The sequence below is a fragment of the Sciurus vulgaris genome (assembly GCF_902686455.1).
Source record: "Sciurus vulgaris genome assembly, chromosome: 2".
NCBI classification, from domain to species: domain Eukaryota; kingdom Metazoa; phylum Chordata; class Mammalia; order Rodentia; family Sciuridae; genus Sciurus; species Sciurus vulgaris.
Window position 1 is genome coordinate 38,801,522 of NC_136462.1, and position 243,793 is coordinate 39,045,314.

Consider the following 243,793-nt stretch of genomic DNA (forward strand, 5'->3'; position numbering starts at 1 on the left):
TGGAACAAAAGCCTTGACCTTGTACAATAGGAAAGCACTGAGCGCTCTTCATTCAGCTGCCTCTCCCCAGCCCTGGAAAAAGTGACTTCCTGCTAATGATGCTGGGGCTGTTTCCACTTCCAGGGACTCGCTGGTGCCCAGGAACATCATGGAGCTTTGTGCCCTCATCCTGAGCCTTGGCAGTGGCCCCACCACTGCCCTCCTTGTGACCGCAGGAGAGGCTGATTTATAACAGAATTCACGTCTCACCATTGAGGAAAACATCTGTGAGAGAAGAAACATGCTGCCTGAAGGAAATTAAAAAGTGATCCCCTGTCCACTGGCAGCCTGGATCTGCAGGGACCTCTGGTGCCCTCCGCTTGTGCTGTCCCTCCTCCTGCAACCTCCTCCTCCTCTGCTTTCGCCCTATCTTTCCTGTAATGAAAAATAGTAACAATACTTAGGATCTTGGAACTTCTTGACTGTTCCCAGTTACTTGAACAGTGTTCAAGACTTTTCACCAATTTGGAACATAGATTAAACTGGAATGAGTGCCTCCTTTTTTTTCATATTTTAAATTGATGCATTATAATTCTATGTAAGGGTGTATTTGTTGTTACACACTCACACACACGCACAATATAACAATATAATTTGGCCAATACAATTCCCCAGTGGTTCTCCTTTCCCTCCTCACCTCCCTCCTCCTGATCCCTTTCCTCCACTCTACTTATCTCCCTTTAATTTTCATAAGGCTCCCTCTGCACACACACCTCTTTTTTCCTTTTTCATCCCCAGTTTCCACATGAGAGAAAACATACGATCCTTGACCTTCTGAGTTTGACTTATTTCGATTAATGTGTTCTCAAGTTCCATTCATTTTCCTGAAAATAACAATTTCATCCTGAAAAAAACGAATAAAAATGAGTGCCTATTTATAGTATATTTGTGTGATTTGGGGTGACACTTCCAAAACCCTTAGAAACAAAGTTTAAGGAAAGCGTTTCCTTCTATTTCATTTACCACAGAGGGGTCAGCTTGCTCTGGCATTTACTGTTTTACTATTTACAAAATGGTCTTATTCCAAATGTATGAAAGGTTATAAATACACACATACACACACACAAGCACGCGCACGCGCACACACACACACACACAATTCTTTCCCTGAAATCTTTCTACAAGGTGGGGATAACAGCTTAAACCCAAGGCCTCTGAGTTTTCTTTGCCTCAAATACTGTTTCATGTTCAGGTTCATCCAGGAATGTCATAGCTCTGTGCCAATGCTACTTAGGCAAAATAATAACAAAGATCCTCCCAACATGAACAGAGCATCTACTTAATGCAACCTGATTTCCTTTCATATACAATTTGTTTTAATCCTCATCACATCTTCTGAGCTGAGCATTTCCAAGCCCTGTTTGGAAAACTTGAGCAATTTACCCAGGGAGATGCTGGTATTTGAACCCAGATCTGAAACAGGACTCAACCCTCATTCCACTACTCGTGATTGATAAAGAGACACATTACTTCCCTAAGACCACAATTATGAAATGTGGATGTTTTTGTCTATAGGAAGATGGAGTGATTCATATAAATTACATGAATAATTTCCAGACACACGGCAGGAGAGGAACTATAGATCCTCCTAAGAGATCATCTACCAGGTTAGGATATAGCTCAGTTGGTAGAGTGCTTGCCTTATAAGCACAAGGCCATGGGTTCAATCCCCAGCACTGCCAAAAAACAAAAACAAAACAAAAAAAAACCGATCACCTACCAACTCCAGCTAGAACTCTAGCAGAGCCAGGAAACAGACCACCACTGTCAGCCCCTGGCATACCTGTTCCTTGTCACCTGATGTGTCTCTTCTTCCCTGTACTCCAGGCCTATTGCATAGTACCTGGACCAGGCAGAAACTCTTACTTCCTGGCTGTCCTCCCAGCTTCACCGTAAGAAATGCTTCTCTCTTGCCCTGCTTACTTCAGTGCCTGGGCTTCTGTCAGTCTTTGGTGATTTCCGCAGGTAAAAATCATCAGTAAAGCTCTATGCTTCTATAGCCATTTGCACCTGAAATAAAGCATCTAGCACATGACATTAACATGAATTATTTCCATTTCTTTTTTCTTGTTAGATAATGAGATCTCTAACTGCTGGAAACTAGAGTTATTTGTCTTTCTAAGGGCCTAGCAAAGGTTCTCAACAATGGTTAATTGAACTGAATAGAACTTATTTGAACTAAATTCAACTGGTTCACTAGGGCTTAGGATTTTACTCAATGGTAGAGCACTTACCTAGCATGCATGTGGCCCTGAGTCCCTTTTGCAGCCCTGCAAAACAACAAGCTGGCTCACCAGCTCAGAATTCAGGCATGAACCTATTCCAGGGCATGTTATGGAGACTATTTGTTCATACCTCTGTAATATCTGTTTTAGTCAGCTTTTTTTCGCTGCTGTGACTAAAAGACCTGACAAGAACTATTTTAGAGGAGAAAAAGTTTATTTGGGGGTTTATGTTTTCAGAGGTCTCAGTCCACAGACAGCCAACTGTTACTCAGGGCTCAAGGTGAGGCAGAACATTATGGTGGAAGAGTGTGGTGGAGGTGGAGGGAAGCAGCTCACATGATTAGGAAGCAGAGAGAGATTCCACTCTCCAGATACAAAATATGTACCCCAAAGCCATGCCCCCAATGCCCACCTCTTCCAGTGGTACCCTACCCATCTTCAGTTTCCACTCAGTTAATCCCATCAGGGGATTAATTCACTGACGGGGTTAACATCTCATAACCCTGTCACTTCTCTTCTAACCCTTCTTGCATTGTCTCACACATGAGCTTTTGGGGGACACCCAATAGTTAAACTATAACATTTTGAAAGGCAAAGGAACATATATTCTCAAGAGTCACATCTGATTTGAAATCCATGTGATCAAACATGGGTGTTGTGTACAAGACAGCTGTGTGTACACTATTTATAATTTGGGGATATAAATGATGGGACAGAATAAGGCAATTCTAAAATTATAACTAGAATATTGTGTCAGTGAGATGTTTAACATAAACACTGTGTTATCAGACTCAAATAAGAACTATGGATTTAATCATAAGTTTAAGACTGTCTTTTTTAAGTGTCAAGAATTAGACTCAAGGGAACTTGGATTAGGCAGAGGGGAGGGGAGGGGGTCTGGGGGTAGGAATGATAGTAGAATGAATCAGACATTATTACCCTATGTGCATATATGATTACACAACCAGTGTAACTCTACATTATGTACAACCACAGAATAAGAAGTTATACTTCAGTTATGTATGATGTGACGAAATGCATTCTACTGTCATGTATAACTAATTAGAACAAATTTTTTAAGAAAAGAATGAACTCAAAGATCCCCTCCAAGGCCCATTTTACTTTTTCTTTTTGGTACTGGGGATTGAACCCACAAACGCTTAGCCACTGAGCCACCTCCCAGGCCCTTTTTGAGACAGGGTCTCACTAAGTTGCTTAGGGCCTTGCTAAGTCCCGAGGGTGGCTTTGAACTTGTGATCCTCCTGCCTCAGCCTCCCAAATCCCTGGGATTATAGGCGTGCTGCTGCCAAGCCCAGCAACCTATTTTACAATTTTTACCATCATAGATGATCAAGCAGTAATCACACTGTCCTCGTAACTTTTCATACATCGTCTCAGACCCATCCTCCCCACAAACTTGAGGCAGACTTTATTGATCTCTCCACTTCTCTAATAGGGAAATTGAGGCAGTTTGAGGTGAAATAATCTACCAGAGGCCTTATAGGTGGTAAGTGGAGGAGCTGGGATCTGCACTCAAGCAGAATGGCCCCAGAGTCCGTCTTGTATACAGCACGTACACTAAGTTTCCAATATTCCACTCGACCTCAAGCAAATGTCCTTGGATCTTGTTTAACCTGAATCATCCTCACGTATTTAGCTCTTTATTTTCATTTGTACCCTCTGTAGATGACAGAATATGATAATCTTACCATCAACACTTGAAGATAGTTTTTAAGTTGTTTCTGGGTTTTCCTTGTCATTTAAATAATTCTAATTAGCTTAAAATTTCTCCAAGAATCTGGGCACAGTGGCATATGCCTATAATCCCAGTGACTAAGGAGGCTGAAGCAGGAGGTCAGGTTGGGCAATTTGATAAGATCTTGTCTCAAAATAAAATTTAGAAAAAGGGTTGGGTGCTTATCTCAGTGGTATAACACCCCTAGGTTTAATCCCAGTACTAAACAAAACAAGAGTCTCTAAGATTCTCTCCTCCCTATATTTTAAATCACCCACATTTTTCAGTGCATACTTTTCTGGGAGAGAGACTTCTCAAATTATAAAGTCTAAAAGTGGAGGGGAGTGTTCTCCAGTGAAGACCTGACCAATACCATATGTGGGAAAAGCAATCAGGACTTTTGCTTATTTTTTTCTCATTAACATTCCAGAATCATGTTCTTTAGCTTTCCTGCTGGTTCTCTATTGCTGACTAATTTTGTACTTGTGACACAATTGCTAACTTTGAAACACAACCACATTTTTTCTTTTTGACGCTAGCTCTTACAGGCCACTTCTCATCTTGGATTTGTGGTATGGATCTTGTTCTTTTTTTAAATTCCTCAAGGCCCATCTGAAAGGGTCGCACTGAGTTTAGTTCTCCCTGTCTGCGATGTTAGCAACTCCACCTAATTTGGTATCATCCACCAAACACAAGATACTTGTTCTCAACTCAATCATGTGGGTCACTGAAGAAAGTATTTATATAAACCTCTTTTCCCATAAATAAACTTTTCTGGCTTCCAGATAACTTGGGAGTGGTAAGCTGAATTCACAATTTAATCCTTTCCAAGAACTGCAGTTGATTATTTAAACTGTATGCCTTCTTACAAAAAAACAATCAAGATTCATTTCCAAATCTGAAGAAATACTGACATTTGGCTACTACTCAGTTCCTGGAGGACAACCAAAGTTGAATTTATTCTAAATACAGGAGGGACAACAATGTGCTTTGGAAGCAAAGGTTTGGCCCGGAGATCTGGAACCTACTGTCCTAGACTACTATTCCTTTTACTCATTGCTAAGCAGAGCAAAATTGTGATCTGGTAGCCAGCAAGGGCAACTATAAACTGAAGTATTAAGCACATTTAAGCACAAGTTTCTGTAGCATTTATTCTGTAACTTGTCTCTTAGAAAAGGAAAGACGGCCTTTTTAAGAAAAAGAAGTTCTGGGCTGGGGATGTAGCTCAGTGGTGGATGGTTTGGGTAGCATGTGTAAGAACCTGTGTTCAATCCCCAGCACTGTAAAAAGAAGTTCTGAATCTTTTCATTTCCTTTCATATTTGTAGGGAAATCTGGCATTCATACCAATAGATCTCAGTTTGCCAGAGATGATCAGGGTCACCAGGAGAACTTTGGAAAATGCCCATGGTTGACTTTCCCCAGACTCCCTGAATCTTCAACATCACCATGTGCCACTGACTGGAGGTGAGGACAGGGAATCTTCATTTTTCAAAACCTACCCAAACTGGTTGTATTAATTATGGTTAAATTCATGTAAAGAAACATGTAAAGCAGCTATTTTAAAAATGAAGTGAGTTGTTGGACATGGGAGCACATACTTGTAATCCCAGTGACTCTGGAGGCGGCTGGAGGAGGATTGCTGAGGCCAGCCTTAGCAACTTAGTGAGACCCTGACTCAAAATAAAAAGATAAAAAGGTCTTGGGATGTAGCTCAATAGTAAAGCACCCCTAGGTTCAATCCCTAGTATCCAAAAAAGAAAGGAAAATATGTTGATCTCACATCAGTCATACTGAAGGTATAGTAAGTTTTCATTTGACATGATTTCATCATGAACTTACAGAAATGTATAGAGACTTACATTTACATACTCTTAGGTATACCTAGACCATATCCATTTAGATGTTTCATCCCCAGGTCATGACAGGCACCAATCAGAAAGAAAGCCATCTGTAGTGCCGGAGGACCTGCACCTGTGGGGTGTAAGTCCTTTAGATGATGGATTGCAGGAAAGAGGGTCTCAGGAAGGGACCAGGGTAGATGGGTCACAGGGGGCTGGGGCAGTGCCCGGTTACCAACTGCTATGGAAGTATTTCCACATGCTCAAACATGGCGAGACTTAGTCCTGAATTTACATGCAGAAAAAAATGTCTGGAATGGTTCTCAAGGACTTGAAACCAGCAGCCTATCAATCAACACTGACTAATTAAAGCAGAAAGAGGATTTGGGTAAAATCACCAGGAAGATTTGGGAAATAACCATGAGTATAGGGAGGGTGAACAACCAGCCATTATCTATAGGCAAGACTACTCAGATGGGCCAGTCCAATGAGCCCACTGCTGCCACTGCCCCTGGACACTGGGTGCTGCTGCTGGCACCGCTGCCTCTGGCAGACCTCAGAATAACAATGTATTATCCTGTCACCATTGAGATGTGCATTTCCCTCCCTCGCTGGACTATCATCAGCCCCTTAAGCACAGAAATGGGATCCTACTAATATCTGGATTTCTAGCGCCATGCCCCCCAAGGCATGGTTCCACAGTTCTTGCCACAGAGGAAGCAGAATGCTGAATGAAATAAATGAGCAGATAGAATTTTCTAGATACACTAATATAGGCAGAAAGAGTTGAGAGCTGTACATAGCTGGATGTGTCATTCCTGAACCTCACAAACAAAAAAATGCACACACTCTCTCATCCTCCACAGATGATTTGTCAGATGTAACTTCAACAAAAACATGTGACTTGGCTTTCATGGTGGACTAACTTTGTCATTTTCTCTGGACTGAGCATTGTTTTTAGCAGAGATCTGTATAAAACCATGATTTCATAAACTGCTTGTCTTAATTTCAAATGGTAGATTCAGATGAATCGAACTACCAACTCTGTTGGGATTTTTTTCCCCTTTGAAGTCCTAGAAATAAAACCAGGGCCTGTGTATGTCAGGCAAGCGCTCTACCATGGAGCTACACTCCAGTCCTGGGGTTTTTGTTTTCATTACCTATACCTTCAAAGAATTCCAAACACATATCTAAACAAGCAACTTGAAACCAAACATGGTTCATAATGACCAGGATTCTGGAGCAATAAAGCAAAAACAAACTATATTTTCAGAATTAGTTTTCAAAATAAGTCAGGAGTCGGGAGCACATAAGAATCTGGCTCCCCTGCACCCACAAACAAATTATGTAACATTCTCAGGTTTCATCTACTTTTTCTAGACCACAGAGAAGTTAAGAGATTGGGAAACTCTGAAAATGAAGGATAATGGCATGCTAATAACAATCATGATTCGAAGAAAGTAAATTGTCTTATTTATGAACATTTATTATCCATCTCATACAACTCACTATAAAAGGCAAAGGTTTGGAGAAATAAAAACTGATGTTCACACTATAATCTGTGCATGAGCGTTGGCAGTTTCCTTTATAATAACCCCAAACTGAAGTCAATCCAGATATCCTTCAAAGGATGAATTTAACAAACAATTCCATCTGTATCATGGAATACTACTCAGTAATAAAAGGGAACAAGTTTGTTGTTCAACAGTTATTAATACATGCAATGAACTGGTTGCATTTCCAGAAAATGCAGAAAGTCAGTCCCAAGAACTTATATACTGTATGAACCCATGTATATGACATTCTTGAAATAAGAAGTGTGTGTGGCTATAAAATATGAGGGATTCTTGTGGTGATGGTATATTCTGTATCTGGGCTAGATTGATATTAATATTGACTATGAAATTATATTATAACTTTGCAAGATATCACCACTGGAACAAGCTAGGTAAAGTTTTCATAGGATCTCTGTATTTTTTTTTTTTTTACAATTGCATGTGAATCTGGAATTATCTCAAAATAAAAAGTTTAATTAAAGAAGGAAACAAATAAGAAAAGGTATAGGCAGTACAAATCTATAAAAATAGGAAATAAAACTCTGAGCAACCAACCCTAAGCTCTGATGATGAAGTATTAACTTTAATTCTGCGTTTCCTTGCAGCAAAGGAAAAAGAAGAAAACATGATAGAGGTTGTATACTATTATTCTCTGATGAAAGTAATCACAAGGAGAGGTGACCTTTCCCCTAGCAGTCAATTCTAAAAGAGAAATGAACTTAGTGTAAAATACAACCACTGAGCTTGGCCAGCTCAGAGCTCAGGTGCTGTTTAATGATTATTAATTCATGACTTGGTTATTTGGGATCCTAGGGAAAAAAAAGAAACCCAACTTTCAGGCTCACTCTTACACACATGTGGAGCAGACGAACACCCAGGAAGAGTGGCTTCAGGGGAAACAAAACAAAAGCACTTTATGCCCAGATGTCTTTCTAATACAAGATTTGAAAGTCTCCCATTGGGGAGGCACTTCTTTGGACTAAAAAATTTTACTGCCTAGATTTCTGAAAATTCAGGACCTCATTGTTGCTGAAGTGATGCACACAGAGGGACCCCTGGGCATTCAAGAGCCTCAAGAGAACATGGAGAGAATCATGCCCTGAGCTTTCCCATCCAGGGCAGCCCCCAGCCAGACCCTCTTGCTTCCTCAAGGCTCACCTCCTGCAAGCATCCCTGGTCCCCACTGCCTCGTCGGTTTTCCACCTAAACTGAATCCTGTGTATCAGCACACACGTGTTCTAGTATCACTGAAGAGCCAAAACTCAAAACAATCCGACAAAAATAATCCCACCCCTTGGACCCCCCCCCCCAGGTCCCTTTCGATTGTATTCCTTTCCTTCGCTTCACAGAAAACTCCCCTTCTCATAGCCTCGCCCCCCACTTTGTCACCCACCTTCCTCCACACGACCTGTTTCAAGAGGGCGCCACACCTCCAGGCCTGCACAGCCGACCTCTATGTCCCCAGAGCTAACGGTCACGTCTCTGTCCTCATCCTACTAGCAGTTCTCTCTGTGGCATTTCTCCCCAGCTGCCCGCTCTGACTCCATGACATGCTTTTTCCTTCCATGGCTCCTCGCCCTTGGTTCTCCTCTCACCGCACTGGCTAATGGCACACGGTGAAGTTGATTTATGTTGCTGGAACACATAAGGGACTTACTGCATTTTCCTGGCTCCTCTTCTGTTCCTTTCACATGTAGGAAGCCCTAAGCTGGGTAAGGACCCAGTGTCTCCTCTATTTGTATTCTCTCCTTAGCTAATTGTATCCAGTCCCAATGGCCAGTTCCTTCCAAATCTACCTTCCAGCTCTGATCTCTCCCTCAAATCAGTACCAGTAGCCTCTTACTGATCTCCTAGGCTCCACTCTCCATTCCCCACTGCCCTCACTTCCAGCCCACTTTCTACACGGTAGCCAGAGGAATTATTTCAGAGATAAATTGGATCATGTCACACCTTTACCTAAAACCCCCATCTATTCCCCAACCCATTTAATATAAAATCCTAACACCCTACCCACTTACAAAACCCAAATCATCTGGATCCTGCTAACTCCTCCTCATTCATCCAGAAAGACAAGGACCACATCTGCCTCGTCATGGGAGAATTTGGAGGACATCAAGCAGCACAATAAATATTTTTTTGTGAATCAAAATAAGCCAATAATTTAGTAAGACAAATTTATCATTCCAGACTGGTTGTGACAACTCTGTTCCTCAGAGTTCTGACTTGAAAAGTTAGCATCTCTCACCAGCACTCTTCCTGGTTTGCTATTAAGAAGTAATGGGGGAGGGCTGGGGAGATAGCTCAGTGGGTAGAGTGCTTGCCTTGCAAGCACAAGACTCTGGGTTCGATCCCCAGCACTGAAAAAAAAAAAAAAAAAAAAAAAAAAAAGTAATGGGGGACATAAATAAATTATTTAAAAAAAGGTAATGGAGGGAAATTGTCTTGTTCTAAAAATCCACACAATAGGCCTTTAAAGGGTATATGTTACCACAGGAGTCCTGGGAGGACATTTAGGCTCCTCCCTCTTGAGTCTTTGTGTGCAATACAAGATCTTGAATTCTGAAGCATATGCTGCATTTGTGCCTTTCACATCTGCATCAGTGTGTGATTATCAGCACATATTAAGGGAGGCATGAGAAGAGAGATGATGAGTGTGGGGGAGGAAATAATTACTCCCAAGGGAAGCAACAGCATATTTATACAGTCAGCGGCTCACAAAAGCCACACAAAAAAGCACGCCCCCTTAAGTAGGAAGGGACTGTAAATCCACTGCCACCTCCACGGGGCTTCAAGACCGGCTGCTGGCAGCGGATGAAGTTGATTCCAGTCCCTTATCCATCTATAGACTTGCTGCATTTTGTGATTTTTCTTTTTCCTGAGGCTATGTTATTTATTTATTTATTTTTACTTCTCATGCATGCTTTGGTCCGTGCTTGTTGCAAAGCAAAAGAACTTGGGAAGAGGGTGCAGTTCTCACCCATCACATCCTGGTAGTTTAGGGAGAGTTGATGCCTACTCATTTTTATCTCCCAGCCTCCTTTCCATTTCTGTGTCCCCCCTCCAACTGTAAATATTTAAGTTTTTGCCTCTATTTTTTTAAGAACAGAGGGAAAGCTTAGAAAACCACCATGACATTATTATACCTAACAAATTTACCAATAATTCCTTAATATTAAATATCCTTCCAGTATTAAATTTACTTGATTATATCACATGTATTATATATATGATATATATTACATATATATCATAAAATAGTTTGCTAAAATTAGGATTCAAGCAAGGTCCACACACATTGCATTTAACTAATGTATCCCTTAAGTCTACTTTTCTCACCTAAAGATTCCCCTTATCTCCTTTCATCCCTCATTATTTATTGAGGAAACCAGGCCACTTTTTCTGTAGACTCCTCCCCTTTTAGGATTTTTCTATTTGCGTGTCTGTAGTACTATTTAGCATATTCCTCCTTCCTTAGGTTTCCTAGACAGGCTATTAGGCTTAGAGGCTCTGTTCTAAGCAGGTTTCAGTTTTTGGAGGGACTTAGAGGTGCTGTTATATACGCCTACATGGTGCCCAGGTGTCTCTCAGAATGTCAGCTGCCACTGCTGATCATTGCCTGATCCATGATTCATTTATGCTGTACAAAATGATACTATTCTAGCTCTATCATTCCGTTTTTTGTTATTTTTGGTTTTTTATTTGTTTTTAGTTGTAGATAGACATAATGCCTTTATTTATTTTTATGTGGTGTTGAGGATCAAACTCTGCCTCACATGTGCCAGGCAAGTGTGCTCTACCACTGAGCCAAGACCCCAGCTCTATCGTTCTCTTTTAATTTATAACCTGGAATAGTTCTACAAAGAGAAATTGTCCCTCACCCACTATTTGGGTTGCCTTGTACAATTGGAAAGGGAAATTACTACCTGTCATTTGTTGGATGGAAAGAGCCATGGAAAAGAGGCAAAGCTCAGAAGAACAGCTGTGCTGCTTTTATCAAAGCACTGATGCAGGAGGAAGGCGCAGTGACTGATGGGAAAGAGACGTGCACACCCCCTCTGTGTCCTCCTCACTTCTGAGTGGGTAATTTGGAGTTGGCCAACTGCTTGGTCTGAGTATCCACAAGTTAGCCTGACCTGCATGCTCTCCCATTCTGTTACAGTTTTGCTCTGACTTCCTAATTCGGCTCTGAAGGCTGGAACCCTCTTGTTATGGTTTAGATCTGAAATGTCCTGCAAGAGCTCATGTGTTAAAGGCTTGGTCTCCAATGCAGTATTGTTCAGTGGGGGGACCTTTGGGAGGTCACTGGATCATGAGGGCTCTAACTTTGTCAATGGACTAAACCGTTGATGGATTCAAAACTTGAGGGGCTAGCGGGAGGTGGTGGAAACTTTAGGAGTTGGGGCCTAGTTGGAGCAAGTAAGTCACTAGGGTTGTGCCTTTGAAGGGTATGATTCATCTCTGTTCCCCCTTGCTGCTTCCTATCAGCCTTGAGGTAAGCAGTTTTGCTGTACCTTGCTCTCCCCATGGTGATGGTCTGCCTCACCACAGGACCAGAAAGAACGGAGTCAATTGACCATGGACTGAAACCTCTGAAATCTTGAACCAAAATAAATCTTTACTCCTTTGTTTTTATTAGCTGTTTTGTCACAGTAATGGAAATGTGACTAATACACCCACGTTATACTTCTTGAGTTTCTCATAGACCTAGCAAGGTACTGAGCACTGACTAGGCCATCAAGAAATGACTGCTTATAAATGAAAGATAACAAATTATTGACTTCATCATTGTTCTAATTGTTTTCAAAAGCACTTTTAAAGTGCTTATCTGGTCACTGGGCTGGATAGAATGATATAGTTCCATCCCTCAATGAGTCTTAAATCAATAGTAGACACCTTCAGAGATCAACATGAAGGCGCCAGATATTTGAACTAGCTAAATGAATACAAAAATGTTCTTGAAACGTAAAATATGGTACTGCCCAATTTCTTTCAGAAGACTCGCACCAGAGCATATTGCCTCTCTCTCATTCACGTGTGAGAGTGCCTACTTACCCACCTACTTGCCAACATTGGTCATGATCATTTCTTTGAATCTTTGCAAAGTCTATAGATAAAAAGTGAAATAATATATCCTAGTGTATATTTCCAATTTTTGTTTGTTTATTTTTTTGTATGGGACACTTTACCCAGGGGTGCTGTACCACCCAGTTATGTTCACAGTCCTTTTCTAAATTTTATTTTGAGAAAAGCTCCTGCTAAATTGCTCAAGCTGACCTTGAACTGGTGATCCTCTTGCCTTAGCCTCCTGAGTCACTGGGATTACAGGCATGCACTACCAGGCCTGGAAAGAATTTGATTCCAAATAGCATCAATATTCTCAAATTGGCCAGTGGAGATGGGAGAAATGACCCCCTTACAAAGGTCCTAATCTCGAGTGGCTGCCCACCATTATACTGGGTTTCAGAGTGACCTAACTGAGGTCCTCAGACCCGGGAAATTTTTCTTTTTGCTCTACTTAGGCCTCTGGGTGTGAGGTAGGAGAAGTAAAGGAAATGAGAACAAATCTTTGCCCAAGGAAGAAAAGGGAGATTATTTGCAAAGGAAGTGATCTGCTACACCAAGTCCCTTGGCATGGCTCACCTAGACTGCATTATCCCTACCACCACCACACATACAGAAAGCAAGAGAGAGTAAGGATGTGCTAGCAGCATGTGTCCAAATTCTGAGACACAGAAAAACTTTTTAAACCTACTGCCAGTCAGACTGCTCTGGAGATGGAAGCATAACAACCTGAAAGCAAAACAAGGGGAGAGTTCACTCGGCTCTTAGCCCCCAGAAACTTTCTTTCTGCAATCTAAAACTTGTTTAGAGGGAGGCGAGATGAATGGTAAGGATACCTGGGGGACCCAAATCTACTTTTCTTTCTTGGTATGGAGATTAGCTGAAAGATCAGAATGCCACATGCCAAGTCCTAAATAGGATGGATGGTTTTTATCTATGATGGAATCAAAGCCCAAAACAGATGCGAAGATGGAAATGCTGACACAGTTGGGTAGGCTGATCATCAGAAGTGGAACCAGGCGTAGGTGGCCTTAAAACAATGACCAACCAGAAGAGAGTTCTGCAGCCACTGACAAAAGGTTAAGCAATAAGATAGATCCATCTTTCCCAAGTGCTCACTACCCGCAACCAACCCCACAGTTCAGCTCAACTTGGCCACCAGGTTTTCAGGTCTGAACACTGTGAGGACCCTATGAAGAATTCCCTGGTACCTTCCACCCATGGCTGCCTGTTCAGACTCCACACAACTTCAAGGGTCATCTCCCTGTCCATCCCTCCATCCCCCAACTTGAAAGGTTCTCTCCTTTAAGCTGAGTAGCACTGTTTCTAGCCTTCTTCTCCTTGCCCTGCCCAGGGAGAAACTTGAATGAGGACTGCATGTCGACCATCTCTATGTCCAATACCAGGTGCCACCTAAGCACTGGTGGAACTTTTTTCCTTTTTTGAATGTGTGGGATAGTATTCCGGGGCACTTTACCTCTAAATTACATCCCCAGTCCTTTTAATTTTTATTTTGAGACAGGGTCTTGCCAAGTTTCCCAGGCTGGTTTTGAATTTGTAATCCTTCTGCCTCAGTCTCCTGAGTCACAGGGATTATAGGGACGCTCCACTATGCCTGGCTTAGTGTTAAACTTTTATTTTGCCTTTTTTGTTAATGAAATTTTGTTTACACACATAACAAAGATGCTCTCTCATAAGGCAACGTTGGATTTAGAAATGATTACTTCTTTACCAGTCCACTAAAACACTAGGTAAGTGGTCTAATATAAAACTCTAAAGAGTCACATAGAATTGAGGAAGCAAATAAGTAACAAACTAAACTACTAAAAACAGGAAAATGAGTTTTCAAGATATTTCTGAAATTTTTTTAACTTTTAACAAAATAACTTGAACAAAATTAACTTGAACAATTTAAAAAGTTTAATAATGATAACAACATATATCAATCCTATATCAAGCAGTTAAATCAAAGCAGGGACTTGATTACAGAAGTGGAATATACCAGGTTATTTAGGGCATAGTTAAGAAGACAAAGTTTTTATGACTAATTCCAGTGTCTCCTGAATCTGCATATTATTTTTCTCTATCAGGGAAGGATGTCTTCCAGATGTTTTTGCATTTTCTTTTGGTTCAAGGGGGAGGAGGGTATGAGGATTGAACAGACATCGAGGCTTCCCCAAGATGCCAACTCTGTAAAAAGAATTGTTGGTATAGCTGAGGTAGTATACTAAAACTAAGACAGATAGACACACACACACACACACACATACATACACACACACACATAGTTTTTTGAAAGTTGTCCCTGCTTCCATGAATGACCACTGTGGTCTTACATGAGTCTGAAACTCAGTCCACAGCAAGATTTTGTACTGACCTTTCCTGAATTTCCCAAAGATAATTCTTACAATTCATAAACTTCAGCCTTAAAGAATTTGTTACTCACTCCTCCAAGTTAGAAATATTTGGAGTCTAGCATAACTTTCTAACTATTGTTTTCTAACACCAATGGATATAACTAGAATTGCTCTGGACAGGAAATAGACTGCCAGGAGCAGGGGTAGGTGGGAAGACAGGCACCTTGTCTTCATTCAACTCTCTGGCAGAGGCATGGTGCTGAGCCCCTGCCCCTTCCAGGCCCAACTGAGGAAGCAACCCTCAGGCCCTCCAGCCTCCTTCCTGAGCCACTTACATTGACATGGACACAGAGTCCAGACTTTGCGTGTGTTTTTGCACCCGGCCTGGGAGTTTGATGCCTACTTGATGGTACTTTTTCTCAATGATATTCTGAGCTTTTTCTCTGAGAGATGGCAGCAGAGTAGACATGACTGGAGAACGCATGTTAATGGCTTTTTTAATTGCTGGGCGTTTTGCCATCATTCTCCTGTGGGAGAAGAAAGGTACCACTTAGGTCACCTTAGCCAGCTTCGGAGAAACATCCTCAAGTTTACGAAAGACAGAGATCAAACCTGAATTGAACAAAAGTCATGCGTTTCTTCTCCCCTCCTGATTCTTCATCCTCCCGTTTCCTTCGAGGAATGTTGAACATATTGGTTCGGAAGAGTCTTCCTATTTCTTCCTCAATCTCTGTCAAATGTTGGCGTCGGAAGACAATCCATGCTATATAGGTACAGAAAGTGAAAAAGGACTACGACAAAAAACAGACAAGAATCACAATTTTCAGAAATGATATGAAAAACTCTCACCTGTTCATATAACATTGGTAGAGTAGCAACAAACCCAGGTGACCCAATTTCTCAATATCCCTGGAAAGCTGTGCAAAATTAGACATGTACCCACCTTCACAGGAGGAAAATTGGACCCAAAGCCTAAGGTGTAGTATATGGCTTGTTAGCATTTCTTTAGAAAGAATATTCACAAAAATAAGTGTCTAAGAAATGACTGTCCATTATCGCTATGCATATGTATCATAGCAAAAAGAAAATCCCCCAAAAGTAAGTGACTCACCTCAAAGAATTTCCAGTCTTTTTGTGTGTCTGACATTTTCTCCCTGCAACATAATGCATCACAACCAAAGTTTGAGAGAGTTCAGTCTTTAGTGATCTAGCTCTTATCTTTCCCAAAAGGCAGGATTATGACCTGTGGCTCCAAGACAATTAGCTACATGAATGCTGACAAAGGGCAAAGAGAGTCCAAATACCTTCTTATTCAACTTCCTAGGCAAGCCAGAGGAAGTTGGGCAAAAATTAACCAACATCACCAGGCACGGTGGTGCATGCCTGTAATTCCAGCAACTCCAGAGGCTGAGGCAGGAAGATTGCAAGTTCAAACTTAGCAAGGCCCTAAGTAACTTAGCAAAACCCTGTCTCAAAATAAAAAATAAAAAGGGTTAGGGATGTGACTTAATGGTAAAATTCTCTTGGGTTCAATCCCCAATACCAAAAAGAAAAAAAAAAATTAGCCAACATACATTCGGAATAAACAAACCAGTGAGGGATTGTGTACTTTCAAATGCTTCTGGTGACATGAGTGTTGGAGACACGAGGAGAGTGGGAAGGTGGTAAAGAGATTATGCGAGGTGTTAAATAGGTGTGGTTGCACAGAACTAGAGGGTAAGTCTAGAATGAAGAAGGACAATGTGCAAAAAGAAACGGAAACAAAAATCAATAAAACCAACACCATGGAATCAACAGACTGAGAACTGTATTGTGCTCTTCCTTCTTTTTTTTTTTTTTTTTTTTTTTTCTTGTGCTGGGGATTTGAACCCAGGGTCTTATGCTTGCAAAGCAAGCACTCTACTAACTGAGCTATACCCCAGTCCTTCCCCTGCTTCTTACATCTGATATTAAGGATCCTGGAGCGTCTTCTCTCACTAAACTACACCCTGAACCTTGAGTGTTAGCTCTTAAAGGCAGATATTTGCCTAGCAGTCCTTTCAACACAAATTCATTCTTAAGGATATTGTGCTGGGATGAGCATGCTTAGTAAACCCAACCTTGCATCCTACACAGGCTGTTCTGATTTTGACATCCAGCTTTAGGGAAGCAGGCATGACCTGGAGACTTCTTGAGAGCTGACTGTGGGGGCTGTGTACCTGCAGTTACTTCACCAGTCATGGGGAACAAGGTCAGGCCCAGGCTGCTCCAAGATTAAAGCTGGTTTTACTTCTGGTTTTGCTTGGGCCTTCCTTGGAGTAACTGTGAGTCCTAGGATTCTAGGATTGGTCCTGGGACCAGGCTTTCCAGAACCATCCTGAATTCCCATAGTCTGGTGAAGATGATCCAAAATTCTCAGGACCTCCATCCTTCTTCCAGGGACTTTGGTTTTACTGGCCCAAAGCAGCCTTCGATTAGGGGCATGAGCCTAAAGAGCTGGTTCAGCTTTTACTGCTCATGTCCTACACACTTATTTATACACTGGATTCCTCATGTACAAGTCTTCAACACAAAATTAAGGCAATAATAATTACATTAAGTGCAGACTATGTGCCAGATACCATGCTGAAACCTTTACATTAAATATCATATTTAGTCTTCATAATATCCATATGAGGCAGTCAACAGTGCTATTCCCACTTACAACTAAAAAAACTGAAGTTGAGACTGAAAACCAAAGACATATATTTAAGTAGGGTCAGATCTTGTACTAAAATTCATGCCTGTAAGATATTCACATCTGTCCTTATTACCAGAATGCTTGGGAAACAGCCTTTTCTTTACAATAGTTTACAGATAAAAATATTGAACAACAGAGTCCAGCAGAAACTTTGCAGGGCAAGCTTCAACATTTATTTGGTTTCTTCAGGCCTCACCTGAAGAACGTCTGCCCTTTTGTGTCCTCTACCCGTTTGAAACTAGAGTCCACGCAGACCTGCCAAGCTGAAGCAGAAAACCAAACTGTTTTTGGAATAGTGAGTCAGCTTGTATTCTGGGAGAAAGTTTAGAGAGACAGCATCTTGGCAAGGTTTTGAAACCAGAGAGTGACTGTCCATGAAACACATGTTTGTTCATTCTCTCTCTCTCCCTCTCTCTCCCACCCCGCTTTCTTTCATTTTTTAGTTTAGAAGAAAATGTAACATGAACATCCTTCACTTTCCTTCAAGTTGCCATAAATACTGGGACTCTTTCTCTCTTAAAGCCCAAAGCAAACTGATGTGGCCCACACCTGGGAAATGAAGTATGGAAGGCTGTGGGTTTCTTCTTGCCATTCTGATTTACCTCTGCATAAGAACCTGAAATGAGTCCGGGAAATGGATGAGTAGCATGGGCACTGTTGGGGATCTCACAGTTTAAATCTCTGTAAATTCATCTGTTGCTGGTGAACTCTGAATCATTTTTCTTTTTTGTATTTCATAAATTTCTATATTAAGTACATAGAACCTAAAACCAATTGGTTATACATTTAGAAATTTTTTGATTAACAAAATGTAAGACCCCCACAAAATCACCTGTAAAATGAAACAAGGTTTGTAACAGCACAATCCAATAGTAATATAAGGTAAGCCATAAATATAATTTTAAAATTTCTAGTAGCCATGGTAAAAAGAAACAGGTGGGGTTGGGGGTATAGCTCAGTGGTAGAACACTTGCTTAGCAAGCACAAACCTTAGGTTTGATCCCCAGCACTGCAAAATAAAAAATAAAGTAAAACAAAATGATGTTGTTAATTTTATCCAACCTCCTGAAATATCATTTCAATATATAGTCAATTTTTTAATGTTATTTTATTTACCTTAAAACCTTTTGGATAGATTTTATATACTGCATATGTTTTACACTTATAGCATCTGTCAATCTGAAGCTACATTTCAAATGCTCAACAGCCACATGTGGCAAGTGACTACCATGCTAGTCGGCAACAACACTGTACAATCCACCTTTGAGGGCACAATCCAAAGAAAAGAAGGGAAAGGTGACCTGATGGTAAATCCAGAGATTTTTGTAGTGGCCTGTTAAGATTCTTTCTTACTCCTTCTTGCTACCTTAGATTGTTAGCTCTAAATCAAAATGAAGAAAGTATATTATTAATTATTGTGAAAGGATACAAAGCCTAGAGCCAAGGTTTGAACCTAGGCCTTAGGCTGGGGAAAAGAAAAATGTGTGTTTTCCCATTTGCCCACTATTGCTTTAGGTGAAATCAAGTGTGTTAATAGGTTTCCACCACCATAACAAAATTCCTAAGATGTTCACTTATAAGAGAAAATGTTGACTTCAGTTCACAGTGTTGGAGGTTCCAGTCCATCTTGTTCTGGGTTTGTAGCAAGGCAGCACATTATGGCAGAAGCACATGGTGGAGCAAAACCACTCACCTCGGGAGCCAGAGAGAAGAAAAAGAAGGGCCAGGGTCCCACAATCCCTTTCAAGGGCACGCCCACAATGATGTAAGGATTTCTCATTAAGTTCCATCTCTTCAAGCTTCTGCCACTTCCCAATAATGCCACCCTGGGGACCAGGCCTTTAACTCATGGGTTTTGGGGGGACATTGAAGATCTAAACTATGGCACGAGTTTTAAATGAAGGTCAAGTCCTGCCCTGTGCATGGAAAGAGAGGTTTCAAAGATGTGTTGCTGGGGAAGGGAAAGAGTCCTTAGTGCATGTGACTGAGGTGGGAGGCAGGTTTAATTAAGAATGATTTAGAGGGGCTGGGGTTGTAGCTCAGTGGTAGAGCACTTGCCTCGCACATGTGAGGCACTGGGTTCGATCCTCAGCACCACATAAAAATGAATAAATGAAATAAAGGTATTATGTCCATCTACAACTAAAAGATTAAAAAAAAGAATGATTTAGAGCTGTGTGCAGTGGCACCTGTAGTCCTAGCTCTTTGGGAGGCTGAGGCAGGAAGATAACTTGAGCCCAGGAATTTAAGACCAGCTTGGGCAACATATTCATACCCACCACTCCCCCCAAAAATGATGTAGATGATGGATACATTTGAGTTTCAAAGAGACTACCTTTCTCTCTACCTCTACCCCCTCCACCAGCCTCTTCGGTCAACCATGAGGTGACAGCTGCACTGAGAGAATAGGAAAAAGGTACGTATCCCAGGATGGAGGCCAGGGTGAAGCCAGAACTGGTCACAACCAAAGAACACAACAGATCTAGTTCTATAGGTTAGACCACAAAGGAGGCTGCCACACCTGTCCTGGAACACACAGATAAATTTTACTGAACCCACTCATCAAAATTTCTGAAGCTTATGTGACATTGGGTTTTCACGGAAAAGCATCTTCTCCTACTTCTCAAAGGACATGAAAGCACTAAATTAGCCCCAAATAACTGGTTCTACAGTAATCTTCTATTTAATCCCAGAGATAAACAGCATGAGGTATTTTAGTGTAATATTAGGTATGCATAGGTTAGAGGGAAAAATAAAAAAACCCACATGAAAATATTAGCTTATTCATATTAAAGTGAAATAAAGATATGCCAAAATCAGATAATTACTTATAACTGGCAAAAACACTGTCCTCATCGTCTACATAAAACCCATCAGTGCTGGGTGTATAATCCTACCAGCTCGGGAGTTTGAGGCAGAAGGATTATAAATTCCAAAGTCAGCCTCGGTAACTTATGAGGCCCCAAGCAACTCAGTGAGAACCTATCTCTAAGTAAAATGCAAAAAAATGGCTGGGATGTGTTTCAATGGTTAAATGCCAGAGTTCAACTCCCAGTACAAAAACAAAAACAAAAACAAAACCCAAAACAACAACAACAACACACACACACACACCAAAAGAATAATATCAACCCCTGAATCAAAGACATAAACAACATCCATGGACAATTAACAACTCACTGGCAAAACTGTCCTATAATCTGCTTTCCTCTATATCCTTTGTTCAGTACTTTAACATGTATGAATTTGATATGTAAATTGTGGGTGATGAGCTCTAAATCTATTCTTTTCCAATGGGTAGAAGAAAAGCAAGTGATGCTGTAGACAGTGGAAGAGGGACCAGGACCCTGTGCTAACCTGAGGCAATTACCTACTTTCAAACATAATAGTTTCCTTTAAAAATTATATTATATGGAGAGAAGAGGAGGAGAGGGGAAGGGTAAATACTAGAGAACAATAATGACCAAATTATATTGTTATATCATATGCACATACAAATGCTGTAACAATGAACCCACTATTGTGTATGATCATAATGCACCAATAAAAATATGGAAAAGATTGTAGCTGGAGCAATGGCACACACTTTTCATCCCAGCTGTTTAGAAGGCTAAGGCAGGAAGAACTCAAGTTCAAGGCCAGCCTGGGCATCTTAGCAAGGCCCTATTTCAAAACAAAAATGAAAAAGGGTTGAATATACGGTTCAGTGGTAGAGCACTTGACTAGCATGTGCAAGGCCTTATCCTTTGCAGTCGAACCCACGTTTGTCCTCTGAGCACTTGACTGCAGCTAAACATTCTCTAGATGCCCAATGGTTTCTCAATTTGAATTAGCAGTACTTGATTTTCCAATTTCCCATTTATCTTTTTCTAAAATAAAGGTGAGATTCAATAGTATATTCAAATGGCCCAAGAAATTAACACAACTGTCTAAATTGAACTATTAGCTGACAGGAAATGATATGGTATAGTTGCTTGCAAGATTGATCGAAAGCAAAATTCTTATGAAAACCTAAGTATGCAGTATAGAAAGAATGCTGTAATGTAGTGGTTTTCAAACTTTTTGAGTGTAATTCACAGTAAGAAACATATTTAATATTAAGTCCCTAGAATACACACATTGACTGCTCTAGTTTGACTCTGGTTTGCCTTTGCCTAAATACATGTTGAAGCTTACTTCCCCAAGGCAACAGTATTGAAAGGTGGTGGAACCTTCTAGAGGTGCAACCTAGTGGAAGATAGCTAAGTCACCACTACCTTCTACAAGGGATTGATGCAGATATTATGGAGAGCTGGGCTGGGTCTCATAGAAGTGGATTAGTTTCTATCATAGCAGGTTGTTAGAAAAGAGCAATACTGGCCAGACATGATGGTACATGACTGTAATCCCTGCGACTCGGGATGCTGAGGCCAGAGGATCACAAGTTTGAGATAGCCTTGGCAACTTAGCAAGATTCTGTCTCAAAATAAAAAATAAAAAGGGCTGGGATATGACTCGGTAATTCAGTGCCCAGGGTTCAATCCCCAGTATTGGGGGGGGATAAAAAAAGAGCGAGCCTGGCATTTCCCTGATTTCTTGCTTCCTTTCCCACCATATGATCTCTCTATCCTGTACCCTGTATCCTGATTCCTGACTCCTCTGTCTTCTCTGTCTTCACTCTCCACTCCCCACCATTTGATGCTATCTGTCATGAGGCCCTTACCAGAAGTGATGCTTTGTACCATGCTTTTGGACACCAGTTCTATAAGCTAATTAAATCTCTTTTATTTATGAAGTACCCAACCTCAAGTGTTTTGTTAAAGCAACACAAAACATTCTAAGGCATAGACACACACAAAAAATTGAAATCCTGATAATTACTTACCTTTATTTCATATGATATACTTGATTTTTAAAACTGTTTTATTCTCTTTATGACTACATTGATTTCAAGATCTACCAATGTGTTGTGACTTATAATTTAAAAAACAAACTGGTTTAGGAACATTACCATAAGGAAAAGCAGGCTGTGGAAAGCTGAATGTGTAAGAACTATCTATACTTTTAAAAGGTACAAAAAGAAATAATGACTACAAGCCAGGAGTGGTAGTCCTTGCCTACAATCCCACCTACTTGAGAAGCTGAGGCAGGAGGTCACTGCATCAAAATAAAAAATAAAAAGAGCTAGGAATATAGCTCAACAGTAGAGCAGCCCTGGCTCAATTGCCATTACCAGAAAAAAAAAAATTAACAGCAATTTACCAAATTGGGTTAAAATGTCAGAAAAATTCAACATCTAAAAACAAATGTTACTGTGGAGAAAAAAATCACTAATAGATATTACTAGAAAGTTGGATGTTAGTTAAAAAAAAAAAAAAAAAACTTAGGTTCACAGCTTATCTGATAGGTTGTTAACAAATTCCAAATGGATCAAAGTCACATTTCTTTAAAATGCTAATTTAAAAAAAAATAAGAGTAATAAGTTTAACCCAGGAATGGCAAGAATTTGTGTGACTATCAAATAGCATCAGAAACAAGGAGGACATGTTTGAATAAATATAAATGTAAAACATTTTCTTAATGTGTAAACATATAAATATTCAAAAGAAAGCAACAAACTATAAAAACAAATGACCAATCCTTGCTATGGGATGTAAATAAAGAAATTATACAAATTCCCAATTCCCCCTTGGTAAATGGTTGAAACTAAATGAGCAGGCAGTGAATAACTTTAAAAAGAAAAAGAGCAGAGTCTCCAAAAGCATGAAAGATATTCAGTCAGGTAAAATGTCTTGAAGTTGTTTTTTTTTTTTTTGTGGTGCTGGGATTGAACCCAGGGCCTTGTGCTTGCAAGGCAAGCACTCTACCAACTGAGCTATCTCCCCAGCCCCTTAAAGTTTTTTATAGACCTTTAAACTATCAAAAATATTAAAGTAATAAAATCCAACACAACCAAGTATGCTTATTGCTGAGGTCAATACAAAATGTTTTCATCTTCTTGAACTCAGGTTTCCCAGCCTCTCTGGCAGGAGGTCTGTGGAGGGGGCTCTGGGGTTCTGTTCAGTTGGTTGGGTGGTTGGCTGGAGATGGGTCTCCCTGTGTTACTTACTTTCCACAGCTCATGTGATGCTTATCAGGCATACCCAAGCCCAGCACAAGGACACAGTACTTCTGAGCCAAGTATTTCTGTGCCGCTTCTAACTTACTTAAAACCAGTTCCATCTCTTTTTTCTCTACAAGGCCCCTGGAGGGAAGGAAAAGACAGTATGGATTAATTTGAGTAATGCCTATCAACTAGCATTTACAAAGTCTGAATTATCAACTATTTTGAAAGACATACTAGTGAGTCAACAGACCTGACTTACCAATTAATTTATTTTACTTGAGCCATGGCATAGCAAAGTCCTCAAAGTCCCTTAATCATTATTAATCACTGGAATCAGCATCTCAAAGTTTATGGTGAATTTTCACTTGTTTATAGATTCTTTTTGCTATCTATGGATCCTCGGTGTTATATATAACTAGTCCTAATATTAACAGAACCGCCTAACAAGTGACCTATATTGGCTGCTGAGGCAGCTGGCAGCTCTCCTCTCTTCAGTGTTCCTGAAGCTGCTGTAGAGACTCCCTGCCACCTCAGCTTCCCCAGTTCCTGGTGTTCCTACTAAGCTTAGGGGCTCCAAGTACAGCACTGGCCCACTCTCAGTTCCGAGTTTAGGTGTGTTGCTGAAGAGATATTTATGGACAACTACTCTGGGAACTTTGGTTTCAATTATAGTAGCATTACTTCCCTATGAAAACACAGCCCCAGTTCCAACTGAATTGCAAATGATCTTTGTAAAAGACAATCTTTTCTTAGGTTGCAGCATGTCTGCATCCTAACTTTAAAATGTTTGCAGTACAGTAGGAAACTATACTGCTGACAATACATTCCAATGTACTATTAGTGAAAAATGCAGTGTCACTAGACACCAAATGAAATGTACTGTAAACAGGAACAAATTACTGTCCCTTCTGAGGTCAACCACTATAGCGACCATCTGAGGAGATGCGGTGAGGGGAAAGTGGTGACTTTACGGATGTTTTAGAGCACAAAACTTTATTACACATGATAAAAGGCTTGGAAATCACTGGAATAAAGTGAGTTTCTGGAATAGATAAGGTGGGCTCCCATTTTAAGTGTCCAAATGCCATGTAACCCAAACACACCCCTCCACCTTAACCCCAAAGGCCACATCGCAGTGCCTGTCTCCCTGCTTCCTGCAGCAGCCCACCCTCACCCTTCACCCTCCTTTGCCAAAGCTGCCAGTAGCTAATAGCCTTCTTTTGCTGTAGCAAATAAGCCAACCCAAATAACCACCATCAAGAAAAGCTTGAAACTTTAGCCAATGGTTCTCAAATTTTAGTCAATGCACAAATTATAAAAAATCTCCTGGGGTACTAAAACTACAAATTCCCCATGCAACTCCCCTCTCCAAGATTCTGAATAGAATCCAGAAATTTAAACAATTACCCCAAGTGATTCCAAGGCAGGGAGTCTTTGGGTCACATTTGGAAATATCCATAAAGAATCTATGTGCAGGGTGGGTGTAGCTCAGTGGCAAAGTGCTTGCCTAAGACATGTGAAGTACTGGGTTCCATCCTCAGTACCACATCAAAATAAAAATAAATAAAATAAAGGTATGTGTTCATCTACAACTAAAAAAAGAAATTTAAAAAAAAAAAAAAAAAAAAGAATCTATGTATAGAAGTAAGAAAAGCTATGGGGAGAAAAAACAGTCCTGGGAAGGTAACATGGATACAAAAATCCAGGCAGACTGGCCTGTCTGCACCAAAATTCTGTATCTAGATGCACCTGTAATCCCAGCAGTTTGGGAGGCTGAGGCAGGAAGATTTTAGGTTTAAAGCCAGCCTCAGCAACTTAGCTAGGCTGTGAAAAACCTGGTGAGACCCTGTCTCAAAATTAAAAGGCTGGAGATGTGGCTCAGTGGTTAAGCACCTGTGAGTTCAACCCCTGGTACTCCCCCCCACCAAAAAAAAAAATTCTATGTCTGAAAATCATTCCTTATAATGTTTCAGTTTTTTTACTTCATTCTGTAACACTGCCTTAAATACACTCCTAAACACTAACCCAGTTAATGATTCACATGAATTAACAAGCATATTCTTTAAAAATGCCAGGGGTGTAGCTTAAAGGTAGAGCATTTGTCTAGCAAGTGCAAGTACACAAGACCCTGGGTTCCATTCCCAGGACTATATTTTTTAACAATGAAAAGGTATATAATTTATAATAGTAAAGTGATAAAATTCCATATTAGAAGATACATTTTCTCATTTAGGGCAAGAAAACTACATCCAATGATATGTTATTTGAAAGACCAAATGCCAAAAATTTGATATTATGAAAATTTGTTAAATTCTCATCAAAAATTAAGAACCAAATTAAAAAGTGAATGACAAAATGACAAAATTTTGCTGAGACTGATGTTTCAGTAACAGAAAATTGGCATAATATTGTGAAAAAAATATTTGAAAAGAATTTCACAAAATTGAAACAAAAATGATCATAAATATTGGCCCCAATAATCTCTGTGCTAGAAGTTTATTCTTTAAAAAAAATCTTCTAAAATTAGGGGGAGAAATTTTATACATCAATATATTCAATATAATGATTATTTTTCAATTGGAAAGACTGGAAACTGCTCATATATAAAATGGAAAGAAAAAAGGAGTAGTTATCCAATCAGGATCTGTTTAAGGACTTGACATTTGTTACCCTAACATATGAGTGAGTCTCTGTGGGATTTAACCCAGGCACCAAAATCTGTACCCTTAACCACCATAATAAATTGCCCTTTAATAGTTAAAGTCATTCACTTAATGGAAACTTATGCAACCATTAAAAATCATAAAGAAGGTAATAACTTGAAAACAGCTTATGGTACAATGTTTATAAGCTCATGCAAAATCGTGCCTTTGTCCAAAGCTATAAATCCTGATTCTGAATAGGTAAATTCTGGAAACAGACCATAGTTGATCAGTAGAGGGTGTTGGGTGTGGTTAAGCACAGGCTTTAGAGTTAGACTGGGTTCCAGTCTCATCTCTACTACTTAGTAGGTATGTAATCCCCAACAAATGATTTCGCCTGAGCCTTAATTTTTTTCACCCATAAAATAGGGATAAGATTTCTTCTTCTGGAATTAGGGCTTTTAACCATCTAGAATCATCTAAATACATCTTTAACATCTTTCTCCATCTCTTTCTGCCCTCCTCTCACAGGATGCACGCTTTCCTCCCAAGTGCAACCAGTGAGTTAAGATAAGAGACATCGTCTCATTTATTTTTATGCAACACCATGAATTAGACACTACCATTATCCCTATGTTATAACTTACTAGTTGACTGAAATCAATTGTTTTTTTTATGTGCTATCACAGTGCAATCTATGTTTAATTCAATAATAATTAGTAAACTGATCGGTGACTGGAAAGCCTGAAAATGAAAGGTTATAGTGATTTTTTAGAATTCCTCAGAATCAAAATTTTAAGGCTTGGACTAAAGCTTTGCTTTTTGTCATTCTGTAGTTGATTCCTTCTAAGGAACAGTCTTACACCACCATGTTCAAAGAGTTTTCATGCATTTTCAAAATAACTGAAGAATCTTTCTTCTCTTTTACCTGTTAGTTAAGATATAAACCAAATTTCTTTGCTAGATTAATAATAAGCCTCAAAATTAGAAAAGATCACACAAAATATAATAAATATATATAATAAAATAATATATATAATAAATATAATCAAAATACCACCAAAGTCTAGTAAGTTTCTACTTGGGAATAGTAAGAATCCTCATGCCTTCGAAGCTCACTAGGTTTTAGCCCTTTTGCTTGCTACCATAGAAACACTTCATGCTCTGGTTGTCCTGCTGGTAAAGGTTGCCCTGAAATAACACCCACATTGCACATTATAGTGGCTTTACAGGAGCAGCAGTGTTTGAATTATTTATTTGGTCCTTCATAAAACTGCTGTCCAAAAACCATTTATCTATCCATAAAATATTTTTTAAACTGCTGAATTATATACAAGAGTTTTGCATTTTGAAAATATTCTGCAGCAAGTTAATGGCTCTACTCAACATTCCTAACAGCTAAATCACTGGGTTGGTTCCACATGTACGAGGAGGGCAGCTGGGCACTTGGAAACTTCCATGCTTGTGAAAGGTCAAGGCCAAATCTGCAAGGCATTGTTCTGCTGTGGACTCCAAGTTCCCAGAGTTTGCCCCTGGGTGTATATTTCTATGTCACCTCTGTGTAAAGCAATTAAGATCTTTACAAGTAGACTAAAAAAGTGTGGGGTTTTTCCTATGATATCATTTTGGCCAAATCTGTTGTTTTAAAAAAAAAAAATTCTTAGTTTTTTTATTAGATGCTTGAAAACCCTTTAGCAAGAACTTTTGTTAGCATAGAAAACATACCAAAAAATCTACTTCTGCACAATTGAATATGGTAGCTACTAGTTACATGTGGCTGTTGAACATTTAATGTGGTTAGTTTCAATGAGATATGTTATAAGTATAAAAGACACCAGGCTTCAAAGACTTACTTTAAAAAAAACAAAAATCTCATTAATCACTTACTACTATTGACTACATGTTGTAATAATAATATTTTCCAGTCATTGGGTTAAATAACTATTAAAACTAATATCACCTGCATCTTTTTATATTTTTAAAATATGGTTACTAAAACTTTTTAAATTAGCAATGTGGCTTTCATTAAATCTCATTATTGGGTAGTGCTGGTCTTTATTAGTTGGAATATTCTGTTATAGGAATACCCATATGAATTATTCAGTGAACTTTAACAGCAGGAAAACCCCTCCCATGTAAAATGTTTTAGTATACCCAAAAGATTTTAAAAATTCCATTGTTGGTTCACCTTAGATAAAAGTTAGTTTTAAACTGGCCATGATAAAAAGCACTTATAGAACTTACTTACACCATATAGCTTCGGGGCTTATTTTCCAGTGAGATCTTTTCCAAGTAATGAGATAAATAGTACAATAATGCCATAAGGAAATTGTCAAGATTCTTATTTCTATGAAGAGATTTGGAAAAATGGAAAGAAAGAAATCAATACTAACCTATCTCAAATATGAGGTTTCTCATAAAAAATATGGGCACACAACATAAACAGAAATACATGTTATCATGCCTATCACACAACTAATTTACCATTTAAGATTCTTTCTACTACACTGCTAAAAATGTAAGAAATTCAATTTTTTTTTTTTTTTTGGCAGTGCTGGGGTTTGACCCCAGGGCCTTGTGTTTGCAAGGCAAGCACTCTACCAACTGAGCTATATCCCCAGCCCAGAAATTCAATTTTTATAAAAAAAAAAAAAAAAAAATTATTTTTGGGAAGTCAGACGCTAAATTCTTTTTTTTTTTTTTTTTTTTTTTTTAAACTGGGAATTGAACCCAAGGGTGTTTATCCATTGAGCTATATATTATTTTTTATTTTGAGACAGGGTCTCACTAATTTGCTGTTGCTGGTCTCAAACTTGCAATCCTCCTGCCTCAGCCTCCCAAGTCCCTGGGATTACAGGCCCCACTAAGTCTGGCTTCTAAATTCTTACAGTTGTGCTTATTAATTAATTTTCATTTTAAAAATGTTCTTATTATAAAGTAATATATTTCCATTGTTTAAAAAGTATACAAGAATGTATAAAGGAAAATGTTCTCTCTTCCATCCTACTCCCTGGTGGTGGCCACCATTGAGACTGGAATGAATCCTTTCTAAACCTTCTAAAGCACAGGTGTTCACATATAACATCCTCCCCCACCAACATGTATACATGTGTATGAATATACGCTTTCAAGTATTTTTTGCCACTTATGTTTGTAGTATGAACCTCATTAAATCTCATTATTTCTATGATGGTATGTATAGATGTCCCTTATTCTTTTAAACAGCTGAATATTGTCTCTTAAATTACTTAACTAGTCCCTATTGATAGATATTGATGCCTTTTAAAAATATTATAGACAAAAGTGAAATTGTTAGAACATAGTACACAAGCATGTTAAGTGTTCATGTCTTACTCTCCAAAAAGACTGCACTGATTTACAGTGCTATCTCATTTGTTTTCAATTAGAAGTTACTGTTTTCTTTATATTCTTATAAGACTCTTGCTGCCTTCTTTCTAGCCCCAAATGGACATTCTTACTCAGACATGCTTTCTTTTAACTAGATCTTTAGAGCAGGATAAAGATGACCATTACTAATTTTTTTTCAAGATATTAATAATTACTTGTCTAAGACTGGGTTTCCCCGGAAAAAAATCCTGAAGCAAAGATCTGAGAGCAAGCAGTTGATGAGGGAAGTGATCTCAGGAAACATCCTATGGAGGGTGGGAAAATGAAATAGGAAAAGGAAGGAAGCCAGCAAATGGGGTGAACTAGTATAATTCAGTTCTGGAAGGAAGCCAGTAAATTACACCATGAACTAGTACAATTCAGTTCTGCAGGGGCTTTGGGGAGGTTCTGTAGAAAACATCTTGGAGTTGTCCTGCCAATGGAAGCTGGCCCTGACCTGCTTGCCCTGTGCTCAGGCCAAGTGTACCCCTGCAGTGGAGCAAGTCCTGAGGGCAGACAGACTCAGGTGTTTGTCACAAGCAGCCTATACTAGAAATAGGAGGGGCTGAAGAAGTGCCAATAGCATTGGGTGCCCAACTCTGATTGACCAGTCATACATGAAGATGCCTAGGAAAACACAGCCATACACAGTCACAGAAAGGAGACACTATTCTCAGTTTTGTAACTAAGGGAACTGATGCTTAGAAAGGTCAAGAAACATTTTTCAGTAAATGGGTTTATCCTGTGAATGGTACACAAATATAGTGCAGTCTGCATGGAACTCTGGCAACATGCACTCTGTACTCCTTGCCCTGGGACTTTGTTTGGGTTTCCTGTGGGCTCCAGTGACTTCTGGCTTCCTCAACCATACTCTTTGGTTTCAGTCTTTGAGATTGAGTGGTGAGATGATGGTTTACATAGAACCTGCCTCCTGCTCTTTCGCTAAAAATCAGATCTTTCAGCCCTTATCAGATGAAATCTGCAAAGTGAAGAGGAAAAAACCTACAATATCTTGCAAGCATTACATACCTCATAAACGTTGTAAAAGAACAGATCTTCTGCATCTCAGTATCTTGTAGCGAAAGCAAAGCAACAACTGAAAGGAGAGGAGATGGATAATTGAAGGAGAGACAAAGTGCTGCCTTAGAGGTTCATACCAGGTAGTGTGTAAGGAGGAGGGAACAGCTACTCACACTTAACATCATCCAATGTAACATTGCCCTGCTGACCTCGTTTCTCTAAGGCTTTCGCTGACTTATCTTCTCTTGAAGAAAGCCTTTTATCTGTCAACCTGTTTTGGAATATAACAACACCTAATAGTGGTTTTTGTTTGTTGGTACCAGGAATTGAACCCAGGGGTACTTAACTACTGAGCCATATCTCCAACCTTTTTTATTTTTTATTTTGAGACGGGGTCTCACTAAATTGCTGAGGCTGGCCTTCAACTTGTGATCCTCCTGCCTCGGCTCCTGAACTGCTGGGATTACATGTGTGTACCACCATGCCCAGTCCCTAGTGTTTTAAAAGGCTTTAGTTGTATCTACTCTATCTTGCAGTGCATGAAGCATTTACTATAAAGTAATGAGACCCTCGGTGTTATGCATGGGTTTCATTTAATGAAATATCATTTGGGGATACATTTTATTAAACATTTTATTTATTATGCTAGGTACAGGAGGAATGCATACTACCTGATATAAAATATACACATAGGCTGGGGATGTACTCAGTGGTATAGTAATGCCTAGCATGTGCAAGGCCCTGGGTTCAACCTCTTACATAACACACCCCCACACACACAATGTAAACACATATCCCATCCAAAAGAAATCATTTAAATCACCTATTTCTGGAGTAGTTACAATTTTCAGATTAAAAAATAACTATAAAAAAGTTGAAAATGTTCTAATAGCCAAGTTATCACAGATACATTTATAGAGATAATTTGTAACTCCCACCACAATTCTGAGATAGTGACTGGTTTTTCCTTGAGAGGTACTGCATTTCAGCATGGGATAATGGGACTTAGAGTTTGTAAAGAGTTAAATGATTCCCCCGAGCGGTACCATCGGCAGCACTGGCATGGATAAGAAGTGAAACCACCTTTCTGAAGTGGGGCCATCAATTTCAGCAAAGTGAACAGCTTTGCCTTTCTTTCCTTTTTCCTTGAGGTCTACTGCAGATGTAAAACTACAATAGAAATGAGATAATTAGGAACTTGACGGTTTCCCAGGGAAAAAACTAATCATACCATGCAATCTTAGGATAGCATACATTATAAGCAGAGGTCAAATCTTTTCGGGCACAACAGTGCTCAATTTATGTATTTACACACAGAATGATTAAAATTTTAGACTTTACATTCAGCCTCTTGGCCTCAGCAGCTTCCACAACACCACCGTACACAAACATTTCTATCCAAAAATCTTGTAGTAACTTCACAAGAAGCAGGAACCTCATTAAATTTTGAGAAATTTTTAAAATTTATCAAGCACTTTTTCTGGGCCAGGTGCTTTTAGGAACAATTCTCTTTATTTATTTGTTTGTTTGTTTGTTTATTTTTGGTACTGGGGATTAAACCCAGTAGCACTTTACCACTGAGCTATATCCTCAGTCCTTTTTATTTTTTTATTTTGAGACAGAGACTTGCTAAGTTGCTGAGGCTGACTTTGAACTTGTGATCCTCTTGCCTCAGACTCACAAGTTGCTGGGGTTACAGGCATGTGCCACCATGCCTGGTAGAATAATCTCATTTAATCCTCATAGCAACTCTGTGAGAAAAATATTATCATCATCATTTTTATATCTGAGAAAAATTGAAGCTTAGAAAGAGATTAAGTAACTTGATTGAGATCACATTATGAATAGCAAAGCCAGGATGGGCACTCAGGTTCTCTAGCCACAGAGCCATGTGCTTAGTCACCAGGCAGTCCTGCCCCCAAGAAGTCATCTTGGGAACTGGGAATCTTTTTCAAGACCTTGCCTGTCTCCAGAAAGCTTTCAGAACCCTTTGCTTGACTCAGGGTTTCTTTCCAGGCAGTATAAGAACTATTAGGCAGTAATGGATCTAACAAGAGACCACAAAAAACAACAAATTTGTACCGAGGCCCCTGAGACTATGTGTCAGCAATTGCTCTGACACTGAACATAAGATGGTGTCTGATTATAGCCAATGCACACTCTCAGGAATATCAGTGAGTACTAACAGGAAAATAGAAATCTTTCAAAGATCAGCAGGATGTGGTTCTTACCTTAAGAGTATATTTTCCAGAACTGTGGTGTCTGCTACATACATTGGTTTGGTGGCCCAGTGTGGGAAACGAATTGCTTTTCTGCTTGAAACAATGTTACATCGATAACCCAACCAGTAGCTTTATCTCTGCCCAGTTATATGTGCCTCTGTTAAGCTGAAATGTAGATGGAGTAATGGAAGAACTTTCTCCCCAATTTCAGTCATTCTCTAAAGATGGAAATGAATCATATAGATCCTTATTGCCTCCTTATCAAATTCCAGTAAGGAATTTTTTTGGAGAAATACCTCCCAGGAGCTTTGGCCAACCTCCTAATATTCATGTTGTATAATGACAGCTCCTAAAAGCAAGTACATTATGTCACCTCAAGAGAATGGATTATTTGTATTTTTTTCACTTTCTTTTTATCTTTTTAAAGACACTGGCACCAAGCTGGCCAGTGGATGATTTCCAAGCTTTTCATTCTTTCTGATGTTCCTCTTATCACTGGTCTCCAATGATTGGGTTCATGGGGGAGGGTAAATGGAAATATTAGGGTGGGGGAAGGGCAAGGAAAAAAAATAAATGGAAGAATACCAAATGTTAATGGTGGCTAATCCAATGAGGGGTGGAGGATCAGATGGGGCAGAGATGAGATGGTTGTAAAGAAATCACCTTCCACATCTGTATGCTTCTATATTATTTGACTTGTTTAATAATAAGAATATATGTTTATTAGCTGTATAACTAAAAAAAAGTTGATAGAGATGTACAGGAAGAAACATTATATGGTTGGTAGCATTTAGAAAACCTTAAAAAAAATACTCAAATTCTCCAAACATTCAGATCCATTCTAATGGCTCTTGCTGAATGTCTAATGTCCTTATTATAACCATTCTAATCAAGAATGCAAAATTGCCAGGCACTGTGGCACATGCCTGTAATCCCAGTGGTTTGGGAGGCTGAGGCAGGAGGATCACAAGTTCAAAGCTGGTCTCAGCAAAAGAGAGGCACTAAACAACTCAGTGAGACCCTGTCTCTAAATAAAATTTAAAAAAGGGCTGGGGATGTGGCTCAGTGCTTTGAGTTTTGACCATTTACAAGTTATGTCCATTACTTTCCTACCAGGCAAAAGGATCCTTGGGTCATCCCAACTCTCCCCAGCATTTCTTTTGAGGATCAGAGAAAATAGAGACACCCCATCTAAGTCAATGTCAGATGAAATTGTCTCCCATCCTTCTCTCAGACCTTTCCATGAAATTCAGTTTCTTGCTATACTAGTTTGTTTAAGATGTTCTGAGACAAGAAAATATTTAAAGTAAGGAATTTGAAAGGATATGTTTGGGACGTCTTGTAATTAGATCTATGTACTAACTAAAATGCAGTTAGAATTATAAAGTTATAAAATCATAGTGTTCTGAGGTTAGAGCACATCTAAGAGATCAAATGACACTGAAAGGCTTTGATTTGACAGCTGGAGAACCAAGGCTTGGAGAGGCTACCCTGTGTTCCCAGGGTTTGAGATTGGTAGTGGGCCTTAGCCACCAGTCTGGTGTTCACTGTTTAACTCAAGTCCTATTCCCTAACCTCTGGACATGCCTTCTGTCCTTCACACTTGTCTGAGTGGCTTTCCTTGGATTGGAGTCATTTTCTAGTTCAACTGTTGGGACGGTTTTCACTGTGGGCACCTGCCATAGCTCTAAAGGCAGCCTGCACTCACATGTATGGGGAATTGCTAAGATGCAACACTAAGAAATATTGAAAATTGTCCTTTGAAATGCACCTTTGATTGGTTCCCAAACCATAGTCGGCTAATTCATACTGTCCCCTAGTATCTACAGTTTCCCCTTCACTCTGGCAATCCATTTAGACTCTGGTCTTTTCACAGACAGAATTTTGTAGATGTGATTTCCTAATATTACAACACAGTCACATTCCCCTTTGTCCTGAGGGAAACAAAAAATTCATGCTTTCCTTCTAGATTCCAACTACTTAATAAAGATGGCTGGGCCACTCTTGGTGGTGTCCACACAAGGTAGAGCTCTTTTTTTTTTTTTTTTTTTTTTTTTGGTGGTGCTGGGGATTGAGCCCATGCTCCTGTGCTTGCAAGGCAAGCACTCTACCAACTGAGCTATACCCCAGCCCCCAAGGTAGAGCTCTTTAATGGTTACTAATTGGAGAAGCCATGATGAAAGACAAGAGAAGTCCGGAGCTTCTGAAGATGTAGTGTTCCCTTGGTTGTGTGTTCTCCAGGGATTCAATGACCTTAGCAAAGACTCGTGCAGCCTGCTTGGTCAACCGAGGTGCAGCCTGTGGATAAAGGTACTCTCTCTTTACAAACATTAAAGCGCATGCCTGCTGATGAACGGGCAACGCCCTCATTCTCATCTACTCTTCATGGGGCATTGTCATTTTGTAGAGTGAGGAACTGAGAATCAATGAGGTTAAGTACCTGGATAAGTGATAACCACCTAGTAAGTGACAGAGGTAGGATTTGAATCTAGGTGACCCTCTAAACCACTCTCCACTGTCTCTTCCTGAATGCCTAGTCAGAAATAATGGCCAGTCTTTCCCTGCATATTACTGTGTGTCCATTTCTTGCATGGGAGGTTATGGGTATCCTGATGTATTCTGATAGTTACCTCCCTCAGGGTTTAATCTACACAAGTAAAGCAAGATCTGCCTATGAGTAAGAAGCTGGGTCTTCTCTGAAGGGTAAGATTCCCTGTCATTCACACCCAGGGAAGATGCTAGGAAAGGCAAGATGGAGGAGGTGAAAGAATTATCTTCTCTTCATCCGAAACTGAGAATATTTAGAAGTCCATGAACTCTTCTTGGGTAATGAGTGTAAAATGTTGTCCTGCTCTATGCAGAGAAGACTAAACCCACCCTGGAGGAACTTTCAGGATCTTAAGTTGATGGGATAAAACTTGAATTAACCTGCGATCAGGCTGATACTTTGTAAATCAGATTATCTGCATTCATGATACTTCACCCCCACCCCCATCTCTCTGGCTGAAATTTCTCAGTCTCCTTCAAAAGCTCCTTTTTCAGGTGTTTCTTAAATGAGGTACTTTCTCAGAATGAAGATTACTCTTCATTCCGAGTAGTTTCATCTAGTCCACTAACTTAAATTAGTAATATTCTTTAATGTCTCCTGAAACAGTTTACTCCTTTCTTTGTCCACTGCCACCACCTTTATTTTAGCCACATTACATCAACTGAAATTCTGCAATTGCTTAATTGGACTCTTAGCCTCTAGTCTTGTCTATTCCTTCAAACTATTTTCCATGCTTCAGCCAGGCATTTTTCTAAGATGCAGGTATAAGCATGGGTTACTTCCTTGCTTTGATGTCTTTCCTCAAAGTCATCTAAACAAAGATCAAATACCTCAGCATGGTATGCAAGAGTTTTGTGATCTGCCTCTGGTTGAAATATTCGACACCATGTTTTAATGACCCCCTGGTGTTCTACACCCAGCCTACTGAACCACTGCAACCAATTTATGCCCCAGGCCCTTGACCATTAGAGCTTTTGCATATGCTTGTTCCTTCTACCTAGAAGGTACTCTCTTCCTCTCCAACTACAGCTCCCTGTGCCTTGGCAACTTCTGTTCTTCACAGGTCAGAGTTTGGATATCACCTCCCCAGGAAAGCTTCCCTGTTTCCCTCTCCACTGCCACACACCTGGATCAGGGCTTTGGCCAAGGTGGTTTTCCTTAGCCCTCTCCAAACGAGTAAGGTGGTAGCAGAGAGAGCCAAGTATGGTGAACACCTGTAATCCCAGTGGCTTGGGAGCTGAGGCAGGAGAACTGCAAGTTCAAAGCCAGCCCTAGCAACTCAGTGAGGCTCTAAGTAACTCAGCAAGACCCTATCTCTAAATATTTTTAAAATGGGCTGGGGATTTGACTCAGGAGTTAAGCTTCCTGGGTTCAGTCCCTCTGGGTTCAATCCCTCGTACTCTGCCTCAAAAAAAAAAAAAAAAAAAAAAGGTAGTAGTATAAATTCCTGATGGGCAAGCTGCAAGAAAGAAGCAATTTCAAAGGGACTCGGGTCAACAACACTATTAGCCAAAGATTACTCTTACAATAGTAGCCTAAAAGGAGGACTGGGGATGTAGCTCAGTGGCAGAGCACTTGCCTGCCCTGTGTGAGGGCCTAGGTTCAATCCCCAGCATTGCAAAAAAAAAAAAAAAAAAAAAAAAAAAAGTAGCTTAAAAGGGTGTATCTCCTCCTGAGCCATGTGAAGGTATCTATCAAGAACTCTGTGTACACTGATTAAGAGGCATATTTAATCAACTGTAATATATGAACCTTATTTGATTCTGATTCGAATCTGATTGGAATTCTGATTGGAACTTTCAAAAACAGGACATTTGCATATCAACCTATATGATATCATTTATTCAGGAATTATCATTATATTTTTAGGTGTATAAATAGTAACTTAAGTTATATTTTATAGAATGTGCATATTGATGGATATGGAGAATAAAAATTCCCCAAAATAATGAGGCCTGAAAAAAAGAAAAGGGGGTAAAAATGAAGGTCATGCACTGATAGCTTTCATCTCCCAAGACAAATGTTTTCCAGATGCTGATTGCAGGCAGAGGGGAAATGTTTTATCATCCTCAAAAGAAACAGTCTGTAGGAGGCGTTATCTTCTCCAAAGTAAACCCTCCTTATGCACTGTGGGCAGACCTTGACCTAAAAGGCCCACATTCCTGACTATCCAAGCAAACTGATGTATGTTCACTAGACCACCCCTCAAAATAACCTATATAAACTCAGGCCCTTTCTTTGTTCAGTAGCTCATTTTCCACTAGGAGAGTAGATCCATGGGCATCATTTCATCCCTCTGAATAAAGAGCTGAGATGACATGTGAGGTTTGCGTTCTGTCCAGTCTTTTTATGAAATATTTATAGCTTAAATGATATAATTCCTGGGATTTGTTTCAAAACAATTGTGGGATGGGGCAGATGGGAATATAGATGATATGCAGTTGGCTTTAATTTGGCACATTCTGTGTTATGGGTATATTAGGGTTCATTATACCATTCTTCCTACCTTTGTATATATTTAAAATCCTCTAACAAAAAGTTGAAAATGTTAGTTTACTTAAAAATTATTTTAGCTGGACACGGTGCATATCTGTAATCCCAGCAACTTGAGAGGCTGAGGCAGGAGATCACAAGTTCAAGACCAGTCTCAGAAACTTAAGCCCTAGGTAAAAAAAAAAAAAAAAAAAATAGCGAGACCCTGTCTCAAAATAAAAAATAAAAAGGGCTGGGGATGTAGCTCAGTGATAAAACACCTTGGGATCCAGTCCCCAGTACCAAATAATAATGAAAATAAAAATTATTGTAAAGAATACTGTTTCAACCCAGACCCTAAAAGCTAGAAGGGCCTGGAACAACATTTTTCAAGCTCTGAAAGAAAACTGATGCGAACCAAGAATCTTATACCCAGCAAAACTTACCTTCAGATTTGTCGAAGAAATAAAATCTTTCCATGATAAACGAAAGTTAAAAGAATTTACAAAAAGAAACCCGGCACTACAGAATATTCTCAGCAAAATATTTCATGAAGAAGAGATGAAATACAATGATGTAAATCAGCAAAGGGAGGAACTACCCTAAAGGAATAGCCAAATAAAGGAGAAACCAAGTTGTGTCAAAAAACAAAAATGAGTGTCAAATGACCGGGAATACAAATCGTATATCTCAATAACAACCCTGCATGTTAATGGCCTGAACTCATCAATCAAAAGTCATAGGCTGGCAGATTGGATTAAAAAGAAAGATCCAACAATATGCTGCCTGCAAGAGACTCATCTCATAGAAAGAGATATCCACAGACTAAAGGTGAAAGGATGGGAAAAAACATACCATGAACATGGACTTAGCAAAAAAGCCAGAGCATCCATCTTCATATCAGACAATGTGGACTTCAAGCCAAAGTTAGTCAGAAGGGATAAAGAAGGACATTTCATACTGCTTAAGGGAAGCATAAATCAGCAAGACATAACAATCATAAATATCTATGCCCCAAATAGTGGCTCATCCATGTACATCAAACAAATCCTTCTCAATTCCAGAAATCAAATAGACCACAACACAATAATACTAGGTGATTTTAACACACCTCTTTCACCACTGGACAGATCTTCCAAACAAAAATTGAACAAAGAAACCACAGATCTCAATAAAACAATAATTTAGACTTAATGGACATATACAGACTATATCATCCAACAAAGAGCGAATACACTTTCTTCTCAGCAGCACATGGATCCTTCTCTAAAACAGACCATATTCTATGTCACAAAGCTAATGTTAGAAATACAAGAAGATAGAGATACTACCTTGTATTCTATCAGATCATAATGGATTGAAACTAGAAATAAATGACAGAATATAAAACAGAAACTACTCCAACACCTGAAGATTAAATAATATGCTATTGCATGATGAATGGATAACAGAAGACATCAGAAGGGAAATAAAAAAATTCTTAGCGGTAAACAAGAACAAAGATACATCATATCAAAATCTCTGGGACACTATGAAAGCAGTACTTAGAGGAAAATTTATTTCATGGAGTGCATTTCATAAAAGAAGAAAAAATCAACAAATAAATGACTTACCACTACAGCTCAAAGCCCTAGAAAAAGAAGAACAGAGCAACACAAAAAGTAGTAGAAGACAGGAAATAGTTAAAATCAGAGCTGAAATCAACAAAATTGAAACAAAAGAAACAATCGAAAAAATTGACAAAATAAATAGTTGGTTCTTTGAAAAAAATAAACAAAATTGATAAACCCTTAGCCACACTAACAAAGAGAAGGAGAGAGAAAACTCAAATTACTAAAATTCAGAATGAACAAAGGAAATATCACGACAGACACGAGTGAAATACAAAACATAATTAGAAGCTATTTTGAAAATCTATACTCCAACAAAATAGAAAATCTTGAAGACATCAACAGGTTTCTAGAGACATATGAATTACCTAAACTGAACCAGGAGGACATACACAATTTAAATAGATCAATTTCAAGTAATGAAATAGAAGAAGTCATCAAAAGCCTACCAACAAAGAAAAGTCCAGGACCAGATGGGTTCTCAGCCGAGTTCTACAAGACCTTTAAAGAAGAGCTCATTCCAATACTTCTCAAAGTATTCCATAAAATAGAAGAGGAGGGAACCCTCCCAAACTCATTCTATGAAGCCAATATCACCCTGATACCTAAACCAGACAGAGATACATCGAGGAAAGAAAATTTCAGACCAATATCCTTAATGAACATTGATGCAAAAATTCTCAACAAAATCTTAGCAAATCGCATACAAAAATATATTAAAAAGATAGTGCACCACGATCAAGTGAGTTTTATCCCAGGGATGCTAGGTTGGTTCAACATTCAGAAATCAATAAATGTAATCCACCATATCAACGGACTTAAAGTCAAGAATCACATGATTATTTCGATAGATGCAGAAAAAGCATTTGATAAAATACAGCATCCCTTCATGCTCAAAACACTAGAAAAAATAGGGATAGTGGGAACATCCCTTAACATTGTAAAGGTCATCTATGCTAAGCCCATGGCCAATATCATTCTAAATGGTGAAAAACTGAAAGCATTCCCCCTAAAAACTGGAACAAGGCAGGGATGCCCTCTTTCACCACTTCTATTCAACATTGTCCTTGAAACTCTAGCCAGAGCAATTAGACAGACCAAGGAAATTAAAGGGATATGAATAGGAAAAGAAGAACTCAAACTATCCCTATTTGCTGATGACATGATTATATATTTAGAGGAACTGGGAAACTCCACCAGAAAACTTTTAGAACTCATAAGTGAATTCAGTAAAGTAATGGGATATAAAATCAATGCTCATAAATCTAATGCATCTTTATTCATAAGTGATGAATCCTCAGAAAGAGAAGTTAGGAAAACTACCCCATTCACAATAGCCTTGAAAAAAATAAAATACCTGGGAATCAATCTAACAAAAGAGGTGAAAGACCTCTACAATGAGAACTACAGAACACTAAAGAAAGAAATTAAAGAAAACCTTAGGAGATGGAAAGATCTCCCATGTTCTTGGATAGGCAGAATTAATATTGTCAAAATGGCCATACTACCAAAAGTGCTATACAGATTCAATGCAATTCCAATTAAAATCCTAATGACGTACTTCATAGAAATAGAGCAATCATGAAATTCATCTGGAAGAATAAGAAATTCAGAATAGCTAAAGCAATCCTTAGCAGGAAGAGTGAAGCAGGGGGTATCACAATACCAGAACTTCAACTATACTACAAAGCAATAGTAACAAAAATGGCATGGTATTGGTACCAAAATAGACAGGTGGATCAATGGTACAGAAGAGAGGACATGGATACAAACCCAAATAAATACAATTTTCTCATACTAGACAAAGGTGCCAAAAATATGCAATGGAGAAAAGATAGCCTCTTCAACAAATGGTGCTGGGAAAACTGGAAATCCATATGCAGCAGAATGAAACTAAACCCCTATCTCTCACCCTGCACAAAACTCAACTCAAAATGGATCAAGGACCTCAGAATCAGACCAGAGACCCTTCATCTTATAGAAGAAAAAGTAGGTCCAAGTCTTCAACATGTCAGTTTAGGATCAGACTTCCTTAACAGGACTCCCATAGCACAAGAAATAAAAGCAAGAATCAATAACTGGGATAGATTCAAACTAAAAAGCTTTCTCTCAGCAAAGGAAACTATCAGCAATGTGGAGAGCGAGCATACAGTGGGAGAAAATCTTTGCCAATCATACTTCAGATAGAGCACTAATCTCCAGAATATATAAAGAACTCAAAAAACTCTACACCAAGTATACAAATAACCCAATCAACAAATGGGCTAAAAAACTGAACAGACACTTCACAGAAGAAGATCTACAAGCAATCAACAGATAAATGAAAAAATGTTCAACATCTCTAGTAATAAGAGAAATGCAAATTCAAACTACCCTAAGATTCCATCTCACCCCAATTAGAATGGCGATTATCAAACAAAAATAGGTGTTGGCGAGGATGTGGGGAAAAAGGTACACTCATACATTGCTGGTGGGGCTGCAAATTAGTGCAGCCACTCTGGAAAGCAGTGTGGAGATTCCTCAGAAAGCTTGGAATGGACCCTCCATTTGACCCAGCTATCCCACTCCTTGGCCTATACCCAAAGGACTTAAAATCAGCATACTACAGAGATACAACCACATCAATGTTCATAGCTGCTCAGTTCACAATAGCCAGATTGTGGAACCAAACTAGATGCCCCTCAATTGAATGGATAAAGAAACTGTGGTATGTATAAACAATAGAATATTACTCAGCCATAAGAATAATAAAATTATGGCATTTGCAGGCAAATAGATGAAATTGGAGAATATCATGCTAAGTGAGATAGGCCAATCTCAAAAAACCACTGGGTTCAATTCAGCACCACATAAAAATAAATAAAAATATTGTATCCATCTATAACTTAAAATTTAAAAAAAAATATTGCCTATTTTTCATTTATACAGAAGTTCAGTAAGTAAAAGAAGTTCAGTAAGTATGGCCCAATTTTCATTAGAGAAGAGGTCTAAGATGGCCTTTATTTATATTTATTTTATTTTGTGATACTGAAGATCAAACCCAGGATTTTGCATGTGCTAGGCAAGTACTCTACCACTGACCTACATCCCCAGATCGTTTTCAAATTTTATTTTGAGACAGGGTCTTGCTAAATTGTCCAGGCTGGCCTCAAATTTGGGATTTTTCTGCCTCAGTCTCCTGAGTCACCATGATTCTAGGCATGAGCCACCACACTCCTACCTTAAATATATATGAAGATGGTCCTTAAATATATATGAAGAGGGCTGGGGATACAGTTCAGTGTAGAATACCTGACTAGCATGTATAAGGTCCAGGGTTTGATTCCTAGCACATGTTGTGAAGGATAGATATGTTTATTTCTATGTATCTATATGAAGATATAGACATATATAGGCACTTTTTATACCCACGTTCTATTTTGATTCCTATGACTAGTCTTTCATTTAATCCATACCTGTCTGTATGTCTGTCTCACAGTCACCAAGTGTGATACTTTAGGAGTTACCGAACAAAAACTAAAATTACTGCTGTGGAAATGAAAGGTTCCTAAAAATTATTAGAATAAATATTTTCTACGAGACTTGATTTTGATGCTAATAAAATGTGAAGCCTTTGAATTATTTGTTTGACCTTACTTGTCATTATATTTATAATGTAACTATATATACTTAGCCAAGTTCTTTCCTGGCCTTCAGCCCCATTTGTTCAACAGCTGAAGAGTCATATGCAAGTGAACATGTCATGGTAACCTTGAACACATTTGTGTCTTTTAGTCTGTATAAAGGTGAAGGACAATCCCAGTCACTCACTCACCCAAGTCAGACACCTGGGAGTCAATAAAAACACCTACTTCTCCCTCTCCCTTTATACTCAGTCACTTACATCCGATCAATTTTATCCAAACATCCTGTTGATTCCACCTCTTACATATTTCTTTGTCCTTCATCCTTCTGTTTGTACCAGCATGGAGTTAATTCTGTTTCTTACTATAACTCTCTAATTCTGCAATCACTGGCCTTTTACTTGGTCCCCTGCTTCTAGTATTCCTTCACTTGAATCCAGCTGGTTAACTGAACATCTCAATAAGTATTTGTTGAGCACCTATTCTGTGAAGTTCTGTAGACAAATCCTGGGACATGAAGATGAATAAGGTATTTCTGGCACTGAGGGGCTTACAGACTAGTAGAGGGAGACAGCGTGTACAGTGGAAAGGGCTTTGATATCAGACTAATTTTGTTTCAAACTATCAGTTGTGCCATTTAAAGGCTATATGACTTTGCTTAATCTCACTGACACCTATTTCTTCACCAATAAAATGAGAATATTAATGCTTACTTCACATAGCTGTTATAAGAATCAGAAAAATATGCAAATGTCTAGCATTTGCATATGTCTAGCACACTGGGTACACAACAGATAGTGGTTAGTATTCCCAGGTTAGTTATTTAATTTTAGAGTCAGTATTTTATTTTATCTATCTTTTCCTTTTGGTACCAGGAATTGAACTCAGGGGCACATACCCACTAAGCCACCTCCCTAGCCCTTTTTTGTATCTTATTTAGAGACAGGGTCTCACTGAGTTACTTAGTACCTCCCTAAATTGCTGAGGCTGACTTTGAACTCCTGATCCTCCTGTTTCCTGAGTAGCTGGGATTACAGGTGTGCACCACCACTCTCAGATAGCACCCCCAACTAGAGTCAGCATTTTAGATTAGTTTTTCGAATCTAATATTTCCTTATTAAATCTGCCATCATTGCAGGAGGTGTAATATGATCCCACTCATGTAAAACTATTTCTATAACTCATAAAGGCAATTTTACACAGTAGTTAAGAATATGGGCTTTAGAGTCAAACATACACACATTTAAATCTTCTCAGTCACCTATGGGGTATGTGATTGGTTCAATCACTTAATTTTCCTCAAATCACTTAGCCCTTTGAAACCTCAGTTTATCTCTAAGAGCAGCTGTTTCAAAGGGTTTGTACACTAATTAGCACAAAGGCAGGTACATGGGAATCAGCTGGTAAGGGTTAACAGAAAGTGATGTCTCCAAGGCTGTTCAGGAAAATGATAATCTCCAGATAGTGGAACTTCACTGGATATTTATTCCTTATACTTTTCTGTATTGCTGATTTTTTAAATCCCACACACGTAAAAGTTTTATAAAATGCTAATGAAGTTTTATTAAAATTTACCTTCTGAATTCAAGAGTTCTGGTTTCATCTTTCCAGTACCACATTCCTAACTGTAATCCTGATTGCTGTAAAATGAAATGATTGAAGCAAAAGTAAAGTTCAATTTCCAAATCACGTTACATAAACCTTTAATAATTCACACTAGTCACTTTTTAACTCTAGTCAATAAAGATGTAGAATCTTAAGAGTGTGTTTTTAACTTGAAGGTGAGATTTTATCCTTTCTGATTGCTCTTAGGTTTGGTTTCAGTAGGAAGAAAGGAAGGGAGGAAAGTAGGAAGAGGAAATGAGGGAGGGGGCAGGTAAGGAAAGGGAGGAAGAAAGGAAATCTAAACTGCACATAACTCAAGATTCATCAGGCAAAAATATTTCAGACAAAATAAAGTGGTGTGCAGCGTAGCCACAACCATTGAGTTAGACGAGTTAGACGTAAAACAGCAGCCTGCTCTAAGCCTGCGCCCTCCATTCAGAGGCAACTGCCAAAAACACGGTTTCCACCTTTCAGGTAGTGGTAGAGGGCAAACCACCAGCCCTTCCTCTCCCGGGGTCCCACCCAGAGCGGGGCTACTTTGCAACTATCCAATCCGAAGTGGCAGGTGGGCTTTCACGAACATGCGAGCAGCTAACCGCCTGCGTGGGGAGCGGGAATTCACTTCCCACCGACTGCTCAATATACCTCTCTAGTTTTGTTTTTGTGGGCAAATATGCCGGTATGTTTTTGAGAACCGCCGGTCCCGGACGAAGGCGGCGACCCGCCTGTTGAGGAGGGCGCAGGGCGCAGCAAGGGACGAGGGCGTGCGGGTGCCTGCGCGTTGTCATCCCGGGCTCCCGCCGAGCCTGCGACCGCCGCCCGCGGCGCCGGGAGCCGGTCCGGGAGAGCAGGGCCGCCTTCACCAGCGCCCGGAGGGGGGATGATACAGGCGGAATGTACTTCCTGCCGGGCGGAGGCCTGCTTGTCCCACCGCTTCCTCTTTGAATTCGACTCGGGCAGCCGGTACATGGCTCCACCCTGGGCGCCCCAGAGCGTCGCCCCGGCTACCGCCCGCCGGCGCCGGCACACCGGACCCGGCCGAGCGCGGGGCGGGGCGGGGCGGGGCCGGGAGCTGCTTCCGCCGCAAGTCGCGCGGGCGGCGGCCGGACTCGCTTTTCCGGGGTCCCTAAAGCCCCACCCGGTGCCCGGTTAGCACCTTGCAACCTTCGCTGGATCGGTTTACCGTCTCATCCAACAGTGAAGCTGCGCAAGACAGCCAGCCCTTCGGGGCATTCCCGCGGTGATGGTACACTTCTGTGCGGTTTCAGTGGAACACTAGATTCCGTCCGGGGGAAGAACCGTTTGTTCCCTACTTTAAGGGTTTGCACTACATTACGTTGAAATCCAGGCTGGACCTATGTTGAATTTGAGGTGTTAGGGGGAAGGAAACAGTGTGGTTAGTGAACGAGACGCACGAAATAAGGAACGTTTCTGCTTCACTAGTTATGGTACCTAGGGTAATACAACTCCGATCCTGCTTCTGAAAGTACCCAAATCAGAGGTTATGAAGATTTTTATGAGGTAAAGTGTGTAAAGCGCCAACCTTAATAAGTACTCAAAATCAGTGTTACTCAAAACAAAAAACATGCTTGGTAATTCAATTGCTATTTTTATATTAACATTTTTCACTTTTCAAATCCCACATCTTGTAATTTTTTGCAATTGAGTTGATATGCAGATTCTGATTGATATTTTTTCTTTCCAACAGAGATAAGCAATACTAGATGGTGCAACATGATTAGGAATGCCTAATAGATTGCTTTTGTATCCCCACAGCTTAAATGGATAAGAGCTACTCAGTAGTTAGGGATTATATGCTCCCATAAACTTAAATTGTGGCAACAGATACCCTGCTGGTCCCCTACCCCCACCCTCCCGTCTCGCTACTTGGTGACAATTACTGGTTATATCAGTATAAATTTTTGTATAAAGTATAAAATAGTAACCATCTAGATCCATTCTGGTAGTTGTTCAGGTAGGCTCAAATGTATGGAAACCCATCTATCTATACATGGACAGTGCTGTTTGATCTGAGGACAGGCTTGCTTATTATCAGATGACTCACTTGAAAAAGGAGAAAAAAATTCCAGATGCCAAGAGTCTTTTTTTTTCACCAAATAGTGTACATAACTTGGAGTGGAGACATCAGGAAGAAATAAGAAAAACTCCCCAGAAAGTCTGAGAAAGACCAAAGAACCTGAATGGAATTCAGTCATTTCACAATCATACTCAGGAAGAGTGTGGTCAGAAAAGCTGTTCAATTGCTCCCCCAAATGTGTGAAGTTTTAACAGAAAAACCAAAGATTTTACATACCAGACCATAGTCTCATCTCAGGTAGTGTGGTGTACAAAACTAAGGTAAAAAAATAAGTTACTGAGAACTCAATATCTAGTTAGGTTAGTTATTTCACATGTTCTAGAAGGGCAATGTTTAAAGACTTCAATAACTGATGGACCATCTTAGAATTCTCTATCATTTTACCCTAAGAAAATAATTATTTTCATTACTTATTCTAAAAAGTTACCCAACTCATTTCCTAGAATATACTTTTTAACAATTAGGTTTTCATTTTTAAAAATAGCATTAGAAATTCACAACCTAAACTAGAAATATATTTTTTTTATTTAAAGGAAAACAATGTGATGTTTAAAGTAGGGATATAAAGGTAACATAAATAATTCCAAGTGCCCTATAAGACTTTTCTTTTTGCCTAATTAAGGGAAAAAGTTACACTACTCAAAGTCACGTAACTATCTAAGAGCACATAACATAGAATTAAGCTGTTGGTCTCAAACTTTAGGCCCAAGATGTTAACTGAATAGTGTATGCTTATACTATGAAAAAGTCATAAGAACAGATTTATATAGTTATAATTCTACCTTAAAAATTTTTCCATAATAGAAAATGGCAATGCCAAATTCTGAATAACACCACTTTGGGTTGCTTATTTCCTTACCCTGCAATTCACAAACAATCTGATCTACACTGAAAGTGGTGAAGGGCCTCTGACTTCTTGATTTGTTCTAAGGGAAATATATTGCAACATTAAGTATCACACTGTTCAATTTCAAAAATTCAAAAACCCTAAAATATCTCCATTCCAAGAGACATATCAAAAACAAAAACTGGTCTGGGGTTGTGGTTCAGTGGTAGAGTGCTTACCTAGCATATGTGAGGCCATGTGTTCAATTCTCAGCACCACATAAAGATACTGTGTCCATCTACACTAAAAATATTTTAAAAATTAAAAACTGCACTCTTTCTGAAAATCAATTTTTCTCCAAGGAATGAAACTCTGTCTCTAATTTCTAATTCTATAATTCAAAACCGTTTACTCATGTCTATACACTAAACACAGAGAAAAAACTGAATAGCCTATTTCTTAATGTAAACATATAAATTCTCTTAGCAATTGTATTATGGCATATGGATATGATTTTTTAAAAAAACTAGTGTTCAAAGGAAGGGGAATAAGCCTCTCAACATGATTTTTATAAACTATATTCAATTTAAAGTAGAAATGTCTTATGGGTCCATTTAGCTTCATAAAAAGACCTCTGATTTCATCCAGAGTCAGGTTGTATTCCTGTTTAAGATTATACATAATACCAATAATTATCATTAAATCTCTGACACACTGAATAGGTGTTAGGTGATATATTAAATATCCTTTTTATGCATCTAAGTTTAAAGATGTCAACAGCATTAATATCTCCAAATGTACAAGTTTTAATGCCTTTCTACTGACTAAATACTATACAAAACAAAGAGATTATTTTTGAATTTCACTCATCCCAAATACTGTAAACTATCTTTTGTGTCTTATTATAATAGAAGTCTAGATCTATCACCTTAAAACAGGGACAACTTTTAATCATACATTCAGATAAGAATGTAAGTGCCTAGAAAAATGTACCTTTCCAGTCCCTTAGCATTCCATATATAGTACATTTGCTTTAGTCATGATCAGTAGTCCCTTCTGTAATTCACTACTGTTGAGTTCAAGTGATGTTAATTATTCCTTAAACTGTAAGTTAGCCCTGTCCTAACATCAAGTACTTTTTCCACTGTTATTTGACTATGGCTGGCCTAACATCTGCTAAGGAGTCCCCAGGAGTTCTTGGGTTACGAGTTTCAACTAACTCCTGGAAACACCAAACGGTCACTTTGGTCCCTTTATCTTAGTAATATTTGAATTCAGGTAAATCTGAGAAGGCAGAATTAAATTTAAAAACACTCAAGGCAGGGACTGGGAATATAGCTCAGTTGGTAGAGTGCTTGCCTCACAAGCAGAAGGCCCAGGGTTCAACCCTGCACCACAAAAAAACAAAAACACAACATTCAAGGCAGCTAAGAATTGTACAAATTACTTTTCAAAATAACAGAAAATGAAGCATCTAATATATTGAGGTTAGGACAATAACAAGTTGCAGGAGGTCAAGCCATATGATCAAGGACTACCAAAAGTCAGTCTGAGACTTCAGTATCTTCTACAGTGAGGTCTAAAATAGTCATACTAATACCAAATTTCACTTAAAGACATTACTTTTTGAAGTTAGAGCAAGGGATCAACACTTTCAACACAGGACTAGAAAAGGGTAATAGTATGAGTATTATCTTGGTAAAACTCATGTAAAGTCATTTTAAAGCCACTATTCACCTGATTCTGTCAGTTCTAGTTTGTCATTTATGTGATGCTGTGTGTAGTCAAAGAAATACCCATAGTCAAAAACTTTCCACCACTGTAATATTAGCACTAATAAACCTGAGTTATTGTCAACTTTTTGAAGTGTAATCACCTTTAAATTTCTGAACAAGTATTCTGAAGCAATTTCACAATTGCCTATTTATCTTCTCCCTCCCCTGACCCAAGGGAGACTTTAAAAATTATCTAGGGTCAACTATTGTGTGAGAAGGGTGGTTACCAAAGCCCTATATTATTACTCATACTATTATTCCAAAAATTAATCTCTCTTCATGGCCCAAAAGGGGCTGCTAGTAGATTGAAATAAAGTTTTTATAATTCACCATTATCTTATAAACAACATGAGGCAAATCTTTTCACTTGGAAAGAGATAAAAGGACTTTTATACAGTGAAAACATTAGGTTAAAAATATGAATTTTTTCCAATAAGTTTTACTGAATTTCTCCCAAATTCTCTTTAAAGGAAATGAGAACAAAGCAGAAGTGTCAATCCATTAAAAACAAAACAAAACAAAAAAAAACCTCCTTCTTGCAACGAAGTGGATTTCCAAAGGGACTAAAATATTCCTATCTGTAACAATCTCAAATCAGATAGAAAGGTAAATGGTATGCTTTTACTCCATGTAACAGAGAAACATGTATCCCATTTGTTTACAATAAAAATAAATTTTTTAAAAAAGGTAAATGGTTGTATTGTACATTAATATACACTATTATGCTGTAATTTGCCTTTTAAAAAAGAAATATATTATAATGATTTGAGGCAAGTACTGCAAAAACACTAAGCTTCAACTGGCAGAGGGGCCTATATATCATCTTCCCCTATCTCCCAACTAACTATAACGGCTGGAACATGTTCTTAGAGAATTTTCCACAAGCTCAGAAGTTGAGCTTGTTAACTAGAAAATTAAAGTTATAACAAATTTGACTTGATCTGTACTCAATGTAAAGTCAACTGTAAAACTTTAAAGCAGGCAAGCTGTAAAGTGACTTACAGGTATCTACCTGTATGTCACAAAATACAACTTTTTTTAATACTACCTTTGGCTTTTATGAGAAGACAACTTCTGCCCCCACTAGATAAAAATCATTTTTATGCTTAACCCCAAAATAGAGCTTGTATTTTCCTGAAGTATGCAGGTGGATTTTCAGTAGGACACTTAAGCCAGATCTTAAGAGCCCGGGTACACCAGAAGACCCCAGTCAGGTTAAAGAGGGAGAAGAAAAGTTTACCCAGATTCTTCTCCCCTTGTTGGTAATTCAAGGCTGGAACTTCATCTGAGAATTAGAGAAGATTGGATTAGATAAATTTCACATCACACTAATATTTTAAAGACCAACATGAATAAAACATGGGAAGGAGGGAAAATTGAAAAACTCCAAGACAATTTTGAGATCAATTTCAGCTTTACTTGAAATTTGCATTTATTTGCAAAACATACCTGTCCTTAAGATTACTGCAATGCTTATTTTAGCCTTAAAGTAGTACATAAAAATAAACAATTTTAAGCATGTATATATTTTGTTACTAAATTTTCTTAAGACAGGTGTGCAAACGCCAGGTTTCCCATCTCAAACCAATCTCCATGCACAAACTAAGTTAACCAAGAAATGCTCAAATCAGCAATGACACAAAATGCATTAAAAAGAAACTCAAATGTTTTTTTTTCCTCAAAATTAAACTTTAGAACTAACCTTTTATAGTTAAACTAAGTTGTACCTTTCCTTTCATCTGCATACACCAGGCTAAAGCCTTCCAACAATAGATTTCATATTGGCACAAGGACATTTCAAAGAAACCAAAACAAAAAGGAAAAAAGAGAAAGGAAAAGAGATTTACGCTGATTTAAGTGAAAGCCTTAGTCCACTTCCTCAATGGTAGGTCCCCCGGAGGCTCCAGAAGCGCCGCCGCCAGGACCGCCTTGGTAAAGTTTGCTGATGATGGGGTTGCACACTCTTTCGAGCTCTTTCTGCTTGTGTTCATACTCGTCTTTTTCTGCCATCTGGTTTCGGTCGAGCCAGTTGATCACCTCCTGACACTTGTCGAGGATCTTGTTTTTGTCCTGCTCGCTAATCTTGCCCCTCAGTTTCTCGTCTTCCACGGTCTGCTTGATGTTGTAGGTATAGGACTCCACCGCATTTTTGGCCGCGACCCGGTCGCGATTAGCTTCATCTTCCGACTTGTACCGCTCCGCCTCTTGAACCATCCGGTCAATGTCATCCTTGCTCAGACGACCCTTGTCGTTGGTGATGGTGATTTTGTTTTCCTTACCGGTGCTCTTGTCAGCAGCCGTGACGTTGAGGATTCCGTTGGCATCGATGTCGAAGGTGACCTCGATCTGGGGGACCCCACGGGGCGCCGGGGGAATCCCAGTCAGGTCGAACTTGCCTAGCAGGTTGTTGTCCTTGGTCATGGCCCGTTCGCCTTCATACACTTGCACCAGCACGCTGCTCTGGTTGTCTGAGTAGGTGGTGAAGGTCTGCGTCTGCTTCGTGGGGATCGTGGTGTTCCTCTTGATGAGAGGGGTCATGACGCCGCCAGCCGTCTCGATGCCCAGCGACAACGGAGTCACGTCTAGGAGTAGCAGGTCCTGCACGTTCTCCGACTTGTCCCCGATGAGGATGGCGGCTTGCACTGCGGCGCCGTAGGCCACCGCCTCGTCGGGGTTGATGCTCTTATTCAGCTCCTTGCCATTGAAGAAATCTTGCAGCAGCTTCTGGATCTTGGGGATGCGGGTAGAGCCACCCACCAGCACGATCTCCTGGATCTGGCCCTTGTCCAGTTTGGCGTCGCGCAGCGCCTTCTCCACCGGCTCCAGGGTCCCGCGGAAGAGGTCGGCATTGAGCTCCTCGAAGCGCGCGCGGGTGATGGACGTGTAGAAATCCACGCCCTCGTACAGCGAGTCGATCTCGATGCTCGCCTGCGTGGACGAGCTCAGCGTGCGCTTGGCGCGCTCGCAGGCGGTGCGCAGGCGCCGCACCGCGCGCTTGTTGGGCCCGATGTCCTTCTTGTGCTTGCGCTTGAACTCTTCTGCCAGGTGGCTGACCATACGGTTGTCGAAGTCCTCGCCGCCCAGGTGGGTGTCACCGGCCGTGGACTTCACCTCGAAGATGCCATCCTCGATGGTCAAGATGGACACGTCGAAGGTGCCGCCGCCCAGGTCGAAGATGAGCACGTTCTTCTCGCCGCCGGCACAGCCTTTCTTATCCAGGCCGTAGGCGATGGCAGCCGCCGTGGGCTCGTTGATGATGCGCAGCACGTTGAGGCCGGTGATAGTGCCGGCGTCCTTGGTGGCCTGGCGCTGCGAGTCGTTGAAGTAGGCCGGGACCGTGATGACCGCGCTCTGCACCTTGCCCCCCAGGTAGGCTTCGGCGATCTCCTTCATCTTAGTGAGGACCATGGAGGAGATCTCCTCGGGGAAGAAGGTCTTCATCTCCCCCTTGTACTCCACCTGCACCTTGGGCTTCCCTCCCTCGCTCACCACCCGGAACGGCCAGTGTTTCATGTCCGACTGCACCGTGGCGTCCTCGAACTTCCGACCGATCAGCCTCTTGGCGTCGAAGATGGTGTTAGTGGGGTTCATGGCCACTTGGTTCTTGGCGGCGTCGCCGATGAGGCGCTCGGTGTCCGTGAAGGCCACGTAGCTGGGGGTGGTGCGGTTGCCCTGGTCATTGGCGATGATTTCCACCTTGCCGTGTTGGAAGACCCCCACGCAAGAGTAGGTGGTGCCCAGGTCGATGCCGATAGCCGGGCCGCGGGCAGACATCCTGACTGAAAGATTAGCGGGCGACTTAAGGCGAGAAAACCAGCGAGAGGCAGTCCGCGGCGTCAACTAACGGTCACCTCTCACCAGCCTCCGCGAGCGCAACCAGACTCCCCGCTCCCCGCCCCCGCCGGGTTCCCGGCTCTTATAGCCGCCTCCTGGAAACTCCCAGAGCCAATCCGCTCCCGGGACCGCCCGCACAAACTCTTCCAGCCCAGCCACAGGCTTGCCTGGGTCGGAGTGACCGACCTGTGGCCCAACAGATGTCTACTTGGGCGAGGGGCGGGACCCGGGTCCGCGCGAGGAGACCTAGGGGCGGCCGTTATGCAAATGAAGCTCCTCCCTGCTGCATGGGGGCGTTAGGCTCGTGCCCCGGCCCGCGCTCCCCGCGTCCTCCAGGTGTACGCGCTTTTTCGCGATCTTTGGCTTTCCAGAAACCGGATTCGTCGGTGCGCTTAGGATTGGCAGGGCACGCGGCCAGTGAGCAGCGCTGACTCCTAAGTGAGGCGGGGAAGGAAGGGTTGAGGCGTGGCGCGGGGGAGGAGGTGCGGAAAGGGAGCAGGGTGTGGGGATTATTTATTGTTCCTGAGGCAGCTAGGGCAGTTCATAGCCAGGTGTCCCTATTAACCTAGCACGACAAAGAGGGTGGATTCATTTTGAGTTGGCTGTACCAAATAAATATGAGCCGAACCACCCCTCTGGCCCAAGCTGAGGGGACCCGGCTCCCGCGTGATGTGGTGGGGAGAGGGAGGCTCCCCTGGACTAGAACAAAAAGTGGGGTTCTTTGAGCTGGCGGTCGGCGTCTTGAATTTTTAGAGCGTGTTTCGTTGCAGCTCAGTGGTTGTGTAGCACTCTGGGACCTGCGTGGCGGGCGGGGACGACGAGCCCCGGAAGGCCGGCCGTTTTCCCGCGCCCCGCGAGGGCGGCTTGGGGTGAGACCGAGTGTCTGCAGCTCGCCTCCCAGGAGGCTAGGGTTGCACTCTCCTATCCTTCGCTGGTCCCTTGCTGGTCCTGCCGCTTTGAACTTCCTGTTTTCCTCTTCCTGTTCTCTGTACTTGCTTCCCTCATTTTCGGCTTCAAGTGCTTTATCCGTCGATTTGCGTTTTTTACGGGAACACCGACAAACGCTTGAAAACCCGCGTGTTAACTGCACCACAAAAAACCCCGGGCTCCCTCCCCGCACGATCCCCTCCTCCCCGGCGTCCGCACACGCGGCAGCGTTTATGACCGAGGCAGGTTTCTGTCTGAGCCCAGTGAGATCATTTTCTGTACCTGGGATGAAGGTACATCGGAGGCTGAACTCTTAGAGAAGGTAGATGAGAAGTGCACGGTCCATTCGTGTTCGAGAGGAGTAGAGGCTAGCTCTGGGAAGTGGTGCCCGGCCCGGGTGACGGGAGTGGAAGGGGGCTCCGCGTAACGGGGCTCCTGGAGAAGCCGCCGCAGTAAAGACGACGGCCGCTTCACGTGATGGGGTGCGGGGGAGGTGGCCAGGGAAACGGGCAGTCTCTCCTACAGGCTTTAACAGGTACCCACTGTGGTAAGGGAAAAGACTAATAGCCTTCCCTAAGGGGTTGGTGGTCTGAAAGAAGTGCTGGAAAAGGATGCAGTGAGAACAGTGAGACGGGGGGTGCGGGAAGGGTGTTGGAGGGCTTCCTGGAAGAGGCCACTTGCCTAAGCCAGGCGCTGAAGTTTGCCAGGAGAGTTGGAAAGGCGTTCTTTACACGGGTTGTAGTGTGGGCGAAGATGAGACCTGCATATGGACTTTTTTGGAAGTTTGGTGTTACCAAAAGGGGAGGGGTACGAGCAAAATCTCTCCAGCGGGACAGGATACTCTTAGGAGTCTTGTGCCATGGTCTTTCCTGGGGCTATAGGACAGGGAGCCATCCTTTGAAGCTGGCTGAATGCTGGTGTAGCCTGGAAAAATGTTGTGAGAGACAGTGTGGGGGAAGAATTTGGGCCTGAGAAACACAAAAACTATCTGTGTCTAAAAGGTAATGTTGACAGAATTCTATAAAATCAATGAATATTTAAGATTCTTTTATTTAGTCATGTATGTAATTCCCAGTTTTTAATATGAATTTATTAATCTCACTGGTCAAGTAGTACTGGTTTTAACCATCATCCGCATCTTCTTTTCCATGAAAGCAGTTGAAAAAAAAATTGAAATAGGAAAACATTTAAAGAAAATGTTAGGAAAATGAGGGAAAAAATCAAGACATTTCTAATTGAAGCTGGTGTAAATTGTGAATACAGATCTCTTGACTTTATTCTTGTTTTTTTTTGTTTTTGTTTTTGAAATTCTTATTTTTTAAATAGTTTTTGCTCTTTTTTTTTTTTTTTTTTTTAAGGAAATTGGTGGCCCGGAGACAAATACTAATTAATTCTTTGTAGAACTGATGAAATGATGTAATTTGACATTAGAATCCCACCTTCATTTGAAAACCCAGCGAGAAGCACAAACTCTTCCTATCTCTTTTACTCACACATTTACTTCAAGCCAAGCAGCACTGCAAAAAAGCAAGCAGGCCCAGAATTCTCCCACACAAACACTAAAATTAGAGCTTCAAAAGGAGAGGTTCTTTTGCATAGTAACTACGTTCTACCTCTGCACAGTTATTATAAAGAAATATTGCAATCTAAGGACCACATTCATCTTTAGCACGACTTTCTAAACCATAGTAGCAATTATAACCACACTTTCATTAGCTATAAGTATATATATTTTGCTCTAGTTTTTTGTGTGTTAAATTGATGTTTCATATGTTGTATACTTTATGTGGCATACTAAGCTTGTCCCAAAATGATATAGTATCTGCATTTTTATATTGTAAGAAAGACACTTTTGCATTGATAGAACATTAGCACATATTGATTATTTTTGGAATTTTTATATTTTCCTTATTTGTATTGATTTTTAATTTTTTTTCTTTTTGATAATTGTGAATCAGAATTAAAGTCTGTTAAAAATGACCAAATTTGCAAATTTATGATCAAATAATATTCATCCTTGCCATCAGTGGTGTAGCAAAACAGATTAAGCCTACCAGTGAGAATGTCAGATACTACAATCCTTCTGAAGGCTAAGTGACAATTTTTTTTCTTAAATATGACCATACCTTTCATTTAATATTACTTTTTATGGGCTGGACCCTAAGGAAATAATAGAAAATGCAGGTTTTATTTATGTTAGCAACAATAAAAAGAAATGACTTAAATATCTAACAATCAGAGAATGATCATGTAAATTATAGAACATGCATATGTTGAATTATTATACAGCCATAACATTGGTTTACAAGGTTTTTAATGTTATAGAAAATTGTTCTTGGTATAAGTAAAAAGAGATGAAAAACTTTTTTTCTTTTTATCCTATATGTAGAATAATCTTATGTATGGAAAATGAATCAAAATATACATGGTTGGGGCTGGAGTTGTGGCTCAGTGGTGGAGCACTTGCCTAGCACTCATAAGGTACTGGGTTCCATCCTCAGCACCACATAAATTCATAAGTAAAATAAAGATATGGTGTTAATCTACCAAACACACACATGGTTGGGTCATCAGTAAGTTTCCTAATTGTACCTTTACAATGGATTTTTAAAAATGTTTACATTCAGTTTAAACAAAGTTCACTAAGCCTACTACTTACATAGAAATTAGTATTGATTCTCAGCAAGGGAAATCTGTCAGATTGTTAACACTAGAGTGTTTAAAAAAATTTTTTTTAAATTCAAAAACGTGAATTTCACACAGATTAAATGGTGGAAGAAACACATGTCAGATCTCTCTAATGAATCCCCAGTACCCAGAAGAGTAACTGGAACACAGAGTAATTTACTAGCTCAGTGTTTTGTTTGTTTTTCTTTTCGTTTTTGGTGCTGAGGATCAAACCTAATGCTTAAAAGCACAGATGTTACCTCAGAGCTTCATCCCTAACCCTCTCGGTGTTTGTTACAAGTGACTTGAGACACATTATTTAACTAGAATTCTGTAAATAATAACTTCATTTTTCTCTTGTGTTAGAGAAAGATCCTCTGCCTACCTCTCCTATTTCTGTACTAAGCACCAAAAAGATCAAAAGTTGAAATTTGCAATCTGAAAATATTTAAACTAGAGATAAAAAGATGAATAAAATGAGGCCTAAAACTATGTGCTTGCCTAAGTAGATTGAAAATAATAAATTTTCACAGAATTACTATAGAGAAAGAACTTGTGTTTTCTAGAAACCCTTCTCAATCCTTAGTCTCTACCCACTCATAATCTTTCTAAAGGTTGTGTCTTGTTTTGAGGAGGTAATGGTGCCTGGGAAAGAAGGTAGAACAAGCAACACCCTGTAATTTGAGGACCTTTGAGCAAACTGGAGTTCAGCTAATGATTATATTTAAGATCTCTATAAATACTGCTATTTTATAATTCTTTGAAAGTGCCCTGGCTTAAAATAATTCTCCAATTACCTATTGCTACAGGAAATTTTTTCCCATTTATTTGAGTCTTAAAAATTCAATCTTTTAGTTACACTTAAATTGTAGATAAACAATAAGCTGGCATAGGAAACTACCAGGTCTGGTATGGAAGGCTAAGAGAACTGAACCTGGAAGAAGTCATTCTGTGAGAGTCGCAGACAGATTGTTCCTATTTCAGTTTTGAATACCAATCTTAAGGTTGAACCCTTGGGGAATAGTCTGAAACAATCTAGGAAAAGTGAGACTATCCTGTATATGGAGAATCAGACTCAATATGCCATTATTGTTAATACTTATTAAAATCTTTGACTGAAAATAAACAAAATTAACTATGCTGACAAAGAAGTTGTTTCTCTGAATAGTAATTATATTTGCTATTTTGAGAAAGAAATTAACACTGAAAAGAGCTTTATCAGTGGATTTTTATATTCTTTTTATACTATGAGGAAACCCAATTTGTTGTCATCTGTTTTGCCATGAAATAGTATTTTTCAATCATTCTTCTATATTCAAAGAAACCAGGATTTATTCACAAGAGTTCTAGCTAATTCTCTTTGTGCATTTCTTAAGTTGCACAGAAGCACCATAATTAGCCATATTGTTTATTCTGTTATTGTAGTATTAAAGGAGAGGAGGAATTGATAACTTTTCAGACTATTTTTTTTTAAAAGATCCAGGTTGAAAAACATACAGTACAAATAAAAGTAATATACAGACAGTTTAACTTCTGAACATAAAGGAGTAAGTTTTATTAGATAAAAGCAATGGATTTAAAATTGTAACAAAAGTACTTTAATCCAAAAGTTCCATTTTATACTAATACAGAAAATAATCGTATCATAGAAGGCATTTATACCATTTATAATGATAATTCATTACATTTGTAGTTAGTACAAATTTTAAGCCATTTTTCTTTAGTAAATCTAATTAAATAAAAATTTAGTTGATCAAATTATTGTCATTTTTATATTTATATGGCACCTTTAATTATTGGTAATATTCTTTTTTGTTTTGTTTTTGTTTTTTGGTGCTGGGGATAGAACCCAGGGCCTCAGGTGGTGATATTCTTTTATCTTTTGTTTCCTATTTGTCTTTAGAAGCCTTCAGTTCTGTTTGTGTTCCCAAGAGATGAATAGTAGTGTTTTTTAGACTCAAACTTCTCTAGACTTATTTATGTCTCTTAAAACATTTTCATATGTGTTTAATCTCATTAATGGAGATTTTTCTCCCTTCTCCCACTTATTCCTACTATACCATTGTAATAAGTTCTTTCTGATTTTCAGCTAGTCTAATTATTATAATGGATATTCAAGTTATCATTCTACTTACAGCTAAGGTTTTTTAAGTGACTTAACCTCTGCATATATACTGTTAAGTATATGTTAAAGTTAGATCTCTTTGTGCAATTGCTTACTAAAACATTTGAAGAAATAAGCATAAAAGTAAGACAGCATTTCTAAAAATATATTACATCTTGGTATTGCACTAAAAACAATAGTAATAAAGAACTGATTACATAATCAAAGGTAACAGTACAAGTATACTCACAATAAGGAAATAATGGGGCCATAAGTCATGTGGTTGTGTGTGTGTGTGTGTGCATGTGCGCGCGCATGTGTGTATCAAAATGCATTTGTATTCAGGTTAAAATTTCATCAAGTATTTAATTTCTGTGTGAAAGGTTTTTAAAAACATGTTAAATGTTAACCATCATTTCATTTAATACTTTGAATTTTATTTTGAATTTTGAAGTTGAGGAGTAGGGCACTATACATTAATATTGAGAATATTTAACTGAAATTAATTCTACCTTATTAGATTATATTGCTAGAATCAGAAGAAAACAGCATGTCTGTGATTTGTGAAAATCCACCACTATTATAATTATACTACTATGCTCTTCAAGGTTACAGACTTAAAGAAGAGCTTATATTAATAATCTGGTATGTGGTTGGTAAATGAGAAAGGAAGCGTTACTTACAGTGAGTGATAACTAGATTGTCTTGTTATAATATTGACCTTAAATTTCTTTCTCTGTACTCCTGTCTTTTTACTTAACACTCTAAACCACATATTTTTGGGTGAATTTTAAAAACTTCCTAACTACATTTCATAATTTATAAGCTATGATTCTGGTTATTTTAGGTTTAGAATTATATGTGTGTTTATAGAGATATGTGATTATCTCTCTTTATAATATATTGACAGTAGCCTACAAAGTCCTTTTATTTTAGAAGGGACCATTGAAGATAATTAGCATATAAAATTTCATTTTAGCGCAGCTTTAACCACTGATGTCATGAGAATTTTACAGTTACTTTAGCATATTTTTCACAAATACTAGGAAAGTCACCATGAATCAATTTTGTTATAACAAAGTGATTCCAAAGTGATCTTTATTTTCTTGCATCTTTGCAACTGGAACTTTTGGGGCTGATGAAGTTTGTCAGGAAGACAGAAAAGATGGTGCCACTTCAGATCTGATATTCCTGGGTCTGCACTTAAAGATTATCTGTTGAAGATTGATTCTTCCCCATGTTCTCTCCAAATTCAGATCTGTCACTTCTCCAGAGGTTTAGAAGGCCCTATTTCACCACTGCCACACAGAAAAAGACAAAACTCAAGAAAAAAAACATTACAAGTTGACTGTCCTACAAGATACAATATATTTTTAGGTCAGAATTTCTTAGCTTTTGGCACCAGGCCAGCATATTGTTAAAAAGAATGAAGAATAGGAATAATCGTTTCTAGAATTTAAATTTACCCAATTACTTCTTGAATGTAATTCATTGTACCTTTTAAATATATTATTACTAATACAATTCTGCTGTATTTATTTAGCAGAATTTCATTTTTGTTCTTGCATGTATGGTCTGAGCTAGAATGGTTTGGCACAAAAATGTAACATAAAAAAAGGAGGTCAGACAAGTAGAAGGATAGGAAGGAGGAAGACACATTTTCCTTCAAATAAAAAGTTTTACAATGTATTTTCTAATGGCAAACTTCTGATTGAAACAAATTTAAAAGTTCATGTTCCTTTTACTGTCTTCACTCATAAAGCTAACACTACCTTCTTCAAATATTAAGTGTTGTATACTCTGCAAGTGAAAATGAAGTACACACAAACAGAGAAAGAAGTATTCCTTCAAATTCTTAGGCATATAACTGTCTTAACCTGACCCAGTGATTCTGGGTAGAATTATATTTTTGCCTAGAATTATAAAGACTTGCATAATTTTAATTCCATATTTAAAGAATAAATTGTCCCTTAAAAATTTTTTTTCATATCAGGGAACATAAACATTTGAAAGGTGATATTCATAATCTGGGTGCTTGGAATTATTTCATCAAAAATTGAGCTATAAACTATTGGTTTAAGTAGAATAAAAACAACAAAAACTTTTGGAAAAAAGCATAGAGCAGGCTTTATAGCCTGAATACTTGTCTATTCCTTTCTTACATAAAATCATTATTCCTGGCTCTGAAATGAAATCGTGTTTTTAAAAAATTTTGTCATTCTCTGACTCTCAACTCCTATGATTTCTTAGTACAATGATGATTAGTACATTGATATATTCAATACAGAACCAAGTATTGGATTGTAATCTTCATATCATCTTTTTTTGTCAGTTAATTGAGCAGGATATTAAGAAATTATAATGGTTTCCTGCCCTCTAGTGATCTGTAAGGATTTTGATAGAACAATTCAATCACTATTGAATGGCCTCAATTATTTGGTTCTCCTGAAAACAATAAGGGAATAGCTAAAGTAGGATTTAAACTTAATGCTAAATTCAACTAAGTGTATGTACATAAATATGTAAGCAGTGTTAAGTTGGTTCACAATTAGTATGAACTTACAAGCTGTAATTAGTTTATATTTACTAATTGCAATTACAGACACAAATATTCTAAACCCTTGCCTTTTTGCCTCTTGCCAGAATATAAACTTATAAGTAATTAAATTTCATCTGGTTTTAGTGAGACTATACCCATGTTACCAAGTAATATGTCCTTGAATTTGACAAGAGCAAAGCCACTTAAATGATTATATAGACATTCACAGCATCATCTCCATTTCAATCTTCTCACTTGAAAAAAATGTTTGACAAATGGTAGCCAAATCTTTAAAGTAGTAGGTTTAGCATAGTAGCATGCTGTAACCTACTGTATAGAAATCAGTTAGTAGATGCGGGAGTTAGAATCAGATTGGAGGGGTTGTTTCACTTAAATGTTTAAACTTGCTTCTAGGTTAGGGTGGTCATGCAAGCTGTCATTTCCTGAAACTATTTTTCATTTCTTTTATAAGACTACGAAAGTTCACCTAAAATCTATGCTTTCATAAATTGAATTATACACTGCTGGAATAACCAAATTTTGTTGCCATGCTGGGGATTTAACTCAGGGCCTCAAGCATGCTAGGTAAGTGCTGTATTAAGCCATATCCCCAGCCCTCCAATTTTTGTTTTTAAGCAAACTTTGATTGCTTTATAAATCTTAGCAATCACAATTCAGTAATGGGTGAGTCTTTTTCCATATTTTTTATTGGTGCATTATAATTATACATATTAGTGGGATTCATTGTTACATATTTGTATATGCACACAATATAATTTGGTAAATTTCATCCCTCAGTATCTCCCTTTTCAGGGGTGTTCTGTTTTTTGATCAAAGAAATGATGAATTTCTTATCCACATCATCTGTTAAGGCAAAAAGAGGAAACTGGTTATTCTGTCATTCTGCTTTTTCTTGGGAACATTTATTTTCAAATGATGTGAGTTCTTAACTCATCAGTGTCAAAACAAATAAAAGGAAATGAGGATTGGTGAAAGATTAAAACATAAAAGACAGGAATAGGGAAAACAAAGGCGGGGAAAGTCAGACAGAAATGTGGAAGTTGAATTCAAAATAATTTTTAATTGAGTTCTACTACAGGCCCCCATAATGGCTGACATACCACTAAATGTTTTAAGTTTTAATGAAAAAAAATCAAAACATATATCAGCATTTAATATTTATTTCTAAAACATCATTCTGAATGACTCATTCAAATAAAATTTAGTTTTCCATTCTCATATTTTCACATTACTCAGAATGTTCATTAGCACCATTACCAGCCACCTTACCGGGCACTGCAGATGAGAGATGAACAAGCACAGCCTCATAGGACCTTATCACATGTGCCTGAAAAGGCCCATCTTTGCACTTCTTGGTAGGTAGAGCATGTAGCTTAGTGGTTAAGTATAGGAATGTAGGTTTAAGTCAGATGTCTAGGTTCAAATTCCAGGTCTTATACATAATTTCTATGTGATTTTACGAAAAATACTCAGTCCTTCTGGACCTCAGTCCCCTATCTGGAAAATTAGTATACTTACCTCAAAAGGCTATGAGGATTAATTAAAATTATGTATGTAAAGCACTTGAGTATATACCCCTAACTAAATGGATACTGGGATTACTGATCCTATTATGAATGGATAATGGGTTTCCAAATTTGTGATGGAGCTTCAAGTTCTAAACACCAACTATAATTCTACTTGCTTGAGTTTCCTTGCATCCATTCTATCATCCTCAGTTTACTCAGACAACAAGAATATAGGGAGGATCCTACAATGATATGTTCTACAGCTTTTTGATGCTCTGCAATGCTAGAGGTTATTTATGCTGGGATGCCTTTAGAGCACTGGTGTTTTATCCCTGGGAAGCATTTGTTATAATGGAGAAGGGGATGGTGAGAAAAGTTGATCAAAACAGACTGATGGAAAAAAAGATTTTCAATTTTAATTCATGATAAAACCCAGTTAAAATTATATACCAAATTTCTTTATTTTTCACTATGTGTGCACAGACATATCCAGGTTGGTTTTTTTTTTTTTCTGTTGGTACTTATTTAGTTTTTTGTTAATAACAATGACAGGTTTTATACTTAATTTAAATATTACAACTGTTATACTGGTTCTTTGGGAGATCTTCCAGAGATGTATTAAGTATGAAAGTTTCATAGTGATAGAGGAATGAGTATTTTTTAACCAGTGAGAAAGTTGCCAACTATCACCAACCTCTTCCCACTTTTTAGAATATAAAAGTATCTCATGTGGGCTGGGGATATAGCGCAGTTGGTAGAGTGCTTGCCTCGCAAACACAAGGCCCTGAGTTTGATCCCCAGTACCGAAAAAAAAAAAAAAAAAAAAAAGTATCTCATGTACTCAGGCATAGCCTTGATGTGTTAATAACCCTTATTCCATTAGGCAGCCTATAATTATTTTAATCTAATCAATTTATTTTAATCCCTATTCATCTCACCTGTAATTTTCAAATGTTTTATTTACTTCAAATTTTATATCCTATTCCTTTTTAAATACAGAATAACATCTTTCTTACCTATTATTTTTCCTTTTAATTAGTGTCTGCTCTAGCAAATGTCATCCTTATTTTAATTCTTATTATTGTAACTAGCCTCTCTGGAAGCCTTTCTTCTAATTTAATTTTTGTCCATAGTCAAACTGTTAATTACTTTGTAGTAATTAAACATTTGCTATATACCATTTTACTTATGTGGCTTATTTCTCTGAATATTTTTACTTTAATAATATGGGAAATTAAGAAATTTCTGAGTCCTAATCAACTGTGGCCTTGGCTATGTTTTATTATTCTGTGCGTGTGGGGGGTCTTATTTACTAAAAAGTTGTAGAACATCCAAATTGCACTGTAATTGGTGGCAAGCTTGTTAGAAGCTGACTATTCCTCAGGATTTCTTGCTTTTTTGGAACAAAAAAGTAGGCCTGGGGATGTAGCTTAGTGATAGAGCACTTGTCTAGCATGTCAAGGCACTGGGTTTGATCACTAGCACCACAGGAATAAATAAATTTAGTCTGATTGCTCATATGCATAAAAAAAAAAATCCAAAAGCTAGCCAGGTACAGTGGTATCCCAGCTACTCAGGAGGCCAAGGCAGTAGGAATACACATTCAAAGTCTGCCAGGGCAACTTGGTGAGACCCTGCCTCAAAAAAAAAAAAAAAAAAAAAAAAAAAAAAAAAAAAAAATTACGAAGGGCTAGGAGTATAGCTCAGTGGTAAAGTGCCCCTGGGTTTAACCCCAGGACAGAGAACAAAAAGGAATCCAAGAATTGGTGAGAAAAGAGCCAAAAATGGTGTCACTGTTCATGAAACAGAGGAATCAGATTCTACTCCATCTATCTAGACTTTTTTCTCCTTTTTTTTTTTTTTTTTTTTTAATTTGGAGCCTAAAAATCCAAGTTATGAATACTTGAACAGCAGACAACTTCCAGTCTTCATTCCCTTCACAGAACAGGAGGGTAAGAAGCAATAGCAAAGGAGTTAGGGCTCTTTCACTCCACACTAGCAGAGGAGGGAGGTGAAAGGAAGTTGAGTTGGGATAAGGTGTTGGGTATTTTTCCATTTCCCCTAATTTTGTTTTGTTTTATTTTGGTATGGGATTGAACCCAGGGGTGCTCTCCATCCCTATTGCTTTTATTTATTTTGAGACAGGGTTTCACTAAGTTGCTAAGGGTCTTGCTAAACTGCTGAGGTTGGTCTCAAACTTGCATCCTCTTGCCTCAGCCTCCCAAGTCACTGGGATTATAGGCATGCATCACTGTGCCCAGCTTCCCCTAATTTTAAAAACCATGAAGCCTTTAAATGAACACTGTTTGATAAGGCAAATTATAAACTCCACTTTGAGAAATCTGTACTACCCTGTAGCTAATTCCAAAATAAAAAGATGTGTCCTGTGACATATAAAACAAGAAATCATGAAGTGTGACTCTGTGAAACTATAAACATCTCAGTCACGTAAAATTAAGAGATAATATTTATATATTTGCTTGCTAATTGGCTGTTAGTACATGGCAAAGCACTAAATCGCACACATGCTCCCCAATGGAACAGATGATCCTTTCTTCAGAGAGGTAGTATTTTAAAAAAAGAAGACCCCCGCCCCCAATGGTGGGAAAGCCACTGCAACAAAAATTTTGATGAGGGTAGAAAAAAGTGACCCTGAAGAAAATCACGTCTACTAAGATATAATGTGGTTTGGAAATTTGGTTTGAGTTTATTGTATCTCTTTATACTACTCTCTGAGAACATTTGTTATCAGGTTTCTAGCAGTAATATATGTATGCATCTTATATTTTAAGTTGCATTTCCCATATAAGTATTTGATAAACAACGGTATCCAAGACTAAGTTGAAATCACTTTTCCTGCATTCTGTTAACTATGTGGCTTTAAAAAAAATTATTTAATTCAGTGCTGGCACCTGTGCTATTCCTAACCTTAACATTCCAACACATCCCCACAAATCTCTGTGCTCACACTGCTCTAATACTTTCAACTAAATCTTTACTAGCCAATATGTCTCTCAATTCTCTTTGCAACTTGTTCTTTTATGCAAATTGTACAAAAATGATTTGCATATTTAAAAATTTGATGTGAACAAAAAGCAATGCTATTAAACTACTGCTTGTAATCACAAAATTATATTTTTAAATATAGGAGTTAACTAAAATCCTTTTCATTATAAGAAGGGTATTATGTTACAAGTAATTCACATTAAAAGGCATTCTATTCAGTAGATGTGTTTATTGGTGGGTCAGGTTTGCCAGTGTTTTAATTCACATGTAAATTATGTAGACCCTCTGTCAATAACAACTAACAAACTACTTTAATTGAAAAATGATAAATTATTTCCATTTATGCTAATTATTTTATAGTCCTCAAATTTTGTATCCTTTACAGAAAATAATAATAAAGCATGGTAATAAACTGCAATTTGCCACAATACATTTTCTCCAAATCTTAGTATAAAACACAACACATTTTTTGTGCACTCTACCTTTATAGAACAACCAGATTTATAATTGATTTATTTTATTAGATTTATCAATATACATGGCAGCTTTCTCGAATCTCAAAGTTCCAAAAGTATGTAATTTTAAATCATATTTTCCTTTAGATGTCATACTTCTAGAGCACTATTAAAGTCTATTTATAAACAAAAATAATTGGTAAACTAACACACTTTAGAAATCAGAATATTTTAAATTAAAATATTTTTAATGAATACAAGATGCCTTTTTAATTAACTATCATAGCTAAATTTAATATCATAAAAACAAAATGGCTTATCCCCACTAGTTTCTCAAGTGAGGGAAAGTCACTGGGATTTACACTTAATATAAGTTTTAAATGTGATTATTAAATGATAATATTTTATCAGTTATAGGAAATGTTCATTTATAGGAATTTCCTCAGGTCCATCAATCTTTTTAGGCCAAGTTTGAGCCCATGTCAACCTTAAAGGTTAGATTCAGTGCACCTAACTTGCCTAATAAGCTTGTCAATTTAAGAAAATGAATTTCATTGATAATAAGGAGGAATAAACAGTAGCTAACTTACTGTTCAACTGACAAAAAAAGAAAAAAAAAAGCTGAAAGTGAAATGGGCCAATTTCAAATAAATACTTTTAAAATTTTAAACAGGAATGGCCAATCATATGGGGTCTAAAATTTCATAACCTTAAAAAAACACATAAAAATAGTGAAGTCATCACCTTATTGATAAAAAACTAAAGTTTAATAGTCATTGAAGGGGTAACAGCCACTTATCTACATGTAAAAGTAATTTTAATCAAAGCTAAGAAAACTAGAAACAATGCTATTAAGAAACAACAAAAAATGATAAAAACAATTTAACGCCTAAAACGTAGAAACTTAATATCCTAAACAAAAATATTAAAGATAAAAGGGCCTTGAATTTTTTCCAACAATTCATCTTATAAAATCAATTTCTAAATAGCTCATATCCTTTTTGCTTTGGTGTTTTGTCTGCTATCAACTAGACATTAGTACAGTAGAAAATCACTTAGGTTCTTTTCAAATGCTTGGCATTATAATGTGATCTCATATCTTTCCTCAAATTAAATTTTGCTCCACATATTCCACATGTATACAGATGAACATCCATGTGCTGCTCCAACTGTTCATTATTTGGGAATATCTGAAAGCAGACCTGGCATATAGTCTCACCAGCAGATAAATGAGAAATCATATGCCGTACATGGTCATGTTTTCTGAAGTTTCCTTGATCACAAATGGAACAGACATACCTGGCCATGCCTTTGTGCATATCATTGTGCAGACGCAACTGACGTTCTCTTAAAAACTGCTTCCCACATGTCTGACAAACAAACTGTTTTTCCTTAGTATGAACAGTATAGTGTTCTCTTAAATGACACCGCTGATAAAATCCTTTTCCACACAGATTACAAAAATGCTTTCGTCTGTGATCTCTTTCATTTTCTTCCATGATGGCACTCTTAAACATATCTTGGTCTAGGCAGCTAGACATATGTTCAACTACTAGATTTTCAGTTTCAAAACGCTGGCCACAGTTAGGACATCGAAAAGGACAGGCAGAATGCTTAAATAACTGCTTTTTTTGGATGCTGTTTAACTGGTAATGACTGTCCCTAAAATCATCCAACATTTCAACAAACATATCTCTTATTTCAGACTGCTCATCAGGATTTTCTTCCATGTCCATTTTCTCCTCAGTATTTCCTAACCCATTCATTGTCAGATCTTGGGGTTCTCCACATCTTTGGGCATGTTCCTGAAGCTGTCTACCCTTGACAAGTATTTGTCCACATTTACCACATGCACAGATATTTTCAATGTGCTTGGCTAAGTAATGAGATGACAGGTCCTCCTCAGTTATTGTGAGTCCACACAGCTCACAAGATGCATTTTCAGTATCCTCTTGTACTGGACTGCTATTGTTAGGGGGTCTCATATTTTCTAAACCAACTCTTTCTTCAGCATTTATTGACATCCGGGGTTTTAGAGTTTTCCTACCACTTTTTTTAATGCTGACATCTTCTTCAACATAATATCTATAAAATGGCTCTTCTGGTTCATCTTCCAATTCATCATTGTCAGTGGATTCATTACAGTCTTTATCAGTAACTTTAATAATGTTAAAGTCTTTCAGCTCATCTGTAGGAATATCTTCGGGCTCCATCTTGATAATGATTCTTTTCCTCTCAGCAGCTCTGCTTTTTTCTTCATTGGCTATTTCAGACTCCACTGTGCTACTTTTTCTGCTTCCAGTGGTTGAAGCTGAATCATCAGGAGCCTGGCTTGTGTCTCCTCTAAATTTGTCTGTCTGCGCAGAAAATGTTTTAGAGGAATCCTTTTCACCAAATTCAGCTTTGATGTTACTGTCTTTTTCATCTCTAATATCTACTATTCGGTGGTAAGATCTTGTGTTTTGGTATGAATGTCTATTAGTACAGGTCAACACATGCTCATCTAATAATTTTTCACAACTAAAGCCAAATCCACAGCTGTCACAGGTAAAACTCCGTCCAAAGCGTCGTGATACACGTTCTTTTGGAGCAGATAATTTGGACACAGAACTTTTTTTACATACATCAAATAGTGGTTCAGGAAAATTACCTAATTGTAAAGATTCTTCATCAGGCTCTCTATTATGTGGTGTATTTACTGTTGAGCTTGGCTCTGCACACCACCTACTGGCTTCACTGCCATTTCTAGCCACAGTGTCTTCATACATTCTTACTCCAAATATCATTTTGCTGTTCTGTTTACTGGAAGCAGAAGATGAACATTTTGAACTAGAACAATCTGCATCTTGTATATCTTCTAAGCAGTCAGGAACATTGTATAGCTGCAGGTAGTTCATTGCCACTTTAAACTGCTCAAAACTGGAGGGAGCTGTCATAATTTTTCCTAGATACATAAATTGCAAAATAAGATCAAAACACTCAGCACTGATTTTCATATTGCTGAGATTCAGTTGTGCAGTACTATGTTGATGGTTCATGAAAAACATTCTAAAATAGGAGCTACAGGCAGCTAGAACTGCTTTGTGGGCTTGAAAGTAAATGTCATCAATTGCAATACAACAGTCACAGAGAAAACCCCATTCTCTTTGGTTGTTTAGCTGCTGAAGGACGTAGCTGCTGTGGCTGGGTTTTGCCATCTTCTATTAATTAGAGACCTATGTAAAACAAAAACATTAAAGTCAGATAATATAAGAAAAGCATTAAAATAATTTTTAGCATTATTTGTGACTTGTCTGACTGCTATTACATTCAAGATATGAATAGCTTTCTACCCTAATGTAGTAAAACCTCTAATATATTATGAATAATTTTTTAAGTTTGAAAATAAAAATACCCAGCCATTTATTCAGGTTTCTCATATTGAAAGAAATTATCAAAACCAAAAACATTTATTTTGGTTTGAGGGAAAATATATACCTTAAATCTGAAAGGAAAAATGACATTCTTTTTCCCTTCACTCTTAAAATTCACTGGCTTTCAAAAATTACATTTATGAAGACAACAGAGGTGGGAAATTTTTCAGGATGGAGAATGGAGTACTTGAAGGAAATGAACATGTTAGTATGTTAGTAACCAGAATGTTAGTAACCAGATTATTGTTAAAAATTTCTTAGATGATATTAAGGAACTAGAGCTCATTTCTAAGTGTATGAAGGGTTTTTTTGATTGTTAAAAATGAGTCTACTGTGCATATATGATTACACAACCAACCTAACTCTACGTCACGTACAACCAAAAGTGTGATAAGTTATTTATACTCCTTTTATGTATGACATGTCAAAATGCATTCTACTGTCATGTATAACTAATTAGAACAACAAGAAAAGATATGCTTTGCCATTGCAGGACTTAGTATGATAAAATAAATAATATAACACTGTTCTTATTTAAAAAAATAAGGTAAGCTTACATCTCGAGTGTAACTATAAAAAATGAGTATCTTTTAGCTATAGGTACTGAAGTGTTTGTAGATGAAATGATATATTTGAGATATTCAAGATGAATGGGGGGTGAAGGGACTATAGATGATGCAAGATTGGCTGTGTGTTGATAACAAAGCTGGGAGAAAAGTCAAATTCTATTTTTGGTTTTGTTTTGGGTAGTAGGGATTGAACCCAGGGGTGCTTTACCATCGACCTGAATCCCCAGGCCTATTTCTGATTTTGAGACAGGGTCTTAATAAGTTGTTCAGTGCCGCACAAAATTGCTAAGGCTATGTACACTCAAACTGGTGATCCTCCTGCCTTACCCTCCTAAGTTGCTGGGATTTAGAGGTATGTGCCACCATGCCCAACTATTTTTATATATGTTTGAAATATTCCATATGAAAAGTTCTATTTTTTTTAAACCTTATAATATATGGCAGTTGCGACTAAATAGATTTTATCAATGATTTTTTTTCTTTTCTTGAAATACATCTTATATTGCTCAGCCTGTACTTTAGGACATAAAGAAGCAGTGGATTTATTTGGGAAGAAAGTATTTATCCTTAGGTTATAAATTTTTCTTTTTTTAAATGTTAAAAAAGTACACAAGTTAATACAAGCTTATTGCAAATTTTTAAACATAGAAGTACACAGAATAAAAACTCACTTTAGGCTGCAATACCTTTTCCCAGTGGTAACCCATTCAAACACTATAGGTTATATATTTTCAGATCCATTTATGTTTACATACATAGTAAGCAAACTGAATACTTACTATGTGCAGGCACATTGATTTGCTTTTGATGTGTTTTTTAACCTAAGTCCTACCATGGCAAAGCATATCTTTTTTTGTTGTTGTTGTTCTAATTAGTTATATATACCATTCTGCAACTAGTCTTCTTCACTTAACATTGGTGGACACTCTATTTTTAATGTAAGGAATTAACTTTGGATAAAGGAAGATGGAAATATTAAAAATCTCTAGAAGTTCTATTTATTATATTACAAAACTAAAATAAGATTCAATTTTATCCTCAGTTTTTAATCTGTATACATAAAGCTTCAGAATGTATGCTACTAAAAAAAATTCCTATGCAATTTTACTGAACTTAAAAAGAACATTTAAACAAGCTGTTCAGAGAAATAAAATGTTCACGCTTCAGTCCCAGAACATTTCCATCCCTGCTATAGTAATAGTATCTAAATTTACTTCTTGCTTGTATCTGTTCCTGATTGATCAAATATGGATCACATACCCTTTTCCTCTTACAGGCCTAAATAGCATCTTCCTTCCTATTTCCCTGCCTAAAGTCAGAGTTCCATGGGTAGGGACATGACTCTGGATTAAATATTTTCAGATCTGTTATAAGTATACATATATATCATACTGAATACTTCCTATGTGTGCGACACACAGTTTTGCTTTTACAGTGTGAAAAGAAGGTGATGACATGTGCTGCCTTCTTAAAATGGCAACCACTGTCCTTCTGGAAGCCAGATAGCTGTATCAAGTAGGCACAATATTTCAGACCATTGTAATTTGGAAATCTGTACCCAAACTGTGAGGACTCCTGTTCACCATGGACCTAAAAACAAAAGCAGTTTATACCCAAAGATATTCATCAATGTGTTATTTATAATTTGGATGCCTGATAAAAAGGGAATTTTTAAGTAAATGGTCTAATCCCTAGAATTCACTCTTAAAATTCACAGGCTTTCAAAAATCATATTTTTGAATGACAACAGAAGTGAGAAGTTTTTTCAGGATGGAGAATAAAGTAAAGGTACAAAATTCTATTACAATTAGAATTATATAAAACAAATCCAAACAACACAATCTAATTCAAAAGGTTAAAAAAAAAGTATACAAAAATGTGGATCCAAGCGCATTTAAGTAGGATGAGATTTCCAGCCTACAGTCATTTTTCTAGGATTCAGAAAGACCTTGAATGAAAACAAAGTAGGATTATTAAAAAAAAAAAAAAAAAAAAAAAAAAAGCTTTCTAGTACTAAGAGTTGTTCAAAAAGTAAACAAATTTGTTTGAAGGATAATAAGTGCCCAAATTAAAGAAGGAGCAAAATGTTATTGAGGATATTATGGTGAAATGAGCACAAGCCTTGGATCAGATTTAGACCGGGTTCCGATCTAACTTTATGAGTTTTGAAACTTGCTTATCCTAGTTCATCCTTTAAGTTGGGAATGACCTCAAAAATAACATTAAACATGAGGATTCACAGAGGTGACACATAAAATGTACAGTGCTTGGCAGGTAATCAGTTAATGGAAGTAACAGTAGCTGTTGTCATGAGGTGCTAATGCTTATTTAAGCATCAGGAAGTAAGTCTAAGTAGATAAAGTTTCCTTCTTAATAATAGTCCATTAGAACGCTTATAAATCTATAGCAACTTTCAGGTATTAAACAGTCCATACCTGAAATAGTTTAAAGGTTCCAAGAACTCTTCTTATTTGTATGAAAAGCAGTTTTATGGCTATTAATTCAAATTAATACAACTACATAGAAGTCCAATTATCCAGACACATCTGAAGCTATAATTACTATTCAGTTAAAATAGTAAAAATACATACATATATTCTGTGTTAACAAACAAAACACTGGAACAAATAATGGTAGTTATAGTATTTTAATGTATATTTATTCATTCAAAAAATTTATTGAATACCTTTGGTGGATCAGGCACTATTAAGTACTGAAATCATCAATAGCACAGGCATTCCATAATCTTAAGGTTACATCATTGAGAATTTTGACTTTTTCTAGATTAGTGATTTCATTCAACATGTACTTAGTAAAGTTCCTACCTATGGACGAAGGCATCATGCGGTAGAAAACAAGGGCTCTGGTTTTGACTAGGTATGAATCCCACTGCCTCCATTTGTCTTTCTGCATTCTCTCTCATCCTAGGGGTGGAAGCTGAACAAGGGCTGTGTCTAATCTTCAATGCTAACCATACAGCTACTAGGCTGACCTATGGTATAAGCTATGGTATTATTCAATTGCCCAAGTTCCCAGGAAAACGGATCTTAGGTAGAGTAACTTCTAATAGCTGTCATTTGCATTGTACCAGCAACTGTGTTCTTAGTCTCATTCAGGGAAGCTTTAAGAAAGCTTAATAAATAAAAAAAAAAAAAAAAAAAAAAAAAAAGTGAGGGGGAGCAGCTGGGGTTGTGGCTCAGTGGTAGAGCACTTGTCTAGCATGTGTGAGGTGCTGGGTTTGATTCTCAGCACTACATATAAATAAATGAATAAAATCAAGGTCCATTGACATCTGAAAAATATATATTTAAAAAAAAGGTGGAAGGAGATATGGAGGATGACAGATTTAAATTCCTGTGAGACTTTTATCGCTTTTGCATTAATTTTTTATAATGATTTTTTTTTTTTTTTTTTTTTTTTTTGGTGCTGGGAATTGAACTTGGGGGCCTTCACACATGCTAGGCAAGCACTCTTCTGCTGAGCTACATCCTTAGTCCAGTGGTACACAGCTGTAATTCCAGCGACTCCAGAGACTGGGGGAGGATCACAAGTTTGAGGCCAGCCTCAGCAACTCTATGAGATCCTGTCTCAAAAAAAAAAGTAAAAAGAATGGGGATGTAGCTCAGTTGTAGAGTACCCCTGGGTTCAATTACCAAAACAAATAAAAACCCGCAAAAAATAATTTCACTCAAATTCCAAGTCTGATCTCTTTTCAATTTTCTGACATTGTTAATGATTCTAACAAAAAAAAACCTTAAGTGAACTTCTTTATAGTAAAATTTATAAAAAGTTTCACATAAAAGTAATGCTTATATTTCAGTTGCTTCTGCTTTTATGACTGAAATTTGTGGTTGCTTTTGTTTGTGTTACTTAGCTGCATCACTGGAAAAACAAGTTCATCACAGCTAGAAGTCAAGGGCTGGGCTGACAGCAGAACCTTCAAGTGTGATTCAAAGGATTTAATATTTTTTGGATAAGGACTGCTCCCCTAAGGCGAGGACACCAAATGTGCAGTACTTCAGAGAAAAAAAAAAAAAAAAAAAAAAAAATATGCTGGATTTTGAAGATTTTAGTTTGAAAAGTTTATCAGCTCCAGTTCATCTTAAACTCAAAAACAGCCAACACAGTAAACATATTAAGTGGGTAAAAGAAAAAAAAAAAAGTATTAAATAATTTAGATAGTCCAAATCTAAATTCTTATTTTATAGAAGAAGGTAACAATCTAGGGCCATTAAACCATATCTCAGGCCATAGTTAGCTGTAGTGAAGTAGATATAGGACTATAGAACAAGGACTTCTGTCCACCAAGATGGTACTAAACACTTCTTTGGAACTGTGTGGTGTGGCCTTCTGCAAAAAACACAAAGACTGGGCATAGAACTTAAAGTTTATTGGCTACATACTATTGCACAAGTGACCACCCCCATCTGAACACTATTTGTAATGTGATTTTACCATTTAGTCTTATTCAACAGATGTGTTCCCTAAAATATACTATGTAAGCTGTTTCAGTAAATTTCTCATTGATAGTAAGATTTCAAAGAACACCCTCTGGCTAAATCCCTTAAATTGGAAATAATAGTCTTGCTGGATTACATATTTTCAGATTGGTGTATAGCATACAAACATAGTCAGCACATTGAGTACTTACTATGTGCCAGGCACATAGCCTTGCTTTTTGTAATGTGAAATGAAGGTGATGACATCTGTAGCCCCGTCATTGGATAAATGATAAGGGGCTACAAAAAAACATGTAAAGTGAATGAAGTAACTTAATTTGAAGTGTCTCCTATTAGGTAAATAACAATTCCAAATTGCATTACCACTGAGAAACGTAAGGATGATTTGCATAGCCTCGGGGAAAGTCTGGAGGCAAGCCTAGCACCAGACTCCCAATTCTGTACCCCATCTCTGCACTACTCAGTCACCTCTCATCTTAAAGGCGATTTAAGTATAGGTTGAGCATACCTAATCCCCAAAGTTCCAAACATCAAAACTTTTTAAGTACCAACATACCAATAAAAGTCATACAAATATTTCACAATCCAGGAAAATTCTGAGAGCTGAAACATTTCTGGTTCCAAGATATGGGATACACAACCTGTATATACTTTAATCTCCTTTTACCTATTTCTATGTCTTATATGATTGAGTGTATGCATATGGATTTAATTTGAAGGCTGTAGATTACCTTTTTTGAAAGCCTAAAACATAATGAAAGGGTTCCCTCATGTTTTAAGATTAGAGTATCAGAACATATTGAACATCTACTGTGTTTCTAATACTGTATAAAGCATTGGGGTGCAAAAAGACGGTGTATAGTTGAGCTAATTATATATGAGGGATTACATTTGAAACCAAAAAGCTATTTGAGAACAACTAAATGCTAAATTATATCATCTACAATACAGCAAGAGTTTAGAAGAAAAGCATGAATTATACCAGAACAATAGGCTTAGGAAGGATGTACAATTTGAGTAAAAACTTGAGGAATGAGTAGGCGGGAGAAACACAGAAAGGGGAAAGACATTTCAGTTATTTGTATAGGTATGTATATAAATAGTTGGGGAGGACTATATAACAGATAGGCTGGAAATGTAATGGAAAGGAAGGTTAAATTGCTTTATAAATTGAAGGTGAAGGTTGTGCACGTATGATAAATGACAACTGTAATACAATAATAATACGAATAGCTAACATTTGTTAAGCTTTACGATAATGTCAGGCTCTACTCTAGGCTGGTATATGTATACCTCAACACATATTACACATACATACATAGGTTAAAAAACCTAGGTTAAAAACCAGAGATTGTTGTAGTCTGGATGTGATTTAAGTATGTCCAAAGGTTCATGTGCTGGAAGCCTCGTCACCAAGAGAGAGGATGTTACGAGGTGGTGGGAGCTTTAAGACTTGGCACCTAGCAGGAGGACATTAGGTCACTGGTAGCACTGCCCTTGGAAAGGATTAAGACCCCAGGTAGCTCCTGAGAGGGGGTTTGTTATAAGAGAGCAAGACTAGCCCTTCTGTGCTCTTCCTTTCATTTCCAACATATGATCTAGCGAAGAGGGGACCTTATCAGAGCCAGTGCTATGCTGTTTGGATCTTCAGCATTCAAACTGTGAGCTAAGTAAACTTTTCTTTATAAGTAAACCAACTTCAAATATTTTATTATGGTAATGAAAAACTGATCAAGTCAGAGGCATACAGTATTATATGTATGCCATAAAGAGAGAACCTCTTGGGATTAGAGCACAAGCAATATGACTTTCCAGTCTAGGATCACAGCCTTAGAGATTTTTGTCACCTAACAGAATATCACATCAGCATTAGTTTTTTTCTTTGAATATCATTTTCCAAAGTATATAGTTCAATCTTTAAAATTGATTAAATTTTTAGGTTTTCTCCTTGAAACTTCTGGGAATGAACAGTTGTAGAGGCCCCTAAAGATAAAAGGTTTTATTTAAGCCACTTAAAAGATAAATACAATTAGAAAATTTTATTCGCTATTTAGACCAAACATTCTAGCTGGTTATTAAACTCCAAATTCAGTACTTAGTACAAGAAGTTCTGAAATTATAATTGGATTATGTTCCAAAACTTATTTTTAAGTTATTTGGAAACTGAAACACATATTCCCATGGAAACAATGCTATAAATGATAGCTTGGTTTCATGTTCACACCCTCAAGTCTTTTAAAAACATAATGCAGCTGTATATTAATGCTAACAATGCTTAAGTATTACTTGTATCATTAGCACTGACAGAGCTCCAAGGAACAGTCTGGTACAGTAAGGCCCACTATACTAAACCCTCAAGGACAGGGCCAAGGCTTAACAGCCTTTGTGTTCCTTGTGTCTAGCACTCTTCTCACATAGTTGGCTCTTAATATATGCTTGTTAAATGAAGGAATTTTTTAAAAGCCCAGGAAGTACACCCTGCTAGATTTGAATACCAGCTCTACAGCTTACGTAGCTATGAGCAAACTTTTTCTAGTTCTACTTTTCTCAACTATAAAATTGGAATCATCATACTCATCAGAGAACTCTTATATAGAGATGACAAATATTTTTTCATTTTTGATCCAAGCATAATCCAATTTTTAAAAATTACTAATGTCACCATTATGAACACACTTTATAGAATTTTATGAAATGATAGTTCAATCTACAATTCTATAGACCACAAAGCAAACTAAGGCCCTCAGAGGTTAAGTGATATGCTCACAGTCACATCTAGGCTTAGTGGCTGTCAGGATAACCTTGGTTTCTTCAATCCTGGTCTAGAGCTCTTCGTGCTACTGCAGCTCCCATGCGCAGCACCACCTGACCATTTCCTCTGCATCAATTATGTTTTGCTGAAGTGCAGGAGCTGGTGAAATCTGCAAAGTTTGTTTATACCTACACCTGCTTTTGGAGATGGTGTTTGGTTGCTTGCTTGGTTGATATTTTTCTGTCCCCTTGTCAAGTCAATAGCTGTTACTTCTAAAAGGTATGCTGACCTCCTTCTGTCCACCATTTCAGTCTTTTATGGGCTGTGAAACAAGACAAAAACTCATTGAAACTCAATTTACAATAATGTAATTTTCTGTGAGGACCTAGGGAAGGGATCTATGAGTTAGGTATAAGATTTTAATCCCTAGCCAGGCGTGGTGGCCCATGCCTGTAATCCCATTGGTTCAGGAAGCTGAGGCAGGAGGATCTGCATATTAAAAGCCAGGCTCAGCAACTTAGTGAGACTCTGACTCAAAATTTAAAAATGGCTGGGGATGTGGCTCAGTGGCTAAGCATCCCTGGGTTCAATCCCTAGTACAAAAAAAAAAAAAAAGTTTCAATTTCTGTACTTTATTGATAAGCAATCAAACTGCCTTCTTTTGCTTCGTGACAGGTATTAGGTAAGACTGTCAACCAAATAACTTATAAATAAATATTTTTGTAGTTAAACTACATTGCAAACCTAGGAGATTAATTCAACCTGAATGCAGAGGAAACGGTGGCTTCTAGAATAGTCTCTTTTCTTCCAGGACTGGAGGAAAAGTTATTTAATCCAGGCAGTTTCTGCACTTTCATCCTTCATCTTGAAGAGGCAGCATAATATGCTTTGACCACCAGAGGGCACTGTATAAAGAGTTGGCTTTTCTCAGCTAAAAGTGGCTTCACCAGGAAGTTCCTTTTAGCACATGGCATTCGTATTCATTCTTAGGGTTTATTTTATAGGATTTCTATCTATTCCAGAGTATTCACTTTATGCACTCAGATTTTTTCTGAGGCCCACCTAAAACTCTTCCTCCCTCTGCACTGTTTCAGCTGCCACCACTGTGCACCAGTTTGGCTACTTGCAAATCACCTGGAACTTCTGGTAATCAACTATCAAGTCCTGCCAATTTTCCCACTCAGTATTTCTCAAATCTGCCCCTTTATTTTATCCTTACCTTCCCGGTCCTCATGAGGCCTCTATCATCAATCTTGAGTTACTGTAACAGGTTCCTTAATGGGCTCCTCAAATTCATCTTTTGCTCTCAGATGATTCATAAGAAACAAGAATTTGACCATGCCATTCTCCTTCTATGGGTGCCCACTTCATGTATCCCCGGGCCAAAGTATTAACTCCTTAGCAAGGCATACAAAACCCTCTGTGCCCACCCATCTACCTGTATGCTGGGCTGCTTCCTGCTTCAAACTTCACATTCAAGCAATAGAGAAATTTTTGCTGCCTCACTCCCAGGTGTCAATACACAGGACTTCATGTTATGTCTTACCTCCAGTTTTACTCAGGCTGATTGGTTCTTCTGTCTGACCCTCCCACATATTAGAATTAGGTTACTACCTCCTCCTAAAAGCATTTTATAACTAACTTCCTCTCCTACTTTTTTTTTTTTTTTACTGTGCATTATCACCTTATTTTGCACTTATTACACTGTATTTTAATTATCAGAGCAGCAATATACAGTAGACATTAAAGCATAGACTAACCAGACTGACAGATCTGCCACTAATTAGATGTGTGACTTTGAGTAGGCTGTTTACCCGATTTGTGCCTCTTTCTTAATCTGTGAAGGGATGGTAAGTCCTTCCCAGCTTTTAGAGTAACTATAAGGCATGTCACAAAGTGCTAAATAGGAACTGGCTACAATTATGTGTTGGGATCCCTCACTAGATTTTGAGCAACTTGAAGGCAAGGACTTTGGCTTATTCCTTTCTCTGGAATATAACTATTTGGTGAACAGTTACTGAATAAAGAACTGGTGAGGTAGACCTCAGCAATGATGGCAGGGATTACTGGTTTCCTTCTTTTAAGAGATCCTACACATTTAACAAAAATTGTTTTCAACTCTGTGGTTCCAGTGTTTTTTGTTTATGCGTAATGCTAACCACACTCCTAATTAAAATTCAACAAAATGAAGCTGGGCATGGTGGCACACACCTCTAATCCCAGCTACTCAGACTGAGGCAGGAGGACCACAAGTTCAAAACCAGCCTCAACAACTTAGCAAGACTCTGTCTCAGAATAAAAAAATAAACTGGGCTGCGGATATAGCTCAGTGGTATAGAGTACCCCTGAATTCAGTCCCCAGGACTGGGGGGGAGAAAGTCAATGAAATGAAACCAAAAAATATTTGTATAAAAATTTAAACTTAAAACTCCATTTTCAAGTCTAAAATCTATTTTAAGATTTTCCCTTATTCCCAATCACCTAACAATGAAAGCATTCCTATCTGCACACATCCTATTACCTTTGCTTAGAACCTTTTCCATGTCCAGCTCACATTCTCTGGGGAGTACTTTCTGATCCCAGAAGAGTCAAGTCCCTCTCTTGGTGCTGCCCAAACACCCTATACATACAACTATAGGGTGGCCAGTAATATATCTTCTAAACTGGATGCTATATCTGTCACTACACTTAAGGCAGGTATTATAATAATTTAGTTCCTCTGCTTTGTTCTAAGTTCTTTGAGATCTGGGCCCTGTCTTAGTCATTACTGTAACCTCTGGGCCACTACCAGTTGCCTGACATTTAGTTGATATTTGATGAGGTTTTGAATGAATAATTGTTGAAGTAGGTTGTTTTATTTTGCCTAAGTTTTTGCTTGGTTTGTTACATGGCTGACAATTTACAGAGCATTTTCCATATATTATACAACTAATTCTCACAACCACCCAAGATAGGTATTTAAAAAATTTTTTTTTAGTAGTAGATGGACACAATACCTTTATTTTACTTATTTATTCTTATGTGGTGCTGTGTGTGTGTGTTGCTGAGGATCAAACCCAGTGCCTCACACGACAGGCAGATGTTTTACCACTGAGCTACATACAACCTTGGCCCTTATATCACAGGTATTTTTATTATTCTCATTTTGTGAATGAAGAAACAAGTCCAGTGGTTGATTTACCCCGAATTGCTCATTTGTAAATAAAAGGTGAGACTTGATTCAAAGCTGTAAGTTGCAGTTTCGTCAACCAGACACCACTACACCTGGATATGACTATCAACTGCAGTGTCCTTTTGGAACACTCCAAGCTTCCCAGAATCTCCCTTTTTCATGAATCTAAAAGTTCTCATCATTCTCATACTGCCCCATCTTACAGGCAGGCAGAATGCCCTGCCTCTTCCCTACCCAGACTCTCACTGCCCACTAGAGCATGCTCCTAACACTAGAGGTCTAAAGTGGGGATGGACCTCTTCAGTTATTTCTTAAAAAAAAAAAAAAAATTACCTCCATCTCATATGCACAACAGAAAATTTCGGTAATTCTTTAACATTTTATTTTAAAACAATTATAAAGTCAAAAACAAAGTAGTGTTAAAAAAAAAGTTCCCAATACCCTCAAATAACCAATACTGTGATTAAATTTCTATGTATTATCTTGGGGCTTGCTTTTAGAACTTCACAGCTCATTCTTCAATAAACCAGGCTAAGGAGTAATTCTGCACTTTGACTAATATCTCTTGTAGTTGATGTACACATAACTATATTTGCCAAAATGTAAGTTCACTGTAAGTATCTACCTTAAATATATGCCAAGATGCCAATTATTAGTGGTATTCAGGTTTGAGTTCCATCCACCCTTCCCCAATCACTGACTCCTCCCTTTCCTCCTTCTAATTTCCTTTCCATAATGTTCAGCATTCAGCCTTCAGATCAGGAGGAACCCCCACCATCAACAGCACAGGGATCTTGGGAGTGGTCTTTATCCCAATTACACCCACTCATACCCAACTATAAGTAAGGAAATTTTCTACCATGTGAGGGGTTTGTCTTGTTTTAATGCATTTGGCCTGGATAAAACTATCCATCAGAGACTAGATAACATTAAAAAAGGGTGAGAACTAGCCCACCAAGGTACACTTCAGGAGGACAAAGCAAAAACAGCAGCTCTGGTATGTTTAAACTCTCAAGTCTGCTACTCAATCACAGAATTTAAAATCAGCTCAATTCAAAACACCCTTTTTCCCTACCTGGCAATTCTCACCAACTCAAGCAGTGAACATAGAACATGAGCCCATGAATCATGACAGGCCATCCCTAGGCAGGGTGAGGCACATGCACCAGCACAGCTGTGATCAAATGTTGCCTTCTTTCCTTTATAAAACAAGGAATTGACTGTTCCCGGTGATTATCTCTGAGGAGTGGGAGTAAGGACTTTCATTTTTGTATTTTATGTATTTCAGCACAGAGTGAATGTTTACAAAGAGAATAGATTTTATAATTTAAAAAAGCATTTCCATTTTCAGACAAAATAGACATGAATAACACTTGATTTAGTTCAAGTTAGAATATAAGAAAAATTACAAAGCAATCTATTATAAAAGGTACTGGCACAAGAAGAAAATATCAGGAGAAAACATCTGAGACCAAAATGACCTCCCACGTACATATTTCTCAAATATACCCTGATTTTGGGGGGAAGACTATAGCTTAACAGTAAAAATCTAAGGAAAAATTTCTACCATTCTGCCCCAAATGGTTTCTTCCCCTTTGGGCCAGAAGGTCAACAGTAAGACTTAATGTCTTTCCTGGCCAGAGGAGGACAGGCCTGAAAGCAGGAACTTCTTTTCTCCTGCACATTTAGAAAGAGAAATGTACTTCGAAGAATATGGAGACACTTTGAAAAAGGTCCACTAACTGTACCTTCCCCATAGCCTGGCAAAAGAGGAGAACGATAAAGCAGTACAGAATTAAGCACTGTTAAAGTGAAATCAAAACACAAGGTCAATAGCAAATGGCTGTGACTGTGCTCATGCCCTGCTGAGGTCCTGGTTAAAACATGGTTTCTTTTCTCTGTCAATGATGCACTAGCCTCCTCACACCCTCAAAAAAAAAAAACCACGGGTAAAGAGTACACCTTCATATTAGAGGTGGAAAGAAATGGAACACATGGCCTGAGTTATTGAACAGCATAAAAATTCGGTCTAAACAGAGAAATCCTACTATAAAAATCAGTGTTAACTGAAGGCTTCCTGCAGATTTTCTCTTTATTAACCTTTGGAAAAAGCATTTCCCCTCCATATGCTTCAGTTTCTTCTAATAGGAAGCCCCTTCTAGCTCTCAAAGTCATTCAGTTATTACTGAGACTTTCTTAGATGCGTACCAAGTGATTAAAAGTTTTAATGTCCTGAGCAAACGATGGCCTGCCGTCATTCAGGCTTCATCTTCCTATATCTACAATCTCCCCATTTCTCCAGATCATCTCCATTTGTACTAATAAAATTTCACAGACTCTAATTTCTTCGTTTCAAAGCAGATCGTGTGTGTTTTTAAGTTGTCATACTGCAGCCTTCAACAAATTTGCCTTAAGAGTGCCTGGACGTTCAGCTCAAGAAATTGATTCTAAGTTGCCTCAAAAAGCTCCGGACCGCTCCTTTGGGTTCGACTGTCAAAGGGAAAATTGTTCCCGTCGTGATACTGTATGGAAATACACTTTGGTCAACGCAGAATCTGCATGTACCTACCACACTGAAACTCGACTTAGGAACATTACCATGACATACAAATGCCTAAAGCCCTAAAAACAAGGACTTTCATCAACCTCTTCCCGACGCGCCCAACTAGGAAAACGTCTTGTCAACCCTTCGGATCATGGGACGCGTTGCTTAGTGGAAAGGGAGACTGGGAGCGGTGCTGAGCTCAGTCAGACCTATGCCTACACACTTCAGCGGTAACAACTCCGGATCTGCAGCCAACAACACATTCACCGAAACTAACCGAACTTCTAGTAAGCGGCCACCACTGGAGGCGAAAGCACTTTCTTCCCAGGAAACATAAGATCTTTCCCACCTTAAATTCCCGAAATCCAGACCTACCACTTTTTACTGAACAAAAAAGCGTGTGCGCTGGCGAGAGGGGGTGGGAAAGCGCGTAGCAAGAATTTGCAAGGCTCTTCTGCCTCCTCTCTCGGAGCGCGCCCAAGTCTGCGGCCTCAGGCTCCGGGACACTTCCCCTCCCACCCGCCGAGGAGCCGCAGCTGTAAGTTCAGAGAAGCGGGTCCTGGGCCCGTCAATCAACCGGGTCCTCCCGCCTCCCGTCTACACCTCCCCTCCCCCCTTTAAAAAATAAAATAAAGGCAGAGAAAGAAAGGGAAAAGATGATAACTAATTTGCTAACTACTCTCCACCCGGGCTTCGCCTCCCACCTAGGGAGGCCGCACGCCCGGGACCTGAAGCGCCAACACAGAGCAAGCGGTCGGCAGCCGCTGGTCTCCAGGTCTTCCCAGCGCGTCCGCCCTGCTCCGGCTTCCCGCACGGGTCGGTGCCGCTCCGGCCCCGCACTCCGCCAGGCCCGCGGCCCGACGCCCTCAGGCCCGGGCTAAAGTTGCGCAAATAGCCCCACAACTGGCAAATACTCACCCGCCGCAGCAGGAACCCGGGCTGCGGAGATTTTAGGGAGTTTAAGGCAAATCAGCCACGGGAAAGGCGGGCGGAGGAGAAGGCGCCGCGAGCTGCAGTGGCGGCGGCGCGCGGAGCTCGGGCTGGGCTGCGCGGAGAGACTCTGGCTCTGCCAGGGACTGTGCTGCAACAAAGGACTTCCGCTGCCGCACAGCCGCGCCTGCCGCACCGCACTGAGCCGGCCCCGCTTACGCGGCGACTCCGGGTCTGCCCACCAGTTCGCTGCGGCGTCCGCCAGCCTTCCCCTCCCTCTCGCCCGCCCACCCACTCTGCCGCTGGCTGCTAGGGGCACCCGCGGTCGCCTGTTTGTTGCAACAAGTTTCTGCGTCGGGCTCCGAGGAGGCTGGCATAGCCCGCAACGCGGGGGCCGTCGTGGCGGCGGCTTGACCACCCCTCTCGCCCCTCTCCCCAGGGTAGGCTCGGGACCTCCTTGTTTGCACAGCTGGATGGGACAGGGTTCCTCCCGACTCTCCAAGGGCAGGATGATGCTTTACCACTCCGCCCAGATGTTAGACCCCCGCCCAGCAGGGCCCAGCTGCTGGGCCCTTTGGCTCGCGGTACTCCCGGGGCGTTCTGGGGGCGCCAGCACCCTGGCCCCATCCTGTCGCGGCTCATCCGCTCAGGGGCGCCCATTCCCTGCGTTGCCCCCACACTGTCTTCATTGGGCCTGGTTCGCCTCTGGCCTTGAGTCACTTCCCCCGCCATGCCCCACCCCGCCCAGACCGCCTCCCCTCCTAGGCTCCCGCGGCTAGGCCTGGCTGGCCCCGCGCCCTCACGCGCCCTCACCCGCCGAACACGCGGGCACATCTTCCCCGCCCCCTCCCCAGAACTGCGGGGGTGCCCGTGCTTTTGCACACCCTGGGGAAAGTCCCCGGGTCACGCGGTTGTATGTGGGGAGCCTGTGACGCTCAGGCTTAGCCCCACGCTTCCGCTAAGAGAGTCAGAACTAAGGACTGTGACTGCATCCAGAGCGCGGGCCGACCGCTGTCTGGCCACTTGGTCGGGCGGACGCGCACGTACGCACGCAAGCACGCACACTCGGCCCCATCGCCGCTGGTTCCCCAGATACTAGGCGCATGGTCACGTGGGCCCATCGCGCGGCGAGCGACGCGGGAAGCCGCGCGAGAGCGAGGTTCCGGGTGCGTGAGCCGGCGCTTCCGCGTGCCGTGCGCGGCGCGGGAGCCCGCCCCTCCCGCACAGAGGAGCCAGCCCGCCGCCGCGGCGGCGTCTGGGTAAGCGTCGCGGCCCAGCCCCTGTGGGCTGCTCGGTGTTCAGTCCCTACCGCCGCTAGCCACCCGGGGTTGTGGCTGCAGCTGCACCAGCCGCGAGACAGATGCAAGTAGCTGGGGAGAGGGGTGTTTTGGTCTGTTTGAGATGTTAGTCAGGGTGCTGGAGGAAAATGGCAACCTTGAATGAGCGCTGGGTAGATGACCAGAGCTGCCCCTGGATGCCGGCCGCCGGGGCCTGACGCAGGCGGGTGTGGCTCGCGGGCGCCGCAAAGGCATTGAGCCCTCCCTGCTGCGGGCTTGGGTGCGACCCCGCGCCAGAAGCCCGGATGCTCCTGACGCCTCCCCCCGGCGGCTGGGCACACTTCTCTTACTAGCGGGAGGGTCTGCAGGTGCAGCCTGTGAGGACGCAGCGGCCAGTGCCCCCTCCGCATCGTAGTTTGTGAGCACCGAGTTTCAAGGGCAGGAAACTAGCTCCCAAATCCCAGTAATTCCTCTTTTTTTCAAATGTTTACGTCATTTTAAGCAAATTCAGTTTTTCTTTTTGAAGTTGGTCCCATCTTATCAGCGCCTCCCTAGCACATATTTGGAGAAATCAAGTGCTTATCAGTTGGGCAACGCATAGCGTTGTACCTAGAACCTGGCAGTAGCTAATGAGTTTTATAAATTAACGTTTGCATTCCCTCACAAGGATTAAATTTGGTATTCTTTCTCTTGAAATTCAGGTCCTTTTTGCAGAAGTGTTGATTCTCTCAGAATTCTGTCATGTATGTGAAGGATATTTTATAATATCAAACTTTTGAGCTGAGAGGGGCCTTACATAAAATTCAGTTCGGGACTGGGGATGTTGCTCAGAGGTAGAGCTCTTGCTTGGCATGCTTGAGGCCCTGGGTTCCATCCCCAGTGCAACAAAATAAAAAACAGGTACAGCCGAGAAGGACACCAAGCCTGAAGGGCATGGTGTTGCTTGATGTGCTTGATCTAGGGCCTCCACCTCTCAACTAGACTTCAGAGCTGCAGACTTCTTGGCCATTGCATCCTCCCCAGAACTGCTGTGCCAGTTTAACTCGCTCTGTTGAAAATGTGCCTACCAGAGGTGATTACACGGCTTGCGGGATTTCTCAGGTTTGTTGAGAAATCAGTCTTGGTCAGTGTGTGATGGTTCTGCAGTAGTGGGGATGACACTGTTTCTACGTGGAATAGGCAGCAGATGATGTGCTTTGGGACCAAAAGCTCCTTCTCTGACCCCAGTACCTCCCACCAAAAATAAAAAAAAAAAAATTTTTTTTAAATGCTTCAGCCGCATTCTCTGCAAGAACTACAAACTTTGTGGCATGGGTTGGTTCCTTAGGTTAGGGCTTCAAAATCTAGGAGTCTGGATAAACTGTGAACTCATTATGGAACAGAATACTGATGACATGAAATAGGTTAGTTCTGATGGATGAAATCAAGAGGCAACAAAATATTAGGCAAGAAAGTTGGAAGGGGCCCCACCTTACCTGCTGTATCCTAGTTCTATCCTGAATGTCTTTCTTGAGTATAGCCGAGATGGATCCTGCTCAAGTTAGTTTTAGCCCTATTTTATGTTTTATTTAGAGACAGAGTCTCACTGAGTTGCTTAGCGCCTCGCTTTTGCTGAGGCTGGCTTTGAACTCGTGATCCTCCTGCCTCAGCCTAACAAGATGTTGGGATTACAGGTGTGCACTACGGCACCAGTGGGTCAGGTCCCATAGCAGCTGCTTTCATAGATGAATTCTGAATTCTTCCCATAAAGAAGAAAATACTGTCTCCATGTTACAAATGTGTTACAAGTCTGAGGAAATGGGCTCAGATTTACCTGACTCTGGTGATAAAGTCATTTACAGAGGAATGTCAGCCCGGATCCCTTATCTTCCAAGTCTAGTCTTTACTATTTTGCATTATATCTTGCTCCCAATTCAAGCCAGGAAGGGGATGAGAGAATTGACTGTGGCTGATTTATTGGCGCCTGTGGTTGCCCAGAGAGGCCAAGCAGGACTTTCAGCTGCCCTCTATGCCTCAGAAAGTGGAGCTATGTGCTTCCACCCTATCTCCTGAGGGGAATGCGCAGGAGCCAGGCTGTCTAGCTGGGGAGGAGGGGCCCAAGTGCCTTGGCTGTAAAATAATCCTGGCCAGGGCTGTGCTGGGAAATATTGCATAATGCCCTCCCTACCACTGAACCAAAGTGACTTATTTGCTGTGGTCTGTAGGTGGTACTTGACCATGTTGTCCATTTTAGTAATATCAGACCAGAAAAGAGTGGGGGTCTTAAGTGATTGAAGATTTAAAAAAGCAGTGCAGGTGCTCTTATCTAAATTATAAGGTACTTCTATACCATTTTCTGTGCTCCCTTTCTGTTTTATTCTACAGAGCATGTGAATGTCAGTCCTTTGAGAGGAGAGATCTAACAAATACTGTTTCAGTTTATAGTGACCAGCATAGGCTATGAAGTCAGACCTGCCTTTTTTTTCTTTTTTTAACTTTTATTTATTTTTTACTTGGTGCTGAGGATTGAACCCAGTGTGTCACACATGCTAGGCAAGTGCTATACCTCTGAATTACAACCCCAGCCCAAGTCCTGCCTTTTTTGATCTCCATGTTATACTATTCCATAGTTATATATCCTAAGTTTAAATTTTTCCTCATCTCTAAAATGGAAATAAAATAATAAACAGTAGTCACAGGATTAAGAGAGAATATGGAGCACTAGCATAAGGCCTTGCATATAGTAGTATAGTAATAGTAGCTATAGGAAATAACCAGGATAGTATTATTCTTCCTAGAAAAGGAAAGATGTTGCTCCTTAAACCTGCTTAGGGAGAGTAGAGGAAGAAAAAAAGTGTTAGAAGCAAGCAGTTTCAGGATTATTAATTGATTTTATTTACATTCTGCTTTCTCTTTACTATTAGGAATTTCATTTTTTTCTTTTTTCTTGGTCTTATTTGAAGGAAAAAGTGTTTATAGGTTAGAAGTCAGTTATTCTTGAAATTTTTCTAATTCAGCTTTTCCCTAGTTACAAATCAATTATACATGGATGTTTTATTACTTCTGGAAAACTAGGCAATTTTAGCAAACAGTTTCATGGTTATGTGGGTTATGTGTTCATGGAACTGTAATTCCTGGCTAAGGAAGTTTTGATTCACTTACATTCAGAAGTTATAATCATTCTTGTCTGTATTATATTCTAGGTCTATACTAACACTGTCCTTTTCCGACTTTCTCCTGTTCTTTGAGGAACTTTTTTTTCTGTCAGAAACTGTTTTTATGTTTTTATTTTTATTTATTTTTTTAATGGGCTAAGAAGAATCCTTTTCACGGGGTTCTGATTTTTTTTTAAAGGTCCATTAGCAATTTGTACTCCCTGCTGTTAGCATTGTTGTTGGCCTAATGTTGTGGTTTTATCAGGCATCCCACAATGTTGGTTAGATGGGGGTTAGAGGTGGAGAGGGCTGGCTATGTCTGCCAACTGGCAGGAGGCCCCAAACGGACATTTCCCTGTTCTGTTAAAGGTTTCTAGAGCATAACTGCTCTTTCTCTATCATCAACCATGTCTATTTCTCCTCTTTAACATTCGCTATGGATTTTCATAAGCCAATATCAAGAATTTACAGCAAAATTTACTTCAGACATTTTCAAATTTGAAATGTCTATATCATTTGTAGATATTATGAAAGTAAATGTAATGGAATATGAGACATTTCTAGTGTGTCCCCCCCTTGGTACTAGAAGTGCTTTACTGAACTACATCCCCAACACTTTGTTTTTTTTTTGTTTTGGGACAGGTTCTTGCTAAATTGCTGAGGCTGGCCTGAAACTTGAATCCTCCTGCCTCAGCCTCCCAAGTCACTGGGATTATAGGAGTGCACCATGCCTGACTCTCCAAATACTTTTTAAAAAGAAATCAGAAAATAATGTATTCTTCCCCCTTCCCTTCCCTAACCACCCTACTAGTTTTGGAGCTCTTTTATTTCTTATTTTGGCCGATTTTTTTTAAAGTTGCAACTAGAACGGTTCATTTAATGTAATCAGTATCATTTCCATACTTTAACACAAGATTGTTTCTTATAAGTAACTATTATAAAATTGTCCATCTTACTTAATCCAGAGTTACTATAATCTAAAAAGTAAGATTTTGGTAGTCTCTTAAATGTCAATGCAATTTTAGAGTATGAAGTACTTTCTTGGTTCTATGTTCTCTAAGGCAATGGTTGTTAACTGTGGTGTCATATGAGACTCCTGGGAGTCTCTTTTAAAAAAAGGACCTGTGCCTCACCCCCAGGAATTGTTTGGGTAGTCTGGCCTGGGTCTCTGGCATCAGTGCGACTCTATATAGAATATGTTATAGTTAGTGATAAGAACTATTGTTTCAGGATAAAATAATTTCTCATTTCCATACCTTTTTTTTTTTTTTTTCTTCTATTTTTCAGTGCTGGGAATTGAACACGGCCTTGTGCATGTTAAGCAAGCTCTCTACCACTGAGCCACACCCCCAGCCCTATTCTTTGATTTTCTGGGTAGTCAAATGTCACACCTCTATGATCATCTTAAAAGTTCTATTAAAAAGTTAAAATCATTGTAGAAAGTCTTTTATCATGTAGCACTTGGAATATTTTGTTTTTACATTTATATTTATAGCCATGAATAAGGAGCTCAAAAAAGCTATCACATTTCTCTTCCAACTTTCCTGTCTTCTTATCTCAATGATAATAATAAAGTCTCAGTGATAGAGACCTACAGAAGTAAAACTGTTTTCTTTCAGAAACAGATGTCTTAATCCTTTATTCCTTTTTCTATTAAGGATTGTACAGCCTGGGAGAATTAGGAGTTGTATGGTCTGGGATCTTATTCTGGCTACTATAGAGATGAGAGTGCCATAATTTTTCTAAATTAAAAAAAATTTTAATATCAGGCTAACTTTTTAAAAAATATATTTTGTTGTAGATGGACACAATACCTTTATTTTATTTATTTATTTTTATGTGGTGCTATGGATTGAACCCAGTGCCTCACACATGCCAAGCAAGCACTCTACCGCAGAGCCACAACTTCAGCCCTCAAGCTGACTTTTAATTAAACTAACACGTAGTGTTAAACTTGCTTATCTTAGTTTGAACTAATCCTGAGTTAACTAGTTTAGAAAATAAATAGGTTTTTGTAGTTTCTTAAATAATCATGTTAATTCTCCTGCTACTTTTAATTACTTTGATAACAAAGCTTTTATTTATTTATTTGCAGTATTGGAGATTGAACCAAGGGGCACTTTACTACTGAGCTACATCCCCTTCCCTTTTTACTTTTTATCTTGAGACAGGGTCTTGCTAAGTTGCCAAGGCTGGCTCCAACTTGCATTTCCCTGCCTTAACAATTTCCTGGGATTACAGGCATGGGCCACTTTGCATAGCATATAAAACTTTAAAATGAGGTACTCGTATTGTTTCTAGTATTTATAAATATAATAAACATATAAAGTATTTTTCTGCATCTTCTCTCGCACCTTAAAACTTCAACCAAAAATTCTTAAATGTAACTTCTAAGATCTTTCTGTATACTTGGGAAACTGGTTATTTTTTATATTAGAGAGAGAAATGGATTACAGAGAAATGATGAACAAAGTCTATTTAACAAGCCTAACTAGGATCTAGGCATGATGTGCATGTCTACAATTCCAGCTGTTTGGGAGGCTCAGGCAGGAGGGTTGAAAATTGAAGGTCATCCTGGGAGTTTTGTGAGACCCCGTCTCCAAAAAAAAAAAAAAAAAACCAAAAAAAAAACTTTAAAAAAGGACTGGGGTAGAGTGCTTGCCCAGTATGCACTCTCCAGGGCCAAAAGGAAAAAAAAAAAAAAAAAACCAACTAGGACTAGAGTATAGCTCAATGGTAGAGTACATAGCAGGGTGTATTAGGAAATATTCTAATAACTTTGCAGTAGATTGGCACTGTTGGCTAGATATAAAATCTGTCTCTGTTGTCTTAAAACATTAAATATCTTTTATGCAAGCCAACTTGGATGAACCTGTTATGTGTGTAAGGTATGTGTATGTATTATATATGTGTATGTATGTATATGTGTGTGTGTGTATGTATTTGTGTGTATGCATGTGCATGCATGTGCTCTGGAGATTGAACCCAGGGCCTCACATATGCTAAGCATACAGTCTAACACTGAGCTATATATATATGTACTATATATATGTATATGTGTATACACATACACATGTATCTTTTTAACAGTTCTGAATTTATTTCATTTTATAAACTTGGAAAATTTACTGCTCATTTGAGTCAACATAATTGAAAAATCTGCTATCAGTATAAAGGTTTAAAGTTCTGAATGGGAGGTATGGAGAAAATACACTGGATTTAAAAAGTCAGAACTTGAATAATAGTTTTCTGACTTTGTGTACCTTTCCTGCCTTTTCTGATCTTAAAGTTCCTCAGTTACAAAATTTAGCTAATGATACCTGTTCTACCTCATAGGATTTAAAAAAAAAAGTATAGGCTATCAGTTCTCAAAGTGTGGTCCAAAGACCTTTGGTGGTACTGAAACCCTTTCATTGGATCTATAATGATCTTCCTTTTGCAATATCAAATTTTCAGTATACTTGAACCAAAACAACACACAGCAACCCACTGAATGCAAAAGCTAATAAGAGGAACCCAGTATTGGGGGTTGGTACTTGGAATTGAACCTAGAGTCCATTTACAACTCATCCACCCCAGCCCTTTTTATTTTTAATTTTGTGACAGGGTCTCACTAAGTTACTTAGGGCCTCACAGAGTTGCTAAGACTGACTTTGAACTTGTGATTCTCCTGCCTCAGCCTCCCAAGTCAGTGGAATTACAGGCATGTGCCATTATACCCGGCTTCTGCTTAACACACACAAGGCCGTGTTCAGTTCCAAGAACTGAATTTTTTAAAGCTAGGTGTTAAAGAGGGTTGCAAAATTTAAACCAGTGCCACTTTTCTCACTTGTTTTTGAAAATAATTGTTTTTTAGGGGGGGATGTATTATACTAACATGTAATGGGTTCTTACTGCCATTTAATCCAATTAAAATATTTAAAGATTTTGTGCTTTTAATTTCTAACATGGTAAATATGGATTAGTTTTTTTTTTTTTTTTTTTTTTTTTTTTTTTTAAAGAGTGTAAATGCATTTAGAGACCAGAATTTTTGGAGCAGCTGATAAAGATAATGGCTAATTTGTTCCCGTTGGGACAGTTCTGCAGATTAAAAACCCCGGGAAAAAATGTTTTAAATTACAAGGTGACATTTAATAGTTACAAAAACTGAAGTAAGATTTGCAGCTGAAAGAGGGTAATAGCAGTGGATAAGTTTCCACATAATGACTTTTAGCCTGAGGGAATGCCCCAGTTGGTGACACAAGGGGATGGCTAAAACTGGAGTAACAAACCTATAGTCTTGCTTAAAGAAGAGACCAGAGTTCAAAATGATGGTGCATCTGAAAAGTGAGGGAGAAATCCTAGAAAGGATATTGGGGTGGTGGAACCCCAGATGCTTTATATAAACTTGCTGTGTATATGCTTTGCTGATTCAGAGTTGAATCTCTTGCCAATCCCTGATATGCACAGGTATAGAGCACCTTCCAAACAGCACACACAAGGATAAAAAAATCTCATTAGGTATTTCAACTACTGCCCAACAATGGGGAGGCTAGACTTGGAGTTTAAGTTTAGCCAAGTTGATTGTCTGCAAAAATAACACTCTTTGAGGAATATGACGGAATCTAAGAGTCTGTTGTATTGATCACATTTTTTTTTTAGCATATAATCTAAAATAATGAGACATGGGGCAGGGTGAAACAGGGACCCCTCTCCCTAATCAATGGAGATTGACCTGCAAAGTGACCCAAAAGGTAGATTTAACAGAAAAGATTTAAAACAGATATTATAACCACAGTTAAGAATATGAAGCTAAGTAAGGTTATAAAAAAATAGGAAATCTCAGCAGAGAAATAAGAAACTTCCAAAAAAGAAACAAAGTGAAAAGTTTAGACTTGAAAATACAGTATCTGAAATCTTAAAATCTCACTAAGTGGGCTGGGGTTTTGGCTCTGTGTAGAGTACTTGCCTAGCTTGTGTGAGGCACTGGGTTTGATCCTCAGCACCACATAAAAAAATAAAGTTTAAAAAAAGTTTAAAGACAACAATGACTTTAAAAATAAAATCTCACTGAGTGGGTTTAACTGATTAGAAATGACGGAGGAGTCAGTGAATTTGAAAATAAATTAATAGTATCTAATCTGAAGCAGAAAGAGAAATAGATTGGTATATATGAAAATTCCCTATAAATTTCAGTGTTCTATGTGAGTGTCAAGGTTTATTATTCCATGTTTCTTTCAAGACCTAAGTGCCTTCTTCCCTTTACATATGGACTGACTTCATAGTTCATAAATTAATGCCTTATAAGAGAGTAATCATTCTCACCTGTGTCATTTCTCCACTGTCAAATAGAGATCCCTCTTTTCTCCACAGCTAACTGCTATACTTCCTTTTGATGACCACCCTTCCTTTTATCTGTAGTTCTCTCAATGTCCTGTCTTTTCTGTACCTGCTCTCTGTAGCCTCTGCCTTTTTTCTGACATCCCCTTGCAGTCACAATTTGCTCTTGCTGCTTTCCTGAATTTGTCAGATGTCACCAAAAATCTCATGGTCACCACACTTACGGGTGTTTCTAATAGGCCTCACATATGTATTTTCTGTATTTTACATCATTGCCATGTCCTTTCTCTAAAGGTTCTTTATTGCCTTTTCTCAATGACGATGTTTTCTTATTTCTCTTTTTCTGTTTTATTATGTGTTTGTATTTTCTGAGAATTTATTTTGGCTTTAAAATCTTTTTTTCTCTTATTTCACGATGGACACTTGGTGACTTCAGCCTTGTCATTTCAGAGGCCTCCTTCCTTCTCTTTTCCTGCTGTCTCTAGAGCTTAGTTCAGCTTACTGTCTCCGCTAATAACCAAACATTTCTACTTGCGTGTTCTGGAGTATACACTTTGAATTCACTGTATACAAAATGAAATCACTCTTACCAAGCCAGGTTCTGTGCATCAGCTCTGGTGGTGTAATACTGCGCCTTTATATCATCACCTGGAACACAGCAATTACTCTGTAATTGTGTCCTAAAGAAATGAGTGAATTCTTCTAGTTACCCAGGGTGGAATTCTGAGACCCACCTTTGATACGATTTTTGCGGCTGACAACATCCAATCTGCTGCTCAGTCAGTCGGTTCTGGGTCTCTATCTCTTGTATTCCTTCATTCATTCCCACTGCCAGTACTTGTCTATTGTGATCGCCTCAGTACTTGTCTATTGTGATCGCCTCCATAGCCATTCTCTCCATACCTTTCCCCTATTGTTCTATTTTATACATTGCTTCTAGAGCATTCTTGGTTCATAGCCTAGTGATAATAATGATAACTAGTCCTTATTGAATGCTTACACAGGCTCCACTATATCTGGATTATATACATCATCTTATTAAATTAATATAACACCTGTGAAGTAGATCCTGTCATTATCTGTATTTTATTAGTGAAACTGAGACCCAGAGTGCTAAGTATCTTGTTAAAAAATCACAGAGCTAGTAAGTAGCAGAGCTGGAGTTTTAAGCTTTGGGTTTCTGGAATCCAAACTTTCACTACTGTGCTATTCTTCCTGTAGAATAAGTAATTGATCATGCTATTCTCACTCAAACATCTTACAGAGCTCATTGCATACACAACTGGAGTAATTTTTAGACTTCTATTTAGTCCCCTCTTTAGGCATAGTCAGTCAGTCTGTGAGCTGACCCCATCTCTCTTATTTCCTTTTGTTTGTTCTATGCCATAATGAATTCTTGTGTTACCTCATTATTTGTACACCTCTCAGTATTTTTTTTTTTTTTTCTTTTCTTTTTTGGTACCAGGGATTAAACCCATGGTTGCTTTACCTCTGAGCTATGTCCCCAGCCCTTTTTATTTATTTTGATTCAGAGTCTCCCTAAGTTGCTTAGGGCCTCCCTGTGTTGCTGAGCCTGATCTTGAACTTGTGATCCTCCTGCCTCAGCCTCCCGAGTCACTGGGATTACAGGCATGTGCCACTGTGTCCAGCCTTCCCAATAATTTTTATCATTATCATCATTGTGCCTGTTCTTATAAGCCCAGTTCTCATGCCTTGTTTTTCATTGGGTTGCCTGTACTTATTCCCCCCTATAGCATGTTTTCTGAACTGTTCTCATGACAGTAAACACTTTTACTTCATGTTTATTATTTTGTTTTATCTTCCTATTTCCCTGTAGTCTTGAATTTATTTTTTGGTCTCTAAGTCTTGTACAGTATATACTTTCAAGTATATTTTTCTTTATTAGGTTTTTCTTCAAGAGTATTTGTTGAGTAAATTAAGAGTAATGAGTAAATGTTACTCAGACCATTAACCACAAGGTATTTGTATGTGCAGCTTTTTAGTGTACTATTCCTCATATCCATATGGCTCAGTAGTTCATTATATTAATGCAGTATATATATATAGGAAGAACTGATGAAAATGTTTATGTCTGAGACTTTTCTTTTTAAAGCAAATTGTAAGACTGGCTTAATTTGACACATTTCAGTGATTCTAAGAAATGGTTTTCACATACTATAATTTCAAATAGAGATTTTTATTTGTGTATTTTTTTAAAATCTCCCTGATGGTGTTTTGAAATTGGGAAAATGTGGTAAATACAAGTAGTGATTTTTTGGTTAAATAACTTCTTGGAACAATACCTACAATTTAAATTTGTGTGCGTGTGTGTGTGTGTACTTTTTCTTTTCTTTTTTTTGTATCAGGGATTGAACTCAGGGCACTTGACCACTGAGCCACATGCCCTGCCCTATTTTTGTATTTTATTTAGAGACAGGGTCTCACTGAGTTGCTTAGTGCCTCGCTTTTGCTGAGGCTGACTTTGAACTTGAGATCCTCTTTTCAGCCTTGCGAGCTGCTGAGATTGCAGGCATGCCCCACCACACCCAGCTCCTAGTCTTCTTTTGAGACAGGGTTTTGCTAAGTTGCTTAGGGCCTCACTAAATTGTTTAGGCTGACCTCAAACTTGGAATCCTCCTGCTTCAGCCACTTGAGTTGCTGGGATTATAGGCATGAGCCTCGGCATCTGACATTGATCCCTGCCTTTTCTTACCTTCAGTCATATGTGCTTATGTGTCTGAGTTCAGTTGAGAAGAGATCAGGAGTTAGTTTCTTTCTCATGGGGCTCCTGGTTCCCCTTGTAAATCAGGGGCTGTGGCTTGACATCTCCATTAAGGGCTCCTGAACTTAGTGTGACTTATCAGTCCCCCCAAACATTTTAGGATAGTTGGGAGGCCAGTGTCCCCTCAGCGCCAGAGGATCTATAAAGAGCAGTGACAGCCCTGCCCCAGACAGGAATCCCTCTTACAGTATTCACATTTATAGCTAACATTTGAATAGCAGTTTCCATTACAACATGATTTTCATATAAGTTAGCTCATTTAACTCTGAGGCAGGGATAGGTATCTCATTTCCATTTTTCCAGTGAGGAAGCTGAGCATTAGAAACATTATAGTTGCATAGATAGAAAAGAACATATCTTCCTTTTGCTCATTCATACCTACCAACCTTCTTACAAGGTGAGCAAGGGCCATATTTTACTGTTCATCAGAGTTTGTATCAGTCATCATAATGGAGGGATTTAATATTAGCTAGGGGTGAAATGAACAGGATTGAAAATCTACAGTTTGATTTAAATTTAGGTCTCCTTACTGCTCTGTAGGTTTGTGTCAACTTCAGTTTTTATAATATGTATATATACACACACAAATATGTATATATATTTATGTTCTTTTTCTCAGAGCCACAATGGACACGGCTAGCCATAGCCTTGTCCTTCTGCAACAGCTGAACATGCAGCGAGAATTTGGTTTTCTGTGTGATTGCACAGTTGCTATTGGAGATGTTTACTTCAAAGCCCACAGAGCGGTGCTTGCTGCTTTTTCTAACTATTTCAAGATGATATTCATTCACCAAACGAGGTAAGGATGTGTTTTTGTGTATTAGAAGAATTTTTAGTTTTGTAAGATTGTTTATTTTTCACGTTACAATATTGAAAAGAAATATGTCTTATACTATCAATTTGTGTACTACCATTATAGTGAAAGCCCTTTTTTTGGTACTGGATCATCATGTACTATCTATCATTATATCAGTGTACTATGTTTATACTCAATTATACATTTGTATCCAAATGTTCATTCATTCAAATATATTAAGCAATTTTATAATTGTTTTGTGTATCAATAGTTAATATGTAATGGATCTGTGGTGGAAGCTCAGAATGAAAATAATTATAACTAAAATGTATTGAAGGTTTATTCCATATCGAAGCGCTAAGTCCTGTAATGTAAATTCTACAGTTACCCCTAAATTAGAGAAAAGAAACAAACTGAGTTGGTAAGACTGAGTTGCCCAGCCAGGATTATAAATAAGTTAGACTCAAGTGCAGATCTATCTGAAGTTTAAGGTCTGTGCTCTTAATAACTCAGTTGTTGATTTCTCTTTCATAATACTTTTATAGCAAGGTTTTGGTATCATAATTCTACCTACAATAGATTCCATATTACAATTCAAAGGTCTTTTCTTTAAAATATTTTTTCAAAGAGTTCATTTGTGTTTTTTGAATTTTAAGTACCAGATGAATTTAGATATTCAGATTCTTGTGGGGTAGGGTGGGTACTTTACTACCCAGAGGTACTTTACCACTGAGCCACATCCCCAGTGGGTTTTTTTGTTTCGTTTTGTTTTGTTTGAGACAGGGTCTCACTAAATTGCTTAGGGCCTTGATAAATATTGAGACTGGCCTCAAACTTGCAATCCCCTTGCCTCAGTCTCCCAAATCACTGGGATCCTGGTTTAGATATTCAGATTTAAAGCTCTGAGAGTAATTTTAGTCAATTCTGGATCGAAAGTGATACAACAATCTATGTTTTTCTTTAAAGGACCTCACATAAATACTTAGCAGTTCAACCTCAATTATATGTTTATATCTAAATGTTCATTCATTCAAATATATATTAATTACTTACTGATGTCTTGGCACATATCTGTAATCCAAGTGACTCAGGAGACTGAGGTAGGATTTGAGGCCAGCCTCAGCAACTTAGTGAGACCCTGACTCTGAATAAAATAAAAAACTCTGGGTGTGTAGCTTAGTGATAGGGCACTACTGTTTTTTTTTTTTGTTTTTTTTTTTTTTGTTTTTTTTTTTTGGGTGCTGGGGATCAAACCCAGGGCCTTGTGCTTACAAGGCAAGCACTCTATCGACTGAGCTATCTCCCCAGCCCCCTGTATTTAATCCCTAATATCGAAAGCAAAAACAAGAAGCCTGCACATTATATATATTAGGTACCTGTGCGTTAGACACTGCACTAGACCCCAGGAACAGTGAAGTTATATACCCTACCCTCAAGAAATTCAGTCTTGAAAAAAATTATGATGTGATAGATAATGCAATAAAGCAAATAATTACAATGTAATTTACTTCTCTGTACCTTTCTGTGTCTTCCCTGCGAAGTGTTAGAATAGTATGCTCGCCCCTTTAGATATTTGAGGAGATTAAATGGATAAATATATATTAAAATGCTTAAAACAAGAGCTTTTCTGTTATTAATAATACAATGTCTGTCATAAAAGGGTATACAAGATAAAATAGGATTTCAGCCAGCCCTATTGTGAGGAGATTGGAATAGACTTTGTAGAGGCCCTGAATCTTGAAAGATCAGGAGCTATTCGGGTAGGAGTATAAGAAGGTATGTAGCAGGTAGAGGGGAAAAAAGAGCATGAACATTCAGACAACAGAATAGATCAGAATGATTGGAATGCATGGCACAATGGGAGATGGAGTTGGAGTGTAGCTCAAGTAATGGGCAGCTTTTCCTACGATTCTAAGGAGTTTCTTTGACCTAAGTATCAGGGTAGATTACTTCACTGCTTTAGAAATGGCACTTCATCTTCAGTCTCCTGAGAGCCATGAATTGGTTTAGCCCTTAAAGTACATATTGTGTGCCAGGCTCAGTGCTAAACTGAACCTAGGAATTAGGAAGGTGCAGACCTGCTCTGTATTGAGTGACTGAAAGTCCCTCAGTTAATAGAGTTCTTAACTGATATTAAAAAACTTGCCACAGGCCATGTCATTGGGTAGCTAGGTCAGAACAAAGAATGAAGCCCAAAAGAGGAAGAGGGAATCCTGAGATATCAGGACTAAAGAAATGTATTGCAAGCATACTGACACCCAGTGCATTCTGATGCATTGACATGAACTTCTGCTTCTGGGAAGGTAAGTCCATGATTGATTTCCATTTTTCCTTCATATCCAACAGTTCCCTTAGGTTGTGTCTACTCTAATTTTGCAGGTGTTTCCTGATGTCTTTTTACTGTTATTCATCTATTAACTGAATACTAGATTCACATGTAAAAATCAGGTTTACGATTACCTTAATTAAAGGTTTTTCAGAATTATACCTATATTCATTTGTGATTTAAAGAATAGAGTATTAGTGTATTTTGGAAGCCAAAATAAGGTTATCATAATTTATATTTTAAATATTACCAATTTCAATAGAGTTTTTAAATTTTAAAATATTTTTCTTGTGGGCAGAGATAATACATATCACTTTTATGTGTATGTGTACCACCATTAATTAAATAATTCAGTGGTAATAATTATATTCACAGTATTATACAACCATCACCCTAAACAGCTTGCTGTAACTTCTAATTTCTGTGTTTGAATTTGCCAGAATATTATAGATATTTCATGTAAGTGGCATCATATACTAGTTGTCTTTTTGTGTTTGGTTTATATTACTTAATGGTTTTAGGGTTCATGCTTATTATAGCCTGTATCAGAACTTTATTCCTTTATATGGTTGAATGATATTCTTTTGTAAGTATAAAGCTGCATTTAGTTTATCCATTCATATTTTGATGAACACTTCAGGTGTTTATACCTTTTGGCTACTATGAATAATGCTGCAGTGAACACTGATATATAGATATCTGAGTCCCTATGTTCAATTCTTTTGGTTATATTCTCAACAGACTGTTAATTCCTTAAGAATGGGATATCTATCTTAGTCATTGTTTTTCTACCTCCTGGCATCTAGTATAGTGCTTATCACTTGGAGTCACTTGATTAATGTCCAACTGCTCAGAGTGTCTGTCTGTTTCCTAACTTTAGCCAGTAGATGAATTATATGAAGGCTTGTTGCTAGGCCATAAAACTGGTGTTAAATGAAAGTTAAGCTTTTGTTGCCAGGTTTAGCAAGGCAGATTGCTAAATTTATACTTCTTAAGAAGAAATTGCTTTAGACTAAGACTGCTGTTAACTGAAAGGCCAAGTAGGTTGTTTCATTTTGCATGGGTCTGTTTTTTTTTTTTTTTTTTTTAACAGTGAATGCATAAAAATACAACCAACTGACATCCAACCTGACATATTCAGCTATTTGTTGCATATTATGTACACGGGGAAAGGGCCAAAACAGATTGTGGATCATAGTCGTTTGGAGGAAGGGATTCGATTTCTTCACGCTGACTACCTTTCTCACATTGCAACTGAAATGAATCAAGTGTTCTCACCAGAGACTGTGCAGTCCTCAAATTTATATGGCATTCAGATCTCAACAACCCAAAAAACAACTGTCAAACAAGGGCTGGAGGTCAAGGAAACTCCTTCCAATAGCAGTGGAAACAGAGCTGCTGTCCAGGGTGACCACCCCCAGTTGCAACTCTCTCTTGCTATTGGGCTGGATGATGGCACTGCAGACCAGCAGAGGGTCCATCCTGCTGCCCAGGACTTGGAGGAGCACCAGAAACCCCCAGTGTCCATCAAGCAGGAGAGATGTGATCCAGAATCTGTGATCTCCCAGAGCCACCCATCACCCTCATCAGAGGTGACAGGTCTCTCTTTTACAGAAAACAGCATCAAAATACATTTATGCCATTACTGTGGGGAACGTTTTGATTCCCGTAGTAACTTAAGACAACATCTCCATACCCATGTGTCTGGATCCCTTCCATTTGGTGTCCCTGCTTCCATTCTGGAAAGTAATGATCTTGGAGAAGTACATCCACTTAATGAAAATAGTGAGGCTCTTGAATGCCACAGGCTCAGCTCCTTCATTGTCAAGGAGAATGAGCAGCAGCCTGAGCATTCAAACCGTGGTACCACAGAGCCTTTGCAGATTAGTCAAGTATCTTTGATCTCCAAAGATACAGAGCCAGTAGAATTAAACTGTAATTTTTCTTTTTCAAGGAAAAGAAAAATCAGTTGTACCATCTGTGGTCATAAATTTCTTCGAAAGAGTCAATTGCTGGAACACATGTATACACACAAAGGTAAATCTTACAGATATAACCGATGCCAAAGGTTTGGTAATGCATTGGCCCAGAGATTTCAGTCATACTGTGACAACTGGTCTGATGTACCTGTGAAAAGTTCTCGATTATCACAAGAACACTTGGACTTGCCTTGTGCCTTGGAATCAGAGCTCACACAAGAAAATGTTGATACTATCCTTGTTGAATAGTAGCTTCTCCTTCAGAATTTTTATACCAATCCTGAAAAAAAAAATTATGTGGTGTTTTGTATTTATGAATTATTTTCCTTCTCAAGTGCTTGACTTTTTTTGTTAATAACTTGTCCAGTTTTTAAGATTGTATACATTAGGTCTTATAAGACATATTAGTGTATTCCTGTTAAGATGTAACCTTCAGTTAGTCCTATGAACTTCTCATAAATTAAATCACAGTTTAGAAATCAGAAATCAGTGTGGAAATATGCAAACTTAAGTGGATATTTATAGAATCTAAATTTTTCCAGGTTTCAGAATCAGTAAAATAATATAGAATATGAAATAAATGAAATCTGTTTTGAAGAATATTCTAGGGGCTGGATATACAGCTCAGTGGTAGAATGCTTGCCGAGCATGTGCAAGGCCCTAGATTCAATCCCCAACACTGCCAAAAATCATAATATTCTAAACTTTTGTTCATGGCTTATGTTTCACATGAATTAAGTCCCTATGAGGATTATTTTAAAATATTTTCTGCCATGTAGGAAATTAGTAGTTATTTTAATACATAATTATATATATATTTCTTTTTAGAATCTTTTTTCCCCACATTTTTTCTTGGTGCACTAGAGTTGTACATAATGATGGGATTTGTTGTTATGTATTCATACATATACCCAATATAACAATATAGTTTGGCCAGTATCACTCCCCAGCACTCCCCAACACCATCTCTCACCTCTTGGTTCCTTTTCTCCCTTTGACTTTCATGAGATCTGCCCCCACCTTTCTTTTCCTTTTTCCTCTCTAGCTTACCCATATAAGAGAAAACAGGTCCCTTGACCTGAGTTTGACTTTTACTTAACATAATGGTATCTAGTTCCATCCATTGTCCTGCAAATAACATAATTTCATTTTTCTTTATGACTGAAATGTATTATATTGTATACAGAATTAGTTTTAAGACATAGTTATAGGAATCATGAATAGTTGTGTTGTTATTGGGGTTTTTATGTTTTTGTTTTGGTACCAAAGATTGAACTTAGGGGCCCTTAACCACTAAGCCACATCCCCAGCCCTTTTTTTTTTTTTTTTTTGAGATGAGGCCTTGCTAAGTTGCAGAAGTTGGCCTCAAACTTGTGATCCTCCTGTCTTAGCCTCCTGAGCTGCTGGGATTACAGGCATGTGCCACCATACCTGGCCTGTTTTTTTTTTTGGTATGTGTGTGTTGGGGGAGTACTGGGGATGTAACCCAGGTTACTGTGTCACTGAACTACTCCCCATCTTTTTTTATTTTAAGACAGGGTCTCCCTAAGGTCTGAGGCTGGCCTTGAACTTGTGATCCTGCTTCAGCTTCATAAGTAGCTGGGATTACTACAGATGTGTGTCACTATACCCAGCAAAATTGTACTAGCTCTGCAACATCTTTACATTACTTTTATCATGTAAAGATAAAAATTTACTAAACTTGAGTATATCTCTTTTAAGAAAAATATTTCATTTAAAAGAGAAGACTCAGATTAAAAAAAATTTTGAAGAGAAATACATAAGCATGTAGAAACATAGATTAAGATATGTCTGTATTAATATCCTAGGGTTGTTACCTTAATCTCGAGCATTAAGAACAATTTGAGATATTTCTAAGCATATGTTTATATGAGTTTAAAGACAAAAATGATAAAGTGCAAATCATCTTTCTACACTCTTCTGTCAGGATTTTCTAGGCTGCCTGGGTTAATGTTAGTTTTTCTAAAAATCCCTTGCCATTTTTTAGAGGCATAGTTTTCACTTGTTCTGTTCCTAAAACAAGCAAAGTAGGTAAATTCTGTATTCTAGAACCACATTGAAAGTCTGTGATGGTAGCTTTTCCTCTGTGAATAACTTAATTTCCTTTTATGATGGTAATATAAAGCTAAAATCCGAGGAAAAATTAAAGTTTGGAATAAGTGATAGATACTGCTGCTCTCTATACCTGGGAAATGAGTACCAGTAGTCAAGAATAACAGAAGAAAGAGACTCCAAACAGTCTTATATTTTTTGTGTATTGCCCTGTTAAATTCTAAGCCTCACAGACATTTGAAGAACATTTTTATGTTCTACTCTTATTTTTTTTTTTCCTTTTGACATGGGACTTTGCTCTGGTTTCCCAGGCTGGCCTTGACTTCCTGGGCTCAAGTGGTCCTCCCACTTTAACCTCCTGAGTAGCTAGCCAGGACTGCATGTACATGCCACTGTGCTTCAGCCTCACGGACATTTGAATATATCTAATAAAATTGGTTTGTAAGACTTAGAATTTAACCACATTCAAAAAACTCTGAGCTCTTTCCTGACTGAACACTTATGAGGACATTTGGTGATGTACTCAATAATCTTGTTATTCAGTCAGGAGGGAGCTCAGAGTAATCCATCTAATTAGAACAGGTTTTCTCTGGGTCAACAGTTTAGGTAAAATTATAAAGTGTTAAGTTTTTATTGAGGGCTGAGTGAGGAAAACTAATAGGCAATGTCTGAGGCAGTTTAGTTTCTACCTTAGGTGAGAAAAACCTCTTGGGGTCAGGAATGATCTGTACTGAGAGCAGTCTCTCATTATTAATATAATAAATTGTATTGGGATTTGTTAAAAACAAATGTGGGGCTGGGGAATATAGCTCAGTTGGTAGAGTGCTTGCCTTGCATGTGCAAGGCTCTGAGTTCAGTTCCCAGTCCCAAAAAAAAAAAAAAAAAAAAAAAGAAAAGAAAAAGAAAAAAAAAGTGTTGCTCTTTGGGTTTAGAACTTCATCTAATCTTAAAACGTTTTCTACTAATTCACATAAGCAATTACTCAAACTTACATTTCCTTTCAAGATTTCAACTCACAAGAAGAACACAAATGTTAACATTGATTTTATCTATTTCAGGCTGTTAGTTATATATTCTGTGATCTTCTTAAGGTAAAATTTTATTCTCATTAAGATAATTTTTCTAATTTTTTTCCCTCTATATTCTTTCCTACTTCTTCAGTCATTGATTTTTGACACAAAAAAATTTTATACATTAAAAGGGTGGGAGAAGAGGTATATGTGTATGGTAGGGTAAGGTAGTTTCTGTTCAGAGCAGAGTCTGGAGAAATATGTTTGCTTAAGGCTGATTGGCTATGCTAGACAATACTTATTAAAGATAATACTAATTTACAAATAAATCTATATGAGTATTAAGATGATAGTGATCAGCTGGATTTCTGTTCTTACTCTCTTAGTTTCTTTTTAATATTAAAAACTCAAAGCATCTGGGTGTTGTGGTGCACACTTGTAACCCCAGTTACTCAGAAGGCTGGTAATATTCTCTCTGTTTTAGAGTGTGGAAATGTTGTTGACTTCATTTTTTTTTAACATACTTAGACATTTAAAAAATATTTTTAGTTGTAGATGGACACAGTACCTTTTATTTATTTATTTTTGTGTTGTGCTGGGGATTGAACCCAGTGCTTCACACATGCCAGGCAGGTGCTGTACCACTGAGCCACAACCCTAGCCCTGACTTAATTTTATTGGAAAAAATTCCAAAAAGCTGAATTCTAGAAGAGCCAGTGATTTTTTTTTCCTTTTTCATTCATCAGGCATTTTAAAAAATAACAGTCATTAGCCTAACATTGGGCCCTGAAGGTTTTTTTTTAAGACATGATTCCTTGCTAAAATTTTAAAAGTTCTTGTAGGTAAAACCTTTTGTTATGACTATATCATCTACAAAATTGGAGCTATGATTCTAGAAAGTATCCTAATAATGTAGGTTTGCTTAATGATTACCAGTCTTAAAACCAGAAATGCCATGTGTATTTTCATCAGTGTATCAGGCAAATATTAACTAGACATTTTCCCCATGGGTCAATTTTCCTTGTTTTCAAATCCTATATATAGTTGTTTTCTTGAAAAAAATATAAAGACAGTTTCAGTATTTGTCCTTATTAGCATATTATCAGAACTTATTGTCTAATAAGTACAGTCTATCTTATGAGAAAACCAAAAATCTTGATCTATAATTTTTGAGATTGTTCCTTCTTACTCTGACTTTCTGATTTCCTACCTGTAAAGTAAGTACAAGCAATACCTACCTCACAGGGGTGTTGTGAGGATTTGTATTAAAATTGTTAACTTCTATCAGTATTACTGAGAAAAACCAACCATATAAAGAAAACTGTATTTATTCTATGGCTAAACCTATTAACCAGTATCTAAGTTGTAAATTCTAGAACATGTTAGAAGCAGTCATGTACTATTTAATATTCAATATTAATTAATATTAATTAATTCAATATTAATTCAATATTAATTAATATTCAATATTCATATTAATTGACAAAACTATTTTTATTTTTTACAAATAACAAAATTGCTTGAATTCTACTGTAATTATCACAGTTTTTCTTTAGCCTTCAGCAGGAAAGATAGGCTTGCCAATTTCAGCTTTATTGGAAGTTCCTCCAAATTGTTTTTTCTCATAAGAAATGGAACAAAGACAATGAAGAAATAAACTTTTCATTTCTTTGATGAAGATGATTTTAATAAATGGATAGGAAATGGAGCAAGGATATTACATGGTACTTAATTTTTTTAAAAAATAGTATTGGAATAATTTTCACTGAAAACTGAAGGAACTACATATTGTAGATAAAGACAATCTGGAGAGTGTATAACTTCATTAAAATTTATACAGGCAAATTTTTGATGTAATTGATTCTTGATGATAAGTATCCATTTTTTTGTAGTAATTGAGGTAAAAATAGGCCATGTAAGAGTTTTCATAATGTAATTTGGGTCTTTGAATGTTTTAAACTGAATGTAAGTCTGTGGCATCATATTATAATTTTTAAATTCTTATGAGTGAAATCTGTAAATATTCTCTGCTATACTTTTTTTTTTTTTCTTCTTTTGAAAGCTGGTAAGGTTATACCATCCCATGCCTGGATTTCTTAAATCCCAAACTGGTTTTAATCTTCAAGACCTGAAAAATCCTCTGTGCTTCAACATGTATCTGTACGGCACTTGATTACTTTGTAGATATTAGTCCAGTGCAGTTGACATTAAGTGTCATCAACTCCTGTATTTGTGCCAAAAAAACTTATTTAGTCAAAATCAAAATATTTTTTAAAAACTTTAAAAGAAACTAGAACTGTAAAAGCTTGTATAATAATAAAGATCTACTGAAGAAATCTTAAAATTATAGAGTGTATAGCAAATGCAGGAGACCAGTAATGCTTCATATGGTTAAACTCTTTCACCTAATGTATTATGAATTTGCCTCAGAAACATTCTTTTAGAAAGTTTCGTATTCTCCATTTGGAATAGAAACAATAAATTTTGTGTACTTTATCAAGACAAATAAATTAATGTGATGTACAAACAAAACCTTTTATTAGCTCAGCTTATTGATTGTGTTCTTATTTTACAGCAGTGTCTGCCAAATGTTGTCTTCCTTGTGTTGAGGTAAGTAGTCTTTGTGCTAGGTAACATTTTGAAATTGTGATGCAAAAAAGTATCTGAACCCAGTTTATCTGTGGTAAAAGAAAAGGGGTATCCTAATCAAGTAAGTGCCTTCCAACTACCATCTCTGGAAAGAAAAGTAATGAATGTCTAGACATTTCCCAAAAGTTTGTTTCTAACTTCCTTATTTACAGTCCACTATATCTCCTGCCCCCAGTAAAATAATCTGCAACAGTGGTTCTTAGCCAGTGTATATGTCAGGAACCAATAGGAGATAGATAGATAGATAGATAGATAGATAGATAGATAGATAGATAGATAGATAGATAGATAGATAGATAGATGTTATAAGAAATTGGCTCATGCAGTTATGGACTCTGAGAAGTCCCAACATCTGTATTTGGCAAACTGAGAACCAAGGGAGCCAATCATGTAGTTCTAGTGTGATCCAAAGGTCTAGAAGTCAGGAGAGCTAATAGCAGATCTTCCAGTTCAAAACTTGGCAGGCTTAAGACCCAACACAAGCCAGTATTTCAATATTCATTCAAAGATAGGGGGCTGGGGAGATAGCTCAGTTGGTAGAGTGCTTGCCTTGCAAGCACAAGGCCCTGGGTTCAATCCCCAGCACCACAAAAAAAAAAAAAAAAAAAAAAAAAAAAAATATCAAAGATAGGAGATCAGTATCCTAGCTCATGTAGTAAGGCAGAAAGAAGTTCACCTTGATTGAGGGTAATCTGTTTTACCCAACTCAAATGTTGTTATTATTACTTAAAAAATGCTTAGACACACCCAGAATACTGTTTGACTAAATATATGGATACCTCATGATCCAGTGAAGTTGAGACATTAACCAGCACACAGAGTTGTCCCCCTCTCCATGGTAACATCAGGCAGTATGGAGTTATATTTGGTCATCTACCCAATGGGAGATAAGGGAAGGTTGCTACTGACATCTAGTTGGTGTTGATCAAGGATGCTGCTAAAAATCTTACAGTGCAGAAGACAGCCTCTTACCATGAAGAACTGTGTCAGTAGAGCTGAGGTTGACCATTCTTGGTCTGAAAGTTTAATGTAAGTTTTGTGGTGATTGTTAGGGATTAAAGGATGCAAAAAAACTTATTTTAAGATTTCTATCGCAATCTTTTTTGAAGTTAATATTTTAACAGTATGTGATGTGCTTGTTGTGAAGTGAATTCTATTTGTATTACCCTTTCTATCAGATTATAAAAAACTTAAAATGTGATTATTTAAAATCAGGACAGTTTTAAATCTATTAATACAATATTTGAATGAAATAATTTTGTCTCTAAATTCTCTTGGTGATATTAAAATGTGATTGTAGGTTATAATTTTGTAAATTTTCAATTGGCCAAAAGGTGGCACCAGTGTACTTTTTAAAAATGCACTGTTTGGTATTACTCTTAACTAATGGTCAGCTACTTCTGGATTTGGCTTTATCTTTGGAATTTTCCTAAAATTTCAAGTTATCAGGTACTAAGATATTGTATATCTTAACATCCCTCTTTGATTAGGATGCCTCCACTTGACATGTCAATATATCATTAACCAAATGGAGTTTTAGTCCAGTCATATTGGCTCTTCTAATCAGGTGTCAGACTCAGTTAATGTTTTGCCTGGTGAAGAGATTTGAGAAAATGGAAACATTTGAGAAAATAATTCCTTACTTCTTGCCTCTTTTCTTCACATCCACAACCTGTGAGGTAGACCATTTAATTTCTTTCACAACTGTGGTTCAGCAGCTCACTATGGTGCTATTTTTTATTCTCCTTTCACTTCCTTCCATCTAGTTCCAGTCTGAGTAAGCTGAGAATTCCTTTTTCTTTAAGAGTCCTCTTACCCCCAGCAATTCTCGCCTTCCAAAAATTAGTGAATAGTCTGCCTTTTTAATTTTTTCCCATTTCTACTATAAGATTATTATTAGTCTTCTCCAAGAACTTTTATACCTAACCACCAATTGCTTTTCTCAAGTTTATTTAACAGCTCATGAGCCAACTTGGAAAATGAATTCATTTTCCCTCAGATAAATTCTCTTCCAGTGTTTACATAATGTTAAACTTTTTCCATTGAAACAACTTGGTAATATCCTTTAAAAATAACAGGGAAAAAAGTATCCCTTAAGTTATTAGAACACTATGATGTCCTTTCCAGTCAGAAGTCTAAAGGAGTGGTAGTGCACTGGAAGGGATTCCTTGTACACTGCCCTGGCCCCACCTCTTCTGGGAACCCAGGAGAGGCTTATGGAAGGAGATGGCCAGAGAAGGTGGCCATCACCAGCTGTAGTTTCAGTAAATTCCACGTCAGATTTGTGTGAACCTAGTGGGTCTTTGAGGAATGAGACGTTATGAATTTAGCTCTATCTCATTTTTCTAAAGACATATGACATATGATATTTTGTCCCAACCCTGTGTAGGTTAAAAATAAAAAGAATGGGAGATGAGAAGGGACTGAGATTTGTAGCAACTGCCTTGTAGGGAAGAAAATCTAAATAAACTGTGGTGATTCTTCAGCAAATAGAGATTCACCTGGGCTGGGGCTGTAGTTCAGTGGCAGAGTGCGTGCCTAGCATGTGTGAGGCACTGGGTTCAATCCTTAGCACCACATGAAAATAAATAATTATTCAAAAAAGAAAAGATTCACCTGTTAACTTTTCTTAGTGGGTCAATTCCCATTTCCTAACACTGCCTCTTTTCCACATATGTGCAGTCTAGTACTGTCAGCTAAATGGTTCCTGTCCTCTTCTTCCTACCAGTGTTTTCAAATGTGGGAGAAATGCATATAAAAGGGAAGACTTTTTTATTTTAAACATCTCTTTGTAGATCTCTCAAACTCTGATGGCTACACTCAGCCAACATAATGGCCATGCAGATTATGCATAAATACATAGATTGTATAGAGGTTATAATAAGATTTAAGTTTAAAGACTTGTCAAAACTTGTAGAATTATACACTACAAATAGGTGAATTTTTTTACTGTTTGTAAATTATGCCTTAATGAAAAAAAGGTGCATATCACTCAGATAAATACAGAAAGTCTGAGAGTTGAACAAATCTTAATGATTGCTATTATTTACTGTCATTCATCTTTCAGGAGAAACACATCAGATATTGAGGGCTTAGAGGGAACTCAGAAAATTAAGAGATAATTCTATGCAGTTCATTCTGAAATCAGGGAAATTGCTGACAAGGTTATTTGTGGCTCATTTGAATAAAAGATTTAAAAATCCAGTTGACTTTTTTCACCTGAATTGTGTATTGACCAATTGTTTTGACAATTCTACTTTAGTCACTCTGTCAGGAGGATGGAAATACTTCAATTTTGGATGACACTTAGAGATATTCTGTCTAAATACCTGAGGCTGCAAATGACAGTTCCACATGGAACCTGTCCTGTAATTTATATGTGAGGTTATTTGATGATATGCATACCTGTAGCTACATTAGTTCTGGTGATTGATGACCAGTGTAGCCCAGAGTCCCTGTAGTGACCATATTGGCCAGACCTTCCTGTGTGACCTGAAGTTACAGATGTCAAAGTAGGGATTTGGGAATAAAAGTTTTAGGTACAGGGCTGGGAGTGTAGTTCAGGGAAGAGCATGTGCTTTGCATACTGAGGTCCTGGATTCAATCCCCAGCACTTTGGGTGCAAATAACTACATATGCTTCCCATCTCCTAGGAGGGCAGAAATGGAATACCCTGGTTATGGCCCCAAGTATAGCTATGAAAAGTGTATGGAAGCTTAATCCCTGCCCCATAAGTGCAGCGTCATAAAGATCAAGGCTGAAAGTCCTATTTGAGTTTAGTTACAAAGCAAATAGTGAGGAAAGTATTTGGTCTTGCTAATACTCAGAAACTGCCAGACTGCTATTGTTATAATAGGTTGAAATTAATAGACAGTTTAAGGCTGGGAGTTTTCCAAACCAGGAGCTATCACCATCTTCTCCTCTAGGTTTTACTTTATTATTCATGGCACCTGCACCCAACATTGCTGCGAATCCACTGCAATTCTGACAAGATGTCCCGTGCCCATGTTCAAACACACATGTACTCTTCACAGAGCTCAGAAACAACCTTTGGTAAGCTAAAACTGGAAGCAGGGAAGGAACTCATAAAACAGTTGGAGTCAAGGTGGATCTAACAGAGATTAGCAGAGTTGAGGACAAGTTTCGCAAAAGGTGGTAGTATTTCTAAGAAGATGTAATTTAATGAAAATTTTAAAAATTTGATAACTAAAATATTAAATACCCATGTACTATTTTCTCAATAAGACATTAACTGGAACCAGGTTTAGTTTTAGGACTTTGAAAGTACTATCAACTTTTAAATGGGTCTCAAGATTTGGAAAATTTTTCATAGAGCCCAAATATTAATTGACCTATAATTAAGAAAAACCAGCATTGTGTTAGCAGAATGAATTAGTGCCTTAGTAATTACAGAAATTTTGAAACACCCAACCTTAACAGATACTACCTGGATAATTTAAGCATTTTTCACATCAAGATGGCTTGGTTATTTGGGAAAGATCATTAAGAAGTCATAGATTAATACAATTCAGAAAAGACAACTAATGAAATATAGCAAGAAATGATGGAAACTGTTTTTGTTTGTTATTTTGTTTTGTTTAGCAGCACTGAACAGGGCCTCTTGCATGCTAGGCAAGTGCTCTTACCAATGAGCTACACCCACCACCTCCCAAACTGTGTTTTTGTTAAATTTATAGGTGGCATCAAATTCAGAACTTCCCTTTAGGTTGAATTAGTTCAAAGTTCTAGTTCCTTTTTTTTATTTTTCTTGCTCAAAGTAGACTCCTTTAGGCACATGTTGTAAAGTCTGTCTGATACCCAGTCAGCAGAGTGGAACTTTTAGTAAGGCTAACTAAATCAGTATGATCTTTATAGTTTTATGAAGTGAACAATTTACTATGTTTTTTTAAGCTGTGGATAAACAAACATGAATATAACATTCTTTATTAATATTAGTATCTAAATTAATTCAGCTTGAAAACTTTTTCTCAGAGTATTATTTATTTAATACTAACATCTGATCCATAGTAATAGAATACCAATTTTAATGAGAAATACAAAATGGAATTCTTAACTTTCAGAATAGCTCATCCACTTAACATTTTTATAGACAAAGAACTACTATAAATATGTAACATTATGCAGGCCTTCTTCTGTACCTAGTCACAATTAAGAATGAATATACTGCTTAACTATTTAGAAACTGAATGCTTTCAGACTGCTAGTGTATTCAGATGACACTTTTCCTACACCACACAAAATTACACTCTACGCTCCCGTCTGACCTCATGTTTCTGCACTATCTATGGCTCTTTGCCTTAACCCTTGTCTCGGCTTCTGTTGTCATGCTCTTTCTTGGAAAGCAGGAAGCCTATTATTCCATTATCAAAATGTTTGGCAGGTGGTATGCCTAACGGTGGCTGAATCAAGCTGAATTTAATCAGCACACCTAAGTTTTATGTACCTTCATTCTAATAAATGTAAATAAAGATCATAATAAAAAAAATCTTTCCTAAAATGTACTATGGAGGATATTTTGAATTGAATATAAGAGATCTCATTTTATACAATAAAACATCATAGGAATTTGAACATAAAGAACTCTCAAACTTAAGGTAGGATATTAAAAAATTCACAGATGGCAGGCAGAAAAATTAAACTCCAATGTATTTAGTAGCAGATGAAATTAGAAAGCAGACTTTACATATTTCAGTAAAGTCCACATTGAAAGGATCTTTTCAAACAATAAGATTCTAAAGCCTAACAATTATTTTTTAAAATTCTGCTGTAAACCCCTAAAAAATTCTTAACTTTAAAAAGTAAGGCAACTTGAAGTTAGTTAGAAATTTATGGGTAAAATTTACTCTGGACTGCATACATAAGCCAGATTTGACTGGAACTCTCATGATTCATCTCTCTCACACCCTTTAGCAAAATGCTTATTCACATATTCTGGTGAAATAACATGATTTCTCAGAAGTAAGTCAGAAAGTTCTAAGATTCCACTGCATAGTAGCCCAATTAAGATCACTGCAAACTTTGTGCTGTCAAATATATTACCTTGAAAGAAAATTATGCAGACAGCTTTTATATGAAGAACTCCATTTGTGCCACATGCTTATTATTCTTTGAGGTGGAGGAGGTGGCAGGGAACATAATTTCTGTTTGAAAGTTCTTTTGTTTTCTCTACCTTTACTTAAATGATACTGGGTACTATTTTTATATCTTGTAAAGTGCTTTAAAAATGTTAGGTGAATAGTGCCACATAAAAAGAGAATTTTGATATTCTGTGTTGTAAGAAGCAAAGTGAATAATACTTGACTCTTAAAGGGAGGAAGATAATATACTGAAAAGATTAATAAGAATCTGATAAACTCCCCCAGGCTTGCAAAAATTCTGAGTTCAGAGTGAAACTAAATCCTAACTAATAAATGTTCATTAAAAGCAACATTTATACCACAGCAGATTTCAATGAAAATATGGTATTCTTAAATTTAAACCTTTTAAATGATCAAATGAATGTGAATTGAATCAGAACCTATTTCACACAGTATTTTGCATATGTGATCAGATTGCTTAAAATAAATACTATGATAATAAATATTTTATGAAAGACTTCTAGGCCATCTAATTCCTGCTTATTTCTATAACAATAAAACAATTTGAATCCCTTTAGAAATTTACTGTAATAGGATTTGGCCATGTAGCAGATGTAATAGATTGAGAACAATTAAAGATTCTATTTTCAGATAAATACTAATTATTTAACTAGAAAAGATTGAGGAGAAACCACTTAATGAATGCAAGAGTATACATCTCATCATAAAAATAATCATAATGCATTGTAACCAAAAATACATTTATCAAACCACAAAGGGAAAAACACCTAGACATTTCACTACACATATTTAACTCGTATCTGTTTTTTTTAAATCCCAAATAAATATGTCCTAACCTTCCAGAATGCTTTAAATAACTGATAAATGCTATACTTTTGCTTGTTCATAAGAGATGACTGAAAAATTATAATGCAAGTATATTGGCTTGGAGCAATCCTTGTAATAAATGAAGATAGGATTCTTCAAAATACTGTACAATGCACCAACCTTAATTAGGTTTTTAAATTGTTCATTTTAAAATGTGATATTTGCTGGTAGCTATATCTAAGTCCATTAGCACCACATATAGTGAGTTGAAAAGAGTTTTTCAAAGAGTATGACTTAATCTTACTTTAAAAAATATTGGTAGAAGTTAATTAAAAGACATTGATTTCTTGGGTCATGTTTTGAAAGACCCACATTTATCTTGCTGCTGAAGGAAACTTCCCCTCCTAGATTATAAACATGAAGGTAGGAAAATCTGGGAGAAATAAAGTTTGCATTTCAGCAAAGAATTTTACTAATAAGATTAATAATCTTACTAATATCTGTTTTTTGGTTCAATTCCAAAGTCAGACTGGCTTTTTCTGTCAGAGGTCTCAAAATATATTTACAAAAAAAAAAAAAAAAAAAAGAAACTATAGGAAAAATTAACACATACTATAGATATGCAATACTGAAATAGTGCAAGAACTCACCCAGAACATTTAAAATCATCTCATGTGTCTCCTTCCTCCAAGATGGTCTTCAACAAACCTTACCATTCATTCTTCTACTTCCATTTCTTCATCTGTTTCAAGTAGTAACACCATCACTCAGTTTAGAAAATGGGAAACTATACAGTATGAACCCTAACCTATGAGGTAGGGAAGTGTGTTAGGGTATCGTGGCCATTTCATACAAGAAAACATGAAAGATAGAATTTTCTCCAAAATACATGGCAATCATTGATGTGATTGGATGCTTCTCTTTAAATAACTGAATAAAATGCAAATGAGCCCTTCTCATTTTTGTAAAGTATTAGCTGAACTGGAAATAGTGATGAAAAATTTAAAATTTTCATTATACATATAAAGTACTTTTTTACTGGATTCTCTGAACACATACATATACTGAAAATATGTACCTTAGCAATAACTGTACATGGCTCATTCTTGGCCAAGAATAAACAACATTTTGACTAGAATATTATGATTTCCTAGACCCTTTTCCATCAGAATGTCCTTGAGGAGACATTGATGAATCAGGTCTTTAAAGAAGAAATACTGCAAGAGGAATTTTGTGCTGTGGTCATTTGTTAATTCTCCTGGATGAAAAGTAATATTCCCTCATTTGGTTTTCACTGTTTTGTTTTAAACTTTTCAGCAGATAAACCCATACAGAAATGGATATATACAGATCTTCTGGGACAGAAGGAAGGTGGAAAGGGAAACTGTATTCCTTGTGTCCACACTTTTGCACTTTGTAACTATTTGCTCATTTGAAGGATCTCGTGAATGGCTTTTGTAAGGGACTTAAGCAAGATGAGAAAACCACTCATGTTTAATTCCAGTATGCATATTCTGCACACACTCTGTTGAAATTAGAAAATGCATTATTTTTTTTGAGGTAAGACTACTGCTGAGGAATATAAAAACTATAAAGTACCTATTCACATAAGCAGCTCACCTATTCACCATTTTAAACAACATAAAAATGCACTGTAAAAAAAAAAAAAGTTTTTGAAAACTGAATGCAATGTTACACAGCGCTGAACTGTTAAAAAGAAACCAGACTTTGTGACATCAGAGAACAGTAAAGAGCTTATGGCATACTGTTGTGCTCAATAAATACTTCCTTTCCCGAACAATCTCCATATGCCATTTTAGCTACTCCCTGTATGTCACTTTGTGTTGCTGTGCTGACTTCCTCCAATCCAGAAGTGACTGCAATTCAGTGGTAGAGTTTTATGAACTTGATTTATTCTTTAGCACTTGTAGGCTGGAATTTTACGTTTAATTCCACAAGTGATAAATCTCTCATTTGTTTCTGGATAAGAAATGCTATGAATGTGTAAATGGTTAAGCTTTTCTTCCTTGATCTGGAAATTGAGTCACTGTAGGAGAGTGTTTATTTTATTGTCATCAGAGGCCATTTCATTAACCAGCTGTTCTATAGACAACTGGATAGCATTCTTGACAAGAGAAGAAGCTGTTTCTATTAAGAGTGTTTCATATTGTTCTGGAGTTCTACCCTCAAAACCACTATCATTAAAAACCCCTACTTGCTCATTTTCTATTGAAATTAAGAATTGCTTAGGGACATTTTTAGATTTCTTAACATCAAATTCACTTATTTCAGTGTCTGTAATAATAATAGCAATTGGCTCCATTCTTTTACTTTCTTCTGATTTGGGTTTCTCTGCATCGATCCCATTTTCTTTCAGATCCGATTCCTGGCTCAATTCAATATCTTTTGGCTTATTCTCTTCAGCCACCATTTCTCTCCTTTCATAGTCTTCACAGTTTGGTCCACTTTCTAGGACATTGTTACTGGATTCTTCCACAGTTTGCTGATCTGGGATTGCAGGTGATGGAGGAACATCAGAAGTCACTGGTTGCTGGTTGTCTGTTTCTGAACTTGTAAATGAGCTTGCTTGCTGAGATTGAACACTTTGTTTTTCTTCAATCATTTCAATTTCCTTTTCAAGGATTAGAGTTCCTGTTTGAATAGCAGAATGCCCATTATCCAATTCAAGTTCTACTGAAATCACGTTCTCTCCAGATGTTATGCTGTTGTTCACGTTTGATTCACAGACCTCATCACCATCTTTGTGCAGGATGCCTTCACTTAGGTCCTGGGTTGACTTAGCCTTTGTTGCCTGGTCATTCAATTGGGTTTGAGTTTGTATATCCAAACCTTCAGCCTCTTTTTGGACTTTGATGCTGCAGTCTGAGTCTTCTATAATTCTGGAATGATTACTTCTTTGTGTACCTTTTGAGAATTTTATGCAGGGAATCTTAATTCTGGATTTTACCTTTTTCTTAGGAAGATCAGCATCTTCATCCTTTATTTCAGGTTGCACTTCAGCCTTAGATGACTTTTGCTGCTTTGAAGAATCTGACCTTTTCCTGTGTGTTACTAGACGTTTGATTGAGGCCCAGGTACCCCCTGGGTGCTGTGATTGATCAGAAGCTCCTGCTTCTGGGGGACACTCCCTTGCCACATCAGCAGCTTCAGGGACAGCTTTGGGCTTCACTGACTTGCCTGCTTTCTTTCTTCTTTTGAAGCAGAGCCTGGATGTTTTTTCCTCCTGTCTTTCATTCTTAGGACTGACTTCTGCTAATTTCATTTCATCCTTATTTTCTACTTGAATTTCAGAAACTGTGGTCTCCATTTTTACACTACACTCTTTCATTCTCTAGAAAACTATATTATTTCTTCCTTAGGCAGCCTTTTATGGCAAAAAGGTAGACAAAAATATTCACACTGAGTAAAATTTTTCCCAGGTGTATTCATTCCTTTCATCCTACTTTATACAGTTGTTTTAGATACTTTGTGTAGTAAACAAATGCTTTGTTTCTCTATGGCTTGCAATTTCTATTTTTAATTTCTTCATGAAAGGTCTTCACTGGGTAAATTTTTGCTTTACTGCAAGACCAACCTGATGAGAGTAAAGAAAATGGTATTTTATTTGACAATGAGAACATTATTTTCTATGGAGACTATTTCAGTTGAACGTAGATGCTACCAGGCATGTTTTTCCATGTAGTTACTTCCTAAATGACTAAAGAATAGACAGTGGGGGGCTGGGGATATAGCTCAGTTGGTTGAATGCTTGCCTAGCACATACAAGGCCCTTGGTTCAGTCCCCAGCACCACAAAAAAAAAGAGAGAAGAATAGAAATTGGGGTTTACCTTTGCCCTGTCAAAAATATTTTGGTGTGAATATATTTTGTTCTCTTTTTTTGTTAAAACTTCATTTTGGACTACTCTGCAAGTCTGACATTGTCATTTGTTTAGTTGGGCCTGTCTTTATGAATTATTAATGACCCTAAATGGCAAGTTTAGCAAACAACAACTACAAAAAAAAAAAAAAAAAAAAAAAGTGAAGGACAGGATGACAGATAAGCTAATATAATTTTTATCACATGGAATAAAGAATTTTGAAGCTGCAAAGGACGTCAAAGATTATTTGAGGTCATTCAAGTCCAGCCAGATGACAAAATTGAGCTCCAGAGGGGGCACTTGGCTTATAGAAAGCCAAACTGCCAGATAAGATCATAGCCATAGTTAGAAGTAGAGATTTTTGACTCTCTAGAATTCTTTCCATTGTACCATAAGGTTTCTGTTCTAAAAATGTATGTTCTGTCAAGGAGGTGCTAGTTTTCATACATACTCTTAGGAAAATTTAACATCACTGTCATTCTCCACTCTTAAATTAGTTGTATAACTTTGACATTTCACTTAAGTATTTACTGTTCATACTTTTCCACTATGATATGCACATAGTTGGAGGTCAGTTAAGAGTTAATAACAGCTGACACATATTCAGCACTCTTGTGTATTAGTCCATGCCGAGCACTTTTTCATACATCTCTAACCTAAACCACAATATTACCAAGTGAGTAGGTAGGTGGTGGTACTGTCTACAGATGAAGCAGCTTGCCTGAGATTACAAAGCTATTAGGTAACAGGCTCACATTCAAACCAGCACTGCCTGTTTCTGAAACCTATGCTCTGCAACTGGGCTTTAAGGGTTCCATCAGAAAATGAATTTTGCTCATCTGCAATAAATCCATTAGTCAAAAATTTTTAATTGTTTAATGGTCATTTAATTAACCATAATGCATCCAGTCAACCCATAATTAAACCTGGATTGAGTTCTTACTATTTTAAAACCAAGATTTTAAAAGGTTTTTTTTTTTTGGTCCTGGAACTAATTTAAAAGCCAAATATAAATTGATAAGCCATGCAATTGGCAAATGGATTAGCTAAATTAAAAATATGGAGTATTTAAAAATTAATCCTCAGAATAGTATCTAAGAATGCAGATATGAGGTGATTACTAACAAAATCCTATGAATTTTAGTTGATGTCATAAAATAGTCAAGTGAATTATTTTCTCATAACTTTTATGTAAATCCTAAATGAAGTTTCATTTGGGTAGCCCTTCATTCTCTGCACTGTAGAAGGAACTGGAGCTCTGTAAAACTAGTTTATGATCTAAGGAAATGTATTTTTAGGTTGAGTATTGCATACTTCATACCTCTAACACAAAGACAGTCACTCTAGAACAATGGCAGAAAATATGAACGTTTTACAGTGTCTTTCACACATAATGATTTAATCAGCACCAGAACCTCAGCTGATTGCAACCCTTAAGTCTTCTCATCTCTCGTGCATTCTCAGAGCCTAAACATTTTTATTAAGCACAGGATGTACTACTAATAGACGTATTGAAAACAGATCATATTTAAGAATGTATCATTAGAAACCAACCTGAATTGCCCAAAGACAACTGCTCGAGGAGCTCACTTGAATGTATATATCATGCTATGGAAACAAACACCCAAACAGAAGCCTAACAGAAATGGGGAGGGCGTGCTGCAATCTGTAGGCATTAAAACTTTGAGGAACGTTAGACTGTCAATGATTCGCCCTTAACCTGCAAGGGTAGCTTCACTGCCTCAGGAAACCTTAAAGCCCCGACGTTTCTTCACAGAATCTTAAGTCTAATGCCACAGAAATCACCACCTCCCCTCTATGTCTTAAGCAGCAAAGAGCAACCACTACCTGAGGAAAGCAGTGCATCTTTCCGAGCACCCGATGTGGACCACGAAGCTTCCTTCTGGAGGAAGGAATCTCTCTGGCTTGATGCTCCTTATGGCAGGATATGGAGCGCGCAGGGTAAAGTACTCAAAAAGGAAAATGTCGGGGGCGTGGACCACATAACCCAGCTTCAAGCTATCTGTAAAATTATAATGGTCAGGAATCTCAAGTCACATTTTCCAAAACAGGATAAATGAGGTGAAAACAAAAAAAACTACCGGCAACCCATGCTTATGGTACTAGCGATGAAGCAAAGCGGGTAGGTGAGAGACCCCTGCGGACTAATGACCTTCTAGGCTCTCACTCCCTGCCATCTCGGAGGACCCGGATCCCCCTTGTCTTGAGGGCACCTCCCATCCACTCTGCAGTCCAGGAGGTGAGCCGACCTGACACTGCTCCGGACCCACCGCCTCCCAGCCTCCTAGTCCTGCTCTCACTTACCGATAGCGCTGGCATCCCTAGTGAACTCTACTGCTGAGCTCGGGCACTCTTGAGCAGCACAGAGCCTCGACTGGCAGTCAGGGAGCCACCGCTCACCCTGAGCAAACAGCCCTCTGCGGAGGGACTGCAGCCAGGCTGCGCCCCTTCCCCAGCAGCTTGCAGATCGACAGCCTGCCCCGCCAATGCGCGCGGAGCAGCGGGGCGGGGCGACCGAGGGGCGGGTGTATGGCGGGATCCACCTGTGAGTTGTTAGCGGCCGCCAGGAGAGCTGTCTTCTGGCTCCCAGCCGGGGACGCGAATTCCACCTGCGGGCTCATGTCAAGGGCAGAGAGACCACCGAAAGAGCCAGAAGATGGGGAGGTGATCGAAGAAGAAAACCCAGCATTTTTCAAAGTAGCAAAATCCTGTTTTAAATTACAGGCACTCCCATTATAAATTACCTCCACGAATATTTAAAGACAAGGCAGATATCAAAGTTTAAAAGCAGGATTCAAACTGCATAGAGTAAGTGCAACTGAGGTGTCAGTTGGAGAGAAAATTACATGAGTCGAAATGCAAACAAAACTTTCCCAGGAGTGGCTTTGAATGTGAGGTTATCATGGTTTCTTGCCAGACTCTTAGACCTGACTTCCAGTAGAGGGAGGTGGAGATGATGTGTAGCAACCGCATCTCACTGACAAGGTGAAAAGGGCACGGAAACCAGTCCCACCCCCTTTAATACCTTACATATATTTCCTAAAATCAGTCGAAATAGCTTTCAAGTTGCTCAAGTTACTCTTAAGCATACTCGTTATGTGTCTGCTTAGCTTTGTCCCTCTCAATTAAGCGGGAGTGGAAGAGAGGACATTTTTTACCATTCTGGTCTGTCAAAGGGCACAGGCATCTTCTACCTTCTTGCCCAAGGGCCTAGGTTACGTTATTTTCATGCATTTTCCAATCCTTTACTTAAACAAGTTTCTACCCATGGTAGCTGCACAAGTATTTATTTATACACACAAAGCATGAACACTCAATGAAAGGTGTTGCCAAGAAAGCTTAGGGTGACTTGCTTTGGAGGGCATTCCTGGGAGCTCCAACTGTGAGGTCCAACCTCCTCCCTGAATCCTTCCAGCAGAGCCTCCAAAGGATGCCCCTCATTTGGTGGAAGGAAGAACTCCTGAATAACAGCTGCACTCCTGTCTTCAGTGGGACCATCATCTTGGACAGGGTGTGGTGTGTGTCCATTTTTTAATGTTTTGCCAGGAACACATTTTACCTTTATAAGATTTTCTAGATTTATTCCACCAAGACTTACTAAGGAACAAACTCTGCACAAAAACAAAGCTGAATTAAAGTTGTCAAAAGCTTAAATTTGCAGATAAAAGAACTGCAAAGCAGAAAATCCATAAGCATCTAGTTTAGTTGTAATTAAGAATTCAGTTTAGCTTTGTTTATCCAACAAACACAGGTCTGTGAAAATGGCTTTTATATCCCCATATGGGCTGCTAACCCTGGTTCTGCCAGTTTTGAAGCTTAAATAAGACAAAAAACCTGAACTCAATGGCACATCCTTGAAATCCCAGTTACTTGGGAGGTTGAAGCAGGAGACCAATCTCAGCAACATACTGAGACCCTGTCTCAAATAAAGACTAGGGATGTAGCTCAGTGGCAAAGTGCCCCTGGGTAAAAAAGAAAAAGAAATCCATGCCACTTATAAGCAACTGAGGTGCTATTACTCAAACTCCAAGGTTCTTCAAACCCTTCAAACCTAGTAGACCTGGGAGTTTGCAGCAGTTTTAGGCAAAAAATAAGGATAGTTTACCTAGATGAGGGCAGGGTGGAATAGCTAGCTGTCACCACTGGGAAATGAAGAAAGATACATGTTGAAATGATATAAAGGCCAACTTAATGATTGTAGATCTTAACTCTACTTGCTTTTCTTTAAAAAAAAAAGTAAAAGGGAACCGAAAGGCAGTTTGAGGTAAGAGGTAAATTTATCTTGTATTTGAAGGACAAATTAAGAGATTTGTTTGAGGTATATTACAAATGACTTGTCTCAACTTCTACCACACATTCACACCCAGTATAGTACTATGAATAAAACATTGCACTGTGGTTTTTCTTTAGGATTTGACTAGAACCCTATGCCAGATCTGTTTTTTAAAAATGTATCCAGTACCTCAGGCATGAAAGAAATCTGTCATCCCTGAATACTTAAGTGATAGTTAAGACGGTTAAAGCTATTACCCATATCATTGTCTACTACTCTATTAGTAGCTTTGTATTATGTAATAGGAAATGGGCTATAAATGTCTCTTTAATTTGATGAAAAATTATTCTACTTATAGGTTATCATGTTAATATCACCAGATACAGTGTGCCAACAAAATATTTTACATATTTATGTGAATCTTAACCATCATATCATTTCTCCAACCCTGGTCTCTACCCACCCACAGTCCAGGCCTGTAGCTATGGAAAGTGGGTAAGCCTTTAATGCGTCTTATGTTTCAGAGGTCCTCTGAGAAGTCCTTCAACCCCTTTCCCTGGCACACTATGAAATCAAACCATGGCTCCAATTTGCTGATGGTTGATCTGCCTGTGGGCAGCATGAAGGTTGCAGGGAGCCACCACAAACCCAACAGTAATTCTTCTGCAATCTGCTTTTCTTGGCAGCACATAATGCTGCTGTCTCTCTTGAATTAGGTATCTTTACATTTTCAACTCACATCAACAGCCTCTGAGATTCATGTAGGAGAAGACACTGTTTATCAGTAAGATACTAATATGGGAAAGGAAGGCAGTCACAGCACAGCACAGAGAACAGTCAGAATGGGCACAAGGAAGCAGAGATCAAAAGGAACTCCCAGCCCCGTGGGGAAAGCGCCAAGCCCTCACCGGTGACACACACAGGCACTCCACGCACCAGTGCTTCATAGGTCTTTCATCCAAGTCTTCACCTGACCTGCTGTTATTTGGTTGCTTGTGCCTTCTTTCATTGTGGAAATAGCATCTGTGAGCTGGTACACATGACCCATCTTCATCAAAGACAGAAAAAGCAATTCCACAAACCCACACCATCAGGATCGCTCAGCAGCCTTGCTAACTTCTATTTCCTCTTACGGCTTCTTCCAACTTTATCATTCCTTCCTTTTGGAGGGATAGGAAATGGGCACAGCTAACCTTACCTCTCACAGCCTGGCAAGAACTGCGAACAGAGGCTTTGGAACTAAAACACCTTTACAAGTTCATGGCACAGACAATGGCAGTGCAATCTTGCAGTTTGCCTTTCTGTAAACTGGGATAAAAAACTAATTTGGAGATCTGTTCTATTGTAATTAATATCTACACATACTCAAGCAAAGGTTAGCTCTGATTTGAGGTGACTGATCAATCACAGAGGTGAGAATATTCTAGGAAAAATAAAATTCTATAGGAAGAGGTAAAGCCCAGGCACTTAACAGCAACTCAATAAACAGCTGCTGAATCAACAAAAGTAGAAAGGGCTAACCTACCTATGGCTTCCTAAGGGCTTAATGGTGCTAATGCTATGATAGAAATGGGAATTCCAAGGAAGCTCAGGGCAAAAACCTACATAAGCAATACCTCCCTAGGATGGGGGCAGGGGAATATAGAAAGGTATTAAATTAAAAGGCAAATCTTCCTCCATACCCTACTTCTACCCTGTCCTTCTCAGTTCTCCTGAATCATGTGTCCTTGCAGAGACACACAAGTATGCACACATTCCCCGCCTAAACACAACTGATCACAAAGTACATAATGCAATTTGCTTTTCCAGCCCCAGGGGGCTGCCCAACAGATGGGTTCAGATAGGATGGCGATGATATTGCAGCACAGTATTATCAGTGCTACAATTTACATGTGAACACAAAGATAGCAAAATTATTTTCTTTTTATTCTGTGGAACTTCATTAAAGTAAATAGGTGCATGAGCTATGTTAATTTATACATGATGAGAATTAAGGCTGAAGAAAGGCTTTACTCCCACTATTCATTTCAGAAGATCCTCCAGGCAGTGGCTGACTTCTCTCAACTTCCCACTCATAGTGGGCCAATCTTTCAAAGTAGCTTCTTGGAGATAGATGATCTGGAAAGAAAAACAAGGAATAAATGTTTTCTCTATGCACCAAAATGTTTCTTCTTCCCTTCCACACTGCATTATTCCCTACTCATATTGCCAAAGCTGTTAACATTTATATGCTCTCCCATCACTGAGTCTTCTAGGGTCTGCCCATAATAGGTTGGAGAATAATGCATGGCATTTACATGAAGGCTATGTTAATACTGTTCAGGAACAGACCTAGCAGTAAGCCAGGGCTGCATTTCCAATAGCACACATGCCCTCTCGAAGAATATGGTTCCCACAGCATCGAGCTCAAAGTCTCTCTTCTTAGCATTGTCACCATGACTTAAATGGTTACTACACTCTGCTTCCATCTGGACCTCTACTTTCTCAAATGATACAAGAGCTTTCGCTGCCCTTGTCTTTTCTAGCTCTTTCTAGCCTTTCTCAAGCCCTCCCTCCTCTCGTTCGTTCCAGTTTGGATTTGTAACTGAGATCATTTGCATGGTTGTCTGTACACCTGTTACTATCAAAATCTGGATTCAATTTCTTAAAACTCATTTTCCTCTTTTCTTGGTTTAATTCTTCATTTTTCCAGGTTACATTGCTAAATAATTTGCTAAGAGGAGATTCAGGAGTGGCAAATCTGTACATATCTGAAAACATCTGGACAGATTTGGCTTCCCTTAACTTGGAAGACATTGCCCCATTGTGTAAAAGCCATTTACTGCTGATAAGACAGGTGTTCTGTACAATTTTCACTTTTTCACAGGCAAATCATTTTTGTTTCTTTTCTTCTTTAGAGAAGGATGTTTAAGATCTTCATGTTAGATGTTTTTGAAATTTCAATTGGCTGTGTCTAGGGATAGCTCATTCATTGTGATTCACCTAAGTCAGGATTGGTCCTGTTTTCTTCTTTATTCTGCTTTCTGGGACATTTACTCAACTCTTGTTTTCTATCTATTCAGACTTGGTCTGACCTCCAACTCTTAGCCCAAGCCTAAACTCCTCTGCAGGACCTCCATAGTTCATGACATGCATGGCTAAGACAAGTTTGCTCTTCTTCTAAATATATGTTGAAATATAACTATCTCATTCACTGGTTATTACCAACTCTCATTCCTGATCCCATCCCCTCAGTGAAGTCTAAAAAGAAATTTGGGCGGGGAGGTACTGGGGACCGAACCCAGGGGTGCTCTTTCATTGAGCTATGTCCCCAGCCCTATTTTGTATTTTTATTTAGAGCCAGGGTCTGAGTGGCTTAGCACCTCATGGTTGCTGAGGCTGGCTTTGAACTTGCAATCCTGCCTCAGCCTCCCAAGCCCCAGGGATTATAGGCATGTGCCACTGCACCTGGCTAAAAAGAAATGTTTTGAAAGCATTAATATTTGAATTTTTACAGTTCTTGAATTCTATAATTCATAAATATAGTACGGCGGGGGGGACTCTTACGCTGTAACAACTTACCTGTTTAAAACAGTCCATTCACCTGTTCAGTTTCAGGGTCCAAGTCAATATCATAAAAACAGGGCCGGGTAGGGAGCCCAGGCATTGTACTCATCTAGGATGTAAAACAGCATTAAAAATGAACTTAATGTGATTTTTAATTTTTTTTTTTTTATTTTTGCAGGGGATGTGGGGAGGGTTTACCAGGGATTGAACCTGGAGCACTTTACCACTGAGCCACATCCCCAGCCCTTTTTATTTTTTATTTTGAGACAGGGTCTCACTAAATTGCTTAGGGCCTTGCTAAGTTGCTGAGGTTGGCTTTGAACTTGCAACCCTCCTACCTGAGCCTCCCAAGTAGCCAGGATTACAGGCATACACCACCATGTCCAGTACAATCATTCTCTTATAGTGCTTATGAATTATGTTTATATTTGCTTCTTTTCTAAAGTCAGCTTTAACAAATACCTGCTTAGATGCAGATTCATCTGGCTTATAAGTGTGAACTTGGTATATCTTTATTTGTAAATATACCCTGCATAATGAACACACACAAGTTCCAAATCAGACCCAGACAGGAAAACGACTTAGGCTGAACTTTTAAAATTTAACTATAAAAATATCATTAAGTAGGATGAGTCATCTTCTGTAACACAAAACATTAAAACGTAAGAAAACCTAATTCTGATATCTGAGTACTAATCAATACTCTTCAAAACATGCTATAGAGATCTGGTTTCTATTCCTGTATTCTGCATGACATAAGGAAGTGCTGGATGGACATACAAGTCAGGAAAGAAAAGGATGGCATTTCAGACCTAGCAGAAAAATCTAGCAGGCTGCATTATAAAGACAAAAGATGAGCCCACTGGTGTAGACATGCATGTGCCTGTGAACAGAAAGCTCTAAATTTGGTCCCCCAAACAGCAGTGAGTGGCATTTTCAGTGCTTTCACTCCTTCCCAAAGATGATTCTTTCCTTAAATATTGGTTATTAATAATCATAAAAGGAAAAGATGATGTGTACACATATATATAAACCTAGATATAAAACTCTTGAAAAGAAACCACCACACTTTGAATTGATACATTAAAAAAATTCTCTGAGCCCTACAGAGGCGCCAACAGCAACCACAAGGTATTACGAACAGAATTATTTAGAGTGTTTAAGTCATTTGATCATGCATGGAAAAGTCCTAGTCCAAGTGAAAGCTGAAGGCCACTGAGGCATGTTTTGTTTTCAGTGAGAAAGTCTTGTGCTAGGCAGCCTGTCTCTCTGATCAGGCAGATGTGCACTGGCCTGACCACATCCAGCTTTGCTTTCATCTCTATAATTACCCTCTGCATGTGACTGTGGAATGTAATGAGCAGAGTGCAGCTACTACTCTTGTGCTGATAAGTGCTGACAGTTTCTCCAAAAGAACAGTATACGGTTTTCAAGGTGCTGGCTTAACATTCCTACCAAAAGACTTTCTCCAAATCCCAAACTGATGAACATCACATCCCAAGGCTAACCCTCCTACTCTCTGGAGTGCCCATGGGGGCACTGGTGTGCTGGCTCGTGTGCTGATGCCATGGTTCCATGGTAATGTTGTCTCCCGCTGCGAGCTGGGGTCAGTGGGTCACACCTCTCACATTGCCTGAGAGTAAAAACTGAATTCAGCTCTGATGTCACACATTTTTCAAAAGGATATTTAATGTGACCCCCTATCACTTTCTTACTGTACTAAAAGAATGGCATAGCTTCAGAAGTACATCTATGCATTTCTTTTTTATTGTGTATTAGTCTAGTTGAATATTTCAATTCTGTAGTGCATGTAAGTACAAATCGTAGATACAGGATGTCAGGCAGACCTAAGGGGAATCTTAGGCACAAATCTATGTTAATGCTAGGACAATACTGATCTAAATTACAAGTATGTCCTTTAGCATCCCTCTACCCTGCTATTATGTGCATAAAACCTGTAAGTAAGCAAATTCACCTTTCAAATATATGTGATTCAGTTGTATTTTTATGAAGGAATTTTTACTTAGAGACGATGACCTCCCTTAATTTTAGGCATAAGTTCTAAACCTGCCAGTAAAACCCTGGACATGTAGAACCTCAGTCCTTAGCTCCTAGGACTGCTAGAAGGACTGAGGTAGCCTGTATAAGGTGCCAAATAAACACTAATTGTGATTAAAGTTGTCCTTCAGTATCATCAGGGGTTGGTTGGATCCCCATGATTTCCAGAATCTGTAGATGCTTATGCCCCTTATTTAAGATGATGTAATATTTGCATATAACCTATACACATTCTCCTATACTTTAAATTATCTCTAGATTACTTGCAATGCAATGTAAATGCTATGTAGTTATTATATGTAAGAAAAAAGTTTGTACATGTTCAGTACAGACCAATTTTTAAAAAATATTTTTGATCCACAGATGATTAAATCCACAGACACAGAACCCATGGATATAAAGGGTTGCCTTTATGTTAGCATTAACCCAACCTATCAATAGGCCCATCCTGGGCTCAATCAAGAGCAAATTACCCCTGAGAAACAGAATTTTTTATGCAGTAGTAGTCACAGTATCACATTTGAATTACATCAATATAGTCCACAGCAAGAGGATTAATCATAATAGGCCTACCTCCCAACTTTCTTCTCAGTAGTGAACTCTGTTAATTTGGCATTTTCTTGTCAACTTAATACATTTAAGATAAGAAGTACACATACGCAGGCCTCTCTCTTGCAGCCTCACTTACCGTTCCTACTAAAGGGTAAAGAAAACCAGCCCCAACACTGGCGCGGATGTCACGAATGGGCAGAACAAAGCCCGTAGGCACGCCTTTTTGCTCCGGGTTGTGAGACAAGGACAAGTGTGTTTTGGCCATGCAGATAGGTAGATTCCCAAAGCCCTGGGGGAAAACGGAGCAGGAGTAGGACAAATGAAAAGCTGACCGTGCAATAAAGGATATTAGACATTGTAATTATAAGCTTCTTTAATTTATTTGAAACAGCTGACTCCCTTCATATTTATATCTACTTCTCTATCTTCCTGCTTAGGAGATATGAGATAAAACCAGGGAAAGGTTCTCAATATTTCAGTTAAGACATCCCCTATATCTTCATGGCTTTTCTACACATTCATATACTGCAGATGGGTGAAGGAAGACCTTAGACTGAACCACCTAACCCAATCCCAGGATTTCAAAGGTGAGAAGGCTGCCACCCAAAGAAGTGAAGCGCTGGGTGCTTGGCAGGGTTGGGAGAACCCAGGGATTCGAACTCTAAGGCCTGCTTTGCAAAGGGATGAAAGAACCATCTAGCCAAACATCTACCTGCTTTGTGTAGACTTCAGCTTTGTGCTGAGCTTCAGGGAGCAGTTCAATGTCATCAGCTCCGTAGATCTTCTGTGCAATGATCCTGATTTTTTCCTCAACTGGGAGCTAATGCACAAGAAAGAGAAGGGAATCCATGACACACATGAGGACTCTCACAGGGATGTGGCCACGTTCCAGGTCAGTGTCCCTGAAGGGGCCAGACTTTTTAATACATAGATTGACATGCAAATAATTTGGTTTACTGGGTTAGTGACATTTTAATACCAAGCCCCAGATTTTAATATTTTTATGATACTGGGGATAGTGCTCTACCATCAAGCGACATCCCCAGAACTTTTTCATTTTGAGGCGGGGTGTCACTAAGTTGCCCAGGCTAGCCTCCAACTTGTGAGCCTCCTGCCTTAACCTGCCTGGGATTACAGATGCCTCCAACATGCCTGACCCAAGCCCAAGGTTTGGTAAGTGGAGAAGTGGAGAATGTCCCACAGAAGTGAAGTTTCTGTATCTATATATAATTATATGTGTGTGCATTTGTGTGTGGGGAGTGAGATAGACTGATAGAGCTAGAGAGGTATACACACACATATATAAATACTGTATTAAAATTAGTCAGTATTTTACCTGGCTGTCTACTCCCTAGCAACTAAGACTAAAAGAATATATTGGGCAAGTTTTGTTTTTGTTTTGTGAAAGGAGTAATAAACTATCTATAATAATAAAAACTATACCTTTAAATATCATCATTTATGAAGGGGCTGGTTTAATGGTCATGAATAAAATGAATACTCAATAATGGTTTCAATGTATGCCTGTAATCCCGGCAGCTCAGGAGGCCCAGGCAGGAGGATCGTGAGTTCAAAGCCAGCCTCAGAAAAAGCAAAGTGCTAAGCGACTCAGTGAGACCCTGTCTCTAAAATGGAATACAAAATAGGGCTGGGGATGTGGCTCAGTGGCCCAGTGCCCCTGAGTTCAATCCCCTCAAAAAAAAAAAAAAAAAGCTGCAATGGATTACTTTCATATGCATTTTATATTGGAGCTTATTAAATGCCAAGGCGGCACACTGAGAACTTCTGAAGCAAAGAGCACTTTGGTTGAGGGGTGAACTAAGACTAGCAGACGTTGAATTAGACAAAAAGTGGCAGCTTTCTCTTTGTCAGAACAGAGAAAAGCTCCAAGTAGAAATGGGTTAAAAAGTCCTTGTTACCCTACTTCTTCCACGTCTCCTGCTGTCTTTAGGGACCGTGGTTTCTGACGTGGATAGGGGTTTAGAGAGGGTGACTATAAGTACTTTGCATTTTGTGTACAAAGTTGTTTATGGCATTTTCTAGGCATTGCTTGAAAAGATTTTCAAACCCATCTATAAAGACCAAATTTCAACAGGAGAATGTCAATGTCAATAGGAAAATTTTATTTTTTTGTACCAGGGATTGAACCTAGGGTGCTTTACCATTGAGCCATATCCCCAGACCTTTCTTTTTTATTTTGAGACACGGCCTCACTAAATTGCTGAGGCTGGCCTTGAATTTGTGATCCTCCTGCCTTAGCCTCCCGAGTTGCTGGGATTATAGGTATGTGCCACCATGCCCTACAGAGAATGTTAATTAACTGGCAGTATATTATATCTGTAAGGGGCAAAGAGGAACAAAAGAATCTTAAAACAAGAGTAACTGAGTTTCTTCCTTCCTCTTTTTTATGTTTTTTGTTTTCAAAGTCTATGATATCTTGTAAAAACCAAGCCAGAAACTAGCTTATAGAATACAACCAGAACTACAACATACATTCCATATTCCTTACAAAGTTGCCAATTGTGGAGATACTGTTCAATCACATCCTAAAATACATAGGACAGAGAACTAAAAATAAAATGCAATTTTATATTAAGATCAACCTTTCTTTGACTATTTTCTTAACTCTATTGAGTCATAGAATAAACAGTCTTCTGCTGGGCCAGATGTAATTTACTTAGAGATGGAAAAAATGAAAGGCCTACTGAGGTACTTCGGTTTGCACCTGAGGGTTTCCTGAACTTAAGGGAACACAGAACCTGGAAGCACATTTCTTTGCTCAATTTTGTCCCTTGCCAATTTGCTACAACATGACTGGTGCTTTAGGCTAAAGGCTACAGTGAATTACACTTGGTTCTATATGTAACCCTCTGTTCTGCCAGCAAAAGGACTTGTACAGTGAGCCTTTTCAAAGTTCGGCTGTGAGCCAGTCTCCATAGGTATTCTTGCCAGGACTCCTACTCTGTAAATAAGCAGTAATCAGTATTTACAACATAGCTGTCTAGAGCTGAGAGTTCAAGCTTTGGTCCTGTAACTTGCTCATGTGGGAAATTAAACCACAAGGTTGAAAGGTTGAAATTGCTAACATGGGCTCTACACGCAAGTAGCCACACAGAAACCTCTGCCCACCCACCATACAGCAAGAATCCCACCTTGAGGTCATAAAGGAGCTGGAAGCTGCTGGGCACCTGTGCAGCTCTCTGGACAGCCTGAGCCAGGGCTAAAGCACCCTTGCCCCCTTCTGCCCAGTGAGTGCACTTTACAGCATCAAAGGCCCCGTGTTCTCTGGCAAGGCGGCTAATGAGGTCCAGCTCAGCCTCTGTGTCTGTCCTGTAAAGGCAGTGCTTCATGTTAGAGAATGGAAAATGGCTGGAAAGAACAAAGTACAACTTCTTTATGCCATTAACACCCAGGTGAGTTACTCACTGATAAATGGATACTAATTAATACTAATAATACTATCTGGGTTTGAATCTTATCTTCACAACCAACTAGCTAGGTAACTTTTGGCCAGTTACTTAATCTTTATGTGTCTCAACTTCCACATGGGTAAAATGGCAATAATCACAGCACTTATTTTATTGGAATGTCATGAGCTTAGATGAAAAGTACTTGGAACATTCCCAGAACACTATCAGGAATCAGTAAATACAAGCTTTTTAAAAAACTGCTTCCCATTTCACTGTGGTGAGGCCATTATAACAAACCAGTGCCACAATGCCAAACAACCCACACAGGTTCTTGCATGAATGAACACTTCCAGCTCAACACGTTCAACTCCATCAAGACACCATCCCACCAGACCTAGAGAAATAATGGAACACTGCAGGCTACAATCTTATGCTAGTACAAAAGGCCTCTAACAACCAAAGGGAACATTTAACCTCCATCCTGTGTGCTATCTACCTTACTCAGTGTTCAAGAAGGGGCCCTGCAGTGACTGAATCTGACTTCTGGACCCTCAGCCAGTAAGGCAGTGAGTTTGCTATGATATATGTGGTGCCTGTCAAATTACAGGCTCAACTGTAGGCTGTAACCAAGAGCGGCACCTGAAGAATAAAATGAAGCTAAAAGCACTCTCAACAATTAGCTACAGGAACTGCCTTCTGACCATTTTCCACATTCGCCCCATTCCTCGTATACTCTGTACTTACTTGAATGCATTCACGGCCACCACTACTGGAACTCCAAACATTCTGGCATTTTCTATCTGTTTCTTCAAGTTACTGAAGCCTTTTTCAACCAGCTCCAGGTTCTGTAAAACAACAGTGACAGGTCTGCAAGGTCAGAGAAAAAACGGTTGCAGCTTCTTCCTAAAAGGGAAATGGTCTCCTTGAGTGAGTAGACTTTCATTGCCAGGACACAGAGGCAAGCTGGCAAGTAAGAGAAAGGCCAATGACGCAACTCACACCTGGTGAGTGGATGCTGTGGAGGAGGAAGGAGCTGTAACTCCACCTGCGGCCCTGGAGCTGTGCTGGTACCCCATCACCTTAAAAACACAAGAGCTGGTGCATTTGTGGTCATGCCACATCCAGGAGCCACATCTTAATAGCTCTGCTGCTGTTTGAAGGGGATTAGTTGCCCTACCTAAATGCCATGTCTATGGGATGTATACACACACGGTATAACAATACAACCTCCTCAGTACAGTGAAGTCCCTTCCATCAGAAACGGAGCCTGGCACAGAAGAGGCGTTCGCTATCCAGCAGCCATACTGCAGAACACAGGAACTCAGTGATGCTTTCAGAGGCTTTAGGGAGTCAACACGAGCCTTCCCTAGGGCTAAGACCTAAGAAGAATGCTATTTTTTTTTTTTAATATTTTTTAGTTGTTGATGAACCTTTATTTTATTTATTTATATGTGGTGCTGAGAATGGAACCCAGGGCCTCACACATGCCAGGCAAGCGCTCTACCACGGAGCTACAGCCCCAGCCCCACGAATGCTATCTTTAAGAACCAAATATTAGCTAGGTGCACTGTCATGCACCTGTAATCCTAGTTATTTGGAAGGCTAAGGCAGGAGGATCTCTTGAGTCCAGGAATCCGAGACCAGCCTGGCAACACAGTGAGAGCCTCATCTCAAAAAAAAAAAAAAAAAAAAAAAAAGACCAGGCCCAGTGGCACACACCTATAATCCCAGGGATTTGGGAGACTAAGGTCAGAGGATTGAAAATTTGAGGCCAAGCTCAGCAACCTAGCAAGACCCATAAAAAATAAAAAAGGCTAGTAGGGACCACCTAGATTCAATACTAGTACTGCCAAAAAAAAAAAGGGAACCAATACTATGAAATCTAGAGGTTAAGAAAACATATCTTTAAATATGTTTACTGGCACTGGGTTTGTGGCTCAGTGGCACAGCGCTTGTCTAGCATGTGTGAGGCACTGGGTTCGATCCTCAGCACCACATAAAAATAAATAAAACAAAGGTATTATGTCCATCTACAACTAAGGAAAAACACTTAAAAATAAATAAATATATTTGCTGCAGTGCTGCTTGCACTGTTGGAAAATGGCAAACAATACTAACTTCCTTCAATAGGGGTTCAGGCCAGGGAAGTATGACATCACTCCATAAATAGTCATCATGCAGATGCAATGAAAAGTGACACTGATCTACGTTAACATGGAGCCCACCCAAGATGTACTAAGCTGCACAACTATGGACAGCTTAATTTTATTTTTTATACAAAAAGTACATATATAATTCAAGAAACTTTTTTAAATATTGAGAAATATGAAAACAAAGAAATTCTAGTCACTTATATTCTTATAATGTTTAACTTTTTTTTTTCTTAAACAAAGGGTATGTTAATATCATTACCTCAAAATATGTCAAGAGTCTAGGGTGTAACTCAGTGGTAGAGTGCTTGCTTAGTGTAATTTAAGACCCTGGGTTTTAGCCCTGGAATTTCAAAAAAATAAAAATAACCCCCAAAGATTATATATTTAAAAAATAAAAACACAGCCATCATTTCTAAAAATACATATATATAATGATCAAAACCCAGCAGTATTAGTGGATTCCTAAAATAGCAATAGGTTAAAGGTAGAAAACAAATAGGTTCATTTCAAATCATTATAATTGTGATTTATGCTTTTTTTCCCTTAATAATGGTAAATGAGATTAGGATTTGATATTCTAAAGAGCATTGCTACTTCTTAACCTCTAATCACATGAAATCCAATTCATATGTAAGACTGATTGAGAAGAGTTTAAATAAGCAGAATTTCTTAAATGACGACACCAGCTGGGCCAGTTCGGGGCAGTCGCTGTAATTAGATACAGGAAAGGCTGTGGGGTGGCAGGAGGGCCAGAACTGTGAATTCCCCTCCAACGCATGAATCAGAGGGATGACCATAAAAGGCAACTCATAACTCAGAAGACAGGCAGACTCAAGGCACCAACAATTTTTTTTCTAGCCAATTTTGAAATACTTCATTTGAGACCTGCATAATGACCCTGAACTATTTGATAATGTAAAGGTCTCCAAAAGGCAGAAAAATTGAATTAACAGTAACCGCAGCTGATCCTGCATCTTATCTGAGGGCCTGTTTGTCATGGAGCCACCAAAACTGGAGCTAGAGATGTTTCTTTGATGGTTAATGTTATCAGTATGAAAAGGTTTGTTCTCATAAATTGTTCTGTGGCTCCTGCTTGATGCTATAAACCAAATCAGCTTATGGAAGATGTGCCTACAAAACAAGCAGGATACTATTATCTTGGCTCTTTAATATGTGCTTAATTCTGCAGAGGAAAAGGTTATTTCTAAAAGGTCCCTACTTGCTTCTGATTTGAATGGCATTTGGAACTCATCCTGCCAATGCAGGGAAGGCAGTACAGGAAACTTCCACTGGGTAAGGCAGGGTTTCTCAGCCTCAGCACTACTGACATTTTGAGCTGGATAGTTTTTTATTATGGGGGGCTGTCCTACTCACTATAGGATTTTAAGCAGCATCCCTGTCCTTTATCCACTAGATGCCAGGAACTCTCCCCATGCCCAACTGTAACAATCAAAAATGTCTACAGTCATGGTCAGGTCCCATGTCCCATGAGAGCAAAATCACCCTCCCTAAGAACCAGCCACTGGTCTGCAGCAGTGGTTTACTGATATCCTCTGTGAAGCAATTCTACTTCCTACTACTCATTTAATACAATCTTCAGCAAGCTGCCTTTTAGCATCCTGGACTCCGAGGAGCAACCCTGGATCATAGTGATACCTGCTTTATTTCCTCATGGGCCAGGTTGAGAAATGCTGATTTGGGGTGTATGCTTTCTAAGACAAATAATTAGAAATAACAGAAGTTACCTCCTCTATGTAATCCTTGGGAAGAGGCAGCCCAGCAGTGACCTGCAAGGAAAGGAAAGGAAATCAGATGCACTCCCTACTTAAAATTAGGCTCGAGCCTAAAATGCTTCCTGTCATGGGTAACAGGTGAAAGCTGCAAGCTTGGGGGCTATGGAGCAGTATAGGTCGTTTCCTGCCCTCAAGTCTTAGGGCAAGCGACCAAGCACACAGCACAGAAAAAGAACTCCTTTTGGGGCAAAGTGGGGGACCTTTGTGAGATGAAGTAGGAGGTGAGAAGGGACAGAGCTATGACAGCAGAGGGTAAAAGAAATGTGTTCCAGGCAGGACCAGTGTCCCCAGCAAGTAAAGAACCCAGCAGCAGGGGAGGAGTAAAGCATGGGAAAAGGCAGCCACCAAGTCTGCGAAGATCACCCTGGAAGGTCAGTTGATGAAACCTGTGATGAACCCCGTCATGGTTTAAGAGCTTCACACAGCCAGCCAATACCCTGGTGGAGCCACACCATGGCACGGGAAACACAAACCAGAGGGCAAAACACCAGGACTCCATCACAGAGGACACCGAGGTGACTAAATACTTAAGCAGTGGGTTCATTGTGTATAGGTGCCTGGGCACCACTTCCGATCCATTTGGTGGTTCAGCCCTGCTGCATCCTCAGGGATGAGCAAGGGGATCAAGGTGCGGATTCCATGGATCCAACATGGTTAGCAGATAGTAACTAAGAAGTCTCTAGCTCAGTCTGCCCGCATTCTTCAGGGAGACTACCATGCTCCAACTCCACAGGAGCCACGTGGAGGTAGGGCAGGAAGCAAGGAACATACACACCTTTCCATCTGCGAGGTCATGTGAGCAGCAGGTCTGGCTCTTTGATAGAGTTGTACATGCAAAGCCCCCTCTCAGGACTGGCCAGGGTACGTGCCCAGAATTTTTACTGTTCAGATCACAAGGCCATGGGGAAGAAAGCAAAGGAGGGATGATGGTGTGTGGGTCAAAGAGAGAAATACGGGCACTGAAAAGGGGAGCTTATCCTGCACTGCTAGCAGGAGTGGTGTCCTGGGTCAGGAGTGCCTTTAGTACCCTGGGGATAACTAAGACCAGAGCTCTGAGAGGCGTGCTGGGGTGCGTCAGGGCCGCACTCTCACAGTGTGGTCTGGGAACCTAACCCTCCAAACAGCCCACGAGGCAAAAACTGTTGTCCTAACAGAGCTACGATCTCATGGTTCTTTTCACTCATTCTCTCATTAGGTATAAAATGGACTTTCCAAAGGTTACATGACACAGGGTGTCACAGTAGGTCAAATGCAAAGATGAGAATGCAGCTGTCTTCAGCTAACCACATACAGAAGTGATCTGAAAATAGATGCTGCCTGTTTTTTTTTTTTTTTTTTCAGAAAATATAGTAACTTTTCATAGACATTCTTTATGTTAATATATAATTCCATGCTACTTGCTAATATATTAATAGCTAAAACCCACATAAGCAAAAGCTCTCATAAGCCTTCAACAATTTTTTTTTTTCAGTGCTAGGAATCAAAACCTTCAAAAAATTTTAAGAGTACAAAGAGGATCTGAGGCCAAAATACTTGAGAATCACTATAGTAGGGCAATGCTGGTCACTACACTAAGAAACACTGTTTTATTCTGTAGATGAGGGAGATAGTATTTCCTAAGTTATAATACAAGTCCCAAGAGGACAGGAATTTAATTTCAGTGCTTTCTGAAAACCAGCACCATGTCTTTCTATGCTGGTGCTGATGAAAAGATGTTATAATACTAGAATATATAGTGTAATGTGGCAGGGGGATCCTGGGGATTGAACCCGGGGTGCTTTATTACTGAGCCACATCCCCACATCTTTTATTTTTTATTTTGAGACAGGGTCTCACTAAATTGCTTAGGGCCTTGTTAAGCTGCTGAGGCTGGCCTCAACTTCCTCCTATCTCAGCCTCCTAAGTCAATGAGACTGGAGGCATACACCACCACACCCAGCAAAAAGTGCAATTTCTAAGGAGTCGGAATTCAGGAAAACCAGGTTGAAGCAGAAGATAACAAGCTAGTCTAATACCTGCTTCTCTGTCACCCAGTGGTCCTAAGAGGCTCTACCATTATCCTTCACCTGCCCTCACTGACCAGTCTTCTGCCCTTCTGCTGTTAGTGGCCCTGTCCACCAAGAACTTCTTGAGGAGCTGACTTGTGCCTCAGCTAAATGGTGTGGTTGGCTGGTTGCCATGTCACTATTTAGAAGGAAATGGGATTCAGATTTAAGAGAACAGGCTGACATAAAGAAGCTTTTCTGTGAGTATAGCTGAGCACATGTCCTTGGAGGAGTTTAGACATCGTCAGATGTTTTCTTCAGACAGGCAGGCCACAAAGCCAATTTCAGCCTTCTTAAAATGCCAAGAGATGACGATATGCCTATGGGTGATAAGGCAGCCAGCACCCGAGCTGTGTGACCATCCCTTGCTTTTGGCACCCTATTAATCATGAAGATAAGAGCAGCTTAATGCTGATGCAGGCACAAGATATCCAACTTCTTCTGAGCCTCCTAACATTCCTGATAATCAGACCCTTCGAACCCTGGATCCTCACCGTGGGGCCGCCCCCGTGCATCTTAAGAGCCCTGACGGTGGCAACTAGCACCACCACATGTGGGCGGAGACCAGAATATCGGCATTTGATGTTAAAAAACTTTTCCATTCCAATGTCTGCTCCAAATCCTGCTTCAGTCACTGCAAGGAAGGAGAAGAGCAACTGTAAAAATGCCATCCCAACTCCCCTAATGTTCCCCAAAAAGTCTATTCACTGACGTTGCAAAAGTTCTTACCGACAAAGCCCTCTGGGCCAACAAGCTTGAGTGCAATCCGATCTGCAATGATGGAGGAATTCCCATGTGCAATGTTGGCAAACGGTCCTGCGTGGACAAACACTGGAGTGCCCTGTGGAAACCAGGACAGCATGAGCAACACTGTCAACCCTGCTTCAAAATGGGATCGTGCAGTCAGCTGTACAGAATTTAGATGGAATTTTAAAGAAAACTTCCCAGAGGGAAAATACAAAGTCATCTCATATATTTCAGTATTCTCCAGTCACAACTGTGAAAAAGAATGAGAAGAAAGAGATGAGCAGTAGAACAGCTCTCTGACTGCCCAAGGAAAGCGTGTTTTCTAACCACTGCTCTGAAAGTCAAAAACCAGTTCTGGAGGTCAGGAATTCCTCTGCTCACCTCTAATGTCTGCATGAGATTGGGCTTGATGGCATCCTTCATCAGCACCGTCAGCGCTCCACTCACACCCTAGGAGGCAAATGCAGGAAGCATCAACTCACGCGGGGAAAAAAACAACCTTTGACATTCTAGCTGTTCCCTTTTTAGTCATCTTGGACCGATTAGTAGTTTCAGCTAAACTAGACCATTCATTGAAGCTACCAGTTATTTTAAGCAGGGAAAACAAGTAGAAGGAAAATGATATTCACATTCAATTTCTGTAAAAACATGTTCTGGAAACAAGCATCTCAATCAAGCTCTGCTGCTAACTGATGTGAAGAATCCATTTCAGACTCATTTACAGCACAGAAATGCTAGTTCCTAGAGGAATGCATTATTTATAACTTTAGTATCTGAACAGAAATTCATTATGTGTTTCCCAAAGCTGAAACTAAAACATTACCCAGAAATTCAGTAACAACTCTTAGATATCAGGTCCCTCTATTTTTTTTTTCCCCCTTTCAGTGCTAGAAGTTAAACCCAGGGTTACTCCACCACTTAGCTACATCCCCAGCTCCTTTTATTTTTTACTTTGAGACAGGGTTTCCCTAAATTGCTAAGGCTGACCTTGAACTTGTGATCTTCCTGCTTCAGGTTCCTCTTTTAAGCCATTCATTTGTAAATAGCCAACAAACTGGTGACAAAGTAAAATAAAGCAACAGTTCCCATTTATACTAAATTGTTTCTTTTTCTTTAGTGGGGAGATTGCTGGAGATCAAACCCAGGGCCTCATTCATGCTAGGCAAGTGCTCTATCACATAGTCCTATATTCAATATTAATGATTTTCTAAATTTAAGTCAAGGATGTTAAAATTTAAAATACATATTAAATTCACATATTTGACTATGAAAACATAAAGTTAATAATTTCTATCTTTTCTAAATTCTTCTGCCATACTACTACCACACAAGTCAACTAATTTGGTGGATACAAATAGGTCTTTAAAAATCAAAACTATAAGATTTCTCATTTTGCAGGGTGCTGCAGCACTTGCCTATAATCCCAGCTACCCAGAAGATTGAGGCAGGAGGATTTCAAGTTCAAGGTCAGCCTCAGCAACTTAGCAAGATTCTGTTCAAAAATAAAAAATAAAAAGGGCTAAGGATGTGGCTTAGTGTTACATGCTTGCCTAACATACATGAGGTCCTGGGTTCAATTCCCAATACCACAAAACAAACAAACAAAACCCCCCAAACAAAAAATTCTCACTTCCAAAGAGAAACATAAATAAAAAAGAAAAAGGAAAAAAAAAATTCTCATTTCAAATCTCCTATTACCAGACAATTCAGAAATAACCCTGAAGTAGACAGCCAGCCTAGTAGGACCATCAACTGAAATGGCTAATGAGTTTTTCCAAATGTAGTAATCAGGAGAGATGGGCTAAAAGCCCCAAGAGGCCTCTGTGCAGTAAATTTCATGTCATGGGGAGGGGCCGGAGAGTGACTCCAAATTCACTCATTAAAGGCCTCACTTGGTCTCTAGATATTCTCTGAAAACTGAAGTCATAAACTTACTCACAGAGACACAGGATGAAGACGTTACTTAAATCATCTAGTGCATAACACCTATTAGTCACTATAAATAACTATATACAGATTTCATAATTATCTTGTCATTAGCAAAATCATAGTGATGCTGGGCACGGTGGCACATGCATGTAATCCCAGAAATTTGGGAAGCTGAGGCAGGAGGATCTCGAGTTCAAAGCCATCCTCAGCAATAGCAAGGTGCTAACCAACTCAGTGAGACCCTGTCTCTAAATAAAACACAAAGAGGACTGAGGATGTGGCTCAGTGGTTAAGTGCCCCTGAGTTCAATCCCTGGTACCAAAAAAAAGCAAAAAATCATACTGATGAGTAAATTACAATGTCTTAAGAAGGGCATAGTTTTTGTCAGTAGTAACCACTCAGAGGCCCTAGGATAGTGGGCTCCTATGTGTCACCAAGGCTGGTGTGCCTGGGCACTCACCAGATCTTCAGCACTGATGGGCTCCCCTTTCTTGCTGGATGCCACCACCATTTTGCCCAGTCTCTCTCTCATGTCTTCCAAAGAACTGGTAAGAGCCAACACAGCCATGATTTCACTGGCCACAGAGATATCAAACTGCGCCTGTGGGCAGGAAAAAGACAAGAGCAAAACCTGTGTTACACTGAAATTTTTTTGAATTGAAAAATGTCATCCTTTTTGGCATCTGATGCTTAAATAAATGCTTAAAAGGTTGGAATGCAGATACTACATAAAGAACTTCATGAAAATAATCCTGCAATAGCAAAATTTGTAATTACTTATTCCAAATCCTTGTAGTCAATTTTTAAAAATAAATGTTCAGTGTGACCAGCAAGTTATTATTTTATCCCTGTGAAGGCAGAATTGTGGAACTGTGTTTATGGTTTCCCTAACAAACAAGGGATCAACACTGGGGAGATATATTGTCAAATGACCACAAAAGAGAAACAATTTTAACCAATTCATGCAAGGATATTCACTTGGGCCTCTCCACCTCCAGGAAAAAATGCTGGGGGAAAAACACACAGGTGACACATGGGATTTATGGCAAAAGCTGTCAGGAGTGCTCAATATCACACCTACTCACTTCCATTTTAAAAAAGGGAGAAGGCAGAACAACACCTGGCAGTATCAGTCGTATGGAGAGGATGGAGGAGGATAGAGCAGCAAGATCTAGTTCACACGAGCTAATTTACTTGGGAAGGAACAAATAGTTACCGTGCGTGTGTGCCCTTTCTCTGTTGGAGCCTGTCCAATGGTGATCTTCCTCAGGAATCTATCATTGGTGTCCAACACTACAAGGGAAAGGGAAGACACAGGATGATGTTTAGTAAAAGGACCATAAAGCTTAAGGGAGCTGCAGAGTTTTGATGGCAAAGCTAGAGTATGGGTTAAGAAATGATGTTCACATACCAGAAATGCATAGGAATTATTTTTAAAGCAAGTGAGTGTGGGGTGGCTGGTTTTATTCCTTCTAGAGAATTCAAACAATTAACTAGAAATCTGGAATCTACTTTTTTTAAATCAGGGATTAAACTCAGAAGTGCTTAACCACTGAGCCACATTCCCAGCCCTTTTTGTTTTTTCTTTTGAGATAGGGTCTCTCTAAGTTGCTCAGGCTGGTTTGAACTTGTGATCCTCCTGCCTCAGCCTCAAGCCTGGCTGGAATCTATTTTAAAGCAAATTCTGTATTACAAAAAACATGGAGCAGTCCACTCTTTGAAATGGTTGAAGTTTGTGTTGCTCTGTGGAGGAACTCCTTAACCTTATTCCATTCTAAGAAACAAAAGACATCAACTCAGAGCAAATGCAAATGCCTTTTGAAACATGCCAGGTGAAGGCCTGGTCCTTGCTTTAGCACATTCTGTTTGATGACAGAACATATACCTAATTATAAAACCTTGGAAAACATGGCACAGGTCAACCAACTATATTTAATTCCACCTCTTAGGACTAACTACTATCAACATTTTACTGTATTCCTAACTTTGGCTTTTGTATGTATGATACAATAGGAAATACATTTGATGTGTGTCCTAGGTTCCTGGCACAAAGCTCATAGAGCCCTTGAAATTTTAAGAGTGATAGGAGTGTCTTGTTACTCATAACAAATCTCTTTTAATTACATCTGAGTTTATGCTAATAAGGTGACAGTCCCCTAGAGAGCAGGAGGGTCCTGATCACCAGAAACATCAAGTGTGATTGGAAGGTTGGAAATTCCAGCCCCATCCACCAACCCCAGGAAGAGAAGTAGGGGAGAGAGATCAAAGTCTATGAAAAACTCTGGAATGACAAGGTTTGATGAGTTTGCAGGCTGGAACACATCCAGGCACTGGGAAGGTGATGTATCCTATACCTGTCTTCCATCTGACTCTTCCTGAGTCACAGCTTTTATAATGCACTGGCCAAAAGGGAGTGGTGGCACAGGCCTATGATCCCAGTGACTCAGGAGGAGGAGGATCACAAGTTAGAGGCCAGCCTAGGCAACTTAGCAAGATCCCGTCTCAAAATAATTTTTAAAAATACAAAGTGCTAGGGATATAGCTCAGTAATAGAGTGTCCTGGGTTTCAATCCCCAGTACTGAAATAAATAAACACATGCACATATATACATACATATGTAAACAGATAAACGTAAATAGTGTTTCTCTGAGTCCTGAATTGGAGTTAGCAAATGATCAAACTTAAGGAGGAGATCATGGGAGCCTCCAATTTACACTCAGGTGACAACTTGGGATTGGTGTATGCAGTAGGGCAGTCTGTGACACAGACCCTTCACCTATAGGATCTACTTTCAGACGGTATCAGAATGGAGTTGAATTGCAAGATACCCAGTCAGTATCCACTGGAAAACTGAACTGAATTGTTCTGGCAGTGAAAAAACCCCTAGACCTCTGGTGTCAGAAGTAAAGTACAGAGAGTGGTATGAGTACAGAGGGGAAATAAGAGCTCCCATTTCTGCACAAAATGCCAAGCAACAACAGCAAAACACAAAATGGATAACAACCAAACAACAAAAACCTGTTCATACCCAAAAGAAGTCAAAGAGAAGCTTTAGTTTTTTCTAATTCTGAGGTTATGTGCACACCAGGTAGGTTTTACCACCGAAGAGCCAAGGAATAGCATTTTTAAGGAACTTGATAACATGCTGAATTATTTTATATAAAAACTATAATAATGGTTGGAGGAGTAGCTCAGTGGTAGAGTATGTGCTTAGCATATACAAGTACACAAGGCCCTGGGTTCAATCCCCAGTGCCACCCCCTGCCAAAAAAGACTAATGACTTAGACACCAAAATCAGTGTCATCTACAGTACTCAGAGTACACACCCTCACTCAGTGAGTGCAGAATATAATGTGTTGTTGGAGCTAAACCTTACTTTTCAAAAAGTAAATGAGATATTAGATTTTCAAAATAGATCTTTATAGTTTATTCCTTATAAAACATTATACCATTTATTTAAAGCTACTGAAACAAAGGCAGACATACCAGTGTGGTTTTAGATATTAAGAGTGTCATCTTAACAACACCATTAACAGTTTTCATGCCAATAAAAATCACAAAAACAGCCAATAAATTGGCCTTTAGCTATTTTCTGCATGGTGATGAGAATTTCTTCTCAGCAGTAATATAAAATAGATGGATGCGCTGTTGGAACGAAATAAAATTCTAAGCCATGCTAATTGTGCGTGGAGAAAAGCAACATATGGTGGTGGAGCCAGGCAACTCACTAGATAAATTCCTAAGTATTTAAACCTGGAGGCTACCTAATTTGTTATAAAAGAATTCAATAAAATGAAGATAAAAATGATTAGGCAAGCTGAAGAGCTACAAGAAAAATCAACTCACTGATGCCAGACAAGAGTTCTGGGAATAAAGGGCACACATGATTCAAGAAATGATTAAACATAATTTCTCTACTTCATGACACCAAAACTTTTTGCATAAAATGGAACTTTAAAAATGTTATTTTTGGTTTATGCATGAAATCCTTGAAACCACCCTCATTTCAATCAACACTGAATAGATAGCAAAATGTTCTCCCCATCCAGCCAGGGGGGTTTGATAGCAGCTGATAAGAGGGGGTGGCAAGAAAAATGTCACCATCTTGGTCATGCCTTAACCATGAAAACACCGACCCAGGAGCTTCTGGACCTCATATTTCCATGACTCTCCTGGAAGGTGTGGGGCCCGAGTATAATCAAACACCTGAGGCTTATACCGCTTTAGTACCTCTTTGCCAAGTTATAGTTTCTGGGTCAATATCCAGTCTTGCAAATCTGTTAATCTCTTCATCTGTCAGTGTGGCAGGGTCAGTCTTTTCAATGCCAAGTCTCTGAAGAGGTAGGAAATTAAAACACAAAATAAAACAAAACAAATAAACATAATAATTTTTCAAAAAATTAACCCCTTTCTTGAGATAAGGTACCCCTATAGGAAAAGCAAATCATCTTAAAATCAGAAGAGAAAATGGTGTGCCTGAGGCTGCCTGGAGGTTATTTCTTACTCACACATGCACAGACATTGACAGTGTGGTCCCCATGACTGAGCACTAGAGCATTTCCCTCAACTTAGCCCTAAAAAAGCACAAACCAAGAAGTGTTGTAAGATACTTCCTGATTCACCAAGCCCAAATACATTGAAAGGAAAGATAAGCAATATACAAAGTTATTTTTCTTTTTTTTTTTTTGATGCCTTTCCCCTTCCCACCTCTGACAGAAAGTTCTGTTAGCAAAGGTAAGATCAGCAGTTGCCTGCTCTTCCCATGGCCCCCAGTGCCTCATGGAGCACAACTCTGTTGTGAGTGGAGCAACAGCTGAGCTACCTGATGGACAGCACTGGGGAGTGGAGTAAAAAAACAAAATAAGCTAAGGAATGCCAAACTGCGTAAAAGTTGGTTGTTTCAATGGTCCACCAAAAAATGCACATGTATTAATAGTGAGAGTAAAGCAAGTACAGCAATATGTAAACAATTAAAGCATATGGTAAAGGAGAGCTTCATGGACTATTCTTGCAGCATCAAAACATAAAGTGGCCAAGAATTTAAAATAAAGTGGGTAGAAGTGTTGTTGGTAATAAGCACACAAAATTTATTAAATGCTTATATGTACCATGCTGTCTAAAGCAGGTATATATAAAATTTCTTTCCTTACTTCTTCCATAAAGGAATACATGAGTTTATTATTTTTGGTACTGGGGACTGAATCCAGGGGAGCTTTAACTCTGAGCCACATCCCCAGCCCTTTTATTGGATTTTATTTAGAGACAGGGTCTTACTGAGTTGCTAGGGCCTTGCTAAGTTGCTAAGGCTGGCTTTGAACTCACAATCCTCCTGCCTCAACCTCCTGAGTAGCTGGGATTGTAGATATGTGTCAACACGCCCAACATGAATTTATTTTTTAACTTTATAGTTCTTTTATGGTCTCACCCTGCCTTGTCTCATAACTCGTGGCACTACTGATCTGTCCTTCATCACCACAGTTTGTCTTGTTGAGAATGTCATGTAAAAAGAAGCACACAGTACGCCTTTTGAGACTGGTTTCTTTCACTCAGCTTGATGCCTTTAAGATTCACCCAAGTGAATGTGTAGCAACAACTCATTTCTTTCTGTTGTACAGATGTACCACAGTTTGTTTATCCATTCATCCTTTGAAAGACAGAATATTCTCAGATTCTGGAGATTATTAATAGAGCCACTCAAGACACTCATATACAAATTTTCATTTCTCTTGGGTAAAAACTAAAAGTGTGGTATAGTGTATGCTTATTAACTACATATTTGTTATAAAAGTTCAAATAAAATATAGAAGTAGCCACTTCTTTAACTATTTGACAGTCCTTTTCTGTGCAGGGCAAGGCAAGTACAGATGTGTACACCATGAGACAAGTGACATAACAATTTTGCTTAAGGTCCCAAGGCTGGGAAAGGCAGGGATTCAAACTACAATGCTCCCACCATGGATCCTGACTCTTCTCCACCATGTAAGGGGAGCATCAGTTTTCTTCTTAGCTGAGGGCGGGTCGTCAGGGGTCTATTTATTCCAGGACTAATTGCTTATAATTTACAAATAAATGAGAACCTCTACCACCATTCCTTGCCACCCATATTATGACAAGATTATGACTATTAATGTAACTTGACCCAAAATAAGATATTTTAAGAAGAGCTTTACCTTCTTATCAACTACTTTTTTATACAATATCACAAACAGAAGAGGAAATAGCTTACCCGTAACCTTCGAATCTGGATGTCAGAGAACTTTCTCACTCCATTTACCGATGGTACCAAACGATTAAAGAGAGCCTTAAAACAAAGGAGGAAAGGGGCTTTTAGGTGAGAGGAACCCTGCTGCCTTGCCACCTGCATCAGCACCCAGGGGCCAACACTAATCTGGGTGCTTCAACCCTTTCAAAGCCATCAGCCCTACCTTGTCTGTCTGGGTCAGCTCATGGAATATCCGAGCATCGATGGCCGCAGCGACGAGGTTATTAGCTGCAGTGATGGCGTGGATGTCACCGGTGAGGTGGAGATTAAACTACAACAGAACAGAAGCCACGTTGGTTTCCCAGCCACTCTGTCTTTTCAGTCTTCATTCTACTGCATCTGAGTCAACCTCCACGTTAACGCCAGGGGAATACCAAGGGCAGCACGTTAGCAGAAACTCCCAGTAGCAGGAGCTCCTGGAACACGGTGACTGACCGACCTCGAGAGCAACTCCGCCCACACAGTACAATTTTCCCTCAACAACAGCACAGAGATCACAGATGTCCACCATCAGGACCAACAGCAACACGGATTACTGAGGACATACTCAGATCCTTTAACCAAAGAGCAAGAAGGAGCACACCGGGGCAGTACCAACTGCATTTCCTCTCCCATTCCCATTCCTGCCATTAGTACCCTGAATTCACTGTGTGTTGGTGCTTCTCAAACTCATGCTTCATTTGATCACTTGCTTAAGATGAACATTCCCCCTGAAAGCCAGACTTTGGAACCAAAATGTCACAAGTCTATGAATTAAGATGATTCTTCCATCTGTATTGCTTCTTCTGGGAAGCAAGTCATTTGACCACTAACAGTGCTATTTTTAAGAAAAGTTTAATATCTGGAGGTAAAAAGCTATAATAAAGGGTCTGATTCAGCCAAATACCTTACCTCTTCCATAGGAATGACCTGGGAGTAGCCGCCTCCTGCAGCGCCACCTAGGGGACAGTTAAGGGTGGGGACTCATGTTAAACATGCTTCTCCATGACTTGGAATCCAAAAAAATGGATTTTGTAACTAAGCATGTTATTTGTTTATTTTTAATAATCATTTGGACAGATTTGATCAAGTATTTTCTAATTTTATTTTACCACGGTAAAGCACTTGATCTTGTTCGTGCTGAATAGTCTCTCAGTTGAAATCTGAGTCTAAATGACAAAATCACGAACACATACATACATACCTAGTCATTATCTTTAGAAATAGGTTCCCTGTGATTCCTAACACATTAAAAGACTCAGCTGACAGTTACATAAAGGCAAGCCTGTTTAATTTCCTACTCTTATAAAGCTACTCTGGTTTTCAAAATAGGAATATTTAAAGTATTCATACCTAACACAGAGACTCTCATTCTTCCTGAATGGTAGACATACATTGGAAAACAGCCTAACTGCTAGAGTTCTGCTGGCCCATTTGGATTATTAACACAAGGCAAGTCAAATATGCTGAGGTTATCACATTATCAGTGTGATAAATGTCAACTTGGAGTACAGATTTCATTTTCATGAGGCAGAGACCATGCAAGGAAACAATAAGAGGAAAAGGAGAATAATGGGTTCACCAAATAGAACAAGGGGAAAGGCTCCTTCCAAAGTGGAAGGGGGCTATGAAGACAAGCTTGAAAGCAGAACTAAGTCAGCACACAGTCATAAAACTAGCAGAAGGGAAGAGATGTGCCTGGTGTCAACATTTGCAGTCATTACTGGAACAAGCAGAATGGATACCTTGTCATCAAGCAAATGAGAAAGGTGACTGGAACCTATTATGATTAGTAAAATAGTTTTAATTAAAAGACCATGTCTACACTATTGCAGCTATCAAACTCTGAAAGTTAAGTATGATCACTGATGTTGTGTTCTCATCCAATCAGAAGCAGTATGTGTTGAAGGTAGTTGAGAGCTTGAAATACACATGGGAAGCTGTTCTGGTCCTTCGTAACAGTGCCTCTGACCAAGTTATTGCTGAAATTCTGTTGCTATTATAAAATGGTGATAAAACCATCTCATATAGAAGTATAAAACGAAATAATATACAGACTGTTTTGCACAATAGCTGGCAGAAACGCATTCAATAAAAGTAGACCTTTCTCCTTCCCAACAGGGAGACATCTCTGGGGTCTGTCTGTCTCAGACTGTCAGCATGAATCAGTAGCTAGGATTACCTGATTGTTACTGTGACAGTAGACTCTTAGGGTCAAATAAAAGCACCTCCAGCTACATATTACCCATCCCAGAGAATCCCTGTGCAATGCCAAATAGCGATAGGAGCTGGGGTGACCCAAGGAGAGCCTTCACCAAATGCACTTCTATGGGGGACTTGAACACCAGGTGTTCCTAGTGTCTAACTGAGGTGAAGACTCCAGAAGCAATTGGGGGTCAGGTGGATCTGGGAGGAGCAAAGGAGAGGCCCTCTGGCCTCACCCCACAAGTACCTTTTATTCCAAAGGTGGGCCCTTGGGAAGGCTGTCGCACACACGCAAACACATTCTGGTAAAGATGGGCGCCAAGGGCTTGCACCAGACCAATTGTGGTTGTGCTTTTTCCTTCTCCCAGAGGTGTTGGAGTGATTCTTAAAGATTAAAGCAAAAGACAAAAAAGGTTCATTCATAGAATTATTTATCTGAATCACTAAGTCAGACTGAACAGACGCTACTTCAAATCTAAATAAGGACAAAAGCCCTGAAAGTGATCTTTTCTAAAAGTCTTAGCTGTAATTTCCAAAAGCTTTAAAAAAAAAAAAAGAAAGAAAGAAAGAAAAGCTCTTATTGTAAGAAGCAAACATACTTGACACTTGATCATGTAGACAGATGCCATAATTTTAATTTCTTCTTTTGGAGCTAGAAATGTGACTCAGTGGTACAGCACTAACCCAGCATGTACAAAGTCCTGAGTTCCATCCTTGGCATTGAAAAAGAAACCTAGTTGGGTGTGGTGGCACATGCCTATAATCCCAGCAATTGGGTAGGCTAAGGTAGGAGGATCGCCAATTTAGAGATCGGCGGCAACAACTTAGCGAGACCCTGTCTCAAGATAAAATAAAAAGGGCTTGGGATGTGGGTCAATGGCAGCACACTCCTATGTCGAATCCTCAGTACTGTTAAAAAACAAACGAACAAACAAACCTAGCTTTAATATAACTTTGCTCAGCAATAAAAAAATGACTATTCAGTGTGAGGATGTGGGGAAAAAGGTTCACTCATACATTGACTGCAGATTGGTGCAACCACTCTGGAAAGCAGTATGGAAATTCCTTAGAAAATTTGGAATGGAACCACCATTTGACCCAGTTGTCCCACACCCAAAGGACTTAAAATCAGCACACAATAGTGACACAGCCACATCAATGTTTATAGCAGCTCAATTCACAAAAGGCAAGCTATGGAACCAACTTAAGTGTCCTTCGACAGACAACTGGATAAAGAAAACGTGGTATATATGCACAATGGAATATTACTCAGCTATAAAGAAGAATGAAATTATAGCATTTGCCAGTAAATGGATGGAACTGGAGGATATCATGCTAAGTGAAATAAGCCAATCCTCAAAAACCAAAGGTTGAATGTTCTCTCTGATTTGTGGATGCTAACCCACAACAAGGGAGGGTAGGGAGGGGAAGTATAGAAGTTCATTGGATTAGACAAAGGGGAATGAAGGGGAGATGGGTATGGAAAAGACAATAGAATGAAGTGGACATAACTTTTCTGTGCTCATATATGAATATATGACCAGTGTAACTCCACATCATATACAACCACAAGAATGGGATCAAATTATAATGGGTGGGACCCCATGTAGGTATAATATGTTAAAATATACCCCACTGTCATGTATATCTAAAAACAACAAATAAATTCTAAAAAAAGACTGCTCAGGAGATCTATTGAATTAATGAATTAGGGATTTAAAAAAAAGGGGTGGGGGGAGTCCATCTGAAAATCATACTCTTCCCTGTACAAGATGGATAAATTTGACCAATTTTTTTGACCATCTCTGAAAGACTTCTACTCTTACCTACTTCACAAGGTTGCTTAAGGATCAAATGAGATCAAATGTGTGTGAAAATGCCAAATAAAATTAAAGGCACCTCCACATATGCATGCTAAGTGCAAATGCAACCCTGGCAATAATCATGATGGATAGGAAGACTCGGGGGGCAGCATGAGGAAACACGGTACCCAGTCACCACCACATATTTCCCATCGGGCTGGTGCTTCAGGCGTTCCAGTGCCGACAGCAGGACTTTGGCCTTTGTTTCACCATATAGTTCAACCTCTTCAGACAGCAGGCCGATTTCCCGAGCCAGGTTACCAATGGGCTTTGGTTTGTAAGATCGTGATATATCAATGTCACTTTAAAAACACAGAAGATAGGCATCAGTCTTTATTCAGTGAATTTAATCTTACACTGGTAACGACATTGTGAAACCCTGCCCAACTGATGGTACTTGCATTGGGAGCGTACATGTACCTGTGGTATCCATCAGCTTTGTAGTTCAGCAATCTACAAAGTTTTAAATCAGGCAAACTTCCGTCTTACCTTGGAACAGGTGTCTTGAGGTTAAGGCTGTTATACTGAATCGTCCACTTTCCGGGCTTCAATTTCTCCAGGAAACGCTTTGCACTCTCTACTGTGCTCTAAGCAAAATAACAGAAAGGAAACTTAGAAGAGGTGATTCTTTTAACCCTCATGTCAGTTCCAAACATCAAGTCCCTCCAGTGCAATCCCAAAATGAACTGATTCATGATCACCCGAGGAATGTGCATCAATTCCAGGTGAGTCCACAGGTACCTGACATGATCTGGGGCTGCTGCCTTCCCCGAGACCAGCTACTGTGTGTCAGAAAGGGCAAGCAAACCAAAAGAGATGGAGCCAAGTCAGCCTGTCTATCTGTCCTTTTCTGTTTCTGGAAAGAATTATATTTCAAAGGAAATAAGAATTATGCCATTTCCTCTGTTAATGTGACTGACACTGTTTCTCTATTCTTCCATTTCCTTTTTTGGGAGAGAAAAGCAATGTTGACTCCAGAACAATCACAGAAATTTTCACTCATAAATACCTGCATCAGCATAGCCACTGTCATGGGCCCCACGCCCCCGGGGACAGGTGTGATGAAGCTTGCCCGCTCCTTGGCCTCGTCATATGCCACGTCACCCACAACTTTTCTCCCATTGGGTTTTTCATCATCTGGTCGAGAGGGAATAAATCAAAGCAGAGTCTCAGAATCGCAAGCTAAGTTTATCTCCAAGCTAAGTGATCAATTATGACAGTTTGTTCTAAAAACTATGGTGAATTTTAGGGTGTATAACCCCATCAGTCTCCAGTGTCTAATTAAAAGCTATAGGATAGGGTTGCAGTGTAGCTTGGTGGCAGCTCGCTTGCCTAGGGTGCATGAGGCCCTGGCTCCATCGCTAGCGCCACTGTGGGATGACAGGTGTCTGCTGTTTCCGAGGAAGATCATAATACCTGCAGGAATTCACAAGACACCTAAGTGGTTTTTCAGAACTTGGAGAATCCTTTTGTAGTCCTTCAGGTGGCAAATAAAACACTGTTTATTATTCTTAAAACCAACTACCCAGTATATAATGAGAACCTTTTAAAATGTTAATTTGCCAAGGCCTACAAAGAAAATTTTTTGGGTGCAAAAAGCTCCAACTCTGTCACAGCTGCCAGATACCGTTTCTACAGCAACTGTCAGCATTTTGCAAGCTCTACGCGTGAGCTGGAGGAACAATTCAACATCCAGTTCCAAAGACGAGCAGTTACTTAAATGTATGCCGAAGGCAAAGAATATAATTACACTTGCCTTAAATGGATACAAGAACAACTACAAATCTTACCAGCGAAGAATAGCTGCTCAGGAGAACAAAACCCAACGATGCATCATTGCTCTCTCACACAAAGAACAGCCTACACTTGGCTTCGGTGCACTTCTGGGAGGGGCTGGGGCACAGGCCTAGACCTTGAAGTAATGAGGCTGCCAAAGCAGGATCTGATAGAATCTCAGCCTCATTAACACTTCTTTTTCAGCAGAGCTTCACGGCTGAGAGAGGAAGCTTTCAGATGTGGCCCAAAAGCGAGAATTAAGAGACATATGCTCTAGGATGGACTCTTTCACTGTCTGTCCTCCATTCTGTGGAGTCCATGTTCCTCAAAAGTCCAAAGATGCAAACAAGAAACATCACTAACTATCTCACAAGCTTGCTGAGAACCAAACAGAAAATATTCTCTGTGTTGTCTGTGTGTGTGTGTGTGTGTGTGTGTGTATAGTGGTACTGGGGATTGAACTAGGGGGGCTCTACCACTGAGCTACATCACCAGCCCTTATGTATATATATTTTTGAGACAGTCTTACCAACTTGTGGAGGCTGGTCTCAAACTTGCAATCCTCCTGCCTCAGCCTCCCAAGCAGGTAGGATTATCGGTGTGCACCACTATGCCTGGCGAAAGTGCACACTCTTGAAACTGAAAACACATTCTCCAAACATTACAGTTCTTCTTCCCAACCTAGACTTGTACTAGAGGGAAATGGTGAACACAACTGCTTAGAATAGTTTCCAGTTTCTAGAAGATTATGAAGCAGCAAACTGTGGCAGAACCTTTCCCCTCATAAACCCTGAAGTCATTTCAAAATACCAAGGAAATACAGTTATAGGTTTGTCCTTTGTACAGATTTCAAGAGTCTAACACAGAGGTTAGCTTAAAATACTCCTTTCATCTCTATTTATTAGTCATCTTAGTCTTTGCACAGTTTTTGCATTTTAGTTTTGCACAATGTGCTCAGGGGGAAAAGTGACCACTTCTCAGCCTCAGTATACAGCTTCAGTAGCAGACAGACATTTGGATTACCAGCCTTGGCCCTAAAATTTCTCTTTCATTGGAAAGTTGCATGTACAAAATCAACTTAGTCTTGAGACTCTTTCACAGTTAATTTGGGGAACCCAAATTATAGAGGCCAGTACAGAAAATGCTATACTGTGTGGGTTGAGACTGAATCAGGGTAGGGTGGGAAATCTGTTCCCTCTTCTATGCCTTTCAAATAAAACACTATTAATCTAGGTTTTCTCAAATTATCTTAGTAGTACATTAAGGAGGAAGAACATTTTCACACATTGCCCTGGCCAATACTTTTTGCTCTCCATTTAAATCTAAAAAAAAAAAAAGTGGGGGGGCTGGGGAGATAGCTCAGTTGGTGGAGTACTCGCCTCGCAAGCACAGGACCCTGGTTTCAATCCCCAGCACCGCAAAAAAAAAAAAAAAAAAAAAAATCCTTTTATGTATGTGCAAGGACGTAGACTCAATCCTCAGAACCACAAAAGAAAAAAAAATTCTTTTTTGAAAAACATAAATTCACCTCAATCCCTTCTTAATTTGTTGAGTAATTCATCCCCATTATCCCTGACTGGGTCATGCAAATGATTTAATTTCATTTTTTTTGGTGCTGGGGGTTGACCCAAGGCCCAGAGAACCAAGGTTGTACTGAGCTACACCCCCAGACCCCACACAAACAATTTAAATAAAATATGAACCAAGAAGTGACCTAGTTGTAGAATATATTGCTTCTATAATCAACGTTTGCAAAGAATGTTTTTTAGGTCCTGCAGCCCACCCACTAGCCCGTAATGCAATGATTCTACCAGCCCTGGGGCACGATAACATCCAGACTTATCCATATTTAGTTGCCTGTATGCCCAGGATCCGCAAAAACACTGACCAGAAAGGATGATACTGCTTTAATTTTATTCGTATTTTACCATATACAAAAAGAATCAATGTGAAGAGAATGGTAAGTAAACATTTCAGCTCCGTCTTCCAGATTCCAGATCCCCACCCAGGTTTTCTCCATCTCTTTCATCTAATCCACAAAATGCCCAGGGCAGGAACACGCTACAGAAGATGCACGGACTCAGTGTCATACTGCAAGTGTTCCAAGTGAGGAGTTGTAGGAGAGCAATTTCTTTATCACCCATGAGATAATTACACTACCAGAAAATGAGTGATCATTTATGAGCTACTGTCTTAAAATCGAGGTAGGGAGAGTGGGAGGGAGGTTAAAAACAGTGAGGACTTGACAGTGACTAATGCTCCTGGCAGCTCAGTGTCTACATTTCAAACTTGAGATGGCAAGGGAGGAGAAAAAAAAAAAAAAAGAATATTCTTGCTATAACTCCCTGAACAATTCAATAGATCTGAGTGCCAGCTGTCAGAAGGCAGGAAGCCAGAGAGGACTCCCCAGAGATCATGGCTGGAGGTGCCTAGCAAGGAGAGTACAGGACACTAAACGTGAGACACAGACAATAAAAGAAATACCAAGTTTTTTGGGAAAGGAGGACTTTCAAAAGAAGCAGAGACTAACCCTGGTTAAGGGGAAATAGGACAAGGTTTGGAAGGAGGAACAAACATTATAGAGAGGAGTTGTCAGGAGGCTGAGGCAGGAGGATTTCAAGTAAAATTAAAAGATCTGAGGAAGCAGCTCAGTCAGGGAGCACTTGCCTGGGATGCATGAGGCCCTGGGGTCCATCCCCAAGAACCCCCCAAAATAAAGTGAAATTCAGCACTGAATGTGTAGCTCAGTGGCAGATAAGGGTAAGGCCCTGGGTTTGATTCCCAGGGAAGGAAAGGGAAGGGGAAGGGGAAGGGGAAGGGAAAGGGGAAGGAGAAGGGAAAGGGGAAGGGGAAGGGGAAGGGAAGAAGGAAGGAAGGAAGGAAAGTCATCCATAGCTAAGCCCTATTTGGTTGTGTAGACCAGGACCCGGCATGGCCCTTGATGCACAGAAGCAAGCACCTCAATTAGAGATTGCTATTTCTTGAATCTATGAGGTATGCAACAATACAGGTATTGCTGTATTGCTCTTTGAAAATTCTGTTTGAACGACCTATTCCACTAAGGATGCAGCACAGGAGTTGCAAAGGACAAACCAGGACTGAGCAAGGAAGGCAAAGTGGTCCACTTCCAAGAGCTTAAACAAGGTTTTCACTAAGTGCAAATGAGAAAGAGGACTGGAGGGGTCACTGAAGCTCACATGAGGTTAAGGAGTCTGGCAAGAGACATGGGAAGAAAAAGCACACAGGTCCTGGCCAGGAGATGGCTCTGAGTGGGACTCAGCTGCAGACAGGGAGACCAGCAAGAATGGATAGCGTCTACCCAGCTGAAAGGGCAACTCCTGGGGTGACACTGAAAACGGGGGGAGAGGAAATGAATCATTTAAAAATGATTCCAAAATAGAGAGTGATTGGGAAGGAAACGGAAAAGTTTCAGATGTACAAGAAGGAAATATTATTAGTCAAAACAAGAAAATAAGGAGTAGCATGGGAATCAGGATGCCACTTATAGTTTTTTTGTTTCGTTTTGTTTGTACCATACATTGAAACCAGTGGTGCTTAACCATTGAGCCACATTCCCAGCCCTTTTTATTTATTTTGAAACAGGGTCTCACTAAGTCACTGAGCTGGCTTTGAACCTGTGATCCGTCACCATGCCTGGTCACATACAGTTTTGGACATTACTAAAAAGCTGGTTTTCTCTCCACCAAAAACAAAAAAGTTCAAGCTGAACATTTGTTTTTTTCATTTGGCAGTGCCAGGAATGATACCCAAGGCCCCATGCTAGGCAAGTACTCTACCACTGAGCTACACCCCCAGCCCAAACAACTTTGTAAAGCCCTTCTAGAGGACTCTTGGTAGACTGTGTCTCTTCTGGACTCTCACAGCACTTTGCAACAATTATACAATAGCTCCACCTTACCTGTGGGGAATAGTTCAAGACCCCGTCCCTCCAGTTTTTGCCTGAAACCATGGATAGTACCAAATCCTACATATACTGTTTTTTCCCCCTAAATATCCATATCTATGATAAAGCATAATTTATAAATTAAACACGGTAAGAGATTAACAACAACAACAATGGAATATAATAGTTCTATCACTATACTATAATAAAAGTTATGTGAATTTGGTTTTGCTCTCTCTCAAAATATCTGATTGTACTTTTACTTCTTCACTTAAAGAAAACAATTTACAGCTTCTCTTTGACATACCCATCTTCCAGCATCACTATTGTATTGTGTGGCCATGATTAAGTAAAGTAAGGGTTAGCTGAACATAAACACCACAATTCCATGACAGTCCATCTAATAACTGAGATGGCCACGAAGTGACTAATGGGCAGGTAGGGTATTCAGTGTGGACACGGTGGATGAAGAGATGACCACATCCCAGGTGGGATGGAAAGGGACCACACAAGAGCTCACCAAATTACTCAGAACAGCACACAATTTAAAACTCACAAATTGCTTAATTCTGGAACTTTCCATGTAGTATGTTCAGAATGAGGTTGAACATAGGTGTAAAACAAAACTACGGGTAAGGGGGGACTACTGCACTACATTTTAAACCCACCCATTGCCTTTGTTGAAACATACTGATCTCTACATGCCCTCCTGGCCCCTCTGTCACCCTCTCCCTGGACTAAGTCAATGTGGGGACTATATGATGCTACAGTGAAAGTCCCAGGCTGTCACACAAGGCGGGCCTACCCTCGAGGGACAACTATCTCACCTGCTAACCATGTGCATCCTCAGGCAAGTCAATCTCTCTAAACCTCAGTACAGCAAGGCTTATCTCTCAGGCTTCCTGTCCTTCCTGGTCCTTTTCCAGAAACCACCTTCCTCCCCAGCAATACTCACCTGGGACATAGTTGATTCCACAGTCGATGACAACTGCCCCAGGTTTGATCCACTCTCCTTTCACCATTTCAGGCTGACCAGTTGCGACCACCAGGATGTCACCTTTATTTACCTAAGGGAGGGGATTCAGTTTTCAGAAACTGAGGAATGAAATCTAGAAGTAGAAAGGACACCCCTGAGCTTTCTATTAATTTTTAATGATCATCAGCGATTTCAGGATATCAGGCAAGGCCTCACATGGAAGCCACATACCTGTTTCTGATAGCCCTTCACATGCTGTGCATTTCTACACGTGCCTAAAGCCCCCTTTCACTAGGCAATTTTCCAAATGGGGAAATGATGAGAACCTGCAGGGTAGAGGGGAACCCAGACTCACAGCCACACACCTAGGACATCCCTGCATAAGGTGACACCTAAAGACTACACCCTCTCCTACAGAACCTTCCACAGACGCTGCTTTGGGGGGGTTAAAAGAGAAGGTGCTGGGCCCCTCTCCCGCTCTCTCCCCATATCTTGCTAAGTTGCCCAGGCTGGCCTTGAACTTGCAATGGTCCTGCCTCAGCCTCTCAAGTAGTTGAGATTACAGGTATGCACCACCAGGCCTGGCCATGCAAACATTCTTGAACTCAGGAATCCGATGCACAGATCAAGAATAAGCTGCCATGGATGTCCACTGCTCACAACCTTCTCCGGAACAGTACACATGGGATTTGGATGCCAGAGGCCAATCCCAGTGCCTATACTGCTAAACCCTGTTTGCCGCGAGGCAGATTACTGTCAAGAGTACACAGTCAGAACAAAGTCTTTATGTATAAACTTGGGCAAGTTTGTAATTTGAATTTTCTTTTTTTGATAGTAGAGGATATATTTATTTTTATTTTTACTTTTGTTATTTTTACAGACTGCATTTTGATTCATTGTACACAAATGGGATACATCTTTTTGTTTCTGTGGTTGTGCACGATGTAGATTCACACCATTCGTGTGATCATACATGTACGTAAGGTAATGATGTCTGTCTCAGTCCACCATTTTTCACACCCCTGCCCCCTCCTCCCTCTCATTTCCCTCTACATAATCTAAAGTTCAGCCATTTTTCTCTCACCCCCACCCCCCCACCCCCATTACATATCATCATCTACTTATCAGGGAAAACATTTGGCCTTTGGTTTTTGGGATTGGCTTATTTCACTTAGCATGATATTCTCCAACTCCATCCATTTATCTGCAAATGCCATAATATTATTATTCTTCTTTATGACTGAATAATATTCCATTGTGTATATAAAACAACTCTAAGATTCCATCTTACTCCAATTAGAATGGCTATTATCAGAACACAAACAATAATAGATGTTGGCACACATGTAGGGAAAAAGGCACACTCATACATTGCTAGTGGAGTTGCAAATTGGTGCAACCACTCTGGAAAGCAGTGTGGAAATGCCTCAGAAAAGTGGGAATGGATACACCATTTGACCCAGTTGTCCCACTCCTCAGTTTAAAAGGACTTAAAATTAGTATACTACAGTAACACAGCCACATCAATATTGAATTTGTTTCTTTGTCTTATAAAATGAGAAAAGAAACATGTAACATTGTTATGGGGGGTAAACAAGACAGTGGGGGTAAAGTACACACATGCACGCACACACACCTCCCACTCTACTCCAGACCTCCTACCTCCTTGTCCAGATTGGCAGTCTTGGAGTGACAGGTGGTCACTGTGGCATTGTTCCACAGAAGTAAGTCATGCATTGGGGCACCAACTATTTTACTACGCCCAACCACCACTGCATGCCTTCCAGCAATCTGCATCCCTGAAAGAAAAGCCAGTGTGCATCAGAGTTGGAAGAAAGCAGCTGCTCTCCTTCGCCTGCCACCTAAATGGAAAAACAGGACAAGTGCAGGAAAGTGGCTTCTTAGCATCAAACGGAAACCTTCCTAAAAACACTGTTTCTCTGGCAATGAGATTCTTAGCTCTAGGGTTTCACATACAGATTGGGAACTTGTATACTGTCCTTGTTGTGGGTTTTGGAGAGCAGCTTAGGCCAAGATCCATTCACTGAGTCATAGGGGAGTGGGAAGAAATCCTACACTCAAAAAAGAAACCCTGAGATACAGCTAAACAACCATATGGAAGAAGTTATCAGATTAAATTACATGGGAAAAACTGTTATAACAAGTTGGGTGTATGGAATGGGGTGAAGAGAAGTGAAGGAAATTAGATTAGTTTCAGCAATTCTTTCTAACTTTAAGTTTATTCATGCAGCTCCTTATCTAAGTTTCTGTTTTGGCTTATAGCCTAACATGGGGTCATTTGCAGGGAAGTGATAAAGGGGAAATTTTAACTATTGTAGAAAGGTTTTGTTTTGCTTATTGAACATCCATTCTTCTAGAAATATTTCAGAACTGGCTCCTACTGTGCTCAACAGAGATAACTAGGGTGAGTACCCAGTAGTGGACAAGTGGCCCTATTTTATCCCCTGACAAATGAGATCCAATCCCATGACTGTTATGCCCAAGGATGGACAAGGAACCTGAGAATGAGCTGCCACCATAGACTGAAGCAGAGAGAATGTCCTGAGGCCTCTGTCTAAGCCATATGACCCAGTCAAGGCCAAAGGCTGTGGATTCTTGCTTGAGGCAGTTTGGGTTTATGCTTCATTAAATCAATTTTATCAGAAAAAGATCGGGTCTTACATGGTATTAACATCATGAACATCTAAAAATAGACTTCTGTTTTTTTTTTTTTTAAATATATATTTTTTTTAGTTGTAGGGGGACACAATACCTTTATTTTAATTTCTATGTGGTATTGAGGATCGAACCCAGGGCCTCACGTGTGCCAGGTGAGCGTGCTACCACTGAGCCACAACCCCAGCCCTAAAAATAGACTTCTAAGTCTGAAACGTTTAAAAGGTTTATCTTGGTCAGGATTGGGGCTATAGCTCAGTAGTAGAACACTTGCCTAGCATATATGAAGCCTCGGTTCAATCCCCAAAAGAGCTGGCTAGCTACATACAAGCAAACAAACACGCATATAAAAGTTACCTCACTATGCTTTTTAGGATTCAGCAAAAGACTTGACGCTGACTTACAGCAAATGGTAGCTTCACTATCATTAAAAGGAAGTGGAAAGCTTATAGCTGCTATAGCTCATGGGATTTGCTTTTATCACATTGTAATAAACATTTGCTCAGTATGCTGAAAAACATAAAATTTAGTTGTAGGGTTGAACTGTAATAGTTGTCCCAAGGCTTATGGCTTGATCTTTTCTTGTCAACCATAGAGAATTTTCATTTATGCTGACCAAACTTTCCATTTGAAACTTCTGGCCTACTTTTTTTTTTTAAACAGAACCCATTTCCTTGCAAAAAATAACCTCTGCTAAAAGTATTCATAATGAAATTAAAATACCAAGGTACTAACTACGTAATAAGGAAATATGGCCAACTGTTCAAGATATCCATTTCCAGCCATCTGTCTAGTCTTGGAACCACTATGGAGACTCTGTGCCAGTTTCAGAGATGGGGACTTTTCACTTTGTACCCTTTCATACTCTCTGAATTCTTATCACCATACAGAATTTTTTTTTTTTTTTTTTTTTTTTTACAAAAATAAATTGCTTTGAACTCAAATAATCCTGAGTTCAAATCATGGTTCTGTTGTTTCTTGGGCAAAATAATCCATCTCTCTGAGCCTATTTTCTTGAGTAGCTATTGAATGATAATAGCACCTATGTCACTGAGTTGTCAAGGCATTGTGAATTCAGGTAAACCCATAATAAACAGGCCTGCTGCCAATCAAGTCCATTCTGTAAGCCCCCAAACAGGCCTGCTGCCAATCAAGTCCATTCTGTAAGCATTACTCCATACTCCACACGTCAAGACCGGCACCAAGAGGCACCGCCGACTTGTTGTCTGTTTTGGTTTTACCTGTCTCTTTGATGAGTTCCAAGCATCCTTTAGGCGTACAGGGAATGAAACAGTCTTTTAGATCACCTCTAGCAAGTTTTCCAGCGCTGATACTAGTCAATCTAAATCAACAAAGTGATAAAAAAAAAATAAGGGGGAAATAAAAGTCTTAGGTGTCTCTACTCTTCAGAAACAAATATGTCATGTTCCCCAAAGAGAGATGCATTATAAGTGAAACCATTCAAAGCAACGTAGGGAGGAAGCCAAGCCACACTCACCCGTCCACATCCTTTTCAGGTACAATAGCATTGATGACGGCCTCAGTGTTGATGGGGTTCTCTGCATCTAAGGGCAGCTGCACTAGGAGGCCATGGACAGTGGAGTCTTCATTCAAGGACGTGATGTTCTTTAACACCTAAAAGGAATATCACACTCGCAAAGCACATGGAACCCAAAAGTGGAGAGAAACCTGTTCCAAGGGAAAAATCGAGTGGCCCCATTTTCCCAAAGAATTTAATTATAGCCCTCTCAGAATGTAACTTGCCCTTGGATATGGAGAAAATTCTACTTTAACATAAAATGTATCTGTTATAGTTTAGACCTTAAATGTCCCCAGATGCCCATGTGTTGAAGGCTTTGTTCACAGTCTGTGACACTCATGGAAAGAGGTGGGACCTACAGAACAAGCTGCATCAGTGGGGACATGCCCTTGGTGATACCAGAATGCTGGTCTTGTCCTCTCTCTGCAGCCCCCATGAGGTTCAGCAGGCCTTCTCTTTACGCCTCCGCCATGACAGACTGTGCCACTGCAGGCCCAAAGCAACAGAGCCAAGAGACCATGAGCCAAAATAAATCTTTTCTCCTTATAGGTTGACTAGCTCAGGTATTTTACCACAGCTGCAGAAAAGCTGACCGATATAGGTGTTTGCTAAGAAATCTTATCAAAAAAAAAAAAAAAAAAAATGGGTACAATGGCACACGCCTATAATCCCAGTGACTCAGGAGGATAATGCAGGAGGATATCCAGTTTGAGGTCAGTCTGGGCCTATCACAAAGTAAAATAAAAGGGCTAAACAGAGAGGCAACATGTATCCCATTTGTTTACAATAAAATAAAAAAAAAAAAAAAAAAAAGGGCTAAGGACACAGCTCAGTGGCAAAGCATTCTTGGGTTCAATTCCCAGTACTAAAAAAAAAAAAAAAAAAAAAAAGTAAGGACTTTAATACCTTACTACTGGAACAGCAAGGCCTATGTTGCAACCACCAAAATCCAGATATGGAGAAGCCCTTTCTGCCTCTGCTGCCACCACGGTGCACATTAAACAACTTGTGGAAAGGGAGGCAAAAAAAGAAGCAGATTCTGAGGTGTACCCTCAACTGAGCCCAGACTATAGAAGATGAAATCACAGATGCTGCCAGTTTCAAGCAGTCTCTCCAAGAGAGAATCAAAGTGAACGGAAAAGCTGGGAATCTCGTTCTAAAGGAGAAAAGGGAAGACCACCATAACAAGGTAACTTGTTTGGAAAGATATTTGAACTATTTCATCAAAAAATATTTGAAGAGGAGCTGAAGAAATAGCTCATTTTGGAAAGACCAAGGGCCGCAGTTCGAATCCCCAGCATCTCAGAGGGGAAAAAAAAAATTTTTTGAAGAATATTGGTAACTGGTTGCATGCAGTTGCTAACAGCAAGCAGTTATAATTTATATTATTATTCCCATATTGACCAAATGAAGATGAGGATTAAAACTTATTATCTAGCATATGTTATATGAGTTCTAAAAATCTGGGAACCAAGCCAGGCACTGTGGTGCACTTGTAATCCCAGTGACTTGGGAGGCTGAAGCGGGAGGGTCACAACTTCAAGGCCAGTCTCAGCAATTTTAGTGAGACCCTAAGCAACTTAGTGAGACCTTGTCTCAAAATATCAAAAGTAATCATCATCATCATCATCATCATCATCATCATAATAAAGACTTGGGACAAAAAAAGATATAGCAATGTCCAATGATCCTTTTGCTGATGACAGAAATGTTCTATAATTTGTACCTTATAACACAGTGGCACCTACTGAATACTTGAAATGTGACTAGTGCAACTATGGAAACGAATTTTTCATATTATTTAATTTTAATTGAACTTAAACAGCTTCTTGGGGTTAGAAAATATCATATTAGACAGTGCAGACACAGAACATTTCCAAGACCTCAGAAAGTACCTTTTCCTTCCTGCCACTTATAGTTATCCCCCTACAAATAGGCAACTACAGTTTCTGATTTCATTTATTTGGTTAGTTATTTTTAATTTTTTTATTTGTTATAATAAGTTGTACATGATACTATAATGCATTTATACATTTTGATAAATCATACATAAATGAAGTATAATTTCTCATTTTTCTGACTGTACTATTTTTAAATGTTCTGCAGTGCTGAGGATTGAACCAGGGCCTTACATATGTTAGACAAGTGCTCTACCGCTGAGCCACATTCCCAGCCCACAGTCTTTTTTCTTTTCCCTCTTGGGACAGCGTTTCACTATGCTGCCCAGGTTGGTCTCAAACTTGTAAGCACAGCGTGCCTCTTACCTCAGCCTCCAGAGTCACTTAGACTACAGGCATGTGCCTCCACCTAACCCACAGTTCTGACTTTAATTACCACTAATTTTTCTGCCCATTCTTGAATATCAATAAACAGAATATGGGGGCTGGGAACATAGCTTAGTTGGTAGTGTGCTTGCCTCACAAGCACAAGGCCCTGAGTTCAATCCCCAGCACTGCAAAAAATAAAGCAGAATATGGGACTGGGGATATAGCTCAGTGGTAGGGCACTTGCCTAGCATGTGCAAGGCCCTGGGTTCAATCCCCAAATCTGCCAAAAGAAATGAACAAAATAAATAAAATATGTATTTGGTTTTTAAACTGATGGTAACTACAGGCCAGGGGTCAGTTTTAATGAACTTGGCAGGTGATCTGGAGCCAACAGTGCTGGGATCAGCCTTGAGTACCAAATATACCACAAGATGCACCATTTCCGCTGGGGGTATTTTCAAAGACTTTCTGAGGTGAAGTCTGTGAAGAAAGATCTACCTGGGGGTCTTACGTATCTCAGTCCTTAAAATACTACTAAACAGAAGGCCAAAGAGGAACGCACTCTGGCTGCCTCTTCACAGTTGGTCTGTAGGGCTCACCTCAGATTCTGTGGCTGTTCTTGGTAACTTAATGTGCATGGCTTTGATCCCAATCTGTAAAAATGAACATTGAAAATAGGTAAATGCCAAGAGAAATTTAAGATATGGGCCCACTGCTTTTAAGGATATGACTAGGGGCTGTGCATGCGGGCAGGGCAGCAGGACCAGGCTGCTGGCTGCAGCAGAGGCTCGCCAAGGGGCAGGCCCCGATGGTGGCAGCCGTGTGCCGGGGGTCGCAGCGGGGGTGGAGCACCAGAGCCAGACCCAGGGGCCTCCTGATTAGCCCAGCTTCGTGGAATCTGTGGATGAGTATGGCTTTGTGGAGCGCCTGTCACCTCCCACCAGCATCCCAAAGTCCCCAAAGCATGAACATTATCCCACCCCCAGTGGCTGGCAGCCTCCCAGAGATCCCCCACCCAAACTGCACTACTTTGTGCTGCACTCTCGATTGCACAGCATCCCTGCCTACAAGTACATCACACATGGCAACCGCCAGGTGACTGTGATCCGGAAAGCGGAGGGGGATATCTGGGCCCTACAGAAGGATGTGGAAGGTTTTCTGAGCCTCCTGCTGGGGAAGACACCTAACACCCAGGTTAATGAGGTGTACCCTGAGAGTCAAGGGCTTCTTTGATGAGCAGCTGAAAGCCTGGCTCCTTGAGAAGACATGTGAGGCCTGCCAAGCAGCCTGCATGGCATAGTCTCCCATAGACTAGAGGTCAGGTGATCTTGGGCATTGAGAAGTATGTTGGAACCCCTGGAACAGGAAACAAATCAGGACTAAAAACTTGGGCAGGGCAGAGTACAAGGGCTAAGACTTGAGCCCAGGCCTTTCTTACATGGAGCGGGAAACAGGTGTCCACTAGGAGAACTAGCAAGCATGAGAGACCCACCTTAAACAGCCAAGCTAGGAGAGGACATTATCTGCTGTCCCTCCCCTCATTGTGGCCTGTTACTTGGGGCTGGAAGCAACAGCCCAACCCCCTTTGGGGAAGGGTTCACAGGCAGAGCCATTAGGCACATCCTTCCTTGGCCCTCGGGAACTCACTGCTGGGAGCATTCCTGAGCCTTTCTGTAGGTCAGACCTGGCTCCAATCTGGAGAATGTGTCAACAGTTGACTCCAGCATAGGGTCCTGGGGGCCGTAAGTTCCAACTGCAGTGCTGGGCATCAGGGCACAGAGTGCCCTGAAGCCCAGGGAGAGGTGGGAAGCCTAGTCCTGGTCCCTGCTCCATTCCAAACCCCTTAGGCTTAACTGGGTTTCCATCTCTAAGAAGTCACGTGCTTAGATTTGGCTGGCCTGTACAATATTTACAAATTAAATAATCATCTGGAAAAAAAGAGGATATGACTAAAAAAAACCAGATTGTTCGTCATGATTTCGCCCTCATGTTCTGAAGACTTAGTCCCCCATTCCAACCGTTCATTATTTACTTGTTCACTTGTCACCACACATCGTGTCCATTATTCCTGCTCTTTGGGAAGTACAAAAACCATGGGTGAGAAAGCATTCAAGGGCAAATCAGAGGCTGCCACACTGTCACCTATTTCTGACTTGCAAAATAAATAATGTTGGCCTTGGGTTGTGGCTCAGGGGTAGAGTGCTCATCTACCATTGTGAGGCACTGGGTTTGATCCTCAGCACCACATAAAAATAAATAAGTATAATAAGGATATTGTGTCCAACTACAACTGAAAAAATACACACACACACACACACACAAATGTCTGTTGGTGGCAGTAAAGGTTCTATGGGAAGGATAAGGGGTAACTAGCAGGACTGGGATGGAGGTGGGGGAGGGCGACGACACCATTTCTCTAGGCCTTACCTCCTTAGCAGCCTTCAGCTTCACGTTTATATAAAGATTGGAATCATCTCTGTCGCCAACCTAGAATAATAAATACATGCAAATCAGACAATTAGGGAAAGGCAAAGTGTACAGAAAAGCTTCTACAATTTTAGTTATGATAAAAGGAATGTTCGAGCATGCCTCTCTTGTTGGAGAGAACCTTTATAGGAGAAAAAGGAGGCTGTTGGTACAGGAGGGGGAGATGAACACTGGTGGCATCATTACATCTACCCCCCTACCCAACAAGGCTCACCCAACTCTCACCAAAAAGGCCAAAATAAAAGAAAATGTCAAGCTGGAAGAGTTGGCTGGTGCCTGTAGTCTCAGCTACCCAGGAGGAGGGAGGATCGCTTGAGACCAGTTCAAGGCAGCCTAGGCAACACAGGGAGACCCTATTTCAAAAGAAAAAGCCTCTGTCCTAGAAATGAAGCACTAAGCTAGAGTGCAACAGAGCTACCAGAAACATGGGATTTCTACTGCTATGCCAGAATAAGGCCTGGAGGACTGAGAAATTGCCAGGCAAAAGATACTGGAGAGGCAGAGCACTAAAGGCACATTGCATGCTTTCAGCCACCCCCAGGAGCAGTGGAGAGCTCTGGTGCCCAGCCACACAGAGGAAGCAGCCAGAGGCCCTCATTCACAGAACAGACAGCCAAGATAGGCAGAGGGCAGTCTGGCACCCTCCCAGCAGAGGAAAGGCAGGGCAGGAGCCAACTCCTTTGGGCGACTCTGCTGCGGCTCCCTACTTTCTCTCCATTTTTTAAATCATGAACATGTTTAAAGTTTTCCATTATAACCATTTATCTGTAAAATTTCATTTTCCAAGTATTTTCCCACACTCCAGTGGTCAACCTTTCTCCTTTTTGAGGTTAAAAAACACTACAAGTTTGGTTTCTCCCCGAACTGCAGAGGGAAAGGCAGTAGGTGCCTTGATACCAAAGATGATTGGGGCCTGTTCCTCTGAACAGGACCACAGCACCTGTCTAACCGTATTGCCAGACCTTGCCATATGGACACAGCTACAGATGCTGCCCTCACATCTCAGGACACGGCCTGAATCCTGGCTTCAGGCATCACTTACACATGTAGTTCTCAGTTCTGTAAGGGAAAATTGGTTTTGGGGGATTTGTTTGTTTTTTGCCAGGCTAGAGACTGAACCCAGAGCTGTGCATATTATAAGCAAGTGGTCTACCACTGAGCTATATATCCACAGCACCTACCAGTCCTTTTTAAACTACAATTTCTCTACTTCAGAGTTTCTCTTCATTTCTCTCTCAAGCGGTTGAAATACTACCATAAGTCATGGTTCCAGGAAAGGTATGCAGGCATTTTTCTGAGCCTGTAGATACCTGAATATATTTTTCTGTTGTCCTTTACATTTGAAGGACCTTGGCTGAATTTGGAATCACAGCTGTTCCAGAAGAACCTAGTCCTGGTGTATGAGGACTGACGCGAAGGTGCTATAAAACTAAAGGATAAGAGGCTGACAGATCCAGTATTGCAGAGAGTGCAATTTATTAGTGGACGGACTTCCTGACAGAAGTGTGTTCTTGAGTGGCAACACAACCAGTTTAGATCCCACAATTTGGGTTAGGAACAGAGACATATCTAGGTTAGGACAATGACTTGATCCCAGCTGGAACGTACCTAGTTTATCTTGAGCTAACATCAAAGAGTGAGATGCGTCCCTGGTGCCAGGGTCCAGCTGTAAAGCTTCACATAATACTCTAATGGTTTTGTCTATTTGTAGCTTGCTGGAAAACTATACAGGAACAACTGACTAGGGTTATTTTGGGGCGATCATGGCAGTAACAACTCAAGATGGCTACAGTCATGTCAAGTTGAATCCATATAGTGTTTTCCTTCAGAGATACTGTCTTTGGTATCTATTGTTACAGAAGACAAGTCTAAAGTTGTTGTTGTTCCTTTATATATTAACTATTTTCTGCCTGAAGGAATTTTTCTAAAACTCCAAAACTGCTACCGTTTGCAAAGAGAAGGCTTAGTCATGAGTTTATGCCAACATTTTAATGTAATCAAAATGCTAAAGAAGAGACATCTAAGGGGTCAATTCAAAGATTCACTCTCAGTATATGCATTTTATTTTATTTATTCTTCTAGTGTAGGGATCAAAGCCAGAGTCTCACACACATGCTAGGCAAGTGCTCTACCACTGAACTATACCCCCAGTTCTAGGCATTTTATACAGAAAAAATAGTTATACAATCATTGATAGACTAAGTACAAGAATATTTAGTTAAAGAACATTAGATTCTTGACTGGCAGTCAAGTGGGTGGGTGGATGACTGGTGTCTCAGAACAAATCTTAATCCCATTAGTTTATCAAGAACAGTACTTCAGCATTTTATCAGGAATGCTAATCTCTTTCTTCAAAGTAGTTGTGCATTATATCATCCAAAAAAAAAGGACCCTATTCCAGAACAAGATAGGGGTAATTCCTTTCTTTCTTTTTCTTTTTTTTTTTTTTAAACATCAGAAGTTTGCAAACTTTCTGTAAAGGACCAGACAGGGTGGTATATATTAGGCTTTATAGGGAACATACCCTGTCACAGCAGCTGCTACTTCTTTTTAAATCCATTACAATCTGGGCAATGTTTAGACCACCGTTTACCAATCCCTATTTTTATAGCATAAAATATCTTGGGTGTTGGTCTACTCATTAGTTCTTACTTCTGTCTTAAAACTTTCTGAAGATACTCAGGTCAGTAAAATTTATTACTTTTTTTTTTTTCTTTTTGTCCACATATTTTGTGGAAACTGGGTGAATACATATAAAGCACTCTAAATAGATTCTGAGAGGAAGCAAGCATTAGATTTTATGTTATTAATAATTAAGGTATTTTATGTGCTAAGGAATGGAAATACAGCCTTATTTGTATCTCATAAAAACTCAAGTTTGCGGCTGGGGAGATAGCTCAGGTGGTAAAGTGCTTGCCTTGCAAGCACAAGGCCATGAGTTAGATTCCCAGCACCAAAAACAAACAAACAAACAAACAAAAAAAAAAAAACTCAAGTTTGTTTTGTTTTTTGGGGGGTTGCTGGGAATTGAACCCAGGGGTACTTTATCATTGAGCTACATCCTCAGTCCTTTTTTTTTTTTTTAATATTTTTTTAGATGTTGATGAATCTTTATTTTATTCATTTATTTATATGTGGTGCTGAAAATCAAACCCAGTGCCTCACACATGTTAGTCAAGTGTTCTGCCACTGAGCCACAACCCCAGTACTTCTTATTTTTTATCTTATTTTATTTTATTTTAGACAGGATCTCACTAAATTGTGGAGGCTGGCTTTGAACTTGTGACCCTTCCTGAGTCACTGGGATTACAGGCAAGTGCCACCAGGCCCAGCTAAAAACTCACGTTTTATTCATTTATTTTATAAATATTCATTTATTTGAGAAGTTACTATAAAAGAAAAAATTCAACTTCTAAGTATATACTTAGGCCAGATCACAAATATTTATTTGCTTTTGTTTTATTTTCCTTTTATGAATGTTCTTGAATATAATGTTAAGGAATTTGAAAAACATGGAGGAAAAAAATGGGGTTTTAGAGACAGGTTTAAATTCATATCCCAGTCCCTTCCTGGTTGGCTTTGGGCAAGCTATTCAAATTCTTTCAGCACCAGTTACTGTAAGGGGATTGGTCCCACTTTGTAGGGACAATATAAAAAGTAGAGTAGAATATATACATATCATTGAACTGTAATGGACACTCGATATGTGATTAGTACTGTCATTCTACTGATGAAAATTAGATGAGTTGTGATCAGCTTTGCATTTTAACACTACTGTTGTCAAAAGGACAGAGAGGAGGAGTCCACATCAAAAGCCCAGAACCAGTAAGCGCTGTAATGGTTCACAGGTAGGGGCAGCAAGAATCAAGAGGAGGGAACAGATTCCCAGAGCTTATGGGAGTCAGAATCACAGGGAGTGGGCCAGAAAGACCCTCTAAAAGAGGACTTCAGGCATCTGGCATGGTCACGTAGGAAGATAGTGGTACTAGCATTGGGAGAAAATACAAGAGCCGCCAGACAGAAATGTGATTGCAACAGATTATGTAAGCCTTCAAAGTGTCGACTCAGTGCTAAAGTACAAGACCAAAATATCCTACCACTGTTTTATCAGCAAGGACATTGGAGACAAGCTGTAGAACAGTATTTATGTAAGAAAAACACTTGTAATCAATGCATTTAAAGTCAATTCCGGAAGTCAATTTTTAAAAGGGTGGGAAAAACACCTGCCAAAATTGCTAAGAAGGGCTTTGAAAAGGCACAAAACTTCAACAGCTTAAAGATCTTAATTGGTTTTATTTGCAATTGGGCAATAAAGTAGCATTAGTATTCCAAAGAGGTGAACAGAGGAGGTTGGTTTTATAAACAGAAAAGGGCTGAAAAGAAGCAGAAACAAAAACCAAAAAGGCTTAGGGATATAGCTCAGTGGTAGAACATTTGCCTAGCATGTACCAGGCTGAGTTTGAGCCTCAGCATCACAAAATAAATAAATAAAAAAGTGTGTGTGTGTGTGTATGTGTGGGGGGGTGGGATTTCAAAGTGACTTTCCTTGTAGACTAGGGTAGGGAGTTAGAATGACAGAAATATAGCTGATTGGTTAACATCAGGTTACCTGTTTTGGCAAAAGGATTAAGGCAGAGGGAACCATGCCAATCGAAACTAGCCTGTTTGGGAAAGGTCATTACTGAATCCTGAGTTCTCAGAACACATAAACAGCTTGGTTTCAGCTAGGTGAGGAGGAATATCAGCAGTAGTGATTTCATTTCAATTTTCAGATTGAACTGATGGGGCCTGATGTAGGATCTTAGCCCAAATTCAGACCTACTATAATTTTTATTTAACAGTTTGCAGAAACAGATTTGGTTTTTATTTTCGGTGCTGGAGGAAGAACCCAGGACATTATACACAACAGGCAAGAGCTCTACCACTGAGCTACACCCCCAGTCCAGAAACAGACTTCTCACCTATGACATTTACTTTCTTTCTACAACATAAAATAATAAGCCAAGCAATAACCAGTCCCCAAATGTACCAGGGTACACCCACAACCTATTACTTTGATTCTCAGTAATTTGCAAAAAGAAAAAAAAAAAAGGAAAACCCACCATAGCAGAGAATACACCACACACTGAGTGATACCCTCTATACCTTTTCCCTCACCTAAGGCCTGTGAGATACACAGTAATGGGAGGGAATTTAAGTAGCATTCACGCTGGAATTCTTGATAAACAAGGAAGGGAAACTTAGCAAGGGGTAGATGATATATGTGGAGACATACAAATAGAGAATGTGAGGCAGGAAGCTGGTGTTTTGAAGGGAGTTTCAAAGGAAAACCGTGAAGTCTTGTCATCCAAATCAAACCTTCCAACAGTCATTTATATTTGTACATTTGCCCATACAAATATTTATCAAATGCCTCCCTTCTGGATGAATCTGAAACTCAGGGAAGAAACTCTGGTTAGAGACCTAAATTTAGAAGTATTCCCTCATGAAACTATGGGACTGGGTAAGGTCACTTGGGGAAAAATTAAGATGGAGCAGAGATCTGGGGCTGAGCCCTAAGACATTCATACAGTTTAGGTAGGTGGGAGAAGAGAAACAGCAAGCAAAGGGGGCCAGAGAAGGCAGGGAGACAATGGTGTTCCTTCTAGGAACCAAGAGTCTAGAGCTCAGATGGGATCCAGATTTCAAAGTTTGTGGACCACCTAAGGCAGTAGTTCTCAAAGTGTAGCCTGTGTACTCTTGAGGGATCCCAATACCCTTTCAAACATCGGTGATTTCTGGAGGAACCTCCATACTGTTCTCCATAACGCCTGGACTGATTTACATTCTCACCATCAGTGCAGGAGAGTTCCTTCTTCTCCACATTCTCACCAGCATTTGTTTTGGTTTTGAAAATAACCAATGATCTAGCTACCCCTCTTCAGGGCATATGTCCAAAGGAAATGAAATCAACAGACTAAAAAGATACCTGTTTATTGGCACACTATTCACAAGAGTTAACATGGAGAATGAAGCTGGGCATGGTGGTACACACCTGGGAAATTGAGGTAGGAGGATTGCAAATTTGAGGCCAGCCTTAGCAACTTACCATGACCTTGTCTCAAAATTTAAAAATATAAATAAAAAGGACTGGGGATGTAGCTCAGTGGTAAGGTTCCCTTGGATTCACCCAGCACCAAAAAATAAATAAGTAAATAAATAAAATAATTAAAAGAGCCGTGGTTATAGTCCAGTGGTAGAGTATCTCTGGGATCAATCTCCAATACAGTTGAAAAAAGATATGGAATTGGTCTAGGTGCCTATCAACAGATGAGTGGATAAAGAAAATGTGATAAATATAAATAAATAAATACACACACACACACACACACACACAATGGATTTTATTCGAAAATAAAGAAGAATGAAATCCTGTCATTTAATAGTAAAATGGATAGAACTGGAGGATATTATATTAAATGAAACAAGCCAAACATAGAAAGACATGTACTACAAGTTCTCTCTCATATGTAGAAGCTAAATAAGGTTGATCTGACTACTAGAGGTTGGGAAGGGTGTGGAGGTGGGAGGGTAAAGGGAGACTGAATTTGATCAGTGGATGCTGTAATATTACACTAAATCCCATTAATAGGTACAACTAATACATGTGATCAAAACTAAAATAAAACAACTTAAAAGGTAAAAACCACTATCAAAATGAATAATTCTTTTTTAAAAAATCTGAGGGCTAAATCTCAAAAATCCAAAAGATGAATGATCTCACTGATAAGCGGATGATGACACATATGGGGGGTGGGAGGGGGGCAAGAATGGAGGAAGGAGGGACTGTATAAAGGGAAAAGAGGGGTGGGAGGGGTGGGGGGGAAGGAAAAAAATAATGGAATGAATCAAACATCATTACTCTATGTAAATGTATGAATATGCAAATAGTATTCTGTTACTCCATGTACAAACAGAAACAACATGTATCCCATTTGTTTACAATAAAAATAAATTTTAAAAAAAAATCTGAGGGGTAAATTATTTTCATGATAGAATTTCTGTCTAAATAACATTCCATCTAAATAACAAATGGAGATTCTTCAAAGATAATAAATTTATTCCAGAATGAATACTGCAATGAAATGCACCTGCCATAGCAAACTATGTGCACACTCAGAAGAAAAGAGAGATGAGAGTTTAAAGGCAAAATGAGTGTTCCATTAGTTGTTTTGAAACAATCACCCTTGGCCATAAGAATCAATAACAAGGGTGGCAACTAAGGTCAGACAGGCAGTTGTTGGATAAATGACCTTACAGAAGTATTTTCTGGGTAAGGCTGTGGTAGCTTTGGTTTTGTGCAAGTCTGTGTTTTGGGCAGTTTTTGGTGACAGTTTTTTTTTTTTTTTTTTTTGAGACAGAGTCTCACTAGATCTCAGGCTGGCCTTGAACTTGTGATCCTCTTGCTTCGGCCTCCTGTGTTGCTAGGACTAAAGGTGTGTGCCACCACTCCCAGATTGGAATAGTTCTTATCAGGCAATCAAGCATGAGAGCTCTCCCTTCATGGTCTTTCTTGGCTCCATTTGTCAAGGTTTGACACAGTGACTCCATTTTGATTCTGACAACTTCACATGCTACTATGTGGTTTGCTTTTTCATTGTGTTGACTGCTCTACCCATGGCACAAAAACAACAGTGGGTAAGACTGCTGGGGACAGCACAAATTGAAACAAGGGTACCAAACCATACTCTGGTTTCCAAGGCATCCTTCATTGTCACAATAAAAACAGGTGACAGTTTCACTTAGGAATGCCCTTGAAGTAATACAAATATTGACTTTATTAAAACTCAACCCATGAGTAAATGTCTTTTTAGTATTCTGTGTAAAGAATCAGGACACATTCATAAAGCACTTCTTTTACCCAGGGAAGTACAGTGGCTGTCAGAAGGAAAAGCACTTGGGCTTTTGTGCCTTGCCAGCTGAACTAGGTGTATTTTTCTATGGAACACCATCTTAACTTAAAAGAATAGTTGACAAAAAATGATTGCCAAATATTTTCTCAAAACTGAATAAAGCAAGCATGAACTTCAAGGAGAACAACAAACTGCATTTGTTGCCAATAATAACATTCCAGGCTGGGGGTGCAGCTTGATGGTAGAGATGTGCTGAGCAGGCATAAAGGTCCTGGGTTCAATTTCCAGCACCAATTTTCAAGCAAAAATTAGAACTGTTTATCAACCTCTGTGAACTTGACACCTTTTTAATCCTTAAAATTTTCTGATGAGTTTGTTGGTGATATGATTGTGGGATTTTAAAAATATTGTGTAACAAAATATGTTAGCATTTGGAAAATCTGCCTAATTCAGTGAACCATTATTTTCCAAATGAGGAATGAAGAATGTTACAAAACCATCCCTGGGTAAATATGGGTTCCAAATGTTAACATTTTGATGTAACAAAGTATGAAAACATGAAAAGATGTAACAAAGCATGAAAGTTCACTAAGAGACTTTCAGATTCCGCATTGCAACTAACCTTTAAAAACTTCACTTAGTGAATCCTAATACAGTATCAGAGGAAAAATACCACAATTATCTGGACAACTATTAAAAAAAAAAAATTCTTCCCTTTAACCACTATACATCTGTCTGAGGCCAGATTCTCTTCCTATATTTCAACCAGACTGGCACTCAGCAAGAGATTGGATGCAGAAGTGGATGGGAATCCACCCCTTCAACTCTACCAGGTCTTTATGTCAGACAGTAGAGCTCTACAAAACATGTAAAATAATGCCCCCCTTCTCACTAAATTTTATTATCAAAGTTTTTTTTTTCATTTATTTTACAATATAATAAACTTCCTATTGGCATTTTAACATGAACAAATATTTTTGAAACTTAGTTTTAATTTCCAATACAGCAAATATGAATAGGTAAACAAAAGCTCCTTGAGGTCTTAAATTTTGAAGAGCATAAAGGGTCCTACAAAGATCAAAGGTTAGGAGACAGGTCTGGGGAAAGGCAGCCAGAGAGAAAAACAGGGACCAGCACATGAAAGTTGAGAAGAAGAGTTGCCTGCAAAGAGAAACTGTAAAGACATGGGATTTCACAAAAGGCAATAAGGAGGGGGAATAAAAAAGGAGGAAAAAGTCTGACGTGCCTTTTGCCTGAATTGCTACCGTGTGTCTCGGTAGGGAGGTCATTAGTGGAAATACACCATGATAATACCTGTAAAATCGCCAGGCCCGGTGTGAAGTCAGGTACTTGCTCCTTCATCTGAATGATTTGGTCCTTCAGTCTCTCCCTTATTTGCCTAGAGAAAAAAGAAAGGTTGAAGATAATACTTCATGTTTCAAGCATAAATAAGTGACATGGATTATTAGATGTATTTCTCTTAAATTAAAAATACCTTCACTAAATGAATCTAGGATATAATGTACTATGATCATCTCATCATTTTCTAGATTTCAAGTTGACTTGGATATTTTCTAACTCCTGTTGATGATGACTGGGCCGTGGGGTGTGAGGACAGTCAATTTAAAATGTATTAAGTTGGGCCAGCCATGGTGGTACACGCCTGCAATCCCAGCTACGTGGGTGTCTGAGATAGGAGAATCATAAGTTCCAGGTCAGTCTGGGTAACAAGAAGACTCTGTCTCAAAATAAATAAGTCAGGCTAGGAGTATAGCTTGGTGGTAATATACTTGTCTAGCATGCACAAAGTCCTGGGTTCAATCCCCCGCAAAATAAAATAAAATATGCTAGTTGATGGCATTTTAAATCATACATTGAAAAGTAAAAATCTGGACAAAATTTCTGGAAGGCACTGGTTGTCATCTTTCTCAGCACTTTAACTCACCAGATATTGTCATGAAAAACTTTTACAGGGAAAAACTCAAGCTCACATCTTTTGCTCAGCCTACCTAGTAAGAAGACTAGACTAGACATAAGACTCAATGATAAATCAGGTGAATCCCACAGCAAATTCAACATGAACTTACGAATTACATTCCAATTCACATAAGAATTTCCCTTACAAAAAATATAACGCAATGTTAAAAGAACAACCTCATATGAAACTCCATTTATTCAACATATAATTTCTCAACAACATAGGACATTACAAAAATTAAATTATATTCATAAATAAATATTCAAAATAGCTCAACCTTGCCCAGTATTTGTCTTTCTTGAAGATCCAGTTTCATCTACCTTTCTTCCTCTCACTCTGAACTGCACTTGACATAACAAATAAACATGAACCCTCATTCTAATTGGGTTACTCCTGGCTCTACTTCTCCATGCTTTGCAAAAACTGACATAAACAGGCACAAAAGTTAAAAGGAAAAGCTCATCTAGAACTGATCTAGTAAACATCAAGATTGTTGAATGGTACAAGAAGTCATCCCCTAGACTTTCAATTTTTATTTCTAGTGAGTGACCTTGTTTTTCAAATCAATACTCTATCCAATAATATATTTCAAAAGAATTAGGGCAGGGATGGTGGTGCATGCCTGTAATTCCAGCAACTTTGGGAGGGCTTTAGCTTCTCAAAATAAAAAAAATTAAAAGGGCTGGGGATGTGGCTGGGTGGTAAAGCACCTCCGAGTTCAATCTCTCACACTGTACAGAAGAAAAAAAAAGAGAGAGAGAAAGAGAAAAAGAAAGAAAGGAAGGAAGATACAAACGATAGGGCAAAAAAGTAAAAGTTCTGTCTTTGTCTATCGATGTGCTCCCAAAAAAGGGCTAGGGAAAGGTTTCCACTGGTTCTACTTCACCTTTCCCTGCCCATACAAAACTCATGAAATAACTTACTAGCACAACATAAAAGGAGCCCAAAGAGTAGAAAGACAATAGCAAGTGAAGACAGTGAAGACAAAGAACACTTAGAGACACTCGATCATGTGGTAAGGTAGGAGAACTTTCTTAAGCCATTCACAGAAGTAGAAACAGTCTCACAAAAGTCATGTGACTTCCCTTAGGGCCAAGTGGCAGAAAGATGAACAAGTGCAATGACCCTGAGTAGGCAAATGAGTTCCAAACTGTCTTTTAATCTGAATGTGACAGGAAGCCATTAAGAGGGTCTTGAATAGGGCTGACACGATCAAACCTAGGTTTTTAAAATTTGTTCTGGTTGCTGAATTGAGAACACACAGCAGGGGTGAAAATCAGGGATACCAGCAAGAAACTATTGCAACTGCCAAAGTCCAAGCAGAGATGGTGATGTTGTATGGATTACAGTATTGATGGCAGGTTGGTTCAAAGTGATTAGATTCTAGATACAGTGACATGAGGCACAGAGAAAATTCCAGGGTTACACATAAAGGATTGAGTTTTGGGAGTTGTGAAGTGGAGATGGAAAGACTGCCAACTACAAAATATCCTAAGGCACTGAGCAGATTTTATTCTGATACAGTGAATTTATTTATCAATTTTTATAAAGATTCTAGAATAAGTGAGCATTTTGAGACCTAAAGTAGGGAGTCTAGGGACAAACAACAACAACAACAACAAAAATACACCCAGCAGGTGTTAAGTTATAGGAACCCAGTACCACAGGTACTATAGGTGGAAAGTGTTGTTTTCAGTTCAGCAGATTAAGAACAAAGAACAAACTGGTCCATATTTCTATTCTATCCTTTAAATGAATCTAACCTTGCAATTTTTTTTTTTCTTTTTTTTTGCACCAGGGATTGAATCCAGAGGCACTTAACAACTGAGCCACATCCCCAGCCCTTTTTATATTTTATTTTGAGACAGGGTCTCAGTGAACTGCTTAGGGCTTTGATAAGTTGCTGAGGCTGGCTTTGAACTTGCAATCCTCCTGCCTCAGCCTTGTTGAGCCACTGGTATTATAGGCATGTGCTACCACGCCTAGGACAATATTTTCTCTTAAAAAAAAAAGAAAAAGATCACAGCTGGAGATCAGTTACACTGACTCTCCTAAACTTGTCCTAAGAAGCAGAATTATTCTTCCAATTAGAAAGATGTGTTTAAAAGCAGGCATTTGGCCCTTTTCACAACATGACCAGAAGAGCAATAAGAGATGTTTTTAAATGTCCATAAACCATAACCAGCAAGAACTAACTGTTCAGAATGCTAAAGCAATAGGTGGAAAGTTTTCTACTCTGGTAAAGTCAGGGAGGACCATTGATTACGTCCCCTAAAATATTCTAGCCTGTGTTCATTTTCTGGGTTAGCCACTAACCGAAGAACTCTAACACGAAAAGAAGAAAAGCAAAGGTCAACAATTGCTTAAATTAAGAAACGACAAAAGAGGAAAATGGAGAGAAAAAGTGAACATTCCCTCATGGGTCTTTAGAGCCATGAAACTGTGGTGAATTAAATGGTGAGAAGCCCATAAATTCCAGAAAGTTTAAATGCTGTAACAGAACAACTTCCTAATCATTAAAACCTTCTAAATTGGGGCTGGGGTTGTAGCTCAGCATACAGCACTTGCCTAGCACGTGTGAGGCACTGGGTTCAAGCCTCAGCACCACATAAAAATAAATAAATAAAAATAAAGGTATGTGTTCACCTACAATTAAAAAAAATTTTTTTTAGATATTCTAAATCATCAAAAACTACCTTGAGCTGCAGCTGCCTCCTGTTTCTCTCCATCCCTATGAGTTACACCCTCCAGGCAAGGATTCCAGAGTAAAGTGAGGCCAAAGTGGGTGGTCCCTGAACACCAGAACTGCACACATCGGACATTAACTCTAAACTCTAAGAGAAGACACACCTCAGTCTCTATGCAGGAGAAATCAGCACTGGAGTGTTAATGAAAGAAGAAAAAGTAACAATATATCATTAAAGTCTCTCTGGTTCTGATGGATACATACTAGTAAAATAATTATAGCTACTTAGATATGCAAAAAGCACAAGCACGACCAGACACAGGTACAGTTTTAACTAAGATGCTACTGGCATATAGTGGGTAGAGATCAGGGTGTAATACCCTACGATGCATAGGACAAGCCCCCATGATGAAGAATTATCCAGCCTAAAAGTTAATAGTGATAGTGCCAAGGGTGAGAAATCCTGCAATAAAATGTAATGTTTAGGATTATCTTTTAAAATAAGGGGCAGAAATCAAGGAGGAAATCTTTACCTGTCCAAGATTTCCTTGATTCTCTGTCGGATAAGAGTCATCTGCCTTACTATCAATTTTCTCCAGGTTAACCTCTCCCACATACAACTGTGAAACAGCCTCATCAACAAAAGTCGAAGGTGAACATCCTTCAGAACCGTATTATCCCTGGAGAGTCCTTGTTATACAGTCTAACACCCTCACTGTCGCCAGTCATCTCTTTAGCCCAAAGTCTTATACAATTATTCTTGACAAAGTCTATTATGAATTCCAAGACTACCTTTCTACCATGATACCACAGGTTCAAGTCTTTTGACATTTTATGGCAGGGAAGAAAAACATTGCTGAAATACACGCTAACAAGGATATTTCAACAGAAGCTACGTGGTAGACAAAGAAGGCAGCAAAAGGTATTTAGGGACATGGCTAAGAAATGTACAGGAAGAAAACAAAGCTGCTGTTAGCATCAAATGCTGAAACGTAGTACAGGCTGGGAGTAATTCTTAATCCTCAGAAGGTCCACAGAAGGTAGTTCAGTGGTAGACTGCATGTTTAGCATGTGCCAAGCCCTGGATACAAAGCCCAGCACCAAAGTGGGGAGGAAAAGATACATAGCAATGCCTTTAATAATGGTCAGAGAAAATGTTAAGAACATTCATCATCAAAAGGGAAGCCCTTGGGCCCGAGGGGCGGGGGCGGCGGCGGCGCCGGGGCTGGGGAGGCCGCCGCCTCCCTGGGCCTGCCCGGGCGGCCGCCTCCGTGATGCCGCTGCTGGTCGACGGGCGGCGCGTGAGGCTGCCGCAGTCCGCCGGGGACCTGGTCCGAGCCCACCCGCCTCTGGAGGAAAGAGCCAGACTTCTCAGAGGTCAGTCTGTTCAACAAGTGGGACCCCAGGGCCTTCTGTATGTTCAGCAAAGAGAGCTTGCAGTGACCTCCCCAAAGGATGGCTCCATCTCCATTCTGGGTTCTGATGATGCCACCACTTGTCACATTGTGGTCCTGAGGCACACAGGTAATGGGGCCACCTGCCTGACACATTGTGATGGAACTGACACCAAAGCCGAGGTCCCCTTGATCATGAACTCCATAAAATCCTTCTCTGACCACGCTCAGAGTGGAAGGCTGGAAGTGCACCTCGTGGGAGGCTTCAGTGATGACAGGCAATTGTCACAAAAACTTACTCACCAACTTCTTAGTGAATTTGACAAACAAGAAGATAACATTCACTTAGTGACGTTATGTGTGACAGAATTAAATGACTGGGAAGAAAATGAAAACCACTTCCCAATAATTTATGGCATTGCAGAGATATACAGAGCCACCTTTCAAGATCGAGGCCCCGAGGAAGAGCTGCGTGCTGCCAGAGCTTTAGCTGGAGGCCCGATGATTAGCATTTATGATGCAAAGACCGAGCAACTTCAGATAGGCCCGTATTCCTGGATGCCATTTCCACATGTGGATTTCTGGTTGCAGCAAGATGATAAGCAAATACTAGAGAACCTTTCCACTTCCCCTTTGGCTGAGCCCCCCCACTTTGTTCAACATATCAGATCTACCTTGATGTTTTTAAAGAAATACCCCTCTCCAACAAATACGCTGTTTCCTGGAAATAAAGCTCTCCTTTACAAGAAAAACAAAGATGGCTTATGGGAAAAGATCTCTCCTCCTGGAAGCTAAATGTAGGAATTACCAAAGAAAGCTGCTTTTTGGTATGACAAAGACCATCGGTGGGGTTTGGAAAGAAGATAAATTTGGAATGTACATCCTTTGAGTCTTAGGCCTCCTTCCTTCCTCAGCATCTCTCAAATGACTTTCAAAATAAAATCTTATTTTGGCAAAGGAAAAAAAAAAAAAAAAAAAAAAAAAAAGGGAAGCCCTTAGCCAGGCATAGAGGTGGGAGCCTATAGTCCCAACTACTCAGAAGCTGAGGCAGAAGACCCACCTGAGCTCAGGAGTGCTCGGCCATCCTGGGCAACACAATAAAACCCTCCTCTCAAAAACACCCAATACAGGGCTTTTTCTAAATAAGAATCCAAATTTATTTTCCCCTCCAAGGAGCAGATTATTCTTATAAGATCTTAACGATGCAATTCAGCACATATGTTTTAATTAATTTGCTTTATTTCCGTTTTATTCATTTGTTGTTTTTCATTTGTTCATTATAACTTTTATGCTAACAAGTACTTCAAATTTCTTTAAAAAAAAGCTTAAGAAGTACTTTCTTATAAAAATAATTGTGATTGTGAGGCCACCTAGTGTTTTAACTACATTAAATTCCTAGTCCCTCAAATTAAAAGACAAAATTATCTTCTTGTTGAAAGAAATCTGACTGGTCATAAAACCACCAATATAACAAAAAGCTACAGTATATTAGCATATGGAATAGTCAACTGATAATAGCATTTTCTATTATTATGTAGAAGAATATTTATAATGGAAACTATTAAAATTCAACCCAAATACATATTTGAAAGCTTAATGTGAAGTTATTTTATGCTTCATTGAAAATTTATAATGCAAAGTTCTTCCATCCAATTCTAACTCTTTCAAAGATCTAAGAAAGGAAAAGTAAATTGCCTAATACTTATGACAGGAAAATTAGATATAAATTTTTAATGAATTCTCTCTGATGGTAAAGGCCATCATTTATCCACATACACGATGTACAGTAGCTACTTATTTTAAGCTTCTAGATCAGGGTTTCTCAATCTCAGTACTACTGACATTTGGACCAGATAATTCTTTGTTAAAGTGATTGTCCTGTGCTTTGTAGGATGCTTAGCAGCCTCCCTGACTTCTGCCTCAAGATGCTAATAGCACATAATCCCTCTCCTCCACCATGGGATAACCAAAAAGTCTCCACTCATGTCCAAATGCCCTGAAGTACAGGAAGGGGAAACCATTCCCCTTGGAGAATCACTGACAGAGAAACAAATGGAGCTAGGGAAACAGGTTGAAAAGTGGGTTACAAATTCATTAGAGAAGGGTCATAAAGAGAAAAGGAACTTTGGTGTCCCCGGTCATGCAACCCAGGGTGGTAGGACTCTAATCACTGTGATCCCACCTCCCCACCCCTGCTCCATCCAAGGAGGCAGAGAATCATTGACTCCTATAAGACAAAATGGCAACATTAGGGCTGGGGTTGGGGCTCAGTGGTAGAGCACTTGCCTAGCGTGTGAGGCAATGGGTTCGATCCTCAGCACCACATATAAATAAATGAGTTAAAAAAAAAAAAAAGAATACAGAGTACAGTATTGCTCAACTTTCCTATCTTTTCAAAAAGTCAGGCATCCAGATTTTTATGTGTTATTACAGACATAAATATGTTGAAATGTAATCCAATTTTTAAAAATAATTCTGCAAGTCAAACAAAACAAAACGTTTGGCTAGAAGACCACTGTTTTGTTACCTTCTGCCAATAGGAAGAGTTATGAGGCAAGACAGGATGGCTGAGTATGAGGATCTAGAAGCTGTGCCCAACTATGTGCCAACAAGGGAGAGTGTCTGCCAGCAGGCCTCCCAGCCAGGGCCTCCCAGTCAGAATCGGTCTCTCTCTTTGAAGCTTACATAACCACAGTCCTAGCCATGGTTAGTTACAGCTCTAACGTCGGCTACAAGTCCCTTTAGAGGCCTCTGGACCACCATCCATGGGCAGTGTGGAAGCCTAAGGCATCTCCAGTTGGAGGACAAGAGCAGTCCAATAGCTCTTCCATGGGAAAAGTCTCACAAAGACCAGATCTTTCTGCCCTTAGACAAGACTTAAGGAAAATCTTAGGGCTTTGGTCTCAGACTGCTTACTAAATAAATAAGGACTGGTGTTTGACACCAAAACCCAAAGGAAAGATCTTTAATCATGAAGAAAAGTTCCTGACAGGCTCTGGTAAAAACACTTTACAGAAAAGCTTCTTTATCTTCTGAGACTCAAGCATCAGAAACCCAAAGCTGCACTTCTACTGCCCAGGCTAGTGGCAAAGACCTTCCCATCAAGGAGGGGAAAATCCTTAGCCAACAAAGATGATTAGATCAATCTACAATCAGTCAAAAACCTCGAAAATGACTTTTGGTGGGGGGTTTACTGGGGACTGAACACAGGAGTGCTCTACCACAGATATATACCTAGTCCTTTTTCTTTTTCTGTTTTTTTTTTTTTTTTTTTGAGACAGGGTCTCACTAAGTTACTGAGGCAAGCCTCGAACTTGTGATCCTCCTGCCCCAGCCTCCCAAGTCACTGAGATTGTAGCTATGTGCCACCACACGGAGCTCAAAATTGACTTTCTGAAGAGGATCAATTTGTTTCCCAAACAGATTGACTGAGTCATCTCCTAACAACTGTAAATGCCTCAGGGAGAACCAAACCCAAGACAGGTCTTGGTGGGGATAAAAGCTTGCAATTCCTTTTAGCAAGCAATCAACAAGCCCTTAGTAAGGAAGGAAAATGCACTGTTGAGTCTTTGTCACTAGCACTGAAACTCTGGGGCAAGGCATGTCACTTGTGGTTAAAGTTTCATGAACTACTCGGGAGGATAAGACAGGAGGATCACAAGTTTGAGGCTAGCCTCAGCAACAGCGAGATACTAATCAACTCAGTAAGACCCCGTCTCAAAATAAAATATAAAATAGGGCTGGGGATGTGGCTCAGTGGTTGAGGACCCCTGAGTTTAACCCCCCTAACCCCTCCCCAAAAAAAAAGTAAAAAAAAAAAAAAAAAAGTTTCATGAACTACAAAATGGAGAGGAGAGATGGCTGAGGTGGCTGAGGAATCCTGACCACAGCACCGTCAGCCACTCACTCCTTCGAGGTCAAAGATTTACAGGGCACCAGTGTCAAGGGGATCAAAGTGCACAGTGCAGGGATACTAGGGCCTTCAGTGCTGGGGATCAGATGTCAAAAAATACATAACTGTGACCACAGTTAGTACATGGGCTTTCCACATGCTTTCCATCTTCCAGGCAACCTCCAGGACATAGAGTCATCGTCACCCCACTCAATGGAGAAGACAGTGAGGCTGACTGGCTTCCCAAGGCCCCTGGAGCAGAACATGCCTCTTAATCGCCACCAGTCTCTACATGAGCCCTTTCCTTCAGCTTCACTGACCCTCCTCCATGCTATGTCAGCCTGATACCCCTTCTTCCAGGGGATTCTTCATACAAATAGGGGGTAGAATAGGGGAGCCACCCACCCCTGCTCAAAACTCCACTGCCAAACTGCCTGCTCCCAACTCTCCTTATAAAGACAGAACACTTGTCCCATCTGCTCTCCTGCGTAGGATTCCCTGGATGAACCTGCTAGGACCTTCCAGGCTCCATGTAACCTTTTTTTTTTTTGGTACTGGGGGTGCTTAACCACAGAGCAACATCCCCAGCCCTTTTTTAATAATTTAGAGACTTGCTAACTGACTAAGTTGCAGAGTCTGGCTTTGAACTCAAGATCCTCCTGCCTCAGCTTTCTGAGCCAATGGGATTACAAGCATGTGCCACTGTGCCTGGCCCCACGTAACTGTGGAGTGATCGGACACCAAAAGTTGGAGCATATTACAGACAAATCTTTTTGAGCACAAAAGGGCACATAGGTATTTCACCTACAGGACAAAGAAAGGGCTTATCAATGTTAAATCAGTAGCCAAAAAGAACTGCCCTTTTCTATGGTATCAGGGACTGCTCTAAATACTTTATAAGTTTATAAATAATAACTCATTAATTCTAACAACCTTATAAGTTAGGTGTCATTAGTACACCGAAGTACAGATGGAAAAACCAAAACACAAAGGGTAACTATTGCCCAGTGGTCTACAGCAACTATGCTTAGGTTTCAAGGCATATCAACAAGGAATTTACAAATGTACCCAACTTCCCAACCAACAAAAACTCAGAGCATCTACCCCTGGTGTTTCCAAGTGGCAAACCATCTGTCTTTTTTCAACCAGTCTTTTTAGAAAAGAGAATAAATAAAGAAAAATGCCCCTATTGGAGAAAGCAGGTCTAATTATAGCAAAGGAAAGTTAAAAAAAAAAAAAAAATTCACAAAACAGCAGCAAACTTTGAAATGCACAGATAGGGTTTGCTTTTACCTCCACCAACCAAAGCAAAGTGATTTTTCCAATACTAACATCCACCCCCTTCTCCCTATGTATCTCTTAAAAGACTTTCATCCCAAGGCACGTTTCAACACCAATGTTTTCTCCACGCGGTCAGCTTTCCCCAGGGCCATCCCTTAACCCCAAGTCAGTCATTTATTAACTGGTTATGTTAAAGGTCCAGGGCACAGGCTGTTTTGGTCAGGAGTCCTCTTCCACATGACATTGGCAGGCTAGTAGCTCCACCTCCTTCAAGTCTTTGTCCATTGGCCACTTTTTCAAAGAATAGGATACTTTAACTCCCATATTAAAAATTGAAACCCCCATGCCACAGAAATTCCTATCCCTTTTCCCTACTCTGGTTTTCTTCTTGGCACCGCTTACTACCTCCTGTTGTTTTACTCACTTTAGCATCAATCTACCCATCAGTCCACCAACTCCAAGAGAACAACCCATTCAAGTTGTCTCGTTCACCATTAAGAATCTCGGGGCTGGCGGCACTCTCTCTCTCTGCTTCCTGGCCACCAAGAACTGAGCAGCCTTCCTCTGCCACAGACTAAACAGGGAGAAATTGGGGTGTTACTTCCAAAGGGAGGTAAGTGGCACCTCAGTCCATCAGGGTTCCCAAGGAGAAAGAAAGCCGAAATGCTGAACTTGGCTCCCAGGAATGTATAAGGGCAGACTAATAAGTAGACAAAAGTCAGGGTGGAGTTTTCAGCAGAGCGCAGAAATTGCAATGAGAGAAGACTGTTGTAAAAAAACAGATGAGTTTACGAAAATCCTTTCAGCAAGCAGCCAGCGCCTGGGAGAGTGAAAACCACCACGTGCTAGGTGAACACCATGGTTCTAGTCGAGCCTCTGCCATGAAGCAGCCTAGTAGCCATTAGCCAAAACACATTGCTTTTCTGGTCTATTTCCCTATTTGCAGGATGGTGTGGGTAATAGACTGGATTTTGGAGAAATTCTGACTGTGAAACTCATGACCTTTTTCCCACTCTCTCCTCCAACCAAGGAAGAGATCTTTTGATTCAAACACTGTATCCACACCATTGATCTGGAGGAAGAAACTGCCCAGGTCACTTGAAGCCTTGCAAAGTGACCGCCGGGAGGCCCAACAGTTGGTGGCAATCAAGGAGGTTGATCTGTAAACTTAGGAAAGAGGGACCCTTTCTCTGGTCTCCAGGATCCCTGGCAGCAATGGAAGAAGCGTGCTTACCTTTCCTCTTAGAGTGTCCTTGGCCTAGCAAAAGAGGAAAGGTAGGGACACCGCACCACAAGCCTCCATCTGCAGCCCAACATGCTCAAGCTTTAAGAACCACCTTCTTGCTGGGTACAGTGAGGCACACCTATGATCCCAGCTACTTGGGAGGCTGAGACAGGAGAAGTTCAAGTCCAGTCTGAGCAACTTAGGGAGATCCTGTTTCAAAAAAAAGGAAAGAAAAAAAGAGGAAGGAGGAAAGAGAAGGAAGAGAATGAGGAGAGAGAAGATGAGAAGGACGAAGAAAGGGATTGGGGATGTAGTTCAGGGGCAGAGCACTCGCCTAACATGTCTGAGGCCCTGGGTTCCAACCCCAGTACCATCAAAAAAAAAAAGAAAACCTGTTTTCAGGAATGCCCCAGGGCCATGGCCCAAGGGTTAGCTGCCTGCTACAGTTTCAACACATGGAATCTCAAGAACTATGGTATCTCATGAGTTGGGCAGGCCACCTCCCCTTTCAGGAATCCTACCCTGTGAAGAATTATAAACACTGTAGCACAGTTCCCGGGAGTCAAGCTCTCCAGGAAGGTCAAAATGCTAAGATACAGCTAACTGTAAGAACCACCTTATGAGTACATTGAAGAAAGTTCTGTGAACAAAAAAAAAAAAAAAAGGCCGGGGTGTGCGTGTGTGTGTTTTAATTTATGTTTTCAAGTCTTCATGCTCCTTTACAAATTGTACTGACTGTTCATGAACAGGATGATGCAAAAAGTCAGCCGGGGATGCAACTCAGTGGTGCTTGCTTGGCATGCATGAGATCCTGGATTCTATCCCAACCACTACAAAAATTAAAATTTCAATTAAATTAAATTTTATTTAGCTATGTTACTTCTGAACCAACTGAAGAGTGAAACTATTCCAGTACATGGAACAGCTTTTTTCTAGAGAGTATCTTCAACACCTCTGGCCAAATCATTGATACCCCATTCTTCGATGATGGGAACTTGATTTAGATTTAAGAATTTGGATATATGGTCTCAACCTTTAGGATGCTTGCATGGAGCAAACTTTAAAAACTGGTTTTTAAATATTGAGTCTGGTGGCTTCTGGCAAGTGAATCCAATTAGGTTAGTATGGCATTTGCACCAAGCATTGATATTTTTCAACAGTTCTTTCTGAGTATAAATTGGTAAAACACTCTTGCAAAGAGTGACGATATCAAACAAAACTGACCGTATACATGTTCTATTATCCTACAATTCTATTCTTAGTATATAGACTCAACAAAAATGTGTATGATAATCCACCAAAAGACATGTAAAAGAATGCATGCCAAGACCTGGAAACTCAAATGTCCACAGATATGTAAACGGCTGCAAACAGAAAAATACAATACTGCAATGAGTCAATGAAGTATAATTATGAGTGAATGAACTATAACTACATGTAACAGAATAATTTCAGAAATGGAGTATGATGCCATTTATATAAACTCAAAAACAGGCAAAACTAACTAGTTTCAGGGGTCAGGATAGTGATTGCCCCTATGAGGGGTGGTAACTGGATGATGCTTCTCAGGTGCAAATAATGCCATTTTTTTTTTTCTTTTGGTACTGGGGATTTAACCCAGGGGCACCCTACTACTGAATTATTTCCCCAGACCCTTTTATTTTGAGACAGTTTCACAAGGTTACGGAGGCTGGCCTCAAATGTGCAATCCTCCTTCCTCAGCCTCCCAAGTCGCTGGAATTATAAGTATATGCCTCCGTAACTGCCAGTAATACCATTTCTTGATCTGGGTGCTTAGTTACACAAATATAGTCACTTGAAAAAATTCATTGAGATGTATATTTATAATAGGTATACTATTTTATATGTATCCACACTTAAATATAAAAATAACAAAAAGTTCCTAAAGTGATTCAAGGCAGCTATCACTGTCATAAAGAAAATGATTCCATCATTTATATGTATATACTAACTAATTACCAATCATTAATATAGCTAACATATATTGAGCACTTATGTGCCACAAACAATTCTGACATCTCCTTTGTTTGGAACTCATTTAATCATCCTTAAAATCCAACGGCACTGGACATTATCTTCATTTTACATCTGAGGAAATTTTAGCACAGAGGAGTTAAGCAATTTGTTTAAAGTTGCACAAGTAGTAAAATAGGGTTTCTAGGTGTTTGGGATATACACAAAAACAATCCATCTATTTGTACTTATGGAACTCATAAACATATTTAATTTGCTCTCTATCCAAATAAAACATACCCAGAACGCACCAATTCTTGGTACCCTGCCAAGACACAAACCTAAATTATCTCTTCACAACCAGTCTTTCTAAAAGTAAGTTTTTAACCTAGAAAAAGTCACTGGTAAAAGGTTTGAATACAAGCAAAAATAAATAAAAAGGAAAGTCAAGCAAAAACAATACAGTTTAGTATGCAATGTGTTGAAAAAGAAGATTTCTTTAAATGGCCAATAGGTACATGAAAAGGTGCTAAATATTACTAATCATCAGGGAAATGCAAATTAAAACTACTATGAGATATCACTTCCTATCACTTTGGATGACTATTATCAAAAAGATAAGCCTGGCACAGTGGCACAGGTGGCGCACACCTATAATCCCAGCGGCACCGGAGGCTGAAACAGGAAGATCGTGGAGTTCAAAGCCAGCCTCAGCAATGGTAAGGTGCTAAGCAACTCAGTGAGACACCATCTCTAAATAAAACATAAAATAGGGCTGGAGATGTGGTTCAGTGGTCCAGTGCCCCTGAGTTCAATCCCCAGTACCACCCCCCACAAAAAAGAAATAACCAATGTGGGGGGCATACAGAAAAAAGGGAATCTTAGTACACCACTGGTGGGAATACAAATTAGTACAACCAGCAATCCCTCTTCTGGATATATAATCAAGGGAAATGAAATCACCACTTTGTAAAGATGCCTGCCCTATCATTGTTCACTGCAGCATTATTCAAAACAGCCAAGGTATGGAAAAAAACTAAATATCTGTTAATGAATGAATGGATAAAGAAAATGTGGAAAATATCTACCATTGAATATTACCTGCCACAACATGGATGAACCTGGAGGACATTATGCTAGGTGAAATAAGCCAGATACAAAAAGAAATATTGCATAATTTCACTTATATTTGAAATATTTATACAGAAATACACATACACACAGGGAGATGGAGAATGAAACCAGGGGGATGAGGGTGGGAGTTTGGGAACCAGGAGATGTAGGTCAAAGAATAAAAAGTAGCAGCTATGTAGGAGGAACACATCTAAAACTTTAATTCACAACATGAGTACTATAGTTAACCAAGTTATATCTTATTAGGGATTTTTATTAAATAAGTAGGTTTTAGCCATTCTTGTCTCAAAAAGTATCTGTAAGATAACATAATAATTTGCTTCACTATAGTAACCATTTTACTATCTATATGTATTCCATAATATCATGCTGTAAACCTAATATACCTAATAAAATGTATTTTTAAAAAAAAGAAATAAAAGAAAAGCACTAAGGGATAAGTCCTGCAATTTCTAGTGAAAAATCCGGGGTTCTTCCTCACCATTGTGGAAGATTCACCACCATCTAATTTACATTTCTCTATCTTGGTTCACATTCTCTACCTTCCAGGAAACAATCATTTTGCCCCGGGGTAAACTTCACCACCCAGTATAAATATATAAATATATATTGCATTCAAAAGCCTCTACTCATAATGTACTATTGTCGGCCACAGCAGTAACTAAATAACTAGGGATGCCAAAGGTTCCAAATGCAACTTCAGTAAAGTCAGACATAAGAGATGCTTCCCTATTCCTTCTACCACATCTTAGCCGCCAAATCACTTCTCAAACAAAAAGCAGGGGGCGTGGTGCTAGGGGTGCAGAGAAGTGGTTGAGCACATGTAGTATAAGGCCCTGGGGACAATCCTCAGCTCAATAAACAGCAGGAGGTGTTACTTTCTGGGAGCAAATTTGGCACCCATATCCACTTGAAATCTGAAGGGGTGGAACAGGCAGAGCTCAAATGGAATACGGAATATTGTCAGGACTCGTAAGCCAAACTAAAAATTAACTCTAGGGTCAGTATAGAAAGATGGCTGTTAGAAGCACGAGATGGAAGAGAAAGGAAAAGTTAGACTCTATTGTATCTGGAAAAATATGGACTGAAAGGAGATCCTCTGTCACCAATCTTATCAAGTGTTGTCACCATGTAATCACCTCCAAATTATAGGAGAAAAGAGTGGACTAGATTTCTGGGTTCCTAAGTGGCGTCCCGAGCAGCTCCAACTAATCTATCTCAGAAAGTTGCCAGCCCACTGCACTTCGGGAGCAGAGTCAGGTCAAGACCTGCCCCCCAGAGGAGCCCACAGGCAAGCAGATTGGGCCCGGGGCCTTTCTTCGCTTGCAGGAGACCGGTCTTCAGATGTTATGGCCCAATCAATGTCCTTCCTCCCTACCCAACAAACCTGACACTACTACTCCAAGCGTCCCTCCTGCAAAAAATTGGGTCCGTGTGGAACTGCACACCTGGCTCAAAGGACTCGGCAGCTGCCCAATACACCCTAACAACAATGACAAGTGCTTACGCAGAGACCACCTTCCCGTTCAGGACTTCCGCCGGCGCCATGGCCTTCAATAGTCCGCTGCCCACGATTGACACCACCAAAATCGAGATTCCACTCCCTCAGCAGCCGCGGGACACGGACAGCCTAACCCACGTGCTTAGCTACTGCCCAAGGGGATCGTACTACTGCGCCTGCGCCCCTCCCCCCGCCCCCTCCCCAGGACGCGGGGGCGCGTGCGCAATCCGGCAAGACGCTGTTCCCTTAGCTAGCGAAGAGCGGAGGGGAAGGGGGGCTGCAGTGCAGGGAAGAAGAAAATAGGTGATGACTGGCTGGGGGAAATGATTGGCTGGTGGAAAGAACCGGTGCAGAGCGCGCCTCTGTCTGGGGCGGGAATCTGCCCAAGAAGGAACAGGAACCGACTCCGGAACCCGCCTCGGTTCCAGCCAATCAGGGCGCGGGGCGGGGCGGGAGCACAGTTTCCCGGGCGCGGGAGGCGCGTCTCTGCTACCTAGTTGTGCCGCGGGGACGCCAGGTCGCGGCTGAGGCTGGCTGGCTTCTCTCGAGAGTTCGGGCCCGTCCCGGGCGGCAGTGGCTGCAGGCCCTGGGCGGACTGCAGACGTTGAGCGGGGCGTGTGGGCGGCTTCCGACTCTCGCACCCGCGCCGCCGACCCTGGTCCTAGGCTCTGAGATGGCGCTACTGACTATTTTTATTTAACTCGCGAGCGAACCCGGCGCCCGGCCAAGGTTGAAGCCCGGCCGCTGTTTCAGCCCCGCTGCGCTGCGAAGTGTGTCGGAGCCCGAGGGCGCGCGGCTCCCGCGCAGTCGGGTCACCCGGGCTTGGCGCGGCGCCGGGAGGGCTGTGGCTCCCCGCGGCCCAGCTGGGGTGGAGCAGGGACGCGGGCCGCCCAGTGGCCAGATGCCGTCGCCCCGCCGAGCGCAACGCTCCTCCCTGTCGGCGTCCCTCCCGGAGCGGACCTGAGTTTGGGCTTTTGCACCCGGAGCCCGACGGGACGACCGAGGCAGCTGGGGTGTGGGGGAGGGCGGTGCGGCTCGGCGCCCAGTGCGCTGAATCTGCTCTCGGTGCGCCAGCGTCCTGGCGAGGGTCTTACCGAGCTGGGTTCCCAGCCGTCCTCCCCACGTAACTCAGTTCAGTCATTCAGATCACTTAGGACCGCACCAGTTGGCTGCGTTCCTTCTGTCAACCGTTTCTTAATAGCAGAGCTTATTTATTGAACTTGATGGGGTTGGGGGGATATGTGACTTTTGTCTAAATTCTGATAATTCTTAAATTCTTAAAATATTTTGCATTTCTCCCACATATGGAATTACAGAATCTTTTTCTTATTCACAGTTTTGAGGTATAACTTACATACTGTAAAATTCATTCGTTTCTAAGGGTCAATGACAATATATTTACAGAGTTGTACAGCTAACACCATGATACATTTAGAAAATATTTGGCAATTTTTTCCTTTGTGTGCGAACACGCTGAAGATTGAATCCAGGGCCTCTCATATGCCAAGTGGCTTACACCTCCATCCTCTAAGTGGACACAATATGATACATAGTGATACAATAATTACCAAATAATAGTAAATATAATGACTTCTGAACACATACCCTCATATTGTGTTTTACCTGGACAAATGAAAATAACAAGAAAAAACTGATTCTGATAAAGTACGGAGAGTGAATCCTTTTGTATCTTACATTACCAAACAGATATTGACTGTTTCAGCTGAGAAAGGTGCCTAAACCCCATTTTACAATGGGCAACTGGACTTGGAAGGAGAACTTGCCCAAAGCTGTGGTTGGCCATCGGACCCAAACCTCGATGCTTCATCTCTAAATCTATTGCCTTTGCTATCTGGTTTTCAGCTCTAATACCTACAACCTATGCAGTTCATTCATTCATTGAGCAAGAAATTGTTGAGCGGCAACACGGCTCTAGAACCAGAACCAGATACTGAACTAGATACCATAGTCAACTGTTCCTGCCCTCGGTTCATACTTTGGTGGGACGAGAAAATGATCAATTTAAAGAATATACAACTTTAGAGATGAAGGCATGCTATTATTTATTTAGTCATTTATTAATTTTGCAGTGCTAGGGATCAAACACAGAGCATCAAGCATGCTAGTAAGCCCTGTAGCACTGAGTTATAACCCTAGCCCAGAGATATGCTATTTTTTGAAAATATGCTAGTTAAGAGGACACAGTGATAGTGGGGAGGTGAGAGAGTGCTTGTTTATATATATTTATTCCTTTTTTTCTGTGCTGGAAATTGAACCAAGACCTCACACATGCTAAGCAAGTGTACTACCTCTGCTCCATATCCCCAGACAGTTCTGTTTTGGAATTGTAGTAAGAGAAGTTTCTCTGGGCAATGACTTGAGCAGAAACCTAAATGAAGAGAGGAACTTAGAATGTAATAGAAGGATAACAAGGACTTGGTCTGAGCTACCGGGAGATGGAAGGATTTTACCTTTCCATGGAAGGATCAGGTTTTAGGGATAAGATCATGAATTCAACTGAGATGATTTCAGATGCCTCTTAGACATACAAGTGGAGATATAGTATTTAAATCTATGAGACTGGATAAGATCTCACCAAGAGTATTGGATGTAGGTAAAGAGAGGACCAATGACTGATCCCTAAAATATTTCAGTGTTTAGAATTCAAGGCGATCTGGAGGACCCAAGAGGAAAGACAAAAGGTGTATCCAGTGTGTTTTGAGGATAACTACAAAAGCACATTGTCTTAGAAGACAATGTATTTCATGGGAAGAGGGGTAATTAATTCTGTCAAATGTTGCAGATAAGAAGGATTCAAGTTCAAAACCAGCCTCAGCAACTTAGCAAGTCCCTAGGCAACTTAGCAAGACTGTCTCAAAAAAAAAAAAAAAAGCCACACATTGGTTAGATAAAGGAACTGAGAATTGACCATCTCATAGAGAGTAGGAAGACGAAAAAAAAATTTTTTTATTTGAATGCTTATAATGGCAATTGCTAGAAGAAATGTGTAACTTTTTTGCCAAGACTTCATTTGTATAACCTCTTGAAGGAGTAATTTAATAATATCTTTCAATATTATTGTAATTCTACTTCTAGGAATTTATCCTTAAGTGATATTCACACAGATACACAAAGATATGTAGGAAAATGTTACTTGCAACATCAACTGCAATAGTAAACCTCAATAGCCTGCATCACAATGAATCTCCTTAAAGGCAGCTCATCCATAAAATGTATATTATGATTTAATTTATGTTAATATACCCAAAAAGGCCTTCTTTGATTATACTATAAAAAGTTGCCCCCTAATTTACATCTCCATTACTGTTACATGAACCTATTTTATTCATAGCACTTATTACCATCTATAATGACTTGTTTTTAAGTTATTTGTGGACTCTCTGCTTTTCCCACCAGAGTATGAGATTTATAAGAGATGTCCTTTGTTGGTCATACTCATCTAACCACTTCATAGGGGTATTTTTTAAATTTTTATTTTATTTCATTATAGTGTCAGAATCAAACCCATGTCCTTGAATATACTACGTAAGTGCTCTATCATTGAGCTACACCCCTACCCTCAGTGAGTATGATTTTTAAAATATCTTGTAGAGGAAAAAACTGCTTCCTATTCTCCTGGAGTAGTTATCTGTTACTCTCATTCCTATGACTATAACTTAATTTCTCCAGCCTCATTTTTATCATAAATAGATGAAGACAGTGGGCAGTTATTCTCAGCCTTAAATTTACATTTGAACATCCTGCATGACTTTTAGTTTGTAGTTATACCTAGGGTCTACCTTTGACCAGTAAAGTCAGAAATTGGGGTAAGGTCAAGGTATCAGTATTCTTTTGAAGATTAAATGACATTAAAGGATATTTCTGGTTATTTCAGTATCAAGAATACATTATAAGGCCAGGAATGACTGTGCATGACTATATTCCCAGGAGGCTGAGGCAGGATGATCTTAAGTTCAAGGCTTGCCTGGGCAACTTAGCAAAACCCTGTCTCAAAATATAACCTCCTTAAAAAAGGGTTGGGGGTGTAGCTCAGAGGTAGAATGTCCTGAGTTCAATCCCTAGCACTGAAAAATAAATTAAAATTAAAAATAATAATACATATCCAAACACAGGGGCACATCCTATAATTCCAGCAACTCTAGAGACTGAGGCTAGAGGATTGCAAGTTCAGGCCAGTAAGGACAATTTAGCTAGGCCCTAAGCAACTTAGCAAGATCCTGTCTCAAAAACAAAAAGGACTAGGGATGTGGCTCAGCAGTTAAGTACCCCTGGGTTCAATCCCCAATATGGATAGATGATAGATAGATAGATAGATAGATAGATAGATAGATAGATAGATAGATAGATAGATAGATAGATAGATAGATAGGGCTGGGGATGTATCTCAGTGGTAAATTGCCTCTGGGTTCAATCCCCAGTACCACACACACACACAATAATAGTAGTAGTAACACTAATGTTGCTGTGGCGCGTTTGAAATAAATCACCAGGTCAGTCTTGAAGCAGGGATGGAACTTTATTTGCTGGCAGGTCAGAAGGGCAGCAAGCAAGTCACCTCTGCAACCTTCAACCCTTTGCAGAAGGTAGGGTACATTTTTATAGCTAAAAAACTCAAATTACCAGTAAGTCAAAACCATAGCAAGGTAGGAAGTGAGTCAGAATGACCCAGTTTAGGGTACAGTACACTGCCCAAGAAAAATGGAAATTAAAAGAAAACATCTTACAAATGCATTTCTTAATAATACATTGTATAATTATAACAGAAACATTTTTTCAACTGCCATGTGTTGCCAAACTGGGTGTGCTTATCAGGAGGTGGCAGAGATGGGATTTTCTCAACACAGAAGCATTTCTTATATGAAATGGAGTCTTAGGGTACAAACAGAGTTTGTCTGGTCAAGGCACATACTGTTTGGCCCATAACATAATGACATACTTTCTCCGCTGTGAAAATATTTTCCCAGAATTAGAATCTCAGTTTTTTAGACAAAGAATCTTTTGCTTTAGAAATAGTATATTGGGGGCTGGTAGTCGGTAGAATGCTTGGCTTGTAAGCACAAGGCCCTGGGTTCAATCCCCAGCACCCCCCCCCCCCAAAAAAAAAAAGAAATAGTAGATGGAATTATTTCCCACTGTCTCAAAATGGAGTACAAATGTTTGACCTGAGAATTTCATGAAAGAAAGACCCAAAATATGATTTGCGTGTTTGTTGGAGTGTTCACTTTTTGGTCAGATCACTCTCTTAAGATTTCATATGTTTACTAATACCTGATGAAAAGCACTTCGTTTTTTCATATTATTAATTAGGGGAGTAACCACAAGTCTAACTATGACTTTGAGAGAGTTCTTCTCCTTCCTTGAACCTCTGTGATGCGGTTGCCCAGCAACAGCTTCTTTGATGTGCTGACATTCTACTGGCAAATTGTTCAGGATTGCTACGTACAGTGGACCATTCAGGTGCCTTCTGGGATTGATCTTGGATTTGGAATTTTCTCTTGTTCTTTATGTGGTAAAACTTTTAACTTTCTACTAAATGAAGCATAGCATGCTTTATATCTTATGAGTATGTAAAAATAGAATAGTCATATGCAAAACTAAAAACCCCAGAATAATCATGTCATATTGCTGTATTTTATTTTTACTTTAGACATTTAATACATTTTTATTGTATTTTCATGAGATTCATTTTAGGGAGCAGTACTGATATCTATTTAAATTAACTTGTGTTAAGATTTGTTTTTCTCTTATTGTATTCTTTGTTCAATTTATATTTCTGTGCCTATTGTGAGATGATAAGGACAAACCAGAAATAGAGTCTACTGTTAAATACCTTTCATTTAGCAGGGGAGATAAACATTTGACATAATACATATCGAATGAAATAATAATGAAATGAATACTCTGTGCTGTTATAACAAAATACCCAAGGCTAGGAAATTTATAAAAATCAGAAATTTTTTTTCCTCATGATTGTAGATTCTGGAGGCTGGGAATTCCAAAATCAAACCATGGGGATTGGCCTGGGGAGATAGCTCAGTTCGCAGAGTACTTGTGTAAGACCCCCAAAAAGGAGACCCTAACTCTGTCCCACGGATCGATGGCAACCCCAATCAACCGCAGGAGGCGTCACTTGATGCAAACCACTAGAGGCTTTTATTCCAGCGCACTGGGACCCAACTCGTGACTCACGCAGGAGTCGAGGAGTCGAGTCCCTAGCAGAAAATCTTACAAGTTTATAAAGGCAGAAACCACACATCGGGAGGGGTCGCACACGGAAGGGAAAAGGGGAACAAAGCCGCTGGGAAATTCCAAAGGAGGTCTGGGTTTGCTGATAACATACAACATGTTTCACAATGTTTTACAACAGGGCGTAGATTCTGGTCAACAGTTTCTGGTAATCTTATATCCTATATATCTTAACTGTCTGAGCACTATCTTGCTCAATTTACCCTTTTACTCTCTGTTTGAGGCTGTTTCCTGGAACAGCTTTAAGGGCTTTGTTCCCATCACTGGGAGGGAGACCTTAGGGAGTTGAGATAAAACAGACAGCTTAAAAAAAATGTCCATTCTTTCACTTGCTTCACATGCACAAGGCCCTGGGTTCAATCCCCAGCACCAAAAAAAAAAAAAAAAAAAAGAAAGAAAGAAAAAAGTCTTGAGGTAGCTGAGATCCTGTCTCAAAATAAAAACTAAAAAGAGGTGGGCATGTGGCTCACTGGTAAAGTGCCCCTGGGTTGTTCAATTCCTGGTACCAAAAAAGAAAAAAAAAAAAAAAAGACTTGAGGGAGTATCTGGTAAAGTCCTTCCCCCCATATTCCCCCACCACACACACACCAGGTATTGAACCCAAGGGCACTTTACTACTAAGCCATATCTCCAACGCTTTTTTCTTTTTCTTTTTTTTTAATTTTGAGACAGGGTCTCCCTAATTTGCTCTGATTGACTTCCAACTTGGGGATCCTTCTGCCTCAGCCTCCCAAATGACTTGGATTCCAAGCATGGGCCACCACACCCAGCTTGGTGAAGGCTTTCAGTGAACCCTCTCCCTTCCCTCAAGACTTTTTTTTTTTTTTGAACCAGGAATTAAATAACCCAGGGGTACTTTACCAGCGAGCCACATCCCCATCTCTCTTTATTTTTTATTTTGAGACAGGATCTCAATAAATAACTTGTGATCTTCCTGTCTCAGCCTCCCAAGTCACCACCGCATCCAGCTCCCTCAAGACTTCTGTTTGTTTTCTCTTGTTTTGTTTTTTGTTTGTTTGCTTTGTTTTGTTTTTTGTTTTTGGTGCTGGGGATTGAACCCAGGGCCTTGTGCATTCGAGGCCAGCAGTCTACCAACTGAGCTATACCCCCAGCCCCTCCCTCAAGACTTTATAAGAGCCCTGAGGCCATCCATGTGGGCTCTGCCCTCCTGACTTATCATCTCCTAAAGGTCCTGCCTCTTCATTCTATCACACTGAAAACTAAGTTCCATAATATACATTTAAATTTAGGGGATACATTCAGACGATAGCAAAGTTAGGAGGACAGAAAGATCTTCACTTTGTAGAATTTGAGGAACTCTCCTTAGAGGAGATGGTACTTGAAATGACACTGAAGAATTTTTATAAAAGTTTATAATTCTGGGAATATCCTTTGGCCTGCACAATAGTTTGCATTTTAGAGAATATGAGTCAAAGTCACTAAGTAAAGTTGTTTTTAATAGAGCACAAGGGGCTAGGGAATAGTTCAGTGGTTGAGTGCTTGCCCAGCAAGTGCAATGTCCTAGGTTCAGTCCACAGGACTGCAAAAAAGAATAGAAACCAAGATTCATAAGATGGTAAGAAAATAAAAATGAAAATAAAGAATGAGAATCTTCAGAAGAAATTTATCTTCAGTATCACGATCATTTCAAGGCTAAGGAGGAATTTATTTTCCCTTTTCTTCCATCAAAACTAGTTCTTTTGATTCTCTTCTTTGACTTTTAGAAAAGAAATTGATATAGTAATGATCTTAGGTATCAAATAATGAGAATAGGGAAGAGATTAAAGTCTCCTAGACATATTTAGACTGTAATAATTGCTTTTGATAATAATAAATCTAGAATGAATTATTAGATGGATTTTAAAACAGATTTCAGGGTTAGTAAAGAAAACACAGCCCTTCTTGTATTGTGTTCCATGCTCCTCAAGTCACATGATCCTTGGGGCTAGGGGTGTGGTTCGGTGGTGAAGCTTTTGCTAGGATGTCCTGGTTTCCATCTGTTATGGTTTGGATGTGAGGTGTCCCCCAAAAGCTCATGAATGAGACAATGTGAGAGGGATTGGACTAAGAGAGCCTTAACTGAATCGGGGATTTAATCCCCCTGATAGGGATTTACTGAGTGCTGACTGAAGTGTCAGGGTGTGGTTTGAGGAGGTGGGAATTGGGGCGTGACTTTGGGTATATATTTGTACCAGGCGTGTGGACTCTCTTCTTGCTTTCTGATCGCTATGTGAGCTGCCTCCCTCTGCCACACTCTTCTGCCATGATGTTCAGACTCACCTCATGGGCCATGGAATGGAGTGGCCTTCTATGGACTAAACCTCTGAAACCATGAGCCCTAAATAAACTTTACATTCTGTACAGCTGTGCTGGTCAGGTCATTTCATTACAGCAGTGAAAAACCTGACTAAACACTATCCCCAGTATCACACCACACACACACACACACACACACACACACACACGTCTCATGATCCTGATTTTTTTCCCCCTTCCCTGAAAATTTCTCTCATTCTGAAAATGTACAATTCTTTGGGAGAGAATACTTAGCCAAGGAAACATACATGCCCACACTTACATGAACCCTCTTCAGTACAATCTCTAATGATCAGATTGTATTCCCTGATTTCGTTTTATTTGTTTATTTATTTTGGTACTGGGGATTGATCCCAGGAGTGACTCTACCGCTGAGCTACATCCCCCATCCTTTTAATTTTTTTTATTTTGAGACAGGGTCTCACTAAGTTCTTGAGGCTGGCCTCAAACTTTCTGTTCTGCCTCAGCTTCCCAAGTAGCTGGCATTATAGGAGTGAACCTCTGCACCTGGGCTATTCCCTGATTTTGAAAAAGAAACCCCTATCTGATTGCTTGATAAGACATATGGACATTGAGGGCTGGGGTTGTGGCTCAGTGGTAGAGCACTTGCCTAGCATGTGTGAGGCGCTGGGTTTGATTCTCAGCACCACATATAAATAAATAAAATAAAGGCTTATTGCCAACTTAACAAAATTTTAAAAAATGTAGATGTGTCATGAAGGAAAGCTTTAAAGAATCCCCAGCACTGTGGGATTGTGGAAAAAACAGACATATGGACATTGATCTAGAAGGTCAATTTTTCAAGTTTTCACTATTTTTTTAAGTTTTTACTTTAGAAAAGAAAGATAATATAAGGAATTGAATTGGGTAGAGAAAATAGATTTAAGGCAATACTGAAATTCTTAGAAAATTTAATTTATAAAAATTACAACCTGAGATTACATTTTATTTTCCTCCAGGGGTAAAAAGAGCACCATGAACTATCACAGATGACATTATTAATTCATGTTTGACTTAAAATTTTACCTCTTAGCAATATCTTGAGGGACAGTATTTCTGATAGATTGAAAATAAGGGAAATTTACAAGTCAAATACCTAAAGACATGATTAATAAACAGCCTTGAGGATATAACTCAGTAGTAAAGTGCTTACCCAGCATGCACAAGGCTCTGGGTTAAATCCCCGTCACTAAATTTAAAAAAGGAGGGTGATATTATGAGTGTATATACCTATATTCATGTGTTACTTCCACCAGTTACAATCTAAACAGAGTTTGATGCTGTCTTTAGAAACCGGGTCTTCCTTTTCTCCAAAGCAACAGGTTCATTGGGCAGCGTCTTCTAACTAAGCACTGAGGATCTGAAGTAGAACCTTCTAGAAGACATTGCTTTTGATGCCCAGCAGACCTCAGCATCTTTTCTTGAGCACTCTATGGAAACTTCCCTCGGAAGCATCTGGGGTCACCTTTGGTAGATGTGGTTCATGCTGCTTGTATCTCCAGCATGTCAAGCCATCCTCATTCTCTAAACCACTCACATCCAGGAAGGCTTCCTACTGGCCAAACCAAAGGGCCCCATGAGGCCAAGCCACCACAAGTCAGGCAGCTCTCAGCCTGGAAAAACCATCCAGTGGTGAGTTGTACTCTGGTGTTTATTTCTTCCCGCTTCTCATAAGGAAGTAAATCCATTTCTCCCACACAGCTGAAAACTAGAAGAAAGGGAAAGTCCATTCTGTTTGCCCATTTGCCTGTGCTAGTGCCCTACCCCTTTCTTTGATAGTGAATGAATACAAGAAATGAGGTCAAATGATATTCCTCTTCTTTTGATTCCTGGTTTAACTCTAGACAAGGAGAGAGGAAACATTGGAATCTAATAAAATCTCAAATGGATTTTGGTTTTGCCTTTTTTGGTAGTCCTGGTATTTCACTAATGCCCATTACCCTCAAATTAATATAAAAATAGACTGTAAATTATCTCTGAACTAGATCAAATGAGTTTGATCTAGTTCAATTATTTTGCAGATTAGGAAACACCACCAGAGAAAGGCCACAGTGATTAAGTGGCAGAACTAAATAGTTTGATTCTCATTATCTCTTTAGTGCACCATATTTTTGCTTATTTATTTGCTTTTTGTAGTACTGGGGATAGAACCCTGGGTCTCACCCATGCTAGGCAAGCACTGAACTAAATCCTCAGCCCCTACCTATTTATTTATTTATTTCCTGTTTTTTGCTGTACTGGGGATTGAATCCAAGGGTGCTCTACCACCAAGCCACGTCCCCAGCTCTTCTGTTTTTTATTTTGTGACAAGGTCTTGCTAAGTCACTTAGGCTGACCTTAAACTTGCCATTCTCCTACCTCAGCCTCCCGAGTTGCTGGAATTATTTTTTATTTTGAGACAAGATTTCACTTAAGACTGGCCTCAAATTTGAGATCCTTCTGTCTCTGCCTCTCTAGTAGCTGTGTTTACAGGTGAACACTACCAGGCACGGAATCAATGATCTAATAGTTTCTATAAAGTTTTTATTAGATGTACATTAAAATTTCCCCATTTTCTTGATCTGTATTCTCAAAATTTCCCCATTTTCTTGATCTATATTCTCAAAACTGTGTCCCCATAATTTATAGATGTGCAGCATTTCCTCATGGCTCATATTATGAATTGTTTTAGAAAATGTGAAGTAGCTTTTTGGGTCAGCATGTTACTTGTTGTTTACCTGGGACCTAATGTAGTTGTTAGGGTAGCACCTCAAAATGAATATTTAAAAGTTGTGTCTATTTAAAACTACTTATTTGACTTAATATAAGCCAGAATATTATGGGATTTTATTTACAAGGTACATGGGTTTTTATTTTTTATTTTTAGTTGTTGATGGACCTTTATTTTAGTCATTTATTTATATGTGATGCAGAGAATGAAACCCAGTGCCTCACATGTGCTAGGCAAGTCCTCTACCACTGAGCCACAACCCCAGCCCCAGGGGACATGTTTAGTTAATTAATTGGCAATTTCTCTTTCTAGGCTTGTTTTGATCTACCTCCTGAGGTGGTTCCCACCAGGAACTCAATCACATGCAACAAAAGAGCAGCTGACCGAGTCCATCCTGACTTTGCTGGTTTATTGGTGAAAAACAAGAATCTTTTAGCTGAGGTATAGAGATTATATAAACAAAACGCTCGGAAATTGTATCTTCTGTAAAACTAGGGAAAGTAAACATTCTGATAAAGAGCTCAAGGTATTACCTTCCCAGTTTTGCCTTTTTTTTTCCCCTTTCAATATTGAACTCTTTCCTGAAGAGCATTAATTTAGACCCAAGTCTGTCCCAAGTCTGTCTTTTGACAATCTCCACTGGACACTGCTTACAGATTACCATGCTCAAAATTTATGTAAAAATAATAATCAAGTACAGGTACTAAGTTATTTGTTTGTTTACCAGTGCTAGGGATTAAACTCAGGGCCTTGACCAAGCTAGGCAAGTGCTCTACCACTGAGCTATACTGCCAGCCCTAATTTTTTTTTTTGGGGGGGGTACTATGATTGAACTCAGTGGCACTCTACTATTGAGCTACATCCTTAGCCCTCTTTATTTTTTTATTTTTGGGATAATGGCTCACTAAGTTGCCAAGGCTGACCTTCAACTCACAATCTTCCCACCTCAGTCTCCCAAGTAGCTGAAATTATAAGCATGCACCACCATGCATGGCTCCTAAATTTTTTAAATATATGTTTTAGTTGTAGATGGACCACAATACCTTTATTTTATTTATTTATTTATTTTTATATGGTACTAAGGATTGAACCCAGTGCCTCATACATGCTAGGCAAGTGCTCCACCACTGAGTCACAATCCCAGCCCCCCTAAATATTTTTAATGAAAAAAATGAGTTCCTATTTTTAGTATACCACCAAATGGCAAATATCCACTAGTCTAATTGAATACTTGATAGATCTGAGTGATGTCAATAGATTAAATTTCCCTGATATGTGGATGCTAATTCACAATAAGAGTGGGGTGCTAGGGAAAAATTGAGTTACTTCAGGCAGAGGAGAATAAAGGGAGGGAAGGGGTCTTGAGGTTGGAAGGATAGTAGAATGAATCAGACATTATTACCCTATGTGGATATATGACTATATGGCTGGTGAGATTCTACATCATGTACAACTAGAATAATGAGAAATTACACTCCATTTATGTATGATGTATCATAGTGCATTCCACTGGCATGCATAACTAATTAGAACAAAATATATATATATATATAAAACCAAAAAACATATCTGTAGGAAATGCCTTGACTTTTACTTCCTCTGATGAAGACTAGAGAGTGCCTGTAGAAATTCTTTAGTTGAGCCTAACTATTCTCAGGAATTGTTGCAAGAAATAGTGGTGTAGGTAACCATGGTTGGAAGCTCAAAGGTCATTGTTCAGGGCTCTATGATGTGGCCATTTATGTCTGTGCTGCCTCTATGGTTACCTTTAGGCAAAATGCTCAGAATACTTACATTTGGAGGGCAATGACCATCCCTTTGAATAAGTAGTCATCTATGGTGGCCATATTTGTTTCTTAGGGCAGCCATAACAAAGTATCATATACTGGGTGGACTTAACAGTGCATATTCTCACAGTTTTGAAGGCTAGAAGTCCGAGACAAAGGGTCAAAAATGTGACTTAGAGGTAGAGTGCTTAAAGTGCCTGGTGTGTATGAAGACCTGGGTTTGAGTCCCCGGAGTGGAACAATGGCACCCCTACTCCACCACCACCCCCATCCCCGTCACATCAAAAAGGCTGAGACAAGGTGTCAGTTGGGTAGGTTTCTTCTAGTTGGCTTGTAACCGGTAGTCTTTTTCCTGTCTCCACATGGTTTGTCCAAGTTTCCTCTTTTTGTAAGGATACTAGTCATATTGAATGAGGACCAGCCTCAATGATATCATTTTAACATAATAACATAATTTGACCCCATTGTCAAATTCAGTAACATGCTGAGATATTGGGAGTTAGGACTTAAACACAAAAATGTGGGGGCAGGAACCCAACATAGTCCTTAATAGTGGACTCTCTCCTGCCCAGAACCATATTAAACTTCTTTTCTGTTATTTCCTCTATCAATGACCTGATTGATTCCAGATTTCATTTAAGTAGATACAAGTATAGATACAGATATCTAGGTAAATATATATGTATTTATATATTTCTTTCCATTTTATCTAGAGTGGTAGATAGAACTTAGATTTAAAAGGAACTTATATAGACATAGTATGTCCTATGAAACCTTTGAGAGAGTTCTTACATTTGTCTTTCAGGAAAATGTGATGCCAATCCCTAAAAACTATAGAAATGTTATTATAGGTAGCATCATTTTCTACAGTATAACTTAGCATTAATATCTCAGAAATTTGGAATTTTTGATAATTTGTATATGTATTAGATTAAGTTTTATGTCTATGCATAATTCATTTAAAAACTTTAAAACCACCAGGTATAGTGGCAAATACCTATAAAACCAACAATTTAGGAGATTGAGGCAGGAGTACCACAAGTGTGAGGCTAGCCCGAGCAACTTAGAGAGACCCTGTCTCAACATAAAATCAAAAGATCTAGTGATATGGCACTCAACTAGCATACACAAGACCCAAATTCAATCCTTAGCACACACACAAAAAATAGCTACTTGTCACATGTACATTAATCATTTGCTAATTACAGATATGTTTTCATCTATTTAACAAAATAAATATCTGAAAAGCTCTACAAGATCTCATTTTGAAATGGTTTTAGATACAATGTATATTTTTAAATATTCCATAGCTACCACTGGCATTGTCTAAATTTAATACAAATTAGTGACAGCCAGGTACAGTGACACTTGCCTATAATTTCAGCAATTTGGGAGACTGAGGCAGGAGGTCACAAATTCAAATCCAGACTGTACAACTTAGCTCTTGAGTCATTAAAAAAAAAAGGGGGCAGGGGGAGAAAAGGACTAGGAATATAACTCAGTGGTAAAGCACTCCCAGGTTCAATCCCCACTTCTCCCCAAAATTAGTGACAATTTTTGCATGGTTTCCTGGGGTAGAGTCATTTTAAAAAAGAATAGTGATTTCAACAGAATACCTGAACATCAGCATGAGTCATCTTTCCCTTTTCCAATAACCTATTATTTAATCCCTCAGGAACACAATTGTCTTGAGGTAGATTTTCTTTTCACTGTATGCATTTTAAACTTTTTGTTATAATTAACTTCATCTCTTTGTGGGACATACAAAAATAATTGTGTTTCTGCCCTTTAATGGAGAAACAGGTGCAAGAGAGCTATATTTGGCTAACGCTGGATATAGAAGGAATAAGTAAAGCTGGATATAGAAGGAATAAATATTAACATATTCAGTTGGTTATTGTGTTTTAACCAGTTAAGGCAATATGATACTGAGCTAAAACTCTTGCATAGTACTAGGTGGGCTGCAGTGTTAAAAAATATGAGTTAAGAACAAAAAGTCTCACTATTATGTATAATTAAAATGTATCAATAAAAAAAGAAAATGTCACTGAAAATATGTATAATAAATTTTGGTGTTCTAAATTTAAGATAAATTTGATGTGTCTTGCCAGTACTTTTTAGTTTTATTCTCATGGAAACTCTTACTTGTAAGGGAATTGACTGTAATGTGCAGATGCTTTTCTTGCTAGAGTAGTAATAAGGCTATTGGTAGAACCTGGTAGATGCAGACAGATCTGGAAAGGGTAGATGGAGATGATAAAATTTTTTCAGCTAAAGAAAATTATTATTCATTCTAATTGAATTATTTTACTGAGATAATAATAAATATACTTGAAGTTCTTAAAAGCAATGGCAAGCCAGGCATGGTGGCACACGTCTATAATTCCAGTGACTTGGGAGACTAAGGCAGGAGGATCACAAATTGGAGGCCAGCTTTAGCAACTTAGTGAGGCACTAAGTAGCTTAGTGAGACCCTGTCTCAAAATAAAAAATAAAAAAGGCTAGGGACTACTGGGTTAAAAAAAAAAAAAAAGTAATGTCAAGCCAGGTATGGTGGCACATAACCTATAATCCTAGCTACTTGGGAGGCTGAGACAGTAGGATCACAAGTTCAAGGCCAGCCTGGGCAACTTAGCAAGACCTTGTGTCAAAATTAAAAGAAAAAAGTGGAGGGTAGGGACAGGGATGTGGCTCAGTGACAGATGTGGAGCAGTGAGGCCTTGGGTTTGATTGCCAGTACAACAAAAGAAAAAAATCATGGTGAGATCTCTTGTATACTATGTCCAGGTTCTCTTTTCTTTTTCTTTTCTTTTCTTTTTTTTTTTTTTTGTGTCAGGGATTGAACCCAGGGGTGCTTAACCACTAAGCCATGTCCCCAGCCCTTTTTTGTATTTTATTTAGAGATGGTCTCACCAAGTTGCTTAAGGTCTCGCAAAGTTGCTCAGGCTGGCTTTGGATTCACGTTCCTCCTGCCTCAGCCTCCCGAGCTGCTGGGATTACAGGCATGCGTCATCACACCCAGCTTGTCCAGTTTCTTTTAATGGTAAAAAATTATGAAACTATAGTATAATGTAATTGTCGGAGCATTAACATTGATATAGTCCACCAATCTTATACAGATTTCCCAGTTTTATTTGTACTAATTTGTATGTGTGTGTATTAAGTGCTGTAAGTCAGTCAAGACAGAATAGTTCTAACATCACAAGAATCCTTCACATTGCCATTTTACGTCTATACCCCCTCCTCTCACCCTCAGCCCTTGGCAACCACCAATCTCTCCTTTATTTCTTATTTTATTTTATGTTAATTTTTTAGCTGTAGATGGACATAATACCTTTATTTTATTTATTTATTTTTATGTGGTGCTGAGGATCTAACCCAGTGCCTCACACATGCTAGAAAGCGCTCTACCACTGAGCCCCAGCCCCTCTCTCCTTTACTTCCAAAATGTCACTTAAAGTATATGAGATGATCTGCACAGAGTATGGGCAGATACCACACTATTCTATATAAAGGATTTGAGCATTTGCAGATTTTGGTTATCTGTGGGGAGTCCTAGAACTGATCACCCACACATATCCAAGGGAAAACTGTACTTTAAATCACCTCTAGATTACTTATAATTCCTACTTGTAAGTGCAATGTAACTAGTTGTTATACTATATTGTTTATAGAACAATTACCAAAAGGTCTGTATGTATTCAGTTCTAGGGTCAGTGGTACATGCCCATAATCTCAGTGACCTAGAAGGATGAGGCAGGAGGATCACAGTTTGAGGCAGTCTCAGCAATTTAGCAAGAACCTCAGTGTTATGGTTTAGATATGAGGTGTCCCCCCAAAAGTTCATGTGTGAGACAATGCAAGGTTTAGAGGTGGAATAATTGGATAAGAGCCTTAATGCAAGTCAGTTAATTAATCCCCTGATAGGGTTTAACTGAGTAGTAATAGAAGGCAGTTAGGGTCATTGGTGTGTGCCTTTGGGGTATATATATTTGTCTCTGGCAAGTGGAATCTCTCTCTCTGCTTATTGGTCGACATGTCCTGACCTGCTTTCCTCAGCCACATTATTCCACCATGATGTTCTGCCTCATCTCGGGTCCTGAGGAATGGAGCCAGCAATCTATAGACTGAGACCTCTGAAACTGTGATCCCCAAATAAACTCTTTCTCCTCTCATTGTTCTTGTTAGGTCTTTTGGTCACAGTAGTGAAAAAGCTGACTAAAACAGTCAGCAACATAGCAAGATCTTGTCTCAAAAAATGAAAAAAGGGCTAGGAATATAGGTCAGTAGTAAAGTGTCCCTGGGTTCAATCCTCTGTGCCCCCCCAAAAAAGATTGTTTACGTTCAGTATATACACAATATTGGTTGGTTGAACCCATGCATGTGGAACCTGAGGATAATAGAACTGAACCATGTATTAAAACACTAAACATGGAGTTACCATAGGACCCAATAATCCTTCTCCCAAGTAGATGCTCAAGGGAGGTGAGAACATATTCCCACAAAAACTTGTGTATGAATATTCCTTCTAGCATTATTTGTAATGTCAAAAAGTAAAAACTCAGCCCTGCACATGCCTGTAATTCCAGCAACATAGAGGCTGAGGCAGGAGGATTGCAAGTTCAAGACCAGCCTGGGTAACTTAATGAGACCCTGTCTCAAAATACAAAATAAAAGGGGCTGGGGATGCAGCTCAGTCATACAGTGCCCCTGGATTCAATCCTCTCTCTCTCTCTCTCTCTCTCTCTCTCTCTCTCTCTCTCTCTCTCTCTCTCTCTCTCTCTCTCTCTCTCTCTCTCTCTCATATACACATGGAAATTTAAATGTCCCTCAACTGATAAAAGGTATAGCAAAATGCATTATCCCCACACAGTAGAATATTGTTCAGCCATAAAAAGGAATTAAGTAGTGATATATGCTAAAATATGGATGAACTTTGAAAACATTACCCAAGTGAAAGAAGAAAACATTTGTTATACAATTCCATTCATATTAAATGTCCAGAATAGGCACATCTATAGAGACAAATAGATTAGTGATTTCCAGGGTTGGGAGGGGAGAGTATATAACTACTAGTGAGTATGAGGCTCCTGTGGGAGATGACAAAATGATCTGGAATTAGATGGTAGCAATGATTGCACAACTTGTAAAAATACTAAAAAAACTACCAAATTGTATTTTTCCCCACATTTCTTATTGGTACATTATACTTATACATACTGATGGGATTTGTTTTTACATGTTTATACATGCACACAATATAGAATATAACAATATTATTTGGCCAATGTCACTCCCAAGCACTTCCTCCATCCCTTCCCATGAATTTTATGTGAACTACATTTTAGTTTGTAATGGGGAAAAAATGAATCTACTATGGATTCGCAACTGTGAATTCTAAAAACCACCCAACTATAAACTTTAAATGGGTGAATTAACTGGGTGTGGTGGCATACACCTGTAATCCCAGTTACTTGGGAGACTGAGACAGGGGGATCTCAAGTTCAAGCCAAGCCTGGATAACACAGCAAGACCACACCTCAAAAGCAGTCTCCCCCAAAAAAGAGAATCAATGAATTATATCTCAATAAATCTGACTTTAAATGTTATGTAAATAGACTCATGGATGTAACATCTGGGGATTGTTTTTTTCATTCAGAATAATTTCCTTGACACTCATCCAAATCGTTGCATGCAGCACTGATTTGTTCTTTGCATCGTTGAGTAATATTCCATGTGTGTATGTACCACAGATTGTTTTAACATTCACCCATTAAGAAGTATTAGCTTTCCCACACTGGGACAAAATATCTGAGAAGAGCAACTGAGGAAGGAAGATGTATTTTGGCTTACAATTTCAGAGGTTTCAGTCCATGGTTGGCTGACTCCAAGGCAGAAACCTGATGGTAGAGGAAAGTTGCTGACCTCATGGCAGCTATGAAAGCAGAGCAAGAGGGGGAGGTGCAGGGGACAGATATGCTCCCAGTGACCTACTTCCTCCAATTAGGCCCCACTTCCTACGGTTTCCGTCACCTCCCAATAATGCCATCAAATTATTATTTCATCAATTAATCCATTGCTGCAGTTAGAGCCTTTGTGATCCAATCATTTTCCAAAAGCCCCAATTCTGGACATTACTACATCGGGGAACAAGCCTTAAACACAAGAGCCTTTGGGAAATATTCCATATCCAAACCATAACAATAGATATCTGGGTTGTTTCCAATTTTTTTTGGCTATTACAAATGAAGCTGCCATGAACATCAATGTGCACAGTCTTGTGAGAACATAACTTCATTTCTCTGGGATAAATACCCAACAGTACAATATCTGGGTCATATGGTAACTGCATGTTTACTTTTATAAGAAAATTGTCAAGCTGTGTTCCAGAGTGGCTATCATATTTTACATGCCTACCAGCAATGTAAGAGTGATCCAGTTTCTCTGCAAACTTGCCAGCATTTGGTGTTGTAACTACTTTGTATTTTAGACGTTCTAACATGTGTGTTGTAATATCTCATTGTGGCTTTAATTTGCATATCCCTTGGGTGATGATGCTGAACATATTTTTTAATGTGCTCATTTGCTATGTTTGTATCCTTTCTGGTAAAGTTTCTGTTCAAATATTCTGCCCATTTTCTAATGGGATTGTTTCTTGAGAATTTAGAGCATTCATTATATATTATGGATTCAAGTCCTTCATCAATAGTTTTTACCAACAAGTCGTATCTCAATTTTTACAGTATAGTCTAAAATTAGCTAAGTCCTGAGCATGTTCTGGCTCGTGATCTCCAAATTCAACATCTGACTCTTCAAGTTTGTATTTTTTTTAAATACTTTTTAAGATGTTGATAGACCTTTATTTTTATTCATTTATTTAAATGTGGTGCTGAGAATTGAACCCAGTGCCTCACACATGCTAGGCAAGCACTCCACCACTGAGCCACAACTCCAGCCCCTCAAGTTTGTATTTTTTTGACATACAAAATAATGCAGGAATATTTTAAAATCTTAGAGTTTGCAAATCACTGGTCATGAAGAAAAAGTAAAAACAATAAATAAACTAGGAAGTGGGGGTAACAATGAGAAGTACCAGGTAAACTGCATGAAGACAGGCTTCTGGGAGGTAGTAGCAGTTAGGATGGACTTGAAGGACGCAGAGGGTTTCACAGAGGTTGGAGAAGGGGGACTGTAAAAGGAGATTGGCGAGAATGGGGTAGGCAAAATAACATGCCGTTTAAGTGCGTTGTCAATGGGGAAACAGCACGGCGTTTTCAGGAGGACGACTGAGGACAGAATTGGATGTCCTTTGTATTCTCTGACCATTCTGTTCATACCACTCTTACGTGTCTATTATGGTGTATTCTAATTACTTGTTATCAAATTGGTCTACCTGGTGACATGGAAAACTCTTGAGAGTTTTTAATCTTTGGATCCTCAGAGCCTGATACCTACCTGGAAAACAGAAGACGTTGAAGGCTTATTTGTCAAATAAAGGAAAGGATGATTCTGAGAAGCGTTAGAGCCGCAGAGAGAGTACTGGCAACCAAGCCAGGAAAACTGCCCAGATCCCAGCTGGCAGCATTCAGCCACCTGCCCACATAGGAAATAAGCAATGATATAAAAAGGAAAAGTTAATTTAATGCAGTTTGATGAAACTGGGGAGAAATAGCTAGATTGTTTCTTCAGTGGTTCTACAGAAGCAGTTTTAATTTGTAGAAACAAAACCCAGGAGATATACATAAGCAGACTTAGGTAGGCTACTCTAGCCACAGAATGTGCCAGTCTTACCTTTCTTGCCACCCATCAGGGCCAGGGGGTCGTTTCTCAGTTTCCATTCTCAGCATGATGAAATTCTGAATTCAAAAAAGCAGTCATCAGGAAGTTTCTTTTAATTTTAAAGGAGCTATATTTCATTGCATTCCTTCTAAATAGCTGTATTTTAATGAAATATTTTTTTTAAAGAACTTAAGACTGCAAAACTGATTCATCTTAAGATTTTGCCAGAGGGCCTAAAAAAAAAAAAAAATTCATACTATACATTAATTTCCATTTTCATTTCCTCTATGATAAAAAAGCTGCACTTAACCATGGGAGAATTGCTTAGAGATCAAGACTATAAATCCTCTTTTAATTTTTTTTTTTAAATAGATCTTGCTGTGTTACCCAGACTGGCAAACTCCTAAACCCAAGTGATCCTTTACCTTAGCCTCCAGAGCAGCTGCACCACCACATCCACTTATAGGAAGTTTTAACATGCACATGTTAGAGGAAATGGAACAGTATTTTTAAAAAATTGGTCATGTACTGGGAATGGAACTAAAAAGCACTCTTGCTGGGTATGTTGGCATGTACCTGTAGACCCAGCTGCTTGGACGACTGAGGCAGGAGGCTAGACTTGAGCTCAGATGTTTGAGGTCAATCTGGGCCACATAGTGAGACACAAAAATAGAAAGAAAAAAAAAAACTTTCAGCGATGAAATCAGTTTAGGTCTGACGACTTCGGGGTAACTGGGCTATCAGAAAGTGGTCACTGAATTCCAGAGACTCTTCTTTCCTGGGAAGCTTCATCTACTTTTGAAAAAAAAATTTTTTTTTTTTTTACATCTCTTATGATTATTTAAACAGAAGAAAAGAACCCCACACCCACAATATAGGGTGTGTCATGTCCAGCTTAGCACTGCTCAACATCAGCAAAGCACTTTCTAGAGACACTTAACTAGATTATAAATAGATTTAGAAAGTTTAAATGTTACTTTCATGTATGATGTGCGTGCAAGTTAGCTTTCCTTAAACTTTTTAATGCTCTTTCAAAGATATCCCTATAAATATCAACTACTGAAAATGAGTCATCATATTCATCTTATTTCAGCTTGCCTCAAAACAATTTAAACAACAGAAAGTGTTCTTGGTGTTTATGGTAATATTGGATGCCTCTTCTGAGACACTTTTTTTTTTTTTACTTTTCATAATAAAGAGCAACAAAAAAAGTTCAAAAGTTATTCAATGGGTGGCAGTACTATTTAATTTTTAGTTTTTATTAGTTCTTTTTAGTTAAATGTGACAATAGAGTATATTTTGACATATTTGTACGTGGTGTGGAGTTACACTGTCTGATCATCAGATTGTCAAATTCATCCTCCCTCCCTTCCCTTCATTCTGTTTTGTTTCTGTGATGCTGAGGATTGAACCCAGGTCCTTGTGTATGGGAGGCAAGCACGCTACCAACTGAGCCATAACCCAGCCCCCTGCATTCTTCTTTGTCTAATCCAAAGTACTTCTGTTCTTACCATCCTCCACCACCTCCCACCCTGCACAGGACTATTTATTGAAGTAAAGAACATAAGGAAGAATTTTTGGGACTGGGGATGTAGCTCAGTGGTAGAGCTAGTCAATAAAAGGGAACTGAAAACATTTCAAAATCAATCACTCCATATAAATTTGTCCAAATAGTGAGTCTGACATAATACCATGAGCTCTTCTCATGGTCTTACACTTTGCTGCACATTTGCTGCAATAGGATTCCAGAATTTGGAATCATTATAGTTAACCTGAGCAGCTTGGGAACGAAGGAGAGGATGAACATTATTATACAAAGGCCATGAAGCAGAGTGCATGTTAGAGCCACACTGCAAAAAGGCAGCCAAGTTTGGGTGCAATAGTCACCAACAATTTCCAAATAACCAATAGCTGGTTGACGGGTGGTACCTCCTGTATCCCAAACCCATATTTGTTACGTGGCTGCTATGATACTTGATTCTGTAGCTAAAGCAGGACGCCTCAATTTGCAAGTAGTGACTTGTACCACCGCCCTGTTTCAGAAATGCTTGCATACTTGGAGACAGAATTTTAGATATTCAATCAATGGAAGAATTTGAACAATTTGATTCATGGGGACAAATTGTTCAATTGATCCAATCTTCTATTGAAAATGCCTCCATGCAAGAGGAAAAGGAATATAGCAGAAGACTGAAAAGAAGTCTTCAGCGAAGAAGAGATTAACGAGATAGCCAGTTTCATGAAAATCAAGGAGGAAATGTTGTGAAGAGGGATAGATGACTCTTGGATTCACCATAGAAAACAAATCACTCTAAATCAAGGAGAAAATGATTCCAGTCAGGGAATTAGGTGTATAGCAAATGATTGGAAGAGTAGTGTCTGGGAGTCAGGGCCAGCACTGGATGGAAGAGTAAGTCCAAGACACCTCTGTAGATGCTCTCCTGAGGTTAGGAAGTTGCTGCTGTTGAGTCTCTATTGCACAGCCACAATGGCCTCCCAACCTCCACAAGACTGCAATGTTCATTTGGGCCCATCCTTGACCTTGCTCACCAGCAGAAATCAAAATGGGAAAAATGGCCTCTTCCTCTATTCTGTTTGTACCAAAGAGACAAAGTCCAATTTGCCTATAGCATGGTCCTCAAAGTATAGTTCCCCAGACCAGCAACATTAACAAAATCTGAGAACTCAGCAGAAATACAAATTCTCTATCCCCACATCAAAATTTAAACTCTCAAGGTAGGCCTAGCAATCTCTTTTGCTTCTTGGGGTTATTTATTTGTTTTGAGGGGTCTGTGCTGGGGATAAACCCAGAGCCTCACACATGCTAGGCCAGCACTCCACCAGTAAGCTACATCCTAGTAACCTGTTTATTTGTTTATTTTTTTTTTTAACAAGTCTTTCAGGTGATTTTAATACATGCTAAAGTTTGAGAACCACTGGCCTAAAGAATCCCAGTCTACAGAAGGGAATCTGGAAAATAACAGTTTTATTTCTAGTTCTACAGTACAAGAGGATGACATGGGCCAGGCCCAGTGATGCATGCTTGTAATCCCAGTGGCTTGGGAGGCTGAGGCAGGAGGATCGAGAGTTCAAAGCCAGCCTCAGCAAAAGTGAGGCACTAAGCAACTCAGTGAGACCCTGTCTCTAAATAAAATACAAAATAGGGGTGGGGATGTGGCTCAGTGGTCAAGTGCCCCTGAGTTCAATCCTTGGTACCCCCACTCCCAAAAAAAAAAAAAAGGATGACATGGGGTAGGAATTGGGTACCCAAAGCCAATGAGCACATTCAGCGAAAGAGAATGGTCAGCGGTGTCAGAGGCCTCAATGACAGATGGAACATAATGGTACCTGAAGAGAAATGATTGAATTTTGCAATTAGGAGATCATTGAAGAGTTTCTAAGGTGGTGCATGAGGGACAACAGGTGGAATGAAATTCAAAGCAAATTATGGTGGACGAAGACTGAACATAGAGGGTTCTTATAATTGGTGTGGTGGTACAACAGAGGCAAGTTTTGGATTTTCAGTTGGAGCTCAGATCTTCCCCGCCCCCTGCGAGCAGGTCTGTACCCTGTACCACCCCAGCTCCATTTCTACTTTTTCAGGGCCTAATATGTACCAGACTCTGTGTTAGGCCCTTCGTATGTGTCATCTTTAATCATTACAGCCACCGTGTAGGATGAGTAGGAGCATTTAGTAAAATTGCCTGTGGCCACGGTCTGTCCTGTTCCTCTGAGGTTTGACGTCTCTCCCCTACGCCTCACTTCCTGGCTCTAGAAACTCTCAGGACTCACCGAGATGTGTTTTTGTGAATGACAATGTAAGTTTTAAAAACACATGAAGGCATGTTTTAAGTGAAGACATAGAAGATTCAATTCATTTTATTCACTTTGCTTTCATTTCACATAATTTTTTAAACATAGAAGACAAGCACCTTGAATGCAATACTGTTAGCACAAAAAGTCCCGGCAGGACACAAACCTCACAAGTCATCTCAGCTGTTTATTCAAGGGGTGGGGATGAAATGCACCCCCGCCCCCACCCGTGGTCCCACTTTCCTGGTGGTGAGTCACTGAACGAAGAAAGGGCCTGGGTTTATTTAGGTTATTTTGAGGGGTGGTCTAGTGAACATGTCAGTTTCCTTAGGCACTTGGGGATTTGAGCTTTTCTGGTAAAGGTCTTGGGGAGTGTCTGAAGAGGATTTACTCTGAAGGAGATGATCGCCTCGTAGAGACTCTCTTTTGATGAAACACCTCCTCTCTGCCTGCAGCCAGCATCTGGAAAACATTTGTCTTGGGAGATGAAAGCTGTCAATGTATGACCTTCATTTTTACTCCCTTTTTCTCAGGCCTCATTATCTTGGGGATTTCTCATTCTCCATATCTATTACATACTGGATGAAAAATTTAGTTTAAAATGCTTGCTTCTCATACAGACTTCACTGTTAGAAAATATAGTTTGTGTGTGTATGTTTGTGTTGGGGGAAGGAGGTACTGGTACCCCTGAGCTACATCCCTAGCACTATTTAGAAGAATCTCACTAAGTTGCCCAGTCTGGCCTCAAACTTAGATCCTACTGCCTCAGCTTCCCGAGTTGCTGGGATTACAGGCATGTGCCATCATACCTGGTGAAAATATAGCATTTCTAAGTAATTTCTAAGTAAGTTCAGTGTTCTGGTTATAAAAATAATGATCTTTTAGTATGTTAAAAAAACCCCTAAATTTGTCTTTTGTTTTTCCTGCTCACTAGTTCTCAGACTCAAATGCAGCATGTTAAGAAATTTGACTGATAGATTAAAAATTAATTGTTAAAGGATCCCTGAGTATTAGCAGTACCTCACTTTTCTTCATCTAGTGAATATTCTCCACTTATCAGAAGAGATTTGTACAGTACTACCAAAGATAAATGAATCTTCTCAGCAGCTGCACAAGGCCCTCATCCCTTCCAGTCCTTTCTGGGCTCCTCCTACTACTACTGTAGCCTTTCCTGGTTGGTGGGTGTTGCTTCCCCACTCCCCAAGAAACCATCACTCTTGCTTCTTTCCACAACTTTATAATATCTTCTTCCCTTTATCTGCCTCAAAATATATATAGCCTATTTACACCTTGCTCTTCCTCCTGATTTCCTCTCCACTTCTCCGATGAACACAAATAAGATCAGGAACCAAGTGTTATAAACAGGCATCTCTCCAGAAGATAGGCCTGTGAACCCACTTCTCTCTACAACTCGTTGGAAAGCAAAACAAACATGTAGCTGGATGTGGTGGTGCACACCTGTAATCCCAGTGACTCAGGAGGCTGAGGCAGGAGGATTGAAAGTTCAGCAACTTAGTGATACCCTGGGTCAAAATAAAATATAAAAAGGACTAGGGTGAGCGCCCCTGGGTTCAATCCCCAGTACTGCAAAACAAAAAGAGGAAAGATAAGACATTTTTAACATTGGAATATATGGTTAGGAATAGATTGAAAGGTTTCCTTTTAGAGTTGGGGATATAGCTCAGTGGTAGGGTGACTGGCATGTGTGAGGCCCTGGGTTTGATTTCTAGCACTATTAAAAAAAAAAAAAGAGCCTTGTTTTATTATATAATAATGTGGGGGGGTGAGGGGAAGAGAAGAATGAAGGAACTTTGGATGAGGTAGAGAAAAATGGGGTGGGAGGGGGTGGGGGAAGGAGATAGTAGAATGAGACAGACAGTATTACTCTATGTAATGTATGATCACATGAATGGTGTGAATCTACATTGTGTACAACCATAAAAATGAAAAGTTGTACCCAATTTGTGTACAATGAATCAAAATACAGTCTGTAAAAATAAAATTTTTATTAAAAAAAGTGTGACTTAAATACTTGTAATGACAACATTCTGAATGTTTAAAAACAGAATTACAAATGATTTTAAGTAGTATTTAACCTTTCTCATTAGCTAAGAAATCTTCAAAGCAAACTTCTCATGAAAGAAAGTTCATTGCAAGAGATGAAGACTGAGCTAGAAAGTTACAAAGAAAATAACATGCAACAGTCATTCCAGATAATGTCCCTGAGAGATGATATCCAGGACCTACAGGAACTCATTGCTTCTCTAACCAGAATTAAGTCTTTGAAAAACACCAACATCCAGAGTCTTGAAAGAGGCAACTGGGAACTAACGGAACGAGTTACAGCACTAGAAAACCTTCTAAAGTAAGGAATTCTCTGGTTTGTTTTCAAACAAGTCTTTTGTCATTTGTTTGTGCATAGTGTGTTAACTTCATACTCCTGATTAATACCAGAATTTAAATCTAGTAGAATTTCACCTAATGCCTGAATCGACATTAATTTTTTTTTAAAAAGGCCTTTTTGCTGAGATATGTCACATACTATGAGAGTCATGCTTTTTAAGTGTATAGAATGCAGTGGTTGCACAACCATCACAAGTATCTAATTTCAGAACATTTTCATCACACCCAAATTATCAGCCACCATTACCAGTCACGCCCCATCCCACCCTGTCCCCAAGTCCTGACAACCACTAATCTTTCTGTCTTATGGATTTGCCTTTTCTTGATATCTCATATGATGCAATTATAATGTACAGGGCCTATGTCTGACATCTTTCATGTACCACAGTGTTTCAAGGTTCATAGATGTTGTAGCATTAGTCAGTGCTTTATTCCTTTTTATGGCTGAATAATATTCCATTATATGTACATAACACATTTCAGTTATTTATTTATTTAGGGGTCATTTGAAGCAAAAAGTTTTTAATTTTGATGAAGTTTAAAATGTTCTAGTCACTAGTGTCTTTGGTGTTCTATCTAAGAAATCATTGACTAATCCAGGGTTACATTTATACCCATTTTTTTTTTTTTTTTTTGGGTACTGGGAATTGAACCCAGGGGTACTAAACAACTCAACAACATCCCCAGTCTTTTTTTTTTTTAAATACTAAGACAGGGTCTCGCCAAGTTGCTTAGGGCATCACTAAGTTGCTAAGGCTGACTTTGAACTTGTGATCCTCCTGCCTCAGCCTCCTCAGTCACTAGAATTACAGGCATGTGCCACCATGACTGGCTTGGCTGAGTGTTTGAATGGTATGGGGGTTGACATCCAAATTCATTTTTTTCCCTATAGATATCCAGTAGTCCCCAGCAGTATTTGTTGAAAAGATTATTTTTTCCTCCATTGAATTGTTTTGACATTCTTGCCAAAAATCAATTGACCATAAACATTTGGATTTATTTATGGATCCTCAATTCTGTTCCCTTGGTCTATATGTCTATCCTATGCCGGTACTACACTGTTAATTACCATAGCTTTATAGTAAGTACATTTAAAGATCATTTCAGCTTGTCAATTACCCCCCAAAAATGTAGCTTGAATTTTGACAGAGATTATGTTGAATATATACACATATTTTTAAAAATTTTTGTATTTGTTCTTTTTAAATATATATGACAGTAGAGTGTATTTTGACATATTGAATATATATATAGATAGATATAGATATTGTCTTCCATTCCATACTCATGGGATGTTCTTCAATATATTTGAGTCTACTTTATTTTATTTCTATTTTTAAATTTTCTTGGTGCTAGGGATTGAACCCAGAGGTGCTTTACCACTGAGCTACGATCCCAGCCCATTTTATTTTTATTTCAAGTCAGGGTCTTGCTAAGTGGCTGAAGGTCTTGCTAAATGGCTGAGGCTGGCCTCAAACTTGTGAGCCTCCTGCCTCAGCCTCCCAAGGGGCATGCACAACTGCTCCCAGCTTCTTTAATTTGTTTTAATGACATTTTATAGTTTTCATTTTATAGTAGAGGTCTTTTGTTAAACTTATTCCTTCTTGTTTTTCTTAATTATGAATTATAAATAAAACTGTTCCCTTAATTATTTCATTTTTGGATTGTTCATTTTTAGGGATTAGAGGTACAATTGATTTTTTTTTTATATTTATCTTCTGTCCTGCAACCTTGTTGAACTTGTCTATTAGTTCTAATATTTGTGTGTGTGTGTGTGTGTGTGTGTGTGTGCGTGTGTGTGTGTGTGAGTGAATTAGAATTTTCTCAAGACTATGTTGTTTGCAGAGACAGTTTTACTTCTTTCCATTTGGCGTTTTTTTTTTTTTTTTTTTTTTTTTTTTTTTCCTTGACCAATTGCTTTGTCTCCCATTATTCAATACAATGTTGAATGAAAGTGCCAAGAAGTCCACATCCTGGACTTGTTCCTGATCCTAGTGGAAGACGTCTTTCAATCTTTCACCAATAATATGATGTTAGCTGTGGGATTTTTGTAGATACCCTTTATCAAGCTGAGGACATTTCCTTGGATTCCTAGTTTGTTGAGTACTTTTATCATGAAGGCGTGTTGGATTTTGTAAAATGCTTTTTTCCTGAATCTTTTGGGATCATCATGTAGTTTTGTCCTTTATAAACAATTTGTTACTCTTAGACCTATGTTTACTTAGTTGGTATATAGAGAAAGCAGGTATTTGATCATGTGCCCTTGGCTGATAGGCAGAGAAAAAAATCATTAATTTTCACTCCTATAATATGAATACTATTTAAGAAAGTCACACAACGAAGGAAAGATGTCCTGTTAAATAGGAATACTAGAGTAGCCTGTTATTATTCAGATTCTACTAGATGTATCCGTTCACTTGATAGGTTGAAGTTTCTTCTGCCTTGCATTTTCCGAATCACTTTTTAAAAGAAAAAAAGAGTGAGGGATGTAACTCAATGGTGGAGCACTTGCTTAGCTTGTGTGAGGACTTGGGTTCAATCCCTAGCATAAAAAAATTAAAAAAAAAAAAAAGGAGAAGAAGATAAACTGAAAATGTACAGGGCACTAAAATTGATAAGGAAACATACCCCTACTTAAAGGTCTGCAAGAAGGAGAATGGGACTTCCATTTTTTTTTTCTGATTGTGCAAAGAGTCTGAAAAATGAGGACTGACAAAGTTTAAGTGAAAGACTGATTAAAAGCAATTCATCATCCAGTTATCTTAGTGTGAAGCCACTGCATGAAGTTGGCTATAGGTTGACCCAACAGCTGACCAGCCATGGCAAACTATTCCACATGCCTTTGAATGTACTGCAGTGAGTCATGGTTTGGATATGAGGTGCCCCCACAAAGCTCCTGTGTTAATGCAGAAATGTTCAGAGGAGAATGATTGGGCTGTGAACGCTGTGCCCTTGTCTGTCTATCCCAGACTGAAGAGGCTGCCCTGGTGGTAAGTGTAGGCAGGTGGGTGTGTCTGGAGGAAGGGGGTCACGGAGGGGGCTCCCTGGAAAGGTGCGTCTTCCCTCCTGCAGCCCCTCCCTCCTTTCTCTCTCCCTCTGCTTCCTGACCAGCCATGAGAGGAGCCGCTTCCCTTTACCACATGCTTCCTCCATGGTGTGCTACCTCACCTTGGGCCCAGAGTAATAGAGTCAGCTATCTGTGGAAAGAGACCTTGAAACTGTGGGCCCCAAATAAAATTTTCCTCCTCTAAGTTGATCTTCTCAGGTATTTTGATCACAGCAACAAGAAGCTGACTAAAACAGAGCAAGTTATTACTGACTTTTTGTTTATTATCCTTAGAGCTAAAGAAAAACATGGCTGTATAATATACTGTGATGGTTCATTTTGTGTCAACTTGACTGGACTGTAAGGTCCCCAATATTATTCTAGGCGTTTCTGGGAGGGTGTTTTTGGATGAGATTAACATTTAAATTGGTAGACCGAATAAAGCAGATTGTCCTCGTCATGTGGGTGGGTCTCATGTGAAAGGCCCAAATGGAGAATTTTCCTTGTTTGATGGCCTTTGAACTGAGACATCAGCTTTATATCTGCCTTTGGATCTTAACCATCGAGCTACAACTCCAGCCCCAATAATATCATTTTTTGAATTAATTTCTCTCTTTAGGTAATTTGAATAATTTCTTTTGACTGACTGACTTAAATTTGATAATTCTGGGGGTTGCAATCTTAGAAGTGTCACCTAAAAATATGGAAGATAGACTGACACTTTAACCTAGGTTCAGGGTAGAAAATATTACCAATACCTAGAAATTGGTAATCAAAACAAGAACAAAACTATTAGCTGCTTTTATCAAAGATCATGATTAAATAGGTTTTAACATATGCTATTTTCTGTTGCACATCATTATTTCTAATTTCTTATTTCCTCATGAAATCCCAATTGAAGTCCCATTTAGGTATTGTTAAAATAAGAGTATTGTATGCACATGGGTCCTCTGGATCATCACAGTAGTTCCACAGTGGTTTATATTCATATCTAAATTTCACCTTAAGAAGGAGTGTTTCACAATGATGTCCCCCAGGGGAATTATTATAAGGATTAACCCTGGGTTGTTTTTCTTTCCATTTCTCTACCATTTCTTTCTTTAAAAAAAAATTTTTTTTTAGTTGTAAATGGACACAATATCTTCATTTTATTTATATTTTTATGTGGTGCTGAGGATTAAACCCAGTGCCTTATGTGTACTAGGCAAGTGCTCCACCACTGAGCTACAACCCCAGCCCCTCTACCGTTTCTACTCTCCCTTTACTTAGATAGCTGCACAGCTCTTTTCATAAGAAATACATTTTTACTTGATATACATTTTAATTTATTTTGAATGGGGGCATTTTAAAATTATTTTTAATTGAATTGAAAATGAGTTGAGTTGGTTTTACAATATTGTTATCTGCTGATCTCTTACACTGTACAGAGTACATCTGGTTGAAAGAGAAAAAGCAGAGCGAAAAGCAGATCTTTTGGAGAAAATGTTGTCAGGCACTAGCAGATTCCCTTCTCATATGACTACAAAGAGACAAGAAGATTTCTTGGATATTTTTCCAGTGAAGGTGAGAACAAATTTCAACTGATTCCTGAAGAAACAGAACTTGTATTACCTCTTGTTACTCTAGGAGACAATAGGTAAAGTTGAGTAGCTTATTGGTTTGTTCTCTCTCTCTCTCTCTCTCTCTCTCTCTCTCTCTCTCTCTCTCTCTCTCTTTGTCTCTTTGTACTGGGGATTGAAGCCAGGAGGGTTTTACCACTTAGCTACATCCTTTTTTTTGTTTTGAGACAAGGTATCACTAAGTTACTGAGACTAACCTCCAACTTGTGACCCTCTTGCCTTAGCCTCCCCAGTCTCTGGGATTACAGGCCTGCACTGCCACCCCCAGCTGGTTCTCTTCATATATATATATATATATATATATATATATATATATATATATAATATTCTCTTATATATTATATATATAATATAATATAATACACTACAATATAATATAATATATATATATAATACATATTATTTTTAGTTGTCAATGGGTCTTTTATTTATTTATCAATATATGGTACTGGGTCTTGAACCCAGGGCCTCACACATACCAGGTAAGCACTGTACCACTCAGTCCCAACTCCAGCCCTGTTCTCTTCTTAATGGAGGATGAAGGGAAGGAGGAGAGTGTGAAGGCTGGAAGCTGTTCTGATACATGGAAGGAATATGCAAGGAGGAGCTGAAGGTCTCTGTGATTCTAAAGAAAAAGTTGGAGGAATTGAAGCTGTGAGATAATGGTGGGGGGGCGGGTGGCGAGAGTGAAATATTGGACTTGCTTGTTTTGCCGTGCTTGGACTAAAACCAAGGGCATCACACATGCTAGGCAAGTGCTCTACCACTGAGCTGTACTCCGAGCCCCCCAAATATTGGAGTTTTAAATTTCTGGTGTGGGATAGTGCCTGCTGCTGACAAAATCTGGGTTAGCGCATCTGAGTGTAGGAGCAGAGAAGTGAAGGTCACTGACACTAGGGCACAGGAATCATAAACTAGATTGTGGGTCATCTCTATTGGTCATGGACATCTAGAACGGTGATGTAAGTTGGGTTTCAGGAAGGAAGTGAGCCTGGGCTCCAAAAGGCAGTGATTCATAGGATGAGTTGAAGGTGTTACAGATGTCTGGAGGGAGAGGAGGGGAGTCAGACATTGTCAAGGAAGTGTGGAAGTTTATTGTGAGATCCTTAGACTATCACAGTTTATTATATAATGTGAATCTAAAACCCGGCATGGTGGTGCACACCTTAACCCCAGCTACTTGGGAGGCTGAGGCAGAAGGATCCCATGTTTGAGGTCAACCTCAGCAACTTGGTGAGACCCTGTCTCAAAATAAAAAATAAAAATAGCTGGGATATAGCTCAGTAGTAGAGCGCCCCTGGGTTTTGACCCTAGTAATAAATAAATACATAAATAAATAAATAAATAAGTTTAAATCTGAATGTAAGACAAGATCCTATACAATCTGATTAATGTGAGGAGTTCTATTAAAAAAAAATTCAGCAACTACTTTCAAAGTATTTTGAAGTAATCCTAATCTTTATTTGCCTCTCTCAAGTAATTTGGAATTCACAATAACACTTTCTCTCTCTTTTTTAAGTTTTGTTTTTGAAAACTCTGACATTTCTGAAAAACTCTCCCAGAGTCCATGTGCACGCAGCCCTGACCTTTTCTTCCCTTATTCTTCTTCCTGCTGCTGTTTCTCCCTGAGCTTTTAGTGATACGAACCCTCCATTACTTCCACAGTTCTTGTTCTCCTTGTATTTCTCAACTTCATAACAAAAAAGCCCAGAAACTGAACTTGCTTACTCTGCTCCCAGAGCTGAAGGTGATAGGAAGGTGGGAAGAAGGGCTTGTGGAAGTGATAAGGTGGGATTCTCCTGTGGGAGTTGAGGGAAAGAGTCCAGTGTTATCTGTAATTTTTTTCTGGTCATATTTACAGCAGAAGCAGGATCACAGAAGCACAAAGGAAAGGTTAGGGAAAAGAAATACGACTTTCACATTATCAAGGTTGTTATTAAATTTTATATAATGTATATTTAATATATATCAATACATATATTATATGCAACATATATATTTCCTACAGTTATTATATATAATATATCTACATAACAACTCTGTAGGAAATATCCAATTCTCTGCCATCTTTTCACTTAATGGTCTTAGCATTCATTGATGATTTTTGCTTGGATCCGTTATTACATTAGGAGTTACAAAATGATGATTTTTTTTTTTTTTACATTTCTATCATTCCTTCTATGTTTTTTAGCTCAAATTTTTCTACCTTCATCAACTGGGGCTTTTTGGTTAGCTGCTTCTTTAAGGTTGACCTTTTGCTGTTCCCATTTGCTATTTTGAATACTTGCCCATGTTTCTCTTGTGAGTCTTCAATTCTTTCTCTTGAGGGTCTTTTTTCCTGAAGTTTTGTGCTGTTACTATATTTTATAGTTCAAAAGAAAGAAAGTAAGAGTCTCTGTATTTAATTGCAAGTGGGAAGTTTAACCTGTGTGTCGGCATGTTTAGGATAAGACCGAAACTTTCCTGGTCAACCACTTTGAGGGAAACATCTTTCACCCTGAAGGACCAGATCACAGGCAGAAGATTTGGGATGAATGTCAACAGGATCTGATACATGAGGAAAAACAAGCGTCAAAGTTAGACAGACACCCATATTCATGCAGCTGGGAAACTGAGACTGCACAATCTCAGTATCAGAATTTCCTCAGTCAGTTGGCTACTCTTCTGAGTGACAGCATCGTCCCCATACCAGCCACAGAGGAAGCTGTGAAAGAGAGGATTCTGGAAATCAGTGAAAATGAACTATCTTGGAAATCTGTACGTACATCAACAGAAAAGTTATTCTTTCCTATTTGACTCTTTTAAGATACAGATTTTGATATCTTCTAATTTAGTATGTGGTATGGCTCCGAGTTGTAATTTGGATTGGATTTCCACAGTGACAGAAAAGAAATAAGTTATCTTATTAAATTGGAGAAAGTACAGCACAGTCATTAAGAGCATAGAGCCCTGCTATGAATCCTAGCTCTGCCCTTAGCTAGCTGTGTGCTCTTGACCAGATTACTTATTCTCTCTGTGCCTCAATTTCTTCTGAAAATGGGGGAGAGGGGTGTGATTCCTATTTCACAGAGTGGTTGAAAGTATCAAATTAGTTAATACATGATAAATGCTTAGTACAGTTTTGTATAAGTTCAATAGATATTAACTTTAAAATAGTGCTAAGGGGAAGATAGTGTTTTCATAATGATCCAACACCAGTCAATTCAGTTGGTGCAATAAAACAACCTGTCAGGGATGGAGGTACAGCTTAGTAATAAAGCATGCATGAGGCCCTGGGCTCTGTCCCAGTACCAAAAACGTTATTAAATAAATGTTCAGATCAGTTAGTTTGATTTACCAGTCAAGTCTATCAAAAGACTGAATCAGCATGTTCATGTGGATACATCTTCTTGTCCATGTCCAGATCATTTTAGTAAAATTTTATGATTTCTCACCCTAGAATTCAAATGATGATAGGTATTGCATAAATTCAATGTGTTAGTGAAACCTATTGCACAGTAATCTGAATCCCAATGTTTGCTGTTTTGTGTGTGTGTATGTGTGTGTGTGTGTGTTGGGGGCACGGTGCTGAGGATTAAACTCAGGGCCTTGCTAGGCAAGCCCTCTAGCACTGAACTATATTCCAACCCCTCCAATTAAAAAAAGGAAAACCAAAAAACTCTGTACTCTTAAAATTCACTATACAACTTCCTCAGTACTAAAAATTTCTTAAAATAATCTCTTAAAAGGCTTCTCTATTCATCTATTTTGTAATTTAATGTCACCACAAAATCAATATAATTAGAACTAGCACACAGTTTTGAAATGATGTAGGAAGCTTTTGAAAAATATCTCCTTTCTTACAGAGAACGGAAGGCCTGCAGCAGGAAATTCAGATGCTCACTAAGCAACTGGAGCAGCTGCATCAGATTTATGAAGAAGCTGCTCAAGAAGCACCTCAAAGTGGAGAAAATTACAGGGAACAAAAAAGACCCTTAAAACGTCTGGATGGAAACATTGGTATCAATGATTTTTTTCAAAGGAAATTAGACTTGGACAGGAATAAAGTAAGGATTTCCTGAAGCATAGGCATTTCTTTGATAATGGAAATGATCACATTTTATTTTATTAATAACTTTATCATTATCTAATGTTTAAAGCTATTCACACTGTTTATACTTCTGTTAATAACGGAAAAGGGGAGGATTTGCTATAAATCCCTGAAGTTTCTGATTTCATCAAAAAGCCTTTCCTCTTTCTATATCTCCATTTCCCTATGGTGCACATATTTGATGTTTATTATGACAGATATGTTAATAAATATCTTAATGCGCATTTAGAAGAGAATTAGAAGGAAAGGAACTCGAATGATTCTCTAGGGGTGGAATTTCAAGCACTGCGACATTAAATATGATGGGTGTCAGTGAGGTGCAATGATGCTATTGCTGAATAATCACTGCATAAGTTGTTACCTTCTCCTCTTTCTGCTTTCCTGCATGTATAAGGAAAAAGCCAGTCCTAAAAGTGGGATGGAAATGGGGAGGTTGTGATACAACTTGTTTTCAGTAGATTCTGTTTCTATTTTGTTACCTCTTCACTAAATTACCTGTCATGTCCAAAACTATGTTATACTATTTCTATAATTGCTGTGACTCAAAGTGTAATCTTGCTCACTTATTTACTAATGCCTCAGTTGGTCTTTCAGTCCATTCATTCATCCAATATACATATATATGTACACATATATTTTTTATTTAAAAATTTTTTGTGGTGCTAGGGATTGAACCCAGGCCCTCAAGTATGCTAGCAAGCATTCTACCACTGAGCTATATCCCAACTCCAATCTATATTTATAATTTATTATAAATAATATTATATATAACATATAATAATATTATAATATATTATAATTATATTTATAATATTTATTGAACTCTCTGGTTTTTTTTTTTCCAGTGCTAGAAATCAAACCCAGGGCCTTGCCCATGGTAGGCAAGTATTCTACCACTGAGCTATACCTCCAGCTGGAGCTCTCAATTTTTCTTCCAGCACTTTAGGAAAAAATGTAAAAAAAAGTACCCTATATGGGCTGGGGAGATAGTTCAGTCGGTAGAGTACTTGCCTTGCAAGCACAAGGCCCTGGGTTCAATCCCCAGCACCGCAAAAAAAAAAAAAAAAAAGTACTCCATAATTAACTCAGTGGTCCACACCTATAGTTCTAGCTACGCAATAAGTGAAGGCTGCAGGATCGCAACTTGAAGCCAGCTTCAGCAATTTAGCAAGACCCTATCTCAAAATTAGGAAAGAAACCCCACCAAAAAAGCAAAAAACAAAAACAAAAAATTGGGCAGGTAGCTCAGTAGTAAAGTACACCTGGATTTAATCCCCAGTACGGGGTAGGGGGCGGGGGACATACTCCATAGAATTCAAATATGAGTGTAGCTTCCATTTCTGCTCTTGCATATGTGACTGATAATGATTCATTTCCACACAAAATTATTATTTTTTAAAATTTATTTTTATTATAAACAAATGGGATACATGTTGTTTCTGTTTATACATGAAGTAAAGGCATACCATTTGTGTAATCATACATTTACAAAGGGTAATGGTGTTTGATTCATTCTGTTATTTTCTCCTTTCCCCCCACCCCTCCCACCCCTCTTTTCCCTCTATACAGTCCCTCCTTCCTCCATTCTTGCCCTCCTCCCACCCCCCATTATGTGTCATCATCTGCTTATCAGCAAGATCATTCGTCCTTTCGTTTTTGAGATTGGCTTATCTCACTTAGCATGATATTCTCCAATTTTATCCATTTGCCTGCAAATGCCATAATTTTATTATTCTTTATGGCTGAGTAATATTCCATTGTATATATATACCACAGTTTCTTTATCCATTCATCAATTGAAGGACATCTAGGTTGGTTCCACAGTCTGGCTATTGTGAATTGAGCAGCTATGAACATTGATGTGGCTGTATCTCTGTAGTATGCTGATTTTAAGTCCTTTGGGTATAGGCCAAGGAGTGGGATAGCTGGGTCAAATGGTGGTTCCATTCCAAGCTTTCTGAGGAATCTCCACACTGCTTTTAAGAGTGGCTGCACTAATTTGCAGCCCCACCAGCAATATATTAGTGTACCTTTTTCCCCACATCCTCGCCAACACCTATTGTTGCTTGTATTCTTGATAATCGTTATTCTAATTGGGGCGACATGGAATCTTAGGGTAGTTTTGATTTGCATTTCTCTTATTACTAGAAATGTTGAACATTTTTCCATATGTTTGTTGATTGCTTGTAGATCTTCTTTTGTGAAGTGTCTGTTCATTTCCTTAGCCCATTTGTTGATTGGATTATTTGTATACTTGGTGTAGAGTTTTTTGAGTTCTTTATATATTCTGGAAATTAGTGCTTTATCTGAAGTATGAGTGGCAAAGATTTTCTCCCACTCTGTAGGCTCTCTCTTCACATTGCTGATAGCTTCCTTTGCTGAGAGAAAGCTTTTTAGTTTGAATCTATCCCAGTTATTGATTCTTGCTTTTATTTCTTGTGCTATGGGAGTCCTGTTAAGGAAGTCTGATCCTAAGCTGACATGTTGAAGACTTGGACCTACTTTTTCTTCTATAAGATGAAGGGTGAAGGGTCTCTGGTCTGATTCTGAGGTCCTTGATCCTTTTTTTTTTTTTTTTTTGTGGTAGTGGGGAGCGAACTCAGGGCCTTGTGCTGAGGCAAGCACTCAACCAGCTGAGCAGGTCCCAGCCCCTTGATCCATTTTGAGTTGTGTTTTGTGCAGGGTGAGAGATAGGGGTTTAGTTTCATTCTGCTGCATATGGATTTCCAGTTTTCCCAGCACCATTTGTTGAAGAGGCTATCTTTTCTCCATTGCATAATTTTGGCACCTTTGTCTAGTATGAGAAAATTGTATTTATTTGGGTTTGTGTCCATGTCCTCTATTCTGTACCATTGATCTACCTGTCTATTTTGGTACCAATACCATGCCATTTTTGTTACTATTGCTTTGTAGTATAATTGAAGTTCTGGTATTGTGATACCCCCTGCTTCACTCTCCCTGCTAAGGATTGCTTTAGCTATTCTGGGTTTCTTATTCTTCCAGATGAATTTCATGATTGCTTGCTCTATTTGTGTAAGGTACATCATTGGAATTTTAATTGGAATTGCATTAAATCTGTATAGCATTTTTGGTAGTATGACCATTTTGACAATATTAATTCTGCCTATCCAAGAACATGGGAGATCTTTTCATCTTCTAAGGCCTTCCTCAATTTCTTTCTTCAATGTTTTGTAGTTTTCATTGAAGAGATCTTTTACCTCTTTGGTTAGATTGATTCCCAAGTATTTTATTTTCTTTGAGGCTATGGCAAATGGAGTTGTTTTCCTCATTTCCCTTTCAGATGTTTCATCACTTTTGTATAAAAATGCTTTGGATTTATGCATGTTGATTTTATAGCCTGCTATTTTGCTGAATTCATTGATGAGGTCTAGAAGTTTTCTGGAGGAGTTTTTTGGGTCCTCTAAATATAGAATCATGTCATAAATAGTGACAGCTTAAGTTCCTTTTTTCCTATTCGTATCCCTTTAATTTCTTTAGTCTGCCTAATTGCTTTGGCTAGAGTTTCAAGGACAATGTTGAATAGAAGTGGTGAAAGAGGACATCCCTGTCTTGTTCCTGTTTTTAAAGGGAATGATTTTAGTTTTTCTCCATTAAGAATGATGTTGGCCATGGGCTTAGCATAAATAGCTTTTACAACGTTCAGATATGTTCCTACTATCCCTATTTTTTCTAGTGTTTTGAGCATGAAGGGGTGTTGTATTTTGTCGAACGCCTTTTCTACATCAATCGAAATAATCATATGATTCTTATCCTTAAGTCTATTGACAATGATGGATTACGTTTATTGATTTATGGATGTTGACCATCCTTGCATTCCGGGGATGAACCCTACTTGATCTTGGTACACAATTTTCTTAATATGTTTTTGGATACGGTTTGCCAGTATTTTGTTAAGGATCTTTGCATCTATATTCATCAAGGATATTGGTCTAAAATTTTCTTTCCTTGATGTGTCTTTGCCTGGTTTGGTATGAGGGTGATATTAGCATCATAGAATGAGTTTGGTAGGGTACCCTCCTTTTCTATTTCCTGGAATACTTTGAGAAGTATTGGAATGAGTTCTTCTTTGAAGGTCTTGTAGAACTCGGCTGAGAATCCATCTGGTCCTGGGCTTTTCTTGGATGGTAGGTTTTTAATGGCTTCTTCTATTTCATTGCTTGATATTGATCTGTTTAAATTGTATATGTCCTCCTGGTTCAGTTTGGGAGGAGCATATGACTCTAGAAATTTGTCAATGTCAGGCTGGGGAGATAGCTCAGTCTATGTCTTTTGATTGATGAATTTAGGCCATTAACTAAGAGGTATTATTCAGATATGTTATTATTCTGAGTTATTATTGAGATATGATTTATATTTCCAGTCATTTGGGCTTATTTTTGGTTTTTAATTTGGCTTGGTTTCTTCTTTGAGTGGTTTTTCTCTAAGGTAGTTCCTCCCTTTGCTGACCTCCATTGTTGTTTTTCATTTCCTCCTCATGGAATATTTTGTTGAGAACATTCTGTAGCACAGGCTTTCTGTTTGTAAATTCTTTTAACTTTTGTTTATCATGGAAGGATTTTATTTAATCTTCAAATCTGAAGGTTAGTTTTGCTGGTATAGGATCCTTTGTTGGCACCCATGTTCTTTCAGAGCTTGAAATATGTTGTTCTAGGCCCTTCTAGCTTTTAGAGTCTGGGTTGAGAAGTCTGCTATATCCGTATTGGTCTCCCCGTATATGTAATCTGATGCTTTTCTCTCACGGCCTTCAAAATCCTATGTTAGGCATTTTCATTATAATGTGCCTTGGTGTGAATCTGTTGTGATTTTGTGCATTTGGTGTTCTGTAAGCCTCTTGTATTTGATTTTCCATTTCATTCTTCAGGTTTGGGAAATTTTTCTGATATTATTTCATTGAATAGGTCGTTCATTCCTTTGGTTTGTATCTCGGTGCCTTCCTCAATCCCAATAATTCTTAAATTTGGTCTTTGAAGATGTCCCATAGTTCTTGGAGATTCTGTTCATGATTTCTTACCATCTTCTCTGTTTGGACAACTTTACTTTCAAGATTAAATATTTTGTCTTCATTGTCTGAAGTTCTGTTTTCCAAGTGGTCTAGTCTTTTGGTGATGCTTTCCATTGAGTTTTTTATTTGGTTGATTGTTTCCTTCATTTCAAGCTTTTCCGTTTGATTTTTTTTGAGAATCTCTATCTCTTTTTTGAAATGATCTTTTGCTTCCTGCAGGTGCTCTTTCAACTGTTTATTGGTATGATCATTCATTGCCTGCATTTGCTCTCTTATCTCATCCTTTGCTTCACAAATCATCTTAACATGTATAATCTAAAGTCCTTTTCTGACATTTCTTCTACCATACTGTCCTTGGATTCTATTAATATAGAATCTAGATTTGTTTGGATCATTTTCTTCCCTTGTTTTTTCTGTTGTTCATGTATCTTCCCCTCTAGCAGTGTAGATCTGGGGGTATTGCAGATTCCCCCCTATAGGCTTATTGTGGCCCTATAGGTTTCCAAAATCTTTTCTGACAATGAGCTTCAAGTCTCCAGCAGGCGTCTCAGGATGGGATTTGCCCCACCTGAAGACTGGAGCTGTGGCTTCCAGGATTATCCAAGATGGCCGCTCTGGCCTCCAAATGTGTTGGCAAATGGGGAGCTGCAGCTCAGGGTGTGGATGTGGTCAGCTGGAGGTCCTGGAGGTGGGGTGCGGTTGGTCAGACACAGGGGTCCTGGAGGTGGGGTGTGTTTGGTGTGGTTGCAAGATCCTGGAGGTGAGGTGCAATCAGTTGAGCTGGGGTCCCAGTGATAGGGTGCAGTCAGTCGGCCTGGGGGTCCTGGCAGCAGGGAGCAGTCAGTTGATGTGAGGGTCCCAGAGGCAGGGAGTGAGCGGTCGGGCTGAGGGATCCTGGAGACGGGGCTCAGTCAATCCATCCAGGGGTCCTACGGGGCCTGGCTATTGTCTCAAAATGGCAGCAGCCACGTGTAACCAAACCTGCAGGTACTGTCACAGTGAACTTCCAGGTAACAGCAGGCAGCTAGTGCTTCACTGGCAGTCAGCGATCAGTTTGCTGTTATTGGACGATTGGGAGGTGAACCTTGGGCGGTGGGTGATGGATAGGTGTAAGGCAGGCGATGGACAGGTAAGAGGCAGGCAAATGGCGGATGATAGGCGCCTGACAGTGAGCAATCTGCACTCAAAAAAGGCGTCGATGTGCTGGCAGACTGCAGGTGGTCACAGTAGACAAATGGGGTAAACAGCAGGGGATTGATAAGCAGCCAAAACTGCCTCACCAAGAAACAGATATCCTCTGCTTGAAACCGGAGTTACAGAGCAACAAGGAACGCAGCCTCCCTCTAGTCCGCCATCTTGGATCTCCCACAAAATTATTTTAAATGCTGCATTAAAATTTAAGAATATGCAATCCAGGTGTAGTTGTGCATGCCTATAATCCTAGCCACTCAAGATGCTGAGGCATGAAGATTGCAAATTCAAGGCCAGTCTCAGCAACTTAGTGATACCCTGTCTCAAAATAAAAAACAAAAGGGTTAGGGATGTAGCTTAGTGGTAGAGCATCCTTGGGTTCAATTCCCTGTACAGGGGGAAAAAATGCAAATAACACATGCTTTCCATAATCCTTTTGACTAGGGCTGGGGAAATAGCTCAGTTGGTAGCAGGCTTGCCTTGCAAGCACAAGGCCCTGGGTTTGATCCCCAGTAATGCAAAAAAAAATAGCCAATCAATCTTTTTTACCATGTTAAAAGATTTTTAAAAAACAATAATTATCTTTTCAGCCCTCTTTCTGCCTCTTTCATATCAGTAACCAATTACATATACAAAGATTTTTTTGTTAGTAATAACCAGGAATAAATTGTACCAGAAACATATAGGACCTGTATGAAGAACATTGCACAATTGTAATGAGGAATATGAAATAAGATCTGCAGTGGTATGTACCAAATTATCAAAAAATGTCAATCACTAAAATTATAAATATGTAAATTATCAATATCTGAAACAGTGACCCATCGGTATATTAATGTGCATATATTAATATATATTTATTTGTTTATTTAGGGGTATTAGAAATTGAACCCAGGGGTGCTTTACCAGTGAGCCACTTCCCCTGCCCTTTTAATTTTTTATTTTGAGACAGGGTCTCTCTAAGTTGCTTAGGGCCTACTCAGTTGCTGATGCTAGCATCAAACATGCGATTCTCCTGCCTCACTCTCCCAAGTCACTGGGATTATGGGTGCAGGACACCATGTCTGGCTATTAATCTTATTTTAAACACACAGTTTGAAATAATGAAAAGTCAAAAAAATTGATTACATCTGGATGCAATGGTGCACACCTGTAATCCCAGTGACTTGGGAGACTGAGGTAGGAAGATCACAAATTTTAGTCCAGCCTGGCAACTAACTTAGTGAGACCCTATCTCCAAATAAAAAGTTAAAAGGGCAGGGATGTAGCTCAATGGTAGAGTGCCTCTGGGTTTAATCCCTAGTACCAAAAAAAAAAAAAAAAAAAAAAAATTTGTCAAGGATCATATTATTACAAACCTGAGTAAATCATAAATGATATTTACAAACTGCCACTTTAACAGGTATAAAATTCATGTTGAGCAATTTGACTCACATGGGTAACTATTAACTTCCTTCACTTTTACTCTCTGTTGTTCTTTTTTTAAAAAATATTCTTTAGTTGTAGGAGGACACAATACTTTTATTTTATTTGTTTATATTTTTATGTGGTGCTGAGAATCAAACCCAGGGCCTCACATGTGCCAGACAAATGCTCCTCCACTGAGCCACAATCCCAGCCCATCTGTTGTTCTTTAAACGTATTCTGTGGGAATAATCTTCATCTGCCATTAAGTGAAATGTAAGGCAAGGTTATGTTTATTTTTTAACTCTTTTGGTTGTTGCTTCTGGTAGCACCTTCCTTTCCCTAAATAATGTTATACAACTACATCTTGAATTTTCTATTGTAGATATAATCTGCTGATTTCCTATTAAAGTTTTCTCTCTCTTATACCACTTTTTCCCCCAGTTATTTTCCCAATATATTTGATATATTGATATTTGGGGAGAAATCCAAAATCAATGTTTACTTCACTATGACTACTAAATATTTACAAAAACACCAAGTACTCCGTTCTTGTTACATGTCCTTTCTTGCAGTACACTCTTTCTTAGAGGTATTCACCTTCCTTGTGTTTTCATATGTATAATTTTCAACATTCATGTTTTTCCCTGAAACATTGTAATAAATGATCCTTTAGTCTAAAATTCTGACACTTTTTTTTCTCTCAAACTTTTCATTTTCTTGCTTCAGTCTAGGGATCTAGCTTTTACTCTATGGGCCTGGACCCAGTTATCATCCTGTGACTTTTCTTCTCTAATCTCTGAATCTCATATCTTCCTGTATTTTGGTTTACTTTCTTATTTTGCTCCAATAACTCCCTAAGAATTGATACTTTAGGAAAGATACTTTTTCTTTGAGTACTTGCATAAATAAAAAGATCTTTTTCAAAAATCTTCACATTCAATTGATAAATTGAGTTCACGCAGAAATTAGAAAACATTAATTCTTCTAATTATCTTCTGGTCTCCAGGGTTGTTATTGAGAAGAAGGGCACCGTTCTTATTCTTTTTTTTGGGGGGTGGGGTGGGGGAGGAGGGGGTACAGGTACTGGGGATTGAACTCAGTAGCACTCAACCACTGAGCCACATCCCCAGTCCTATTTTGTATTTTATTTAGAGACAGGGTCTCACTGAGTTCCTTAGTGCCTCACTTTTGTTGAGGCTGGCTTTGAACTCTTGATCCTCCTGCTTCAGCCTCCCAAGCTGCTGGGATGACAGGAGTGCACCATGGCGCCTGGCCCATCCTTATTCTTGTTATCCAGTGTTACCTGTTTTGTTTCTTTGAATGTGTTAAAATGTTGGCAACATTTTTTTAAACAACTAATTTTTTTCTCATAATAAAATTAATTCATGTGCATTATGAAGATTTATAAAGCACAGAATAGGGAAAGATTAAAACCAAAAACATCAGTAATTCCATCATTTGGAAATAACTGGTGTTATATATCATATTATAATGTTTCATTTTGATTACTTTCCATGTGTGTTATTTTTGCTCATTTGGTGCTGGGAAATTGAACCCAGGGATACTTTACCACTGAGCCACATCCCCAGCCCCTTTTATTTTATATTTAGAGACAGGATCTCTCGCTAAGTTGCTCAGGGCCTCACTAAGTTGCTAAGGTTGGATTTGAGCTTGCAATCCTTCTGCCTCAGCTCCTGAGTCACTGGAATTATAGGAGCGCTCCACCATCCCTGGCTCTCCATGCATATTTTTAACAACTGAGATAAGTATAGTTTTTCTTAATCCTGTTTCTTTCATTGAATTGTTTATTACAATTTTCTCTTAACAAATATTTTTAAAACAATTTGTAGGGAATGTATTTTTACCATATGTAATTTTTTTGACATTCGTATTTTTTTATTTTTTCAATTTGAATAGAGTAGTAAAGAATATCTCTATGTATGAATCTTTTTAAAAAATATTTTTAGTTGTTTATGGGCATTTATTTAATTAATTTACTTATATGTGGTGCTGAGAATTGAATCCAGTGCTTCACACATACTAGGCTAGTGCTCTACCACTGAGCTACAACCCCAGTCCATTTATGCATGAATCTTTATCCAAATACTAAATATTTTCCTAGAATATATTCCTAGAAAAAAAGAACTAATCTATACTATTGTTTAATATTTACAAAATGTCTATTTAATTGTTACCCTTGGTATCAATAATCATCATTTTTATTGTAATATTTTAGTGTCCTGATTATCTTAATAATGTGTATTTATGTTAAGTAAATATTATTAAGTCTACAGTTTATTGGTCTAGAATTGATATGGTAATATGCTAGTACAGAACATTTTAAAGCCAATTATTTATTTCAATACTGTTAATTTCTGCAAAGGAAAACTTCAGAACACAGAATTCTCAAGCAGAAAAGCACAACAAGAAGTTCAAACAATTAGAGATGTTGTTGAATATTCGGCAAAATTTGCAGATTGTTACAACACCAATATTGGAGGAGAAAATTCAGAAACTTCAGAAACAGCTCAGTGATTTGAAATTATCAAATAAAAATATGAAAACTCAACTGACAAGAATAAATGTCCTTAAAGTAAGTAAAGGAAATGAGGTTTGCAAAAATTCATTTAAACTTTGGTCCATTCCCGTTTAGCTGCGTGGCTCACATTAAACTTTTTAAAGAACAAATATTAAAATCATCTCATATACACATAGAATAATATATAATATTAATGTATAATTTGTTGTTCTATAATACGTATTACTATAGGAAAATAAAATTGGATGCCTGTGAATCCACCAATCATTTTAGAAAATATTACCAATCCCACTGTAACCCCAGGTATCCTCCTCTCCATTTCTCAAAAGTAACTGGTATTCTAAATGTTATGATTTTAAATCCCTTGCTTCCTTTTGTTTTAGTTTTATCATAGTTTTTATTGGGACAATGGTTAATTTAAAAAAATTTTTTTTGGCTCTTCTTTGCACCTGCTAGATTCAGTTATCCTATTTCAAAAGTAGATTGTGACTTACACCAAATATACACTAAATAATTGATCAAATGATGTGATATTTTATCAGCAATATTTTTCTTACTGTAGAACCAATTATTTTCTCCATTCCTATATTTGTTTAATGTAGGCTGTAGACCTTTAAGAACATGGAAAATGTGTTAAGGCTCTTTAAACCCATGAATCCAGTTTATATAAATGCTAAGTGATTATGAATGGTAGAAATGCCTCTTAATTTTAAAATTGTGGAATATTTCTCCTTTCCATATGTGGTCATCAGCTTTTCATTGCTGTGACAAAATACCAGATACTCAACTTTAAAAAAGAGAAAAGTTTTATTTTGGCTTATAGTTTCAGAGGTTCCAGCCCAGGATTGCTTGGCTCTATTATTTCTGGACCTGTGATGAGGCACCCTTCGACACGTGAGATTTTGGAGGAAATTTCAGATCTAAGCCATAACCATACATCTCTTAAAAGAGAGATGGGAAAAAAACATGAGTTATCATGCCCACCTGTTTTTGACAGGAGATCAACTCACAGTCATCTCCTCTCTTTCATCCACCTTTTACCCTCTCATAGGACAAAACAATTATGAAGCTCAGGCAATCTTTAACAAAAGTGGAAACAATGAAGGAGAAGGTAGTTATGAATACAGATGATTTGAAAGCTGCATCAGATTCTGCAGAGCAAGAGGCGAGAGCCGACAAAGAGAGGGCCCGTCAGATGTTAGACAGTGTCACTCCTGAGCTCTCCACAGCCAAGAACACGCTTGAAGTAGCAGGACAAGAACAAGAGGTTTTTTTCTTATGACTATATTAAAGTTAATTTAGTTGGAGTTGATAAACACCCACCTCAGCTTAGATTAACTAATTTAGACAAAACAGAATTCATTGACTTATGGTATCAAAAACAAGTTAAACTTCCTCATTTCTGGAAGGTCAGAGGGGTACCTAGTCTCCAGGATTAGCACCTGCCACCTTACAGGACCTTCTTCACTGTCCTCTCTTGGCATTTGTGTGACAGTTTGTCTGTCTGACTACCAGTTGTTTTTTTTCCCTATGATGGGAAACATGGTCAATGAAAACAATGGAGTTTCATATTTAGTTTTTGTGATTTAAGAGAGAATTCCAAAAAGGGGTCTTATTGGGCCAGTTTAGATCAAGGGCTTCTCCCTGGTGAATCCCACAAAGACTAAGAATGGGAAATGTGATTATTTTAGTTTGGAGAATAGGGTCATGTTAGGGAATGGAAGCTCAGAGGAAATCGCATATGTTATTGACTGTGTCACATCATAGACGAGGATGTCACATCCTAGACTAAACTTGCTTGGATTTTCACTGTACTTATAAAGCAAATTTGTTTTCTTTTTCTCTCTTTTCTCTTCCTTCATTTTTCTTTTTCTTTTTCTTTTTTCTTGTTCCTTTTCTTTCCAGTGTTTGGAATCTATCCCACGGCTTCACACTAAGGCAAATATTTTAAGAGACTTTTTAAAGGCTAACTGATCATTTTGGGCAACTGTTAAAGTATATATTATGTCTCCATATTAATTGCTTAGGAAACTTTTCCAACTTATTTATGATATGCTCAAACTAAAGAGACTCGGGAGGCTAAGGCAGGAGGATTGCAAGTTCAAAGCCAGCCTCAGCAACTTAGCAAGGCCCTGTCTGGAAAAAAAACAAAACAAAAACAAAAAGTCATAAAATTAGCATTTTCTCTCCTCTCTCTGCACTTTCTTTTTTGGGGGGGGGGGTGCTGGGGATCAAACCCAGGGCCTTGATGCTTACAAGGCAAGCACTCTACTGACTGAGCTATCTCCCCAGCCCTCTCTCTGCACTCTCTCCATCTGTATCTCTTTCTCTCTCTTTTCTGCGTGTTCATTTTCTAGGTTATTTTTATCCCTCTTTTCAGTAAAGTCTTTGGGTACTTTGTAGTTCACTATTCATTTCTGAAATGATTTTCCGCTGTTCTTGCCTGATTTCAGTGATCATATCTTCCGTATTCCTTTAGACATCTTGGACATGGTTTTGTCCATTTCTATTCTGAATTATTACATTTATGATTCAAAGAAAGGTGTTTTTTTTTCATATCTGCAAATCCTCATTTAATTAAGATTTAATTCACTTCAGGGTTTTGTGTCAAACATGTGTTTTGTGGCTGTTTTGTGGGGGAGTAGTTTCATCACCTAAAGGGTTTCTGATGATATGGTTCATTTTCTTCTTCTTCTTTTTTTTTTTTTTTTTTTTGGGGGGGGGGTGCTGGGGATCGAACCCAGGGCCTTGTGCTTACAAGGCAAGCACTCTACTGACTGAGCTATCTCCCCAGCCCCTCATTTTATTCTTAAAGCAATTATTTTGGAGGGGGGACTGAGGATTGAGCCCAAGGGAGCTTCACCACTGAGCTACATCCCCAGCCCTTTTTATTTTGAGGCAGGGTCTCATTAAGTTGCTGAGGCTGGCCTTGAATTTGTAATCCTCCTACCCTCAGCCTGCCAAGTTGCTGGGATTATAGGCCTGTGCCACTGCACCTGGCTCTTCTTAAAGCAATTCTCTATGGATATTAATTTGTCATTTATCTGTTCACTTTGAAATCCTTTTAATTGTCCTGGTCTTCACATTTCTTCTTTAGGGTGCCTGGAGGTTGGGTTTCTTATTAGGTTTCTTAACTCAATACCGCCCTCTTTTGTTGACATGGTAAGTGCAGTTTTTGAAGTTAACTAGAACAAGCCTTTTTATTTTAGAGGTAGGCATTTATGAGATGTATGATTGTGCCATACTCCCCTGCTCCTGTCTGTCTCTTAATTTCACTGTTTATTTTTTTCCTTTTCCTTTACTACCAAGTCACTAAGGAACACTTCACACTTCCATATTCTCCAACCTCCCCTTGCCCTCTAGAACTGCCATTTCTGGTCTTTCTGCTTTCAAGCCTCTTTCTTTTCCCTCCTCACTTGTCAGTGTTCTCATCTACCTGGCCTCAGATTTGTCCTTTCTATTTCCCCGTTTAAGAACTATTCCATTTCTTGGGGGGGGGGGGGGGGTAAGGCCATCCGGGTTCTTCAACAGTGGAAATGAGCAGCACTCTCCTCCAGAGCTGCCTCTGCTGCTTTAGGATATTCATTTCCACTCACACGCAAACCGAAAGCTGTGATACTCTTTAGTTATGCTTCAGACATGGATTTATGGTTGGTTTTTACTTGTGCTCTTCCTGGATCACTATGGCTTTCGGAGGATGGATTGATATGTATTTAGGAGACTTCCATTATCATAAAGCACATCGGACGTCCAAAAGGTAGTTGCCACTGGGTGTGACGGTGCACCTGTTGTCTCAGTTCCTTAGGAGGCTAAGGAGGGAGGACCATGTGAGCCCAAGAGTTGGAGGCCAGCCTGGGCAACATAGTAAGACCCCATCGCGAACAACAAGAACAGCAACAAAATGTAATGGCCTTATGGGTAAAAAACAATAAGAGGTAATAAAATTAGGATTAGTCTACTAAAGTGTAAACATAGGGAAAAAGTAAAGGAAATTTTAAAGAATTCTTAGAGTAGAAGAGACCAATTTTCTAGCTTAAAAATACAATTTGAATGTAGAATATATTACATTTATAAAGAAATGTTGAATAAGACCAAATTTCTAGTACTAATTTCATTGCAGATAATAAATTTGTGACTGAAACTAAAGACATATCTTGATTTTTGTGGTGGTTCTTTATAGCTTGGTGACTTTCGAGAAACTATTTTGAAGATGTTGGGATTTGACATGAAAACAGCAGACAAAGAAATCATCAATCAGTTAAAGCTTATTATACAAGTTTACGAAATATCTAACAAATCAAAGATTGCTTCTGATTGTGAGACTGGACTAGATAATGAATAAACAAGTTCTGCCTTTTCATTGCTGCCAAGAACAACTGAGCAGATATGGATGTTTCCTTCAGCATGTTTAATGTGGCTATATCATGAATAAAAGGCAGTGGAAAACTTCTACTTAAGTCTCTTCTCTCCTGTGATATTTGGCATTTAATGTGTCTTTTTAATAATCTTGTTCAATATCTTTATGGTCTAGTCTAGATTGTTACTTGCAATACATAACAATTATCTAATGACCTTTAATTACTAGCTATTTTTAAGCAGAATATGAATCAGAAACTTTTATTCTTAGTTGAAATATTTATATTTATTGTAAACAGTCTGTTTCTAGAATGAACAAGTTATTGGATTAAAAAAAAATCTCCCTTAAGAATCCAGGTAGAGTTAAATTCTGTAATTTGAATCTATCTTATTCATTAACTGAGAGTATAAATAGCAAACATGAAATGTTGAGGGGTAGGAAGGTCATTGACAAATCTCGTCAGGCTGTAGCCTTACATCGTTTTTAATTTTCCTAATATTTAATAGTTCTCCCAGTGTTTCCCTCATGGTAGGTTGATTTCTAAGTTTATAGACTGTTTTTTTAAATAGTATAATTTATAATATATTTCATTTAAAATAGGAACTTGTTCACCTTAAAAGATAGTAACTTTACCCAGGATGCCCTCTGTGGGAACAGGTCAGAATCTGAACAAGCCTGTGGGACTCAGTGTCTGTTGTGGTCACTGCAAAGGTTCTCCTGTTGGGCTTAGTTCTGGAGGTTTCCTTAGCATGGGAGGGATCAGGTTCTATTGGACCTTACAGAAGTAGTACTTTGGAAGAAAATGATTATATAAAATACCCATTTAAGGAAAAAATGAGAATCACCTTCCAATTGAGCACAGTTGTGACTTCCACACTGTATGCCAAGGAATCTTAATACACTTCAAGAATCACAGTAGACCGTGAAATATTTCAAATTTTAAGGGGAAAGACTAATATTTGACATCAGGAAAGCACATGAATACTAGCTCCACGTAGTTTATAATTTCAATGTTTGATCATTCTTTCATTCTTTTTTAAAAAATATTTTTTTTAGTTGTAGATGAACATGATACCTTTAGTTTACTTATTTATTTTTATGTGATACTGAGGAAAAAATCCAGTGCCTCACATGTGCTAGGCAGGTGCTCTACCATTGAGCCACAACCCCAGTCCTTTTTGTTCCTTTTGATAACATCTTTGTGATAAAAACTGCCCAGCGCTTTTGTAAATTTATTGCCAAGTGAGGCCCATCAGCTGGTATCCCTACCATGGAGGCTGACCTGCAAACCTGAAGAATAAGGCACTCTTTCCCTCGACTTTAGGATACCTGGCTAGAATATAAAAATCTTGCTTATCCTTCCTCTGAAGAATATCCTTGATCCTTGATTCAATCCCAGTACGGGCGGGGGGTGGGGGTCGGTTGGGGAGGAGTATCCTTGAACTAGCAAAAGAGAAAATGTGGGGCACACCCTGTCCAGAACAGGAACTGGCTGTTCACAGAACAGGGCATTATAAAATGTGCACTAT

At 39.2% G+C, this 243,793-nt stretch overlaps 7 protein-coding genes and 1 long non-coding RNA gene across 18 annotated transcripts; 3 read left to right on the top strand and 5 right to left on the bottom strand.

The window, feature by feature from the left end:
* Positions 1–14,353: 14,353 nt before the first annotated feature.
* Positions 14,354–45,895, bottom strand: PPP1R36 (protein phosphatase 1 regulatory subunit 36). Its single transcript, XM_079126016.1, has 11 exons — positions 45,392–45,895; positions 44,717–44,781; positions 31,750–31,836; positions 30,840–30,937; positions 30,676–30,742; positions 28,508–28,606; positions 23,621–23,755; positions 15,925–15,967; positions 15,426–15,604; positions 15,149–15,340; positions 14,354–14,646 (listed from the first exon to the last, which is right to left on the bottom strand). Exons 1-11 carry the CDS (start codon positions 45,713–45,715, stop codon positions 14,478–14,480), a joined length of 1,458 nt encoding a protein of 485 aa, XP_078982142.1. The 5' UTR covers positions 45,716–45,895; the 3' UTR covers positions 14,354–14,477.
* A 4,952-nt stretch (positions 45,896–50,847) lies between these two features.
* On the bottom strand, positions 50,848–53,353 carry HSPA2 (heat shock protein family A (Hsp70) member 2). The gene has a single exon (XM_079126015.1). It carries the CDS (start codon positions 53,217–53,219, stop codon positions 51,312–51,314), a length of 1,908 nt encoding a protein of 635 aa, XP_078982141.1. The 5' UTR covers positions 53,220–53,353; the 3' UTR covers positions 50,848–51,311.
* Positions 53,354–58,124: 4,771 nt separating this feature from the next.
* ZBTB1 (zinc finger and BTB domain containing 1) lies at positions 58,125–84,559 on the bottom strand. 7 transcript variants are annotated; one of them, XM_079126286.1, is made up of 3 exons: positions 84,336–84,557; positions 67,806–69,721; positions 58,125–60,275 (listed from the first exon to the last, which is right to left on the bottom strand). In XM_079126286.1, the coding sequence occupies exons 2-3, from the start codon at positions 69,701–69,703 to the stop codon at positions 60,239–60,241; spliced, it is 1,935 nt and encodes a 644-aa protein (XP_078982412.1). In that variant the 5' UTR covers positions 69,704–69,721; positions 84,336–84,557; the 3' UTR covers positions 58,125–60,238. The 7 variants fall into 7 exon arrangements, with proteins under 7 accessions (XP_078982412.1, XP_078982413.1, XP_078982410.1 ...); XM_079126287.1 differs by lacking the exon at positions 58,125–60,275 and adding an exon at positions 61,034–62,380; XM_079126284.1 differs by lacking the exon at positions 58,125–60,275 and adding an exon at positions 77,889–78,022 and having other exon boundaries at positions 64,895–69,721; positions 84,336–84,559.
* Positions 71,561–74,157, top strand: LOC306653331. Its single transcript, XR_013761703.1, has 2 exons — positions 71,561–72,849; positions 72,933–74,157. It is a non-coding gene; the product is annotated as an uncharacterized lncRNA (long non-coding RNA).
* Positions 84,560–85,429: 870 nt separating the features above from the next.
* Positions 85,430–242,290, top strand: ZBTB25 (zinc finger and BTB domain containing 25). Of its 5 annotated transcripts, XM_079126276.1 has the most exons (11): positions 85,430–85,606; positions 97,479–97,658; positions 101,075–102,018; positions 107,619–107,653; positions 218,698–218,954; positions 223,466–223,601; positions 226,103–226,414; positions 227,503–227,703; positions 237,752–237,961; positions 238,959–239,174; positions 242,088–242,290. In XM_079126276.1, exons 2-11 carry the CDS (start codon positions 97,486–97,488, stop codon positions 242,247–242,249), a joined length of 2,646 nt encoding a protein of 881 aa, XP_078982402.1. In that variant the 5' UTR covers positions 85,430–85,606; positions 97,479–97,485; the 3' UTR covers positions 242,250–242,290. The 5 variants fall into 5 exon arrangements, with proteins under 5 accessions (XP_078982402.1, XP_078982403.1, XP_078982404.1 ...); XM_079126277.1 differs by lacking the exons at positions 85,430–85,606; positions 218,698–218,954; positions 223,466–223,601; ... (3 more) ...; positions 238,959–239,174; positions 242,088–242,290 and adding exons at positions 90,209–91,646; positions 115,936–116,089; XM_079126278.1 differs by lacking the exons at positions 85,430–85,606; positions 218,698–218,954; positions 223,466–223,601; ... (3 more) ...; positions 238,959–239,174; positions 242,088–242,290 and adding exons at positions 90,210–91,646; positions 115,936–116,089 and having other exon boundaries at positions 107,622–107,653.
* Positions 116,649–118,365, bottom strand: AKAP5 (A-kinase anchoring protein 5). Its single transcript, XM_079126302.1, has one exon. The coding sequence runs from the start codon at positions 117,965–117,967 to the stop codon at positions 116,663–116,665; it is 1,305 nt and encodes a 434-aa protein (XP_078982428.1). The 5' UTR covers positions 117,968–118,365; the 3' UTR covers positions 116,649–116,662.
* MTHFD1 (methylenetetrahydrofolate dehydrogenase, cyclohydrolase and formyltetrahydrofolate synthetase 1) lies at positions 124,693–192,073 on the bottom strand. The gene is made up of 28 exons (XM_079126273.1): positions 191,924–192,073; positions 176,167–176,251; positions 166,901–166,960; positions 165,073–165,126; positions 162,165–162,301; positions 161,908–162,008; positions 159,653–159,789; positions 157,970–158,081; positions 152,344–152,471; positions 151,824–151,921; positions 151,463–151,636; positions 149,720–149,856; positions 148,180–148,226; positions 147,452–147,559; positions 147,253–147,327; positions 145,257–145,359; positions 142,241–142,317; positions 141,485–141,625; positions 139,477–139,545; positions 139,078–139,189; positions 138,843–138,982; positions 136,256–136,297; positions 133,102–133,202; positions 132,100–132,277; positions 129,660–129,767; positions 129,084–129,236; positions 126,353–126,446; positions 124,693–124,909 (listed from the first exon to the last, which is right to left on the bottom strand). Exons 1-27 carry the CDS (start codon positions 191,962–191,964, stop codon positions 126,357–126,359), a joined length of 2,808 nt encoding a protein of 935 aa, XP_078982399.1. The 5' UTR covers positions 191,965–192,073; the 3' UTR covers positions 124,693–124,909; positions 126,353–126,356.
* Positions 180,714–181,889, top strand: LOC306653327 (protein N-terminal asparagine amidohydrolase-like). The gene has a single exon (XM_079126303.1). The coding sequence runs from the start codon at positions 180,791–180,793 to the stop codon at positions 181,703–181,705; it is 915 nt and encodes a 304-aa protein (XP_078982429.1). The 5' UTR covers positions 180,714–180,790; the 3' UTR covers positions 181,706–181,889.
* Positions 242,291–243,793: the final 1,503 nt, after the last annotated feature.

Coding starts and splice junctions, on each gene's coding strand:
- HSPA2 (XM_079126015.1), bottom strand. CDS start 53,219: ATGTCTGCCCGCGGCCCGGCTATCGGCATCGACCTGGGCACCACCTAC.
- PPP1R36 (XM_079126016.1), bottom strand. CDS start 45,715: ATGTACCGGCTGCCCGAGTCGAATTCAAAGAGGAAGCGGTGGGACAAG. Junction 44,782..45,391: donor ACAAAAACAAAACTAGAGAG/GTATATTGAGCA, acceptor TTCATTTTACAG/CAATCAGGATTACAGTTAGG. Junction 15,968..23,620: donor CATCACATGAGCTGTGGAAA/GTAAGTAACACA, acceptor ATTATGTTGCAG/GGAGAAAATGTCAGACACAC.
- ZBTB25 (XM_079126276.1), top strand. CDS start 97,486: ATGGACACGGCTAGCCATAGCCTTGTCCTTCTGCAACAGCTGAACATG. Junction 102,019..107,618: donor ACACATGTATACACACAAAG/GTAAATCTTACA, acceptor CTTATTTTACAG/CAGTGTCTGCCAAATGTTGT. Junction 239,175..242,087: donor TAGCAGGACAAGAACAAGAG/GTTTTTTTCTTA, acceptor GGTTCTTTATAG/CTTGGTGACTTTCGAGAAAC.
- LOC306653327 (XM_079126303.1), top strand. CDS start 180,791: ATGCCGCTGCTGGTCGACGGGCGGCGCGTGAGGCTGCCGCAGTCCGCC.
- MTHFD1 (XM_079126273.1), bottom strand. CDS start 191,964: ATGGCGCCGGCGGAAGTCCTGAACGGGAAGGTGGTCTCTGC. Junction 165,127..166,900: donor AGCTGAAGGCTGCTAAGGAG/GTAAGGCCTAGA, acceptor TCATTTTTACAG/ATTGGGATCAAAGCCATGCA. Junction 142,318..145,256: donor AACTATAACTTGGCAAAGAG/GTACTAAAGCGG, acceptor TTTCCCTTGTAG/TGTTGGACACCAATGATAGA.
- ZBTB1 (XM_079126284.1), bottom strand. CDS start 69,703: ATGGCAAAACCCAGCCACAGCAGCTACGTCCTTCAGCAGCTAAACAAC.
- AKAP5 (XM_079126302.1), bottom strand. CDS start 117,967: ATGAAAGAGTGTAGTGTAAAAATGGAGACCACAGTTTCTGAAATTCAA.